The following is a 243,793-nucleotide window of genomic DNA, read 5'->3' as shown; positions in this document are numbered from 1 at the left end:
AACATTTTTTTATTCTGGAAAAATGTCCACAGTGTAAAAATACGGCAGATCCAGATAGCATTTAAGGAGAATCTGGAAGTATAAACCAGGACCAGAGGCTTGAGGAAGATGTAAATTTCAAATTTGTTCAACTCTTACGGTGTAAGTTTTCCCTCGTGATGGAAAGTCCTCACAGGAGAAGGGGGCTGGGATTGGTCTTGGAGGGCAGTCAGGAATGCTGAGCTATGGAGACCTCAATTTCACCACCAGAAAGGAGGTGAATCCTGGCTTCATGTCATGTCGCACATTCTCTACCTGGATGGCTTCTCGGGGCATCTGAATACCCAAGTAATTCTCTGTATGGCCATTTTCCTAGGGAGAAGACCCACTGCTTATAGCAGATTATCAAAGACCTCAGTGGCCACCCCTCATCCCCTCATCCTGGCCAGAAAAAAATGTCTACGACCACGGCAGCACTGCTGATACTGCTGACCACTCAATCTTTCTCTTCTCATAGTCACATTATTCTTATAAATAGGATTGCCTATGAATCCCTTAAATTAAAAACAATGGTCACAGGAAATTAAGAAAAACGGATATACAGAATTTTCCTGCTAAATTCATTTACTAATTTATATTGTTATATGACCTTCCTTCCAGTGACTGGATGCACTGCAGCTTAAATGAAATGTTTTCTGCATTTGAGATTTTATATCCATCTGACATAATTACAGACCTTTCAATAAACTGCCTCTAGGTACTTTTATACTGGAAATATGTAAGTGTATTAATTTCACAGCTCTAAGAAGAAACCAATGATTAACTAGCAAGTTTAATTAGTATTAAATATACTCATTTTAAGTATGATTAATAAGAATGATACCCAAATTCATTAATAAATGAGTTTGAGCAAATGTACCTTCAGTTCAGTCACTCAGTCGTATCCGACTCTTTGCGACCCCATGAACTGCAGCACGCCAGACCTCCCTGTCCATCACCAACTCCCAGAGTTTACCCAAATTCATGTCCATTGAGTCAGTGATGCCATCCAACCATCTCATCCTCTTTCGTCCCCTTCTCCTCCTGCCCTCAATCTTTCCCAGCATCAGGGTCTTTTCCAATGAGTCAGCTCTTTGCGTCAGGTGCCCAAAGTATTGGAGTTTCAGCTTCAGCATCAGTCCTTCCAATGAACACCCAGGACTGATCTCCTTTAGGATGGACTGGTTGGATCTCCTTGCACTCCAAGGGATTCTCAAGAGTCTTCTCCAACACTACAGTTCAAAAGCATCAACTCTTCGGTGCTCAGCTTTCTTTATAGTTCAACTCTCACATCCACACATGACCACTGGAAAAACCACAGCCTTGACAAGACAGACCTTTGTTGGCAAAGTAACGTCTCTGCTTTTTAATATGCTGCCTAGGTTGGTCATAACTTTCCTTCCAAGGAGTAAGCATCTTTTAGTTTCATGGCTGCAATCACCATCTGCAGTGATTTTGGAGCCCAGAAAAATAAAGTCAGCCACTGTTTCCACTGTTTCCCCATCTATTTGCCATGAACTGATGCAGTCCCTTAAATGTATTTCTCATAGCAGCTGTTGCAGAAATCATTTTGGAAATAAACAAACATAAACCTATTCATTCACAGAAAAATGCCCCCTAGGGCTTTAATATCAAACATAGCCATCACAGTCAATTCACAAAAAGAGCATAAAGTGCACACGCTCCATGTCAAAAGGCCTTCAGTTACTCCCAATGTAACAGAGGTTAAATGCTACCACAGCCAGTGGGCCCGCTACCCTTCTACAGAACACCCTATATAAAGTACAGAACAGGGTATATACCTGAAAATATGTATCTATTTGCTCTAATTACATACTGTGGTTACAAAATCCTCTCAGAACTGGTTTAACAAATAGGGAAAGCTACGATTCAAACAAGGAGTTCTTTGAAGTAGGGGCCATTAAAAAATCTGTAGGAAAATGATGTCTACAAAATCCATCGAGAATCCCAACCTAGCCCAAGACTTCTCTTTGACCAGCTGGATCAGCAGCAACCAGGCAAAGAGCTGACTATTAGGGGTTCCAGGTTCATTTGGGAACCAGGAGCTCTGAGGGAGGCTGTAGCCAGGCGAGCTCACCTGTCCCCCAGGCAGATGGTTCCACATCGGCCCCGAGCGATGAACAGTCAGGGGAGGCTCACCCCTCAGTTCTGAAGCCTCCAGAATGGCGCCAGCTCACGTAAGCATAATGAATGAGAAGTTTTTACATACCTGAGAAGTCCAATAAATAGCATAGGTGATGGTGTTTTTACAGATCCTGTGCTTGATGACCATCATGCTTAGTCTCCCAAAAGGACATCTCTGATCCACAAGGAATGTCTTCCAGGCATTCTTCGGGGGGACAGGCGCAGAGCACCCCCCAAGCGTAGCCTATTACCAAACAGATGCAGGCATCTTATCCCCAGACACCCACAATGTAGTCACTGAAGTGCTGGTTTTACATTAAAATAATAAAAGGAGGAAACATTTTCTAAAAATCAGACACTATAAAATAAGAATCATTAACTTAAATGATCACTTGTTACATTAATATTTTGTTTTTTAATATTCCAAATCCAGTTCCTGCTGGGTGTCAATCTTAGGCAAATCCTCACCAGAAGAAATATCTAATAGCCATGCTGAGTAACTGTCATGACCTAACTCCTAACTGTCAAATCTCCACCTCCTTGAATGACCAGGGGAGATAAAAAGATTCTTGATTGCACATCAAGGAATGAAATAAGCTATTCACTCTTTACATCAAAACCTGTACAACTATATATTTAACAGCTATTTTCTAGGACTCGTCCATCTAAGTGCAGAAGCATATCAAAAAGTAGAATTCATTATTTCTTAGGGCCCATTGATGTTAGGCTTAACTAAAAAGAGAAGACTTAGTAGTAAGTCTTACAATCCAGTGATGAACACTCAAGAATATAGCTAACTCTCAAATATCCCAAAACCTGTTCTTCAGGAAAAATATGACTGGCATTTATATTCTATTCAAGGTACAAAATCAACTGTCAGCTCTAAAAGGCATCTATTTACAACTGTATTAGGGAAAAAAAGATAAGAAGGAAATATGCCAAAATATATTAACAGTGGTTGTCCTTGAGCCATAGAAATAGATTACTTTGTTTTCTTCTCGTTAACTTTTCTGTGATATCCCCATTTTCCTTAAAAAGCATGTAGTGCTATAAGAGTATTATGACTATAAATGTAAATATAAATATGAATGATGCCATAATCCAAACAAAGTAAGATTGGCATATTCCTACTCTCTTGATTTACCATCCCACACTGGTAAACATAAGTGATTTCTGTTCAGACATAGAGTGAAGACTTGTCTTCCTCAAATACACCCTATTTCACACTTTTTCTCAGCCTCATACCATTAAAATCAACCTCTAGAAGGGGGCTAGTGGCAAAGAACCCTCCTGCCAATGCAGGAGATATAAGAGACTCAGCTTTGATCCCTGGGTCGGGAAGATCCCCTGGAGGAGGGCATGGCATCCCACTGCAGTATTCTCACCTGGAGAATCCCATGGACAGAGGAGCCTGGCAGGCTGCAGTCCGTGGGGCCGCCAAGAGTCAGACACGACTGGACTGAGCACTCATGCATGTGCTAGAAGGGCGTTTTGTTTTTCCTAACAAAAGCATTCTTTCTGAAACTTAGTCATTTGTCGTGCAGAAGAAGAGAAATAGCCCTAAGTCAGGGCACTTACTTCTTTACTTCTAGCAGAGTCGCATTTCATACCCATTTCCAAGGTCATTCAGAACCTTCCAGGTGGGCAAAGCCTTTGGGGCTGGAGGTGGTGGTTTCCAAGGAACATGCCCTTCATTCCATCAGGAGGAATGGTCCCTCCCTGATGGCTGGGACAGTGCTCCCATCACTGAGGGACTTTCAAGACAGAAGCTAAACCTCACACACACAAATCATTACCTACACTCTGCTTCTCCTTATTTTTCCCCATTAAAAGAGCTGGGCTTAAAATACAACCAACTCCCTCCTCAGAGCATTTTTCTCCTTCAGCATGGATGAGACAGTCTGAAAAGAGGATGGTCTGACAGCTCCCTTTAAAGAAAACTCTAGTCTTGAAACCCAAAGGATTTAAAGAGCAGTTTTCCAATACTGTTTCACAAGCCACCTAGGTCTCATATTCATATGTTAACGATTCCATGAGTATTTAACTCAAATACTGATTTTTAAACTACAATAAAGCAACATGGACACTCATTCCATACCAAAACTTTCTAACCTGGAAACCACCAATTTGTTACTTTGCATGTCATTGCCTTTCATATTATTCAGGAAATGCTGCAAGCTTAACCTCAAAATAAAATTAAGCTAATAAAATACAACTTATTTCACACATTAGGTCTCCATAAAGACGCCTTACGGCCAACAGGGTTCTTCTGCTAAAATCATTTGAAAACCACAGAAGTAGAATAAAGTCATTCATTTCTAAATTCAGTTGCTCCTTGGACTTTTCACCTTTTGATCCTGTGCAAGTTCTAACAAGAGTCTGAGTGCCCAGACAAGCCAAAATTGCTACGGCCCCATTCTTAAACACGGAGGACACTGACATGCTTCCTACCCACATGAGAAGAACACATCTGTTCTGCCCGCTCCCGTGATGGAATGTTGCAAAGCAAGAGATGCCTGAGTTAACACGAGTATCCCTGAGGTCATGAATCCCCACCTCGCACCTTGAAGATACCTGTGGGGTCTTCCATTCAGCCCAGTGAAGAGGAGATGGGTTGCAGCCAGTGTGACTTTAGGTGAGAAGAACTCAGAGGGCAAGAGGTTTGCCCTGCTGCACCCAAAGGAGCCAGTGAATAATTACAGCCAGCACTTAAGGAAAGCAAGTGGTCAAATGACTGGAGAAGCTGCAGGAAGCACCTCATCCTGTGAGAATACCGAGAGTAATTCCCACAGTAGATATCAAAGAAAGAAGAGGCAAGATTCTTGACGGTAACTTCCAGAACAGGACAGCAGACAAGAGGCTTCCAATGAGAACAACTTCTCAGACTTCACATTTGCTCCAAATTTTGAACCAGGATCCCTACCGCGATTGTCACGGGCCTTTGGGAAGGTCACAGAGGTCAAGCACTAAGAGGGGAGGAGTCTGTGTATGGAACACTCACACCGCAGCTATTCTTCTTTGTATTTGAGGATACTGGGCTGGGGTGGGGTTGGGGAGGCAAACCATGTCAGCGTTTAAAGACTGTGCTCATCTTCCAGAATGGCTTAAAGTGGAGTGTGGTTTTTTGGCATAGAGGGTTTCGCACGTGAGCTTCACCCGGATCTGTAGTCAAGTCTCCATCTCTCAGCAGAGGTAGCAGGAAGGGGGTTCACACGTGTATGTAAACCTCGGGTTATGGAGCTCTGCAGGGGGAAGCCAGCCTCCGAGGGCACAAGCCCTGTGTGTTCTCCATTTGTCTGCTTCTGATTTAGGACGGTGGCCTGAGATGAAAAGCTCTGACTTCTTCCATTCGACGGAGGGTCTCATCTGATGCAGGATGTGTCTGTCACAGCAGGGTCGGCTCCTGGAACACATGGGGACAGCTGGGCCCCGAAGCAAGGCATGTGCGGCAAGGGGTCCTCCACTGGACGGCTCTGCCATCAGCACAAAGGACGCAGCCCAACGTGCAGCCGGAGGTGACACAGAGCACACACCCAGAGTCCTTGGCTACCTGCTTCCCAGCTCTGGGCAAGCATTTCTCGCCCCCAGGCACTGTGGAGTCCTGGCGGTCCACAGACACTCTAGTTAGGTCCCAAGGGAATAGAATTTTAAAAAGACAGACCCCACTCCCAACTCTGCGAATGCCCCACCCTGGCTGGCTGCGCGGGCAGGTGAAGGTTAGGGGGCAGAGAGGCCAGTCACCGCCTTGCCATTCATGTGATCTTCACCGAGGATTTCTTGTTGGCGCACAGAAGGGACACGTAGGGGACGCCGATGAAGGCCCAGCGCTCGCTGGGCCAGAACTTGATGACGGGGCCTTGCTCGGGGATCTCGGACGCAGCATCGAAGTAGGCAAAGCACACGCAGCCCAGGTAGGCAGCAAGGCAAATGAGGATGTGCCTGGCGAAGGAGACAGACGCGTGAGGGCCCGAGACAGGGGGACTGGGCCGGACTTCCACCCCGCTCCCTCCAGGCTAACCCCTTTCCCAGGTGCAAAGGCTGGCAGGGGCCTCCTCTAGTTAAGAAGGGGTGAGGGAGCCCCACACCCCCGGAATAGCACACAAGTGATAAATTCTGAGCTAACAAAGCCTCTCTTGAAATGTTCTAAAACATTCCAGCCTAATAACAGGAAAAACTTGCCAATGCCTTTGGGGCTCCACAGAAAACAAGGGTTTAAGACAGAAGCACTAATATGATATCGCTTATATGCAAAACATAGAAAAAAGAAAAGGATATAGGGACTTCTCGGGCGCACCAGTGGTTAAGCCTCTGTGGTTCTACTGTAGGGGACGAGGGTTCGATCCCTGGTTGGGGAACTAAGATCCCACAGGCCACAGGGCATGGCCCAAAAGAAAGAAAAGAGATAAAAAGGATACAAATGAACTTATTCACAAAACAGAAACTGATTCACAAGCTCTGAGAATGAATTTATGGTTGGGGGCGGGGAGGGGGGGGAAGGATCGATTGGGAGTTTGAGATTGACATGTAAATAAATAAACAAATTTAATTAAAATAAAAAAGAAAACAGAGGCATTGAGAGAATGGAAATAACTGAGCACAGGGGACCGATTCCCTGCTTCTCACTTTAATAATGGGCTGCACATATCTAACACCCTTCATTAGAAATAATTTTACACTGATTCATCAGCTTTTGCACTTTAGTAAGGAAACGCTTTATTTATCTTTACTGTGCTGGTAGAAAGTTTTCATATTGATCTTTATCATGGGGACCATTTAAAGGCATGTAACTTTTACACCTTATACTGAAACTTAAAACTCCAGGTAAATTAAAGATTTTAAATACATTTAAAAAACATATTTAAAAGAATATTTTTATAAATATCCATTTATAATATTCTTTTAAAAATAAAAGAATATTTTTATAAATATCCATTTATAATATTCTTTTAAAAATAAAAGAATATTTTTATAAACCTTGGAAGAGGTCTTTCTTAAAATGACACAAAGTTCTGAAACCCTAGAGGGGATCACTGTGGCAGCCACATGCAATGGACGTCTCTACATTTAAAAACACATGGAACAGGGAACCCCCCCTGGTGGTCCAGTGGTGAAGAAGCCACCATCCAGGGCAGGGGACGCAGGTTCAATCCCTGGTCGGGGAACTAAGATCTCCCATGCCACGGGGCAACTAAGCCCGAGCGCGGCAACTACGGAGCCCACGCTCTAGAACCACGAACAGCAACCGGAGAGAAGCCCGTGAACTACAAGAAGAGTCCACGGCTGCCACTAAGACCCAACACAGCCAAACATATAAACATCACACACACCCGGAATAAAGAAGGTTGTAAGAGAACTACCAGCTTGCTCAGTTGAGAACAGTGTCATTTAAGGGATGTCACAGCCACTCTGTAATGCATGCAGAAGGGAGAAGGGAAAAAAAAAACTAAAGGAAAAGACTGACAGAGGTGAAAGCATGAAAGTTTAAAACAGTATGGCACAAGATATCACTAACATACTAAAAGATAAATGGGAAAGTGGCGGGGGAGCGGGGAATAGTTGTACCATATGCCAAAGAATTAAAATCCCTACCTGATGAAGAGCCCTAAAAACCAACCATTTCACAGGGTGTCTGGGATTTGCTTTATAATAATCTGGGTGGGGTGGGCAGTGGGTGAGGGTGGCAAGGATGAGACTGGCCTCTTGTAGATTAATACAGAAGCTAACTGTTGCCTTCCTGGGGGCTCCATGTATTACTCTCTATACTTCTGAAAATGTTACCAATGTGCATAATAAATGGCACATAGGTATTTGACAGTAATGACTCTCTACTATGTGTCGCGAAGTACGGGCTGGATATAAATTTTTAAATACGAACACTCCAAAGAGATGATAAAGAAACTTAAAAGGCACATTTCAAAAGAGAAAAGATATAGTAAATTGACATTTGAAAGATGTCCAACAAAATACTAACTTTTTAAAAGATATGAAAATAAAATTTTCTCAATCAGGTTAACAAATACTTTTTAAAGTTACTAACATCCAGTATATATGAAAGTATATCTTACAGATACACTTTTATTATCTTACAGATTTTAGTAAAATTGTGTCAGTTGGTATCTCTGGGTTTGGCAACATATTATAACCTAAGGGAACATTCAGTCATATGAACAAATACAGATATTCATTACCAATTGTTTGTAAAAGTGAAAAGTTAGAAATAACCTTAATATCCATTTGACAGAGAAGTTGGTTAAATGAATTACATAGCATTACCCATATTGTGAGTTATTAACTGGACACACAGCTGATGGAAATAATATAAATACATTGGTAAGGAAAGTTGTCCATGATTGAAACAGCAAAAGAAGAACCAGCTTGCATCATGTATAGAATGAAGCTATTTTTGTTTTTAAAAGTAGAATTAGAGAACTAAACATCTGGAAAGATATACTTTAGGTTGTCAACAATTGTTCTCTTTGGACAGAATTAGAATTGTAAAAGCCTTTCTTTCTATACTTCCCTGTTGTTTAAATTTGTTGTAATAAATAAATATATCACTATAACTGGAACCAAAAAAAAAAAAAAAGTTTCAACTTTGGTTTGGTTTTTGGCCACACTACACAGCATTTGAGTTCTTAGTTCCCCAAACAGGGATCAAAGTTGCACCCCCTGCCACAGAAGCTGGAAATGTTAACCACTGGACCATCAGGGAAATCCCAGAAAATTGTTCAACTTTGGGGGGGGACCTCAAAGTATACCAAATTTAGAAACAAATTAAGTTTGAACCAAAGGTACTACACTCTACTTTTAATTTTACTTAAATCACTCTGTGATAAAGGAACTTGGATCAATTAAAAACACACCAGAGACTTCCCTGGTGGTCCACGGGTTAAGACCAAGCTTCCACTGCAGGGGACACAGGTTCAATCCCTAGACAGGGAACTAAGATCTCACATGCTGCACGTGGAGCAGCCAAAAGACAAAATAAAAATTCTTAAAGAAAGTACTATATTTTGAATGAGAGCCTCTTTACACAGGTGGATACATTTATCAAAACTTACCAGACTACACAAAATCTGTGCATTTAATAATCTGTAAATTATAACTCAGATATACAAAGTGTATATAAATTCACTAATGTGAGTCGAGGTTGAACCTAAGATATATCAGGCAATGGATCCTAAGACTGGAATCCCCAGCATGAGCTGCTTTGCTTTGCCTTCAGCGAACAAATCTGGAAGTCCCCAAGTCTTAACCTGAGAGCAGCTTAGGTCTCATGGTAGATAATACACAAGTTCAAACATCCCAGGGAATTCAAGAGAATCCTTTCAAATCGAATAATCTTAGGCATCTCCTGATAGAGGTCAGCCTCCTTCCAAATCTGGATCTAACAAGTTTTAACAACTCCTTACCACTAGAATTCCTCCCTGGGTGCTCTCAACTTACAAGGAGGACTCTAAAAATTTCTCTTGTCCCTTGATATCTCACAATCAGAAGTCCTGGAGGACAGAGAGGGAAAGATGATGCGAGGTTTGGAGTTGAAGCAGTTCCCAGGAAGAAAACCACCCCATTTCCTCCTCTGCTTTCTGGGGACAGGATCCTGCATGCTGTTTCATAACCTTTTTCTTAACCTAACAGTGCATTCTGAGCCTTCTATAGATGCTTGATCATGTTCCCCATGATTAAGCTTCTGGGCTGGTTTTATGTAACCAGCTGGGCGATCCTTAACAATTCACTCTTATTTCTCTGGACTTGTGTCTCCACCTGTCAAATGAATGGGTAAGACTGTCCCCAGGTGACCTGTGAGGCCCAGGCTGGTCACTCAGGCTCAGGAGTGCTTGGTTCTGATTTGGGACTGTCCTGTCCCCACGTCACATCTGTCCCCAGCCTTCCCCACATTCCCCTACCCTGCAGATCTAGCTAGAGCTCAGGTTACAGCTTTGATCTCCAAGCTCCTTTCCGCTTTGATAACGGAGCTAGAGGTAAGAGACAGCACAGACAGGAAGCACAGGCAATTAGGTCTGTCTGTTCTGGCTCAGCCTGCTCCCTGAAACGTCCGACAGTCTACGTAGGGAGAGCAGAGTGATGGCAGAGAGTGCAGACCCTGCCTCGCCAGCCCCTGCCCCCGACGATGCGGCTCACCATACACAGTGCAGGTAGGGGAAGTGGACGGACGACAGCAGCTCACAGAAGGCCCGGTCAGTGATCCAGCAGAAGAGGGCGAGGGTCCACCAGAGGCCGGAGAAGAGGCCCAGCTTAAAAACACGCACGTTGTCACACCTGCCAGAGACGCAGAGAACAGCGTGTGTCAGCCCTGGTCTCCTTCTAATGCACCGGCCACTTCTCTGCCCCCTCACACCTCCCCAGCCTCCAGCCCTAACCCTCCCTGGCCCCTTGGCACCAGGGCTCCCACCCAATGCCCCATCACACAGGCCCAAGGATATAAACACTATATATACCCTGATGATTCACAAAGCCACACTCCTCACCCAGGCCTCTTCTTAACTCCGGACTTGCAAACCACACGTCACATTATGACACATCCACCCGGTGGCCAGTATTGATCTAGATTTCACATGTCTACAGAGAGCTCCTGATCCTTTCTTCTGTTCCACACCCGTTCTCCTCCCGGCCCTCTTGGGGAAGGGTGCTTTCAGGACCTCAGGCCAAGAATTCTGGAGTCATTGCTCTCTTTCTCACATACCCTACATCTAATTCATCAGCACGGTGATATATATTTCAAATCCAATCTCTTTCCATCACCACTGCCTGGGTCCAAGCCCTCTGAGTTATGGCAACCACCTCCATCTGCCCCTGTTCCTACAGTCACCTCTCAACACCCTGCCCAAGAGCCTCCCACGTCTTCCCTCTTCCCAGAGGGAAAGCCGAAGTGCTCACGGCCCCAGTGTGCTGGCTTCCCTCTGCCCTCCACCCAGTACTCCCTACCCTCCACCCAGTACTCCCTACCTGCCCCACACTGCCTCTGCTCATCAAACCCCCCAGCAATCTTTGCCTTTCCTCCAAAACCCCAGGCACGCTGCTCCAAGCCTCAGCACTGGCTGTTCTGCCTCCTGGAATGCTATTCCCAGATAGCCACGGGGCTCGCCACCTCCCAGATTTTGTTCAAATGTCCCTCAGTAAGCCCTTGGCTGAGCATTGTTCCTAACAATCGCACCACCTGTCTCCACTCCTAAGTGACCCCCAAGCTCCCATCACCTTCCCTCTAATTCTCTCTGTAGCAATGACAGCCTCGCCGATACCCTCTGTGCTTCATTTATGAACCTCCAGGGGAGCCTTCCTGGGATGGTGTCAGACTCAGGGAGGCTCTTGGTGCTCCTGAAAGAAAAAATGAGCTCTTCCACACCCTGGGGCAAAGGGTTTCTGAACAAACCCCAACAGCTGGAGGGGAACTTCAGCAGCCGTTTTCCTTCCTTATTACCAAATTGCTCACAAAGAGGGTGACTTCTTCTCCTGGGGAGAAATGCCCAGAGGCAGTTGGTGGCTGAGGGCCCTTCCACCCCTCCTTTGGGGTCTCTGTCCCTCAAAGGCCTGCACCCCAGTCAGTCAAGCTCATTCACTTGCAGGAGTCCGTGTCTAACATAAATATGACCCCTTCTTGGGTGCAGATGTTATCTGTTCATATTTGCTGAACAGGTTAATGGTGTCTAAAGTCTGACTTCCTGGTACCTTTCCCAGCTGTCTGATGGAAACATAGGCAAAAGCATCAGTGAATATGGGGTGGACAGCAGGCTCAGAAAGAACTGCTCAAAAAACAACCTGAAAAGCCCTGTCAGTCGGAGGGTTACATGTACCCCTTGAAAAGATTTTTGAAAAAATATATAGAGCCCCACGACATTAGTGACCGCTATCCAGTTTAGTCACTAACACACAGATGAACAATTTCCATTTTCCCTTTCTCTCCAGCATATGAACAGGAATTAAAGGCATGGAGTAGATGAGAGGTTTTAGGGGGAAGTGTAGGGAGAGAAGAGCAGACGTGAGGGTGTACCTTATGGGTTCCCTGTATGGACAGGTGCATAGAAAAGAAGGCGCTCTCATGAGGGGCTGAAGAGGAGCTGCCGCAGAACTGGTTAAAAAAAAAACAAAGGAGAATGTGGTGTTATAGGAATCACAGGAAAGAATGTTCCAAGGTTGAGGGGGTGAATTGTGTAGAGAGCTGGGAAAACAAGTAAAATTCAGGAGGACTAAAAAGTGATCAGTGAACGTACAACCAAGAGGGGTTTGGGTATCAAAGTGCACACAGAAGCCAGGTTAGAGTAGCTTGAAGAATAAATGAGAGGAAACACATGGAGACACCTTTTAAATAAGCATGGCTGTGACAGATGAGAGAGAAAGGGTGATGGCCAGAGACAGATGTAATAGAGGCTAGGATGGGTGTTAGAGACAATGGGAGAAATTCAACAAGCTAATGGGAAGGATCCTTTGGAGAGAGAGGGATGACATAGTAGACAATTTACAGGAGTAAAATAGGAAAAGGAAATGGAGGGGATAATCCATAAGTAGAAAGATGGACCCTAGAGATAGAAGGAGGAATACTTCCACAATGCTGCAAGTTTTTAAGGTCATGATGAAGACTAATTAGCAGTAATGATGACTGGCTTTTCAGGGGTAAAAAATTTCAAGTATAGAATAGAAATTATTTCCTTTGTATTTACTTAAAAAGATTAGAGTATTAAAGGAAAATGTTTCCCTGCTTAAAGATCACAATTGTGAAGGAAAATTCATTTATTCTGTAAAACCTGCCCCTTCATTTGCTCTTGTTTAGCTAATGTGAATTTAAAAGTTTCCCTTTCTTTAGCCAGTTTTGAACAAAATTATAGATTAAAACTAAGAACTAAAGAGCCTCCTGATGAAAGTGAAAGAGGAGAGTGAAAAAGTTTGCTTAAAGCTCAACCTTCAGAAAACTAAGATCATGGCATCTGGTCCCATCACTTCATGGCAAATAGATGGGGAAACAGTGGAAACAGTGGCTGACTTTAGTTTTCTGGGCTCCAAAATCACTGCAGATGGTGATTGCAGCCATGAAATTAAAAGATGCTTACTCCTTGGAAGGAAAGTTATGACCAACCTAGACAGCGATGTTACTTTGCCAACAAAGCAGAGACGTTACTTTGCCAACAAAGGTCCATCTAGTCAAGGCTATAGTTTTTCCAGTAATCATGTATGGATGTGAGAGTTGGACTATAAAGAAAGCTGAGCACTGAAGAATTGATGCTTTTGAACTGTGGTGTTGGAGAAGACTCTTGAGAGTCCCTTGGACTGCAAGGAGATCCAACCAGTCCTAAAGGAGATCGGTCCTGGGTGTTCATTGGAAGGACTGATGCTGAAGCTGAAACTCCAATACTTTGCCCACCTGATGCGAAGAGCTGACTCATTGGAAAAGACCCTGATGCTGGGAAAGATTGAGGGCAGGAGGAGAAGGGAACGACAGAAGATGAGATGTTTGGATGGCATCACCAACTCGATGGACATGGGTTTGGGTAGACTCCGGGAGTTGGTGATGGACAGGGAGGCCTGGCGTGCTGCAGTTCACGGGGTCACAAAGAGTCAGACACAACTGAGCGACTGAACTGAATTGATAGATTAAAACATATGAAACTCAGGAGTTAAAATGAAAACTAGATTGTAGTGAATTCTCAAGAAACATAGCTAAGTAGAGAACATTCTATTGACTTCAGGCCTAATATCAGCCAGCATCACTGGGCTACACAAATCCATTCAGATATCTCTATCGGCAATTTAATGGTTTTCCAAAGAGCTTTAAGCTCTGTTAGTGTTCTTTTTTTTTTTTTTAATTTTTTATTAGTTGGAGGCTAATTACTTTACATCATTACAGTAGTTTTTGTTATACATTAATATGAATTAGCCATGGATTTACATGTACTCCCCATCCCAGTCCCCCCTCCCACCTCCCTCTCCACCCGATCCCTCTGGGTCTTCCCAGTGCACCAGGCCCGAGCACTTGTCTCATGCACCCTCTGTTAGTGTTCTGAAATGGGTCTGTTCTTTCCCAGGTCCATGAAGGGTACTCAAAGCCAACAAGATAAGACAGGACAGTCCTTCCACTGCCAGCCAGCAAGTTTATATCCCCCTTCAACAACCAACTCTGACCTTGCCTGGTATTGCTGATAATCAAAACAATCCCCAGAGGCAAAGCAATGGTAGAAACCATATACATGTCTCCACTCAAAACAAAGAGTGAGAGAAAGCTGATTATACACTACACAGAGAAACTCTCACAAAGGGGGATAAATACAAGACTTCAATTAAGACCATCTGTGTCTATGACAATAAGCCATGAATTAGAGTGGATTTCTAAAAGTGGTACAGAGAAAAAGCATTTTCAAAGAGTATTACAATACGGTAGTGATTTAGATGTGTTTTAGTTGGGGCTGAATAAGACAGTCTTAAACACACACAAGAGCTAAACAACTTTCCAGAAAAATCCAAACAAACTTTTTGGCCAATCCAATAATGTGTCTGGGTATCGACCTGAACTCTGCACATAGACCTGACATAAGAAAATGTTTAGGCAAACAGACAAAAGAAAATGTTTAAGCAAACAGTAAAAGGCTTTACTTGATAGGCTGTGAGAAAGAAACTAAGCCTCAGGGAAAGTAGCAAGGCTGCTTTGTATACCGGCATTCATTTCTTTTTCCTTCTCTGTATAAACGCAGGACTTTGCTTTTCTTCTTACTCTTGTCATGTCACACATATGAACTTGTGTTCATATCACATCTATTCTCCTTCCTGGGTTTCCCTGGTGGCTCAGTGGTAAAGAATCCACCCACAATGCAGGAAACATGGGTTCGATCCCTGGATTAGGAAGATGCCCCTGGAGAAGGAAATGGCAGCCCATTTCAGTATTCTTGCCGGGGAAATCCCATGGACAGAGGCGTGGGGTGGGCTATAGTCCTTGTGATTGACTTAGGGACTAACAAACGCAACACAACATTCTCCTTTCTGCAGGGTTAACTCTAGGCAGCTTGGTCTAGGCACCCGCCAGGTCCTGAGATGTTCCTCCTAAGCTAGTTTTTGGATCATTAGAATACATTGATTATACTCCTCCCTTCTTTCTGAAAACAAGATTAATATTTTGAACCAAACCATCCAACTTGATCCTAATCTACAAGTCAGGGATGACTCTTTGGGAGGGGTAACTCCTCTTCAAAGGCAGTAAAAGAACCAAGAACTGGTTTGTTCCTATCCCAAGGAAAGCCTGAGGGCCAGGGAGAAAGACTGGTACCCACCTCCTTAGCTCAGCAATGAGCAGCGCCATGCAGGGAACCCCCAGGGTCATCAGAGAGATGTTGTTGATGGCGGGCTTGACAAATGCCAGGCACGTTGTAACAGCAGACAGGACGCAGACCACCACCTTGAACCTGCCCCTTTGTGGGTGAAAGCAAACCAAATCCGTTAGCAAAAGGGGTCGTGTTTGTTTGTTGGATGTTGGCAAAGTACAGGCACTGATGCTGGGAGGGCAAGCTCAAAAGACATTTCACACAAAGGACCTGCAAACCATTCTCCCACACTAGCTGTTATTTTAGGAATTCAACCTTAGGAAACAATCAGAAATGTTCAAAATATTTAGCTATGAAAACAGTTAAATTATAATCAACCTGAGCCTTTAAGGATGAGATGTGAATACTTGATTATTTTTAGCAGTACTTTCCTGCATTTTTTTTTCCAGGTGTTTTACAGCATGTTTGGACAAATTCTTACTGCAAAGGGTCAGACAGTGAATATTTTAGGTTTTGCAGGTCATAGGTTCTCCGCCACAGCTACTCAACCCTGCCACTGTAGACGGTAAGTAAGAAAAGGGGTATGACTGTGCAACCATAACACTTAATCTGCAAAAAACACACAAGTCACCCATGTGGCCAAAGATGTAGTCTGCCCACCGCTCTTCTACAAGGTGAACATGTATGATTTTTATAAGAAAAACAGGTCATTTACAAACCATAAAGCAGCCTAGATCAAAAGAAAAAAAATGCCCCATGTGCCTAGCACACAAGTCTAAAATCCTGATATCTGTATTGACTGACAACCAACAGCCTCTTTTTTTTTTTCCATTTAATTAGTTGGAGGCTAATTACTTTACATCATTACAGTAGTTTTTGTCATACATTGAAATGAATTAGCCATGGATTTACATGTATTCCCCATCCCGGTCCCCCCTCCCACCTCCCTCTCCACCCGATCCCTCTGGGTCTTCCCAGTGCACCAGGCCCGAGCACTTGTCTCATGCATCCAGCCTGGACTGGTGATCTGTTTCACCCTAGATAATATACATGTTTCAATGCTGTTCTCTTGAAACATCCCACCCTCGCCTTCTCCCAGAGTCCACAAGTCTGTTCTATACATCTGAGTCTCTTTTTCTGTTTTGCATATAGGGTTATCGTTACCATCTTTCTAAATTCCGTACATATGTGTTAGTATACTGTAATGGTCTTTATCTTTCTGGCTTACTTCACTCTGTATAATGGGCTCCAGTTTCATCCATCTCATTAGAACTGATTCAAATGAATTCTTTTTAATGGCTGAGTAATATTCCATGGTGTATATGTACCACAGCTTCCTCATCCACTCGTCTGCTGATGGGCATCTAGGTTGCTTCCATGACCTGGCTATTATAAACAGTGCTACGATGAACATTGGGGTGCACGTGTCTCTTTCAGATCTGGTTTCCTTGGTGTGTATGCCCAGAAGTGGGATTGCTGGGTCATATGGCAGTTCTATTTCCAGCTTTTTAAGAAATCTCCACACTGTTTTCCATAGTGGCTGTACTAATTTGCATTCCCACCAACAGTGTAAGAGGGTTCCCTTTTCTCCACACCCTCTCCAGCATTTATTGCTTGTAGACTTTTGGATAGCAGCCATCCTGACTGGCGTATAATGGTACCTCATTGTGGTTTTGATTTGCATTTCTCTGATAATGAGTGATGTTGAGCATCTTTTCATGTGATTTTTAGCCATCTGTATGTCTTCCTTGGAGAAATGTCTGTTTAGTTCTTTGGCCCATTTTTGGATTGGGTCATTTATTTTTCTGGAGTTGAGCTGGAGGAGTTGCTTGTATATTTTTGAGATTAATCCTTTGTCTGTTGCTTCGTTTGCTATTATTTTCTCCCAATCTGAGGGCTGTCTTTTCACCTTGCTTATAGTTTCCTTTGTTGTGCAAAAGCTTTTAAGTTTCATTAGGTCCCATTTGTTTATTTTTGCTTTTGTTTCTAAAATTCTGGGATGTGGGTCATAGAGGATCCTGCTGTGATTTATGTCGGAGAGTGTTTTGCCTATGTTCTCCTCTAGGAGTTTTATAGTTTCTGGTCTTACATTTAGATCTTTAATCCATTTTGAGTTTATTTTTGTGTATGGTGTTAGAAAGTGTTCTAGTTTCATTCTTTTACAGGTGGTTGACCAGTTTTCCCAGCACCACTTGTTAAAGAGGTTGTCTTTTTTCCATTGTATATCCTTGCCTCCTTTGTCGAAGATAAGGTGACCATAGGTTCCAACAGCCTCTTATGCACTGGAATTTTGTGTTAAGTTTCGGACAGGAGAAATGTTAGAAAAATAATTGATACCATCCTTTGGAATCAAAAATAACTGATAACAGCCCTTCAGTGAAAGTGCTTTCAGTAGAAAGAGCTAGAACTGCCGACGTGACCCTGGACACATTGCTTTCCCTCTCCCTGGGACTCTGCTTCCTTATCTATAAATTTCCTATCTAGTCTGGACTAGAGGATCTCAAAGGCCCATATCCATGACTGAATCTTAGGGGCACATGACTTTCCTGAAGTTTCTGTTTATTCCTCATTAGCACCATTTACTTTGGCCAGGAGCCCTGGAAAGCATCACTGTTAGGAAACTAATTTGAATGAAATTCCACTAGAAAGAAACCAAAGTGCATGGAAACCTTCAAAATACAAGTGTATCTCATAAAGAGGAAAACCACTTATCATCAAGGCTCAGGAAATCATTGATCAAGCTGCCAACTTTCTGACTGGAATGAACAGGAATTGTAGCCCTGAACTTTGACCAACGGGGAAATATATGTACATGGGAAAGGATCCAGGCAGCAAATCCTCAGGAGAATTGTGTTTTTCTCCCGGCCTTGGCCCCGGCATCCTTCAGCTACTAGAGGAGTCTGCAGCTTGGCCTGAGTACAGTAGCGTCACACAGCCCCAGATCCCCACCATGTGCCTGGCCCCTGGAGACCCCCAGTAACTTTATCACTGGATTTGAGGTTCCATGATACGTCAAGGCTTTTTGGTCATTTAGATTAGATAAACACATAATTATGAGCTTCCCTGGTGGCTCAGTGGTAAAGAATCTGCCTGCACAGCAGGAGAGTGGGTTTGATTCATGGTTCGGGAAGATGCCCTGGGGAAGGAAATGGCACCTACTCTGGTATTCTTGCCTGGGAAATCCCAGGGATTAAGGAGCCTGGAGGGCTACAGTCCATGGGGTTACAAAGAGTCGGACACAACTAAGCAACTAAATAACAACCACAGCAAACACATAATCAGATACTTTCAAACTGTACTACCTTTCTGTGTCCGATGGTTTAGGACCCAGACACAGAACAACAGAGTGAGTCAGGGCACATGGGTCCAGTGAGACCAGATCCATGTATGTTCACATGCTGCCTCCATCACTTAGCAGCCCATGGGATTTTTGGCAAGTCACAAAACTCCCCAAGCCTCAGGTTTTCTGTATGAAAATCAAGACACCTGCCCTGTAGTGTTCTTATAAGCATTAAGGCACTCAACACAGTGCCTGATACAATGGTGTGTGCTAATAAAATCCATTATTTCTGTTCTCATGACCATGATTTGAGAATAAATGTTATTTTAAATAATATTATTATTGAAAATGTCATACTCAGGGAAAAGCCGACTGAGCTGATGCTGCAATCAGAAAGGCTCTCTGTAGTCCTGCCAAAGATTTCAAAGGCAGTGAGCTTGATGAAACATGCTTTCTCTAAGAGAAACATGGGCAGGCACCTCCCTACCGCTCCCCAGAGGGTGTGGAGGAATGAGCTTCTGGAAGGCGGCTCAGTCAACGAAGACACCGTGTGAATGCATGGTCCTGCAGCCAGCAGAAGCCAACAGAAGTCACAGAAGCCCTGAGGACAGAGAGAGCTGGGAAAACCCAGGAGGCAAGGGGCCACCAGGCTGTTCTCTAAACATCCCCAACTGTTGCCTCTGGTCCTGTTTTCAACTTTGCAGCCCATGATCAGCTCAAACTGAACACAAGGTTGGCGAACCCTTAGCACACCTTCTTCCTGTATTCCCCAAACCCAAACCTAGCAACCCAGTACCATCATCATAATATTATTATAATAAAGCCGTTACTATTGTTGTCATTAGCTTCCCTTTAAAGAGAAGGTTTTTAACCGTCAGGCCCTTAGCCCCCTTTTTCATATCAAACATTTGGTAATGCCCATTTTACTCTTCTGAAATGTAATGGAATTTATGGATGATAAAACTTTCCATTACTGTGACCACCAAAAACATGTCCACAAACTCCCCAGATGGCCGGCATGGGATAGATATATTCCTGGACAAGATTCACTGCTTTAAACTCCCCTTTAAGGCTAAAATGGGCTTCCCTGGTGGCTCAGAAGTAAATAATCCACCTTCTGTGTAAGAGACCTGGGTTCGATTCCTGGGTCAGGAAGATTCTCTGGAGAAGGAAGTGGCAACCTACTCCAGTATTCTCACCTGGAAAATCCCTTAGACAGAGGAGCCTGGAGGGCTACAGTCTATGGGAATCACAAAAGAGTTGGACACAGCTTAGCAACTAAACAACAACTAAAACATAACCTGTTTAGGACAAGCCTCTGATGTCCACAGGATTCCAGCATTTGGTCCTGGAAGGTCCCCCGCTGTCATTTCCTAAGTACGAAGTCGATACGGCCCAGAGAGTCTGAGATGACCTCTCAAGTCACCCAACAGGGGGAGCAGGACAGGCAGATCCCAGCCTGCAACCTTGCTCCTCAGGATTCAAAAAATAAACTGGATCCTAAGGTGAGTGCTATCCCTAGATTTTGTAGACAAAACATCATAAGGACCACAGCAGGATAAATTTTTTAGAAAATGGATACAATTAGCCTATAACAGTTTGCTTTTTTCTCAAAACAGAAATGTCAAATTAGAAAAAACCAGAAATGTCCAATTATTAATAACCAGCAACAGCTGAGTGCCTATTCCAACATTCTTCAGACATTCTAGGCAAGATGAAATACAGCCCTTTTTAGAAAATTCCACCAATTATTCCCATTTACTATTCCTATTCCTATTCAGCTGAAGCTCCAATACTTTGGCCACCTGATGCGAAGCATCAACTCATTGGAAAAGACCCTGATGCTGGAAAAGACTGAGGGCAGAAGGAGAAGAGGGTGACAGTGGATGAGACGGTTGGATGGCATCACCGATTCAATGGACGTGAACTTGGGCAAATTCCAGGAGATGGTGAAGGACAGGGAGGACTGCCAGGCTGCAGTCCATGGGGTTGTAAAGAGTCAGGCATGACTTGGTGACTGAACAACAATAATTCCTATTTACATTCCCCTGCTATTCTGCATATTCTTTACCTTCAAAACACTTATCTGTATTAGCCATTCATAATAACTGCTAGCACCAAGTGAGTGTTTGCTCTGTAACAGACACTATGCTATATACTGTATACAATTTTCACATATGTTTCTAACCCCTGAGCTAGATACTTTTACTATCTCTTCTTTCTAGATGAGCAAAATGAGGTACCAGAGTGCAGAAGAAAAAGTGGATTGTTACTCAAATCTAGATCTGTCTGATCCAAAGTCACTTGGCCAACACACAATCCCCTCTCTTCTCCAGAAATTTCACACTGGAATCACTACGAATAAGCTTTTTTAATTTTTTTTTTTTTTTTGTCACACCATGTAGCATGTGGGGGCTAGTTCTCTAAGCAGGCATTGAACCTCTGCCCCCTGCATTGGGAGTATGGAATCTTAACCACTGGACCACCAAGAAAGTCCCCTTAGAGGTTTTGAGAAATATTACAGCAAAGTCTAGATCAGAAAAAGAAAAAAAAAAGGTGGGGTGGTTGGGGAGAGATAAATGGTTACTATCATATAAGTTCAGGCAGCTTACCACTCAATCCCCAGCCTGCAGAATTCCTAGTGTTGCCCTGAGATCTCTGGTCTGGCATGCCATTCCACACCAGAGATGCTGCCTGTTCCCACATCACGAGATGAAGTCCACGCTAAACAGTCTGGCCTTCTTGCCTTCTTGCTGTCCACACCGCTGGCAAATTGAAGGTCCATAGACACAGCTGAAATCCTTATTTACAGTGAGCTACCTCTCCTATGACATTCACCTCTTCTTCCTTTGCTCATGAAAATGATCAACGTTCATTTTTATCCTGCAATTAGCATGTATACCTCAAACACTGGGCAGCAATGTCCATGTGCCATTGTTAAGAATGAAAGCTGACTGAGTGTTCACCACGTTCTTAGTGCTCTGTGAACTGCTTTGCAGGACCATCTAACAAGAATCCTGTGGTGGACACTATTAGTCACTCAGTTCTACAGATGAGCGAACAGAAACCTCAAGAATCAGAACAAGTTATACGTTCGGTTTTTTTTTTTAAACAGGGAATCTAGGAATCAAACCCAGGTGGTCTGCAAAGCCAGGGATACAGACAGAGTGGGTTCTCAGAGGCTCCACGGACTCTCCCCAAACTGAAGACAGGGGGTCCACATCTTCCCATGAGAAAGGCAGCTGAGTGTGGGTGATGGAAAAGTCTCCCATGGTCAGACAGCCCTGCCTCACAATGTGTTTCATCACTAAAGTTGGTAAGTTTCTGTTACCACAGCATTGCCCCATTTTCTTCTCTGTTGCTCCCAAGAAACAAGAAAAGAACAAGATTCTCTATTATGAACACATTAAACATTGTCCAGTGGAATTTCAAACCCAAGTCTCCAGAGCACCAGAAACAACAAAACCCTTATTCCCATTTTGTCAGCTTCTCACTGCGATCCCAGGGCTTGAAGACTCAGGTCTAACAGAAAAGTGGTTCCTGAGCTCTCAATACAATGAAAGCATGCTCCTGGAAAGCATGGAAGTAAGTAACTGGTGGGCATCTTTGGAGACAACAGGAAAAGCCAAAAGGTCAGGGGTGTGTTGCTCAGGCGGAGGCAAAACATCCCTGCTGGTCAAGCCACCTCGTGCCCCTGCCGAGCAGCATCCACCTCCACGTTTCCCCTCCTTCGGCAGCTTTCTGATCACCCCCATCTCTCCTGAGGCTGAACAAGGAAACCAGAAACACAACTGAAACACAGCAGGTTGGCCCAGGCTATCTCTGATTTCTAAAGTACACGTCCTATTCCACGCAAACGGAGACCAAAAGAAAGCAGGAGTCGCAATACTCATTTCAGATAAAATAGACTTTCAAATAAAGGCTATGAAAAGAGACAAAGATGGACACTACATAATGATCAAAGGATCAATCCAAGAAGAAGATATAACAATTAAAAATATATATGCACCCAACATAGGAGCACCGCAATATGTAAGGCAAACGCTAACGAGTATGAAAGAGGAAATTAATAGTAACACAATAATAGTAGGAGACTTTAATACCCCACTCACAACTATGGATAGATCAACTAAACAGAAAATGAACAAGGAAACACAAACTTTAACGGGACACAGTGGACCAGCTAGACCTAATTGACATCTATAGGACGTTTCACCCCAAAACAATCAACTTCACCTTTTTCTCAAGTGCACACGGAACCTTCTCCAGAATAGATCACAACCTGGGCCATAAATCTAGTCTTGGTAAATTCAAAAAGATTGAAATCATTCCAGTCATCTTTTCTGACCACAGTGCAGTAAGATTAGATCTCAATTACAGGAAAAAAATTATTAAAAATTCAAACATATGGAGGCTAAACAAGACGCTTCTGAATAACCAACAAATCATAGAAGAAATCAAAAAAGAAATCAAAATATGCATAGAAATGAATGAAAATGAAAACACAACGACCCAAAACCTATGGGACACTGTAAAAGCAGTGCTAAGGGGAAGATTCACAGCATTACAGGCCTACCTCAAGAAACAAGAAAAAAGTCAAATAAATAACCTAACTCTACACCTAAAGCAACTAGAGGAGGAAGAAATGAAGAACCCCAGGGTCAGTAGAAGGAAAGAAATCTTAAAAATTAGGGCAGAAATAAATGCAAAAGAAACTAAAGAGATCATAGCAAAAATTAACAAAGCTAAAAGCTGGTTTTTTGAAAAAATAAACAAAATTGACAAACCATTAGCAAGACTCATTAAGAAACAAAGGGAGAAGAACCAAATTAACAAAATTAGAAACGAAATTGGAGAGATCACAACAGACAACACTGAAATACAAAGGATCATAAGAGACTACTACCAGCAGCTCTATGCCAATAAAATGGACAACTTGGAAGAAATGGACAAGTTCTTAGAGAAGTATAACTTTCCAAAACTGAACCAGGAAGAAATAGAAGATCTTAACAAAACCATCACAAGCAAGGAAATCGAAACTGTAATCAGAAATCTTCCAGCAAACAAAAGCCCAGGACCAGATGGCTTCACAGCTGAATTCTACCAAAAATTTAGAGAAGAGCTAACACCTATCTTACGCAAACTCTTCCAGAAAATTGCAGAAGAAGGTAGACTTCCAAACTCATTCTATGAGGCCACCATCACCCTAATTCCAAAACCAGACAAAGATGCCACAAAAAAAGAAAACTACAGGCCAATATCACTGATGAACATAGATGCAAAAATCCTTAACAAAATTCTAGCAAACAGAATCCAACAACATATTAAAAAAATCATTCATCATGACCAAGTGGGCTTTATCCCAGGAATGCAAGGATTCTTTAATATCCGCAAATCAATCAATGTAATACACCACATTAACAAATTGAAAGATAAAAACCATATGATTATCTCAATAGATGCAGAAAAAGCCTTTGACAAAATTCAACATCCATTTATGATTAAAACTCTCCAGAAAGCAGGAATAGAAGGAACATACCTCAACATAATAAAAGCTATATATGACAAACCCACAGCAAGCATCACCCTCAATGGTGAAAAATTGAAAGCATTTCCCCTGAAATCAAGAACAAGACAAGGGTGCCCACTCTCACCACTACTATTCAACATAGTTTTGGAAGTTTTGGCCACAGCAATCAGGGCAGAAAAAGAAGTAAAAGGAATCCAGATAGGAAAAGAAGAAGTGAAACTCTCTCTGTTTGCAGATGACATGATCCTCTACATAGAAAACCCTAAAGACTCTACCAGAAAATTACTAGAGCTAATCAATGAATACAGTAAAGTTGCAGGATATAAAATTAACACACAGAAATCTCTTGCATTCCTATACACTAACAATGAGAAAACAGAAAGAGAAATTAAGGAAACAATACCATTCACCATTGCAACAAAAAGAATAAAATACTTAGGAGTATATCTACCTAAAGAAACAAAAGACCTATACATAGAAAACTATAAAACACTGATGAAAGAAATCAAAGAGGACACAAACAGATGGAGAAATATACCGTGTTCATGGATTGGAAGAATCAATATTGTCAAAATGGCTATACTACCCAAAGCAATCTATAGATTCAATGCAATCCCTATCAAACTACCAACGGTATTTTTCACAGAACTAGAACAAATAATTTCACAATTTGTATGGAAATACAAAAAACCTCGAATAGCCAACGTAATCCTGAGAAAGAAGAATGGAACTGGAGGAATCAATCTGCCTGACTTCAGACTATACTACAAAGCCACAGTCATCAAGACAGTATGGTACTGGCACAAAGACAGAAATATAGATCAACGGAACAGAATAGAAAGCCCAGAGATAAATTCACGAACCTATGGTCACCTTATCTGCAACAAAGGAGGCAAGGATATACAATGGAAAAAAGACAACCTCTTTAACAAGTGGTGCTGGGAAAACTGGTCAACCACCTGTAAAAGAATGAAACTAGAACACTTTCTAACACCATACACAAAAATAAACTCAAAATGGATTAAAGATCTAAATGTAAGACCAGAAACTATAAAACTCCTAGAGGAGAACATAGGCAAAACACTCTCCGACATAAATCACAGCAGGATCCTCTATGACCCACATCCCAGAATTTTAGAAACAAAAGCAAAAATAAACAAATGGGACCTAATGAAACTTAAAAGCTTTTGCACAACAAAGGAAACTATAAGCAAGGTGAAAAGACAGCCCTCAGATTGGGAGAAAATAATAGCAAACGAAGCAACAGACAAAGGATTAATCTCAAAAATATACAAGCAACTCCTCCAGCTCAACTCCAGAAAAATAAATGACCCAATCCAAAAATGGGCCAAAGAACTAAACAGACATTTCTCCAAGGAAGACATACAGATGGCTAAAAATCACATGAAAAGATGCTCAACATCACTCATTATCAGAGAAATGCAAATCAAAACCACAATGAGGTACCATTATACTCCAGTCAGGATGGCTGCTATCCAAAAGTCTACAAGCAATAAATGCTGGAGAGGGTGTGGAGAAAAGGGAACCCTCTTACACTGTTGGTGGGAATGCAAATTAGTACAGCCACTATGGAAAACAGTGTGGAGATTCCTTAAAAAGCTGGAAATAGAACTGCCATATGACCCAGCAATCCCACTTCTGGGCATACACACCAAGGAAACCAGATCTGAAAGAGACACGTGCACCCCAATGTTCATCGCAGCACTGTTTATAATAGCCAGGTCATGGAAGCAACCTAGATGCCCATCAGCAGACGAGTGGATGAGGAAGCTGTGGTACATATACACCATGGAATATTACTCAGCCATTAAAAAGAATTCATTTGAATCAGTTCTAATGAGATGGATGAAACTGGAGCCCATTATACAGAGCGAAGTAAGCCAGAAAGATAAAGACCATTACAGTATACTAACACATATATACGGAATTTAGAAAGATGGTAACGATAACCCTATATGCAAAACAGAAAAAGAGACTCAGATGTATAGAACAGTCTTGTGGACTCTGGGAGAAGGCGAGGGTGGGATGTTTCAAGAGAACAGCATCGAAACATGTATATTATCTAGGGTGAAACAGATCACCAGCCCAGGTTGGGTGCATGAGACAAGTGCTCAGGCCTGGTGCACTGGGAAGACCCAGAGGGATCGGGTGGAGAGGGAGGTGGGAGGGGGGACCGGGATGGGGAATACATGTAAATCCATGGCTAATTCATTTCAATGTATGACAAAAACCACTGCAATGTTGTAAAGTAATTAGCCTCCAACTAATAAAAATAAATGGAAAAAATAAATAAATAAATAAAGTACACGTCCTGCATTCTGGAGGTTTCCGCACCAGGGAGACCATATTTCATCTAAGACCAGGAACAGCTTCCTTTCCACTTGAAGATACTTCTTTTTGTTCAATGGTGTTTAAAGATAATACTATTTAATTCAAATCCTGCTGCCCTGGATGAAGACTGTACAGCTAATCCATTTAAAGTATGTTTTCTTGGGAATGCCCTCATAGTCCAGTGGATAGGACTCAGCACTTTCACTGCTGGGTCCCAGGGTCCCAGGTTCAATCCCCGGTCAGGGAACTAAGGTTCCGCAGGCCACACAGTGCAGCCAAAGAATGAATGAATGAATAAAGTGTGTTTTCTTCCTACCTCATTTAATAATATATTTTTCAGGATTAAAAATTAACACACGCACTTTGTAAAAAAAAAATTTGTAAAAAAAAAAATTGTAAAACAGTATAGATTAAAGGTAAAAGTGAAAGTTCTCTCTCCATTCCCATTCCTAAGAAGAGCCCAATGGTAGTGGCTCCTTACCCTCTAGACATGTTTGTGCATATCTGAAGACATACAGTCAAAAAGAGGCTTCATTCATTCTAAAACGAGGGTGTCACACACACAGTTCTACAATGTGCTTTTTGAAGCCAGCGTGTTTCATGAATGTTCTTCCACCTCCATCCATAGAGAAGAGCCTGCATCTCTAATTGCTGCATCACTCCTAGTTCCACTCAGGGTACCAGGAAAACTACGATGAACTCTTATTTTTCCAGTATAGTTCCTCCATGGGAACACACAGCTTACTTGATTGAATCCATATTTTTAGATTATTTATCCATATAGCATGCATGAATGCTCAGTTGTGTCTGACTCTCTGCAACCCCATGGACTGTAGCCCACCAGCCTCCTCTGATTCATGGTATTCTCCAGGCAAGGATACTGGAGTGGGTTACCATTTCCTCCTCCAAGGGATCTTCCTGACCTAGAAATCAAAACTGCATCTTCTGTGTCTCCTGCTACCGACAGCAGGCAGATTCTTTACCACTAGCACCAACTGGGAAGCCCATTTATCTGTATATATTTTAACAAAACAGTGTGTACAGAGAAATGTATAGGTCATATGTTTCTAGGATCATTTCTCATCTTTATGATGATGTCTTCTGTTACTTCAGATATTAACAAGAGCGCCTCAGAAAGGACCTTCCCTGACCAAACTCTAAGTCAGCACTCCAAGTCACCATGACCCCCTTACCGGCTTCATTTTTCATCATAGTACTTTCACACCCTAACATTATATTATTTTTTTATTGATTCATAATTTCTCCAACTTCAATATAAGCTCACTTAGGGTGGAGACCTTGCCGTTTTGTTTACTGTTATATTCTAGTGCCTAGAAAACTTCATTGTAAGTGTCCGTGAACTATTTACTGGATAAATCACCATATAAGCACAACACAATGGATATTAAAAGGCATCTCTTCCTAAAATTCTGGGTTTTCGGCTTGAATGTGTATGTATATGTGTGTGTGTTGGTGTGTAGCTCTCATCAAAAGCAAACCGACACAATTTGAATACTACAGTATCTATAGCTCCAAGAACTAATTCCTCAGTATGAATTCTACTGCAAATATATAAAAGTGGTAGAGCTGGGACACACCCAATAAGATGTTCCAGCAGGACATCAAAGGTCTTTGAACCACCATTCAGTCTTTTCTCCCCCACTGAACCTTCTAGTTTTGCCAGTACCAATAAGGGAGATAATTGACTTTATGTTCCTAATGAACATTAGATAAATTCTTTCCCTGAGTATATTAAAATTACTTCTTTTATCTGGCAGAATTTTTTCTCTGACAGTGTAATCAGTGGATATTGAATATATGATAAAGGTCATCACTAGGTTAGACTCAGTAGGGTGTAATATTTGTTAATATATACATTGTCACATGGGGTACTGCTGCTGCTAAGCTGCTAAGTCACTTCAGTCGTGACCGACTCTGTGCGACCCCATAGACGGCAGCCCACCAGGCTCCCCCGTCCCTGGGATTCTCCAGGCAAGAACATTGGAGTGGGTTGCCGTTTCCTTCTCCAATGCATGAAAGTGAAAAGTGAAAGTGAAGTCGCTCAGTCAAGGCCGACTCTTCGAGACAGCAAGGACTGCAGCCTAGCAGGCTCCTCTGTCCATGGGATTTTCCAGGCAAGAGTACTGGAGTGGGTTGCCATTGCCTTCTCCAATGGGGTACTGCACCTAGTAGTAAGTGCAAAAATTTAGTACAAGCTTACCTGTCATTGCGAAAGATCTTCGGTAGATACCTTCTGGGGAACCACATGGCCAAAGCACACATCAGAACCCAGAGGATTGCAAGTTCATCTAGCATCTGACCCAGGAAACTAAGAGTTGCATGGAAGTAGACGGATCCAATTCCTAGAATCAATCACAGCCAATAAAAAAAGGTCACAGAGAAGAACAGAGTCACAAATTCAACACACCGATTAAGGACAGCCTTTTCCTAAACGACTACCGAAATTACCAAATCACTCTCTCTGAGGAAAGAAGTAGAAGGACGAAACCTACACCATCAAGACATACAGACTTCACGTCTAGAAAGAGGATTTGAAGGAGGGCCCAAACACCAGCAAATCAGAACTTTAATAACTGCACAAGGACAGTGCATCTTCATCCACTGAGCCTTCATGGGAAAAGTCAATCAAAAGTCAACATTCTCTCACAGTTAAGAATTCCTAATCTGCCTGTGGAAGGAAATAAAAATTATACAAGTATTTCCCAGAATTACGAAGGATCAAACATCTAGAATTTGTTTTTGTTTTTTTTTAATTTTAGCCCTTTAGAAACCACAGTTTCATCCAAATACAATTGTTTCACAAGACTTCCCTCAGAAGTTCACATAAAACTGCACTGGCACAACACCAGTGACTATTATATAAATGACTCTCAAATGCAATTAAGTGATAATTACGGTCAACCTTGTTATCAAGCCCATATTCAAAAGAGTCCTCCTTCTGGAGTCCAGGAAACAACAGAAAAGTTTGTTAAGACGTCAGAGTGACTCTGATTTACAAAGGGGCCAGGGAGTCTGCGAAGTTCCACTTCCTCCCTTTCAGCCCATGCTCACAAACGAATCCACTTACCCACCACAACTAAGAGAGTCCATATTAGGTAGATGCCGCTGTTGAAGCACGTTGCGTACTGACGGAACAAGCGCATGCAGATGGGCGGTAAAATGAAAAACAAGACGTTGCTGATCTGGGGGGTAGCGGGGATGAAAAACGAAAAGATGAATATTAAGTAAAAGGGCAAAAAGTAAAGCAGCTTGTTCCCAGCATGTCCTTTGTAAATGGAGATGAATGCGGCCACGCATCTTTCTTTAACAAGAAAAAAAATTCACAACTAGGGAAACTTACAACTTCTTTAATAACCATTTAGTGATACTTCCTGCCCCTGTGATCCCAGGAGCAGCTATGAAAAGACTGGGGCTTCCCAGGTGGCGCTAGTGGTAAAGAACCTGCCTGCCAATGCAGGAGATGTAAGAGACTTAGGTTTGATCCCTGGACCGGGAGGGTGCTCTGGAGGAGGGCATGGCAACCCACTCCAGTATTCTTGTCTGGGAAATCCCATGGACAGAGGAACCTGGCAGGTGACAGTCTGTGGGGTCGCAAAGAGTCAGACACAACTGAGCATGTACGTACACACACACACACACACACACACAAAAACACTGTCATCTGAAAGCTGCCCAGAGTCCTCTCTTGATGTGAAGAATCGACAACTCTTTTTCTGCCCAGTTATGAAGCATCCTAATTTACCTGAATCACATCTTTAAAGATAAGGCCTACACTAAATAATGGCAAAATTTTTAAAAAGAATAGTTTCATGAAGAATGAAAAGGACCAGACTTGTTCTGCTGCTGCTAAGTCGCTTTAGTCGTGTCCGACTCTGTGCGACCCCATAGACGGCAGCCCACCAGGCTCCACCATCCCTGGGATTCTCCAGGCAAGAACGCTGGAGTGGGTTGCCATTTCCTTCTCCAATGCCCCCCCATAATTTTCTGCCAACCAGGTCCTGGGCCCACGTGAAGGCACGAGTGCCTTCCTCATTTCCCCCTTGTCAGTTTTCTCACCCTAAGCCAAACCTACTTTCAGGTAAAGATCAAATTTGTAGCTTTAAAATGGCATCATTTTATCTTTCAGACTGGATTTGAGTCTATTATCTTTTCACAGGTCACCTGGATTTTTTTAAAAAACCAGACTGGACAACCTAACTCTAAAACCTCACCTCTAATTTTTCTTTAATTTCTTTTTGTCTATCTTTTTTTTAACTAGGGGGAGTCATGGCCAATTCTTTTTTTCTCAGATTTTTAAAAACTGAGGTAAAATTCACATAACAAAACTAATCATTTTAGGAGTGTACAGTTCAGCAGCAGTTAATACAAGTGTAATATGCAATCATCACCTCTGTCTAGTTCTGAAATGTTTCCATCACTCCAAAAAGAAACCTCACATCTATGAAGCTGTCACTTCCCCTTCTCCCTTTCCCCAGTCCCTGACAACCACTAATCTGTTTTCTGTCTCCACAAATTTACTTATTCTGAATATTTCATAAAAGTGTAATCATGCAATAAGTGACCTTTTGTGTCTGACTTCTTTCACTCAGCACACAGTTTTGGAGGTTCGCCCGTATTGTAGCACGTGTCAATACTTTCTTTTCATGAGTAATATTTCATTGTATGGATACCACATTTTGTTTACCCAATGTCCTTACTCTAACAGTGAACAATGCTTCTATGAATATTCACATCCAAGGTTTTCAGCATTTGTTTCCCATTCTCTGATTTATATCCCCCCAAGCTAACATTGCTGGATCATATGGTAATTGTTTGTTTAACTTATGAACCACAAGACAATTCTCCACAATGGCTGAACCATTTTACACTGCTACCAGCAAGGTCCAAGGGTCCTAATTTTTCCACATCCTTGCCAACACTTGTTATTTTCTGAGGTTTTTATTTGCTTTGTTTGTTTAATAAGGCCACCCCAGAAGGTATGAAGTGGTAGGGATAATCAGCTTCTTTAAAAGTTTTACCTCTCACTGAGGAGTAAGGAGCTCCTTGGGAAGGACTGGGCAGGCAGAGGAGAGATGTGCGGAACGTTTAAACAATGTCTAAATGCGCAACATGCGCAAATGCGTAAATGTCTAAATGCGCAACACCAGTGAGGAAGGGGTGACGGAGGGGTCACGAAAGACTAAAGCCTTTCAAAGATGGGAAGGTGGAGTAGATGAAGGCTGGAAAGCCAAGAGCACGGGGGCTTTTGAAAGGAAAGACTGGTCACCCATATTAGACAAGACGGAGCAGGTCTCAAAGGAACCAAGAGGGTGGGTGCCCAAACTGAATGAAAGGAGCCAGGGTAGAAGGACTTTTCCAGACCTGGGAAGTCACACTGGGGCACAGTTAAACGAAACGCATCAGCAAACCCCAGAAATGGAGGCAAAGTGCGGGAAGACACTGGCAATATCGGTAACCAATGGACGTCTCTGTCATCATCTGGAAACAAGAGGGGATGGGAATGACAGTCTTTAGAAAGGGGAGAAGGACAGAGTGGAGAGAGATAAAGAGCAAGATCTTTTGTCAGGGTGGGATAAGAACAAGGCTGCTGCCTTTGGTTAAAGTTCAAGACAAATCCCTCATGGGGCTGCATCCTTCCGGAGAAGGGGGTGCCTTGCTCTAGTTGACCCATTCTGATGGGGATCTTTTTCTCCTTCCCCTCTTGGAGCTACTGGCAACCCTGGGTGAGAGTCTGGATAAACGACCACAGCAGTCCCAGGTGGTATGCAGTGTCCACACTTGGGAATATAGCCAGCTCTCACTTATTTACTAAAAAGCAGATAAGGAGGGATTCAGGACAAGGCTCTGTGTAGTATCACAGCCTTTAACTTTCTATGGAGTTATTTAAAGAACCCAAGATGTTAGGAAAAAAGAAGAAAGCAAAGGAAAAAACTCAGATCTTTAAGAGTTAAAATGAGAGAACTTAACAGTCAGACACAATTGAGCATGCACGTGAGAGATGTTAAATGTTTTATAAGGGGATGTTAAGTAATGGCCTGGAAAGGCTCCAGGCTAGCCAAGTTCAGAGAGGCTGTCACCCACAGAGGTGGGGCCAGCATCCAACCACTCTTTCCACTGCCCAAAGCTGACTTTTTTCACCTCCAATCCATTCAACCACATTCTGACCACCTTGGCTTCATGCTTCAATTGGCATCTGAAAATTCTGAATTGCCTCACACATTGTGCACCTATGACTTTTAGGTGATTTAAACATTGCTCTCTGTTTTGTTAAACATAGAGGTAGAAGGAATTAAAGGTGAAACGGGAAGGAGGAGAAAAATGGGATTGTGATACTATAGATAATTTTCTCCTCTCATGTACATGTTCTCCATGTAAGAAAAAGAATACATTACAAAGCTAAAGTATGCCTTGATATCCTCCTCCCTAGAGATACCCACTCTTCTCAGATTCATAATCCTCAATTTCTTTGCATTTATTTAAATACATATATATCACATATTGCAACATTATATTTTGGCAACTTCCTTTTCTCATTCAGCAATACATCCTGCTAACCTTTTTGTCTTAAGTCACAGAGATTTATCACACCTGCTGAGGGTACTGCAGAAGGCAACACTTTATTGAGCCATTCCACTAATGGTGGGAAGCACACTGATTTATAGCCCCACCTAACAATGCTGAGGGGAGAAGGCAATGGCACCCCACTCCAGTACTCTTGCCTGGAAAATACCATAGACGGAGGAGCCTGGTAGGCTGCGGTCCATGGGGTCACGAAGAGTCGGACACGACTGAGCGACTTCACTTTCACTTTTCACTTTCATGCATTGGAGAAGGAAACAGCAGCCCACTCCAATGTTCTTGCCTGGAGAATCCCAGGGACGGGGGAGCCTGGTGGGCTGCCGTCTATGGGGTCGCACAGAGTCGGACACGACTGAGCAACTTCACTTTCACTTTTCACTTTCATGCATTGGAGAAAGAAACGGCAACCCACTCCAGTGTTCTTGCCTGGAGAATCCCAGGGACGGGGGAGCCTGGTGGGCTGCCGTCTATGGGGTCGCACAGAGTCGGACACGACTGAAGTGACTTAGCAGCAGCAACAACAACGCTGGGGAACATAACACAGCTTTTTACCCCAGTACAGTCATCCCTCTATATACATGGGGGATTGGTTTCAGGAGCCCCTTGGATACCAGACTTTGTTGGATGCTCAAATCTCTTATATAAAATAGCATTATATATGCAGTATGCATAAAACATACACACATCCTCCTGTATACTTAATACTGATCGTAAAGTATAAATTTACACTTTACAATGGGAAAACAATCTTTCCACAGATGGGGGGAGGGGTGGTTCAGGATGATTCGAGCACCAACGGGTAGCGGCTGTAAATACAGATGCAGCTTCGCTTACTTGCCCACTGCTCACCTTCTGCTGCCCAGTTCCTAATACATACTAGTCTGCAGCCCAGGATTGGGAACCCATGTTTCAGATCATCTCTATATTATTTATAATACCTGATACAATGTAGATGCTATGTAAATAGTTGCAGGTGTACAACAATTCAAGTTTCCCTGGTGCTCAGACAGTAAAGTATCTTCCTGCAATGCAGGAGACCTGGGTTTGATCCCTGGGTCAGGAAGATCCCCTGGAGAAGGGAATGGCAACCCACTCCAGTATTCTTGTCTGGAGAATTCCGTGGACAGGGGAGCCTGGTGGGCTAAAGTCCATGGGATCGAAGAGTCAGACATGACTGAGCAACTGACACACACGCATACAGCAATTCAAGTTTTGCTTTCTGGAACTCTCTGGAATTTTTTTTTCCAAATATTTTCAATCTACACTGGGTTGAATCCACAGATACAAAACTACGGACATGGAGAGCCAACTGGATATGTTTATTGCCTCAAATCCTCTCAGTCTCCTTTGCTTCAGCCACGTACAACCATCTATGGCCAAGCTGTCCCTTAAAAGGCTTTTTCAACCTATGTTACCACTAGCATTGTATACAATAATGACTTAAATTTACACACGATTCACTAAAACATGAGGTAGTTTAATACACTTCCAGTGAAATTATGATACCTCAAGTATTTTAAATGCCCATCTTAGAGACTTCAATTTAGAAACACTATTTAACAGATAGTTCCAAATAACCCTGAAATCTCATTATTGCTTCTGTACAACCCATCTATCGATACTTGCTGGCCTCCACCATGCCTTTTTAGGACATAAATCTATGGGGACTACCTTGGCAGTCCAGTGGTTAAGACTTCACCCTTCCCTTGCAGGGGACATAGGTTCCATCCTGGTCAGGGAACTAAGATCCTACATGTTGCACAGGAAAAATTAAAAGAAAAAAAGACATCAATCTTTGCAAAGGAAAAACCCAAATTAGAGGGAGATGCTCCCCAAGACAAAAAGAGGAAGGAACTCCGAAAGAATGTGGGAAATGTGGGAAAGCAAATGAGTCGTGGTTAAAAAGATTCAATGGCTCCATCTCTACTGAGAAAACGAAACTTCCCCTCAGAGTTATGTAGCTCACTGAAGTTGAATAGTTCAGCCAAGGGGTATTTTTTAAAGCCCATTGTTGGATTATCCTTTGGAGAATTAGTTTGTTCAGTGCCTGCCTAACAGATTTTGTTTAATTAAAAGGAAACCACAATTTAAAAATTTATTATTTCCTTAGAGAGTTCCTCATTCTGTGACATTTGCACCAAAATAATCTCAGGAACACACTGCAATCTCATCCTGACGCATGAGATTGTGTATCTTCCTGGACAGAGGGCAAACACTGACAAAGCAACAGGCTGTAAATTCTTCTAAGCAACAAGTTCATAAATAGCTAACAGACATTACCGTGGCTGAGGAGACTACGTATCTTAATCGAATGCAGGTTCCTAATGATCCATTCCATGGCTTTCTTCCTGCCTCTGGGATGACCAACTGTCCTAGTATGCCAGGCGCTGAGGAGGGCTTCCCAGGACATGGGACTTTCAGTTTTAAAAATGGGAAAATTCCAGGCAAACCAGAACAAGTTGGTCACCCAGCTCAGAGGCCTCCCTGCAAAATTCACCCACCTCCCACAGTATACCACCCAAGCAGAAGACAAACAACACCTTGAACAGGGGTCTCCTGCATTGCAGGCAGATTCTTTACCCACTGAGCTATGAGGGAATCCCACAAACAACACCCCAGCCATTTGTATATATATATATATCTCTTCTATGGTCCTCACCACCCAGGTGACTATTTGCGGGTCTGGTCTCTGTGATAGGCACACAACTGCCCAGCAAGTGGATGGCTAAATGGATAGACAGAGAGACTGACAGACTGACTGATAGACAGTCCTGCCCTACAGAGAGTGGGCTGTGAGCTTTGGCATATAAAGGGAAGTCCACTTATCTTGATGATGGGGGCAGAGCTGAATAGAGGAGGTGACAGACCATGGGCTGATTTTAGGCACATATTTTTCTTCAAGACATTTTTTCAGCACCAGTTCATTTCCTTCTGTCCCCCTGGGTCCCCAACAGAATTCCCAAAGGCCAAGCTAAGTGATTAAAACACAGACACCACTTTCCTCCAAAGATGCAAATCCAAAGGTCTTGGATCTTTCTCTGACTGTGGCCAGGCCTTAAAACTTAAAATATAAAAAGGAACTTAATAAAACTTGTATTTAAAAGAAACAGTACAAAATGTGCACAGGCAAAAGGCTGTGGAAGGGCATGATATGTTCTTGGAAGAGATATTTGGGCTTGGCTGACGCAAAGGATGATGACAAGATTTAAGGCAATGGAGATATATGGGCACCAAAAGCAAAATGCTCTATACTCCCAAACATTGCCAGTGAGACCACAGATCAGAGTGCTTTCTCTGGTGGACCATTAAGCAACAATCACTAGTCTTCAAAGTAAATATTGCCCTCGACACAGCAATTTCCTATCTAGAACTAGTACTTGGAGAAGTACATCCAGATGCCTATTTGAGGACATTCATTGCATAATTGTTCGGAAACCAAAATGAAAACAATAAACAGGAACTGCCCTAAATGTCTATCAATAATAAATTGACTGGTCAATCCATTAAAGGGAATACTATATAGATACTGCAAAGAAGAAAATAATTCTATACAATCCAATATGGGATTATCTGCAAGACAAATCAAGTGAAAAAACCAAGGTGTAGAAGAATTTCTATAGTGTGATCTCAACTGGGCTGGAAGAAACTTTGGTTGTGGTGTGTATATACACAGGCTTCCCCGGTGGCCCAGACAGTAAAGAGACTGGCCTGCAGCGCAGGAGGCCTAGGTTTGGTCCCTGGGTCAGGAAGAACCTGGAGAAGGAAATGGCTACACACTCCAGTATCCTTGCCTGGAGAATTCCATGGACAGAGAAAGCTGGCAGGCTACAGTCCATGGGATCACAGAGAGTCAGACACAACTGAGTGACTAACATGTGACTATACATGTTGCACATGTATTTTCTATGTTTACACAAATATATGTTTTTTACATGCTTATGTCTCAAAAGATACAGAAGAAAGGGTATTTTTCACTTTATAACTTGCATTTTTTTTTAACTATGATCATGTTGTTACTTTTATAATAAACAACAACAATGGCAAAAAAAAAAAAAAAAACCTACTTCAAATGACTTCCCTGGTGGTCCAGTAGTTAAAACTGCACTTCCTCTGCAGGGGGCCTAAATTCTGTCAATCCTTGGTCTGGGAACTAAGATCCCACATGCTGCAAGGTCCAGCCAAAAAAAAAATCCCAAAGCTTTTTGTCCCATATCCACTACCATGACTAGCCTAAAGATCACATGGTCCCAATGCAGGAGTTTTAAGTTAAAGAATGACTAAATAATAAATACCTATACTGTGCTAAATAAATTTAAAGTAGCTACAATGGCATTTGCATCTTCAAGAGCAGTATCTTAGTAGGGTCAAATGGACCATCCATGTTCTAACTCCAGATCTGCCATTTTCTTGACCTTACCAAGTTTCAAAATCTATCTAGGCCTCAGTTTTCTCCTGTATCAAATGGATGTAATAAACAGCACCCACTGCTGAGGGTGACTGTAAAAGACCCTGGGGAGCTTCAACAGAGCAAACAACTAGTGGCAGCCAGGAGTGACCGCAGTTGTAGTAGTGACAGCCAACCACTAAGATCCATTAAGAAGGTTCTAAATCCCCCTTCTGAGTCTTCTCCTGATTTTACATCTTTAATTTTTTTCTCAATCAGTAATGATTATTATTTTCTTTTTTTTTTTTTTTTTTTGATTATTATTTTCTTGTAAAATAATTAGGCCTGCTGCCTTACTCTGGGAATTTAATGAGATGAAGGAAATGGCAACCCACTCCAGTACTCTTGCCTGGAAAATCCCATGGATGGAGGAGTCTGGTAGGCTACAGCCCATGGGGTCCCGAAGAGTCAAACATGACTGAGCGACTTCACTTTCACTTTATCACCAAGCAGCTCACCATCTTCCCTGAAACAGGAGTAAGATAAGCATGGGTTTGTTCTGTGACAAGGATCAAGAAGCTAACTAAGACATGGGAAGGAGAGGAAACGCTTTTTGCTAAATTCTTTGGATCTACACTCTACAAAGTCTGATGACCGACTTCTTCTCTGAGACCCGGTCTCCGCACTTTGCTAAAGCAAATTCTGTGGTTTACAAGTATGCCAAAGAACGAGGTTTGTCAGGGGGACCAACAGAGCTAATCAGCCACAGATGCTGCAGCTGAAGATCAACAGCTCATTTCTAAAAAAGACTTTAGCACTCACTGCATAACAGCTCCAACAGGACCAGGTTAAAAGTAAAGACGAAAATAAGCTCTCCTCCTCATCCAGCACCCTGGGGGAGACTCAAAGCGGCTATACACTAACTTTTTTGGTTGAATAACTAGACCTGACTCTACTGGCCTCAGACACCGCAGATAATTACCTTGCTGGGTATGTGAGAATCTGTCCCCAAGCTGCTATTTCTTCTCTAACTCTGGTGAAATCCTTAGTAGTACTCTCCACTTACAAATGGAAAAACTGACTTACTGCCTTTGAAAGCACCCGACTGCACACTCTGAAACAGGCTGTACAATAGGTGGAGGGTGCCACCTCTGATGACTGCATGTGTCACAGCTTCTAGGGGCAGCAGAGGACCAGGTTTCCTTGCAGAATTAACCCAGTCATTTAAAAAAAAAAAGGAATGTTTGCTGGGAGGGCAGCCCAGGAATTCAGCACTGAAGGGACGGAGAGTACAGGCCCTGGATCATGGTCCCAGCTCTGCCAGAAATGACCACAGGGCCGCTCCCCTCTCCAGAGTCAGTTTCCTCAACAGTGAATAGAAGGATGGGGACAAGCTCTTGGAGATCCCTCCAGGCAATAAGCAATGACTCAAGCCCAGGACATTCTCTCCAGCAAATCAAAGGAGAAAATCCTAAAGAAGAAAGTCAAAATTCACAGTGACTCACATAGCAGGAGTTGCTGTTTTCCATATTACAGCAGTGAAAAGATAAGCTGCAGAAATGACCACACAAAGTCTTACATCTGGAACCACATTTGGACTTAGCAAAAGGAACAAATAGACATTTCCTTCCCAACTGCAGGCTTGGGCTTCCCAGGTGGCACGGTGGTAAAGAATCCATCTGCCAGTGTAGGAGACGCAAGAGACACAGTTTCAATCCCTAAGTCAGGGAAATGACAACCCACTCCAGTGTTCTTGCCGGGAAAATTCCATGGACAGAGGAGCCTGGCAGGCTACAGTCCATGGGATCACAGAAAGTTGGACACAACTGAGCACACACACACACACACACACACACACACACACACACACACACACAACTGCAAGTTTTCCCTACCACGAAAAACTAAAAGCACAAAAGATTCTGCAATGGGACAGTTTCCTCTTGACCACAGCTACAGACCCAGGGAAGTCCAGAAAGCATACACACATACACACACACACACACACACACAGATCACTCCCAAATTTCCCTTTCACTTCTTTGGCTTAATTACTGCACAGAGCACAGGCCTAGGGAAATTGATCTAGGGGCTAGTGTGAGGCTCGGTACTAAAGGCAAGAACTTGGTAGTAATTAACTTGATTCTGGCCCCAGGTAACTCGACCCATTATTGATGTTACGTGGAACGGGGGCGGGCAGCGCCAACCTTCGGAGTGGGCCCGGCCCCACAGACCTGCCTGGAGGTCACCCCTTTTCCCCGACTCCTAGAGCAGGTACTCGGGCAAAAACCGCACAATGCGACCCAAGTGCGTCACACCACAGAGATCCTAAGGGAGGAAGGGAGTAGTCCCCCGGTTTCACCGCTCCCAACTGACCCAAACTGGAAGAATGGGCTGACACGGGGCACCAGCTCCGGGACGGGTGGGGACCACACAGGACAATAGAGCCATCAGAAAGAAGGGGCCAGAGGAGGAGGATGGCCCAGATGTCGGGGACACAGACTGCAGAGGACAGATGGAGAACTGGAAGGCGCGCAGGGGAGGGGGCGTGGGTCGACTCTGGCCGCGGAGCGAAAACGCCCCAGATACACACGTCGACCAGGGTGCGGGCTCCAGGTGCGGCGGCTGCGCTGGGAGACAGCCCCCTCCCGCCAGCCCGGCTGCCATCCCCGCTCCCGTGCCCCGCACCGTGTTGTAGAACTCGGCGATGGCAGGCACGATGGTGTAGTTGTCCTCGCACCAGTCCACCTCCGAGCTGCCAGCCCGCAGCTGGTCCCACCAGTGCGGGGCGCTCATGGCCACTCTGGGGCATTGGAGCAGAGGCTCCCGAAGCCGAGAGGAGGCCAGAGCTGCTGCTGGAAACCGACGGTGGTGGTGGTGGCAGCGGCGGCCGTGGCTTTAAGCACCACGGGACAGCCCCCGGATGTGGCGCCTCCTGGGCCGGCCTCTCGGGGATCCGCTCTGTCCTGTAGGACGTGACTGGCTCGCGGACCCCCTCCCTAGGCTCCGCCCCCTGGGGGAGCCTGCGGGACCCAGGGCCGGCCACGCCCACCCCAGAGGCGGGATGTGCGGGGGAGGGGGGGGCAGGCGGGGAGGCGGGACCCGCCCCCTGCACCCGCCTCTAAATACTCCTGTTCCCAGCAGGTGGCAAAGGCTTTGACAAGCCTGCCCCCGCCCACCTTCCGGCTCAGACTTGCAGGCGCCCCCTACCCTTGTTAAGCGAGTTGTGACAGAACTCGCCCTGGCAAAACTTAAAATTAAGGAGGAAACCCGGGGGGACCGGAGCCCTACGGAATCTTGGCGAAGTTTGCTCAGTCTTGCCTGTATGATACGTGGGACACCCACTCTCACGGAGAAGTCATTGCTTGGTGCGGTGGGCTGGGTCAAGAAGACCTTGGGGACCGGAGTGGGGGACCAAGGACTCTCCCACGCAGCCTCTGCCACCCAAACCCTGGTGGAGTGCTGCTGCAATTTTGAATACTTTCCTGCGCTCCGCCCCTTGGAGTCCAATGCTAGAATAAAGTTTTCTATTACCCATCGAGTCAAACGTCAGCTATACGAACCCCCAAAGGATGCAGTGTGACAGGTATGGCACGTCCAGAACACCCCAGATACGAGAGATGATGATGCATATATTGCACTTACTATGTACCAGGCTGGAGAAGGAAATGGCAGCCCACTCCAGTATTCTTGCCTAGAGAATCCCATGGACAGAAGAGCCTGGTGGGCTGCTGTCCATGGGTCGCACAGAGTCAGACACGACTGAAGTGACTTAGCAGCAGCAGCATGTATCAGGCACTTGTTGAAGAGCTTCCATGTGTCACTTAGCGCTCCCAGAGGGGATCCTAGGAAGTGGGTGCTATCAGCAATGCCATTCTAGCTAGTAAGTGGCCAAGCTAGAAATCAAATTCAGGATGATCTCAACTGTGAGATAACTATTTTGCTTTCGTTGCTGTAACTGTTCTACATGAGGTAAGAGCTAGGTGGGTCCCAGGGTGAACAGCTGGTTCGTCCCCTGTGGACAGATAGCCCAAAATAGCCGGAGTGAGAGAGGAGATGAGCCCTACCCAGATAAAAGATAAAAGATTATATACCCCTCGTTTGCAAAGTCAAGAAGACCTTTCTGACTATACCTGCTCAGAAAGTTTCCCTGGAGGTACATAGGGAGGGGTGTTGATACCCTATCACCCCATAGTGAGTGATGTTGATACCCATGGTCTTCTTTGCTAGAATCCATCTTGGTCAAGAGATGTGTGCACACACATAGGAGAACCCTGAGATACACCAAATACAGACGCTGAACCTGGCAAAGCAAGATGATTGGCTAAAGGAAACCCAGAAGAAATGCCCCATAAAAGTGATTCAAGCTACTGCGAGGATGCGACTCTCTCTCTCACTCTCTCTCTGAACCTGCCTGTGTGCCTATCCGTGTATCCTTTTCTTCCTAATAAGACACTTGACTTGTTTCACTTCTTTCTGTGTCTATGTGGAAATTCATTTCTATACAGCTGATGGGCCAGGGCCTTGTCACTGACCACTGGTCCCTGGTGGTCTAGTGGCTAGGATTCAGCACTCTCACTGTCGAGGCCTGACTTCAATCTCTGGCCAGAAGCAGAAATCCTGCTTCAAGCCTCTGCAGGCCCAGGTCACCTGAGATCATGTAGTTTCTATATCAAAGCTAATCTAGTCCCACTGATTCCTGGATAAAGAAAAAGCCAATTGTTTCAGTTGGTCATGGCTCTCATCCTTCTTCCTTGGGCAGCTCTAGAAATTCAGCTTAAGATAGCAGTGGCAGAAGAGACCCTGGTCAGGTGACTGTCACTAGGATCTCCATGCTCCAGCCTACGTGGTACCCTGGAGGCCAGCGCCTCCCAGGGCCTGACCTCTCTCTGACTTGACTCTCCACCTGGCCCCTGGCTAGTGCTCCAGGGTCTTATGCTCCCAGTGTCCGTCTTCCACAGGTTCCTGCAGAGCCATTTGTTTATCTTTCCAGACCTCCATCACTGATCGAAACTGCAACCCCCGACTCCTCTCCTATACTCAAGGAAACCCAGCTTTCACCCCTGGGAGCCAGACCACACTTCTCTTTTCAACTTTGTCCCAACTCCTATCCTGTCCTCTTCCTAGACAGCTAGTTCCACTGTGTCCTGAAAAATAAAACTACCATATAACCCAATAATCCCATTCCCGGGCTTATATCCCAAGAAAACTATAAAAGGTACCCTAATGTCCATATCAGCAAGACATGGAAGCAAACTAAATGTCCATTGACAGAAGAATGACTAAAGAAGGTGTGGGGTATATATACATAAACAATGGAATATTAATCAGCCATAAAAAGAATTAAATACTCCTATTTGTAGCAACATGGACAGACCTAGAGATTATCATAGTAAGGGAAGTAACCAAATAGGGAAAAACAAATGTCATATGACATCAGTTACATGTGGAATCTAAGAAAAATGATACAAGTAAATTTATTTACAAAACAGAAATAGACTTACAGACACAGAAAATAAACCTATGTTTACCAAACAGGGAAGTGGGGAGAGGGATAAATTAGGAGTTTGAGATTAACATATACACACTACTATATACAAAAGAAATAACCAACAAAGACCTACTGTATAGCACAGGGAACTAAACTCAATATTTTATAATAATCTATAAGGAAAAAGAATCTGAAAAAGAATATATATATATATCTGAATAACTTTGCTATACACCTGAAACTAAACAACATTTTAAATCAACTATACTTCAATAAAAAAATAAGACTTTGTAAATTTCTAATATGGTAAACATTGGTAGATATTATTACATAAAAAAAAATTCCTTATATTCCTTAATTTTTTAGTATTACAGGAGTCCTCAGATCAAAAAGGTTAAGAGCTGCTATTTAAAAGAAAGATATCCCCAATTAACTCATTTGTAAAAGATTTTTTATCATTTAGTTTGAAATATTTATTGAATGAGAGCTTTTAGACTTAGACATATATCATTATACATCATTCTTGAGCATACAATAAAAAGAAAAATAAAAGCAAAAGAAATTCATTAAGCAATTCCTGTGGTTTCTTCACACACAGAATGTCTATTCCTCTGAATCATTTTTTGACTCAAAACTGCCAGTGTCTTTAATTACCAAGTCCAGGTGATGCAGCAATTTTAAGAGTACTTCACACTATTGTTTGCTTTCCAGCCATGAATATCTCTCTCGTGTACTCCTTTGGATGCTGGCGTATTCTTTTTTTTTTTTTTTTTCATAGTCTTGATCTTACCTGAAGGTGTCAATAGAAGGTTTTCAGACAACAGGAAGCATGTTTCTTTTCCAGACGGTCCTTGTACCATTTGTTGACGGAAACATGGAGATTACAGTCACCAAGTCATCCTACCAGGAAAAACCACTGAGTTTGTGTGTGTTCAGGCAGTGACAAACCATCTCTTCTGTCACCTGGCCAACCATGATTATAAAATGCCATCCATTGTAAGATGTACCTAAAATTCAGCAATATTACAATGCAAAACAAAGTTTTAGTATCAGTGAAATTTGGAATTCGCTGGATAGTATTCATTCTTCTCTCCAAGTCCTGCTAAGAGAATGATGGGGAATTTTCTTCCTACACAGGAAGTCTTATTGCGGATGACAGTTCTGTTTCAAAATCAAAGCTGACCCCTTGCGTTCATCTAGTTACAACTGCACAGAGAGACGGTGCTCAGCCAAAAGCCATTGGTGACCAGCATGAAGGATGCAAGTTACATTACTCCAAATATGCCTGTGTTGGCCTTCTTGGAAGTGTTTTAACATTTTTCTGATGTTTTCATCCACTCTCTCCATTGCTAACATTTTTTCAATGGATATAACCTTAGTCACTTAATACCACGACCTATCATTCGGTTCAGTTCAGTTCAGTCGCTCAGTAGTGTCCGACTCTTTGCGACCCCATGAATCACAGCACGCCAGGCCTCCCTGTCCATCACCAACTCCGGGAGTCTACCCAAACTCATGCCCATCGAGTCGGTGATGCCATCCAGCCATCTCATTCTCTGTCATCCCCTTCTCCTCCTGCCCCCAATCCCTTCCAGCATCAGGGGCTTTTGCAATGAGTCAACTCTTCACATCAGGTGGCCAAAGTATTGGAGTTTCAGCTTCAGCATTAGTCCTTCCAGTGACCACCCAGGACTTATCTCCTTCAGGATGGACTGGTTGGATCTCCTTGCAGTCCAAGGGACTCTCAAGAGTCTTCATCACCACAGTTCGAAAGCATCAATTTTTCGGCGCTCAGCTTTCTTCACAGCCCAACTCTCACATCCATACATGACCACTCGAAAAACCATAGCCTTGACTAGACGGACCTTTGTTGGCAAAGTAACATCTCTGCTTTTTAATATGTTATCTAGGTTGGTCATAACTTTCCTTCCAAGGAGCAAGAGTCTTTTAATTTCATGGCTGCAATCACCATCTGCAGTGATTTTGGAGCCCCAAAAAATAAAGTCTGACACTGTTTCCACTGTCTCCCCATCTATTACCCATGAGGTAATGGGACCAGATGCCATGATCTTAGTTTTCTGAATGTTAAGCTTTAAGCCAACTTTTTCACTTTCCTCTTTCACTTTCATCAAGAGGCTTTTTAGTTCCTCTTCACTTTCTGCCGTAAGGGTCATTAGGTAATTAATTTTGAAGCAGACCTATTAATAGAATGTTGCCTTAGAAACTGCCATTAATAGTTTAACACAAATCTGATATCTGGAGTAAAAGGAGCTTGGGGAGAGTGGGAGTAAGGTGGGGACTGCAGGGTGTGACAGCAGAGAACAGGGCCCGGCTGAGTTCTGATGCTAAGTTTGCTTCTGGTGCTTTTGGTTTAAGTAAGAGTCAGTGATAGAGATCTAGGAGAGAGCAGGTTTTGGAGAACCACCCTTGCAGGGAAATCAGGATGCCAGCATCTATTTTTACAGAATTTATAACTATTTATTTTTGGTCTAAGTAAATATCTGATGATAAATATCCAGTTCAGCTGGTCCCACAAGTGGAAATAAATCATCAAGTAACAAAGTCTGCCTTGGGGGAAAAAAAAGAGGGGCAAATGCTTATGTAAATGAAGCAAGAAGTGCATGATCAAAGATGAAATTTTCTGCATTTTGCTGTTTGGCCAGAGTTTTTCATCATTGGTCATGCTTGAGGCTTGTCGTTTAGACCAGTGATTCTCAAGGTATGGGGCCAGCAGCATCAGCACCACCTAGGAATTTGTTAGAAATGCAAATTTCTAGGTCCATAGCCCAGACCTATTGAATCAGAAACTCTGAGGATGGACTCCAACAACCTCCAGCTTAACAAACTCTCCAGGTGATTTTGACCCACACTCAAGTTTGAGAATCACTGTTTTAGCTAATACACTAGTGGTATCGGTAAGAAAATTCACTCTGGACTATATACTTAGCTTCCCTGATAAAAAGAAAAAGGAAAAACAAATCCAAGCCAAGACCGCAGCTGCTGCTGCTACCAAGGAAAAGAGGAAGAAAAAAAAGAACCCAGTGAAGGAAGTCGTTCTTTCATCAGGCTCATCAGCAGGAAACTAGGGCTCAGAGTCTGGTCCCTTCTCCAGCCAGGAGAGAAACAAAAAAAGTCACTAAGTTTTTGTTTTTCTTTTTCATCTAAGACCGTCTCCAGGCTCAGAAGGCCATGGAGGAGGGCTGCAGAAAGCAAGACCTCACCAGGGAAACACTGGTCAACCACTCCAAGAAAGTGGCTACCTTTGGGGCCGTGTGTGCTCTTGGATTATTTCCTGACAGTCATCAGAGGGCACTTCCTGCAGTTGTCACTGGGCCTCTCTTCTCCTCTAATCTGCCCTGGAAAAAACACAAACAATGTTAGGACTGGGTGTATAATAAAAGTAAATTGATTCTAATTGAAAACCTGAGGCTTTGCCCATGCCTGAAGTGCATGGACGTTGTTAACATGTGTTTTGACCACTGCTTTCCGGATAGAGAAGCTGTTCCTTTGTTAAATAACTATAGCTTGCAACAGGATAGCAGCAATTTTGAGCACCTGTTTCATGCCAGGCTCTATAGTAAGTGTTCGGTAATACAAGACAAAAATAACACTCTTGGCTTCATCAAGCTTAGTCTAGTAGAAGCACACAAACCATTAGAATACAACAGGACAGTTGCTATAGTGGAGGTGCAGACACAGAATGTGGATACAGAGGGGCCCAAGTCTACACTGAGACCAAAGGGGCACAAACAGCTGCTTAGTGTGGAAGCAGCCTCCACACTAAGATGTACAAGGTGTACAGTATTTTACCAGGCAGAGCACTGAGGAGGGGGAATTCTTTAGAAGAACTAATATGTGCAAAAGGATGAGGGTCCGAGCATAATAATTCAGGAAACTTCAATATAGTTCCAGCAGGAAAAGTCACAGGAGACTGAATTAAAAGACTGGTAGATGATGTGAAAAGAGTAGGTCTTTAGGAAGGAAACCTTGACAGATGAAGAATAAAATAGACATCAGAAACTATTGATAATGTCTGCCAATAGTCCAAGTGCAGGATGATACGGGCATGACTAAGAAATGCATTCATTCTTTTGCATCATTTACAGAATTATTGAATATGCTATGTGTTACGCTAGACAGTTTTCCAGAGGCCAAGGATCAAATGGTGAGCAAAGCAGATGTTGTGTCTGCCTTCATGGAGCTTGCAGTCTAGGAGGAAAGCCAGAGATTAAATATTGCATAAATAATTCATTACAGTTGTGCTGCATGCTATGAGAGAGTACAAGTCCCATGACTGCAAAGAGCAGGTAATGTGATCTTGTCTGAGAGTACCAGGGAAAAGGCTTCCCTGAGGAAGTGAATTCTAAGCTGCAAGAAGTGAAGGCTGAGGCACCGGTAAAACGAATTGAAATAAGGAATGCAGCAGAGATAGAAAATAGGAGTTGTGCTAGGTTGCACTATTGACTGCAGATTCTCAACACACTTTCCCAACCCACGGATATGGGACTTGAGTTTGTCAATGGCTGTGGCAAATGAAATGTACATGGAATTGATTTGTCCATGACTGAGCAGAGCATTTGAAAGTGATTTCTAATTCTGCCATTCCTCATTTCCCTTTTCCAAACCCTGTTTTGGGATGGTGTCTTCAGCCTGGATCCCAGAATGAAGAAGACAAATAGAGAGCACAGAATGGGAGTCGGTCCACAATCCACTCATAACTTGAGCAAAAAATATAACTTCGTGCTGTCAACCATGGAAACTGGGGCGAATTGTTTCTTACCCCAGCATAGCCTAATGGTGGCTGACAAATACAGAAGGAGAATAAAGCTTAACTGCTGATTAGAGGTACAACATTAAAGAGTGGGGGAAAAAATGGAAGAGAACTTCAAACAGTGTAGTCTGAGCAATTAGAAGAAAGCGACTAGGTTACTAACTTGAAAGGGAAGATAAGATGGAAAATAGTGATTTAAGGTTTGTATTGAATTAAAGGGCAGGCTGAATATTTGGGAAGACACGTTCTTTCAGTAACCAGAAAGGTAAATTAGAAGACCAAGGACAGGTCAGGATCAAAAAGATTTGTGGATCGTGACTTTAAAGGTGACACCTGAGCCATGGGGTAAATGAGCTCACTGTGGCTAAGTGAGCTCAGTGGCTCTCAGGAGAGAAAGAGAATGGAGGTGGGCAGAGGGCAGATCCATGGGCATGGCTGCATTTTTCAGAGGCCTGAGTGACAAGGAGGCTCAAGTCCTGACAGACCAGAAGCAGGTATGTTGGGTTGAAAAAAATCAAGGATGCAACATCACCTATAAAGCAGCCTCGCCCCCCCACCCCTCAAAACAGTGAACCTAAACCAGATCAAAACTATAGCTCTCACTACCCATTTACAGGAGGTGAATCACCTGGAGATCTTGTTAAAAATGTTAAAAATGCAAATTCTGATTCTATAGTTCTTGTGTGTGTGTGTGTGTGCTGTCGTTTCTGACTCTGTGTGGCCCCTGGACTATAGCCCGCCTGGCTCCTCTGCCCATGGAATTTTCCAAGAAAGAATACTGGAGTGAGTTGCCATTTCCTACTCCAGGGAATCTTCCTGACCCAGAAAGAGAACCTGGGTCTCTTGAATCTCCTGCATTGGCAAGCGGATTTTTTACCACTAGCGCCACCTGGGAAACCCAGGTGGGGTTGAGTGGGGTCCAAAATTCTGCATTTCTAACAAACTCCCAGGTGATGCCAGTGCTGCTGGTCTATTTGCCAGATTTTAGAAGCAGGTCTCTGGGAATGGAAGAAATGAAAACATGCAGATGCAGTCAATAATTCCAGATTGGGACTCCCTGGTGATCTAGTGACTAAGACGCCACATGCCTGATGCAGGGGACCGGGGTTCGATCCTTAGTCAGGGAACTAGATACCACATGCCACAGCCCTGCATGCTGCAACGAAGACCCAGCACAGCCAAATAAATAAATAAAAATAAATATTAAAACATAAAATAAGTCCAGATTAAGGGAAACGCTTCATGACAATCTCATTTCTTAAAACAAAAAATGAGGAGAAAATTTATAGATTTTCTCTAGAGATGTAACAACCAATAGCAATCCTTTATTTAGATCCTTAATCAGAGTATAACCAAATGTTTTTTAGAGCAATTGTAGAAATGTGAACACTGGATATTTGCTATGGGGGAATTATTGCTGACTGGAGAGATGTAGTGACGATGATTACATTTTAAAAGGTGATTCTTCAAGAGGGTACATACTTTATGATTCCATTTTTATGACATTCTGAAAAAGGTAAAACTAAGGAATTAAATGGTGCTAGTGGTAAAGAACCTGCCTGCCAATGCAGGAGACATAAAAGACTCAGGTTTGAGCCCTATGTCAGGAAGATCCCCTGGAGGAGGGCATGGCAACCCACTCCAGTATTCTTGCCTGGAGAGCCCCATGGACAGAGGAGCCTGGGGGGCTACAGTCTATAGGGTTGCACAAAATCGGACATGACTGAAGTGACTTAGCACACACTCGTGGTTACTTGAGGATGGGAGATGGAGTTGGCTTCAAAAAGGCACAGAGAAATTTTGAGAAGTGATGGAACTATTCTGTTTCCTGGGTGTGTGGTTATCTGACTGAGTTTCTAAAACCTCAGAACTGTACCTAAGAAAGGAAAATTTTACTGCATGTATTAATAAGTTAGACCTTAATAAACCAGGCCAAAATAAAAAAATCAACCCCCCAAAAGGGACATGATCGTTTAGAGATACATACTGAAATATTTATAGGTAAAACATTTCTGAGATTTGCTTTGAGATTTGGGGGAAGGGTGTTGGTTTGGTCGTATAGATGGAACAACTTTGGCTTTAAATGGCTTATTGTTGAACCTGAGTGGTTGAACCTGGGTGGTAGACCAGTAAAACTAGTCTCTCTACTTTCGATGTGTTTAAAATTTACCATAGTGAAGAGTTACAAAATTAAAGCAGCAAAAGTCTCCATTAAATAGGATGTCTCCATAAGCACCCATATATCCCAGAGCACCAGAAAGGCAGGTTGGGGAGCAAGTTCTGGGGGCTCCATCTTCACCGGGAGGTACCCTGAAAGTAGCAGTTCTGGTCCAACCCATGGTTGTTACCTTCTCTTTCATCCTAAAGGACACAGGCCGGGCAGGGAAGTTATTCTCACCTGAGGAAGTGAATGGCAAATGGCCTGAAGGGCACCTCCCCACCCCCAGGCCTCTGAGAAGGTCCTTTCACCAAAGGAGGCATTGATAAACAAACTTAGGATCAGCAGCCAGGGTGGGGTCCAGGTGGAGCTGTGGCCGAAGACTCCTTGGAACCAGGAAGCTCGAAAGGTCAGGGCCTGGTCAGTACCACGCCTCACAGTCCAGGGGCCCTTGGGGCTGGGCTCTGAGGCTACTGAGATGGGTCGGAAGGCGTCTCTGGCACGTCAGAGAGCTCACACCTGCTCACCGTGGCCTATACATTTCATGCTGCGTTCACTCTGCCTTATCTTCGGCCTTTCGAACACCAGGAAACACCTTGAGGAAATGGAGGTGGGAGGAGACCAGGTTAGGGTACAATGTGAGCAAAGGGTAGACGAAATTTATTCCCTGGAAAAAAAAAAAGGTACACGATTGGGCAGGAACTTGAAGAAGAGGAGTTATGGGATGGTCTTCTAGTAGAGGAGGGCCTTGAGCAAATTGTAATGCCCAAATAGAAAAAGAGATTGAAAATGTAAAAGAAATGAAGGAGATGGAAAGAAGTGAAATATAATATTTGCGTGGAGAGAAGGGACAGCATGGAGTAGACACGTATTGTTTTGTTCCAGAATCCTCTCCTTTTCTGGGACCTTCTCCTGCCCCCGCTTCCTTCTCCTGCCCACCTCCCACCTTCCACTGCCCCCACCTCCATTCAGATGGCACCGTAGGAACAGCCGTGGTAACACACCGTGACCCAAGTCCATGGCTAGAGTTCATTGACCTGGCTCAGGCTGACTAATCAGAATGCACCCATCGGAATCTGGAAGCAGAACTGAGCTCTTCCAGTTTCATCTAGTTGTCTAATGGAATGGAGATTTGAACTGAGGCACTATTGGTAACTTGTTCCAATGGATGGAGATGGAGGCAGAACCCAGCAGAAGAGAATAGACAAGAGACAGTCCCGGTGGAAAAGAAGTCCCTGGTTTGAGCTCGGCTCAGAGACCTAGCCACATAGAAATGTTCCGAAGATAAACTGGAACCCTCATAGTAAAGCCACATTTTTGCTTCAGCTAGTTTGGATAGGATTTCTGTGACTTAAAACCAAGTGTCCTAACAGAACTCTATGCAAAGAAAGAGGGGAATATGGTGGATATATATAAACACCTGGACACATTCGGAGGGTGAGAGAAGATTGAAGCAATTCATTGTTGTTTAATCACTAAGTCGTGTCCAACTCTCTGTGATCCCATTGAGTGCCCCCCACCAGGCTCGTCTGTCCAAGGGATTTCCCAGGCAAGAATACTGGAGCGATTTGCCATTTCCTTCTCCAGGCGATCGTCCCCACCCAGGCATCAAACCAGTGTCTCCTAGAGCTTCTGCGTTGGCAGGTGGATTCTTTACCACTGAGCCACCTGGGAAGCCCCAAAGCAATTCATACCTCTGCAAGAAATGGGGAGAAACAGTGTCTACTGAAACAGAGAGCTACAGGTCAGAGGTCAGGGGCTTTAAAGTGAAGAAGATTGGGGCCGAGAAGATCGCCTTTTTTTTTTTAAATTAAATTCTCTAATCATTATAATAGTTGGAGGCAAGAGTGTAAAATTTAGCATCTTCTGTAGATAGAGACAGTCAGTACCAGGAAGGTTACAAACTAGACACCAAGAAGAGCCACAGATTTTTCTTCTTTCTCATTAGCTGTGAAGCCTGGGGAACAAATGGGAAGTTAGAGGACACTTGACCCTCCTGTGAAGTGTGAAAATGTAAAGAAATTTAATCCTAGAAATAGCTGACAATTCCCAAAGTGAGTTGGACCCACCACAAGGGCTGGGATTTCTCTCCGTATGAAGACATTACTAATGTATTTTAGGGTGTGCATTTTGAAGAAATCTTTGACAGGATTTATAGTGATAATTTCAGAGAATACTTCGGGTATCTCCTGGCAGATACCAACTAACTACAAACAACTCATGAATTTTCATCATGGCAAACTTTCGGGCCAATCAGTGAGGAAAATGAAGTGGATGCCATGAGACCCAGGCTGTGTCTGAGCCACAGCTCTCCCCGCCCTCTCTCTCAGCTGCTTCTAGGGTCTGTGTGGTTTCCTACTTGATGAAGACTTCGAGTAGATTAAATCCCACTCTCAACTTCCACCCATGGAAGAAACTGCTGGAACCTCAGTGCCAATTTTTGATGAAATTGCTGTGTGAATTTGTTGAGTCCAGAAGGTGTGTTCTCAGTAATGCCTCCTCAAGGCTATCCACCAACTGAGTTAATCCACAACATCTCAGCACCAAGTTCAGCTTTCCATCTCCTCCTCGTAGCAAGATCAGCCTAGGTTGGAACCCTTGGGGAAAGCCTCCCCAAAGCACCACAGTTTAGGAGGAGGGGAAAGGAAACATTTCTGGAAATGACAGTGACAGGAGCAGAGTTAGAGGGATGTAGATGATGACAGGTGATAACGTGGTGCTGGGGATGGTGAGGACAACTAACACTCATTGAGAGTCTACCATACTCACTCCCAGAAGTGTTTACGTTTTTTCAAGTGTAGGTTCATTTATCCCTGACACAAACTCTATAAAGAAGGTATTACCACCATTTTAAAGATGGTGAAATTTTAAAAAAACATAAAAAAAATAAAGATGGTAAAATTACGGAATGGAGAGAATGAAATGAATAAGTTGTCCAAGGCCACATAGCTATTAAAGAATGAAAATAGGTGGAACAAAAAGAAGATTGCCCTGATATAGTGACTTAATCTGATTTTAAAAAAAAAAGATTTATTCTAGTATTTTTCTTGTCATCCCCTTTCCTTCCTGCCCACCACCAAATATTTCATCAACATATGCCAGAGCTTGTTTTCCACAAACCTACAAAAACATCCCTTAGCCCCTGACCCAAGGGGTGAGAAATCCATTGTAATTCTTGCTTCTGCATATACTTAGAGAAATACTGGCAAGAAGTTTTCCTAACTTCATTTCTTTGATTTAGCTTCCTTTCCCAAACATAGCATGGCATGTTTTAAAATTAGTTTCTTCCTACAAGTAGAAATTGCCCTTGAAATTTAAAGTTTTTTTATGTCTAAATGATCGTTATTTCCTGTTTTCTTGACTTGAGCCAAATATGAGACAGCTTACTGAAATGCTCAAGTTCCATTTCCTTCCTTACTACTTCTCTTCCTTTCTGTGTTTACACCTCCTTTTGGAAAATGTCTCTTTCCCTAAACACACTTGAAAAACTCATTTGCTCAGGGAGTTAGGGGAAATTTTATTGGGTTGGCCAAAAAGTTCCCTTGGGTTTTTCTCTAAGACACTATGGGAAAACCCAAGCAAACTCTTTGACCAACCCAATACCTTTACTGAGTGCTTTGAGAACTACTTTAACTCAGTGCTATTGAATACAAAATGTGTTCCATTTAGTCAGGCTCTTCATAGTCGAAAGACTTGACCTTTGGGCCCTGTTAGGAGTTGGACTGTGTACCCCACAAATTCTCATGTATAAGTCCTATCCCCAGTATTTCAGAATATAACTGTATTTTGAAGATGGAGGTCTTTAAAGAGGTAATTCAGTTAAAATGATATTATTGGGCAGGGCTCTAACTCAATATGACTGGTATCCTTAGAGGAAGAGGAGATTGGGACCCAGACACACACAGCGGAAAGGCCACGTGGATATGAGAGAGAACATGGCCAGCTACAAGCCAAGAAGAGGCCTCAGAAGAAACCAGTCCTGCTGACACCTTGGTCTCAGACTTCTAGCTCCATCCAGAATTGTGAGAAAATTTATTTCTGTTCTTTAGTCACCTTGTTTGTGGTATTTTGTTATGGCATCCCCAGCATGTTAATACAGGCCCCCCATTCCAAACCCACCTTTTTCACTTGAGTCAAACATTCAGGCTTCACGCCTATGTACCTAACAGTACCTGGATATCTCTGCTTGCATATCCCATTGACAATTAACACCTAGCGTGTCCCCATTTCTACCACCTCTCAGCCCTGACAACCACCATTCTAACCCTATTTCTATGAGTTCTGCTTTTTTTATTTTTAGATTCCACAAATCAGTGAGGCCATATAGTATTTTGCCTTCTATCTGATTTATTTCCCTCAGCATAATGCCATCAAAAGTTGTCCCTGTTATTGCAATTAGCAGTTTTTAAAAAATGGATGAATACTATTCCATTACAGATAGATAGATACCAAATTTTCTTTTTCTTTTTTTTGTAGGATATTAGTTGCCCTAGCTGGAGAAGGCACTGGCAACCCACTCCAGTCTTCTTGCCTGGAAAATCCCATGGATGGAGGAGCTTGGTGGACTGCAGTCCATGGGTCACTAAGAGTCGGACACGACTGAGCATCTTCACTTTCACTTTTCACTTTCATACATTGGAGAAGGAAATGGCAACCCACTCCAGTGTTCTTGCCTGGAGAATCCCAGGGATGGGGGAGCCTCGTTGGCTGCCATCTATGAGGTCGCACAGAGTTGGACACAACTGAAGTGACTTAGCAGCAGCAGCAGTTCCCCTAGCTGGGATCGAACCCGGGGACCCTGCAGTGAGAGTGCCAAGTCCTAAGACCTGGACCATCAGGGAATTCCCCATATTTTCTTTATTCATTCATCTGTTAGTGGACACTTGGGTTGTCTTCATGTCTTGATTATTGTGAATAATGCTGCAATGAACACAGGGGTGCAGATATCTCTGAGAGGTCCTGTCAGTTCCCTGGGATGATGGGTTACTTTCAGAATCGCAGTCTTGCTGGATGAGAGCCAGTTATGTGATGTTGCTGGGTCTGTGGGAGTGGGCAGACTCCCTAGCTGGCAGGGATGTTACCAGAGGTTTGGGCAGGTGTAGATTCTGTCTGATCTGGTGTGTCTGGTATGGGACTACCTCTAGTACTTCATTCAATATTCTGGTGTTGGGAGAAGGATCTGCTTCAGTTTCCACAGCTGGGTCCTCAGGCAGCAGCCTATTAGCAGGTACATGGAGGTAGTTCCCACCAGGTCCCTGGGAGGACCTGGTAATTGGATGAATCCCTGGACAGGCAGGACTGATTCTGGACTGTGGCTGAGAAGGGGTGAAACCGAGGCTCATGGTTATTTCAGGTTTCACAGATAAGAGTAAGGTCTGCAGACCTGGGTCTGGAGGTGTGGATTGGAGGGTCTCCCACCAAGTCCCTGGGTGGGCTGGACTGCTTCACAGCCACGATCAGAGGGGCTGGAACCAAGTATAGGGCCATTTTAGGGTTTAGAGCGTCTGCTGCTGGGCCCTTCCATCAGCAGGGCCGTTTGCTAACTGTGACTACGATAGACTGAATCCCAGTTAAAAGTTATTTTAAAATCTACAGTTTGACTGAGTTAGGAGGGATATATGCAAGGATTCCCAGATCACAGGCAAGACTGGCTAGACCCTGTTCATAAGCCACTTCAGAATCTACAGCAAGACTGAGGTCCGAGTACCTGTGGTCAAATGCACGGGTAGGCGGGACACCTTCTGGGTCCCTTACTGAACAGTGCCGGTGACAGAACCAAAGCCAAATGGTGCTGTAGCTGAGTCCTCAGCTATGGAGCTGTTTCAAGGCTGTGACCAGTGAAGTCAGCACCCTGGATTCAGGACTGCCTTCACAAAATCTCTCTCCCTGGTCTGGGACTGGACTAAGGTTTCACAATCAACTCAGGTCCCAAAGCTGCCACAAAGGCACTTTTCTCCCTGATGGATACTGAATTATTGTCTTTGATGAGAGGGGTAGGAGCAAGAAAGTATTCAGCCATCTTGCTGATGTTATTTTGAATATTCCTTTTATGAAGGATGACATATCTTATCATCCTCATCATCTCATCATCTCTTGGAATTTGCATTTCCTTGGTGATTAGTGATGCTGAGTATCTTTCCCTTTGCCTGTTGACCACTTATATGACTTCTCTGGAAAAATGTCTATTCATGTCATCTGGCCATTTTTCATCCTTTTTTTTTTTTTTTGAGTAAACAAGTTCTTTGTATATTTTGGATATTAACCTATTATGGGATATATTGTTTGCAAATATCTTCTCCCATTCATAGACAGACTTTCCACTTTGTTGATAGCTTCCTTCACTGCACAAAAGTTTTTTTAGTTTGGTGCAATATTTATTTTTACTTTTGTTTCCCTTGCCTGAGTAGACACATCAAAAAAAAAATATTAGTAAGGCCAATATCAAAGAGCGTACTGCCTTTGTTTTTTCTTTTCTAAGAGGTTTCCGATCTTGTACTTAAGTTTTTTTTTTTAATGGTATATAAATTTAATAAGAAGGTATATACATTTATTAAGAAGAGCAGATAAAACCATATCCTTCTTAATTAATTTACCAGGAAATTAAAGGAAACAGCATAAAGTTATTTGCCTTACCTAAAATTTTACCAGATTGTGGACCTTATGAGTTAGCTTGAAGCCTTTAACTTTGGGTACTTTACTTGCTTTGAAAGATGACAACTTGAAAGACTGAAGGGCTAAAATGGTTATATTCAGTCAGGGTTCAGTTACAAGAGACAAACTACTCTAGCCTGTGGACTAGACTGCTAAGAATTACTTCTATTGTTTTGTTTTGTTTTTCGTTTTGTCTGTGCCAGATCTTAATTGCAGAATGTAGGATATTTTTTTAATTTATTTATTTTAATTGGAGGCTAATTACTTTACAATATTGTGTTGTTTTAATTCATTTTGAGTTTGTTTTTGTCTATGGTGTGAGAAAGCAGTCCAGTTTCTTTTGCACGTAGCTGTCCTGTTTTCCCAACACTATTTTTCCCATTTCATATTCTTGCCTCCTTTGTCATAGATTGACCATGTAAGTGTGGGTTTATTTCTGGGCCCTCTATTTGTTATGCCCGATGTCCGAATCCCCGAGCGGGAAGAGAGAAAGCTACCAAGAGACAATGCAAAACGCAAGAAGGAAGTTTATTGCTAGCTCGAGCTAGGGCCCCCGCTGTGTCCAACGCAGTGGAGCACAGGCTGAGAGCCCCGAGCCCGGTTTTCTACCCATATTTATAGAACATCCAATTTCAAACATAAGCAGGGGTCATTTAGCGAAGCGGATTGGTTACATGTTCGCGGGGGTCTTTTCATTGGTCAGACATTCGCGCGCGCGGGATCTTTCCGTAACAAGTTCTGATTGGCTGTATCTGGGTGGCCTGATAGTCTCTGACTGGTTGTGTCTTGGTGACCTGATAGTCGCCTTAGTTGCCAGGGTGAGGGCCTGGTCTTCCTGCTTCTGCCTCCTATCATGGCGTTATGTTTACTCTTTCTACATTCCGTTTGTTCTCCCTACACTATTCTGTCCCATTGATCCATATGTCTGTTTCTATGCCAGTAACATACTGTTTTGATTACTGTAACTTCATTATATTTTAAAATCAGGGAGCATGATGCCTCCAGTTTTGTTTTGACCATTTGGAGTCTTTTATGTTTTCATACAAATTTTAGAATTATATGTTTTAGTTTTGTGAAAAATGACTTTTTAAAAGAAATTGGGTTTCAGTGCCAAATTGTGGGGTCTTAGTTTCCTGATCAGGGATTGAACCTAGGCCCCAGGCAGTGAGAGCATGGAGTTCTAACCAGTGGATTGCCAAGGAATTCACTGACTTTGGCATTTTGATAGAAACTGCATTAAATTTGTAGATTGCCTTGTATAGTATGAATTGATTTATTGATCCTTTCTAATGTATTTTTTATTTCCATTATTGTATTCCTTGGCTCTGCTTGGTTCTTCTTTATATATTTTTACTCATTAAATTTCTCACTGTGTTCATCCAGTCTTTTCCGAAGTTCATTGAGAATCTTTATGGTCATTACTATCAGGTAAACCACCTATTACCACTTTGTTTAATTCTTCTTCTGGAGTTTTGTCTTGTTCTTTTGTTTGGATATGTTGGTAGGTGGGGCAGGCCAACAGTCTGATTAGCTACTAGGTCCTAATGCATGTCTGCTGGTTACATAGCCCAGGGGATCCTGGGGCTGGTACCCACCTGCTGATGGGTGGGGCCAGGCCCTCGAGCTAATAGGTTTGAGGGAAAAACTAAAGAGATTTGTGGATAATCAGTAAAATTTAAATATAGGCTGTATAGTAGAAAGTATTATGTAAATAATAATAAGTTTTTAAATAAATAAATAAGTTTTAGATGGGATAACAATATTGAGGCTATGTAGCAAAATAGCTGTGTTCTTAGAATATACCCCTAAGTATTCAGAAGTGAAATAATTCTGAATTTCAAACGGCTTAGAAAAAATAGTATATGCGTGTATATATACATATATGTATAATATATATCATATGTTATCCACAAGAACAAAATACCTAGGAATAAACTTAGTCAAGCAGGGAAAAGACTTACATACTGAAATCCACAAAACAGTACTGAAAAAAATTAAAGATGACCTAAATACATGGAGAGACACATCATGTTCATGAGGTGAAAGACAATGTCATAAAAATGGCAATACTCCCCAAAATGATCTATGGGTTAAATGCAATCCCTATCAAAATTCCAAGAGCATCCATTGCATATAGGAGTATAAAATTCATAAGGGATCCCAAAGAACTAAAAAAAAAAAACAAAAACCCAAAAAAGTCAAGGACTCCAGTTCCTGATTTTGAAACCTACTGCAAAGCTACACATCAAGACAGTGTGGTATTGGCATAAAGAGAGATATGTATAAATCAATGGAACAGACTTGAGAGGCCAGAAATGAACTTGTACATCTATGGCAAATTGATTTTCAACAGAAGTGCCAAGGAGGGAAAGGATATCCTCTTCAGCAAATGGTGGTAAGACAACTGGATGTCTATGTGCAAAGAATGGAGTTGTGTTCCCAACTACAAACCATATCAACAAAATAACTCAAAATGGATCAACAACCTAAATACAAGAACTCAAACCATAAAATTATTGGAGAAGAATATAGGGATTTTGGATTTGGCAATGGATTTGTCTCAGATATGAGAATGTAAGCACAATCAACAACAGACAAATTAGATAACTGGACTATATCAAAATTTAAAACCATTGTATATCAATGGACTTTATCAAGAAAGTGGAAATATACCTATAAAATGGGAAAAAATATTTGCATATTATATATCTAATAAGGGTATAGCATTCAGAATATATAAAGAAATTTTACAATTCAATAAGAAAACAAGCCAATTCAAATATACAAAAAGAAGCCCTTGTGGGATTATGAACTGGTGCAACTTCTATAGGAATTAGTAGAAAGTAAAAAAATTAAAAATTGAATTACCATATAATCCAGCAATCTCACTTCTAGATATATATCGAAAGAAACTGAAAACAGGGTCTCCAAGAGACATATGCATGTCTATGTTAATACCAGAATTCACAACAGCTAAGAAGTGGAAACAATCCAAATGTTCACCAACAGACAATGGATAAATAAAATGTGGTATATAAATACAATGAAATATTTTTCAGTCTTAAAAAGGAAGGAAATCTTATCACACGCTACAATATGGATGAACCTTGAGGACATTGTGTTTAGTCAAATAAACCAGCCACAAGAAGACATGTACTGTATGATTCCAATTGTATCAATTACCTAAAGTAGTCAAATTCATAGATACCTAAGACTGGTGGTTACCAGGGATGAGGAGAGGGGGAAAAGGGGGCTGCTTTATGAGTCCAGAGTTCTAGTTTTTCAAGAAGAAATAGTTCTGGAGATAGTTTTACAACATGAATATATTTAACCCTACTGAACTTAATACTTAAAAATTGTTAAGACAGTAAATTTCATGTCTTTTACCACAATAAAAAATGCATTAGAAAAGAAAAAAAAAAAAAAAAAAAAAAAGAAAAAAACCTGAGGAATAGTCCTGGATTTTACTGTTTGCCTTTTATTAACTCACTACTACTACTTCAATAAAAATAGAGCTTAAAAAAAAGGGCAAAGGGCTTGAATAAACATTTCTCTACAGAAAATATACAAATGGCCAAGATGCTCATTAGTCATTAGGGAAATGAAAATCAAGACTACATTGAGGTACCACTTCACACCCACTAGGATGACTATAATTTAAAAGGAGAGATAAAGTAACAAAATAACAAATGCATACATTTCTGAGAATGAAAATGAAACTGAACAGTTTAGCAGTTCTCCTAGGAGGCACAGATTTACCACATGACCCAGCAATTCCTCCTATATACCCCAAAGGACTAAAAATAGGTACTCAACATACCAGCACTATTTACAACAGTCACAAGTTGGAAACAGGACTTCTAGCGCCACCTGGGAGGCCAAAATCCTGTTTGATCATCTGATATTAATGTAAAAAGTGTGCCCAAATGATGCATTTAAATTCAGTGTATGTGATTTTTGTTGTTAAGGTGAAATTGACATAGCATAAAACCATTCATTTTTATGTGAATAGTTCAGTGGCATTTAGCTCTCACAGTGTTGTGCAATCACCACCTCTTTCCTGGTGGTCCAGTGGTTAAGAATCTGCCTGCCAACACAGGGGACACGGGTTTGATCCCTGGTCCAGGAAGACTTCATATGCTGTGGGGAAACTAAGCCCCTGCGTCACAACTACTGAAGCCCACCTACCCTGGAGCTCATGCTCCACAACAGGAGAAGCCACCACGCTGAGAGGCTGCAACTAGAGAGTGGCCCTCATTTGCCATAACTGGAGAAAGCACAGCAATGAAGACTCAATGCAGCCAAAAACAAACTTAAAAAAAAAAAAGTTGGCAACAGCCCAAATGTCTATCGGTGGATGAATGGATAAATAAATTGTGACCTACATGTACAAAGTGATATTATTCAATCATTAAAAGGAATTAAAAAACAGATACACACTACAATGTGGATGACTGTAAAAAAAAATTAGAAGGCAGACACAGAGATCACATACTGCATAAATTCATTTATATGAAATATACAGTTTAAGTAAATCCATATAGACAGCACACAGATTATGGCTACCAGGGGCTGGTGGAAGAGGGGAATGGAGAGCAATTGCTTAATGGACACAAGGTTTCCTTCTGGGGAGATGAAACTGTCTTGGCACCAGATAGAGGTGCTGACTGTACAACACTGTGAGAGCTAAACGCCACTGAACTGTTCACATAAAAATGAATGGTTTTATGCTACGTCAATTTCACCTTAACAACAAAATCTACATATACTGAATTGAAATGCATCATTTGGGCACATTTGTCACATTAATATCAGATGATCAAACAGGATTTGGGCCTCCCAGGTGGCGCTAGTGGTAAAGAACCTAACTGCCAATGCAGGAGATACGAGTGGCGGGTTCAATCCCTGGGTCAAGAAGATCTCCTGGAGTTGGGCATGACAATCCACTCCAGTATTTTTGCCTGGAGAATCCCATGGACAGAGGAGCCTGATGGGCTACAGTCCACAAGGTTGCAAAGAGTTGGACACAATTAAGTGACTTACCACACAAATAGGGTTTAGTAGAATCTTTCAGCTTTGAATGTGAAGCAGACCTAAACTCAAAACTTTGTGATACTGAAGCAGAAGATGGATGTGATAATCTTGGAAAGTAAACATTTATTTTAAACGCAGGGGTTTTTTTTCTTGAGGAAAAAAATATGGAGTAAATATGTAATAGATAGTAAGTGTTCCATTCTTCAGAGTACTGTGGGTTTCAAAGTTAGATCATCAGATTCTCATTCTCCCAACAATGTTCTGGAGGACTATCAAATGCACCGTGTTTTCTCCACATCTTTCTGTTCCATTAAGAGCTGAATTATTGCTGATTCAAAATTTACTGTAATACACTCAACTCATTCTTCCTCTGCTGGCTGGCTCCATACTACCACACTCTGAAAGACTAATACATATCAAAACTAGGGTTATGATCACATATTATTGAGCCTTACTTATTGTCATGCATTTTACTGCTTCCTGAGTATACCATAGTGAAGTTATGAGACCTAGCCTGATTTACCATCTAGTATGCAGATAGACCATAAGCAAACCATTTATGTATCATGATTAAATAAAGGAAAATAATGCTACACTCGAGGAGAGGAATACAATTTCTGGTTGTGTGGTCAGCAAAGGCTTCTTTTGGCAAGGACTGCTGGTGCTGCTAAGTCACGTCAGTCGTGTCCGACTCGGTTTGACCCCATAAACGGCAGCCCACCAGGCTTCCGTCCCTGGGATTCTCCAGGCAAGAATACTGGAGTGGGTTGCCATTTCCTTCTCCGCCTTGCATGGCATTAACAAATGGCAATAGCTGAACTTTGGACTGTGGAAAATATATGAAAGTAGGTTAAGAAGTTTGGAAAGTATTTAATTGCAGTGGGAAATAAATTGTCCTTCTCCAGCAATGGAGTGACAGAACTTCGCGTTTTAAAAAGATAGCAGGGAAAAGGCAGAAAGCAGAGAGGCTCTTTAACAGGCACCAGGACTCGGAGTAACTATGGTTACGTTAAACGGCTTGCAAGACAGGCTGGCTGAATGCATCATTCTGTGGTATAACTGCAGGTGGCGCTAGTGTAGTAAAGAACCCGACTGCCAATTCAGGAGACAGAAGGAATGAGGGTTCCATCCCTGGGTCGGGGAGATCACCTGGAGGAGGGCATGGCAACCCACTCCAGTATTCCTAGAGAATCACATGGACAGAGGAGGCTGGAGGGCTTCATTCCATGGGGTCGCAAGAGTCGGACACGACCCAAGGGACTTAGCACGCACGCACGTGACAGAACGATGACTGCAAAGCGGTTAAAGGACAAGTGGATGATCAAGTATTTAAGAAAAAACAAAGCACAATTTTTCAAGACCGGAACCAGGGCAGGGCACGCTCTCAAACTGGAAATCTTCGGATAGAGCCTGAGGTACAGGAGAGCGCAGGACAGTCGAACTCTGATCCCGCCTCCTTCCTTGGTATCATCAGAAGCAGTGTCCGGGACCGAGCAGATATGCTCCCTAACCCAGAATCGTACGGGAAGGAACAAGAAGTAGAAAGACTAATCTCCCGTACTAAACCTGTGCCGCTTCGCTTGCACCGCCCACCGACTCTTATCTCCCAACCGCTGATTAGCCCCACCCCGGAAGTACTGCCTACCAATACTTACGTCTACTATCCCAGGCGTCTGCACATCTCGCGAGAACTGGAAGAGCCTATGTGACCTGGGCTAAGCGGAAGTTGGGTCTCTTTTTCGTGGCGCCTCGGAGGCTGTCGGCCACTTCAGAATGAAGGTAGGAACTAGTGGCGGGTGTTCGGGTAGGCTTGTTGAATGTGGATCAAGCCCCACGATGTGTCGTTGCGCTCCAAAATCCTGGCCCTGGATGGAGAAGGGTCTGAGGCAGGAGAAGGGTCGCTCTTCTGGGGCCGGATCTCCATCGGAGAGCGGATGGCGAGCGATTGCAGCTGGAGCTACGCCGGTCGGGGAGCGCCATGGTGGCGTCTTGACTCCCAGGCAGGACAGAGGCGGCCGGGCTGACGGCAAGTAGGTCAGGCTCCTTGATCTGAGAGTGAACGACTGTGGGCCGTAATTGTCCGTGGCGGCATTCCGCAAGCCTTGCAAGATGGGTCCTATTTTTAGTGCCGTGTTTGTGGCTCCTTGCACGTGTCCTTTAGTGAATATAATCAAATTTTCTGTTGTGTGGGGGTGACAGGAAAGGCTTTTTGCTATGAAATAATCTTTCTAGTGGTTCTGCGACTTTCATAAAGTTCTTTTCCCCCTCGTTTACTATTTTTAGTTGAACATCTCTTTCCCGGCCACTGGCTGCCAGAAGCTCATTGAAGTGGACGATGAACGAAAACTTCGTACCTTCTACGAGAAGCGTATGGCCACAGAAGTTGCTGCTGACGCTCTGGGTGAAGAATGGAAGGTAAAAGTTGACTGTCGAGTTGAATTGTTAGCTCTGTTTAAGAGAGGTGGTAAACGCTATTGGTAATTGATAAATGTAATGGGGTTCACACTCGGGTTCTGTTTCCCAACTTTAGTTCCAAATGTCACTTTATAAGGTGGCGCTATCACCCGGCAGGGTTGTGTTTATGTAGATCAAATGAAAATATATCGTTCTTCACCTGCGAGCTAAAGGTCTCCAAAGGGATCTTCAAAAGTGCCAAGAAGGGTTGTTTCTGATTTGTGGTTCCTTGATACTTCTGTTGCATAACATACTCTTTCTACCCTAAGAGTTGTTAACTCTGGTAAAGTATAGGCTAGAAATATGACTTGATTGAAAAGATTTTGCTAATCTAACTTGGGAAACTGGAAGTACAGACAAAATTTAGTGACTAGAGGAAACTATTTAAAGTGTCAAATCGGTCTTAATGAATGGTACTAAGTAGAATTAAGGGTGTACTTCTTAGAGGCCACAATCCTCTGTTTTAAATATGTCATCGTGTTCTCTTGCAGGGTTATGTGGTCCGAATCAGTGGCGGGAACGATAAGCAGGGTTTCCCCATGAAGCAGGGTGTCTTGACCCATGGCCGAGTTCGCCTGCTACTGAGTAAGGGGCATTCCTGTTACAGACCAAGGAGGACTGGAGAGAGAAAGCGCAAATCTGTACGGGGTTGCATTGTGGATGCCAATCTGAGTGTTCTCAACTTGGTCATCGTGAAAAAAGGTGAGCCTTTTATTTTGGAGTTTATTTTTGTCAACACTGACTTAAATCTGATTGTCTTTGAAAGTGGACTTGGCTTTGGCAATGCTTGAACACATTAGGGTTCTTGTTTTTAAGAAGTTGTTGAATTAAAAATGTCTGTTCACTTTTTTCTTTTAGGGGAGAAGGATATTCCTGGACTCACTGATACTACAGTGCCTCGTCGCCTGGGTCCCAAAAGAGCTAGCAGAATTCGCAAACTTTTCAATCTCTCTAAAGAAGATGATGTCCGCCAGTATGTTGTGCGAAAGCCCCTAAACAAAGAAGGTATGAAAGATTATGCAATATAAGGCTTTCTTAATGTCATTAGTTGTACCACTCTGTATGCATGTTGGAAGCCAGTCTCTGCCTACTATTTACCTAGAATATGCGTTTTTAGGAAATTAGTGTGGGAACGGGTCAAGATATGCAATTGGAATTAATCCTCATTATAACCAGTGCCCTATAGTGTTAGAATTTTTCTTGGAAATTTGCTTTTGAGTCATTGTATAGAGTTCATTGAAAGATAACTTCTCAGATGTTTTAAGTTCATTACTTTGGGGTCAGGAGAAAAGTCTGGGATTGTGATTGAATATGCTCTCACGGTCACACACTTGGCTTTCTTAACATATCAGTGGTTCTAATTTTTTGTTTGCTGAAGTTGATAAAGTTAAGCTGATGCTTTCATTAACGTAAGTTGCTTTAACTTCTGAATGTGGATAGCGATAGCTTTGCGAATTAGAAAACCATTCAAGATACCAGGGAACATTTTATATATATATAACTATTACGTTGAAGTATAGTTGACTTAACTATAAAAATGTTTTGTTAAAGTTAATTTTGTTGTACAGCAAAGTGATTCAGTTATATGTAAAATCTTCTCAGTTATGATTTATCTCAGGTTATTGAATATAGTTCCCTGTGCTATGATATGAGTAGGACTTTATTCCATGTGTAATAATTTGCATCTGAGAATCCCTAACTCCAAATCCATCCCTCCACACCCAACCTCTCTTGGCAACCACAAGTCTGTTCTCTGTGTCAGTGAGTCTGTTTTGTAGAGCTTGTGTTGTATTTTAGAATCCACATATAAGTGATATGGTATTTGTCTTAACTGTGGCTTCACACGGTGTGGTCATCTAGGTTCATCCATGTTGCTGCAGATGACACTCATTTTTTGTAGCTTCCCGTTTCACTGTATGTATGTATGACGTCCATTCATCTGTTGGTGGACATGGACGTTGTTTTCCTGTCTTGGCCATTGGGAATAGTGCTGCTGTGAACTCAGGGGTGCATGTATCTTTCTGAATTACAGAAAGATAATTTATATAGATTTATATAAATTTATATTTATAGATATAATAATATATCGTGTCTGGATATATGCCGTGGAGTGAGATTGTTGGGTCATATGGAAACTCAATTTTTAGTTTTTTTAAGAAAACTTGGTGTTTTATATTTTAAGCAGGTATATTGTTCATTAGTCAACATAACACATCATCATAAATAACATGTTAGTTTCAGATTGAGTTTTCCTGACAAATCAGAAAAAATTGGGGTATTGGTGTCCAGGACTGTGGGCTTAAATAAGCTAATTAATACCTGGCACGTATTAAGTGCTTATTGGTCACTCATTCCAAATATTTGGAAACCTTCTCTGTGCCAGGTTCTGTTGAGTACTGAAGATATTGTATAAATACACAATTATCCTTATGAAGATCATACACTTTAAAAAGTAATTGTAGTCGCACTCCTGGAAATAACATTAGTGCTAGTTCATAGTATTTATAAGATGGTTCTTGTTTCTTTATAACTCCTTTATCGTTTAGCAGAACCTGGAAAATTGAGCATTTAGTCTTAGACTGTATTTATATGGAGTATTTATTGCTCTCACAGAGGTCCACAAACTAAAACCGTTATATCTGAAAAGACTCCTGCTCTGAAGCAGATTTATAATCCAGACAGGCTCAATGAAGATACCTTAGGAATTTGCTTGTGGTCCAGTGGTTAGGACTCTGCTTTTACTGTGGTGGCCTAGATTCAAATCCTGGTTGGGGAACTAAGTTCCTACAAGCAGCACAGCATTGCGAAAGAAATTAATGAATGTTGATGGTTTTACTCCTCAGAAGCAGATAAGCAGGTCCTGTCTTGGAAAATAGAAATTTGAGAACCAATTGGGACTTCAAAGCATGGTGGGTGGGATAGTGATGCAGTTAATGCTTTATTTAAGTTTTCATGACAAATTAAATACTGTTTTAAAATGATGCTCACATGTCTTATGATAATACCCTACCAAGACAATGTAATTATGGAAGGGATATCAAAGTGAGTGGTAAAAATTAAGATAGGACTTCCATCTGTTCAACTAAATAATATAAATTTATGTATGACCTTGAACTTGATATCTAAACTATTGGTATGGTTTAGTGAGCTGTTAGAGGATTAAATGTGCTACTAAGTTTGAATCTCTGACATTTTAAAAAATGTAAATGTGGGTCCTGTTGAGCAAGGGTATTGAAGTGATTGAGTCATCATCTAAATTTTCAGGTAAGAAGCCTAGGACTAAAGCACCCAAGATTCAGCGTCTCGTGACTCCACGAGTTCTGCAACACAAACGCCGGCGTATCGCTCTGAAGAAACAGCGCACTAAGAAAAACAAAGAAGAGGCTGCAGAATATGCTAAACTTTTGGCCAAGAGAATGAAGGTAAATCTCAGGGGAAAATAGGAATTATGGGATTTGCAGTTTTTAATCCAGATAAGCTTTAACCGCACTTTGTTTTTTGTTTAGGAGGCCAAAGAAAAACGGCAGGAACAGATTGCCAAGAGACGGAGACTGTCCTCTCTGAGAGCTTCTACTTCTAAGTCTGAGTCCAGTCAAAAATGAGATGTTCCAAGAGTAACAAATAAATAAGATCAGACATCAAATCTCCCTTCTTGACTTTTAATTGATGATCAAATAGATAAATGAAGGTCCACAAACTCTTATCATGGAAAAGCAGGTACTGTATAATCTAGCAGTGGATTAGGTCTACAAGAGATACTTGAGAGTGATAGTCCTTCAAATTCAGAAACAGTCTATATATGATAGTGGAAGAAATGGCCAGAACAGTTCTTTTAGTGGGTGTCTCAGAATTCTTACATTGATTGATTGACTTTTCAGCAAGGCATGGGACGAGATGGGGGAAATAAATGACTTAGGACTATTAATCTTTGATAGACTTTATTTTAAGGAATATAGTTTCTACACGATATATGAAAAGTGCCCTTGTGAAGATGGACATTGTCATACGTAAAAAGAATAACTTGTGAAAAACACAGTTAATGGATACCATTTTAGAATAGTTTTACAAAGCTTTTAAAAACAGTGCAGATTTAATACATTAACAGAAACCTTTTCAACTCAAGTGGATTTACATTTTTATATTTCACACTCTGCAAGGGACTTGACTGTACCTGTTTTTAGACACTTGCATCTATGAAGGATGTGTACAGAAAGTATACCTTGTGCTGTTTGATATATGGGATGTAGGCTCTTAGCTCCCCGATTAGGGATTAAACCCAGACCCGTGGCAGTCAGAGCATACTCCTAACCATTGGACCACCAGGGAATTCCCAGAGTGTATTTTTTTTCTCTCTCTATAGGTACCATGTCTGCTTTCTATAGTAACTGCAGTTAGAACCTTTATTCAAACCATTAACAGATGAGAGGGTCTTGAGAGAAGGTACATTAGGCTTTAAAAGGTGCTCCTTTTCTGGAGTATGTATTAACACAGGTGAGTAAAATTTTCAAGTGGCTTTGGCATGTAGAGACTGAAGAACTGCTTCAGTTAAGACTGTGCAGAAAAATCACCCAAGGATCTGGCTAAAAAGTGGATGATGATTGGATAGTTTGGGGCACTTTGCACTATGAGAAGCAAGATTTGTAGAGGGGATGCCCACAGGTCTTTTTAAAATTGGGGTGCATGTGATTTACAGTGTTGTTACTTTCTGCTGGATAGGACCAATAGCTGCAAAGAGTTAGAAAACCTCAATTGGCAATTGACAGAGAAGTTAACTTGGAGCATTTTTTAAAAAGGAGATTGAAATCTCAATGATTTGATGTTTTGTCTTTGTTTTTGCTGTAAATTTCTACTGTCCAGTGGTAGGTGCCAGAAAAGGCCTTTAAGCAACTTTAATACAAATCAGACTTATTTCTAAATAGGCTAAGCTTTATATTGGCTGTTTTTTAGATTAATAGTAAAAGTTACTGTAAAATTCACATATTCCTAAATGTGTCAGATTTAGGAATAAATACATGAGTATTTTTTTAGTGGGAAGTGCTTTGTTAATTAGTTCAAATTATTGAAAACCACAGAAAAGTGGGAACACAGACAGTACTGGAATTCTGAAGACCACAAGAGCTTGAACTACTGTGCACATTTCAGGAGCCTTAAAAATGTAAGAGACGAGAACAGCAAACTCATGAAGTTTTCACTTTATTCAACCACAATTTTTTTTATATGCAAGGTAATTCCAAACTTTCTGTTGGGGCAGTAAGTGTTAAAAGTATTAAAACTAGTACCAAGTCTTAAGTTGCAAATATATACACTCTGAGACAGTGCAATTCATTTTTAAGGCAATGAGAATTCTAAAGTTCTTTCACTCAGCACTTTAACCATAAATTGAAACAAGGATTCTGCATAGGTCTTAATAACCCTGAAATCTTGGAAGATTGGTATAGTAACAGTGTGTGCTGTTAACTGTACCATCTGGAAATAGTTACCAACTGTGATTTAGTCATCTGCATAATTATTCTGTAAAAGGAAGCACACATAATCATTGGTTTTTCAAACCATGCATACACAGGTAAGGAAGACAAGTTCACTATCCTTAAGGGATGGTTTAATGAAAGGCATGAATGTCAGTGAGGCATGTGAGGTCATGATTTTCTTAAACCTACCAGCAACAAGCTTAACAAGCTTTAATGTTTTAAGAAAGACTTCATTGATTCATCCTAAAAAAACATATTTACAAATGCACAAATAAGCATACAAATCTAAATATTATACAAGAATAAAATTCTGTGCAGTGCAAGTTATTCCACAGGTTTTTAAAAGTGAACAATAGCAACAATTTATGTGCCTGAACAATTTCAGATCCAAAGACATACACAAGAATTTTAATTTTGTAAATTATGAAGCTGATCTAATTTCATTTCAACTATTTGGCTCATTTATTCCATTTTAAAGCTGTTGCAAATTAACATGGTACTGGGAAGAGGATGAAGGAATTGGATATTCGAAATATAACCTGTTAAGGGAGCTAATATATAGCATGAAGGGTAAAAATAATATATTAATTTTGAAGTCAAAGGCATGGCAGTTTTCATCAGATTTTCAGGTAATTTTGAACTTAAAATGACTACATATGAGTTTAGTAGCAGTCATTTTAATAGTTGGAAACCCCTTTCAAAAAACTATTGCAACATGCAATTTAAGAATTTTAATAAATATAATATGGCTGAATAGACACCTACACAGCCACACATATATACACAATACACAAATAGTTGCTCTTAAAATTGAGATTTCATTTGCTTGGGGGTTAGGCAAATTTACGTTAATTTGCCATTCCCCAAACTCAATAGCTTCAAACAAACAAAATGCCAAGAGCGAATATGGTTTTCCATTATCAAACTACTAGAAATACTGAGAAATGCGACACCAATTTTCAGCAGATATAAACAGCTCAGAAATTGTAAATCTTCAGTAAACCTTGGGGCATTTTAATGGCATTTTTACACTGAGATGATTCGGGTGTGATTTCATCATAAATACTGTCCCAAGAGGAACTTCATTTCAGTTTTCGCCAATTTGTAATGTGAAACAAACCTTAAATGTCTCCAGATTGAATCTATTCCCCCAGCACTGTGTCAAGAATCTAGTGAATCTGTTATTTAAATGAGAGGTGCTCCAAAACACTTCCTGCACCATTCCACACTGATACTTGGTGGAGCATCAATTTTCTGCAACTTTTCAAGAATCTCTGGAGACAGACTGCTGTATGCAAGTCCATACTCATTGTCAAAAGCCTCTGAAAGATATTTTCAAAAATATAGTTGGAATTTAATAAGACAAAAGCTATGCATTTAAAAATGGTAGTCAAATCATTTTGTATGTATAAACTGCACATTTAAAGATAGAAATCTTTCAAAAGGCAAATGGAGTATTTACCCATACCAGTTAGAATTTTTAAAATTACTTATGAGAATAAGACTAAACCACCTTTAGTAATCCCCATTTGACCAACTTACCAATATCAATATTCTCTCTTCCAAGAGATACTAATGATAAGAAGAGGATTTCTCTGTATAAACTCCTATAAAACAAATATTTTAAAGTTAATGGGCGAAGAGCATAAAAATATGCTAAGATTTTTTAAATAGTGAAAAAAACACCTGAAACAGCACTGTAAGTCAACTATACTTTAAAAAAAGATTAGGTTCTGTGTATTCATTTATGTCAGTGTCACAGTTTTGACTACACTACAGTTGTAAGGTGTCACCTTTGGGAGAAGCTGGGTAGAGGGTCCACAGATTTTCTTTGCAATTTCCTGCAAACTTCTATTTCAAATTAAAAAGTTTAAAGTTAATGGGCATAAAGCTTCATGTTCAAAACAAAAATGGCTTATTTTAGCTATTAAAATTATTGATATTTAATAATGCAATTCATACTTATAAAAGCAAATTTTTGCTACATGACAAAGTAAGAAATTAGTTTCTAAGTAAGTTAGGGGTCTAAACCCTTAGACACGAACAGGTTCTATGGTCTCTTACTAGTAATTTAACCCAACAGTAAAGGTAAAATCACCTTTATCTGATTTGTGAACATAAAAGCGAGACAAATCTTAAAAATCAAATTCATGCCTCAGTTGTTGAAAAAGAGGGGGGAATTTAGGAACTGACTTCTGAGTATTTATTTACACAGAAAAAAAAAATTTGTAATGCTGATTCTGATGATGCTCCATGCAGCTTTCTTTAAAAGCTTCAGAAGCTGTATCATTTCTCATATTCCTTCCCTGCCCTTAAATCAGATGCTTGTAACAGGCTACTCTTTAGCCTGTAAAGGAGATAATCTCCATATCAATTGCTAAAATTATAAAAGGATCTATCGATTTCCATCATGAATTCTTGTCCTATTACTTCTGAGACTGTCTTCAAAGATGCCATGACTACAAACTTGAAGAGCACCTGGAAACATTGTTTATGTTTGATAGAAGATACTATGTCCCTTTTTCTGAAGCTTATATCACAAAATTCACTTAGGCTGAGACCTGGGTGAGTACTGATCAAAATGTGTTAGCAGATAATAAACAGTAAGAGGATCAGGATAGCTCCATATCCTTTGTGATTCATTGCTTCCATCATTTTCTTAAGTTGTTTCTACTCCTAAACCCATATATATTTTTTTACATCCCACAAAATTAACTGTGTGACATGGCCTGAACAGGCAGTAGGTATGTTTAACATTGATGTTAAACATATTTATAGGTTTCCAGTGAACAGAAGTAGTGTTTCCCAAAGACTGAGTGTATTTTAGACATGAATTGCATCACTTACTAAAATTTATTCATCAGACATTTTTATTATGTTTGTGCTGAAGTATGACTGTATACATTTGGGTAGCACTTTAAAAAAGAATCAGATGTTCCACAATGAGTGTGTTTCTTTACAACTGGAGATAGTTTTGAAAGTAAATTTTAAAAAATCATGAAATTATTTCCAGTGACATCAAGTAAAAAATACTGAATTATTACCTTTGTCTCTTCACATCTCCCTTCATTTGCTGTGAAAGTAGGTTGATGGGTTTAAGAACATCATTATGTTGAATACTCTGCCTGATGGTTTCTACTAAAGTGCTTGTTGCTTGTTGTTCCTCTGACAGGAGATTCGATTTCTTTTCAGAATCTAACGATATGAACACAGTAATAAAGAATACACTTATTCAGTCTATTAAAGATGTTATTTCTTTCCATCTTCACAATTATGCAGCAGTGTAACCAGTTAAAAAATTATTTTTCTTGCTTTCTTCAGATAGGAGAAGCCTATCCCTTTTTCCCTTTCCTGAACTTAAGGGCTTTGTGCTTGAGGCTGGGACGTGATGGCTTGTACTCCAGCAGCCATCCTATGACCGTGAATCTTTACAGATGGAAAAGCAGACAAATTATAAGGAGTCTAGGCCCCTGCTGACAGAGGAATTGCTTACCAGTCCTGGAGTATCTACATAAATTCTTCATGTGAGAGAATCATCTTTACCTGTTTAAGATTCTGTCATTTTCTATTAAATACAGTAGAGTATAATCCTAACTGATACAAGAGTAATTCCTGAATTATTAAGAAAAAATACACCAATTTCATATATTATAAAAGTGCTTCAGTGGCATATTTGAACTGAATCATAGTTAACATTAAAAACACACCAAATCAACAATGTAAGCGTGGCCCAGAAAAAGGGTAAACTTTAATACTGGAGCTAGTCCCAGCAACCATACAGTTTTTTTATACCCACATCAGCTGAGATGGAACTGTGTATCCAAAAGTTGCCCAGTCAGCCTCCTTTTGAGCATCTGTCATAAAGCAAGCTATTTAATTTGCATACAACCCAGCCCCTTAATAAAGTAACTAGTAATATTTGTGTTGAACCAAAAAGCAAAGTTCTCTGTTACAAGAGGAAATGCCGGCTGCCGTGGGTTTATGTTTTGTAAAAATTACTTCTTTTGGGCCGCACTGGGTCTCTGCTGCTGCCCAGGCTTGCTTCCGGCTGCGGTGAGGGTGGGCTGCTCCGCAGTCATGCGCGCAGGCTTCTCCTGTCGTGGAGCACAGGCTCTTGAGCGCGCCGGCTTCAGCAGCTGCAGCACGTGGGCTCGCTAGCTTTGTTCCCGCGCTCTGGAGCACAGGCTCGGTATTTGTGGCACACAGGCTTCGCTGTTCCATGGCATGTGCCATCTTCCCAGACCAAGGATTAAACCTGTCTCCTAGACTGTTCTATACATCTGAGTCTCTTTTTCTGTTCTGCATATAGGGTTATCGTTACCATCTTTCTAAATTCTGTATATATGTTAGTATACTGTAATGGTCTTTATCTTTCTGGCTTACTTCGCTCTGTATAATGGGCTCCAGTTTCATCCATCTCATTAGAACTGATTCAAATGAATTCTTTTTAATGGCTGAGTAATATTCCATGGTGTATATGTACCACAGCTTCCTCATCCATTCGTCTGCTGATGGGCATCTAGGTTGCTTCCATGACCTGGCTATTAGAACAGTCTTGTGGACTCTGGGAGAAGGCGAGGGTGTGATGTTTCAAGAGAACAGCATTGAAACATGTATATTATCTAGGGTGAAACAGATCACCAGCCCAGGTTGGGTGCATGAGACAAGTGCTCAGGCCTGGTGCACTGGGAAGACCCAGAGGGATCGGGTGGAGAGGGAGGTGGGACCGGGATGGGGAATACATGTAAATCCATGGCTAATTCATTTCAATGTATGACAAAAACTACTGTAATGATGTAAAGTAATTAGCCTCCAACTAATAAAAATAAATGGAAAAAAAATAAAAAATAAATAAAAAACAAAGTTACCAAAAGTAAAAATAAATAAATAAATAAAATAAAATAAAATAAAAATAATCAGCTAAAGTAATTAGCCTCCAAGTAATAAAAATAAATGGAAAAAATAAAAAAAAAAAAAAATAAACCTGTCTCCTGCATTGGTAGGCAGATTCTCTACCAGTGAGCCACCAAGGGAAGCGCTCTATGGGTTTTGTTTTTTTTTTTTAAATTTTTTTTTTCCCATTTATTTTTATTAGTTGGAGGCTAATTACTTTACAATATTGTAGTGGTTTCTGTCATACATTGACATGAATCAGCCATGGATTTACATGTATTCCCCATCCCGATCCCCTCCCACCTCCCTCTCTATGTGATCCGTCTGGGTCTTCCCAGTGCACCAAGCCCAAGCATTTGTCTCATCCATCCAACCTGGGCTGGTGATCTGTTTCACCCTAGATAATATACATGTTTTGATGCTGTTCTCTCGAAACATCCCACCCTCGCCTTCTCCCAGAGTCCAAAAGTCTGTTCTGTACATCCTTGTCTCTTTTTCTGTTTTGCATATAGGGTTATCATTACCATCTTTCTAAATTCCATATATATGTGTTAGTATGCTGTAATGTTCTTTATCTTTCTGACTTACTTCACTCTGTATAATGGGCTCCAGTTTCATCCATCTCATTACAACTGATTCAAATGAATTCTTTTTAATGGCTGAGTAATATTCCATGGTATATATGTACCACAGCTTCTTTATCCATTCGTGTGCTGATGGGCATCTGGGTTGCTTCCATGTCCTGGCTATTATAAACAGTGCTGCAATCAACATTGGGGTGCACGTGTCTCTTTCAGATCTGGTTTCCTCAGTGTGTATGCCCAGAAGTGGGATTGCTGGGTCATATAGCAGTTCTATTTCCAGTTTTTTAAGAAATCTCCACACTGTTCTCCATAGCGGCTGTACTAGTTTGCATTCCCAACAGTGTAAGAGGGTTCCCCTTTTCTCCACACCCTCTCCAGCATTTATTGCTTGTAGACTTTTGGATAGCAGCCATCCTGACTGGTGTGTAATGGTACCTCATTGTGGTTTTGATTTGCATTTCTCTGATAATGAGTGATGTTGAGCATCTTTTCATGTGTTTGTTAGCCATCTGTATGTCTTCTTTGGAGAAATGTCTGTTTAGTTCTTTGGCCCATTTTTTGATTGGGTCATTTATTTTTCTGGAATTGAGCTGCAGGAGTTGCTTGTATATTTTTGAGATTAATCCTTTGTTGCTTCGTTTGCTATTATTTTCTCCCCATCTGAGGGCTGTCTTTTCACCTTGCTTATAGTTTCCTTTGTTGTGCAAAAGCTTTTAAGTTTCATTAGGTCCCATTTGTTTATTTTTTCTTTTATTTCCAATATTCTGGGAGGTGGGTCATAGAGGATCCTGCTGTGATTTATGTCGGAGAGTGTTTTGCCTATTCTCCTCTAGGAGTTTTATAGTTTCTGGTCTTACATTTAGATCTTTAATCCATTTTAAGTTTATTTTTGTGTATGGTGTTGGAAAGTGTTCTAGTTGCATTCTTTTACAAGTGGCTGACCAGTTTTCCCAGCACCACTTGTTAAAGAGGTTGTCTTCAGACTATACTACAAAGCCACAGTCATCAAGACAGTATGGTACTGGCACAAAGACAGAAATATAGATCAATGGAACAGAATAGAAAGTCCAGAGATAAATCCACAAACTTATGGACACCTTATCTTCGACAAAGGAGGTGAGGATATGCAATGGAAAAAAGACAACCTCTATGGGTTTTAATCCTAGTTTTTCTACTGCTGAACAGATTTAATTTCATTGTATGCTATGATTTTAGGGCATTCAACTCAAAGATAATATACCTATTAGCAGTTACTTCTCTATCTTCCCACCCCCTCAGCCCTAGGCAACCACTAATCTAATTTTGTCTCTACAGATTTGCCTTTTCTGACTGTTTCATATAAAATACTCTTGTGTCTGGCTTCTATAATATTTTAAAATTCATTCATTTTGTAACATATCAGTATTCACTACTTTTTGTTGCCACATAATATTCCATTGTATGGATATACCATATTTCCTCTTATCAGTTAATATGAACATTTAGATTGCTTCCATTACTTGGATATTAGGAAAATTTATTGCTGAGAACAGTGTACAAGTTTTATCCACAGTGTGGATATGTGCCTTTATTTCTCTTGGGTGTATACCTAAGAGTGCAACTGCTGTGTCATATACGGTGTTTACCATTTTGAGGAACTGTGAAACTATTTATACCAAAGCAACAGAACTATTTTTTATCCCAATTAGCAAGGAACTGGGGTTCTCTACATCCTTACCACAACTTAATATCTGTCCTTTTGGTTAAAGCCAATCTAGTGAGTGTGAAGTGGTATCTCTTGGTGGTTTTGACTTACATGTCCTTGACCACTAGTGATAATGAGCATCCTTTCATTTGTTTCTGGCCATCTGCATGTCTTTTTTAGAGATGTCAATTCAGGATCCTGCTAGGATCTAAATGTGTCACCCCAAAATTCATATGTTGAAAAGGAATGCTTACTAAATGTTATTGGGAGGTGAGACCATCAGTGGGTGGTAAGATCATGAGGGCAGAATCCTCATGAATGGATTAGTTTAGCACCCCTTAAAAAGGGGGCACCAGTGAGATCCCTCATCCCTTGTACTGCCTGAGGGCGTAATATGTCTGCCATGCAGAAGAGGGCCCTCACTGATCATGCCAGCAACCTGGCGTTGGGACTTCCAGCCTCCAGAACTGTGAGAAATAAAATTTTTATAAGCTAATAAAGTAATAGTAAGTACACTTTTTAGTAAGCTACTCAGTTTGTACTATTTAGTTACAGCAGCCCGAACTAATTAAGACAGATCTTCTGCCCAATTTTTAGGTGAGTTGTCTTCTTTGTGATGTTTTAAAACTTCTTTATATATTCTGAATACAAATCATTAAGATACTTTTTATGTTTTGCAAATATCTCCCCCCACTCTGTGGGTTGACATTTCACTTTTTAATGGTTAATTTTTCAGCACAGATGTTTTTAAGTCCAATTTATCTACTTTTTCTTTTGTCACCTCTGTAGGGGTATTTAAGAAGGCCTGGTCCTATAAAAGGTCATGAAAAAAATATATTCCAATGTTTTCTTTAAAGAGTTTTATAGTTTTAGCTCTTACATTTAGGTATATGATCCATTTTGAGTTCATTTTTATGTATGATGTGAGAAAGAAATCCAACTTTATCTTTTCTGCATGTTGTTCCAGTTGTGACTATTCATTCCCCACTGAATGATCCTTGGCACTCTTGCTGAAAGGCAATTAACTAAACATGTGTGGGTTTATTTCTGGAAACTCAACTTTATTCCATTGACCTATGTATCTATCCTATGCCAGTTTTCCACTTTTTTGATTACTGTAGCTTTGCAGTAAGTTTTCAAGTCAAGAGGTATGAGACCTACTATTTTGACTATTCTAGGTCCCTTGAAAACCCATATGAATTTTAGGACAGGCTTGCCAATTTCTATTAAAAGCCACCTGGAATTCTGATATAGATTGTACTGAATCTATAGATCAATTTGGGAGTACTGCCATCTTAACAATATTAACTTTTCTAGTCCATGAACATGGGATTTCTTTCCATTTATTTAGGTGGTTTTTATTTTCTTAACTTCTTTTATTGAATTTATTTGTAAGTATTTTATTATTTTTAATGCTATTATAAATGGAGTTATTTTCTTAATTTCTGGATTATTAATTGACAGTATATAGAAATACAGTTGCTTTCTATATATTGATCATATATCCTGTAACTCTGCTGAACTTATCCATTTGTCTTTTTCTGTGTGTGTGTGTATTTCCTTAGGATTTTCTAATTTAAGATTTTCCATATATAAGATCACAGAACCTGCAAATACGGATAGTTTTTCATTTCTAATTTAGATGCCTTTTATTTTCCCATCTAATTGCTCTAACAAGAACCTTCAGTACAATGTTGAAATAATGAAAACAGACATCTGTCTGTTCCTGTGCTTAGAGGGAAAGTATTCAGTCCTTCTCCACTAAGTATGAGACCAGTTGTGGGTTTTCCAATATTCATAATCAGGCTGTGGAGGTTTCTTTCTATTCCTAGCTTGTTGTGTTTTTAACAAAGGACAAGAGATTTTGTGAAATGCTTTAGTTGTGCCCATTCAGATGATCATGTGGATTTTGTCCTTTATTCTGACTGATACGGTGTATTATAGTAAGTGATTTTCAAATCAACACAGCATGTTTGGGGTAACAGCACTGGTCATGATATACAGTCCCCTTTATAAATTGCTGGATTTGGTTTATAGTATTTTGCTGAGGATCCTTATGTCTATATTCATAAGTGATACAGATTTTTCGTTTTTGTTTCCTGTGATGTCTTTGGTTTTTTTTATCAGGGTAATACTGGCCCTCTCACCAAAATCTCCACTTTTTCCAAGTCTGCTTTTAGGCTTGAACTTCTCCAGTCTGTTCCAAATAAGATCATTTCCTTTGGGGAGAATTTTTGAACTCTCTGTTCTTATGGCCTGTCTCTCGGCCACTACTCTGGAGCCGGGGCTGGGAACGGTGGCCTTTCTCTTAGAATGATTCCCCTACTTTGTGAGTGGGACACTGGAGGGATGCCATTACCTCTGATTCTTTAGCTTGCCTCAAAAGGCATAAAACCTCTCCCTTATGAGCAACATGCTGTGAGAACAATCAGAGCCCCAGTATTCAAGGGGTGCTGAAACAGGCGATGAATGGGGGCTGAGTGGAGGAACTGAGCCTCTGTGTTATAGAGCTGGGAGGATGAGAACTGCTGACAACGGGTCTTTCCCAGGGAGATGCTGTAGCCCTTGACTGGGGGCTGGTGGGGAGCAGCAAGTTGGATCCCAAGTGCTACAGAAATCACTGCTTTTACTGCAATTTAATATATATATTCTTAAATAAATGTTTCTTCATTTTCCTCTATAGTCATAGACAGAGAGATACATTTTTTTGTCTTTAATAACTTTCACCAATTATGTTGTTTTGCTGGGAAGTGGGACTGTGCAGCTCCCCATACTGCTTTTTCAAAAGTCACCACTCAATTCTATTATGTCTTATAATTTTATTTATGTGCCAATTCTTCATTTAAAGAAACCAAGTAAAGAAACAAAGCTATTCTTGGGAATTCTAAATTTTGTTCCTACCACAAATTAGAGAACATTTTAAAACACTTATCTATTTCAAGATATGAGGGGAAACAACTAAAGAAATTGCAGTTATAATTCAAGTTAAAATGTTAAGTAGTAAAAGACTGTAGGAAAAAATACAATCCCTTTTCTCATGAGCAGGTACTGCTAACAGCTTGGGACATGTATAGTTTTAGACCTTTTTCTATGCATACATTAAAAACATACAGGGGCTTCCCTGGTGGCTCAGTGGTAAAGAATCGGCCTGCCAATGCAGGAGACGTGGGTTTGATCCCTGATCCGGGAGGATCCCACATGCTGCAGAGCAATTAAGCCCATGTGCCACAACTACTGAGCCTGTGCTCTGGGGCCTGGGAGCCACAACTCCTGCAGCCCGCACGCCCTGGCACCTGTGCTCCGCAACAAGGGAAGCGCTGAATGGGAAGCCCCAGCACCACAACGAGAGAGCAGCCCGCCACTCACCGCAACCAGAGGAAAGCCCGTGCGGCAATGAAAAGCCAGCACAGCCAAAAATCAATAAATATTAATATTTTGGTTTTGTTTTCCTGCAAAATGTACTGTTCTACAACTTGCCTTTTTTCCACTTAATATAATGGGCATCCATCCTTTCAGGAACCTATATAGAAATAACTCCTTCCTTTTCTTGTTTGCCAACATTTCAAAATGTGGATTTATCACAACTCTCTTGTTAGGTATTAAGTTTTTCATTATTATAATCTTTTGGGAAGCATTGTTTTAACGACAGCTTTGTACACTGTATATCTACAGAACAGAGCATTTTAATGTTTCTTCCAGAAACTGCCTACTGATACCATTTACTCATTGACCTATTGGATTGTCTGTGGTTTCTTACAGACTCACAAGGCTTCTGAATATTGGATAACCATTTAAACCCCTTGTAAAAATATGTTCTAAATATAAAAAACTGCAAATAAAGCCAAAATCTTTTGAGGCTTGTACCCATATAATTGAAATTATGATCTACACAAACACATTTGCTATACAGAATTTACTCTCCAAATACCTTACCAAATTAATATTTGACAGATAAACCGTTAAGAATCACACAAAAAAGCCACTCTTCAGCTCAACTGGACATCTAATAAACAAGTTGGTAAAACAAATAAATTTGAAATAAAATGGAAAAAAGCCTGAGGAGATACTAAAAGTGAATGAAAGATTTAAAAACAAAGCAAAATAATTAATCTCATCTCCTTAATTCTATTTTTCCCTCAGGCATCCATTTTTATTTACTGCTAAACAGTATTCTGCTGTGTGGATGGACTGCACAGTAACTTGCTTATGCATTCACTTGTGGATGGATATTTGGTTGTTTCCAGTTTGAGTCTTATGTCTTTATTTTACTTACTAAAATTTCTCCATGCAACATACAGAGGTTCTCCTGGTTCCTGATGAAGGTTGATATTATCCCATAACAGCTGAATATAAACGAGTTTGCTATCCTGGGACAGAGATGACAAGGGAAGCTAAAAAAGATCAATAGAAAGTATTAGTACCCTAAGCATGGTAATAACTAAGCATAATAGTAATTATCAGTGGACCTAGCAAAGCTTAATTATATAAAACAGATGAGTCCTTTTTAAAATTCTAGACCTGGAGCACGGCATGGTGGAGAGCCCTTCCTCCTGGGACACAGTACAGCTGGAAAGGCAGCTGCCCCCTCGCCCGCCACACATTGCACGTTCCTGGGGAACCTGGTGCCAAACCATTTGTAGATGGCTTGCTTCTGGGTAGAGATTTAGTACACAGCAGAGCAGCTCCCTCGTTGTGATCTACTGAAAGTCAGCCCTCGACATAAGGGTTTGTAAAAAAAATAAAATTCTAGACCTAAAACTCAGAAGAAAATTTTTAATTTTTATTTATATCTAAGTACAAATGTTATTATTTTCTGAGGTGCACGATTCTCATTCTGACTTTCAAGGGCTGAGTGACAGCTTAGTAACTGGCACAGCGGTCACATGAATGATTAACCTCCATCACAACAAATTTTAAGGTACAAGAAAGTACAACAGTTACTGCTATCTCATTGTACTGACTAGTACATAAATGAGTCAAAACAGTGTACAAGACTCTAAAAGTTTATTGTGCCTCTGATCTGTGTTTGGGGTGGGGGATATCTCTTGATATTCAGTATCATAAGCTTACTGTCTCCCTGGCAGTCAAGGATGCCAGCTCAAACAGAGTCAGAGAGCCAGACTGTGGTCTTAGCCCCCCATCCTTTATTCAGTATGTGACCTAGCAAAATAACTTCACTAGTTTTTAATTATATCTGAAAAATATGGCTAATACAAATCCCTTAAAATAAAGTTGTGAGAATTTTAGCTGGGAATATCTTTTTTAAAAAATTTTTATTTTATATTGGAGTATAGTTGATTAACGATGTTGTGACAGTTTCAGGTAGACAGCAAAGTGACTCAACCATACATATACATGTATCCATTCTCCCCCAAACACCCCTCACAGCTGGGAATATTATATTTCAGAATAAAAAGTACTTTTCTGGCTACCCCTGCCACTAGAAATGATCATATAACTAAATTTAGGCCAAACAAATATATATGAAAAGATTATATGCAAATCTAGGAACTATCCCTAAATAAAGAATATATTCTCCATCCATTTTTCTTCTTACTGCTGGCTAGAATATGGATGTGGTAGCTTGGAAGTAGAGTACAGCTACCCTAGACCAGGTATAAAACTTGGAAATGGGAGGCCGCACTGCAAGCAAAAAAGATAGAAGGATCTCAAGTCTCTAGCATTATACCATCCCTGGACCACCTATCTAAATTTTTAAGTGAGAGAGAAATAACCTATGACTTAACACTACTATTGTATACTTCCTAATACCTGAAGTTAAGCCTCATCCTAACCAACATGAATATAGTATAAGTACAGAAGTTGGTTCCCTACCTGCACTCCTCCATTGCAGTGTTCAGAAGTGAGGATAAGTCCCGGCAAGTTACTAGGAAGATCCAAACGCCTGAAATACCAAACGAGGTTCCAGAAAATGATTGGATGTTGATTGATGAATGAGGATGTGTGAATCACCTGATCGCCTTCATTTTCTAGCAAAGATTCAAGTTCTTTGCGAAGCACTAGAGGACTCAAGTAAGGCACAGAGACAGGGGAAGGGTTGGGTCTTTTTCCTAAAGGATCCTTAAAGACAGAAATAGAGAGACAGTGAGCATGATCAGTTTTAGTATGTATGCTTCAGAGTATGTCTCAATGACAGCACACTTTTCTGTCCTTTCAAACTTATTTCAGGGCCATTACTACATGTAGTAGAACACCCTAAAGAAAACATAAAAGAAGAAAAAGTACCGAATCATAAATACCCTTGTTAAATGATTATGAACAAAAATTATTAATCCATATACCAGGCCCTATTTTATTTTATTTTTTCAGGCCCTATTTTAAACATGAGTTTCTCTTATCCCATTAACAGCAATGCTCTATGTATGACTGATTTTTCCTTTTCAACTTTTTACAAGAAATATTTGCATTTCTGATGTTTCAAATGACATTCTGATGTATTTTGGTATTCTGATGATACCAAAAAAATCTGACTTTATCTTCCACGTAAAACTAAACAGATGAGGCCATTTTTTGTGTTAATATTTGATGAGTCTTTAAAATATATCTAACTTGTTTATACATTTGACTGCAATAAAAACTAAAGAGCAATTTTATAAATCAAATGAAATAGTGAATGAAAAAAGAAACCCAACCTAGACTTTGTAAGTTGTGCACAATTAGAATTAAATGTTTATGACCAATATTAACAAGCACCCATGGTGCCCAGATTGAGATCTCGAAATACTGTTTTTATTTTTTTATTTTTCTAAAGTTAAGGGTTGTTTTTTTTTTCCATTTATTTTTATTAGTTGGAGGCTAATTACTTTACATCATTACAGTAGTTTTTGTCATACATTGAAATGAATTAGCCATGGATTTACATGTATTCCTCATCCCGGTCCCCCCTCCCACCTCCCTCTCCACCCGATCCCTCTGGGTCTTCCCAGTGCACCAGGCCCGAGCACTTCTTTAAAAGGAATGTTTCTTAAAGAAATGACTGATTCAAGGTCTGAAGAAGGAAATATGTAATACTTGAGTGTCAAACATCTTATAATACAAGAAAGCAAGGAAACTTTTAAAAACTTATACAAAGGTGAAAGTCGCTTAGTCGTGTCTGACTCTTTGTGACCCCATGGACTAGTTCATGGAATTCTCCAGGCCAGAATACTGGAGTGAGTAGCCTTTCCCTTCTCCAGGGGATCTTCCCAACCCAGGGATCAAACCCAGATCTCCCGCAGGGCAGGCACATTCTTTACCAACTAAGTGATCAGGGAAGCCCCACAAAAGCTACTAGAGTTGTGTCAAAAGGAATAAGGCACCAACATGTAGAGGCTTCTAGCTGACCAAAGAAGGAATAAAACAAGCATCAATAAGGGTAACAACAGCAATGGATGTAAACATAAATGTTTAAATCCATGAGTTCATAATGATACCCTATGCCCCCAGATAATGGATCACCTTGGAGAATGCTAGGAACCCAACCTGTCACTGTGAAGTTTTGTTTTTTTTTTTCACTGTGAAGTTTGATAAATAAAAGGAAAAAAGAAAATCAAATATTTATCTTGCTTTTCCAACATAAACTGCATCTTTGGAGAAAATCAGACAAAAGCCATGGGATAAGTTTCTCTTTATATTTCATATAATAAAGAAGATGACAGAATCACACTATTGTCATTTTATAGCTCCAAATGGATAACTTATCTAGGCAAAAGAGGAGAGTGAAAAAGTTGGCTTAAAGCTCAACATTCAGAAAACTAAGATCATGGCATCTGGTCCCATCACTTCGTAGCAAATAGATGGGGAAACAGTGGAAACAGTGGCTGACTTTATTTTTCTGGGCTCCAAAATCACTGCGGATGGTGATTGCAGCCATGAAATTAAGACGCTTGCTCCTTGGAAGGAAAGTTATGACCAACCAAGACAGCATATTAAAAAGCAGAGACATTACTTCGCCAACAAAGGTCCATCTAGTCAAGGCTATGGTTTTTCCAGTAGTCATGTATGGGTGTGAGAGTTGGACTATAAAGAAAGCTGAGCGCCGAAGAATTGATGCTTTTGAACTGTGGTGTTGGAGAGAAGACTCTTGAGAGTCGCTTGAACTGCAAGGAGATCCAACCAGTCCATTCTAAAGGAGATAAGTCCTGGGTGTTCATTGGAGGGACTGATGTTGAAGCTGAAAACTCCAATACTTTGGCCACCTGATGCGGAGAGCTGACTCATTTGAAAAGACCCTGATGCTGGAAAAGATTGAGGGCAGGAGGAGAGGGGGATGACAGAGGATGAGATGGTTGGATGGCATCACCGACACAATGGGCATGTGTTTGGGTGGACTCCAGGAGTTAGTGATGGACAGGGAAGCCTGGCGTGCTGCAGTTCATGGGGTTGCAAAGAATTGGACATGACTGAGTGACTGAACTGAACCCCCCAGAGATAGTTCATGTCCCTCAAGACATACCACTACTGATGAAGCTGTCTTGTAAAAATAAACAAATGAACAAAACAACAAAAAACCTGAATCTGATCAAGCTTCAACTGCAATTACCAACTTACATGGCTGCATTCAACAAATAAATTACAAGGGAAAAAAAGAGTCTATAGATTTAAAAAGACTAGAAAACAGATCACCAATTACAAAGCATTATTTGATCCTGATTCCTCAAACTGCAAAACACACATATTTGACATTTTTGAAACCACTAGGAATTCAAACGAAGACTGAATGACCCTGATATTGTTTGTTATTTCCTGGGTCTGATAATGGCACTTTTTTGTTTGTTTGACTTTTGGCCGCACCGTGTGGCAAGTGAGATGCTAATCACCTGACCAGGGACCAACCTGAACCCCTTGCATTGGGACTGTGGAATCTTAACGACTGAACCAACAGCATTACATTTTTAAGAGTCCTTATCTCTTATAGATAAATACTAAAATATTGACAAATGGAGTATATGTTTGAAATTTGCTTCAAATGGATCTGCAAAAGAACTGAATTGGGGTATGCATGACAGAAAAATGTTGTTAAGTTGAAAATTACTGAAGCTGGATGGTGCCACAAAAGGACTCATTGTATGCTTTATTTGTATATATTTTTGCAATTTGAAATTTCTTAGCCTGCTTATGAAAATGTATCACTTTTCATGTGATTAAAAAAACTTACTACAGAAGCAGATGCTATTTTAATAAATACTTACATGAACACACAGTATAATTATAATATTGTTACATACCACAACCTCCTGCAGACTGTTTGGAAGACTAACTGTTGAAATGCCATGAAATGGTCGCTGGGAAAAGTCCATATTTTGCAAGGGACCTCCAACACTGTGACTTCTAGTCAAAGACACATTTCGTTTTGATAAACTATTAGGCATAGGTGAAATTTTCACAGTTTGGACATCTCCGCTGGCTTTCATTATTTCATCACTTAAAAAAATGAAGGAGAAATGCTGTGGTTAGATTGGTTTAAACAGTCTAAATCTGTAGAGCTAGTATTTTCTACAATAAATTTTGAATGTACTGAATATATCAGAGAAGAGTCAGTACTGCCTTATAGGAATTAACTTTTCTTCAGGTATTTTTAAAATCAGTCAGAAAAACAGGATGGAGTGGATGATCTGATGAAGGGTAGGAAGATGGTATATGCTAAGTATTATGGTATTATTTTTAAAAGATTGAGTGCCCATTCATGTGCTCTATTCAAGCATTATCTCACCTTTATTAAACAAAATCACCTGGAAGTATGTATAATGCATCCAAGTAAGTAATGTAGATTCACTGTCAAGTATTTAATGTCTACTAGGCCATGACCTGGGTTTCCCTGTGGCTCAGTGATAAAGAATCTGCCTGCAATGCGAAGATCTAGGTTTGATCCCTGGGTTAGGAAGCTCCCCTGGAGAAGAGAAAGGCTACCCACTCCCGTATTCTGGCCTGGAGAATTCCATGGACTGTATAGTTCATGGGGTCACCAAGAATTGGACAAGACTGAGTGACTTTCACTTTCAAGCCATGACCCACCTAAAAACAGAGGTCAGGTTTTATTTACTTTTTTATTTTTCGTGTTTAGCATAATGCTGAGCATACAACAGGCTCTCAATAAATGTCTGAGTAAATGTTTAAGAGTTAAAGGTATACTTCACCATAAAGAGAGCATGCATCTGGAAACTGGCAGTGACTACACTGAAGGGGAAGATACTTTTTACTTTTGGAAAGTTCATTTTTGATAAAGACCACTGTAAAACATTAAACAGTATTAAAAATGGTTTATCATCAGATTCATTCATTAGATATTTAAACAATGTGAAAATCGCTCAGTCATGTCTGACTCTTTGAGATCCCATGGACTGTAGAGTCCATGGAATTCTCCAGGCCAGAATACGGGAGTGGGTAGCCTTTAAAGTTACATTCTTAAAATGCCAGAACTTATGTCTATGTCAGCCAGGTTGTATTTAAAGATGAAATTTTTACAGGGGCACCCAATTTTTATGAAGAGTTCTCTGAATTCTGTGGTACCTTGATTCAACTGCAGAGCTTGTTTCTTCAGTAATGGTCTGGTTATGTTTTGGCAAATCCATAAAGTTGATCAGGTCAGGTTCTGCTGAACTGGATATGGGTTTGTGCTCCAAAGGTTCACTTGCCAGTGGAATGCTGCCACTTTGTAAACTGTCACCAGAGGTACTTGGTTTCAAGAAAAAGCTAAACATGGATCCGTTAAAAAAAAGAGGAAGTATAAAAAAGTCTATAAAAATCCTAGAATCCGCCCAATGTCATCATATTTACAATCACTGTATAGTAAAATACTCATTAATGAATTATACAAATCCATAGAAATACTGCCTATTTCAAACACACACATACACACACTCTTGCTTTCATTCTCTCTTCTCTTGTCTGAAACTTTTCAAACTAAAAGATCCAGAGCAGGTCACTATAGTTCAATACAAGATCCCTTCAGTTTTTGAGAGACACTAAAGAAAGCTATGGGGGAAGTTGGAAAGCAAAATATTTCATTAATTTTCTTAGTTAAAAAAAATAAAGAACAGCATTTTAACATGTATTAACCTATAACTATTTATAATACCCTTTCCCCCGCTTAAGAATTTCCATTTTTGTCTTTAGTCATTCTCTCTCCCCTCTATTAATTCAGTAATTTATTTTCATCTCCTCTCTCTTTTTCTCCTTCTGGGTGGGGATGGGGTGAGACCTTTGCCTTGCAAGGGACATAAAGAGCACTTTTTGAAGCCATAATAACGTTCTGTATCTTGATTTGCAGAAATCAAATTTACCTTAAATGAAAAAAAATCTGTAAATAAATACTGAACTCTAGTTAATGATAATCAAAGGCTCAATTTTTGGGGGGAAAGGTATTTTTATTAATATAATACTACTACATGTTAGTAGTAATATTATTACTATATATTATTATTACTAATAGGCCACATTGTGAAGCATGCAGGATTTTAGTTTCCTGACCAGGGTTGAACCTGTGTCTCCTGCAAAGCACAGAGCCCTAACCACTGGACTGCCAGGGAATTTCCCTCCCCATCTACATCTTATTTTAAACAAAGAAAAATATAAGATGGATTGGTGGATGGATGGAAGAATAGATAGGTGATAAAGCAAGCAATGTAAACCTTAACTGAAGAATATAGGGGTGGATATTTGGGTGTACTGTAAAAAAAATTTTTTTTAATTAAACTTGGCCATAAGTAGGAAATTTTCCATAATGACATACTGGGGAGGAAGATTAATAATGCTGGTTTATATTCAATTAGAAAATATAAGATACCACAAAAGCTTAAGAAACACAATTAACAAAAAAGTACAAAATTTATGGAGAATAATTTAAAACTCTATTAAAAGAAGATCTAAAACAGGGAGATATATACCATGCTCATAGGAGAGTAACACTAAAGATGTCCATTTCCCCAAAATTAACCTACAAATCTATTTGAATCCCATGAAAACTTAAGGTGGACTTTTTCTGTGGGAGAGGACTCAAAGTTACTCTAAAGTTTTATATGCATAATCAAATAATTATAAGAAATTTCCAAAGGGGGAACTTACCCTACCAACCAGACATAACATAAATGTAGTAATAAAAATAATACAGTATTGACAGAACACAGAACCAGAGTGAGGTATACATAGGAACTTGATATATGGTAAAGGTGATACTACATATAATATTAATGAAGGAAGGATGTAAAACTGACTCATTATATGGAAAAAAATAAACCTGGATCTCTATGATCATACACAAAGGTAGACTACAGATGTATTTAAAACCTAAATACCACAGGGAAAATAGAAAGGTAACAGAAGAACATTAGGAAAAGATTTTCATCTACTACAGATGGGAATCTTTGGAATCTTATATAAAAAGAAGATTTCAAATACACAAATCATAAGGTGGAAAATTAATGCATGATAACATCAAAACTGGTCATTTCTCTTCAAGGAATTAATATCAAGAATATTAAAGACAGGAATTCCCTGCCAGTCTAGTAGTTAGGACTCTGTACTCTCACTGCCTAGGGCCTGGGTTCCATCCCTGGTCAGGGAACTAAGATCCCACAAGTGGCATGGTGCGGCTAAAAAAAAAAAAAAGAATAGTCAAGACAGATCAACAAGGAAAAGAAAACTAAATACAAAAATGAGTAAAGGTGAGTGACATCTGCAAGGTGGCACGGTGGAAAGTTATGTTTATCTTGCCCCTTCAGTTTACAAGCAGTTAAACATCCACAATGCAACAAAGGTATCTCTGCCTGATACACTGGAGATTCCCACACACCTGTCCATCTAAAGGTGGATGGACTAGAACACACAGAGGAGGCAAAACGGAAGGAACAGCACAAGTCCAGCCTCCAGTTTCACCTTTCTGCTCTGGCAAGCTCTGGCAAGCCTCAGAAAACCGAGCAGCAGTGCAGGCAAGTGCACACAGCTCCAGCTTCCCAGAAGCAGCAGCAGCTGTCACGACAGCTAACTGAGGGGCAAAGGGGCCTGGGACCTCATCCCTCTGGCCACTGAGGAACCCACAACTCTGGCCCCCTGCCCCGCCTTCCCACGCCAGGGGAGCCCAGACCAGAGGGAAGAGCCCACCACCCCAACGCACCGGGTCGGAAGACCCCGGCCACAGTGGCAGCAGCAGAGCACTGATGAGCCCAAGGCCCAGAGAGCAGTAGCGAGGCCACACGGCCACACCTCCGACAGAGGCAGTGGGGTGTGGGGGGTGCAAGCGCAGGTGTAATAGAGGCAGCTCAGGTAAGAGGAGCCAAAGACTTGTGCTATTAGCATATCACCACCTACCAGAAAACAAGAGACCTCTATTTTTTGACCAGTTGAATTGTCAGAATCAAGCAGAAAGGTGTTCAGTACTTCAAATATGTTGGCAAGGGGAACAACTCATCAAGCATCATGAAGCGCCACAGTTACATGTATCCTCCCCACACACAAAAAAATTACACTCCCCCAGAACCCAAACTTAAAGCTATAAATACTGCAATCTAGCTGAGTAACATAATGCAAAATAGCTGTCATAAAGAAACTCAGTAAGCTAAAAGGAAACTCGGGCAGTTCAATCTCAGAAGTGAAATTACTAAACAGAGAGAATACTCTATAAAACAAAGAGTATCTGGGATGACTGGGTGTAAGATAGGCTCAAGGATGTACTGTACAACATGAGGAGTACAGCCAGTAGTCTGTAGTAACTGTAAATGGAAAATAAAAATTGTATAAAAATAATAATAATAGAAAAAATAATAAAAATAATAATAATAAAAAAGAAAAGCAAAACTCCTACATAAAACAATACCCAATGACTTGTTGTCTCCAGAAGACTCACCTCAGCTCCAAGGACAAATGAAGACTACATGTAAAGGAAAAGAATATGATACTCCAAGAAAACTGCTGCCAAAAGAAAGTGGGTACAGTCCTACCCTTATCAGACAAAATAGACTTCAAACCAAAAAAGGCAATAAAGGACAAAAATGGATAGTAAATAATGATAAATATTTATCATTTATTAATGATAAATTAATGATACAGAAATACCAAAATACATTAAAAAATAACAGATCTATAGAGAGAAATTGACTAACATAGTAAGAGACTTTTTAGTATCCCATTTACATCAATGGATAGATCAGACAGAAAGGAAAGCAGCCTTAAATGAAACCTAAGATCAGACGAATTTGATAAATTTATACAGAACATTCCATGCAAATGCATCAGAATACACATTCTTCTCAAGTATACATGGAACTTTCTCAAGGATGTACCATATGTTGAGACAGAAAACAATGCTCAATAAGTAAATAAAGCTCAATAAATAAAAGACTGAAATCATATAAAGTTACCTTCTCTAATCACAGTGGTATGGAACTGGAAATCAACTACAAGAAAGCTGAAAAAAATCACAAATATGTGGCTAATGAACAATAAGCTACTGAAACACTGGTTCAATGAAGAAATCAAAAGAGAAACAAAAAATTACCTGAAGACAAATGAAAATATGACATACCAACATCTATGGGATGCTGCAAAAACAGTACTAAGAAGGAAGTTTAGAGTAATACAGGCCTACTTCCAGAAACAAGAAAAATCTGAAATAAACAACCTTACACATAAAGGAACTAGAACAAGAACAGGGAGTTTCCTGGTGGTCCAACGGAAAGGACTCCACGCTTTCACTGCCAGGGCCCCAAGTTGGATGCCCAGTCAGGGAACTAAGACCCCACAAGTCACGGGGCACAGCCAAAAATAATGCGAGAAGAACAAACAAACCCCAAAGTCAGTAGAAGGTAAGAAATAAATAATAATGATCAGAGTAGAACTAAATGAATGAGACTAAAATGACAACAGAAAAGATCAGTGGAACTAAAAGCTGGTTCTTAAAAAGATAAACACAATAGACAAATCTTTAGCTAGACTGAGAGAGAAGGCTCTGATAAATACAATCAGAAACAAAAAGAATATAACAAAGGGCACCAGAGGAATACAAAGAATTATAAGAGTATTTTAAAAACCAGCTATTTACCAACAAACAGGACAACCAAGAAGAAATGTATAAATTCTTGGACTTGTACAACCTTCCAAGACTGAATCATGAAGAGATTTGAATTGATTCATTCTTAGTACAGTCTGAAGCAGTAATCAAAAAGCCTCTAAAAAACAAATGGCCAGGACCAGGCAGCATCACAAGTAAATTCTACCAAACATCTATAGATTTAATGCCTATCATTTCCAAACTATACTGAACAATTCAAGAGGAGGGAACACTTAACTCATTTTACAAGACCAACATCACCCAGATGCCAAAACCACATAAAGACCACACAAAGTAAGAAAACCATAGGTTGGTATTTCTGATGTACAAAGATGCAAAAATCCTCAACCAAATACCAGCAAACCAAATGCAACAATACATTAAAAGAATCATATACCGTGCTCAAGTGGGATTTGTCCATGGGATGCAAGGATGGTTCAACATCTGCAAATCAATCAATGTGATACATACATTAACAAAATGAAGGATAAAAATACGATCATCTCAACAGGTGCAGAAAAAGCAGTTGATAAGACCAATCATCCATTTATAATAAAAACTCTCCACAAAGTGGATATAGACAGAATATACCTCAACATAATAAAGGTTATATATGACAAGTCCCCAGCTAACATCATTATCAGAGGTGAAAAGCTGAAACATAACACAGAAGTCCTAGCCACAGAAATTAGGCAAAAAAGAGAAAAAAAAAGGCATCCAGTTTAGAAAGGAATAAGTAAAACTCACTGTTTGCAGGTGACATGATTTTATATCTAGAAAACCCTAAAGAATCCACCAAAAAACTATTAGTAGTAATAAATGAATCTAGTGAAGTTGCAGGGTACAAAATCAATAAAAACCTGTTGTATTTCTATATATTAAATGAGCTAGCAGAAAGTGGAATTGAGAAAACAATCTCATTTACAATCACCACAAGAAGAAAAAAAAATTATAAGTATTTAAGTCAGCAAACAGTTACCAAACTCTCAATTACTTAATGACTGATTATAGATCAGTTAATCCCTTTTCCAATGCCTAGAATTCACTCATTTCACATTACAGAGCACCACCATAAAGGGCAACAAGTTAAGAAAAGAGCTAAAGTCCCCTTCATCTTTTTTTTCTTTTTTGGGGGGGGGGGGTTCCAGAGCACATAATCAAGGTGATTAAGGCAGAAATATCAAAATAATAACTAATGTTAGAATCCTGAATTTACAATAACTGATATATAACCTATAAAGTTTAGCTCCAAAAATTAACTATTAATAATAATCATTTGTTAAATAACATGGAAGAACAGCCTCCTACAATATTAGTATTTTCTCTCAAATATTGAAAATGAAGGAGGGCAAGGAAAGGAACATCTGAAACACACCATGACTACTTCACTCTTCCACCAGAAGTCATGTCTTTTAGAGGGCACATACCTCTCTAAAGGGAGCTTTTATAATACTAACCTTGCAGAGCCTCTTAAGTCTTTAAATTCTATATTGAGAAGAGGCAAGAAGTTGCTTTTACAGAAGGGACAGGCTGTATTCAAATTTGAATCATCTGCCGTCCATCCAGCCATAATTTCTTCATCATAAACTAAAGCTCCACAAACTCTGCACTGTGAACAACTTGACATCAAAACCTAAGAGCAGAAAAATGCACATACTGAAAACCACCACAGTGAACTTAATAGGTCTTAATAGGTCTTAATAGTCTTAATAGTCCATCCTCTTGAGACAAACATAGAATTGTATTTATTCTGTGGATCACATTTGAAATTAATAACGGAACATTTACTTTATAGGTAAAACTACTGGCTTATTGCCTTATTTACATAAGACACCAAGGAAATTCAACAAAATGACTTATTTTATTAGTCTGTCCATGAAGGTATCATTGAATTCTGTTAAAATGCCAATCTGAAATGAAAATGCTTACTGCCACTTTATTATGGGCTGAATATAGAACTTTTACCTCCATTGCACAATTCTGATAGATGCTGGACATGCTGGTGTTTTGAGAAGAACCATGATCTGACTTTTCAAATTCCTGCCCTTTTATGCCTCTTGGAAATGGAAGTTCACCTACAGAGAAGTAAACATCATAACACATTATGTATGAAAATGTCCTTATTCTTTGGAAACCCATATGTAGGGGGAAATACCATGAAGTCTGCAATTTATTCTCAGTTTAGTATCAAAATCTACTTATGTACATTTAACAACAGTTAATCAAATCTAGGCGGGGAATATATGATTGTTCACTATATGATTCAACTTTTTAAGGTATTGGAAATTTTTCCTAATAAAAAGTTGGAGAAAATGAATAAAATTACAATTAAAAAAATAACACAGAACTAGGAGATTTCAGTAATATAGCAAAGAAATTCTCAAACTCTAGTAAGTATCTGATTCGCCTGGAAAGCTGGTCAAAAATATATAAAGTTCCATTCCACAGATTAAGTCTCAAAAGTTTTAGCCTAGGGCTTGGATATTTGTATATAAACAAATACCCCAGGTGATTTTGAGACACACCAAAGTTTGAGAACTAATGATACAATCCACAAATATACACAAATAAAAATAAACTCAGTGGATTTCCCAGGCAAGAATACTGGAGTGGGTTGCCATTTCCTTCTCCAAGTTCCCAACCCAGGAACTGAACACGCATCTCCAGCACGGCAGACAGATTCTTTACCACTCAGCCACCAGGGAAGCCTCAGTCTGATTCCACATAGTACTTCAAGATCTTATAAAATAACAGTGGTAATATGGTGTGGCTATATACAAATCGATCCGATCATCTCGACAGATGGGGCTTACAGTGTGTGTGGTACAGGGATAAGAATTACGGGCATGTAAGTCAGAAGAGAGGACAGTCCTCCCCCTTACCTGGTGAGTAATGCAGTTTTCCTACATCTCCACTGCTGCTACTACTGCCGAGGCTTGTGTTGCTCTGGGTAAGTTCACTGGGGACCAACCCTGAGATACTCGTATTAGGTGATAGATTCTCTCCCAAAATATGGTCTTCAAGGCCAGCTGGGAAACTGTAATCTCTATTTGTTTCTTCCTTTAATTGGAAAAAATAAAATCCCACATACATACATAAGATCTTCTCCAATGAGAATATATTCACTCTATCCTTTTCTCATCACCATATGTTCTGAAACCTTGACCTCTATTATTTGGAATTTCTCTTCCATACTCTTAAGACATTCAAGCAATGACCTATGCTTTAAGATCATGCTGTGTCCCTAATGTATATTAGGACTATGGGGTTTATCCCAATATTCAAACTATAAAGTGAAGGAACTCTAGGAACTCACTGTGTCCAATGTAATCAGAGACCCCAGTACAAACAGAGTAGGGGCTTAAGAGTCAGGAGAGCCAGACTGTGGTCTTGTCCCCCATTACATCCTCTGATACTACAGAAATGATCCTACAGAAATGACTTACTTCCCTTTAAATTATGTTATCTGAAAAATGTGGATAATATGAGTACATTAAAATCAGATAATTGTGAGAATTTTTGCTGGCAATATGATTATTCTGAAAACAACCATCATTATTAGAGGAGTAAAACATGAACAAAATTCTGAACACTGTAATTGTTGATTACAGTAATTGTAATGCTTTAACTGATTGTTGATACTTTAAGATAAAAAACATTTCACTAAGCAGTTTCCTTCTGAATTTTTGCTTTAAAGAAGACTTATATGTCTTCCTTATTATAAAACTTCTTCTGGGTATACATCCAGAAAAAAACAGAAACATGAGACATGCACCACAATGCTCAGAGCAGCACTATATATAAAATAGCCAAGACATGGAAGCAACCTAAGTGCTTATCAACAGATGACAGGATCATGCAGATGTGATAAAAACACACACACACAATGGAGTGTTACTCAGCCATTTAAAATAAATGAAAAATTGCCATCTGCAGCAACATGGACGGACTTAGTATTATGGCTAGTGAAGTAAGTAAGACAGAGAAAGACCAATACAGTATATAGTTCATGTGGAACCTATAAAGTAACACAAACTAATGTATATACAAAACAGAAACAGACTCACAGAAATAGAAAACAACCTTGCAGTTACCAAAGAGTAAGGGGAGAGGGACAAATCAGGGTTTTGGATTTAACAAACTACTTTATGTAAAATAGATAAGCAACAAGAATTTACTAAGAAATAGTATGTGGTTTAAAAAAACTCAGGAAATTAACATGTGATACAGTATTAACTAAAGTACAGATTTTGTTCAAATGCCACAAAATTTTATGCTAGTGTCTATTATTTGTTTTCACACCTTATTCAAGATTCCACATTGTATTTAGTTGCACTGAACAGCTTCAGCTGCATGCAACAAATTCTGGTAAACTCTCTTTTATTTTTTATTATGTTACAAATATTTTCTAATTTTCCTTGTTATGGCTTCTTTGATACACCCATCATTTAAAAGCAGACATTTAATTTCCAATTACATAGGTTTATAAAGTATCTTTGATATTTCTCATTTTGCTACTAATATTCTCATTTAAATGCTTTTTTCTCTGCAATCACTCCTGTATTTTTTCAGTCTTTTAACTTTACTGAGGTTTTCAATGGCTAAGTCAAAGATCTCTCTTGGTAAATGTCACATTGCACTTGAAAATATGTAGGGTATTTTCAAATATCTTTTGATATGGATTTCTAACATAATTCCATAATGGTAAAAGAACAGATGGTAAGAGAATAGCAAGGAGCGAGAATAAACCGTTCCTCAGCAATCAATGCAAAGAAATAGAGGAAAACAATAGAATGGGAAAGACTAGAGATCTCTTCAAGAAAATCTGAGATACCAAGGGAACATTTCATACAAAGATGGGCTCAATAAAGGACAGAAATGGTATGGACCTAACAGAACCAGAAGATATTAAGAAGAGGTGGCAAGAATACACAGAAGAACTAGACAAAAAAGATCTTCACAACCCAGATAATCACGATGGTGTGATCACTCACCTAGAGCCAGACATCCTGGAATGTGAAATCAAGTGGGCCTTAGGCCGCGTCACTATGAACAAAGCTAGTGGAGGTGATAGAATTCCAGTTAAGCTATGTCAAATGCTAAAAGATGATGCTGTGAAAGTGCTTCAGTCAATATGTCAGCAAATTTGGAAAACTCAGCAGTGGCCACGGGACTGGAAAAGGTCAGTTTTCATTCCAATCCCAAAGAAAGGCAATGCCAAAGAATGCTGAAACTACGGAACAATTGCACTCATCTCACACACTAGTAAAGTAATGCTCAAAATTCTCCAAGCCAGACTTCAGCAATACATGAACCATGAACTTCCAGATGTTCAAGCTGGTTTTAGAAAAGGCAGAAGAACCGGAGATCAAATTGCCAATATTCGCTGGATCATCCAAAAAGCAAGAGAGTTTCAGAACATATCTATTTCTGCTTTATTGACTATGCCAAAGTCTTTGACTGTGTGGATCACAATAAACTGTGGAAAATTCTGAAAGAGATGGGAATACCAGACCACCTGACCTGCCTCTTGAGAAATCTGTATGCACGTCAGGAAGCAATAGTTAGAACTGGACATGGAACAACAGACTGGTTTCAAATAGGAAAAGGAGTACGTCAAGGCTGTATATTGTCACACTGCTTATTTAACTTATACGCAGAGTACATCATGAGAAACGCTGGGCTGGAGGAAGCACAAGCTGGAATCAAGATTTCTGGGAGAAATATCAATAACCTAGGATATGCAGATGACACCACCCTTATGGCAGAAAGTAAAGAAGAACCAAAGAGCCTCTTGATGAAAAAGAGGAGAGTGAAAAAGTTGGCTTAAAGCTCAACACTCAGAAAACTAAGATCATGGCATCCGGTCCCATCACTTCATGGAAAATAGATGGGGAAACAGTGTCAGACTTTATGTTTCTGGGCTCCAAAATCACTGCAGATGGTAAATGCAGCCATGAAATTAAGAGACGCTTACTCCTTGGAAGGAAAGTTATGACCAACCTAGACAGCATATTAAAAAGCAGAGACATTACTTTGCCAACAAAGATCCGTCTAGTCAAGGCTATGGTTTTTCCAGTGGTCATGTATGAATGTGAGAGCTGGACTATAAAGAAGGTTAAACACCGAAGAATTGATGCTTTTGAACTGTGGTGTTGGAGAAGACTCTTGAGAGTCCCTTGAACTGCAAGGAGATCCAACCAGTCCATCTTAATGGAGATCAGTCCTGGGTGTTCATTAGAAGGACTGATGCTGAAGCTGAAATTCCAATACTTTGGCCACCTGATGTGAAGAGCTGACTCATTGGAAAAGACTCTGATGCTGGGAAAGATTGAGGGCAGGAAGAGAAGGGGACGACAGAGGATGAGATGGTTGGATGGCATCATCGACCCAATGGCCATGGGTTTGGGTGGACTCCGGCAGTTGGTGATGGAAGGGGAGGCCTGGCGTGCTGCGGTTCATGGGGCCGCAGGGAGTCGGACACGACTGAGGACTGAGCTGAGAGAGAACAGAACCTATCTGACTGCAGTCACGTGAGGCCGTGAAATGTCTGCACCTTGTTTGATGTTGCTGGGTATGTTCCAGAGTCTCCTGGTTTATAGTCTATGAGAACTTGAACAGAATTTGTATCCTGCTGTTGTGTGAAAACTGTAGAAATCTTAATTATCTTCGATTGGCTCACAGTGCTTTTCAGGTCTACTCTTCCCTTCTACTTTTCTATTCATTCTATTAATTTTTGAGAGTTTGATACTGAAACTCCATATAAAAATCTTAATTTATCTACCTAAAAATAATTGTAATATACAGTGCAACTATATATAACTATATATAACTTTATTTTGTATATTCCAAGTCTCCTGTAAATGTGTTATGATACCTTCACAACAAAAAAATGTAACAGTCTACAAAGTATGCAAAAATTAAAAGAAAAACAACAAAAAGAATTTACTGTAACATAATTATACCCAATATCTTGTAATAACCTATAATAGAATATAATGTGTACTATGCTGTACACCTAAAAGTAATACCGTATTATAAAATCAACTAATACAGGATTATAAAATCAACTAATACAGGATTATAAAATCAACTTAACTTCCAACAAAAACTTAGCTTTACTTATGGAGTATGAAATCTATCAATTGAGTTGTAGAGTGATTTATGTATCTTAAAGAAATAACAGGTCAAAGTTATTTAAAAAGTGAAGTGACAAATGTAGAACAGACTGGTGGACACAGTGGGGGAAGGAGAGGGGAGGACAAATTGAGAAAGTAGCACTGACATATATACACTATCATGTGTAAAATGTAAGTAGCAGGAAGCTGCTAAATGACATAGGGAGCCAGCCTGGAACTCTGTGACAACCCAGAGGTGTGGCACGGAGCAGGGGGAGGCTCAAGATGGAAGGGAGATATATATATATATATATATATATTATATAAATACATAAAAAAATATAACATACATGTTTTATATAAATTATATAATTATACACATATAACATATATATTATATGTATATATATATATATATATATATATATATATATATATATCCCCTCCATCTTGACCCTCCCCTCCACACCTCTAGGCTGTCCTTAGAGTGCCGGGCTGGGCTCCCTGTGTCATCTGTCAGCTTCTTGCTAGCTATATATATACATACACATATATGTGTGAAGTGAAAGTCACTCAGTTGTGTCTGATTCTTTGCAACCCATGGACTGTATGTAGTCCACGGAACTCTCCAGGGCAGAATACTGGACTGGGTAGCTTTTCCCTTCTTCAGGGGATCCTCCCAACCCAGGGATCAAACCCAGGTCTTCTGCATTGCAGGCGGCTGTTTACCAGCTGAGCCATAAAAGAAGCCCAAGAATACTGGAGTGGGTAGCCTATCCCTTCTCCAGTGGATCTTCCCGACCCAGGAATCAAACCGGACTCTCCTGCATTGCAGGCGGATTCTTTACCAACTGAGCTATCAGGGAAGCCCAAATAAACATATACATAAAAAAATGCAATGACTCACAATGAGTACAGCAGAGACCACCACAACATTATAAAGCAATTATCCTCCACTTAAAAAAAGTGATATGCAAATACAACATGGCATTATTATTAGATTCAACATTAATCATTAATTCTTTCAACTAAATAGACAATGTGTTAGTTTAGACTGAGCTGTGGAATTGTAAAGTAGTCCTGATATTCTATTTCTTCATTATTAAATTCCTTACATGTATACTTACGTCATTTCAAGGAAGAAGTAGGATATGCATGTTTTAAGATATAAAAAACAAAGTTACCAGAAAACTCTAAATAATAATTCATATATTAAAAAAATACTCCAAACGTTCCAACATCAGACGGCTGGCACACATAAAGCGCTCTCACCTCATCATCTGAGTAGTTGTAGGCAGACGCTACAGCTCCCCACATCTTACTGGCTACTGTTGCTGCTTGTTTCATACCAGATTTTAGCACATCCATCTTGGGTCCTGAGAGGATATTGTCCAGCTTTAGCCCTGACAAAGAATTGACCACAGAACCCAATGAGCCGTGTGGTGAAGAACGGACCAGTGCTGATAAAGAAGTTGAACGTTCCTTAGGACTTCGGGAGGGAGTCTGTTGCTTGAGACGCCCCGTAAAAGTTTTAGACCTGGACACTGAAGGGGAGCCCTTTTCACTTTCAGGACTCTCCTGTGCTGGCGGACCATGATCTAAAGGTAGGCTTGATCTCCTCTCTAAAGAGTGAATAAATGCACTGGTAGCACCAGACTCTCTGTTTCCCTCTCCATGTAGTTCCATACTAGAAGACTTGCTACCTAAGGGACTCTTCAGATTCATATAGCTTTCAATTTCATCCGCCAGATTACGCGCAATAACTGGAGAAAACAGCTTCTCTTCTGAATCAGTTTTTTCTCCTATACATTCAGTGGCTAAAAGTGACAAAGGATCTAGTCCAGTTTCAACATCTTCCCTCTCGACAGCTTTAGCAACACCATATAAGCTATTTCTTTTGTTTGCTAGATCTCTGGATCCTGCTTTCGAGTCTCTGGACTGATTACTGTCATTCTGTAGACTGTCACACGTATCCTGTGTCATAGTAGCTTTAGCTACATTTTCATCAACCACAGGTTCGATCAACTCTTGGCTTTCCTCAAGCATCTCTAACACCAATGATCGGTGCTCCGAATCCCAAGTGCTTTCAGATACACGAGTCCTAGTGTCAGCTGGATGACAGCTAATACTCTCAAAACTATGGGTTCTTGAATTATGAAGTGGAGAAGTCTTAGGACTTGTCGTCAGTGCTGTGAGAATCTTGGCATCTGCTCCCATCATGATAGCCACTTCACTTGAATTCAAATCCAAACTGCTCTTCTTAAGTAACATTCCTGCTCGACTTTCAGAACTAAAACTACAGCTTCTCTCTGGAAAATGCTTTTGTCTTTTTTCTCCTCTGTCACCATTCTTCTTGAGATTAATAACTTCACCAAAGACAGCATCTTCAACTGGATCTTGACTAGAAAATAATACATTTGATGTACTGCCTAAAAAGAGAAAGTACAATATTAAAAATACATTTTTTCTGATTTTTGAAAATGAGACATGCTCAGAGTAAAAGATTAAGGTTAGATGGTATACAGAAAATGTCCAAAACACTGCTTAACCCTGTGTCTTAAAAACATTTTAATGTCTAATATGCCTTTTATTTTCTATGCATATACATACATATTTTAAGAAAAGATCATGCAATATATACTGTATAAACCTGTATTGTTCACTGACAGATATCATACCTATCAATAAACATAATCTATAAACATGTTTTATATTTTAAGAGTTTTATATTCAACTTAAGAAATATATTCTGTGTTAAACAGCAGACCTAAAAAGAAACAGCAGAGCTGTATGCAGGGCAAGAATCAACAGTTAGAACCGGACATGGAACAAAGGAATGGTTCAAAATTGGGAAAGGAGTATGTCAAGGCTGTATATTGTCACCCTGCTTATTTAACTTACATGCATAGTACATCAGGCAAAATGCCAGGATGGGTGAATCACAAGCTGGAATCAAGACTGCCAGGAGAAATACCAACAACTTCAGATATGCAGATGATACCACTTGAATGGCAGAAAGTGAAGAGGAACTAAAGAGCCTCTTAATGAGGATGAAAGAGGAGAGTGAAAAAGCTGGCTTAAAACTCAACATTCAAAAAACAAAGATCATGGCATCTGGTCCCATCATTTCATGGCAAATAGATGGAGAAACAATGGAAATAGTGACAGACTTTATTTTCTTGGGCTCCAAAATCACTGCGGAAGGTGACTGCAGCCACAAAATTAAAAAACGTTTGCTCTTTGGAAGAAAAACTATGACAAACCTAGACAGCTAATGCAGAGACGTCACTTTGCCAACAAAGATCCATATAGTCAAAGCACACTATTTCCAGTAGCCATGTACAGATATGAGAGTTGAACCATAAAGAAGGCTGAATGCCAAGGAATTGATGCTTTCTAATTGTGGTGCTGGAGAAGACTCTTGAGAATCCCTTGGACAGCAAGGAGATCAAATCATCAGTCCTAAAGAAATCAACCCTGAATATTCATTGGAAGGACTGAGGCTGAAGCTGAAGCTCCAATACTTCGGCTACCTGATGAGAAGAGGTGACTCACTGGAAAAGATCCTGATGCTGAGAGAGACTGAGGGCAGGAGAAGGAAGGGGTGATAGAGCGTGAGATGATTAGATGGCATCACAGACTCAATGGACTTGAGTTTGAGTAGATTCCAGGAGATAGTGAAGGACAGGGAAGCCTGGCACACCACAGTCCGTGGGGTCGCAGAGTTAGACATGACTTAGCAGCTAAACAGGCAGAAAAAGAAATAATCTCTTCTGTCCAAGATTTCATATACCTAATTCAACAATTATTACGAGAAGTCTACTTTGCACAAAGCAAACTCATAGTCATAGATTACATATTTGCTATAGCCAAAGTCTTACTTCTCCAAAGTACTGAATAAAAGGATCTAGAATGGAGTGCTTAGAATCAGCAAATGATAAGAAGCCTAATAAAATCTGAATAGCCAAAATTTTTTCTGTTAAGTTTATTCCTTCAACAAGTATCTGAATGCCTACTAAGCACCCACTACATGAAGTGCTAATACAATGGAGAATAAAACAGACATAATCCCAGCCTTCACAGAGATCAATCATGTTTCATCAAGTGTCTATAGGAACCTCTCCCAGCTTTAGGTGATGCAGGCAGTCATTAATTCCTTGCTACCATGCAATTTTTTCTACGCCAAGACCAAAAATTATCTCTAGTTGCATCACTGCGTGCATGCTGAGTCACTTCAGTCATGTGCAACCCTATGAACTGTAGCCCCGCTAGGCTCCTCTGGCCATGGGATTCTCTAGGCAGCATGCCCTCCTCTAGGGGATCTTCCCGACCCAGGGATCAAACCAGGGTCTCCTGCATTGCAGGTGGATTCTTTACCACTGACTCACTGGGATTAGCAGAACTTAAGTCTAAGCATTCATATTTAGGATTCTCATTGGTTTTTTAAAAAGGGTAAGAACCTTAGAGTTTGGGGCAAAAGCTGTCTTTGATAAAATCTTTTTTTTTAATCTTTCAAATTAATTTCAAGATTCTTTTTAATATTCCATATTGGTATCTAATAATCATAATTAACCAACTAAAGAGAACTAATAATAAGCATTTAGAGATATTTTTTAAAGCTTTTAGGGGAATTAAATTAGCCTGTTTCGTAACTCTGAAGTCTGTACCTGCTTCAAAAAAATTTTATCAATATTTTAGAAAAGATCTTTGCAAATTTACTGGTTCTTATTTCTAGGAGTTTAGTGGCACATTTTCTTCAATTTTAAATTGACTTTTACTTAAAATATGTTAAAATATGTTTGACATATTTAAAATAAATTAAAATGTTTAACATATTGGCAAAAGCCTCATTCCATTTTCTCCTTTCTTAATAGAATAACTCTACATCAAAATGTAACATGGAAATAAAATCAATAAAAAGAGGAAAAACAGTCCCCAAACTATGTCCATTTCAATATTCTGAGAAGATTCTTAACATTTGATGAAGAAAACTCTTGCCTTCCTTTTTTTCTTTTTAATCTGCTATCAATACATTGGGAAAATAGGATTAAGAATATATATATTACTTTTTCAAAAAAACATTTAGCTCCATCTATTGAACAAAACCCCTCACCCCCTGCAAAATAATGGAAATTGGTATATAAAAAAAAAAAAAACAAAAAACTTCAGGAATAAGAAGTATTTCCATGTGAAAAAGCTAAGCAAATTAATGTCTATGAAGTCACAAACAGATACACTTAAAGACACTTGACTTTAGGGAAGTGAACTGTAGCTGCTACAAACAAAGCGCAAATAACACAGGCCAATCTCATGGTCTTTTAAAATCATACACTTAAATGTTTGCCTTCAGGGTATTTGGGAGGGCTACAACATAATCGACAGTAGTAAACTCAAATTTATGGGAGTTACACGCAACAGAGTTACTCATTACAAATACTGATACCCTGGAGAAGGGAGTGGCAACCAACTCCAGTACTCTTGCCTGGAGACTTCCAGGGACAGAGGAGCCTGGTGGGCTACAGTCCATGTGACTGCAGAGAGTCTGACACAACTAAGCAACTAACACTGTGACCGAATGACTTAATCATAGATAAGAAGTCGCTCTGGGGTACCTATAAAGACTGGGCAAAAACTAAAGGCCCGCTGGCACTTTTGCGTAGAATCTAAGTGGTATGAATCTTTTTCTTCCATTCCCTTTCAGGTATAGGAATTACCTTGCTATGCACAGCCCTTTGGAATTTGACCTCATAATTGCCTCTCTGTTCAGGATGAATATGAGGCCCATCCTACAGTTCCTCTCTCATTATCAACCGTAAGAAAGGAGGACAGAACTCAGAACAGACACGACAGTAAGAAAAGTATTCCAGGACTGCCCCGGTAGTACAGGGTTAAGAATCCACCTGCCAAAGCAGGACAGGTTCGGTCTCTGGTCCGAGAAGACCCCACATGCTGCAGAGCAGCCAAATCCACACGCCACCACTGAGCCCGTTCTGAAAGGCTGTAAGCCGAAGAGTCTGTGCTCTGCGACAAGAGAAGCCGCCACAAGATGCCCACACATCACACGTGAAGAGTAGCTTCGGCTCGCCGCAACTAGAGAAAGGCTGCACACGGCAATGAAGACCCAATGCAGCCATAAATGAATTAAAATGTTTAAAATTACAGAATACATACATGAGTGCAGTCTTATTTTTTAAAAAAGGTTTTCCAAATAACATCTAAACACATTTAATACTCTTCTTTTTAAAAATAAAGTATTTTTAAATAACGATTTTAATTTCCTCTTTAGCGCATTTACAGGATTCAGCTTATTACTTTTGATTCTTGAGCATGTTCATTACAATTAAGTTAGCAATTTATAATGTCACTAAAGACACACATGGACCTACAGAAGTATGTTTTAAACACTTAATAACAGAAGTGTTGGACTTCCCTGGTGGCCCAGTGGTTAAGAATCTGCCTTGTAAGGCAGGAAACACGGGTTCAATACATGGTCCAGGAAGATCCCACATGCCGAGGGGCAACTAAGTCCATGCACTGTAACTATTGAGCCCACACTTTAGAGCCCAGGAGCTGCAACTACTGAGACCCACGTCCTAGAGCCTGTTCTTAGCAACAAGAGAAGCTACAGCAATAAGAAGCCTGTGCACAACTAGAGAGTCGTGTCCAGCTCGCCACAACTAGAGAAAGTCTGCATGCAGCAACAAAGACCCATTGCAGCCAAAAAGTAATAAGTAAATTAAAGGAAAAATATTTAATAATTTAAATGTAAAGACTTACCAGTGCTACTTTTTCTGCCGTTGACATCAAATATACCAGATGGAACTTTCACAATACTGCCACCCCATGCAGGAGGTTCAGCGGGACTCTGGGGCTCTGCAGTAGGTTGAGAATGTTTGGCCACAACAGCAGAGACATTGCACACCTCTGGGAAAAAATATTTGGAAGTTATCATTCTTATTTTGCCCGTACTGAACAGAAACAGTACTTTTAAACATATCTTATGGACTCTTTTTTTCTATGTGGAGATGAATACATGATTATTTTATTACTGATTTATTCTGATTTATTTTATGCCATAAATGCTGCCAGTACTGACTTTTTAGCATTCATAATTCTAACTTGAGCATTCCTGAGTGAATCAATTAACATGGCCTTTCGTCACATTCCTCATCACATCTCAAGCAGGAGAGTGGCTTGCTTCTGTATAATTATGGAGCATAAAATAAGTGACATCATTAAAGAAAGGGAACTTTTGTGTAAGAGGACAAGAAGAACATCGTGTTGTCACAAAGCCAAATATTTCTCCATATTTTCTTAAAGTGATTATTAGAAAACATTTCTATCTCAGTGAGTACCCTAAAAGAAGAAAAACTACACAGACTATATTGGAACTTACAAATGAAAAACGTCAACTTAGATATCCGAAGGACTTCTAGTGAAAGAGCATTTTAAAATAAAAGGTACGCTGGAATACAAGTTTGATGACTCAAAGTTTAGTCCCGGTTCTGTCACAAAATAGTTACTTTACATTGGCAAATGAATACCATGATGGGTTGCACTTTCCTACAAAACTGAGGGTTGACCTACAGAGTCTCTAAAAATCTCTTAAATTCTTAAATTCAGAGATTACCAAAAGTCTATCATATATGATAGAGAGTTTGTGCTAAGTCATTGCAGTCATGTCCAACTCAGTGCAACCCTATGGACTGCAGCCCACCAGGGTCCTCTGTCCATGCAATTCTCCAGGCAAGAATACTGGAGTGGGTTGCCATGCCCTTCTCCCAGGGGATCTTCCTGACCCAGGGATCAAATGTGCTTCTGTTGGTCTCCTGCATTGGCAGGCAGGTCCTTTACCACTAGCACCACCTGGGAAACCCACAGATGACAGTACATAATATCTTACAAAGCCCAGACTTTACATTTCTGAACATTATCACCAAAATTATCAAATAAGACTTAAATAATAGAGGTAACTCACTAAGTAAAGCTAAGCAAATATCAGTACTTAACCTTCTGTTTTAGTTATTAAGTCTCCTGACATTTGTTCCTCAGGCACATGAATTTCTGCATCATCCTTTAAAAGTTCATCCTTAGACCCATAGCCTTGGTCAGACTGACCACCTGTTAAAAAAGAATAAAGGCTGACATATGTTTTCATACATTTACAGTCCAGCTATAAAATGTCAAAAGAAAATTCCACCAACTTACGCAATTCAACTTCTAAAAAGAAAGAAGAGACGACAGCTCACAAAGCGTAGAAAACATTTTATAACAAAGAAGCAAAGAATAGCAGAAAGGAATTTCAAAACTAAAAACCATTACATACTTGAAAGCAATGAATCTTAATTTCCTCATGTATAAATTAGTAGATTTGGATGCTTGGAAAGTTTCTTTTGGAGTGTATTTATAAAATGCCACCTTTTGTGTTAAGACAGAAGTGGAAATAAAACATACACCTGCTTATTTCTGCAAAAAGAAATGCAAGAATAATAAACCATAAAACAACAAAACTGGTCACCAACAGGTGTGGGAAAATAGGATGGAAGGGATAGAGAGGAAATTTATCTAACTACAATTATCATATTGCTTTTTTATTTTTGGAAATGTAGTAATTTCTACATATTCAAAAATTAAATCAGCAAAACCAAGGGTGGGGATATAACTAAAACTGAACGTACACAGAAACAAAAGAAATCAATTGCTTATGAGTAACATAACCACACTTAAAGGATGGGACAGGACTAATCCAAGTAACTTTTAATACATTATTTTGAGTATACACCCTCAGCCTGAGGGATAGTAGTGAAATTCTGAACTCTTTCAGTTTGTTCCTCACAGGTAAATGTGTGTAGCAGTGTTGAACTGTATTATGTGTACTGGAAGACTGAGCAACTGAGTAAATGTGATGATGTTGGGAACCAAGATTCTTACTGTGGAAGAAGAGAGAGATTTTTTACAAAAGAAAAAAAATGACATGCAGAAAGGCAAAGAAAAACTTGTGTAACTGAGTTGGAATTAGAAGTATTTCTAAAATAACATAAAAATTTTTTCCAGCTCTGCTGAAACAGTCTAGACCACCACCCTGGAGGGAGTAAGCATATCTAGGGCCCAGATCTTGGTTTCTAAAATCTATCGCCCATTAAAAGGAAGCTGAGATCCTTGAAGAGATAGCTGATTCCAGAGCTCTGCAGGGGAAGGTACAAGAATGAGCCAGGAACACTTTGTAAAATAAGAAAGCAAGTGCTCAAAAACACAAGAGGACATTTCTACAGGACATTCACCACCTTACAACCATCACAGGAGTAAAGACTGGTCCAGGCAAGAATCATCACTGGATGCTAAACTTAAAAGGGAAAGTGTGATGAAAAAGCAGGTATTATTGTATAGTCTCAATAGTATCTCTTCCCAAGTGGCTTATTATCTGCAGGAGGGCTAACAGTAACTAACAGAAACCAAACACTGACCCCAAGTGACCAAGATCAACACCACCAACAAGGAACAGACAAAACTGTGGCCTCTGAGATGTGACCATCTCAGAAGCCTGTAACAGCATTTTGGTAGAAAAGCCATGAATGCATAATTTAATTTAATCACAGGGAAACATCAGACAAACTCAAATTTGGCAAACAAAATAACTTGACTTACTCTTCAAAAAGGTCGAGGTCATGAAAGACAAAGAAAAGGTGAGGAACTATGCTGGTTAAGGGTGACTAAAGAGAAGGAGTTAAGTACCACAAAGGACATTACAACTGACAACACTGGGATAACAACCATACATTAAAGTGGTAGATAAACGTTTCCCTGAATTAGTAAACTCTACTGCAGTCATGTAAGAGCAAACGCTACTGTAGTATTAAGAGGTAAGAGGGCAAGATGTATGCAATCTGCTCTCACATAATTTAGGGGGAAAATATGTGCATGCATACAGAAAGAAAATGATACAGGTGTTAACCTAAAAGTGAATGAAGCTAGATAAAAGTTATTCAAGAGTTCTTTGTAGTACTCTTGAAACATTTAATAAGCTTAAAATGATTTCAAAATAGTTTTTTAAAGGTCTACTTTGCCTTTAATGTTCCATCATTTTAAGGAAATAAAATAAATTTAAGGAAATAAAGGTAAGTTACTAGGGAAACATTATCAAGGATGTCAATGAAAAACACATAAAACAAAAAATACAGTGACTTCCACTGTCTACCACTTTTTATTTATTATTTTTTTCACTTTCTGTTGCTCTTTACCATTGAAACTATGGGTTTACCAAAAACAAAAGAATCAAACTTTAAAAACTTGCTATTTAGATCACCAACAAGCCCACTGTATAGCACAGGGAATAATACTCAATATTTTTTTAATAACCTATAAGGGAAAAGAATATGAAAAAGAATATATATATAAAACTAAATCACTGTACATCTGAAATTAACACAATATTGTAAGTCTACTGTACTTCAATTTTTTAAAAAAATTTATAAAAAATACTGCTATTAAGAATGACTACGTTCAGTCATTTTTTTATTGGCCCCTCAGAAAGTCTGGTAAAACATGATGGTGCCACGAAACGGACACTGGACTGGGAACTGAGTAAACTGATTAAACTCAGATATGCCTTCAATAAGCTAACTGACTCAGTATCAGGTACCAAATGGAAAGATTCTATGAGATAATCCTTCATGAAAAGAGTAACTTAAGCATCTGGGCTGGAGGTTTCCAAAAGTATCAGATGACATCACCAGAAACTCTACAGAGACATAATCACAGTAAATTCAATACTAGAGCTTCAGTCATTTGAAATGTAACTGAAAAGAAATATATGAAAAAGTGATCTGAAGTTTCTTCCCCAATTGGGGAATACACAATCTTCATGCAGTTTCCCAGTATAACTAGATCTTTTTTTTCCCCTTAAAGGAGACCAACTTAAAAATCTAGGGGGAGAAGGAGAGTGCTTACTATAAATAATAATTATTCTAAGTGGTGAAATGGTTTCATATCACGAATTATTTTCTTGGTTTTTCACAAATGAAATCAGTTTATTCTGTAAGTACAAGGAAAAAATATATGAGGAAATAAAATAAGGTGGTTTTCAAATTAAAGTCTCATGAAAATTCCCACATGGTGAAAGAAATTTAATTTACAAACAGGATTCTAACTTAATAGTTTTATGTTGACTTTCACCAACTTATACCTGCTTCTGTAATCATGGGGGTAGTTTCCAGCACAAAAATCAGCAGATCAGTTTCAGCAACCAAAACCTACTGAAATCTTTAATGCCCATAAAACTATTTGACACAATGATGCTACAAATCACCCCCAAAATAAGAACTGTAGATAGGCATAGCATATTTTCAAGTAAGATAACAAATATGCTTTGCAAATTAATCATAAAGTTACCTGGGCATTTTCAGTAGTACATATATGATTATACAGGAGAAAAAGCCAAGAAAACTAAAATTGCTTTCTACTTGTAAAGGTACTTAAAAGAAAAGGCCTCTCCCCCACCCATGCATGTCAGCAAAGTTTAACCTAATAAATGGGAAATTACCTGAAGTGGTTAACATTCAAGGGTAGAATTAATGCACACGTGTATCCATAGCTTCACGTCATACAAGTCTGTCTGCACCCCACACCATAACAGCCAAGGACAAATGCAGCACCCAGAAACAGCACAGAGCATAAAGCAGAGCAACAAAGAGCAGAGAAAAGGAAACTTCAGTCATGGAGACAAGTTCATCAGATGAAGCACAGGAATTAAGACTCAGAGTTCTTTATAAAGAGAAGCTTGAGATACTAACAATTAACAACAAAAAGAAAAAACACAAGAAGGATGTGCAACACACATGCAAAATATGCTCCTTTAATTAAGCTTATTTCTAACTTCAGAGGATACAGCTTTGAATGCCCATGGCTTTGTATGTAAAACTACAAAACTTCAGCAGTTTTGTAGATTTTAAAGTGTCATTTAAGGCAGTGACCAAGCAAAGAATACTTTTTTTTCACGGTGTGTGACTTCTTTTTGTTCCTTTTTAATATTCATACTTCAAATATTTAATGACCATTATCCACTTAATGAAAAGAGGACTTGCAATTTCTATTACTAGCATCAACTTTCTCAGCTCACAATACTTAAAACAAAAGGCCTATTATATAATTCATAACAATTATATCATATACTTGCACAAATTAATGATGAACAAACACAAAGTACCATTGAGAGACTTTTGTAGAGCAATTCAAAGTTAATTTTATACTGCAGGAAATAAAGAGACATGATCTGCAGTCAGAGGTGTGTGTACCTTCTCCCCTTATTTATACATGGTATTTTTAAGGTAATCATACTGCACAAACTTGAAAGAGGAAGGTAAAAGCTTTCTTACAAAATGGAAGACTTAACATGAGAGTTAAGTGAAGGGTTAGTGAATCCAGATTTTAGTACCTGTGCTAGAGTGATTGTCAGTGGAATCAAGCCTGATTAAATCTCTGACGAAGACTGTGTGCTCCCCACTGTTAGCATCATTAGAACTATCCACGCTACCGTGGCTCACCGTGTCCCCATCACTTCCGCCTGTGGCATTCTGGGGAGCTGAAGATAAGCACAACAGCAATTCAGTAACTCATTCACTGGTAATCTCTGAAACTAAACATGAGTGACTCACAGTTGCAGAATACTTTCTAAATCTGTGAGAGAAGAAAATAATTTTGGGCTAAGGCAACCTCTATCTTTAGTAGTCTATGAAAATATCAACTAGAATTTTACCTCTGTTTTCTGCCTCATATAATTAAAAATTCATATGCCTATAAAACTTATGGTTCAGCAAGAAAGTTATCTTTCCAATCACATGTATTACCTGATATTGAGGAGACCTGTGACTTTTGCACGGTATTTTTAAGCGGCTGCCTAAACTGTGCCAAGCCACGTACCACATTCCGTACCTTCGTCCACAAGAAGATACCACTGCGGGTACTGCTAGGCCACGGGCTCTCCAAAACTACCTAAAGGTAAAATAACGATTAAAATAATGATTATTAGGAATATTTGAATTTTTAAATGCACACACATATAATATATACAAAAAGAATACTACCCCCAAACCTCTAAGTTTTCTAAATAATAAAATGTATAGAAATTTATCAGTGTTAAGAAACAGCCTATACTGCCTAATGTCAATCCTACTTACCTTATTATAATAGCCATAAGTAATAGCATTTGGCTTTATTTTAGCAGTTTTCATTTCAAATAAAACTCTCACTGCTAAAACAGGATGACCCCAAAGTCCACAAAGTTGCATCACTACTCGATAGCACACCTAACAAAAAATAACAACAGAGCATTAGTCTGTGACTTGTAAAGGTTTTTTTTAAATGACTTCACTCAATTCCTGTCAAAATTATCAAGCAATAGTCATTACTCTTTTGTCCTTTGTTCTGGTTTGAGAGTTGTGGTAAACTATTCTAAAAACCTATTCATTAATGGAAGTACCAGCACTATTAACTTTTCCATATAAGACCTATGGGCACACATACCATTGGATTCAGTAACTAAATTTATACAAAGAGACCAATTATTATTTTCCATAATTTGAGGAGGAATTCATTTTTAAAATTACACATGATTAAAATGGCTCTCTCCCAAATCATGTTTTATATTTTATGCTAAAGGAATTAAAAGCAGCATCCCTAGTATGCCTACATAACAAAAAGAATTCTATAAACCCATGTCTTAAAAAAGAAGAAAGTAAAAAACACTGTAATATTATTAGCAAAGGCTTTTCTGAGAATATGTGCTTAGTGAAGAGGGGTAGAATTGATCATAAGAGGACAATCCAACTGTCAACTCCTAAAAGTTTAGAATCTCACATTTGGAAGACAACAGTAGAAACCATGAAGAATGAGACAGTAATTGTAAGGATCCCTGGCAAAGAGGCTAGCCAGCTTACAAGAGCAGTGAACACAGCAGCCAAAAACTACTATAGCTTAATTTGAGAATAAGAAAATATAAAGAAAAAGCTACTCTTCTTGGGATTTGTAAAATGTCTCTATTTATAACAGAGTTGTTTAACAACTGTGAGCAGTACCATAAAGCCAAGTTGTGGCCTCTTAAAAGGGAGGAGAAAAAAAGAATTGAGAAAGGATATTTAACTCAAGAGAAGAAGGAGGGAAAGAGATGTGAAGAAGCAGAGGATCATAAAGATGATTGTGTATATATACACACACACACATACAGCTAGAAATGAAGAATTTAATTCAGAAGGAGAGGAGTTCAGAAATTATCAGAGCAACTTCACAAATGACTAAGTTAAAGAAAACTCTTACTATATAAAAGATGTATGCCATGATTAAGAAGAATGTGGCACAAGAGAGTTCTTCAAATATCTGAAGTGTTGTCACTTCACTGACGACTTCTGCAATGCCAAAAAAGCCATAAGGAGGTGGAACTGAACTCAGCATAAAACACACTTTATTATCTAATAGAGCCAGTTCAAGCACAGACAAGGTCCCAAATGTTACAGACTTCCAACATCTCAGGTTTTACACTGAAGTTTTACTAAAATATCTTCAAGTTCTATTCGACTCTAAGATCCTGAGTCATGAAGAAATAAATCACTTTCTGTGTCAAATTGGGATTAATCTGGATTTTCCAAAACCATTCTCATCAATTTATTCTGAAGCCGACAAAGTATTCCTTCAAACTTCCAGGCTCACTTGTATAAGAGGCAGACACCAAACTAAAGAAACACTAAAAATGTGAGGGATGTAATTTTTTAATTGTACTATGTTGTTGCCTACAACATGATACCTTTTAGATATCTATGGTAGATAAAAGATGGCCACAAACTCTTTACTACTCCTCCCATTGAGAGGGCTCTTGTCCCTTCACCTTGAAGGGGAAAGCCTCTGAGATTGCACGACCAATAGCATTTGCCTGAAGTGACAACTATACCACTTTCCTGGTTTAAGCCTTAAGAAAGGTCAGTTTCTACTTCTCTCTTGAAACACATGCTCTTGGAGTGCTAAGCTATCACAGGAAAAGCCCAAGTATCACATGGAGGGGTCTGAGACTTATATGGAGGAAGAGGGGTCCATCTGAGCCTGGTTTTCCAGATAACCTTGCCAAAGTACCTAGGCTGGTATTTGAGTTAAGCTGTCTTGAACCTTCAAAATCAGACCAGCATGTAAGAAAGAGCTTGACACAAACATTTCATGTCCATTAAAAATTCAATAAATGGTATTAAAAGCAAAACATGTTATGAATTTTAACTTGAATTTAGCCTACATGGCATATGCTATTTCTGGGTTTCTACGAGTTTTATTTAAAAATCTACGTTATTACAAGTTTTACAGACATAACATGTAGATCACAAAGCTGTCAAATTAAAACAAACATTAAGCCTATGAATGAGACAGTGGTTTCTAATGGAGTATGAACCTAAAAATCAAAACCACTTACTTGCTAGGTGGCCTTATATATGTGTCATTTATCTAAATTTCAAACTTTCTTTCTTTGTAAAATGTAACATTATAATATATAATTGCCTCAAAGAGTTGCTAGGAATACCAAAGGAAAGGACTACATAAAAATACTGTGAAAATTTTAATGTGCAACCCTATGTGCAATCAATAAATAAAATGCATCAAATATGCCAAGCAAATATACATCCTTAAAGTTTTAAAATAAACACTTCTTTCTTCCAATTGGAGAAATGTAATTATTTCAGGTGACTACAAATCTGTCAATATAACTTGTTAGAAGTAGGAATATAACAAATTAACCTCCAAATTTTAAGCCTCCTATCAGAATGTTTATTGGGAAAATAATATAAAAACATTTTTTAGCTTACTAGTCGTATCTGCTGCATGTTAGAAAACAAGAAATGTAATTACTTGTAAGTACCGTAGAACCTTAATACATACATACAGAGGAAACAACTTTTCAGAAAATTTGTCTTGTGAACTTACCAAAGAAACTTAACCAAGTAATGTGCTTTGACTTTACATGCAGTAACAATTAATACTAGCTCTCTCATGGAGCATATTTTACAGCACTTTAAAAATATGATATGCTGTCACATAGTTGAAATATATCCTAAAATATATCTTAGATACAAAAACTAACTATATCAGAATAAATTTTTATAACACTAAAACATATGAGGTACAAAACACTAATACTGATCAAACACTTTTAATTTCCAAACAGCTTTATAAACATCAGATGAGAGAATATGTAATCAAATGTGAGAATGGATAAGTTAGTATTTGTTCTGTAACTCTATCCTTATATTTGAAAAGTTTTTTATAACATACAGATAATACTTCGAGAAAAACAAGTTTAGTGTGGTTACAAGCATTATTAAATCTTAATAAGGTACATGCTGTACTAGTTTCAGATCTTTTTTATTTTAAAAGAGGAAAAAATTAAACATAAAAATTAGCCTATCATGTGCTCCTCTTTAATTATATTTCTCTTCAAATCTTGTGCTATCTCCTTTTTCCCAAATACCCATTATTCTGAATTTTTATTCCAACTATATTTTAAATTCTAATCTGGTTCTAATATCATTTACAGTTATTTTAACACAAAAATAATTTTTAAAGGGAAAAACAGCAAAGAAGAGAACTAAATCAGTAACTCAGTTTCTTCAGCTGTCTGTCGGATAATATCACTGCCTATCCCTGAGGATGGTTCTGAGCCTGAAGAGATTCAGCACATTGTTCACTGAGCACTTACTATCAGGCACTCGTCTAGACACATGTACATTAACAGATTTAACCATCAAATTAACCATTTGAGGAAAGGAACTAAATATCATTATCCTGCAGACATTCCTGATTACATGGAGCTACTGGCATCTAGTGGGTGGAGGCAAGGATACTGCTAAACATTCTAGATGTACAGGAAAGGACCTCACAATAAATAATTATGTGGGCCAAAATGTCAACAGTGCCAAGGCTGAGCAACTCAGACCTCCAGCTTCAGATACATAATATCTGAATCACAGATAGGTTATGTAATCCATCTACGACACAGGTCCTAAGTGGAAAGCCACTTACTAAAAGCCTATTTGATTCTTAGTAAAGTTATCTCAAGAATAAAATTAAATCACTATTTTTTCTATCTATCAAGGGTCATCTGGTCCAAGTAAGTCAATCCTCGCTGAATTTCAAAGCAATAACTTTTATTTTTTCAAAGCAATAACTTTTAAATAAATGTATTTAAAAATAAACAATAGGTATTAGCTCTATGAAACAGGTTAACAGTTTAATGAAAATGCCTGAGGTTACTGAAAGCAACTGAGACCTAAATTTTCTTAAAAATACAAATAGAATTTATCTTAGTAATAACTCAGTGTTATACTTGCCTCATCTAGAGGATCCACATCTGTTTTCCTCATCTTAATAAGCACGTCATATGCCTGTTGAAGTGCTCTGACCTTAGGATGAGAAACTCTAACATAGGCAGGGAGACAAATAAACCATAAACTGTAACAATGACTGAAGAGACACTTGGCCCATTGTGGTGGATTTGTGTAACATCTCTTCGCCAACTTATGAGCTGTTTTTATCTCCTAGAAAGAGAATAAATAAAAAATTATGACATTCATTAAAATTTATTAGGATGACAGGAAAAGTGAAAAGTAAAAGGGAGAGAAGAATTTAATGTAAAATGTGACTCTGAAATCAAGCATTTCATATTTTTGCTTTTGTGAACGGCTTCCTACTTAGTGCCACATGGTTCTTTTTATAGGAGCACTTTATTCTGTATTTTAACTATTTTTTTGGCAAGCATGTGTCTCCTAAGCGACTAGAAATTCCTTAAAAGTGGACATCATTCATGTTATAATAATATAATGGGTAATTAAGTGCTCTTCACATATATGGCACTCAAACGTGTGATGAATGAAAGGGATTTAGCCATTCATAGCTTATGAGTTCTATAATATCATTCTTGAAAAGTCAGAGCCTTCTCACTCTTCTCCCAACTAAAAAGTTTAAGATGTTCTGAGTGCTCTGAGTTATTTCCCAAGATTTCTATTCTACCTTCTGTGTTAATTTCGTCACAGCTTCTTTCAAATAACCTATTCCTCTGCAGGCAACATATTCTGAGAAAGATCACAGATGTCCCTACCTAATAATTTGATAGGTATATCTTCTACTTCTGATTTGCATTCTGATTTAAGTGAAAGAGAGAAAAGCTTTATCGAACTGCTGAGCTTTATCGAACTCTACAGACATTCAGAAGCTATAGAGCCCTCCACACGTCAGACTGACACGGTCAGCCTTGCACTACAGATCCCTCTGCTGATGTGTTCTCACTAAACATACTGTTACGAGCTTCCAAGAGATGTGCCTGGAAAGATTCCCGGGCAAATGCAATCTAGAGACTTAGTAGCAAAATTCTCCCATTTTAAAAAACTTGCCTTTTATTAAGCTGATAAAAGTATATATGTTAAAAAAAATTCCCCTCAGACACACTGCGAGAACTGTGTACTATATGAGATTAGAGACCACCTCTAGTTTCCTCTAGGATTTGAGGGACTGTACTCAAACTGATAAAACCTGAACTAAGAATTTCATTCTGAAATTGTCCATGTTTTGGAGATACCCCAAATATCAGTATATACATGTGTATATATATATATATACATATATATATATATATATATATATATATAAAGGATGTTTGATTTAACTCCCACCTAACCATAGTTTAACTCTTTATACCTAAATCAAATACAATATTAAAGCAAGATGTCTAGGTTGTCCAAACTCCCTTTATAATGTAATATTCAGTATAAGATATACTAACCATGACGAAAAAGTAAAATCACAATGAGATACCACTTCATATGCACTAGATGGCTAAACCCAAAAAGACAGACGATAACAAGAATGTGGTGAAATTCCCACTGCTGGTGGGAATTTTAAATGGTATGCCCACTTTGGAAAATAGTATGACAATTTCTCAGAAGGTTAAACACAGTGTAACTATATGACACAGCAATTCTACTTAGGCATATACCCAAAGAAATGAAAACATAACCACATAAACATTTGTACACAAATGTTTACAGGACTACTATGCATAACAGCCAAAAAGTAAGAACCAACCACATGTACATGAATGGATAAATAAAATATTCCACACAATGGAATATTATTCAGCAATAAAAATACATGAAATACTGATACATTCTGCAACACTGATGAACCTTAAAAACATTATGCTAAGTGAAAGTAGCCAGTCACAAAAGACCACAAACTGTACAATTCCATTTTTATGAAATGCCCAGAATAGGCAAAACTATAGAGACAGAAAAGAGATTATTGATTGCCTGGGGCTATGAAAGATGGGAGGAACTGGGGGGTTAACAGCTTAGGGGTGTGGGCTCTGTTTTTAGGGTGATGAAAATGTTCTATAATTGGCTGTGGTGGCAGCTGCACAACCCTGTGAATGTACTGAAAGCCAGAGAATGTACTTAAATGAGTGAATTGTGCGGCATGTGAATTATATTTCAATAAAGTTTTCTAAAACTGTATTTAGTTGCCAAGCTTCTCTTAGAACATAAACATAAGCATTCAAAACCTTCACCCTCAAATTACAAGTAGGGTTGCAAGAAATCAATTTTAATTCATTAACAACCATAGTGGATCTTCAAATAATTTCTGTGGGTGATAACTCTAAACTATGAGCTACATATCACATATACATAGTTTACATTTTAAATTAGATAAAGAATATCTGACCTGTTTAGTTCTCTTAGCCATGAGAGCTGGACTGTTTGTAATGCTACTCCCAGTAGGGTGTCTACTAAAACAAAGTTTCAACTCCTGTGGTCTGTCAAAAAGCTTAAGGTCCAGTCTTGGAAAGTATTTGTAACTAAAATAAAAAGCAAAAATAGAACTGCTGATTTAAAATACATTAACTCTTCATATTATTTCAGAATTTAAGTGCATATTTCTAAACCTCAAATGTAACCAACATTATTCTCCAAAATCCTTATACACACATTTCTTTTTCAAATAGGTAAGATGATGTAATTAATAAGATAAGCAGACTATCTACATGGAAACTTTGGCTCCTCCCCATCCTATATGTTATTTTCAACCAATCCCTAGAACACAGAAAACCCTGATATTTTGACTAAAGAATTAATAACTCTTGCAACAGAACACATGTATTCAATGATAATTTATATTAAAACATTTAGTATATATACTTTGCAATTTTATTTTTCTTTATAAAAATACCTTGTATTCATATAAAAGGAAAAATGCCATAATATTTTTATATTAGGGACGTGTCATAATTTAACAAATTCTTTACTGTTGGACATTTGTGGGTTATTTCTCAACTTTGGCAATTAAGTATCTTTGTACATCTATCTTTGTGAATATTTCGCTTAATTTCTTAGAATAAGACCCTATAAGAGTTTTCTATGGTAAGTGTCTATCAAGAAAATAAAAATTATTATAATCACTGTCAAATTATTTCCAGAGAGGTTATACCCATATACTCTCCAAAATACACTCTAACTAGTAGGAAAGCCTATCCTCAAACTGATAGAATAAAAATGCTTCTACTCATCATTTGATCTGCATTTTTTTCAATACTAGAAAAGCTTAACATGCTTTCATATTATTGACTATTGGCATTTCTTCTCAGAAACTGCCTACTTATTTCCTTTGGCCAATTTTCTTCTGAAATATATTACCTTTCCTATTTGGTTTACTTATCTGTCAATATCTGATTTACTTATTTGTCAATACCTGCATTCCAATGTATAATGATTAAAGCAAAAATAAAAAAAGAACTCTCTTTCTATAATTGACATGCAATCAAAAAAGTACTTAGTTAAATCACTCATCTCAGGTATACATTCTTCATTCTTATGTAGTCCTAGTGAGATTCTATATTAATTTTATTTTTAGAAAACAGTCTTTTATATTTTATATTCCCATTGCCCTAGAAATTCTTTTATGAATACAGCCTAAGAAAATAACTGTGTGTACACACAAAGATATAGATAGCAGAGAACTACAAATAAATTCCATAGGAAACTAGTTCAAAGGTGTGCAATGTAGTTATTCAAAATGATATGGCACAAAAGTATTTATTGGCATGGAAAAACGTTCAGACCATTAAAGGTAAACACACATCACAACAAATATGGGCAAGATGAACTAATATTTGTTTTAAGTAAATTCAAATCTATGTACAAAACAGACAAAAAGATATACATACGATTGTTAACAGACATTAAGTATTGGTGCTAAAATGATGTGCTAATTATTTTTGTGTGGTTTTCTGAATGTATTAAGTATTACCATGATCATAATAATACACAAGTTTTTTAATTTCTTAAAAGATTCCCATCCAAATTCTCTAAGTTTATTTTAATAAAGAGTGATTCCTGGCCCTCTACTTTTAAGTGACAGCTTACTAATGTGTAAGAATTTCAGTTTTTCACTGACAACAAAACACCCCAAAGGGAGGGGATGCTCACAAATATTTTTCTTCTTCAGAAATGAAAATTTTAAAGATTAAAATGCGGTAAATGTTTAGGTTAACAGTGATCGGCATCTGGCTTCCCTTCAAACAGGGCTGTCCGTTTCTTAATTTACAATCCCTGGTGGTATCTCCATAGGATATCCATCTCCACCAGTTCACAGAATACACTTTGAAAATGACCTTTACAAATGATCAATATACATATCTACTAATAGTTGCAAAAGCTCCAACTATTAAAACTGTACCCAAACAACTTCAGAATCACTCCTGGTACCTGTACTTTGGGGACAGATCCTTTCCGTCATCAGGAGGTGGCTCGGGCGGCATTATGAACACAGTGTGCTCACTTTTCTGTGAATCATCCAGCTCTATCAACTTGGTGTCTTCTGCCGAATCAAAGTCAACCTAAAGATAAGTATTTTCTTCAATTAATTTGCATATAAGCAAGACCTGATTCTAAAATGCTGAAACTTGTATTTAAGAAAAAAATATACCTTATCTGTTTTCTCTGTGCCTTTATCAGGAAACAACTAGGGAAAAAAAAGAATTCTCAGTGAAAATGTCTACTGTGAATTTAATAGAGATTATCTTAAACTCAAATTTAAAAAACCATTAACACCAGGCAGATATGAAACACTTCACAATGTATTTGGTGGACCCCATACTTGTATAATACTTCTCTTTTGACTATTAGGATAGAAAACAATTCATTTTGACTAGTTTGTTCATATATCCCTCTTTAGAAGGAAAAGATGGGCAATCACAAGAACCCAGTTTCTCAAACCAAAAATTTCATTATTAACAAACTCCTGCATTAATTGATAATATCTGTGCTTAGTTGCTCAGTCACATCCAACTCTCTGCGACCTCATGGACTGCAGTCTGAAGGCTCTTCAGTCCATGGAATTTTCCAAACAAGCATACTGGAGTGGTGATTGACAATATCCCAGCTTCTCTAACTGAATGATATTGGACTATCAATATTTAAGTAAACAAAAATGTTGAAAAGTTTAAATCGTATTCCTAGAGTTTCAGATCACACTGATGTAATGGGAGAAAATTATGCAAGTCTTCTAAGATACACAAATCATTAGGAGTCTATAAAATTACAATGTCATAATAGTCTACCTTTTTTTGATACAATCTCTAATTTTATAAATATAGTTTGCATAAACAATAAATCCTACAACCCACCTAGCAAAAATGAGCTCTACGAAAAATGAGAAAAAATATGTGAGTTATCATGTCAGAAATCAACTCAGGACTACCATGGTGGTCCAGTGGTTAAGAATCTGCCTGTCAATGCACAGAACACGGGTTTGATCCCTGATCTGGGAAGGTTCCACATGCCGTGGGGCAACTAAGCCCATGCGCCAGAACTACTGAGCCTGAGTACTTTAAGCACGGAACCCCTCGCACCCTAGAGTCCATACTCCGCAACACAAGAAGCCACTGTAAAGAGAAGCCCTCGAACCGCAACTAGAGTGGCCCCTGCGCTCAGCACCCAGAAAAAGCCTGCATGTAGCATGAATGCCTCATGCTGCCCTTCATCACAGCCAAAAATAAAGTTTTAAAAGTCACCTTAAATTTTTTATGAGTGAGTAAAGCCTTAACATATTTCCAAATAGTTTCCGTCAGGACAATGATTCATGTCAATGTATGGCAAAAACCACTACCATATTGTAAAATAATTAGCCTCCAACTAATAACAATAAATGAAAAAAAAAAAGAAATATATTAGCAAAACTATCTGGAAAGACACAAACAAAACCCACAGGATTTCCATTACCCACAAAACATGAACCTGCACCCTTGGCAGTGAAAGTGAGGTGTCGGGTGGAGAGGGAGGTGGGAGGGGGGACTGGGATGGGGAATACATGTAAATCCATGGCTAATTCATTTCAATGTATGACAAAAACTACTGTAATGATGTAAAGTAATTAGCCTCCAACTAATAAAAATAAATGGAAAAAAAAAATAAAATAAAAATTAAAAAAAAAAAAAAAAAGATAAAACATTTTTCCTCCCTAACAAAAAAAAAAAAGAAAGTGAGGTGTTCTAATCACTGGACCACCAGGGAATTCCCAAAACTAAACATTTTTAATGAACTACTAAATCTTATCTTAGTCATGTGGAAAAAAAAAAAAGATTCAGGAGTTTCAGTGATGTTCTTAGTACTTAATACAAACGAAAGTGAGACTCAAAGGGAAAAATTAGCTATGTTTGGTAGTATTAGATGCCACAAAGGAAAACAATTCTTATATTAAGCATAGCACTGAACATTTGCATGTGTACTCACGTGCACAAACACACACACACAAACACCAGAACTTTAATGCTTTCCTCAGATCATTTGGGCTAATAAAACAATAATGATTATAAAGATAAACAAATTATTAAAGCTTTTCTTTAATACTGATTTACAAGACAAACTTTTACCTTTTCTATGCAGTCATCAAAAAAAGCCAATCCAGTATCTTTATCACTTACAAAACTACATTCTTCAATGAAACGAATAAAAATCTGTGTTTTGGATAAAAGGGTGTAGAATTTTGTATAGGCACGATCTCGACTTTTTAAAAATCCTGAAGAAAATAAAATTAGAATTAAATTCAAATTTCAAAGCAGAACTAGATGTATTATTTTTAAACTTCTATATATATATTATCTTTATATACATACATATATAAAGGGACCATAGTCCCTTCTGCCTAATTCAACCATGAAAACTCTTAACTTATACCATTAACCTTTTCACTGAAATCTGAATTTCCTGTAAGGAGTCTCTAGCCCTACAGATCTCAAGTAGAAAATTTCTGATACTCTACATACTCTCAAGCAGGAAGGGTCAGATCCTTCCTCGGCAATGCTACCAGACAATTACTTCTGTTATCATCTTATAGAAACTTCTGCTCTTCTGGCTATTATTTTATCCATTCCTCGATTAACTGTAGACAGCTGTTGACTTTAGAAACACTCCTTCATCCACTGAAGAGCAGGGCACCTAATTCAAAGTCTTCTCGCCAACTCCTCCCATCATCATTCTTCAACACCCATAACACCAACCATCCAACATTTCAAAGAGTTTTTAATTCCTTAACTTTCAATAATTTATGGTCTACTCCACCTCAATCACCAACTTCTATACATAGTTAGATACTCCCTGACTTTTCTTGGTAGCACTATGAACAGCTTTGCCTCCCAAATCTCTAATTTACAAATTACTCTCCGACTGTTACTCCTGTCTATCTGATATGCTTAAGTTCTTCCTACCAAGCCTTTTGTGAGGGATAATCTGCAATCCATTCACCCTTTTGCATTCTACATACACCCTCCTATCTTCACGTCTTTATCTAACATTGATTCCATGTCCATTTTAATTATTTTCTTGTCAACACTCTCAATTTTTATGCCCTTTTGTCTTTTTTGTCAAACTCATCTAGTATAACCTAGCTCTGGAGCAATACATTGTCTGCTTTCTCTGGATCTGCAGCAGTGTGGCTGAATGCAAGCTGCTGGGGGTGGGGGGGGGGGGGGGTGGGAGGGGCGACGGAGTTAAGTAACTAAGTGAATCAAAACCACTTAACTTACACCTTTATCCCTGACCAGTAATCACACTATATTTCTGGAATCTGAACTTTCCTTTACTCATGTTTTCACAGTTATTTTCAGTGTTTAAATGTTCTCCCTCCATGTTCTCTCCCTCATCCCTGAATGGTAGTACTTTATATTGCAGAGAAAATGAAAATCATTAAGTGAGAACTACATTATCTCACTATAAAATCTATGACTTTCTGCTATCATTTATTCCTTACCATGTTTTACAGTGAGTATGATCCTCCTCCTATCTAACGCCAAACCGACCATGAGCCTGGGATACAGCTCTTTCAGTGTTCTCTGGAAAATTCTATTAGCTAGTAACCAGTATACTCAGGTCTCTCTCATTTTTAAAATCTTTCCTCAAACATTTCTCCAAAGAGGACATTCAGAGGGCCAATAAGAACATAAAAAGATGCTCAATATCATTAATCATTAGAGAAATACAAATCAAAAACACAATGAGTCATCATCTTACACCTTTCAGAATGGCTATCATAAAAAAGGACAAAAATAACAAATGTCAGTGAGGAGGTGGAGAAAAGCGAACCCTCATACACTGTTGGTGGAAATGTAAACTGATGGCACCACTGTGGAAAACAGTATGGAGGTTTCTCAAAAAACTAAAAATAGAATTATCATATGATCCAGCATTTCTACACTCCAGGATATATATCCAGAAAAAACAAAAACACTAATTCAAAAAGATATGCACCCCTGAGACGAGTGCTCGGGCCTGGTGCACTGGGAAGACCCAGAGGGATCGGGTGGAGAGGGACGTGGGAGGGGGGACCGGGATGGGGAATACATGTAAATCCATGGCTAATTCATTTCAATGTATGACAAAAACTACTGTAATGATGTAAAGTAATTAGCCTCCAACTAATAAAAATAAATGGAAAAAAAAAAAGATATGCACCCCAATATTCATAGCTGCACTATTTATAATAGTCAAGACAAGGAAGTAACCTAACTAGTCAACAGATGGATGGATGAAGAAGTTGTGATACACACACACACATGCATACACATAATGGACTATTATTCATAAAGAAGAATGAAATTCTGCCATTTCCAACAACACAGATGAGTTTAATGCTTACTGAAACAAGTCAAACATAGAAAAACACTCTCTATATTATCACTTATATATGGAATCTAAAAAATAAAACAAATCAGTAAATATAATAAAAAAGAACAGATTCACAGATATAGAAAACAAACTAGTGGCTACCAGTGGGGAGACGGAAGCAGGGAGGGGTTAGATAGGGGTAGGGGACTAAGAAGTACAAACTATCATGCATAAAAGAAATAAGCTGTGAGGACACACAGCACAGGGAATATAATCACTATTTTATAGTAACTATAAATGGAGGGCATGTGTGCGTGTGTGCTGGCTAAGTTGCTTCAATCGTGTCCGAAGCCTGCCAAGCTCCTCTGTCTATGGGATTCTCTAAGCAAGAAGCTGGAGTGGGTTGCTATCCCTTCCTCCAGGGAATCTTCCCAGCCCAGGGGCTGAACCTGCATCTCTTACATCTCCTGCACTAGCAGGTGGGTTATTTACCACTAGTGCCACCTGGGAAGCCCCCATAAATGGGAGTATAGCCTGCAAATATTATGAATTACAATGCTGTGTTGTACACCTGTAACATATAAAGGCTGCACATCAATTATACTTCAATTAAATAAATAAATAAATAAATTTTCCTTAATAAATAATTAGATCCTTCCCCTTTCTGCCATTTCTCTTCTCAATAAAGGGCACTTAAATAAACAATAAACCATCCACTTGGTTGTTAAAGACATGAAGCTCTAAGTTGTTCTTGACATCTCCCTCTTAAATCCCATATTCAATTGCCAAGCTCTATTCAATTTACATCCTAAAAATCACTTTTCCATTCATGCTATCAAATAATCCAGGTCACTTCATTCAAACCAATGCACTAATCAACTAATAAGTAGATCCATACTTTGGGTGCCCCCAGTTGAATCTCTGCAGAGAAGTCAAAGGGGTTTTTTTGTTTGTTTTACAAATGCAAACCTGATCCTATTACCTACTTAAATATCCTTCACTGACTTGCGATTACTCTTGGAATTAACACTGAAATCCTTCATTGTTCCTAAAAGAGTCAACATGATCTGGCTTTCATCCACCATTTCAAGCATGGTTTTTAAGGTCAGTTTTTCCTCCAGCCTTTCTGTTATGCTTCAGGGCATTCCACATGCTCTTGTCCTTACTAGATCACCTTGAAATATTACTTAGTTGAGAAAGGGCTCCAATAAAACAGAAATAAATTATTCTTGCCAAGCAGTAACAAGAAGTCTTTTCTTCTAATGGATCTAGGCAATGATCAGCAAAGGCTACTAATACAATTAAATGAAAGGCTGGTGGGGAAATTATAATGAATGAATGAGTCTGACAATCCCCGAACCCATGGATCAATCTTTGGAGTACTAAAAATGGTACACACGCAGATTTGCAATAAGAAGTAGTGAGCCTCATGTGAGCACCATTTGCCAAGAAAACTGAATCTGAATATAATTGTTAAGTTCAGTTCAGTCGTTCAGTCATGGCTGACTCTTTACAACCCCATGGACTGCAGCATGCCAGGCCTCCCTGTCCATCACCAACTCCCAGAGTTTACTCAAACTCATGTCCATTGAGTCGGTGATGCCATTCAACCATCTCATCCTCTGTCGTCCCCTTCTCCTCCCACCTTCAATCCTTCCCAGCTTCAGGTCTTTTCCAGTGAGTCAGTTTTTCACATCAGGTGGCCAAAGGATTGAAGTTTCAGCTTTAGCATCAGTCCTTCCAATGAATATCAGGACTGATTTCCTTTAAGATGGACTGGTTGGATCTCCTTGCAGTCCAAGGTACTCTGAAGAGTCTTCTCCAACACCAGTTCAAAACCATCAATTCCTCAGTGCTTAGCTTTCTTTACAGTCCAACTCTCACATCCATACAAGACTACTGGAAAAACCGTAACTTTGACTAGACGGACCTTTGCTGGTAAAGTAATGTCTCTGCTTTTTAATATGCTGTCTAGGTTGATCATAGCAATTATATTCATTCTTTAAAGTCATGCTCTTCCTTCCATGAAGTCTTCCAAAATACTCATCTTTAAGAATGTTTCCTTTTTCTGAATGTTTATGCCCTCTCACTGAATAATAATGTAAACTCTTTTTCTTGAGTATTTGTTCTATTTCTTAAAACATGTTAAATTATTTTCCACTGGGTATCCTAAGGAGCTAGATTTTATACTCCTCTATATCCCTAAATAATAACTAATTGGACTTAGTAAGTGGTAACTAAATATTTGAGAGATAAGTCGTCCTAAACCAGAAATGAGAAAAGATAAAAGGATTATTGGGAAAATACAGATTAAGAAAAAAAACAAACAAAAAAAAACTATAGATATGTAAAATAATTGTCATTATGAATACTGATGTATCTGTAAGTTTGCCACTATATATATATATATAAGAGCTGCTGAATACCAACATAAATCTTTGTAATTTCCTAAAACTATAAATACTAAAGAGAATGAGTATGGTATTTTCCCCTGGAACAAGGCTGTACTTTTCAACAAATTTTAAAAACTGGTGGCTTTATTCCAAAATCTATTTGTTAGAGAACGCTGTAAAGCCTAGAATGTATAAGGTCAAAAATTATACAAAGTTGAGAAAACACCTAAAAACAAATGACCAGCTTCATTCTACTGAGATAACTGATCACAGAATATTATAAATATAAGCAACATCTTAGACATTTCATAATTAACACCTCCAATTTCAAATTTCTCAGGGAAAAAAATAAGGTATAAAAGTTAAAAGAAATTCTATTCACAGAACTAGATTACGAATACACAGAAGATCACCATATTTTAATATAAATTTCTAAGACCTTATATAGTAGATGTTTCTTGGTAGTACTACCAAATAGAAAATTTTTTCATTTAAAATAAAAAGTATTTATATTTTCAATGCTACTCACCCTGTCGGTCAAACAATGAATCAGCAGCTGTAGCTTTATTTGAAGGAGCCTCTGTGATTGGTCTGAGATATGTTCTGTAACCCTTTAAAATCGATGCCATAAAGCGCAAAAATGCCTCTTGAATTTCCATCTCAAGTTGTGTCATCTTCTTTTGCCAAGAGAAATCTGCTTCAATTGGAGTCATCTCAATTGCTGAACCTTCTTGAGTTTTTCGGTGAACTAACAAAACAAGAAAGAGAAATAAATGACATTAATACATAATGTTATACATATAAAAAAATACATAATGTTATACATATATAATAACTCAACAATTAAGGGAATTGTCAAAATAAAGCCCATGACTTCTTGAAAATCCTCTCCACATTAATGTGAAGGGATCAGAAAACATGCCCCAAACACCATGAACCACAATAGTTATTTCTTACTACTGGAATTTGTTTTGTAATGAGACTCCCATTAAACACAGCAAAATTATGTTTAAATTTAACAAGGATTTTTTAATATACATTCTTTCATTAAAAATATCCCTTCTTACAGTTAGAGAGTTTGGGATCGACATGTACACACTGCTATATTTAAAATGGATAACAAACAAGGACCTATTGCATAGCACAGGGAAATCTGCTCAAAGTTATGTGGCAGCCTGGATGGGAGGAGCACTTGGGGGAGAATGATACATGTATATATGTGGCTGAGTCCTTCTGCTGTTCACCTGGAACTGTCACAGTATTGTTCATCAGCTATACTCCAATATAAAATGAAAAGTTAAAAAAAAAAAAAAACCCCTTCTTTTTTCCTCACATTTACCTGAGAATAGCTGGGGATACAATTTCTTCAAGGTGCTAATCAGACTTTTGCACGGCTTTTTGGGAAGCTGCTTCCAGTTCATGCTCTTCTTTTCATCTGATCTATTAAATAACAACATAATTAATAAAGTCTGTTATAACCTGTCTTAACTTAAACAAAATTCTTATGTCAAACTAAAAAAGAAAATGGAAAGGGTATTTATACTGATGTTACAATTTAAGAATCTGCATTCCTAAATGATCACTTAAATTTTTAAGGGACTTCCAAGAAGTTCTCTTTTCATTTCAATCAACCTCAGCCAAATCTGGTCATCTCATTCTAACCCTCCAACACACACTTTCATTAATTGGAGTCATGAATACAAGACAAGTCTTGTTTCAAAGTTACATTTTAGAATTATAATATTTAAGTTTTAAACTTAACTGACTTGAGACTTCAAAGTACCTATCAGAAGCAAATCTCAACAAATGTCAGAGTCAGGAACATACAGAGTCTGTGTGTTACAAATAGTAACAAGCTCTACAAAGATGAAAGTACTATGTGCCAACCATGAGTTGGAGCTAATGCTATATATCAAGCCAATATCACTTATGAACATCAATGCTAGAATCTTAAATTCTTAGGTATATATTTCAGGGATATTTTTTAGTATATTAACTATATACTCAAAGAAATATGCATAGTAATGATCAGGGAGGCTTTGTCCATACTTTAAAATTTAACTGCAATCTAAAAAGCCATCAACACTGGTAAATATTGAAAACCAAGTAGAGCTACATGTATCAACATAAGTGAACCTCATAGAAAATGCTAAGTAAAACAGCAAATCAGAAAACTAGACAAATGTAAAAGCTTTTAAAGCATGCAAAGCAAAATATCATTTATACTAGTATAAATATAATGTGTATTAAGTGGAAGATTCATGCAAATTATTTACATTATTCTCTATAATACTTTGGTACCTAAAACATTTCATAATTGTATAATTAAACATTCAAAACTATTTTAGAAATAGTGTTTTGATCTATAGAAATTATATAGAAGTTATTTAAGTCTGAGCAAAATTAACAATCTCTGTATTATCTTATTCAGAATAGCAAATAAAAGGGGGTAAATCTTTGAGTTACAACTTCAAAATAATTTCCAAAGCACCACAATATATGCAACCTTGAAACAGCTTTTTAAGGGATAGTTACTAAAAAATAACAAAATGTGTACTACAAGAAATATTTAGGGCTTGCAAGCAGTTCGTTGTTTCCAGGCGGTAAGTAAATCTAAATGTTCACAGTAGGGATCGATCAAGTAGGTGGACAAACAGGATATGGAGCTCACATCCCCCCATCAACACATCAGAAAATACATCAACACATGGAACAATTCTCATGAAAAACTAACTGAAAACTGGCAGGTGAACTACTGTACCACCAAGGCAATAAGACAGATACACACGGAAGGAAAGAAAAGTGATTTGAGTTGGGACCTGTGTCCGTGGAGGGGACTCAGAGGAAGAAGATTATAAGGTGGACACCCCCTCATGGGAGGGAGCAGTGAGAGCCAAATGCAGGGCACCCCAGTCTAGGAATCCTATGCAGGAGAGATAAGCCTGTTTAGAGAACTGCTGGGACTAACAAGAGGTAAAAGAAAAACAAATTTTTCAAAATGGAAACAGTTTAAGAGCTCTCAAGAATAACATTAAACGTACTAATATTCACCTTATAGGGAGGGGTACCAGAAAACAGAAAAGGGGATCAAAAATGTATTTAAGGAGGTTATAGATAAAAACTCCCCAAACCTGAGAAAAGAAACAGAGATTCAGGTAAAGGAAGCACAGAGGATCCCAAACAAGATGAACCCAAACAGACCCGCACCAAGAGATACCATACTTAAAATGGCAGAAGTTAAAGGTAAACAGAAAATTCTAAAGGCAGTAAAAGAAAAACAGACACTTTGAACAGACCAATCACTGGTACTAAAATTGAATTTATAATTTAAAAAATTCCCAGAAAATAAAGTCCAGGGTCAGGCAGTTCCTTGGGGAAATTCTACCAAACTTCTCTAACAGTACTCCAAATTATTAAAGAGGATGAAACACTCCCAAATTCATCACAAGGCCACCAATACCCTGTTATCAAAACCAGACAAAGGCACTACAAAAAAGACAATTACAGGCCAATATCTTTGAATATAGATGCAAAAATTCTCATCAAAATATTAGCAAATCAAATCCAACAATATATAAAAAGGATCATACACCACAATCAAGTTGGACTTCCTCTAGCAACACAAGGATGCTTAAACATAAAAAAATCAATCAACGTGACACACCACATTAACAAAAGGAAGGGGGAAAACCACGTGATCATCTCAACAGACACTGTAAAAGCAACTTTATAAAATTCAACCACCACTCATCTAAAAACTCTCAATAAAGTGGCTACAGAGGGAACAAATCTCAACATAATAAAGGCCACATATGACAGTTCACAGCTAACATCATATTCAATGGTGAAAATCGGACATCCTTCCCGTTAAATTAAGCATCCAAATTGGAAGGGAAGATGTCAAACTGTTACTCTTTATAGATAACATGATACTTTATATAGAAAACCCTAGAAGTACAACACAGATGAACTTACTTATAAAACAGAAAGAGATTCACAGACACAGAGAACAGACTGGTGGTTGACAAAGGGGAACAGGGGAGGGAGACAGATGGACTGGGAGTTTGAGGTTGGAAGATACAAACTATTACATTCAGAATGGATAAACAAACCCTAATATGCAGCACAGGGAACTGTATTCAGTATCCTGTGATAGACCGCAGTGGGAAAGAATATTAAAAAAGAATGTATGTTTGTGTATCACTGAGCCACTATACCGTACAGCAGCAACTGGCACAACATTGTGAATCAACTACACTTCAATTAAAAATAAATTCTGAAGAAAACCCTAGTCTCCACACAAAAACTATTAGAACTAATCAATGAATTCAGCAAGTTTGCAGGATACATGATTAATAGACAGAAACCTGTTGCTTTTCTATGGCAATAATGAATTATCAGAAAGTTTCTTTTAATAAACTCCATTTAAAGCTGTATCAAAAAGAATAAAATATCCAGAAATAAACTTAACCAAGAATGTGAGAGACCTACACTCTGAAAAGTCATAGAAGGAAAGTGGAGATGATACAAAGAAATGGAAAGATATCCCTTGCTCGTCTTGAACTGAAAGAATTAATATCACTAAAATGGTCATGTTACTCAAAGCTACAGATTTAATACAACCCCCATAAAAATACTCATGACATTTTTCACAGAAATAGAACAAGTAATCCTAAAATTCATGAACAACCACAAACGACCTCAAATTACCAAAGCAATCCTGAGGAGAAAGAACAAAGCTGAAAGCATCACATCCCCGATTTCTACTGCACTACAAAGTTACAGTGATCAAAACAGCAACAGTATATTTTATGTCTGGCAAAACACCAGACACACAGGTCAACTGAACTACACAGAAAGCCCAGAAATAAACCCATGCACCTATAATATATTAATCTATGATAAAGGAGGCAAGATTTACAATGAAGAAAAGACAGTTTTTTCAACAATTGGTGCTGGGAAAACTGGAGGGCTACAGGTAAAACAAATGAGATTAGAACATTCCCTCACACCAAATATCCAAACAAATTCAAAATGGATTAAAGACCTAAATAGATGACCTGAAACCATAAAACTCTAAGAGAAAGAGAACAGACAGGACAACCTTTGATATAAGTCATAGCAGTAATTTTTGGATCACTCCCCTAAGGCAAAATAAATAAAAGCAAAAATAAACAGATGAGAATTAATTAAACTTAAAAGCTTTTGAACAGCAAAGGAAATCATCAACAAATCAAAATGATAACCTATGGAATAGAAGAAAATACCTGCAAATGATATGACCAACAAGGAATTAACACCCAAAACATCTCATACAACTCAGTATCAAAAAAGCAAATAATACAACTCATTATCGGCTCATACAACTTATTATCAAAAAAGCAAACAATGCAATAAAAAAAAAAAGGGCAGAAAGAACTCAAGAGACATTTTTCCAAAGACATACAGATGGCTAACAGGTACATGAAAAGCTGCTCAATATCACCAATTACTACAGAAATGCAAGTCAAAACAATTTTGAGATGTCACCTCACATCTGCCAGAATAGCTATCATCAAAAAGAAGACAAATAACAAATGTTGGCAATGATGTGGAGAAAAGAGGACACTCATACACTGTTGGTAGAAATGTAAATTGGTAGTGGCACTGTGGAAAAATGTATGGCGGTTCCTCAAAAAGCTAAAAATAGAATTACCATAAGACCCAGCAACTCCACTCCTGGGTATATGTCCAGAAAAAAAGAAAACACTAATTTAAAAAGATATATGCACCCCATTATTCATAGCAGCACTATTTACAATTGCCAAAACACAGAAGCAACCCGTGTTCATCAACAGATAAATGAATAAAAATTATTAACAGTCTGGTTCCAAATAGGGTAAGGAGTATGTCAAGGCTATATATTGTCACCCTGCTTATTTAACTTATATGTAGAGTACATCATGAGAAATGTTGGGCTGGATGAAGCACAAGCTGGAATCAAGACCGCCGGGAGAAACAGCAATAACCTCAGATATGCAGATGACACCACCCTTATGGCAGAAAGCAAAGAAGAACTAAAGAGCTTCTTGATGAAAGTGAAAGAGGACAGTGACAAAAATGGCTTAAAACTCAACATTCAGAAAACTAAGATCATGGCATCTGGTCCCATCACTTTATGGCAAATTGATGGGGAAACAATGGAAACAGTGACAGACTTTACCTTGAGGGGCTCCAAAATCACTGCAGATGGTGACTGCAGCCATGAAATTAAAAGACGCTTGCTCCTTGGAAGAAAAGTTATAACCAGCCTAGAGAGCATATTAAAAAGCAGAGACATTACTTTACCAACAAAGGTCTGTCTAGTCAAAGCTATGGTTTTTTCAGTAGTCATGTATGGATCTGAGAGTTGGACTATAAAGAAAGCTGAGTGCAGAAGAATTGCTACTTTTGAACTGTGGGATTGGAGAAGACTCTTGAGAGTCCCTTGGGACTGCAAGGAGATCCAAGCCAGTCCATCCTAACAGAAATCAGTCCTGAATATTCATTGGAAAGACTGATGCTGAAGTTGAAGCTCCAATAGTTTGGCTGCCTGATGCAAAGAACTGACTCACTGGAAAAGATCCTGATGCTGGGAAAGATTGAAGGCAGGAGGAGAAGGGGACGACAGCAGATGAGACAGTTGGATAGCATCATGGACTCAATGGACAATGAGTTTAAGCAAGCTCCAGGAGTTGGTGATGGACAGGAAAGCCTGGCGTGCTGTAGTTCATGGGGTCGCAGAGTTGGACACAACTGAGGGACTGAACTGAACTGATGGACAAAAAAAGAGTGAAATACTAACATTTGCAGCAACATGGATGGTCTAGAGAATATCATGCCTAGTAAAATGGGTCAGACAAAGATAAATACTATGTGCTATCATTTACACGTAGAATCTAAAATACAAAACAAAAAAAAAGGGACAGGAAAACACACTCACATTTACAGAAAACAAACACGGTTACCAGTAGAGAGAAGAAAGGGGAGAAGGGCAAGATAAGGGTATAGGATTAAAAGACACAGACTACTATATACAAAATAAATAAGAAACAAGCATATACTGTATAGCAGGGGTCCTCAACCTCTGGGCCACAGACAGGTACTTTAATGGCAGTATTAGATTAGAAATAAAGTTACAATAAATGTAATGTTGCTCAAACCATCCCCAAACCATTCCACCCACCCCCAGTCCATGCAAAAATTATCTTCCAAGAAACTGGTCCCTGGTACCACCAAGGCTGGGGACCACTGCTGCACAGCACAAAGAATTATAGCCATCAGCTTTTATAACCTCTCCTGGAATATAAGCTATAAAAAGACTACATCACTATGCTATACACCTGAAAATAGTGTAATTTTGTAAATCAACTATACTTCAGTTCTTAAAAAGTAATGAAAGCTCAAATAAATAAACAAACATAGTATGGAGCTACAACAATACCACAACTACAGTTTTCAAAATACAGTGGTAGATTCATTTCAAAATTATTTTTTAAGGTACATCAAATGTTTTCTTCCTTCCTTAAATTATTCTTTGGGTTCACGCAAGCCTATTTTCCCCAACCAATTCGACTGTTGTAACCACTGAAGTCTCACCCCAAATTCTTTCTCTATTCATTTTCTACCAATATCAAACAGGAAAGAATAAAAACACCCCAGGATCTGGAATTTGACACTTACACTAGAGAACTTTCACTATTTACCACTCTTTCCCACTTTGCTGCTCTTGTCATTGGGGATGGGGTGTGGAGGGAGTGCCTAAACATCCATCTAGAACTGGATGGATGAAGCTGCTTTTACGAGTGTGGTACTCTCTCTGAACCCTCAGTTACACCACTGCCATACAAATTTATCACCTCTGTAAACACAAACTGATTGATTTTTAGTATCAATTTCTCTACAATCCCCGTAAAATTCAAATCTTGAACTAAGGAAACAGCATAATATTACCCTATATTGTGATAAGGTCACTATGTTGTGACTTACACATGGATTCTGAATTAAACCTAGACATCGTATTTCTTGAGCTCTGAAAGCAGGGTTTACCCATTTTCTTTTTAAGAATCCATATTATCTTCTGATAAACATAAACATCTCCTGCCTACCATCAACATTATTATCCAATATAAACTATTATAATACTGAACACATTCTTTTTCAAACTATGTAACATTCCAGGATTCTGATACCTGTCCTGATTGAGAATCACTGAAGATGAAGACTCATTAACAACTTTGAAAAGTAGCAATTTGTATATGCTTTCGATGAGCTATAATTACATGTGGAGAAAAATATAAAGGGACATAATACAAAAAGAATCAACTTACAGATATAACATGTTTGTATCCAAGTCAATGCAAACAACATCTTGTGGTGGGTCATGAAGATCAAAGTACCTTGAGTCAACTCCAACTATAAACGGTAAAGGTGCACTGAGCACTGCCGCCAGTGACAGAGGACAAAGGGGAATATATGGGCATTGCCACTGAAATGGAAAGATCATCTGGGAAAAAAGTTTTAAAAAATTAACCAACTTTTAAATTTGCAATAAGAATTATGTAATTAACTAATATTATTGAAAGGGACCGTTAAAAAGCAGTTAAAGTCTAGTTTCTTTCACTTTAAACTTCATTCCAAAATATAAATGACTATAAAACATTACAAGTTAATCCTATAAACCACTGTGATTAAAACCTTTAGGCATGACAATGACCATAAGCACAATTAAAATGCTAACAGCTCTTTGAACGTTAATTCTAATGTCTATAGAAAATCCACATTCCTACTTTATGGAGAAAGTGAGAGAAGGGAAAAAATTGATGGAAATTTTATAAAACAAATTCATGATTTTTAACTGATGCATTTCATCCATCTATTAAATTTCAAGATAACCTCTGATTAAAATTCAACTAAGAACACCAAGAGCTAAACAAAACAAAAAATTTAAACGATTATCTTGGGAATAGTAATAGTCAACTAAAAATTTCAACAAAAAAATCTTCCTAACTGCCCAAATAAACATAAAATGTTCCACTTCAACTAATATTAAAATTTTAATCACTGATGACAAAATCTTTCCTCTATTATAAAAATCTTTGCTATCTTTCAATGTCTAGTTCAATTGTTGCCTTACCCATCATTACTCACCCCAAATAATTACCTATAACATTTACTACCTCTGCCAGTTATTCCAGATGGTTAGATAGAATTGGAATTCTGTCTTCAATCATTTACTTGCTTTCTGGCAATTGAGCACTTAACATGTACCAAAGACTGTTCTACACGATGGGGCTCTAACAGTGTATAAAACAAAGATCAATGCCCTCATGAAGTTTACAGTACAGCATAAGAGTCAGCAAACTTTTTCTGTAAAATATACAGAATATTTTATGGCTTGCAAACCATAATGCATCTGTCACAAATAACTCTGCCTTCATGGATGAAAGCAGAGGAAATATATAAATAAATGGCCTAGGTTCCAGTAAAACATATTTACAAAAAACAAGCGGCAGCCAGGATTTTACTCAAACACCTGGTCTAGCAGGAAGAGAGAAAACAAAAAGACGACATAATAAACAGACTATATGCCATGTGAGAGAGTGCTATGAGAAAAAAAAAAAACAGTAAAGCCAAGTAAAAGGTACTAGAGTTTAGAACAGTAGAGAGGAAAGAGGGAAAGTAGGCTATAGAAACAGGCCAAAGCAGGTAGGCCTCATTAAGAAAGAGACACTGGGCTGAACTTGAAGGTGGTAAGGGATTTAGTCAAGGGGATATCTAGGAGAACAGCACTTTGAAGAAAAGGAACAGCCAGGGCAAAGACTGTATGGTGTGAGGACTGCCTAATATGCTCCAGGGGCAGCAACAGGCGGAGCAGAGTGAGCAAAAGGCAGAGAAGTCGAAAATGAGATCAGAGAGCAGAGGGACAGAACTGCTTGCAAAAGACCTTGCAAGGACTCCAGATTTCCTCCAGAAAAACTGACCATCTTCCATTCAACAAAAGGTATGTTATACCTCCAACTATGTAAGAAATTTCAGAATAAAACTACTGAACAACAAAATACAACATCCTTATTTTCATCTTTGACTTTCACAGCACAATCAAAAATACAGTCAATTTCACAAAAATATTCACTGGCTCCACCAATTCTTGCTACAAGGCTCCATACTCTTCAATATTTTTTGATATCAAAATCATTCTCCTTTTGCAGAATTTATCCTGTCACCATTCTTTTCTATTTTCTTCTCTTTAAATGCTAAGTTGCCTTACTATCAAATCCTCATTTATCAACAGCCTTGCAAGCAACATCGGTTACATAAATTTCAAGCAATCTTGCATTTTAATAAGATTTCCAAGTTCACATTGCAAGAGACTAAACTACAAAAGATTCAGACAGAGGGCAGTAGATAATCCCTAAAGTTTTATAGGAAGGAATATTTGAGTGGGAACTTTCTAAAACTAGTCAGTTCATTAACAAATATTTTCACATTATAACTACTTTTGCTTTCACATGCAACTGGGGAGGTTTGGAATAATTAGTATATAACTAGGATCTTTGTCCCCCATGAACCATCTCAAATAGCTATTAGTGTTTTCAGTCCTAGCAGCATTTCTTTGACCAGATTAAGATCTTGGAGACATACCCCATTTGTCATTCAGCAAGTATTTACTGAGTGTTTACTCCATGCTATTTAACTGTAATAAGTGCTGAGGACACAGGAGTGGAAAAGAGACCTAGATCCTTACCTCCATGTCAGTAAAATGGGGAAGGGAAGAGAAGAGCGTCAACTATTTTAAATTAAACAAATAATGGAAGATAGAGAAATGGAACATCCAAAATTCAACACTATGGACCTATAAAGCCCTAATGATCAGACCTCTTTCTAATTGCAATGGGATGCCATCAAGAGGTTTTAAAACAGGAGGGGACTTGAATTTTTATTTATGCTTTTCACAATAGCAAAGCATTTGTACATTGTTCAATTTTACAATCACCTAGATTTTCCTGTATGTTACTGGCCCACAATGATTAAAGGTTCAAATTGGGAGAAAGTCATGCCCACAATTTTAGGGCACCTGAAACTGACTAGAGCTTCTCATTTAACACAGTGAACTTCATTCACAAGTTCTAGTTTTATGTAATCATATAACTTCTCTGAAGAACTCCAAGATATGAAAAATTAGAAACTGAAATTTTCTCTCAATACAAATTATTTTTTCTTTATATTATCTCTTTGCCACTCGATTACATTTATGTTAAACACTTAGTGGTAATTTCAAAGTTGCTTTCACTGAAGGAAATCTCCCTTCAGAGTAAAAATTCTCTCAAGAATTCTGTACTAAAAAGAAAATTCTATACTTACAGCAACAACAGCTTCAGCTACCCCAGTCAACACAGCTGGCCTCAGAGAATGCAGCAAGATCTTACTCTCGAGTAAAACAAAGAGCAGCAGCGTTGCACAATTCTCAGGACCCAGGTTCATTAACAAGGTGCTAAAATTCGCTCCACTAGAAAAGGAGAGAAAAGATTATCAACTATTTCACCAAAAGGTGTTAAGCTTTGCTTATTATTTTCTGAATATTAATAAATTGAGAATATAATATTAACCTCAAGTCCTGATTTAGTCATCACTGCAAACTAGCAAAGTTAATGAGATGGTGTAACAGAATGATTCAAACTCATCCTTCGGAAACAAAGGGGGCATTTATCAGGAAAGATCTCCCTAAAGAACAGCCATTTGAGCTGAGCTCAAAAGAAAGAAGGTAGAGGCTGGTGGGGAGACAACATCTGCAAAGTTCCTGAGGCAAGAAAAACCATCTGCCATGTTCAAGGAATAAACATATTGTGACTAAAGCATAGGAAAGGAAGAGGTAAATACAGTAAGAGACTATGCCCCAAATAAAAATATTTGCATTCTCCAACAATTTTATATTAGCATTCTCAAAAAGGCACACTGCAGTGTGAATAAAAAACTGGAAAACAAGAGCAAAAGGGCGCCAGTTAAGAGGTTCATAACGAAACAGTTCATGTGAAAGGCCGTGCAGAGCCTGGACCAGCAATGCAGATGAAGAGAAGCTAATAGATTCAAGGCATTTTAGGAGGTAAAGGCAGTTCACCTGAAGTATTCAGTAATAAACTGGATATGGGGAGGGGAGACGAGAGGAAGAGGGAGATACTCCCTACATCCATCTGATCTTGCAACTCTCTTTAAATGGTTCATTTTTAAAATGGTGAATGACCCCTACCATCCAACCAGCTATCAAACTTTGAAACATTAAGGTTATCCTCCATTTGTAAAAACAGCACAGCTCTATCATACTAGCTCTTAAAATATATTAAAGCATTCTGATCCAAGTGAATAAATGTATTATTTTATATACCAGTAATTACCTTAGTGGTAAAGGTGTAGAAACTGGTTGTGATAATATTAATGCATCGTGGACTGACAGCTTAAAAAAAGAAAAAAAAAAGATAAATTAACGAAGCCAAATCTGAAACCTAAATATTTATATCAAGGGTAAAATGGAAAACCATCTAATATGCAGACTGATACAGTTTTGGAACCATGTACTAAAATATAAAACAACAGCTATATTTACTTAGAAGTATATAGTTCTTTATAATTAAATGATTAAATCAAATGAATTTTGATTCAGTTAGCCAATTAAAATACACCTGTTTAAAAAAAGTAACTGCTTTTTAAAAGCCTTACGTATATTTACTCTGTATTTGGCAACTACTTAATATGTATTAATACTCGCTGAACTAAAATACATTCTACCTAAGTAAATAAATAAATAAAATAAAACACATTCAAGATTAACAATACCTGACTATCCTATATAAGGTTGGTAACTATCCTAGAAAAAATGTTTAAATAGCTTGCCTCTACTCAACGTGCCAGTCTACACACTGTTATCGGTCTAGAAAGAAATAGTATATAGAGAGAAAGTGATTTAGAAACTTTTATGGCAATTTGACATTGCTCTCATATCCAATTACATTATCAGTGAACTCATGTCTCTGGACAGGGTACAGACCTGTTCATGTCTATACTGACTGCTTATGTCATAAGCTATATGCTTATATAGGTCTGCCATTGACTGGAAATAAAAAAGAAACTGGTCCTTTAACAAAGACAGTTTGAAGAGCACTATTACAGACAACTGTACTTAATGCCCTCCAACCATAACTGATTACACATTTAATATTTATTAAGTCACTCTGATATTAAAAACTTGCCCTCAACGTAATTCTTGGTTTTATGTTACTAAAATCAGCAACATAAATTTAGGCCACAAATGGACCAATGATGATGTCATGAACAAGTATTATAATTATCCCAATTCTGTATACCCTAAATTCAAAAAAATAGTACAAAAGAGTATTCGCTAAAGATACAAAATATAAGAATTCAAGGACTTAATGAATGCATCTTGCTCCACCTCAAACCCAAAGGGCCATAGAGTCCACACTGCAATGACTGGAGTGAACATATGCTGCTCTCCCCTCAAACATACTCTTTTTTGATTACCTGTACCAGGATTCTTGGTCTCTGAGGTGAAGGAAAAGGGATGTTTTGCATAAAATGTGAAATGTGCCTAGAAAAAAATTTTGAAATAAAGACAATTACTTTTCTAAAATACTTCATGGGTTTTAACAGATCTTAAATATAATTTATCATCCCTGATTTGACAAAGTCACTTACCTAAAACTTAATAAACAAAAGTCAATGTGCCATTAGAAGTCAGGAAAGATGTGATTTTTAAAAGACAGTGACTCCACATCTATTTTTCTGGTTTCGAAACATTTCCATGACAAAGAAAATTACAAATTGAAGGGAAAACATTTAGCAGTCAGTCAACACTAAAATCAAAACCTTACTTTAGTATCAATCAAAGAAAGTGACAGTGAAGCCCCTCGTCCTGTCCAACTCTTTTCGACCCCACGGACAGTAGCCTACCAGGCTTCTCTGTCCATGGGATTTTCCCAATAAGAATAATGGAGTGGGTTGCCATTTCCTTCTCCAGGGGATCTGCCCAACCCAGGGATCAAACCTGGGTCTCCCACATTGTAGTCAGACACTTTTACCATCTGAGCCACCAGGGAAGTCTCAATTACCTCACCCTTAACTTCTACATCAGTTTAGAGATGTTTTAACTTGAAATGGTCATTTGGATTGGCTGGGGTATGTGTGCATCAACAGCTATTTTTCTCTTGGTTATTTGAGAATGAGCATGAAGAACACACACAATGCAATGTGTATGTTTCTTCCTTAGCTGAATTCTCACATTTTTATGTGATCATTCTCACCACCACTCCTCAGTTCTAAATTTGAAGTCATGGATTCTGTGAAGAAGCGAGCAAGTGAAAAGTAGGATGACTGTGATTCTCCTTCCCTTTCAACTCTTTACGCTTAAAGTTAAGTAAACAATGAAATGTACATATATACATCCAATTTTTCCATCAGACACCCTTCAAATCATTATACATACTTCTCAATGGGAAGAGGATGTGGTCCAGACACAGAAAGTTTGTAGATAAACATGAGAAATTTTCTAAAAGCTTCAAAAAAAGGCCAGTGCGAGAGTAAACAAATGCATTTGTTCGAATTGATGGATTTAGAGACCATTTTCCTCTCCACAGGCGTCAACAGGCCCAGCTGCATAAGCTGTTTTTCTGTTAGAAGTTCTCGAGAATAAGGCTCATAAAACTGGATTGCAGCTCCATATACCTACAGAGTAAAAGAATTTCATGATAAAATTTGAGTGTTTTTTAAAACTTAATTTCTCTCTTTCTCTATTCCAAAAGAACTGTTTTCTTAGAGTACATATGACAGATAAAATGGAAAAGAAAAAAAAAATCTCAAGCATTGCTGATGGGAATATTAAATGGTTGCATCTATGGTGGAAAACAGTTGGCAGCTCCTCCAAAAGTTAAACAATTACCATATGATTCATCTACGTATATACCCAAAACAATCGAAAGCAGGGACTGAAACAAATATTTGTACACCAATGTTCATAGCGGCATTATTCACAATAACCAAAAAAATGGAAACCACCCAAACGTCCACCAACAAATGAACAGATACACAAAATGTGGTACAGTCGTCCTTCAGTATTCAAGGGTGGTCAATTCCAGAACCCCCCGCGGATACCAAGATCCATCAATGCTCAAGTTCCTTATACAAAATGTACAAGTAGTACAATCAGCCCTGCATATCCACAGGTTTGGCATCCACAGATACAGTGGGCTGACTGCATCTACACTCACATACAGTCATATACTCATGTATTATTCACCCCTAACAAGGAATCAAATTCTGAAAAATACTGCAACATAGACAAACCTTGACAACATTATGCTAAGTGAAACAAGCCAGAGACAGGAAAACAAATATTATATGATTCCGTTTATATACGCTACCTAGAATAGACAAACTGGTAGAGACAGATAGTAGAAAAGAGGGACATACGGTAGGATTAGAAGCAGCTTCTGTTTCAAGTGATGAGAAAGTTCTGAAAACGGACAAGTGATACTTTTATAAGTCTTATAACTGAAAACAGATAAGTGACACTTTTATAAATCTTCTAACACTATATATATGTGTGTGTATGTATATACATGTGTGTATATGTCATATATATGTCTGTGTGAATTATATTTACCCTTGAATTTACAAATACAAACAACACTCTCAGATACAATTATTTCAAAGTCATCTCAAGGGTTTTTAACAAGCAATATGACAAAAGTATCTCAAAGAGGCTCTGTTGTTCTCTACTAGTCAAGGCATATTCAGTAACTCAAGTGTTTGAAGATCTTTAAAAATTCATTTATATTTACTGCTTCCAAAGTGAGAAACTATAAATGATTATTAAGCTAGAGATTTAGCTTACTTGTAAGCAATCCAGTCAATATAGTATTGGCCTTCATTCACCGAGAATTTTACTATGTCAGACACTGTGCTGGACACTTAACCTCAGTTAATCATCTTACAGTGGTTGAAAACATGAAGGCTGCTCACGGACACAGATGCATTTTTGTTTGCTTCACAAAAGTCAGCCTCTGTCAGTTACACTTTTCAATAAAACTGAGTATTCTATCAAATATATCCTATGAAAGCTTTCAATTTTTAAATTTCTACTAGATCTGTAGCATTATTTACTTTTTATTTCCTAATGTTTTTGCCATTTCTTTTTTATTTTAAATGATTACTCTTTGTCATTATTACTGTTTATACAGGTTTTGAGTTTTTGGAACCTACAAATGCACATGTGCTTTGGAGAATATATACATTCATTTCTCCTGGGATATGCTCAGGTGTATAACTGTTGGGCCACAGAGTTATCTCTTATCCTGTTGACAACGTAGAGGTTGTTTAAATATTCTGAATACAAGACCCTTGTGGAACACATACTGTATCACATTACTTTCTCCTTTTCCATCTTTTTTTTTTCCTTTTTCACCTTCTTAATGGTACCTTTGAATGAACAGGTGTCCTTAATTTCAATAAGGTCCTATTATTCACCTTTTCTTTCATGGCTACTGCTATGTCTTTCCTTTCTGGATACTTTTTGTCTTTGGTATTTGATGGTTTTATTATAACATGAAATAAGTGGTTATATATATATATATATATATATATATATATATTTTTTTTTTTTTCTCCTTAAGATTCAGAGTACATCTTTAACCTGAAAACTCAATTTTTCATCAACCCTGGAAAACTCTCAATCAACCATTAGCTCTTAAAATGCTGCCTGTACTCTTTCTAATCTCTCCTTCTGGATTATTAAGTATCTATTGGTCTTTTTGATTCTATTCTCTACATTTTTAAATTCCTTCTATGTTTTCCTGTGCCACATTTGAGGTAACTTACTTTCCACTTCATTAATTCTTCCTTCATGCATGACTTACCTGCTGTTTAAGCCACTGATTAAATTTTTAGTTTTAAGGATTATATTTTTCATTTCTAGACACTTCTTTCTCCAACCTGTCTATTCAGTTTTCAAAATATCATGTTCTTTCTTTGATGTGTTGAGCTTCTCTCTTAGGTCTTGAATATTTCAACTATATATTCAATTTATAATATCTTTGATATTATCATTCTATCATTTCAATATCTTAAAGGTATAATCCAGGTTTGAGTCTTATTGATTCTTCCTATGGTACCTATGTCTTCTATCTTTTACTAGAATCTTGAGTCCTGGGTGTTGGCTGTTATCTCTCCAGAGACTTTATATTTGCTCCTAAGAACACTCGAGTGGTATCAGTATCCTGATTCCAATTTTCATGTTGACTTCTCACTTTGGGCATTATGGTACAAAATTTAAATAAAAAATGTATTGTGTCTGAATAGGATCCTAACTTTCAATAAGACATCTCACATTAAACAGTCTGTGGATTAAGAACATGAGCAAAACTAGTTTAATAAAAGGAAAACATATACCTTTTCAGCAGAAGAAGCTGTGAGAACAAAAGTTGAGAAAACTGGTAGTGGGTATTTGCTTTGGGGATCCCAACATTCAATAGTAGCTCCCATCGGAAGGCAGAAGAGAGGGACACATTCTGAGAGTGGAAATGACTCATAGTCTTCTTCTGGATATCTAAAAATTAAACCTTTTGGAGAAAGAAGATAATGATAATTTATTTATCCATTGATTCCTTATTTTACTTATTCTTTTTACTTTTCATTCTTTGGCTGCACTGCACAACTTGTGGGGTCTCAGTTCCCGGGTCAGGGAGTCAACCCAGGCCCATAGCAGTGCAAGCGCAGAGTCCTAACCACTGCACTACCAGGCAACGTGACAATTTTTTTTAAACTGTTACTTTTAAATAGTTATTAATATGTAAGACATATTAATAGGACATTTTAATAGCAAATTTTATATGTGAAATATTTATGTGTAAAATTTCAAGATCAATTTTTTTCTTGCCATATCAGAAATGAGAATAACAAATTTAACATCTATTTTTACTCATGGATTTAGAGTTCACTATAATATTAAAATGTATTAAATATACTAGTTAAAATTCTATTTAACAGAACCATTAATTTATTTTTCCTGCATCCTGCCAACATCTTAGAGAATGCAAGAAACATTCAGGGAAATTTACCAACTATTTCAGTTAGCCTCCTATAAAAAAAAAATAATAAACTCAGGGAAGGGATAGTATTGCTAAGGCAGCAGAAATTATCTTAGCCCCTAAACTTATTTTGAATGAGCAGCAGTGTAAAATGAATGCAAGATGAAAAGTAAATGAGATAGAAACTCTCGTGACTAAGTACAAAGTATGAGAGATCAAGGGAGCAGGAGGAGGAGGGCACTCTCAGAAGCCTGACAAAGCCTCCTCAGAATAAAACAGCTACATGGCGTCTCTAAACCTCTAATACGCAGACACTTCTAGGTTAAACATTTGAAAATCAGTAGCTGAATTTTAAGTCCAAATTCAGTCTCCAAAACTCTTTATTCTAATATGTATGTCTTATATCAAATGCCTGAAGAGTTTCACAAAATTTGTTTCTATAAGTTAATTCTGTAAGTTTAAGTGACACTTAACACCTCAAAAAAAAATTTTTTAAGGAAACCACATATAATCAACACACTGCAGCAATAGTAACAGTATTACATTTTAAAGTGATACTGAAATTTATAACTGTCAGTTGCTGCCTTTATTTTCATATTATAAATTAAATGGTTTGATTCATTAATATGGATGTCTTTATGAGGACAATTAAGATTTCTCATATATGGATCTGCCTGACTTCCCTGAAGTAAAACCTTATTCCAAAAATTGTGCATGACAAAAAGTAATGACACTGCTTCTTTTCACCAAGAAGTATTCCAGTTATCTCTTCTATTTATAGCTGGAGCATACCTGTATTTTCAGTTTTTATCCCACCATACCGGTGGGATGAAGAGGTCACACTTAAATCTTTACAGCCCTTGACACTTTATTGTGCAGTAAGAATGTGACGATAGATTTCTCAAACACTTCATGGCAGAAAAGGTTCTCAGGCCCTCCTCTCTTCCATATAGCTGATTCTTTGCAACAAGGGAAAAAGGAAGCAAGTCCACCTCTCATGGCAAGTAACATGTGGTTTCAAATCAGACACACAGAGATAAGAGAAGGAGATATATAAGAAGCAAAGATGCAGTTTGATACCTTTCTGATTGTCAAAATATAAAAAGGTCAGAGAGTATGCATTTTCCACTCAACTATTAAATCTATTAGAGTAGACTAACAGCTTGAATGTTTATTCCACAAATGCTTGTTCGGAATAAAATTTTCTGTTCAATTAACAGTGTATTTTTGTTGGTAAGGGGTAATATTAATATATCCTGTAGTATGAACTTAAGAAAACGTAATGTCTTTATATGCTAAAGTTATAATTAACTCAATTTATGAATAGATCAGTTCCACAAACTATATAAGGGAGCAAACACTGTCTCTTCTAACCAAATGTTAGTGTGTAACAATTCCTATAGTAATAGAAACATTTTTTTTTCCAAATTTACTTACCAGCTTTATATGCTATAGCATTAGAAGCAGGCACAGACTTCTTATAACACAGAAACACACTGGAACCCCACTGTAAAATATAAATTAGGTTTTAAAAAGACAAAAGAGTGAAAATCAATTGATTTTGTCGAATGTCTTCTAAAGATTTTGATTATTTCTTCAGGGAAGTCTATTTAAAACATGTTTATCAAACAGACTATATAGTATACAATATAACAAAGCATGAGATGGAAAACACTAAAAGAAAAGGCGTAATAAAAAAACATTGCCACAAAAATTAAACTGATGTGAGGTTTGTTTCAAAAAGTTCAGAACTCTGTAATCATGCAGAGGCTGCCTCTATTTGAAAGAAACAGCACAAAATGGAGGGGATGCTGAGCCCAAACTAGGGAAGACTGGGGCCACTAGAGGCTATGAAGTCATTATCTCCAGAGTCAAACTGGTCTTGACAAACAGCCTTGGGTACATCGGTCAGCTCTGACTGTATCATTTAGGCTTTCAGTCTGATTTAAAATATTTTTCAAAATAAACATAACATAAACACAACTCAAAAGAAACATAACTTTAGGGTCATAAAAAACTATAAATCCAATGCCTATGTTGTATTTTTCTTTTTCACTACAACCCTTTTAAAATAAGGATGAAAACTACAATATCTAAGATAATTGAATAAATATAAGCAGTATTCTCAACCCAGTCTCCCTGAAGTTGTCCTTGAAGACAACACTGAAACCCAAAAGCTAGTAAAATCTGTACATTAGTGTGATGTATTAGCACATACCAAGGGAAAAAAAAGTCCCTTACTTCAGGTATCTATTTTCTGGATGAAATTATTCTAAAACATCAGATAGCTAAGGATTTTTTAAGTTACAATGAACCATGAAAATTAGAAGGCTAAATTTTTTTTTTTAAATCATGACAATATAAACTGAGAGTAAATAATCAGCCAAATGATAAAGAAGAATCCAAAAAATTTTTCTTAATTTTCATATGAAATTTCAGAAATGAAACTTTATTCTTACCATTCCACAATTTAAGTTTTTATCAACTTTGCAGAAAGTATGGGGAGGGGTTTCTCCCTTACTGGTTACAATAACACAGATGTCAGTTACAGCCAAAGAATTCTGGGGCCGAATTAAAGGAGCCCTTCGATAAGTGATAAAGATTCTTTGTGAAGTAGTGGAACTATTGTTGACATTGGCACAGCGACCATAGGGTGTGGCTTGGATCACTTCACATCCTGGAATAAGCCTTTCTTTCCCATCATATAAAACTCTGTATGGGAGGGAAGAAAAAATATTGACAAGTAAACTTATGTCAGGTTAACACTAGTTTTTTCTCCTTGATAACAAAATACATTTTTTTTTTTGGTCTCCCCTGTTGTTTCCCAAAACTTAATCACTAACCAAAACTAAAATTATTACTTTGGGAATTATAAATCTCTTAACTACTATTTTTTAATATTTAGAACACAATTTCAGAAGTGTATATGATCAAACAATTTTTTTTTAATTGCTTATTATAAGAAACATGAAACAAAAGACAGGCACTACGCCAACCATCCTCAGGTCAATTCTTATAAGTTTTATCTAATATTCAGATGTTTTCACAAAACTTACTTTCAAAATTCTCCTCAAAATTTTCCCTCATCACATACCCTAACTAGCTCCTTAAAAATATACTTTCACTATAGCTTTTTGTTCTTTTATGTTTAGTAAACTTACCTATCAGGTACAAACAGAAATGAAATCGCATTTCAGGCTCTAATGCCTTCATTTCAATATTCTTTTGAAAGGAAATAATCTAATGACTCAGTACAATGCAGAGAAATTCAGTAAGGATGGACAGAAGTATGTACTATCTTAGTACACTTGATCTTGAAGTAACAAATAATAGAACCATCAGGGATTTTAAAATTTCTATTCCTGTGCACCTTAAATAAATTATATTCCCTTCACTACAGCAAAAGAAAGTCACCATACCCAATGTCAGTAAGGGGTGGTTTCTCTCTTCCTCTCTTGTAACAGAGAAACAGTTCTGGGCTTTTCAGACTTCCATAGTTCAAGTTTGCCTGGAGACCGGATGGAGTGACTTCAACACAGGTGTAACCTTCAGGTACTGTTTCCCCAGATGATTTGTTAATAACTGCAATGTCTGTAATTGGAGCTTTAGGTCCAGTTGACTTAGTATCTAAACGATTTATTTCTTGATCCAGAAGAGTAGATGTATCAGTGAGACCTGCCACAACAAAGTAATCCACCACTCTGGGCCCTTTGTTTTCTATCATGGCTGCTACTAGATTTCCTGGGAGAGAGAGAGAGAGAAAAAAAAAAAATACATCGATTAAATGAAATGCCTTACCCTAATTCACTAAATTAAAATATTCCTGAGTTAACAATAATTAACCAGCATACTTCCCAGTTGGATTTACAAACTGTTGTCATTCTGTAGAAGAAGCTTGTTATGATAGCATTTAATCAATTTTTACCTCCTACAGAGTAGACGTTTACAGCATGAATTCATTTGTAAGACAACTATGATTCTATCATATGCCTAAGGCCCTGTTAAGGATAATCAAACTATCGGAAGTAGGCCTTGGTGCTTTCCTTTCAGCAAAATGCATACCCACAAACACGAACAAAATGCATACTATTTTTAAAAAAATCATTCTAAGTTACAGAATTCTTAGAGCTAAACTTTACATTTAAACAAATGAATTGAGTTCATCATGAATTATTCAAGGTCTAACAGGAAAAAAATAAAGATACTAGTAATAAATATAATTGGGCACCCCTGGTGGCTCAGTGGTAAAGAACCCTCCTGCAATGCAAGAGACACAGGTTCAATCCCTGTGTGGGGAAGAGTCCATGGAAAAGGAAATGGCAACCCACCCCAGTGTTTTTGCCTGGGAAATCTCATGGACAGAGTCATGAGAGTCACAAAGAGTTGGACAGGACGTAGCAACTGAACAACAACAAAAGGCAATAAAAATAATTAAACCAGCCTCTTCATTCATCAGGAATATGCCGTACAGTTAAAAAACTGAGTAAACATTGGGTAAACTGAGAGTGTTTAAGGGTCAAAACTAAGTGTGTTTAGGGGTCATTAACTATTTCAGATATAAATACCAGATACAGCATAAAAAAAATAACCAAAGAAGACAAAATTATACAAAACACATATTAAGACAGGTAATATATGGTAGAAATCTAGAGAACATAAATGCTGAGTCAAGATTTCTATTATCTTTAGACTCAGCAACACTAAAAATAAAGTTAAGCTTCTGAGATCTTAAATATTTCTATGGATTTTATGTTTTCTTAAAAAAACTTTATTAAGGTATAATTTACATACAATAAAATGTACATATTTAAAGTGTACAATTTGATAAGTTTTCACAAATGTATACACCCATGAAACCATATCACAAATCAATACAAAGAATACATTCATTGACATCCAAAATGCTCTTGTACCCCTTCATCATCCCTCCCTCCCCAGACAATGAGTGACCTGCTTTGTGTCATTATAGATTACTTTCTAGAATTGATATACATCAAACCATACAGTGTATTCTTTTTTGGTCTGGATTCTTTCACTCATTTATGTAATTATTGTGAGATTCATCCATGTTACTATTTATAAACAGTTCATTCCTTTTTATTGCTGAGCAGTATTCCCCTGGTAGGCTATAGTCTGTGGGGTCGAAAAGTGTCAGACACGGCTTACCAACTAAACAATTAACAACAATTCCATGTCTGAATATAGCACAAGATGTTTATCCATTCACCTATATTAATAAACATATGGGCTATTTTCAGCTTGGAGCTATTATTTATATAAAGAAAGCTTACATGAATATTCATGTACAAGCCTAACAGACATACACTTTCACTTATCTTAGTCAAATTCTAAGATGGAATGAATGGATCACCTGGTAGGTATATGCAATTCTAAAGAAGTGCCAAAACGTTTTCTAGAATGATTATATCATTTTACATTCCGATCATCAGTATTTGAGAGTTCCAGTTGTTCCACATCCTTTCCAACACTTAGAAGGTCAGTCTTTTTAATTTAGACTACATTCCATTATGCTTATAGTGATACTTAGCTATAGATATAATTTGCACAGTGGAAACAGTGTCAGACTTTATTTTTTTGGGCTCCAAAATCACTGCAGACAGTGACTGCAGCCATGACATTAAAAGACGCTTACTCCTCAGAAGGAAAGTTATGACCAACCTAGACAGCATATTAAAAAGCAGAGACATTACTTTGCCAACAAAGGTCTGTCTAGTCAAGGCTATGGTTTTTCCAGTGGTCATGTATAGATGTGAGAGTTGGACTGTGAAGAAAGACGAGTGCTGAAGAATTGATGCTTTTGAACTGTGGTGTTGGAGAAGACTCTTCAGAGTCCCTTGGACTGCAAGGAAATCCAACCAGTCCACCCTAAAGGAGATCAGTCCTGGGTGTTCATTGGAGGACTGATGCTGAAGCTGAAACTCCAATACTGTGGCCACCTGATGTGAAGAGTTGACTCATTGGAAAAGACCGTGATGCTGGGAGGGTTTGGGGGCAGAAGGAGAAGGGGATGACAGAGGATGAGATGGCTGGATGGCATCACTGACTCGATGGACATGAGGTTGAGTAAACTCCGGGAGTTGGTGATGGATGGGGAGGCCTGGGGTGCTGCGATTCATGGGGTCACAAAGAGTCGGACACAACTGAGCAACTGAACTGAAGATGTTGACAACCTTTTCATGTGCTTATTCTCCATCCATATATTATCCTTTTCATGTATTATTGGATTCTACTTGCTAAAATTTTGTTTGAAATTTTACATATGTTAATGAGGGATATAGTTCTCCCCCCCCCATATTGTCTTTAACTGATTTTGATATCAAGGTAATGTGATAGTACTGATGCTGAAGCTGAAACTCCAATATTTTGGCCACCTGATGCGAAAAGCTAACTCATTTCAAAAGACTCTGAAGCTGGGAAAGATGGAGGGCAGGAGGCTGCTGCTGCTAAGTCACGTCAGTTGTGTCTGACTCTGTGTGACCCCATAGACGGCAGCCCACCAGGCTCCCGTCTCTGGGATTTTCCAGGCAAGAATACTGGAGTGGCTTTCATTTCCTTCTCCAGTGCATGAAAGTGAAAAGTGAAAGTGAAGTCGCTCAGTCGAGTCTGACTCTTCACGACCCCATGGACTGTAGCCTACCAGGCTCCTCCATCCATGGAATTTCCCAGGCAAGAGTACTGGAGTGGGTTGCCATTGCCTTCTCCAGAGGGCAGGAGGAGAAGGGGACAACAGAGGATGAGCATCACTGATTCAATGAGCATCACTGATTCAATGGACATGAGTTTGGGTAAACTCCCGAGTTGGTGATAAACAGGGAGGCCTGGCATGCTGAAGTCCATGGGGTCGCAAAGAGTCGGACACGACTGAGCGACTGAACTGAACTGAACTGAATGTGACAGTCTCACAAAATGACTTGGGAAAACTTTCTCCTTCAGTTTTCAAGAATTTTTATAGAATTGTTGTTATTTTTTCCATCTTCCAGGTCTAGAGTTTACTTTGAGAGTATATCGTAAACTGTAAATCCATTTTTTTTTTAACATGTAGGGCAATTCAGGTTTTCTTCTTGAGTAAACTTTCATATTCTGTAGTTTCAGAGTTTGTATCAGTCTTAGTCCATTCAGGTTGCTATACCAGAATATCATAGGTTGGGTGACTTACAAACAACAAAAAATTTATTTCTTGAAGCTGGGAAATTCAAGATCAAGGCACTGGCAGATTCAGTGTCTAGTAATGGCTGGCTTCCTAGGTCACAGAAGGCTGTCTTTTCACTGTAACCTCTCAGAGTGGAAAGGAGCAAAGGGTCTTCCTGGAGTCTCTTTGAGAAAGACACTAAAACCACTGATGAGGGTGCATCCACAAGACCAAAACACCTCCCAAAGCCCTACTTCCATATACCATCACACTGGGGGTTACATTTTAACGTAAGAATTGGGGGGACTTCCCAGTGGTCCAGTGGTTAAGAATTTGCCTTCCAATGCAAGGGATGCAGGTTCAATTCCTGGTCCAGGAACTAAGATCCTACAAGCCGCAGGACAGCGGAGCATCAGGCCCCAAGCAAGACCCAAAGCAGCCAAAAATTAAAATAAATAAATGAATAAATGAAGAAGTGGGAGAGGGCATATGGCCAGGAATTTGTCCATTTCATCTAAGTTGTGTAATTTACTTGTATAAAGTTTTTCATAATATCCACTTATTCTTTTAGTATCTGTAGAATATGTAGTGATGTCACATTTCTCATTTATGATATCAATCAAGTCTGTGCCTTCTTTTTATCCTGATCAGTCTGGCTAGAAAACTGTCAATCTTATTGATCTTCTCTAAGAACCAGCTTTCAGTTTCACTGGTTTTTCTCTTTCTTGCTTGTCTATTTCATTGACTTCTATTTTGAACTTTATAACTTTCTTTCCTCTGTTTATGTAGAATTTAATTTGCTCTATTTCTAGTTTCTTAAGATCAGAGCTGAGGTCACTGAGATCTTTCTTTTCTAATGTATGAATTCAGAGCTAAAATGTTCCTCTCCATTATCGTCTTTGTGGCATCTAATGAACTCAGTTATGTCTTCTTCTTACTCAGTTCAACATATTTTAAAATTTCTCTTTCTTATTTTCTTTAACCAATGGGCTACATACAGTATGTTCTTAAGTTTCCAAATTTTGTACCTGGAAATTTTCCAAGAATCTTTCGGTTACTGATTTCTAACTTAAATATACTATGCTTGGAGGATATACTACATATGACTTATTGTCTTTTATCTTTATTGAGATTAGTTTTACAGCTAAGAATATAGTCTCTGATAAATACAATGTACATTTTAGTGGAATGTATGTTCTATTTTTGCTGGAGAGAGGCCAAGAAGGTTATTAGTATTATTCAAATCTATATATCCTTGCTAATTTTCTGCCAACTTGTTTAATTATTAACAGAGTGCTATTGAAATCTGACTGTAATTATACATCTGTTGAAATTGCTCCTTTTAGTTCTATCAGTTTTTGCTTCATGTAATTTAAAGCTCTGCAGACATAACTATCTAGAATTACTATGTCCTTTTGATGAACTGACTCCTTTATCATTATGAAATGCTTTATCTCTGGTAAAAATTAGTCTGTGTTAACAAAAACTTTTGAAAAGTATTAAAATATTTATTAAAACTTAGATATATGGTTAAATAATTAGACTTCATTTTCCAACTATAGTTAAGACACCCTTTCAGAATCAATTTCATTTCACCTTACTATTTAGAATGGCATATATTTTAATAAGTGAATACTCTTAATATCAACAAAATATTATTAACTTCAATTTACAAGACTAAATATAATTTACAAAATTCCTGTCACTGAAATAAAAAGATTTTTTAAAGGTTCAAAAATATCTGTGTTCCCTGGCATTCCAAACCATAGAGAATAAAAAACAAACATTGTTTAAACCACAATGAAAGTAATGTATTATCAAAGTTATCTGCTACAATTAAGGCCTCAGTGATTCCACATAAAAAGTACTATCAACATCAGTTATGCTGGCCGATTCACGGAACTACAAAATCAAAAAAGTAACTCATTTCAGATAAACTCTGCTTCTTTTTAAGAAAACAAAACAGTGCAATTCCCCACTGTTGCACCTGCAACCGACAGTTTTGTAAGGAAGAAGGGATATAAAGAAAGGCTGAAAATACGAATGCTTTAAAGGAGTCATAGAAGATATGAGCTGTCAGAACTAGAGAGAGAACACAGGCAGTCACTACTGGTCAAATTCATCCAACTACTGCCACATGGATTTGGTAAAATCAGAACTTCCTTCTTGTATTTTCAAGAGAAAGCAGAAATAATCCAGATCCCACCCCCGCTCCCCACCACACACCTCCAATATTCCAGGGCAGAGCTCTTGTGACCAAACCATGTGTCATCTACCTCCCACGCCAAGTGTGACTGCCTGGGCTGTAGAGAGCCCGGATAGTTCCTTTCCAACTCTACCCTGACAACACAGAGTTGAGCACTGGAATAATACAAATTTTTATTTAAATCACCAAGTTTTAACATTAGCCACTCATTAAAAATCCTTAAGTACCATACAAATAAACTGCATAAGCAGGCTATATTCACTCTAAAGACTAAATATCTATAAAAGAACAATTTCTAAATTTCATTTTAAAGTACTGACCTGGTTAAATACCCAACTTCATCATGAAATTTATGTGAGCCAATGAACCTAACTGTATATCAAACTGATAATATAATCACATAGAAGAGAATGAAAAAGGAAAACTAATCCAAGTAAAGTTTGGACAATTTAACAGGAAGAACTGAAAATAAATCTTAACCTTTACTTAGAAGGCTTTTTTTTTTAATACTGGTATGTTTGTAGCAATTCTGAAATTATTCAATATGAACTCTACGATGGCATAATTGTTGGAAGCCAGAGTTTTTGCTATGAGAAAAGGGAGATATAACTAAGGGATGGGATAAGACAAGTAAGAATCTCTATTTGAGAATGGAATTAAGAGGTATCGGTACGAACTCACAGTTTTAAAATATATATACACTGAAGGTATGTGTACCTGGAATTGGATCACAGAAATCTTTTATTAATGTAAAAATTAGTCAAATTAAAATAAAATCTGGATTTCAGTTAACAAGAATGTAACAGTATTGACATCTTAGTTTTGAAAAATGTACTATGGTAATATAAAATGTCAGCCATAGAAAAATACAGGAATTCTCTGTGCTATTTTTTCAACCTTTCTGTAAACCTAAAATAATTCAAAAATAAAAATGTTTCAATACATGTGTGTGAACATTATTGGTTACAAAAAATGGTAACACTCCAAATGTCCATCAACTGATAAAGAGATAAATAAAATATAGTATATTCATACGATGAACTATTGTTCAGCAATATAAAAACTAAGTAGTAATACATGCCACAACATGGATAAGCCCTTAAAACATGCTAAGTGGAAGAAGTCAGTCACAAAAGACCGATAGTATGATTCCACTTATATGATGCAGCAAGGCAAATCCATAGAAAAAGTGGTTGACTGCTAGGCCTGAGGGTGAGGGGAAATAGGGAATGACGGATAATGGGTAGGGGGTTTCTTTGAGGGAATAAAAATGTTCTAAAATTGTTTGTGGTGATAGTTGAGCAATCTGTGACTACACTAAAAATCAGTAAATTATATATTTTAAACAGATGAACTGCGTGGTGTATAAATTACAGCTCAATAAAACTGTAAAATATGTATGTGTGAGTCAGTGTATCTCCTCCTCCTCCCTGCTATTAAAAAAAAAAAACAAAACCCAGAAGCTGTGTCACTCCACCAGAAACAAACAAGCCCAGCACCTAAATCTTTGTTTCTTTAAGACATTTCCAGTCAAGAGATAGTAGAGCTCCTTGGAGAAATGGTCAGTTCAAGGCAGAAATTGTTATTTTTTTTTTAAACAATTTTTTTAAATTGTTATAAAAAAATAACACAGGATACACCTAGGATATTTTAAACAAGGGGGGAAAAAGCACTGCTCAAAGACTAAGGGGGGTTCTATCAAAAGGGGACTGAAACTGCTTGAAGAGTCTCCCACTGGCCAATCTGGGAACAAGTTTAGCATCAAAATGAGTGACAGTAATGGACTAATAAAACACTGACTTTTTTTTAGGCCTTGAGTCCACACTGCTATTATAAAATAAATGAATAAAAGTGAAAGAAGCAAAGGAAGACTCATCAAAACAGAATATAACATAATAAACACATAAGAAATTATTAAAAGCCATTTTACAAGCATCACAGTATTCAGATTCAAGTAAGAATCACCAAATGGGTGCTAAAACAACTGGATAAAAAAGTGGTCAAGATGGCAGAATAGAAAGACCTTGAGCTTACCTCTTCCCAAGTGAAGTGAAAGTGAAAGTTGCAGAGTCATGTCCGACTCTTTACTATGACCCCATGGATATGTCCATGGAATTCTCCAGGCCAAAATACTGGAGTGGGTAGCTGTTCCCTTCTCCAAGGGATCTTGCCAACCCAGGGATCGAACCCTGGTCTCCACATTGCAGGTGTATTCTTTACCAGCTGAGCCACCAAGGGAGCCCACCTCCTCCCAAGGGCACACCAAAGTTACAACTATTTACAGAGTAACACTGGTAAGACCTGAAAACTAGCAGAAAAGATGTTCTACAACTGAAAATACAAAGTAACAATGAAACAAACAAGAGGGGTAGAGACAGGATATGGTAGAGAACCACACCTCCAGGTGGGAACCACAAACAGGATAATTACAAATGCAGAAGTAACTCCCCAGGGTGCCCCACATCAGGCTCCCTAGCCCAGAGACTGCAACCAGGAAGATGAGCTCCTACAATGTCTAGCTGTGAGGGCCACTGGGGCTTACTTTCAGGAGAGTCAAAGGACTCTAGGAAATAAAGACTCAACTTTTAAAAGGGCACACTCAAAATCTCACGCACTGAGAGCCAGAGCATAAGCAGCAATTTGAAGGAAACCTGGGTTAGACCTACCTGCTCATCGTGGAGAATCTCCTGAACAGCAGAAGGCAACTGGAGCTTACCCTGTGGACACAGATACTGGCAGCAACCATTTTGGGAGCTCATACACCGTGAACACACTGGGGCTGGCAAATGTCATTTTGGAATCTTCTAACTTATTAGCACTGGGACCTGTCCCAGCTCACTGACCTGTCCCAGTCAGTGCCAGTACTGGGACACCTCAAGCCGTGTGGCTCCCCAGGCCCTACCAATCTGTGGCCCAGCCGGCTAAAGACACCCACCCTATCTGCCTCAGGACCCTGCTACTTTCACCAAGGGCTCAAGACCCAGTATTTTTAGAAGAAATGTTAAAGAGACTTCTCTAATGTGGGAAATAAAAGGTTACAACTAGAAAAATAAATGTTACAAAAGGAAAATCTCATTGATAAAGGCAAATAGAAAGTAAAGGTAGTAAATCAACCACTTACAGAGGAAGGTTAAAAGACCAATGTAGTAAAATCATTTACATCTGCAGTAAGTAGTTAAGGGATACAGAAAACAAAAAAAAATATGATGTCAAAAAGAAGAAATTAAAATATAGCAATCAAAAATCTATGATAATGTAGGAAAAGCAGTTCTAAGAAGGAAGCTTACCTACACAAGCGTACCTTACCCAAACCTACCTCAGAAAACAAGAAAAATCTCAAATAAATAACCTAAACTTATAGCTAAAGGAATGAGGGAGTGCTCGCTTCGGCAGCACATATACTAAAACTGGAACGATACAGAGAAGATTAGCAAGGCCCCTGAGCAAGGATGACACGCAAATTCGTGAAGTGTTCCATATTTTTTAAATCTGAGACAGGAAAAAAAAAAAAAAAAGGAATGAGGGGAAAAAAAGAAAAATAAAGGAATGAGAAAAAGAAGAGCAATCAAACCCAAAGTTAGTAGAAGCAAAGAAATCATAAAGATCAGAGCAGAAATAAAAGAAATAGAGGCAAAAAAAAAAAAAAAAAAAGAATAGATCAGTGAAACTAAGAACTGATTCTTTGAAAAGATGACCAGAACTGATAAACATTTAGCCAGACACTCATGAAAAAAAAGGGCCTAAATAAATAACATAGAAAATGAAACAAAGAGGTTACAACCCACACCACAGAAATACCACACGACAGAAATACAAATTATTATAAGAGATTACTATGAACAATCATATGACAATAGAATGGACAACCTAGAAGAAATGAACAAATTCCTAGAAATGTACAATCTCCAAAGATATATCAGAAAGAAACAGTAAATATAAACAGATTACCAAAAAAAAAAAAAAAAACAGATTACCAGTAATAAAACTTAATCAGTAATTAAAAAAAAAAAAAAAAAACCTTCCAACAAACCAAAGTCCAGGGCCAGATAACTTCACACATAAGTCTACCAAACATTTAGAGAAGAAAAACACCTAACCTTCTCAAAACTATTCCAAAGAATTGCAGAAGAACAAGCACTTCCAAACTCATTCTACGAGGCCAGAATCACCCCACACCAAAACCAGAGAGTATCACACACACAAATACAGGCCAGCCAATATCACTGATAAATACAGATGTAAAAATCCTCAACAAAATATTAGCAAACCAAATTCAACAATACATTAAACAGATCATACATCATAATCAAGTGGGATTTATTCCTGGGATGCAAGGATGGCTCAAGATACACAAATCAATCAACATAATACACCACATTAACAAATCATACTCAATAGTGAAAAGCTGAAAGCATTTCCTCTAAGATCAGGAAAAAGACAAGGATACCCACCTCTTACCACTTTTATTAAACATAGTATTGAAAGTTTCAGCCATAGCAAATCAAAGAAACAGAAGGGGAATCAAATTTGGAAAGGAAGAAATAAAACTCACTGTGTGCAGAAGACATGATACTACAGACAGAAAATCCTGAGGGAATTCCCTGGTGGTCCAGTGGTTAGAACTCCACCCTTTCATGGCTGAGGACATGGGTTCAATAGTTTCCTTGGTTGGGGAACTAAGATCCCACAAGCCACACAGTGTGGCTAAAAGAGAAAAAAACAAAGGGATGGGGTGGGGGTGGGGGGAGGCACTTCCATGGTTGCTCAGTGGTAAAGAATTCACCAGCCAATGCAAGAGTCATGGGTTCAATCCCTGGTCCAGAGAGATCCCACATGCCATGGGACAACTAAACTCACGTGCCACAACTATTAAGCCTGTGGTCTAGAATCCAAGAATGACAACTCCTGAGCCCACATGCAGCAACTACTGAAGCCCAAGAGCCCTAGAATCCGTGCTCTGCAACAAGAGAAGCCCCTCCAATGAGAAGCCCACACATTGCAAGGAAGAGTAGCCCCACTAGAGAAAAGTCTGCAAAGCAACAAAGAACCAGCACAGCCAAATAAAAAAGCAATGAGAACTCATCACTGAATTCGGCAAAACTGCAGAATACAAAATGAATATACAGAAATTGCTGCATTTTTATACATTAACAACTAATGATCAGAAAGATAAATTAAGAACATATTTACAGTTGCATCAAAAACAAGTATCTAGGAATAAATCCAACTAAGGAAGTGGAAGGTCTGTATTTGCAAAACTGATGAAAGAAACTGAAGACAAAACAAACAGATGGAAAGATATACCGTGCTCATGGACTAGATGAACTAATGTACTATCCAAGGCAATCTAGGGATTCATGCTAGTCTCTATCAAAATATCAATGGCATATTTCAGAACTAGAACAAATAATTCTAAAATTCGTATGGAAACACAAAAAAAAACCCAAATCTTGGGAAAGGAAGCCAAGATAATCTTGAGAAAGGAAGACAAAGCTGAAGGTACCACATGAGCTGATTTCAAACTATACTATAAAGCTACAGTGATCAAAACAGTATGGCACTGGCACAAACACAGATACACAGATCAATGAAATAGAATAGAGTGTGCCAAAACTAATCTGTTTTTATGGGCAATTAACCTATGACAAAGGAGTCAAGAATATACAGTGGAGGAAACACAGCCTCTTCAATAAATGGCACTGGGAAACTAGAAAGTTACATGCAAAAGAAACAAACTAAACTACTTTCTCACATCATGCACAAAAATAAGTTCGAAATGGATTAAAGACTTAAATATAAAACCTGAAACCACAAAACTTCTAGAATAAAATATAGGCAGTACACTATTTAACAACAGTCTTGGTAATATTTTTTTGGATATATCTCCTCAGGCAAGGGAACAAAATAAACAATTGGGACTGCATCAAACTCAAAAGCTTTTGCACAGTAAAGGAAACAATCAAGAAGACAAAAAGACCAGCTATTTAATGGGAAACTGTATGGAAAACAATATGGACATTCTGCAAAAAATTAAAAATAAAACTATCATAACAATCCAACAATTCTACTCCTGGGTATTTACTGGAAGAAAACAAAAGCACTGAATCAAAAAGATAGATACGAATTTCCCTGGTGGTCCAGTGGTTAAGAATTCTCCTGCCAATGCAGCAGATATGGGTTCAATCCCTGGTCCAGGAAAATTCCACATGCCACAGGGCAACTGAGCCTGTGCGCTGCAACCAAAACTCAAAACAGCCAAATATATAAATTTTAAAAAAGAGCAGCAATAGGTATCACAAAGCAGCAAAACATATATGCTTAATGCATTTCAGTCTCATTCACAGTCTATTTAATGATAGCTTATGAAAAAATTCTATCAAGTTCATTTGACTACTAAATACACAGTGAAAATAATAACAAATTAAAAGGAAGAGAGGTAAACACACTATCAGATCAAAAAATTAAAGTTGTCAAGGAGTGAGGGAAATAGTTTATGAAACTGAAGATGACCCAAAGGCATAGTTAATTAGACCCCAAATTGTAAGAGCTCCACACACCTCAAATGTATCTACAGGGTACCACAGTCTTACAAATGCTCTGCAGCATTTATAATCATGTCATCTACTTACAATGGAAAGGTTAACTTACATTCTTCTCTCACTTTTATCTACATACTAAATACTAAAATCATATATACTAAAATTCCATATAATCTTAAAAAAAAAAACAAAACTAACTTCTATTTTGTTTCATTAGCCAACTTCCAAGCTAGTACCACCCACAGTTAACTGTAATAGTTCTACATGTTTTTTGATCTGGAAGTTAAACTCCCTCTTCACCTTTTTAAAAAACTTCTCCATTTTAAAAACTTGACTGGCGTCTTTGGTGAGGATCACATAGTGACTTCAGGGGTATCTTTAGGAGCCAGCACTAAGGCAGAAAACATCAAAATCAAAATAAAAATCTACCAGCCTGCTCCTTTTAACAGCCGCTTCTCCAACCAGAACCAAACCAGGAACTGCTGGCAAAACGGGACTTCCACAGCTGTGAGAAGGCAATGCCTGCTAAAGGGGGTGATGTCCCCATGTGTGAATGATATCGGTGTGTGTACAAGTCCCTCCACCCTATATCCTGGCTATCAGCCTGGGATGATCGCCAGGCAGAAGGTACATTTCCTGGGAAGATCTGAACTGGCTCCTCCTCACCTCTTCTGTCCTCCATCCTTCTCAGGGCAATCAAGGGGCAGCTGGGGCGATTCACACCCTGGGATCCTGAATCATGGCTGGCTTAGCTAAGAATAAATACTCATTGGAAAAGTGGAAAAAAAAAAATTCAGGTTTATTCATCCAAGCTTCTCAAATTTTGGGAGGATGAAAGTAGAAATCTTTGTTAGGAACAGGTCTAAAACTCAGATTTAAGGAAAACAAGCATCCTTACATTAAGTTCTCCAGTCAAGTGAGTATGGTATGGCCTTCCTTTTTATTCAGGTCTTTTCTTGTTGCTGTTAATAGCCTGTAAGTAAAGTCTCATGATTTTCTCCATCCATGTCCTCCAGATTGTTTGTTAAGATTATTCATAATTATTTTACAGTTTTGTGGCTAACGGGAAGGAGCTTTTATGTTTGCCAAACAATCACTGCTGGTACATTAACAACCTATGACTGAATCTCACTCCTTGTTCTAAATGAGGGGAATTAAAGCAATGAAAATACAAAAGGCCATATCTTTATGGAGCTTACATTACAGTTGGGAAATATTCCGTAAACAAGTATAGACTTATAAATAATTTCAGAAAGCAAACATGCTGTGAATAAAAAATAAAACAGAGTAAGAAAATTATATTGAAGTGTTTATATGAGGTGCTTATATTGAAGTGCTTTTTATAGTCCAATCAAGCTCTTTGAAGAAGTTAAGGAAGTAAAGTCTGAGCAGAGGTTGAAGTAATAGGAAAGAGTAAATCATATGATGATAGAAAGCACTGCAAGGAAAAAGAAATGAAAAATAAAAGCCTGAGGGCAGGTCAATTCCTTGATCTTTGAGGAACATCAAGAAGGAGACGGCTCTGGAACTTAGAGAATACTGAAAAATGAGGTCAGTGAAGGGGGAAATCATACAGCACCTTTCAAGTTAGGTAAGGTCTTTAGATTTTACTCTAAGTGTGCTGGGAAGTGACTAGCCGTCTCCAGATGAGGGTGATGTGCTATTATTTATGTCTTTTAAAAAATCACAGCAGCTGCTATACACAGAGGGAGAACAGAGCAGAAGCAGGGAAAGCAGTTAGAAGGTATCTTCAGCAGTCCAGGAAGAGATAATAATGACATATTACGGAGGGAGTGATAAGAGATGGCAGGATTTGAGATACAGGTTAAAGATAAAACTGCTACTGATGAATTGGAGGTAAGAGGCAAACACAGAAACTAAAGACAGCCACTGTGTGGCCTAACTGAGCGGGTGAATGGTTGCTGCCAGACACCGCGAGTCTGAAAAAGAGTTTGAGTAAATAAACCCAAATTCTGTATCAGACAAGTTAAGTTTCAGATGCCTACTAAAACATACAAATAGAGAAGGCAGTCCAACAGTGTGGAGTTTGATAAAAATATCAAGGCCACAGTCAGCAGCGAACTGATGATACTAATAATCACAGTATTAAGTAAGATATCTATACTGATGTAGAAAAGGTCTAAGGCCTAAGCCTAGGGCATTCCAACTTTGAGGTAAGGGAAGAGAAGCTAGAAAACACAACTGACAGAGAAGAAACTGCCATAAATCAGGAAAGAATCAGGATGATGTGGCATCCAGAAAATAAGTGAGATTATTCCAAACACAGGGACTCATCAATCGTGTCAAATGCTGATGAGAGGTAGAGTGGCTTTAAGACTGAGAACACTGACCAGAGCAGGTTCAGCAGATGAAGATGAAGAGTCAGCCTCAAGCACACTGGAGAGAAAATGCAAAGAAAGAAAATAGAGACAGTACAAGCAAGTCTTTTCAACAAATTTTGCTATACATGAAACAAAAAGGGGTGTGTGTATATATGACAGAGAGAGATTTGAGATGTTACAGCATGTTTTTATGCTAGCAAATATGATTCAGAAGGAAAGAAGGATGATGCAGGGGAGACAAAAGATAACAGCAAGAGCTAAATCCTTATTAGGTGAGGAGATGCAGCACAGATGGGGAATGCAGTAGAGAGAGAGAGAGAAAAGTAAAGGAAGAAAAGAGATTAAGTACTCTGTTCAGTAATCAAAGCAGAAGCATAAGTGGCTACGTAATGCTGATGGCATTTATGGCTGTAAGTTTAAAGAGAGACAGTGAGCATTGCTGTTTATTTTCTTTAGTCACACTCTACTGCTCAGGTTTAAGGGAACACAAAGTTTGCAAAGGACTGTGTTTTATCGGTGCTGAAGTTTTACCCTAATTACAGTGAAGGAAGCAAGAAACAAGAGCTGGTAACTTGACCTCACAAAATAGTACAGAACATTAATAGGCATTAACTTTTTTATTTTTTCAATGAATCAATGTAATTGGGTAAGGAAAGAAGTTACTGTATCAGGGGGATGAGTGACAGTGAAAAAGTGGTGTGAACAATGGCCTGGTGGTCTGGATAGAATCCAAGAAATATCAAAGTGAAGTCGCTCAGTCGTGTCCGACTCTTTGCGACCTCATGGACTGTAGTCCGCCAGGCTCCTCTATCCATGGGATTTTCCAGGCAAGAATACTGGAGTGGGTTGCCATTTCCTTCTCCAAAGAAATATCAAAACAGGGTATTAAAGTACAAGCTAGCAAAAGAGAGACAGAAGTCAGAATTAGATGCTGAAAATATTTTAAGTTATACATCATGATGATAAAGTCTAGGGCAATGGTTCTCTATTCTATCTATACACTGGAGTCTGCTGGAATACTTAAAAAAAAAAGTCAGATGAAGGAAATAAGAATTTCTAAGGGTGGCATCCTCCCATCAAAAAATTTTAAGAGGCCCAGTTAACCGTAATATACAGTCAGAACTGAGAACCAATAATCTTAGGTGTGATCAAGGAAATGGGTAGTTGAAGCAACCTAAAAAGAAACTTGCAATCTGCAGATTCAAGAACTTCAAATGAAGTCAATCGTCTTCTATTATTCTCAAAATAAATAAAAGTATGAGCGATACTCTAAATATTTTACATGCATTATCTCATTTCATACTCCTAAAAACTCAACAAGGTGTAACTAGTATTATCCTCTTTTGATGATGAAGAAGAATGGAAGAGAATGAAATACACAAAATTAAAAGTCCTAGGTTGTACATGAAGTAGTATAATACTATTTGAAGGTAAACTATTGAAAGCTAAAGATGCATGTAATAAATTTTAAGTCAACTACTTAAAAAAAAAAGGATGTATAGTTAATAAATCAATGTGGTGATAAATGGAATACTAAAATAGACTCCACCCAAAAAGAAACAAATAACAGGATATTAAAAATAGATAGTAAGATAATGCATGCAAACCCAACCGTATCAGTAATTTCACTAAATCTAAGCAGTCTACACCAAGACAAATGAAAATGTATGTCCATAATACTTGAAAGGATGCTCAACACTGCTAGTCATCAAAGAAATGCAGATCAAAACTACAATGAGATATGACCTCACACCTGTCGGAATGGCCAGCTTCAAAAAGAACACAAATAACAAGTGCTGGTAAGGATGTGGAAACAAGGGAACTGCACTGTTGGTGGCAGTGTGAATTGGCGGCGGTGTGAATTGGTGGCGGTGTGAACTGGTGCCTCCACTGTGGGAAACAGTATGGCAGTTCCTCAAAAAACTAAAATAGAACTACCATATAACCCAGCAATTCCAATGCTGGGCAAATACTTGGGGGAAAAAAGGAAAACCCTAATTTGAAAAGATATATGCACCCCAATGTTTTCAGCAGCATTATTTTTGATAGCCAAGATATGGAAGCAACCTAAATGTCCATCAACAGATGATACATGTATACATACACAAAATGGAATACTACTTAACTATGTAAGAAGAATGAAATTTTGCCATTTGCAACAGTGTAGACAGACTGGAGGATATTAGGTTTAGTGAAACAGGTGAGATAGAGAAAGACAAATTCTGTATGGTATTATATGTGAAATCTAAAAAATAGAACAAACTAGTGAATATAACAAAAAAGAAACAGACTCACAGATGGAGAGAACAAACTAGTGGTGACCAACAGGAAGAGGGAAGAGGGGAGGGACAAGATAGGGGTTGGGGATTAAAAGGTACAAGCTACTATGTATAAAATAAATACGCTACAAGGATATACTACACAGCCCGGGGAACATAGCCAGTATTTTATAACTATAAATGGAGGATAACTTTTAAAAACTGTGAATCACTACACTGTACACCTGAAACTTAGACATCATCTATACCTCAATTTCAACAAAGACAAATATATCTGAAAAAAAAGTCCATACAAAAACCTGGATACAAATATTCATTGCAACACTACTGAAAATAGCCAAAATGTAGAAACAACCCAAATGTCCATCAAGTCATGATGTGGAATTTCCATGAAATGGAGTACTATTCAGCCATACAAGGAATGAAGTACTACTGACTCATGCTGTGACGTGGATTAATCTAGAAGGCATTATGCTAAGCGAAAGAAGCCCAGACACAGAAGTCACGCATTGCACTATTCTATTTACAATAACTATCCAGAACAAGCAAATCTACAGAGAAAGCAAGGCTAACGGTTGTCAGGAAGAGGACGGAGGGGGAAAGGGAATGGGGAGTGACTGCTTAAAGGGAAAAGGGTTTCCTTTCAGAGTGATAAAAACAGTCTGGAGCTCGAAAGTGATAACAGTTGCATATCCTTGAGAATGTAGTAAATGCCACTGCATTGTATTAATAGATTTTTAAGTTGTTAATATGAATTTTACACGATGGGAGTTATGACACAATTTTTAAATAATTTCTAAGAAAATATTTTCACTTATTTGGCTGCGTCAAGTCTTGGTTGTGGCACTCAGTATCTCTGCTCTTCCCTAAGGCATGCAGAATCTTTAGTTGTGTGGCCCAGGATCTTTTTTTTCAGTTGTAAAACGTAGGATCCAGTTCCCTGACCAGGGATTGAACCTGAGCCTTCTGTACTGGGAGCTTGGAGTCTGAGCCCCTGGATCACCAGGAAAGTCTCAACACAATTTTTTTTTAAAGGAAATACCGATATATATAACAACATGAACCTCAAAAATATTATCCTGTAATGAAGCCATTCATAAAAAATCACATACTATATGACTTTATTTATATGAAATGTTCAGAATAAGCAAATCTACAGACAAAAAATAGACTAGTGGTTGCCTAGGGCTGGGGTGGGAGAGAGGAGAGCTGGATCGTGACTATGAATGGACAAAGATTTATTTCCAATGTGATGAAAACGCTCTAAATAAGATTATGCCCATGGCTGTAAAACTCTAAATATTCTAAGAACAACTGAATTGAACCTTTTAAATAGGTGAATTTTATGGGGTATAAGTTATATCTCAATAAAGGCTATTTTGAAAAGCAAATTATCAAATGGTCTAAACACTCATAAATAAAGGCAGAAATTATTAGACCAGATATAAAAATGTAAGACTCAACTCTAAGTTATCTACAGGAAATATGCTTTAAATACAAAGACACAAATGCATTAAAAGTACCATTAAAACAGTGACTGACTGGACAAAGGAGCAAAGACAAATGGAGAAAAGACAGCCTCAACAAGTACAAGTGGAAAAGTTAGATTTCCACATACAAGGCTGAGACCTTACACTTTCTATAAGAATAATTTGAAATGAATCACAGACCAAATGTAAAATGCAATACTATAAAACTTGTAGAAGAAAATACAGGCGAAAATCTCTATGAGATCTCAGGTTTGACAATGAATTTTTAGATACAACAGCAAAAGCACAATCCAAGAAAAAAAAAAAACAGACAAGACAGACTTTACTAAAAACCTACGCTCAGCTAAAGACAAAGAGAATGAAAAGACAAGCCACAGTGAGATAAAATATTTGCAAAAGACATATCTGATAAAGAGCTGATACCCAAACACAGCGAAAACACAGAGAACTAAACAGTAAGAAAACAGACAATCCAATTAGGAAATGGGTGAAAGATCCGCACATACACGTTATCAAAGAATACATACACATGGCAAATATGTATATGAAAAAATGCTCAACACGTTTAGTCATTAGAGAAATGCAAGTTGAAACAATGAGATGCAATAACACAGACGCAATAAAATGGGCTTCCCAGGTGGCTCAGACAGTAAAGAAACTGCCTGCAATGAGAGACTGGGTTCAGTCCCTGGGTTGGGAAGACCCCGAGGAGAAGGGAAAGGCTACCCACTGAAGTATTCTTGCCTGAATACTCCATGGACAAAGGAGCCTGGCAGGCTACAGTCCATGGAGTCGCAAAGAGTTGGACATGACTGAGTGACTTTCACTTTCATTAAAATGGCTAACAATTTTATTAAAATTGACAATACTGAATGCTGAAAGGGATGTTGAACAGAAACTTCCAATCATTGCTCATGGGAAAGTAAAATGGAACAGCCACTCTGAAAGACAGTTTAACAGTTTCTTAGAAAGCTAGACATAAGCTGACAATCCTTGTAAACTCCTTCTAAGGAGTGTGATTGTACCAGCAATCACACTCCTAGGTACTTACGTAACTGATTTGGAAACATACATCCATATAAAACCTACATACAATGTTGACAGCAGCTTTAGTCATAATCACCAAAAACTGGAAGCAAAGAAAAAGTCCTTCAATAGGTGAATAGATTAAAAAACAAAACAAACAAAAACCTGATACATTCAGTTATAAATGAGCTATCAAGCCACAAAAAGACTTGGAGGAACCTTAAATGCATATTGCAAAGGGAAAGAAGCCAGTCTGAAAAGGCTGTTTTTTATATGACCCTTTTTACATGACATTCTGGAAAAGTCAAAACTACAGAAAGAGTAAAGAGATCAGCGGTTTCCAGGGCTGTGGGGTTTTGGCAAAGAGAGTTGAAGAGTTGAAGTGTGGGGTTCTTACAGATGTAAAACTGTTCAATCTGATACTGTAACGGTAGATACTGACATTAAGCATTTGTCAACATTCACAGAACTTTAGAGCACAGAGAGTGAATTTTAATGTATACAAAATTATTAAATCCAGTGAGGATGTCATGGGATACCCTGAAGGAATATGGAGTAGGTCATGAGAACATTACAAACTTATCAAACAATCTCACTGAAGGGGTTAGGGTTGGGGGGTGTGGAGGGCAAGATGCTAGCCAAAGTAACTTTAGAAATGAGTACAGCCTTTAAAAGCAACAGGAACTGCAAACAGGCACTCTGGCTGATAAAACGGTTTCACACAAGGCTATGAGTTAACAGTTCTGATACTGTTATACACGTATACTGGTACTGAACAATTACATAAATGGATGACAGATGGTGGGAGCCACGTTTTTTCACTAAGTAGGAATTTACAGAGAGACGAGGGGAGGAATATCCATGTAATAATGGATTAAAGTGGGAGCTCACTATGAACTCATTTAGTTTAATATAAATAGACATTGTGACATATAGGTAGAGTTACACACATAGGTATATAGTAGGTTAATATACACAAGTATATTTCCTTGCTCAATCAGCTAAGAAGACCTAGAATTAAGGCCACCCCAATAGCAATCAGCACACCTAGCACCTGGATCTTGATTTCTAACGCTATTTTCCAATAGAAGGAGCCAAGGCTTCTTGAAGAAATGATTAATTATAGGATTGGAACAGGAAATACAGGTATCCCTTGCTTTTCAAAAGTTTGCTTTATGCCACTTCACTTTTACAAAAGACCTATATAAGTACCTGGTTTTTGCTAATCCAAAAGAAATCTGGAAAAAAAAAAAAACACTTTTATGGAAAAAGGTGAAAAGCAAAAATAGGATGGCATTTGTTTTGCAGCAAGCAGTTTTAAAGGCAGCAGGCATCCCAAGCAGAGGAGGGAGAAAAGTGTAACCAAACTCCCTCCCCAGTAACTACACTCAGCATATCAGCATCAAGCTGACATAGCTTTGAACTGTGTCTAAAAGCATCTGTGCTTCATCTAAATTTATTGTGCATAACCGTTAGCAAGATGTGTCCTAAGGTAACTGTTTCTTTGCTTTATACCGTACTGGTTTACGAAAGGTTTCATAGGTACACTCTACTTTCATAAAGCAGAGGAAACCTTTACACAAAATTAGCCTGCACAGACACAGAAAATAAACTTATGGTTACCAAAGGTGGCAGAGGGGGTGGAGGGATACATTAAGAGTTTGGGATGAGCATATACACACTGAATTCAAGTGAAACGAAGTGTTAGTCACTCAACTGTGTCCGGTTCTTTGCGACCCCAGGACTGTAGCTCACCAGGGCTCCTCTGTCCATGGAATTCTTTAGGCAAGAATACTGGAGTGGGTAGCCATTCCCTTCTCCAGAGATCAAACACAAGTCTCCTACATTGCAGGCAGATTCTTTACCATCTGAGCTATGAGGGAAGCCCCAATATATACACATTACTAAATATAAAATAAAGGACTTTATATACAACAATATATAAAACAGATAACCAACAAGGATCTACTGCATAGCACAGGGAACTATAATCAATATTTTGTAAAAACCTATATAAGAGAAAAGAATCTGAAAAAGAATATATATATATGTATGTATACAGTGTATACACACACACACAACTGAATCATTTTGCTCTACACTGAAAACTAATACAACACTACAAATCAATTATATTTCAGTTGAAAATTTTTGAGCAAAAACTTAAAAAACACAGTGGGGGAAAAAAATGAACCTGGAGCATTTACTTAGCACCAGAATTAACAAACATGCAAACAGACAAGAACAACAGCAAACCCACACTTAAGGGTGTGTGTCAAAGGAGCACAGCAGCCAACTGAAGTCAATTAAGAGAGCTCCCAATTGCCAGGGTCAGAACAATTTGAGCAAATAAGGTAAGACTGCATTATAACCCAAAGTATAAAATAAGTACCTGTAAGTCCATCCTGATACAAACTGATATGAATAAATAAATGAAGGAAAAGAGACCACTCTCTCAATGCAAAAAATTCTAAATAACTGGAGCAAATACTCTGTCCTCAAAGAGTGTGTGATCCCCTGCTCCTTATGTGTGGGAGGAGCATAGTGACTTCTTATAAGAGTACAGCAAGGAAGTGGGGAAGAGGGTAACTTTGCAGCGGAGAACATGACAAACGATACATCAGCCAAGCAGTCACAACCGGCATCAAAATCACATGTCAACGTGCTTCTCGGACAGTCCGCTGGCTGAGAGACTCCATGCTCCCAATGGAGGGGGGCCGGGTTCAGCTGCTGGTCAGGAAACGAGATTCCTCATGCCGCAACAAAGAGTTCACGTGCCACAACTAAAAGATCATGCACGCTGCAGTGAAGACCAAAGTCCCATGTGCTACAGTGAAAACCAGCAGAGTCAAATAAACAAATAAATAAAAATATTTTTAAAAAGAAAAAAGTTAACTCTCTAAAAAATGAAAGAAATCATGTTGATAATATGTACTCTTGAGGTGTTGTAATGGGGCTTTATCTATGCAACCTTCCTCACAAAAACATATAACCTCAATCTAACCTTGAAATAAAAAATCAGAACAATTCCAATAGAGGGACATCCTACAAAATATTTGACCAGTACTTGGCAAATGTGTCATAGTCATCAACAACAAGGAAAATCTAAGAAACTGCTATACTCAAAAGTAGCCTGGAGGCACAACTAAATGTATTTGGGTGGGATTCTGGAACAGAAAAAGGACATTAGTTAAAAACTGGGGATATCTGAATAAACTAGAGACTTTAGTTAGTAATAATATGTCAATACTGGTTCATTTATTGTAACAAATACAATATACTAGTATAAGATGTTAAGAAACTGGGTCTGGGATATAGAGAACTCTCTGTAAATGTAACACTGTTCTTAAAAATAAAGTATTTTTTAAAGGATGCAAAAATATATATCATGTACATTTTAATCACAAGAAAGCCAGAGTGGCCATACTAATAACAGGCAGACTTGGGAGCAGAGATAAAAAGAAACATTTTTCAAGTCAATATATGACAAAAACCACTACAATATTGTGAAGTAATTAGCCTCCAACTAATAAAAAAAATAAAATAAAATAAAAAAAGAAACATTTCATAATACACTAAAAGTTAAATCATCAAGACATTACAATCCTAAACATGTACATGTCTCACAAGAGAGCATTAAAGTACATGGAGCAAAAACTGACAGAAGTTAAAGAAGAAATAAACAGATTCATAATTAAAGAGGATTCAACACTCCTCATTCAATAATGCATATAACAGGTACACAGAAAATCAGAAAGATACTTAAATTTGAAGAACACTATCAACTAACTTCACACAATTAGTATTTATAGAATACTCCAACAACAGCAAAATCCAAAATCGCTTCAAGTACATATAGAACATTCACTAAGTTAAACCATATGCTGGCCCATAAAACACGCCTGGATAAATTTGAAAATATTATAAAACATACAGAGTCACTGTCATTGCTCAGTCATGTCCAACTCTTTGTGACCTAATGGACGGTAGCTCCTCTGTCTATCTAACTTCCAAGTGAGAATACTAAGGTGGGTTGCCATTTCCTCCTCCAGAGGTCTTCCTGACCCAGGAATTGAACCCGAATCTCCTGCAGTGTGGGCAGATTCTTTGCTGCTGAGCCACCGGGGAAGCCCATATGAAACACACAGAATATGGAATCAAATTTCAAAACCAAACAACACTCTTCTACGTCATCAATAAATCGATGAATCAAAAAAGAAACACTAAGAGAAATTAGAAAGTATTTTGAACTAAATGAAAATGTGCGTGTGTTCAGTCCCTTAGCTGTGTTCGACTCTTTGCAACTGTATAGACTGTAGCCTGCCAGGTTATTTGCCTATGCTATTTTCCAGGCAAGAATACTGGAATGGGGTACCATTTCCTACTCCAGGAGTTCTTTCCAATCCAGAGATTGAACCCACGTCTCTTGTGTCTCCTGAACTGGCAGGCAGATTCTTTACCACTAGCGCCACCTGGGAAGCCCAAATGAAAATAACAGAAATCAATTTGTGAGATGAAGCTAGAGCAGTGTTTAAAAGGAAATTCTTGGACTTCTCTGGTGGTCCAGTGGTTAAAAATCCACCTGCCAATGTAGAGGACATGGGTTCCATCCCTGATCCGGGAAGATTTCACAAGTCACAGGGCAACTAAGCCCTGTCTGCCACAACCACTGAGCCTGTACTCTAGAGCCTGTGAGCTGCCACTACTGACCTCCCAAACCCCAGAGCTCAAACTCCACAAGAGAAGCCATTGCAATGAGAAGCCTGTACACCAAACTACAGGACAGGCCCCACTCATCGAAGCTAGAGAAAAACCATGCACAGCAACAAAGACCCAGCAGAGCAAAAAACAAGTAAATAAATGAATAAAAATTTTAATTAAAAATAAAAAAGAAAATTCTTCTAAATTTTACCTATTTTACTAATTATATTAGAAAAGAGGAAAGTTTTTCAATCAGTAATCTAAGTGTCCACCTTAGGATGCTAGAAAAAGAAAAGCAAATTAAATCAAGAGTATGTAGAGGAAAAAATAAAAGAGGAGAAATGAATAAAATTGAAAATGGACAAGCAATAGATATCAATGCCTCTAAGTCAGGAAAAAATCAGGAAGCAGAAATTACCAATGAGAAATGATCATTACAATGAAAGAAAGCAAATCATTAGACATTTAAAAAATAACAAGAAAAAGTTATAAACACTTTCATGCCAATAAATTCAACATAGACGAAAAGGACAACTTTTTAAAGACACAAGTTACCAAAATTGACAAAAGAAGAAACAGAAAATCCAAACAGTCCGATAACTATGACTTGCCAACAACCACCAAAGTAGCAAAAGGCAAGAAAGGATTCTTTCTTGAGTCCTGAGAGGAAGCATGTCCCTGCCAACACCTTGATTTTAGACTTAAGATTTTCCAAAACTGTGAAAGAATAAACCTGCTAATTAAATCACATGGTTTGTGGTTATTTGTTATGGCTACTCTAGGGAAACTACTACACATGTTAACATTCTGGACACAGTGGAATAAAAAATGTTATTAAATTTAATGACAGTTTTTGTTAACATCTTAGTGTGTGGAGCTACTAGAAAACTTAAAATTATACTCATGGCTTACATTATTTTTAATGAACATCTCTAATCTAGCTACTGCAATAAGGCAAGAAAAAAACGAAAGGAACACTGATTGGAAATGAAGAAGCAAAACTGATTTTCTCTGCAGACGTTATGATTATATACTAAGAAAATCCTAAGGGGGCTTCCCTGGTGTCTCAGTGGTAAAGAATCTGCCTGCCAATGCAGGAGACACAGGTTCGATCCCTGATCCAGGAAGATCCCACATGCTATGGAGCAACTAAGCCTGTGCACCATAACTATTGAGCTTGTGCTCTAGAGCCTGGGAACTGAAACTACTGAAACCCACATGCCCTAGAGCCCCTGCTCCACAACAAGAGAAGCCACCACAAGGAGAAGCCCATGCACTGCAACAAGGAGCAGCCACCACTCTCTGCAACTAGAGAAAAGCCTGTGCAACAATGAAGACCCAGCACAGCCATAAATGAAATAAATAACATTATTTTAAGAAAAGAAAATCCTAAGGAATATACACAAAAGCTACTAGAACTAAAAAGTTAATTTACGGACTTCCCAGTAGTGCAGTGGATGAGAATCTGCCTGCCAGTGCAGGGGACATGGATTCAATCCCTCATCAGGAAGATTCCACCTGCCTCGGAGCAACTAAGCCCATGCGTGACAACTACCGAAGCCTGTGCACTCCAGGGTCATCAAGCTACAACTACTGAGCCTGTGTGCTGCAACTACTGAAGCCCATGTGCCTAGAGCCTGTGCTCCACAACAAGAGGAGCCAGCAGAGTGAGAAGCCCGCACAACACAATGAAGAGAAAAGCCCCTGCAAAGCAACAAAGACCCGGCGTAGCCAAAAATAAATTTTAAAAAATTCTTAAGTTAATTTAGTAAGACAGACTACAAGGTTAACTTTGTATTGCATTTTTATATACCATCAAACAACTGGAAAAAGAAATTTTAAAATGCAGTATCATTGACAATAGTATCAAAAAGCAAGAAATACCTGGGGATAAAATGAACGAAATATTGAGCATGACCTATAAAATGAAAACCATAAAACACTGAAAAAAAAAAAAAAACTAAAGATATTTAAATAAAGAAAAGTTATGCCATATTAAAGTACCAAAAGAAAAAAATAGTAATTTTTTTAAAAATGTATCAGAAGACTATTACTGAGACGTCAATTCTCCCCATCAGGGCGTTTTGTAGAAACTGACAAGCTTATTCTACAACTTATAAGAAAATGCTAAGGATATAAAGTAACCAAAACAATTTTGATTAAAAAAAATGGTAAAAAACAAACACTAACTGATTGCAAGATTTGCTATAAAGAAAGAGCAATGAAGACAATACAGTAATGGTATAACGACAGACATTTAGACCAAAGGAACAGAAAAGACCAGAAACAGACCCACAGTTAAAAAAAAAAAAATAGAAAGGAAATCAGACTGCACATAACCTCCAAAGTAGTAAGAGGGACCAATACGAAGCAAGGGAGGGAGGGGAGGAAGGAAGAAAAATTAAACTCTACAGAATAAAATAACAAGGTACTAAGATAATAACTGATCTCTCTTGATCTAACTAGACAGTGTAATCAGAAAAGACCTCTCAGGAGAATGCCCTGGCAGTCCAGTGGTTAAGACTGAGCGCTTTCACTGCTGTGAGCCCGGATTCAACGCCTGGTCGGGGAACTAAGATCCCACAAGCCATTCTGCATGGCCAAAAAGAAAGAAAAGAAAAGAAATGGAAAAGACCTCTCAGAAAAGGAACAGGTAAATGGAATAGTACCTACAAAGGCTCTGAGGGAAGGAATCTAAAAGTAAGCTGGTGTGACAGGTGCCCCGTAGGCAAGTACAGAGGTAGGGCTTCTCAAGCAGAGGAAAATGTCTGCATATTTTCAGTTCTACCCACTTTCTTTCATCCCCACCACTGCTGTTCTCAATTCTCATGTAGATGCCTACAAGATCTTCTAGCTGATGAACGTGCAGCCTCACTCAAGCTGCTTTCCCAAATACATCCTTCACTATTGAGCCAGATACTGAACACCTTAAAATCATTAAATGACTCCCTGTCCCCTACAGTGTCTATGGTCTTAATTTCCTATCTGACTTTTAATATTCTTCATGACATAGTCCCTTCTTACCCCTCTAGCTTACTCCCCACTTCCCTTCAAAATAACCCGTGCCCCAACACTAAACTACTTGCATTTTAATAAAGCCCATCACATTCTTTCATTACTTGGTGCCTTTCACATCTTTGAGTTTTAAGTCAAATGCCTTCTATGTAAACTATATTTAATTCACACCAAAAACACCTAGGTATTTCTCTCTGCTACAACAAACAGCACCGTTTGCTCTGCTCTAGATTTGCATGATGTGGATGCTTGTCGACAAGACTAGGATGTTTACCCTGCTAGACTTTAATAGGCAGACTGTATGTTATTCATGTTTTTATCCCTAGCAGATAGCATAGTACCTATTTAATAGAGACCTGTTTCTACAATTAAACAACAGAGACTCCTAACATTTATGCTTTCAGAATCTAAGCATCCCTAAATTAAGAGACAAAGGAACCACACATACACAATGACAAATGAGAATCAAAGAATCCTTTAAAATATTTCAAATTTTTAAAAAAACCCATAAAATGACTATTCTGTAAGTCAAATGATTATAAATCTGTATTCGCAAATATTAAATTTGGCTGAAATGAGGTCCAGTTAGAAATATTTATGCCCCACAATATTACTATGAGAGTTAAGAATTTTATAAGAATTTTATTATATTGAAAAATAAAACAGAATTACAGAAACTTGCAGCAAATCAGTAACAGAGACTTACGAATTTATATTTTGATCTCTACCCAACGAATTCAAGTCACAGATGCACATCTAGTTTTCACCTTGCTTTCATTCCTCAATCAAATACCATACTGTAAGAGCCCTCATGATCCACTGCAAAGAAGTACTACAAAGAATGACTACATTTTCAAACGTTTAGTGTGGATTGGGCCATCATACTAGCAAAAAGATTTCATTATAGCATTATTTTAAGATGGAAAAAGTGGAATTACTAAAATATTAAAAAGACAGAATACTGGCTAAATAAACTATGATAGAAAACTCTGGACTACCACTATACAAAACCATAAAATATAGCAGTATGTAGCACCATGTTAGTTTTCAAATAACACACAAAGAGAATTCTATTACACTTACTTACTCATATGCATTACATACTGACATAAATTTAGAAAAAATTTCAAGTTTAAAAACTACCTAATTTCCCCCCACAAATAACAATAAATAAATCTATTAATTAAAATTTAAGTTTTAAATTTCAAATATGAAGTTACTGGATTTTGGAATTTCCTACAATCTGATGCTAAAAAGACTTACCATTTTATACCAGCTATACTATACAAACTCATTCCCCAAGTTTTAATTCTTTCAAAGGATTCTCCAGTTCCAACAAGGTGTCCTATTACTGCAAGTATGTCAAACTGACTATTTATTTTTTTTTTTCTTTCAAACTGACAATTTTGGGGAGGTACAACTTCTGGTACCAGCATACAGAAGACAAAATTTTAATTTATGTACTACAAAAGCTTATTTACCCTTACTATCTAAGTTTCAGAAGATAGATTATATTGGAAATACAAATTAAAACAAATTCCATCTGCAAATCAAGAAGACGAAATAAAACAACCTGCCGCTAACTCAGCTTCTTTTTTACTTTACAACCTGTACTTAAGTTGCAAGAATAAGACTGAAACCTAACTTTCAAACTGAGCAGCAAATTCAATGCAAAATCAGTATCTGTTTTAGCAGGAAACTCCAATGAAAACATGAGATGTTTTGGTCTCAATTGGCAAAGGAAAGGTGCCTCCTTGGGTTATTACTTACCATGCAAAATCCCTTGTCTATAGCTCCAAACTAGCTTTTATTGCAGATACTTAACATGTTTCCTTACAGCGCTGCCTCAACCAAATAACCTTCCAAATCTGGCACTATGAATTGTTACAGCTTACACACACCACTGCAGTCCCTTGTAATTTAAAACATTTGCGTTTTAAAATCAGTCTCCACACACCAATTCTACTGCCACTCTCCCCAGTTGAAAGCTCAAGTTTAAACTACAAAATACTATATTTACTCTCAACAACATAATGCACTGATTTACAAATTACACACGAGTAAATGACTCCAACCTTACAACTTCAAAATTTCTAACATCGTAGCTTTTCCATCATACAAGTCTAAACAGTAGTACAGTAAGTGAGGTACTACGGCGAAAGTGAACTGCCATATTATCGGTAAATAATATAATCCTAATCAAATATTTGGCAAAATGGCCACAGGAGACACCAATGGGGGAAAGTGTGGATCCAGTTTGACATTACTAGAAAAACGAGTCAAAGCAAGTTTAAATGAGATTAACCTCATGAATACAAATCTAAGTTCATTTTTGAGTTCCAGTCTCACACCAAGAAGCAGTTTGTCAAATTTTCAACAGTAATACAGGGCAAAAAATAAAAGCGAGGGGTTTTTTTGTCATGTTAAGACTGATAAAGAATAGGTATCCTTCAGTACTGAGATGAAGTTTTCCTTCAGTTTTGCTCGTGTCACGTGTACACCTAAAAATCCTACAATTCTCTTAATTTCGGAAAGCTTAATACACATGATCACCTCAAATGTAACATTTATTGAAAACTTAGCGCCTTAGCACTAACATTCTCTCCTTACTACACCCTTCATCTTCTAAACCAAGAGACCGGAAGGGAAAACCTACTCCTACCTTAAATTGGGGTCTAGCAAGAACTTCTTAACGCGAGTTCGCGCACAATTAAGCTGGTTCAGTAAATCAATTACCCCTACTACAAGACTTGACAATTTCTCAGAAGCAAAAACACAGACAGCCGAGGGCTTATTACTGGAGATGACTCTTTTCCTCACGTTTGCACAAGTAACTTCGGTAACTGACCTAAATTTTCCAGTTAAACAAACAGGTAATGGGGGGGGGGGGGGTCGCATTGTTTAAAAATTGGGTCATTTATTTATCCTGACGAGGCACCATCTTTCAGAGGGAAAAGTCTATGAAGCAGAAAGCCGGGGGAATGGGAGGGCAGATAGATGATAGCATCTTCAATGTAGAAAAGTTACAGCTCTTTACAAGAGTCAGCATTAGGGGCTCATTAGGTGGTTTTATTTGTGTTTAGTCACTTTCCTGAAAGTCCTCGCCAACAAAGAAGCCCTGAGGATCCGCCACAGTAAGGCGGAGATGTCCTCAATTCACCTGCGACACCTGCCCAGGTCCCCAGTTCTCCCCCAGACCCCTCTCCAGACCCCCGATCTCGGCTCTTCACCCACTCCGCCCCAAAGCCCTCGAGAACCCTCGTCCCCGCCCCTTCCCCCCGCCCCCACCCAGGCGGGGTCCCCTTGGCGGTCCCCAGGGCCCAGACCCCTCGCGCTTCCTTCCACAGCAGTGGCTCCCCGAAGATCGGGCGGCTGCGCGAGGAGGCCCTTCCAGGCGGGGCCTCTCCGCGCATCATACCCCGCAGGCTCCTGGGGACTCCCCGCCCCCGCAAACCGCAGGGAAACTAGGCCAGGAATGCCAGCCCCCGCCACTCTCCGCCTGCCTGGCGACCCCCCGCAGGCCGGCCGTCGGAACTCAGCTCTCCGAGTCGCTACCTGCCCAGCGCTCTCCCGGCCCGGAAACTCGGGCCGGCCGAGGCGCGGCGCAGGGTTCCTCCGCCAAAGGTCCTCTGCCGCACGCTCACCTGCTGCCCGATCTTCCTTCAGCGCCACCCGGGCACAGTCCCTTCCTGGGGCATGAAAGCGCCGGCTTCGGGCCTGGTCTCTCTCGGCAGAGCAGGGCGGGGGACTGGCTCCGGCGGCCACCGCCGCCTGGTCTGCGCCTGCGCCGGCTCCCTGGCTGGGTCTCCAGGGGCGCCTCCTGCAGCGAGGGGTAACGGCCGGGAGCGCGAGCTCGCGCCGGCGCCTCGGCTCACCGGAGGCCGGCCGTGCGGGCGGCGGGTTGCCTAGGAGCTGCGCGCTGCACTGCCGCCCCGACAGCTGACGGCCATGTTTCTGTTCCCTTTTTCTCCTTTCCTCCGCCTCCTTCCGCCCCTTTCCATAGAACAGCACTTTCCTTCCCCCCCACTCCCGCTCCCTTTCCTACTGCGGGGGCGGCAGAAAAGGGCGTGGGGGAGGGGCGGGGGAAAGGAGGGCGCGGGGGGCGGGGCAGCCCCGAGCCCCGCCCCCGGAGAGGGCCGAGGCCGCAGGGCCGCTGCTCCCCTCCCCCATCCGCGACCCCCGCGGGGTGCCCGGTCCCACTGTCGCCACCCTGAGAGAGCACCTCCGCCGCGTCCGTCCTGCGCATCCCGAGCAGAAACTAGTCAGGGAGAAGAGGCTCAAGGCACCGCTTCGCACCCCTTCCTGCGGGAATCAGACTCGCAGTTTGGTGTGGCTTTATTGCCTTGGCCTCGGGCAGGTGGCGGTCCTTTCGGGCTTTTCACAGGCGGGGAAAGTGACGCCGAGTCGCTCAAAGTCTCTGAGAACACTGTCGAAAGCTTCCTTCTCGGGGTGGGAGTTGGAATTCCCACGTTTGACTGGGGGCCTCCCGGACAGGAGAGAGCCCCACCGACTGTGGCTTCCCCAAGCCCTTCCCGGCTGCAGCGCCCCTGGAGAGTCTTAGACGGCGCTTAGTGTCGCTGCCTCGGCTGAGATTAGGGGATGAGAACTCGGATCTTGGAAATCTCTCGTTTAAATAATCAGCCCACTCCCGCCTCCTAAGTAAGTGTAGCCTCCATATATATGGAGCTGCATGCATGATCGGTTCCCTTAATGCAAATTATATGAAATGTAGACTACGTCCTGAAATAATTATGTATATTCAATTATATATACATGAAAAAATAGCAGCTAGTTATTCAGGAAGAAGCAAATGGTTTAAAACAAATTGGGAAAACATTTTTACCTTCTGGACAAAAAAAGTGGCCAGTGACTTCCTAGATTCCGTGGCAGGTCAGAATTAGAATTGACAAGATTTGTGTATATCTAATAAGTATTCACACACACAATAATCATTTTCCAGAAAAGTACTTTCTCCTTATTAAATCTGTTTTTTTACTTTTTTTTTTTTTCTGAAAAGTATGAGATTAAACTTTGGTCATGAGGGCCGTATTGACAATTTATTTCCAACGTTTATTGCATATATGGGGTGCAGAAACTATCTCCCTGACCATGTTAGCAGTAAGAGTTGATTCAGTAGAAATGCACAGCAATAAAAATGTCTTATTTAATACAAGGTTGGAGTCATTTTGAGCCTAGTGGTAACCAGTTATTGACAGTGACTATCTGGTCAAAAGTTTACAAAGGAACTAATACTTCAGAATTAGTTTGTGAACTTCTTGTCCTTCCATACTAGGCACTTACCTGGTGGATCTGTGGTTAGGAAATCCATGCTTTCACTGCCAAGGGCCTGGCTTCAATCCCTGGTGGGGAAGCTAAAATCACATAAGCTACACCTGCGGGGCAAAAGGAAAAGAAAAGGTAACTCCTTTACTGAGTGTATCTGGGTTAAGCATGTGAACCTTACTTAGCATTCTGCAATGCCAAGTTAAATGACAGTGTTTACAGTTGCAGTAATAGAAGGTATCTTGGAAAAGTGGAGAGACTTAACTTGTGTGATATGTTGTTTATAAACTATCTGCTTCAAGAGAATCATTAAAATATATTTCATATGATGTCTAGAATTTGCTTCAGAATAATAGTGGGAGCAGGAAGGTGAGTAGGGGTTGAGGTAAAATAAAATTGGACATTATGTTGAAGTGCAGTGATTGGTACTTGAGGTTTCCTTATGTTCTCTGCATTTTATGTCATTTTGAAATTTTATATAAAAAAAGTTGTTTTAATTATTTCATGGAATTTCAGAGATGAAAAGAACTGAAGGGAATCCCTATAGAGATTCTCTAGTCTAATTAACTCATTTAATAGATGGGAAAACTAAGGCCTAGCAAAGTTTCTTAACTTACTTATTAATAGAAGTCTCCCAGGCTCAGTTTTGGTGATTTCATAGTTGAGTAGAAACTGCGGTTGACAAACAACTGCAGTTTGAATTGTGGGTTTGAACTGTGAAGATTTACTGATATGGGGATTTTTTCCAATAAGTGTTTGCTACAATACTATGAGATCTGCCAGTTGGTTGAATCCTCGGTTGTGGAGTTGCAGATATGAAGGGCTGACTGTAAAGTTTTGTGCAGGTTTTAGACTGCACAAGGGGATTGGCACCACTAACCCACGTGTTGTTCAGGGGTCAACAGTACTAAATTCATGGCTCTTTATTTTCCCAAATAGAATAACTTGCTCCAGATTTTCTATAATCCATACTTTGTAGATTAACAAATTATTTCGTTCCAGCCCCTCATAATGAATTCTCAAAAACATGGTGTTTGAAGGCTGGTGCCTGTAAGCACTCTTAGTTTATTGTTTTAGAAAGAGTTTTTAGTAAGAATGACATCAACAAACACTAGATCTGCTTTATTCATATGATATCTAAATGACTCAGTGTGTTCCACTCTCCACAGCAAGCCCCAGTACACTCTTCTCTTTGTTCTCCACTCCATTATCTTATCTGGCTGGAGACTCTGTCTCAACTTTATCAGTAAAGGCTCATCTAGAGTCTTTTGGAGTTACTCAGCACATTCTTTATATAACTCTCCCCAAACATGACTGATATTCCTAACAAATTGTCCTGACCACTGATCAAAAAAATAGATGTATTCTTTATTCAAAAATTAATTTTAAAAAGCATATTATAGAAAACAATGAAAATTATAAAATACAAACAAAAATAGGAGTGTAATGAAGCCTCTGTACCCATCAATTCAGTTCAGTTCAGTCGCATCTGACTCTTTGTGACCCCATGCACGCCAGGCCTCCTTATCCATCACCAACTCTGGGAGTCCACCCAAACCGGTGTCCATTAAGTCAGTGATGCCATCCAACCATCTCATCTTCTGTTGTCCCCTTCTCCGCCTGCCCTCAATCTTTCCCAGCATCAGAGTCTTTTCCAATGAGTCAGCTCTTCACATCAGGTGACCAAAGTATTGGAGTTTCAGCTTCAGCATCAGTCCTTCCAATGAACACCCAGGACTGATCTCCTTTAGGATGGACTGGTTGGATCTCCTTGCAGTCCAAGGGACTCTCAAGAGTCTTCTCCAACACCACAGTTCAAAAGCATCAATTCTTCAGCGCTCAGCTTTCTTTACAGTCCAACTCTCACATCCGTACATGACCACAGGAATAAACCACAGCCTTGACCAGACGGACCTTTGTTGACAAAGTAATGTCTTTTGCTTTTTAATATGCTATCTAGGTTGGTCATCACTTTCCTTCCAAGGAGTAAGTGTCTTTTAATTTCATGGCTGCAGTCACCATCTGCAGTGATTTTGGAGCCCCAAAAATAAAGTTAGCCATTGTTTCCTCTGTTTCCCCATCTATTTGCCATGAAGTGATGGGACCAGATACCATGATCTTAGTTTTCTGCATGTTGAGCTTTAAGCCAACTTTTTCACTCTCCTCTTTCACTTTCATTAAGAGACCCTTTAGGAGCCGGTGGGGGTGGCCCTCGCTGGGGACCCTCCAGCGGGCCCAGGGGGACAAAAGTGCCTCAATCCAGCATGTGCGTACTGAGGCAAGTTAATGGATTTACTATGAAGCACAGAAGCAGATAATGCCAAAGAACAAGCAGTAATTGGTACACATTTAGTGAGTGGGGCGGCCTTTCCTTCTCCTACTGCTGCTGAGATGGCGAAAATTAGTCGAATTCGGTATGAATTAGAATACACCGAAGGTATTAGTCAGTGAATGAGGGTCCCAGAAAAATTAAAGGTGGCACCACCAAATGCTTACCTGGAGCAAGGATTTCAAGAAGGAGTTTCAAACGCTAGTGTGATTATGCAAGTTCCAGAGAGAATTGTGGTAGCAGGAAATAATGAAGACATTCCATTTTCAAGACCAGCAGATCTTGACCTTATACAGTCAACTCCCTTTAAGGCTCTGGCTCTAAAAACACCACCTCGTGTGCTTACACTGAGTGAAGGACCGCTAGATTTTCTGGATTTAGAGAGATCTGCTCCAACCCCTCAAAATGAACAAATCCATGCAGTTGGCAGGCTAAAAAGAGAACGCTCTATGAGTGAAAATGCTGTTCGCCAAAATGGACAGCTGGTCAAAACTGACTCCATACCTGTGTTTCGTGGTGGGTCTGCTGCTGCCACTTCTAATCCTCATCATGACAACATCAGGTATGGCATTTCCAATATAGATGCAACGATTGAAGGAACTTCAGAAGACATGACAGCTGTAGATGCAGCTTCATTAAGACGACGGATAATCAAACTAAATAGACGTCTACAACTTCTGGAAGAGGAGAACAAAGAATGAGCTAAAAGAGAAATGGTCATGTATTCAGTTACTGTAGCATTCTGGCTGCTTAATAGCTGGCTCTGGTTTCGCCACTAGAGGTAACCTCAGCTCTCAGAAATATTGTCTCAACAGCTGGAAATATAAAGAATTTGCAAACTTAAAAAAAAAGAGAGAGACTCTTTAGTTCTTCTTCACTTTCTGCCATAAGGGTGGTGTCATCTGCATATCTGAGGTTATTGATATTTCTACTGGCAATCTTGATTCCAGCTTGTGCTTCCTCCAGCCCAGAGTTTCTTATGATGTACTCTTCATAGCAGTTAAATAAGCAGGGTGACAATATACAGTCTTGATGTACTCCTTTTCCTATTTGGAACCAGTCTGTTGTTCCATGTCCAGTTCTAACTGTTGCTTCCTGACCTGCATTCAGGTTTCTCAAGAGGCAGGTCAGGTGGTCTGATATGCCCATCTCTTTAAGAAATTTCCACAGTTTATTGTGATCCACATAGTCAAAGGCTTTGCCATAGTCAGTAAAGCAGAAATAGATGTTTTTCTGGAACTCTCTTGCTTTTTCGATGATCCAGCGGATGTTGGTAATTTGATCTCTGGTTCCTCTGCCTTTTCTAAATCCTGCTTGAACATCTGGAAGTTCACAGTTCACATATTGCTGAAGCCTGGATCAACTCATAACTAATCTTGTATAATGTATGCCCTTCTGACTCCTTTCTTCTGAGCATCTTGAAGCAAATACGCAACATTGTGTTTCACCTGTAAGTATTTCAGCATAACTGTAAGGACTTTTTAAAAACCATATCCACACGCCATTTTTGTGGATAAGATAAAGATAAGGACTTTTTATTATTTTTTATTTTGATAAAAACCATACCCACAATGCCATTTTTGCCATTAAAAAGAAAATTTTTTTTAAACTTTTTCTGTCTTTTTTGATTCCACTTGGTTTTCACTGTTATACACAGGCTTTCTCTGGTTGCAGGAAGCAGAGGCTTCTCTCTAGTTGCGTTGGCTTCTCTTATTGCAACAAGAGAATAAGCACATGCTCTAGAGTGTGGGCATAGCAGTTGCAGCATATGGGCTTAGTTGCCCCATGGCATGTGGAATCTTAGTTCCCCAACCAGGGATCAAAGCTGTATCCCCTGCATTGGGAGGTGGATTCTTTACCACTGGATCACCAGGGAAGCCCTAAAAAATTTTTTTAATTGATATTTTAGTAAATATTTTGTTAATGTTTTTAATGACCAAGAACCTTACCATGTTGATATTGCACCTTCTCTCACCCCTTCCTACTTGTGGATCTAGTCCCTTGGATACAACTCCTGCCCAGAGGGTTTGAGTTTGCCATACTCCTTTTTGATTGGTGCACTAGAATGTTACTTCCCAGTCCCAACTTTTTTCTAGCTCCCTCCATGCTTCAGAGAATATAGGGTAGGGATTCTTTCCTTTCAGATTTTCCCCTCAAAGGTGGTTTGTTATCCAGTTCAAAAACTCTGTAATACTTAAGAATCAGACACTGCCTAAAAATCTCAAAAGTGATTATCTCCAATTTACATTTAATCTGAGTGCAACAGGCTAAGTAAGGCTTGACATGCCCTAACCCAAAAAAAAGGAGATCACTCCTGGGTGTTCACTGGAAGGACTGATACTGAAGCTGAAACTCCAGTACTTTGGCCACCTCGTGCGAAGAGATGACTCATGGGAAAAGACCCTGATGCTGGGAGGGATTAGGGGCAGGAGGAGAAGGGGACGACAGAGGATGAGATGGCTGGATGGCATCACCAACTCAATGGACATGAGTTTGAGTAAACTCCGGGAGTTGGTGATGGACTTGGAGACCTGGCGTGTTGTGGTTCATGGGGTCGCAAAGAGTTGGACATGACTGACTGGCTAAACTGAACTGAACTGAGCCCCCCCCCCCAAAAAAGACGGGGGATCTGATGCTGATACCCTTTAATACCAATTCAAATTTCCCTGTATGTAGTTTTATAGTTCCTTTCACACAGAAAAGGAGAAAATGAACTAAATTCTAGAAGCCATCTCTTTAAAGGATCAATAGAAAATAATTATTTCAACCGCTTTCTGTTGTTCTAGGTTTAAGCTCTTCTTCATCTTATGTGATCTCAATTCAGCTCAGTGGCTTTATCTGCGTGTTGTTCACTCCCAGATTTACTGCTCTAGCTCCAGTTTTCCCCAAGCTGTAGATTTAACCATCAAACTACCTCCGGTGTCCAAATGGCATCTCACACTGTACATGTTCAAGATACATTTCTTATTTCCTTTCCTGTCTTGCATCACCTCCCACCCCAAAACTATTCCGTTTTAAGCTACCTCACTTCACTATATGATACCACCATCTCATCTCTTACCAAATGATATCTTCCTTAATCACCAGATCCAAAGATGGATCAGCTGAACTGGCAGTTAAGGAGGACATCATTTGGCATGCTGGGAGAGAAATGGGGCAGGGGTCAGCACTCTGAAACTGTCCGGCACTTTCAGGGACAGTTCCAGGGAGCCACACCAGGACCAGTGTCTACAGATCATTGATTGCCGTTCAGGGGTACATAGCATGCACTCATGCAAAGTTGCACTTTAGCTGCATGACTGGTGGTTGAAGGGTGTGGTCCTTCCATTGACAGCAGCCTGCTCATGGCTGTGGTTCTTGAGTTAGGGAGTGCAAACCTGTGTCCTGAGACTTGAACCAATAACCACATTGTCCATATAAACAACTACCCCTTTTTAGTTTTTCAGGATCCAGGCCAGGGTGACTCGACACCCACAGGAGCAGTGGTAGTACAGAAGGAAGAACCTTACCATTAACGCTTGGGAGGGACTGGGCAAAGATAAAGCCACCGCCTTACAGAGAAAACACTTGTTAGATAAGCTGTGTTAGATAAGCAGGAGTTGCAGTGTTGTTGACCATGAGTTCAATGTTAATGAATCAATGATATTACATATGGTGTTTTTAAGCAGCAAGACACCTAACACAAGTGTTTGACACAAATGTCGATTGACACAAATGTTGCAAATAGAGGCTCTCAGAAACCTAACAGTTGTTTCCGCTAGGAGCAATGGTTGTGTTTGCTAATTTAGTATTCTCTGCTTACCCTATTTAGAACAGGGTTATACCATCTTGTTATACCATCCTGCCCTGTTTTAAATATTCCTCATACTCTGGTCAGTGACATTTCCTATCTGTCTGTCTATGTGTTTACTACCTTCCCTACCAGTATGTAAGCTCCTTGAGGATAGGAAGTTTATTGTCCTTCATTAAACTTTTATTTTATTATCTTTTTACCTACAGCAGTAGTAATTTCCTTAAATATTTGATGCTGAGTTGTTCGCATAATTAAGCAACCCTTTTCAGAGTCTGTTCTCTCCATCAATTTTAAGCCTTTGTGTTTCTGGTCGTCTTTCTGTCCTTTAAATTGCTGAAACCCTAGCACAGGTAAATACCAGCTGGCCTCCCCTCTCCAATCCTGTAAATGTGCCTGAGCATGTCTGAAATCTCTGGGACTCTTACTATCCACATTTCTTCCCTGTGCGCAATTTATTTTTTATTATTATTATTATTTATTTATTTTTTATTTTTATTTTTTGCTTGCACGCGCGTGCACACACACACACACACACACGTCAGCTTTGTGCTGCTGCTGCTGCTAAGTCGCTTCAGTCATGTCCGACTCTGTGCGACCCCATGGACTGCAGCCTACCAGGCTCCTCCATCCATGGGATTTTCCAGGCAAGAGTACTGGAGTGGGGTGCCATTGCCTTCTCCCCTGTGCACAATTTATGTAAGAAGGTTCTTTGAATTGGGTCCAGAGCATTCAATATGATTGTAAACAATTCTCTAATAGCAATAACCATTAACTGACTTATGCCTCAAAGTGAAGAGCAAGTTAGTAGATTCCATCTTAACTGACTCGAATGCCATGTTAATTCTCAATTAAATGGCTATTTACTGATGACTGCTACCTTCAAGAGTTATTAGAATGAATTCTGTGGTGGTCTAGTGGTTAGGACTCCGCGCTTCCACTGCCATGGTCCCAGGTTCAATCTCCGATCAGGGAACTAAGATCCTGCAGGCTGCGCAGTGCTCTAGTAATACTTAGAGCATTTTGAGCGTGCCAAAAGAAAAATTATATTTGTGTTTACTTTAATCATAAAGGTTTTTGCTATTTTAATACTATTTCGATGTTCTAATAACTCTTAACAAGGGTCATTACTGCCCCCACTGACAGCAGCGCGGATCCCTCTCCCTCTGGGGCTCTCTTAGTGGCAAAGGGGGAGCCGGCATTTGAGGTTCCTTGCCCACCCACGGCCACTCGCCAGGGCAGTCATCCTGTCCAGAACTCCCACTACCTCTGTCTCCCTGGCCCATTTGGGGGCAGTTCAGGGAGGCACACTCTTTGTGGGGGTAGAGGTAGGCAGACCCAAAACCTTTTTGCCTGAAGTGGAAACCATAAATTTGAGGGGCTGGTCAGAGAGAATGGGCTGGGCTTTGATGGTAAGCTGGGTCACTGCAACCCTGCCCAGGCGGGCCCAGGACCTCTCTGCTGAGGTGGGACCCTATCATCTCTGCCAGCACTCTCTGTTTTCTGCCTGGAAGCTATTTGGGCCTCTCCGTGGGCAGAACCAAGGCTCCACACATGCCTCTGGGCCTTCTGTGAGTCTGTTTCTGTTTTGTAAATAAGTTCCTAGTATTTTCACTTATTCCCTGGGCAAGTTATTTAATGGCCCTATTTCCCCATGCATGAAATAATCCATCTTGCAGAGTCCTATAAGATTAATTATCATTTGCAACAACTATTTATCAGTCATCTACCATAGGCCAGTCACTATGCTAAGTACTGAATTTTCCTTGTCTACTCCCTAACCTTATAGGGGAATTGTCACTGTGGTTACTCATGATATAATGTATGTAAAGCCTCTGTCATAGTAACTGACGTGGACAAGTGTTGGCATACTACAATCCTTGGGCCAAATCCAGCCTGATGCCTGTTTTTGTGAATTAAGTTTTGTTGGAGCAGGCATGCCCATTTGTTTACTGCTGTCTGTGGCTGCTTTTGCACTATAATGGCAGAAATTAAGAGTTGTGACAGAGGCCATATGGCCCACAAAGACAAAAATATTTGCTATCTGATCCTTTACAGAAAAGTTCACCAACTCCTGTGCCAGAAGACCAACTAAAGTTAGTTTGATGTACTTTTTTTTTCTTCTTTTGATCTTGCTGTGCAGCGTATGGGATCTTAGTTCCCCTGGGATCAAACTCATGCCCCCTGCGTTGGAAGCACAGAGTCTTAACCACTAGACCACCAGGGAAATCTCTGATGCACTTTTTATCTAAACAGGAGGCCAGAAAAATAAAGCAGTCAAGCAGGGCTAGAGAGTGGGTCATGAATGACTAGTTTTCAAAGATGCAAAGATTTTTTTTTTTTTTTATACAAAGGTTTTTACCAAAAAAAAAAAAAAAAAGAAGAAGAAGGAAGAATAGCAGAAATGGATGTGAACAGAGACCCTAATTTGTGACTTCTGGATACATTGCCTACTGCAGAGTGAGGAGCCTCCAATACAGAAAGTAGCAAGCAACATGCTCGGGGAAGAATTAGACTCCTCATCAGAGAGCCAGATAGAAAGTCCTCAGTGAATAGATTAAGGATGCAGAGCAGAAATCTGTTTACCATCGAAAATCTCAGGAGGCAGAGTGGAAAGATTTATAAGGGAAGAGCAAGAGGAGTGGTGGCCCTAGAATGTTTATAACAGAAGGAACCTAGGAGTATCCCTGGTTGAGAAAACTGTCCCTTACCCATACTGATGAATGGGCGTAACCGAAGGAGCTTCTAGATCTGAATCTGCTCCCTAATGCCCATAGGCGCTCTCCACCATTGGGAGGTTGGGAGTGGGAAAAGGAAGCAAAAATATGGGCAGCACAAAAAGCTGTGACAAAAAGGACTTAGATTTTTGAACAGTGATTGAAGATGATGGCAGGAATGATAAGCATGGCAGAATCATCTGGCTCCACAATTTCAAAAGGATTTCTTACTGTGCATTTGCTCTAGCTCAGGTGCTAGGAGAGTCAGTGGCTCTGATGAAGACGGTGGTCTGAGCTATAAACTTTGTAGGCCAGGAGTGAGCAGGCCTTAACAGCATCAGTCCTCTATAGGTAGTCAGCAATGTTTATAACCTATTGGAATTACAGCAGTCAGAAGGCCGGATTATAGAAAGGTAATTTGAAATATTTCTGTGGTTAAAAAGAAAGTGAAACCATACTGTCAGAAGTTCTTAATCTTGTTTTTTGATATGCTCTTGTTTTTTCTTTAGATAACATCATCTTTCAAAATATTTTTTCTCATTTCGGGAAAGTGATGTAAAAGGATTGAGATTTCTGGAAAGTATAAAAAAATAAACAAAGAAGGAACCACCTGCAGTTTTGTTTCAGGGGAGTTCTGACTCATTAATATATACTCTCATCTCTACTAAGTTTTTTATCATTCAGTGTTTATAAGCCTTTTCATCTCCAGAATTTTTAAGCAGAGTTCAAACTAGTTTAACATTGACAGAGTCGATATCTTAGGGTAACTCTTCTGAAATTCCATCCTATTTGGGGACAAAACTAAGAAGCATTTTTAACTTTACCTACTTAGATTAAGTTCAATTAATTCTTATTTTCTGTTTCACTTTGATCCTGATTTTCTTCAGTTCTTTAATTTTTTAAGCATATGAAAGTTATTTTAGAACTGGACTTACAGACTGGTTTTCTCAGAAGGCACCTAAAAAATCACAGCACTATTAGTAATGATGTTCTGGTGTGCTGAAAATAAGGTTTTTGAGCTGAAATGTTAGAAAAAGATTTTACTTTTAGAGAAAGACCCACAATTGTGTATGTAAGTCAGCCAGAAAACCCATCTAACGTAACATTCATAGTAAGTAAAAGAAAGGCAACGGGCCTGTAATTATTCACTCATTCAGTATTTATTGAATATCTATCTATATGCCTCCACTGTACTGGGCACTGAGGATACAGCAAGACAAAACTCACAAAAATTCCTGCATATGAGGAGCTTATATTCAAGTGGGGGAAGACAGACAATAAACAAGGTAAATAGGAAAATACATAATATGATAGAAGTTGTAAATGTAAGAAGAAAAATTATGCTGGAAATGGAAAAGGGGGCTGTTGGGGACTGGGTGTTTACAGTTCTTAACAAGGGCTCAATCAGCTTTGAACACCCTAATTATTCTTTAAAATGCTTTGGGGATTACAGGACACTTAGCTGGAAGTTTGAAGAAGGTTCCAAGAGACAGGAATTGGGACTGGTGTTAGCTTGCCCAATTATCTGATTACTTAAGACCTAGCATAGTGAGAACATTATTTCATCCCTTGCCTTCCCTGTCTTCTTAACCTCCACTACCATGTTTCCTATGCCAGTTACTTTTAATTTACCCAATTAAAGTGAAAAGAGAAAAAAAAAGTGAAAAGAAGGGGGAAAGTGTTAGAACTATCTTTGCTTACATTTTGAGCCTGATGAATTTTTTTTTAAATATAAATTCTGGTGAGATCCAGAAATGGAAGCCATGTAGAAGCAAAATTCCCATAACTTTTGCTTTTGCAGTTAAACTGATCATTGAATACACCCTAGAATTTCTTTCCATTTGAGGTATAGCATTGTGTCCTGGAAAGAAATGAGTCAGGAGTTTGGGATTTTGGGTACTAGTTATGCCACTACCTTACCTACCTAGGAAGCTAGAATTAGGTCCTCAACTGAGAATCTCTAAACTGCTGTGATTCTTATTCTTTTCAATCAATGCAAGTCATTAATTACATAAACCTAGATGAAATACAGCTTCCCTTTTTTTATCAGGAAGTAAATATTCGTGGCTAAACTGGGTTTTGTGTATGACAAACAGAATATGGATATTATGACTGATTTACATGGCTCTTTGGTCTCCAAGAATGTTTTCAGTAGGAGCATGTGTCAAACTCTTTGCATATGTTTATAATTTACATCAGAGTGGATTTTTAAATGTAGAAAAGGTTAATTTGCATAGGTTAATATCAATTTTTGATTAAAATTGGAATATCTTTAGAAAACTAGAATATTTATTTAAGATCAATTTAGGGCAACTTTTTTTGTGATGATGGCATTACACATGAATAAAATCTTGGTAAATAATGATAATTAATTATAATAGCTGCCAGGTGGTTTGATAAATGCCTTGTATATATTAACCCAATTGAGACTTATAAGTACCCCATGAAGTAGGCACTGTTCTTTCTTTCATTTTATAGACGGGGAATCTGGAATTCAGGCTTCCCTGGAGGCTCAGTCAGTAAAGAATCTACCCGCAATGCAGGAGAAAGAAAGTGAAAAGTAAAAGTCATGTCCAACTCTTTGCAACCCCACACATTGTATAGTCCATGGAATTCTCCAGACCAGAATGCTACAGTGGGTAGCCTTTTGCTTCTCTAGGAGATCTTCCCAATCCAGGGATTGAACCCAGGTCTCTGACATTGCAGGCAGATTCTTTACCAACTGAGCTACAAGGGAAGCCCCACAATACAGGAGACCCAATTCCTAGGCCAGGGACGATTCCCTTGGAGAAGCAAATGGCAACCCACTCCAGTATTCTTGCCTGGGAAATCCCATCGACAGAGGAGCCTGACGGTCAACAGTCCATGGGGTCACAAGAGTTGGACATGACTTATGGACTAAACCATCACCAATCTGGAATTCAGAGAGATTAAATAACTTAAGCCTAAGTTTTTTTTTTTTTTTTTTACTTTAAAAAAAAAAAGTCTTTATTCATTTTATTTTGGTTGCACTGGGTCTTCGTTGCTGCTCATGGACTTTCTCTAGTTGTGGCGAGCGGGAGCTAGTCTAGTTGCTGTGCTTGGGCTTCGCATTGCTGTGGCTTCTCTTGCTGCAGACCACAGGCGCTAAGCACATGGACTTCAGTGTTTGGGGCACACGGGCTCGGTAGTTCTGGCTCGCAGGTTCTAGAGCGTGGCCCTTGAGCCTAAATTTGATTTTAGGTCTATCTGACTCTGCCTGGCACATTATCATTACTGCTTTCTTAGGAAAGGACGTTCTCATTTGAGGTGGCTGAACACTGACAGAAGAAACTGACAAGAGATTTGGGGATAGTTTGGTATGTTTTGTGTGAAAGCAAGGATTGTGAGCAGATTATCTCCTCTGACTCCCATCTATCCCAAGGTTTGTACACCTAGCGCTGCCACGCCTTACTTAAATTAAAAATATTATTAGTTGTAATTTATGTAACAAGTGAATATTCATTAATCCTGAACAATTGTATTTTTGTTCACAAGAGAGTTCTCAATATGTCCTTCTCATCTCAGAAGGTCATTTGTTATAAGCCTATTTGAATAGTATATGCAAACTGTTGTCAAAAAAACCTAAAATTCAACTTCATTGTAACATAGTTTTTGCCTTCATGATATTGTCCAAGAGTATTATGCCTAAAGTACTTTTGATAACACTATTCTAATTTATTTCATTTGGATTTATGTTTCACTTAGTATTTTAGTATATAAAGATACTTACCTTTTCTCTTGCAGGTAATTATTAAATTGCAGTTTATTAATTCCAGGTTACCGAACACAGACAAAACTTCTAAAATTGCATGAAATATTCTACAGTGAAAATTTTTCACTGTTATTTTCAGTTAGTCTAAGAAGTGTTTTTTTTTTCTTACCCCCAATTAAATTTCAAATGATATGCTGAATAGATTTCATTTGATAGTCATTCATGGCTCAGAAGAACTGTAGTATGTTGGCCAGTATTAATTGATATTCTCTCAACTTAGACCTTTAAATAAAAATATGTTTTTAAACATTGACTACAGTATACAAGGGCTTCCCTGGTGGATTGGATGGTAAAGAATCTACCTGCAATGCAGGAGACCCGGGTTCAATCCCTGGGTCGGGAAGATCCCCTGGAGAAGGAAATGGCAACCCACTCCAGTATTCTTGCCTGGGAAATCCCATGGACAGAAAAGCCTGGTGGACTATAGTCTCCAGAGTCACAAAGAGTCTGACAGGACTGAGACTAACACACATAGTATACAAAGGGAAACTGTCAATAGATATATCTGCTTTCTTGATGTCAGTAGATCACATTACTAAAATTTAGCCATAAAAACAAAAGTGTTACAAAAATACCACAGTGAAATAAAGCAGCTCTATCATGAAACCGAGCTGTATTCTTTTCTACAGAGTTCCAAATCAAGTAACCCGTGAAGAGATGATTTCTGCAGAGAAAAGAATTCTCACAAAAAGTACTGCATGAAAGAAGAGCTGTGTCTTAAATGTCCAAGATATGAGAATTCTATATGGTCAGGGAATAATTCCTGCTCAAATCATCATCATAGAGTATTAACCCTGGACACCGTTTTGGCCCATGGCTGGCAAATTGCCAAAATTGGCACAGTGGCCTGAAGGGAAGGGTTTGGGTGGAAACATGCACTAATGTGTGCTGGAAGCCATCCTGTGATAATAAGAGAAGCTGACCTCTGAAGACAAAGCCAGCTTACATGGGGAAAAGCAGAGAAATTCACAGGCAAATGGAGCCAGCATGTGACTGAGCTGAGCCTTGAGCCCTGTCTACCTCTGGACTTCCATTTATGTGAGTCAGTAAAATTCCTCCTTTTTAAAGCCTTTTCAGATAAGTTTCTGATACTTGCAGCTAAGGCATCTTAAAGAAATTCTTGACATGTTAGGGATTTTTACCGCTTTTCATTATATATGTTGTAAATAGTTTCACTTTATTTTTTATTTTTTTTATTTTTATTAGTTGGAGGCTAATTATTGTAGTGGTTATTATGTAGCAATATTGTAGTGGTTTTTGTCATACATTGACATGAATCAGCCATGGATTTACATGTGTTCCCCATCCCGATCCCCCCTCCCACCTCCCTCTCCACCCTATCCCTCTGGGTCTTCCCAGTGCACCAGGTCCAAGCACTTGTCTCATGCATCCAACCTGGGCTGGTGATCTGTTTCACCCTAGATATTATACATGTTTCGATGCTGATCTCTCGAAACATCCCACCCTCGCCTTCTCCCACTTTAGACCATAGATTATTTTTGTTTACCTGTCAGACATTAAAATCTGTTTAAAGTTATGAAGACTAAAACAAGCGTGATATCAGTGTTCAACTAGGAAGAGGAATCAGTGAAACAGAATATTTAACTCAAGATTTTGTTAAGAATACAAAATAATTTACATTAAGATAAAGTTGAAAACTGATGAATTTTTGTTAGCGTTGCTTTGTGACTCATACCACAGCAAAACAAATTGTAATTGATTAAAGGTGTAAATGTCAAAAAGTAAAGCCATAAAAATGGTAAAATGAAAAATAATTTTATAATCATGGCACAAGAAAGATCATTTTAGGCCTGATGTCAAAGGTAAAAAACATACAGGAAAAGATGTTTACACAAAACTTAAAAAATGTGTTTCATTTTCCTTTAGCATTTTTCAATTGTGAAAGTAGTTCATTGTGAATTCAGTGTAAAATGTAAAAACATCAAACAGTACAGAGTTGTATAAAATAATTAGTATCTCCTTTTCTTCAATCCCTCACTTCATGGGTAACTACTTTTAATAGTGTGTATTATATAGTTCCAGACTTTCATCAATATATATATACACATAGAGTGTGAGTATCTAAATATGTAAGTTTTTCAAAACAAGAATCATTCTTAGTTATATTTTGCATCTAGTCTTTCTCTGTGAGCACTGTATCTGGGCATCTTTCCTCATCAGCACATATAGAGCTACTTTACTGTTTTTAACATCTGCCTTGTATATTCCATTATATGAATGAATGATAATGTATTTAATCAGTAACTTACTAATGTATATTTTGGATTTTTCTAACCTGGGAAGCTTTCTTATAGAGAGAGTTCTGATAAATATATGAAAGTAAACTATTTTAATATGACCAGCTTTTTCAAATCAATAATAAAAAACATAAGCATCAAATTTACATAAGAAATAACATAAAATATATTTATATAGAGAGAAATGGACAAAAGCAATGCAAGACAATTCAGATGGAATACAAAAGACAAACCAATATATACAAATATATGGCAAATAAATATTTGTATTTCCTAGTAAATGGGAAAAACACATTAAAAGAATGAGCTATTGCCTTTCATCCAGCATATCAGCAAAGAATAGAGGGTAAAAAGAATTTAAAAATGGGGAAATGGAGGTTTCAGGGGAAGAGGCACTTTTATAAACTAAAAGAGAAATATTCGTTCATAGTATTTTTAGCAGCATGATTTGCCAGTGTTTATTAAATAGCTTCAAACCATGTGTAACTTTTATCCAGTGAGTCTATTTGCAGAAACTTTAATGAAAAAAATTAGGCTACAGCTTACTTTTACTTGAGGTAATTATGAGATTGTTTAAATCCAATAGCTTAAAAATACTTTAAAATAATAAATATTCAACCACTGAATTGAACATCATCGATGAGATGGACTCCTATGCATCGCATTAAAAATGATGTTGAAAATATATTTTTATATGGAAAAGTGCAGGCCAAAAAAATAGAATGCACAGAGGATTGCTTTTTAAATTAATGTGAATGTACATATGCATACACATATATATAGAAAAACACTGCCACTGAGGTCATGGAGAATTTATCTTCTTCAAATTTGCTTAACTGTATTTTCAATGAACAGATATTGCAGTCGCCTGACAAAAGCTATAAAATGTTTAAATGAAGCACATGTTAAAAATAAAACAGTCTATCAGAATTAGACTGTGAAGGAAACAAAAGCAAACAGAACATCTGGATTGCTATTGGTCAGGGAGGTGTGCTCTCTTTTTAAGAGGACAGTGAATGACCCTCTGCCATATAAGGTTGTATTTTTGAGACTATCATCTCTTTATTCTCTTTGAGACTATCATCTCTTTTATTCTTAATTCTCAAACCAAATGAAAAGAGAACAAAGCAGTAGGAAGAAACTGATAAGGACCTTTAACTGATTTGGAGGGTAGGGAGTACTAAGAAAACTAAACCTCAGTTAACTCTTGCATTAATTTTGTGTAGCAAGAAAATAGTATGGACTTCATTAAGCTGGAGAAAAACCCACTGAACTCTTGTCACCAGAGGAATTTTGAGACTAGCTTGGCCTGAAGTGTGGGAACCATCTTGTCGGGAGGAGACCTTTTATAAGGCTTATACTCAGGATCAGTTAGAAAGAAGCCTTTCCACTTGGTCTGGGCATAAAACCAAAATGTGATATATTTTGAAATGTGGTAAAAGTATTACATTTAGCTTATGTGTATGCTTTCAGTAAAATCTTGCCTGATAGGGATATTATTTAGACTAAGCTTAGTGTTTAACAAGAGCCCTCTATGTATTAAATACTTTCATATTAGAGAGAAGAGGGATCTACCTCTTGGTTAACCATCCCTGGTCCTGAAGTCCAGTTTTTGGACTATGTTCATGTAATCAACATAACATGAAACATCAGTTTATAGCCATGAAGCAAAGGAACAACCTATGACCAGAATGTTGAACTTGAAACCTAAAGCTATAGTGGGAATATCAAACCCAGCAAAACTATTAAGCCCATACATGATTAGTAGGCAAGTGGCTTTTGCAAGGTTGAGCTGTTATGTTTAGATTTTTGGCAGTAGCTTATAGCATACAAATGGTAATTCTCTGATAAATCTAGAAGTGAAGACCTCTTTCAAGTGAATCATACAGTCTTTTCTATCTATAGACATCACAACTGAAAATTAATTCTTGAGACTTCCTCCTCAATATAATAATGTAAACAAATGTAAACCCTACTTATTTATTTGCTTAACATTGTTTACTGGATACCTATACTGGCTGATTTAATCCGTAACATTCATAACATAGTCAGCTATCAAGGTTGACTGTCAAATATGAACCTTTGACTTCATAAGAGATGAAGTGACCTCATTTCCTTCTAGATCCACTCATGTGGGCAATTGTTTACATTTTTAACCCTCTTTAGCAAAATACACAAACCTTACTATTTGATACCAGTCTTCCTGTGATTTCTTTGTAGTCTGAATCTTACTGTTGGTGTGTTTAGCCTTAGCACTGTGATTTATGACCTTAGCCTCAGATTCTGATTTTAGTTTCTTTTGGCTCCTCATATTTTGGATCCTACCTTTGTCATATTTTTTCACTTTTGTTTCTTCCTGAGCTGTAATTCAAATTCCTGAACTCAACATCCCCCGCAAGTTCCACCCACACATCTCTTAAACTGAGACTGAAACCGCAGGGGAAATGTTAACTCAGCTTGAAAGGCATCTTCCTTAGTCTCTAGATGTGATCTCCTCTTAGGTGGAGGGTCCTCACCGAAATTTGTTAATTCAAGAAGCACTGTGCAAGAATTATCTGTTTGTAAGGCTTTTCCCCCAAGGGGACAAGAACAACCTGTTGTACTAGTTGCCATCATTCTGTTAGAAAAGACATTTATGATACACACTCGAAGCCTGTCTGTCTTACATTCAATACTCATCTGCTCATTTACTCTCCCAATAGACACATTTGCCTACACAGCTTGTCTGGTACATTGTTTATTAGAAGGAGCTAAGGTCACCTTGTACCTTAGTTCTATTCTGGTATCATCTCACTGTTGAAAGTCTTCTGCCCATCAGTCCAGATAAATGTGTATCTGTGAATGTGTACATGGCATCAGGTACATTACTTGGCATGAACACTCTTAGGTTATTGTGAGTATATGAATTTGATGCCAGTTTGTTTGAATTATAATATTAAATTATTAATACCCATATCATGGGCGTAGCTTCTCTGGTGGCTCAGAAAGTAAAGAATCTGCCTTCATGTAGGACACCTGGGTTCGATCCCTAGGTTGGAAAATCCCCTGGAGAAGGTAATGGCAACCTACTCCAGTATTCTTGCATGGAGAATCCTATGGACTCCTCCCAGAGGAGCCTGGCAGGCTACAGTCCATGAGGTTGCAAACAGTCAGACACGACTGAGCAACTTTTCACTTCTTTCATATCATGGGCCTAGAGCTATTTGGATTACTTAATAACTGAATATCTGAGAGTATCACTATAATGCTATCATTTTAGAAATGCAAATGTTTTCTTTGGTACAATTTGAGGAAACTTTAAAACCTTAAGTTTCCCACCAGACTGCCACGAAGTGTGAAATTCCACTTAAGGACTCATTTCTTTAAATCGTTGAAAGGAATTCAAGATGCCTAATAAAATATGTGTGTATGTGTGTGTGCAAGCCTGCGTATTTTTAAAATGTTAACAATTACCTGGAAATAGTCAGATTATTGTTAGCTATTTTTATTTCCTTATATGTTTCCCTATTTCCCAAATTTTCTATATTGAATACATATACTTTTATTATCAGAAAAAATGCTATAAAAATGTTTATGCAAAAAAAATTAAAAAAAAAGTTTATTCACCCAAGGGTGGTAAAATTTTAAAACTATTTTCATCAGTAGCACCTAGTTGAATATGTATTTCTCAAACCTTCTACATTAATATTAGGTAGCTAGAAGCCAGACTCCTTCAGAAATTAGTATATGATCCCAAAGGAAGTAAATCTTGATAATGTTCTTGTTTTTAAGCAGAACACAAATTCTTATAACACATATTTTTTTGTATGTATGAAATGTCACACTAAAATACTTTTTAAAGTTTGAAAAATTCTGAAAGGGTCAAATATAAATTCCTTATTTTCCTAGTATTGCCCAAGACTGCCATGACAGGATTCATGCAGAAGGAATTCTTTATAGATTATGCTGCTATATAAGTTGCATTCTAAAAGAAACTTTAGAATGTGTAAGACAGACTCATCTTAGGCTAAACTTTACCCCATTTTATGGTAAAGTTTAAATTCGACTCAAGAGTTGTGAGGATAAGCATCATACCATACTAACTCACATCAGATTAATGCTCCTTTTCAATGTCAGGTAAATTCATCTTTGATTCCATGAGAATCCAAGGATTAAAGAAGGGGCAGTTACCTCCAAGGCTAGCTAATTGTCTATTTCATTTTCAGGTATATTCGTGAAAATTTTGTCTTCCAGTCATGTACTCATCCATTCGTTTATTCCTGTATTTCTGAGCAATGTGCTAGACATATGCTACTAGGGATATTGTGGTGAACAAACCAGACATGGGCCCTGCCCTCATGGAGCTTAAGTATGGTGTTTCTGACATGCCACCCTTAGAAATTATATTGTAAAAAATAAAAAAAAAATTTTTAAATAAATAAATAAAAAGAAATTATATTGTAGGTTTTTGGTGGGATTTTTTGAAGTATAATTCACATTTCATAAAATTTATCTTTAAAGTACTAATTGTGTCTTCTTTCACTTATTCAACTATTTATTAGTGCTAGTTACAGTAAGGGCTTCCCTGGTAGCTCAGCTGCCAAAGCGTCTGCCTGTGATGCAGGAGACCTGGGTTTGATCCCTGGGTTGGGAAGATTCCCCTAGAAAAGGAAATGGCAACCCAATCCAGTACTCTTGCCTGGCAAATTCCATGGACAGAGAAGCCTGGTAGGCTACAGCCCATGGGGTCGCAGAGTCAGACATGACTGAGCGATTTCCCTTCCCTTTACAGTAAGGCAGTGTATTAGATAAGTGAAATAGATATAGACCCAGCCCTTAAGAGTCTTACAAGTAAGATTTACCAGATAGTAAGAATTGAAGGATTGAAGGCAGGAGGAGAAGGGAACGAGAGAGGATGAGATAGTTGGATGGCATCACCGATCGATGGACATGAGTTTGAGCAAGCTCGAGGAGTTGGTGATGGACAGGGAAGCCTGGTGTGTTGCAGTCTATGGGGTTGCAAAGAGTCAGGCATGACTGGGTGATTGAACTGAACTGAAGAATGCTAGAATTCCACTTCTTCATTTACACTGAATAATCTTTTTTCTCCCAGTTTTATTGAGATACTGACATATATCACTGCATATGTTTAAGGTGTATAGCAGATAACCACAGTGAATTTAGCTAGTATCTAGTATCTCATATAGATACAAAAAAGAACAAAGCAAAGAAAAAGAGAATTTTTTCCTTGATGAGAACTCTTAGTATTGGTTAATCATGTATCATCTTTACCTATCACGTGCCAGGATTAATTCAGATTAACCTATGTTTAGCAATGGCACCCCACTCCAGTACTCTTGCCTGGAAAATCCCACGGACGGAGGAGCCTGGTAGGCTGCAGTCCATGAGGTCGCTAAGAGTCGGACACAACTGAGCGACTTCACTTTCACTTTTCACTTTCATGCACTGGAGAAGGAAATGGCAACCCACTCCAGTGTTCTTGCCTGGAGAATCCCAGGGACGGGGAGCCTGGTGGGCTGCCGTCTATGGGGTCGCACAGAGTCGGACACGACTGAAGTGACTTAGCAGCATGCTTAACTGAGGAACTTCCCTGGTGGTCCAGTGGCTAAAACCATGCTCGGAATGCAGGGGGCCTGAGTTTGATCCCTGGTTAGGAGCCTAGGTCCCCTACGCTGCAACTAAGAGTTTGCATAGTGTGTACTTAGCCTGTCCCATACTGGTTCTGACTAGCAGCCGGTTCCTGGTCTCGTAGAAGCCCCATTGTTCTGCTTTTCCGTGAGATGCTGCCACCTGGAAGGGAGTTCTGTACTGCCTTCCTCCTTGGGAGAGGCAGATCCTTTGTTTGTATATATGGCCCATTAACTACTTTTATCTAAAAGATAAGAAAGATCAGTGGAAACCAGCTGCCCTTTATTCAGACTTCTTCACTGGCTTTGATATAAGCCCTGCTATTTTCATCCAGAGTTTGCTATTTATTTTACAGGTTTGGGAAAAGTCTGTTTAACTCAAGCCCTGTTTTGATCTCATTCCTTAAGCTCTTGGATGACTGGTAAACATCTTAGAAACCAAGAGCTACTAGACTTGGTGTTAATTGTTTTAGGGTCACGTAATTGTAGACTTTGAGAATAGTAAGGGGCTTTCAAGTTTCAGGACAACCCCTTCATCTGACAGATAAGGAAATAGAAGCCCGTGGAGTTTCTGTACCTTGGCAAAGACTGGGATGTGGAGTCCCCACACCATTTAAGCTGTAATGAGTTGCTTTTATTTGGAGGAGAGGAGGAAAAGGCTTTCTTCCCTCCATACCTCTATCGAAGGAGCTCTATTTATAATACCTGCATTTGTTTCACATGTTAAGTTTCCAGTTTATATCTTATTTAAAGAATGAGTTGTATTATGCACAAAAAATTTTAAATCATTCTATTTCACCATGCTGCCTGCAAATTAATCTTAATTCACAGTCATATTTTTGTTTTCATTTAATTGAAGAGTGTAAGCCAGAGCTAAAATTCTACATTTGTGGAAAAGCTAAAGAAAGGAAATCTGACACTTATGAAACCATGCAACTCAGATTGGGACTCAAACCCAGCCAAAACCCAGACTGAACCCACAGTCTTTTAACTGAGATCACACCTGCTTCTCAGGATTCAGTGAAGCTCAGGGTCTTTTTGTTTGTTTGTTTGTGCTGGGTCTTCATTGCTTTGCATAGGCTTTCTTTAGTTTGCAGTGAGCAGGGGCTATTCTTCACTGCAGTGCACAGGCTTCTCACTGTGGTGTCTTCTGTTGCAGAACACAGGCTCTAGGCACATGGGCTCAGTAGTTCTGGGCATAGGATTTAGTTGCCCACAGCATATGGAATCTTCCTGGACCAGGGATCAAACCTGTGTCCCCTGCATTGGCAGGCAGATTCTTTTCCACCATACCACCGGGGAAGTCTGAGATGTACATTCTTGATGTCTCATCACAAAAAGAATTAAGTGAAAGACAAAGTGATAGGTATGAAGAGAAACACACTCCACAGAGTGTGAGCATCTCAGAAGGTGAGAGCAGCCCTAGGGTATGGAGTCATCAGTTTTTATAGGGGTGGGAAATTTCATAGGCTACAGTCAGCAGAAACAAGACTGGGAGCTGACTGTGGCTCAGATCATGAACTCCTTATTGCAAAATTCAGACTTGAATTGAAGAAAATAGGGAAAACCACTGGACCATTTGGGTATGACCTAAATCAAATCCCTTATGATTATACACATCAAATTGCCAACATCAGCTGGATCATCAGAGAAGCAAGAGAGTTCCAGAAAAACATCTACTTCTGCTTTATTATCTATGCCAAAACGTTTGACTGCGTGGATCACAACAAACTGTGGAAAATTCTGAAAGAGATGGGAATACCAGACTACCTGACCTGCCTCCTGAGAAATCTGTATGCAGGCCAAGAAACAACAGTTAGAACTGAACAAGGAACAACAGACTGGTTCCAAATTGGGAAAGGAGTACATCAAGGCTGTATATTGTCACCCTGCTTATTTAACTTATATGCAGAGTACATCATGAGAAACGCTGGACTGGATGAAGCACAAGGTGGAATCAAGATTGCCAGGAGAAATATCAATAACCTCAGATATGCAGATGACACCACCCTTATGGCAGAAAGTGAAGAACTAAAGAGCCTCTTGATGAAAGTGAAAGAGGAGAGTGAAACAGTTGGCTGAAAACTCAACATTCAAAAAACTAAGATCATGGCATCTGGTCCCATCACTTCATGGCAAATAGATGAGGAAACAATGGAAACAGTGACAGACTTTATTTTTGGAGGCTCCAAAATACTGCAGATGGTGAGTGCAGCCATGAAATTAAAAGATGCTTGCTCCTTGGAAGATAAGCTATGACCAACCTAGACAGCATATTAAAAAGCAGAGACATTACTTTGCCAACACAGGCCCGTCTAGTCAAGGTTATGGTTTTTCCAGTAGTCATGTATGGATGTGAGAGTTGGACTATAAAGAAAGCTGAGCGCTAAAGAATTGATGCTTTTGAACTGTTGTGTTGGAGGAGACTCTTGAGAGTCCCTTGGACTGCAAGGAGATCCAACCAGTCCATCCTAAAGGAGATCAGTCTTGATTGTTCATTGGAAGGACTGATGCTGAAGCTGAAACTCCAATACTTTGGCCTCTTGATACAATGACCTAACTCATTTGAAAAGACCCTGATGCTTCACAAGACTGAAGGCAGGAGGAAAAGGGGACGACAGAGGATGAGATGGTTGGATGGCATCACCAATCAATAGGACATGAGTTTGAGCAGTCTCCGGGAGTTGGACAGGGAGGCCTGGCATGCTGCAGTCCATGGGATCGCAAAGAGTCGGACTTGAGTGAGCAACTGAACTGAACTGAACTGAACTGAATGAGTGGGAGGAGTATTCCAGCTATTTGTGGGAAGGGGTGGGGACCTCCAGCAGCTGGGCCACCACCCACTTTTTTACCTCTATGTTTGATCTTAGAACTGTCACGGTGCCTGTGGGCATGTCACTTAGCTTGCTGATGTGTTACAATGAGCATGTACTGAAGCTCAAGGTCTAGTGGAAGTTGACTCATCTGCCATCTTGGACCTGCTTGGTTCAAGCCAGTTTATGTCATATCCTCGGACTGTGTCATTCCTTCAAAGGTTGAGCCCTGCTCCCTGCTCTCCTGTTTCACTTAGAATATTTAAATATAATAAGTACTCCTTAGTAGTGGAATTTTATGTTAGTCATCAACTCATGCTGTGAAAATATAAAATTTACACTTAGAAGGACAGAACATGCATCTTCTCATCCAATCTCTGTGATATTTTCTTGATACTTTCCCAACCCTTACCTTGGAAATTGTACGTAGCCATTGACAGTCTGTAACAGTCTGTGCTCAGTTGCTCAGTCGTGTCTGACTCTGACCCCATGGCCTGTAGCCCACCAGACTCTTCTGTCCATGGAGTTCTCCAGGTAAGAATGGGTTGCCGTTCCCTTCTCCAAGGGATCTTCCTGACCTATGGGCTGAACCCATGTCTTTTGTGTCTCCTTTATTGGTCGGTGCGTTCTTTACCACTAGCACCACCTGAGAAGCTAATGACGATGTTCACTCAAATCTTGTTAAATTGAACAGCTTTTATTATTTTTAAAATTTATTTATTTATTTTTAGCTCTTCTGGGTCTTCATGGCTGTGTGTGTGTGTCTGTGTGTTTGCTGGGTCTTTGTTGCTGTTTGACCTTTTCTCTAGTTGAGGCAAGCAGGCGCTGCTGTCTAGTAGCAATGGCTTCTCTGTTTGTGGTGCATGGGTTCTAGGGCAAGTAGGCTTCAGTAATTGTAGCACGTGGGTTCTGCAGTTGTGGCTCCTGGACTTAGTTGCTCTATGGCATGTGGGATCTTCCCAGATCAGGACTCGAACCTGTGTCTCCTGCATTGGCAGGATTCTTTACCACTGAGCCACCAGGGAAGCCCAAATTTCACTCACCATATGGTTAATTTTATGCATCAATAACTGGGCTAAAGGATGCCTAGATAGCTGGCAAAACATTTCTGGGTGTGTCTGTAGGGTGTTTCTGGAAGAGATTAGCATTAGATTCATTAGACTGAGAAAAGAAGATCTGCCCTTAGCAATGTAGGTGGGCATCATGCAAAGGGTTGAGATCCAGAATAGAACACAAAGAGGAGGAAAGGGACTTCCCTGGTGGTCCAGACTCTGCCTGCCAATGCAGGGGACACAGGTTCGATCTCTGGTCAGGGAAGATTGCACATACTGCAGGGCAACTAAGCTTCTGTGCCACAACCACTGAGCCCACACATTCTAAAGCCTATGCTTGGCAACGGGAGAAGCCACTGCACTGAGAAGCCTGTGCATTACAACTAGAACATAGCCCTTAGTTGCCTCAACTAGAGAAAGCTTGAGTGTGACAATGAAGACCCAGGGCAACCAAAAGAAGAAAAAAAAATGTATATATATATATATAAATAGAGGAGGAAAGGGTGATTTCCCTTTCTCTTGAGCTGGGATGTCCGCACTAGGAACTACACCACCGACTCCCCTGATTCTCAGGCCTTCAGACTCAGACTGAATTATACCACTGGTTTTCCTGGTTCTCCAGCTTGCTGATAGCAGATATGGGACTTCTCAGCCCTTGTAACTACATAAGCCAATTCCTATAATAAATTTCCTCCTTTGTATATCTATGAATATATCCTATTCTTTTTCTCTGGAGAATCCTGATTAATGCACCATGTAATTCACCAATTCAAAGTATGCAACTCATGACTTTTAGTTTATTCACAGAGTTGTGTAACCATCATCACTATCTAATTTCAGAACATTTTCTTTTTTTTTTTTTTTTTTACGTATAACTGATTTATTTATTTTTTTTTAATTTTTATTAGTTGGAGGCTAATTACTTTACATCATTACAGTAGTTTTTGTTATACATTGATATGAATTAGCCATGGATTTACATGTATTCCCCATCCCAGTCCCCCCTCCCACCTCCCTCAGAACATTTTCATCACCCCAAAAAGACATCCTGTATTCCAGTTACTCCCTGTTCCCCTTTCCCCCAACCCTTGGGAACTGCTAATCTACTTCCTGTCTCTGTGGATTGCCTCCTTTGGTTATTTCATATAAGTGCAATATGCAGCCTTTTGCATATTGTGTCTGGCTTCTTTCACTTAGCATGTTTTCAAGGTTCATCTACATTGTAGCATTTATCCATATTTCATTCCTTTTGATGGCTGAATTGTATTCTTCTGTGTGGATATACCTAATTTTTTTTATCTCTTCATCTGTTGGTGGACATTTGTTTCCACCTTTTGGCTAATCTGAATACTACTGCTATTAACAATGTCATGTAAGTATTTGTGTGAGTACTAGTTTTCAGTTCTTTGGTTATATACCTAGAAGTAGGGCTTCCCTGATAGCTCAGTTGGTAAAGAATCTGTCTGCAGTTCAGGAGACCCCGGTTCAATTCCTGGGTCAGGAAGATCCCCTGGAGAAGGGATTATCTACCTATCCAGTATTCTTGGGCTTCCTTTGTGGCTCAGCTGGTAAAGAATCCTCCTGCAATGCAGGAGACCTGGGTTCAATCCCTGGGTTGGGAAGATCCCTTGGAGAAGTGAAAGGCTACCCACTCCAATATTCTGGCCTGGAGAATTCCGTGGACTGTATAGTCCATGGGGTCACAAGGAGTCAGACACAACTGAGCGACTTTCCCTTTCACTTCACTTTCAGAATTGCTAGGTCATGTGATAAGTCTCTATTTAACGTTTAGAGGAACTAGCAAACTGTTTTCCACAGTGACTCCATCATTTTACATTTCCAGTAGTTGTGTACAAGAATTCCAATTTTTCTCCATTCTTGTCATATATCTAGAATATATAAAGAATGCCCTTATTAACAAGATTTGCAAGTATTTTCTCTTTCTATCGTTTATCTTTTCACTTTCTTTTTTAAATTGAAGTATAGTCGATTTACAATATTACATTAGTTTCAGATGTACAGCATAGTGATTCAGTATTTTTGCAGGTTATTTTATTTATTATTTAGGTTATTTTATAGCTTATTACAAGATAATGGCTGTATTTCCCTGTGTTATACACTACAATCCTTGTTGCTTATCTTCATTTTTTCACTTTCTTGAAGTTGTCTTTCAAAGCAAAAAAGTTATACATTTTGTAATATCTAATACATTTTTTCCTAAGTTGTTGTGCTTTTGGTGTCATATCTAAAAAAAAACCTAGCCTAATCCAAGGTCCTGAAAATTTTACACGTATATTTTCTTCTAAGAGTTTTATTCAGCTCTTATGATTAGGTCTGTGATCCATTTGGAGTTAATTATTGTATATATTGTTAGGTAAAGGTCCAACTTTATTCTTTTGCATGTGACATCTATTTGTCCCAACATCACTTGTTGAAAAGATTCTTCTTTCTCTATTGAATTGTCTGGCATCCTTGTTAAATATCAGTTCACTGTAAATGTCAGGGTTTCTAGACTCTCAGTTTTTTTCCATTGATTTATGTGCCTATCCTTATGCCAGTATCCCACTGTCTGGATTATTATAGTTTTGTATTAAGTTTTGAAATCAGGATGTATGAGTCATCCAAATTTGTTCTTCTTTTCCAGGTTGTTTTGGCTTTTCTGAATCCCTTGCATTTCCACACTTTTTTTTAGGATTGTCTTTTTTATTTCTGCGAAGAAGATGCTTGAGGATTTGATAGGAGTCGTGTTGAATGTGTAGATCAGCTTGGGGAGTATTGCCATCTTGACAATATTAAGTCTTCCAGTCTATGAACATGGGTGTCTTTCCATTCATCTGGGTCTTTTAACATATATTTCAACAATGTTTGTAGTTTTCAGAGCACATGATTTGCATTTCTTTTGTTAAATGTATTCCTAAGGATTTTATTTTTTGATGCTATTGTAAATGCAATTGTTTTCTTAATTTCATTTTTGGATTGTTCTCTACTGGTGTATAGACATGTTATTTCTAAAATTGATCTTGACCCCTACAACTGTGAAGAACTTATTAGTTCTAATATTAATAGTTTTTGCAGTGGATTTCTTAGGATTTTCTATATGTAAGATTAGGTCACCGGCAAACAGAAATTGTGTTACTTTTTTTCCTTTTATAGCCTAATTGCCCTTGCTGGAACCTCCAATGCAATGTTGAATAGCAGTGGCAAAGAAATTCCCTGGCAGTCCAATGGTGCTCTCATTGCTGAGGGCCGAGGTTCAATCCCTAGTTGAGAAATTAAGATCCTGCGAGACGAGCGGTATGAAAGAATAGCAGTAGCTAATGTGCAAATCCTTATCTTACTCCTGGTATTAGGGCAAAAGCAATCTTTTACCATTAAGTATGATATTATTTGGGGTTTTAGCTATTTCTCTAATGCCAGCGCATATCCCAGTAGAGATGTTCAGGCTAATGGTAGAAATACAGGATAAAACTCAGAAGAAATATCTGGGTTTCTTGTGGAACTCCTTAGTGTTTAGATGATAGTTGAAGTTGTTGAAATTAATGAGATGGTCCAGACAGGGAACATAGGATGAGAAGACAACTGGGGATAGACCTTTTTGGGAAATATCAACCTTTAATAAATAAAGAGGCAAAGAAGAACCCTCAGAGTGGTAGTTCTTCAGCTTGGCCAAGCAGAGTTATCTGGGGAACTTTATAAAAGTACAAATTCCCCAGTGCTATCTCAAGGAATTCTGATTAAGGAGGGTTTGGCCTTGGACACTACCCTTATGACAGAAAATGAAGAGGAACTAAAAAGTCTCTTGATGAAAGTGAAAGAGGAGAGTGAAAAAGTTGACTTAAAGCTCAACATTCAGAAAACTAAGCTCATGGCATCTGGTCCCATCACCTCATGGGAAATAGATGGAGAGACAGTGGAAACAGTGTCAGACTTTATTTTTTTGGGCTCCAAAATCACTGCAGATGGTGAGTGCAGCCATGAAATTAAAAGACGCTTACTCCTTGGAAGGAAAGTTATGACCAACCTAGACAGCATATTAAAAAGCAGAGACATTACTTTGCCAACAAAGGTACGTCTGGTCAAGGCTATGGTTTTTCCAGTGGTCATGTATGGATGTGAGAGTTGGACTGTGAAGAAAGCTGAATGCCAAAAAATTGATGCTTTTTAACTGTGGTGTTGGAAAAGACTCTTGAGAGTCCCTTGAACTTCAAGGAGATCCAACCAGTCCATCCTAAAGGATATCAGTCCTGGGTGTTCATTGGAAGGACTGATGCTGAAGCTGAAACTCCAATACTTTGGCCATCTCATGCGAAGAGTTGACTCACTGGAAAAGACCCTGATGCTTGGAGGGATTGGGGGCAGGAGGAGAAGGGGACGGCAGAGAATGAGATGGCTGGATGGCATCACCAACTCGATGGGCATGAGTTTGAGTAAACTCCGGGAGTTTGTGATGGACAGGGAGGCCTGGGTGCTGCGATTCATGGGGATGCAAAGAGTCGGACACGACTGAGTGACTGAACTGAACTGAAGTGGCCTTGGTATCTGTGTTTTTAGAAACTCTGTAGCAATTCGGTCCTCTGACTCCTTTGGTCTGTACCTCTGTTCTCAATACTCATTTTGCTTTGAACACCTGGTTATCTTTAGAGAAGTGGTGATACACTAACTCTTGAAGCATCATTGAATTGCAGGTGAAGTTTCAACCGGTCAACCAAACTATCAAAATACTGAATTCATCTAAGAGATGGCCTCTGTCATATCTTCCTGGACCAAAGATTAGAACGCATGTTTGCTGCATTGACAGGTGGACTCCTAACCACTAGACCACCAGGGAAGCACCTAGCTCTTTTTGATTTGGACAAGTTACTTAAGCATTATCCATTTCTCATCTGTGAAGTGAGTATCATTCCAATCACTTACGGTTGTGTTACCAACCACCTTAAGACTTGATAACTTAAAACAGGTCTTCACTGTCATCGTCCAAAGTTTGAGAGGATGACTAAGCTCCCTGGGTGGTTCTCATTCAGGATCTGTTATATGGTGAGTTAGAATGGAATTTTCTGTAAGTTTCTTCACTCCTGCATCTCACACCTGGGCTAAGAGGACTGTAACAGTGCTTAGTACAGTGCCCAACAGATGGTAACTGCTCAGTGATTTTTTTAATAAGTGGGTGGAAAGAATAAATGGAATAAGGTAACATTGCTTGGGATCAGTGAGGTTCCCAGGACATAGAAATTTCAGTGCTAAAACCTAGAAAGTCTCAGATAAACCAGGGCAAATGGTTACATTAGGAACAGATGAATGAATGCATTTTTCAAGAGACCAAAGTTGAAACTTGATGGTGAGGTGAGGTTACTAGGCCAGTCCACCAAAGATTGGCAAGATCATAAATCATGTTTAAACTGTCTTTAAGCATTGGAATTTTTTGATTTGTTTGTTTTTTCTTTAAATGAAAACTTACCTGAGCACAATACATATAAAACAGACAAACTGGACCCTGGTCGATGTGCAGGACAGGGCACCTGGAGCTTTGGTTTTGGCCTTTTCCTCCTTCCCTGTCTCCCTTCAGAGGCCCTTAGAGCATCTCTGAAAACCCTTGGGCATTACCTTGAAAGCCACTGATATAGTAAATCATAGCGCCAGGGCCTCTAAGCCTCTAAAATCTGACCATTTGGCTCCTCTTAAACTTATATTCTGGGCTTCCCAGGTGGCGCTAGTGGTAAAGAACCCGTCTGCCAAGGCAGGAGACATAAGAGATGAGGTTTCGGTCCCTGGATTGGGAAGATCCCCTGGAGGAGGGCGTGACAACCCACTCCGATATTTTTGCTTGGAGAATCCCATGGACAGAGGAGTCTGGTGGGCTACAGTCCATAGGGTCTCAAAGAGTAAAACATGACTGAAGTGACTTAGCATGCACACACACAAACATATTCTACAGCCTGGAGCACGAGTGGTAGGAGATGGTAAGGCAAGTGGACAGTTCCAGGGCACCAGAGTGGTAGAAAGGAAGGTGTCCAGCACAAGGAAAGAAGGCAGGCCAGATCTTTACAGGCTCCCCCTGAAACAGAAACCAGGCCATTTATGTAAAGGAAGCAATATCAGCACCAGGGGACCTCGGGGGCAGGAAGGGTGAAGCAGAAGGGCCAGTTGTTTGTGCTATCATTTGCAAGTCAGGAATTGATTGACTTCAAAAACATTTTATCATACCTGACTATTTTAAGAGAAAAAGCTTTGATGTATATAAAGATGTACAAGCGAATAATCTTCCTTCCTTCCTTTTTTTTTTGGCCACACCACGTGGCTTGTGGGAGCTCAGTTCCCTGACCAGGGGTTGAACCCTGGCCACAGCAGTGAAAGCCCAGAATCTTAGACTACCACTAGACTACCAGGAAACTCTCAAGTGAATAATCTTTGTCACAGTAACTCCACCTCTAATAATTTCCACTAAGGGCACAGTGACAAATGTGTGCAAAGATATGTACAAGAAAAAAAAAAAGACATATACAAGGGTATTCATTGAAGTTTTATGATAGTAAAGGTTTCCAAGAGGAAGAGATATGTAAGCTGAATAGTAAAAGGTGAATACAGATTAACCAGGCCTTTTGGGCAAAGAATAGAAAGAGAAGAAGGTTTTCCAGTTAGAGGAAACAGCAAGTACCGAAGTATAGAGATGTGAAAAGTTTAATATTGGAGAACAATAAGAAATTGGAAATTACTGGAGCAAAGGATACACTGTAAATTGGGGAGAAGATGAGGCTGGAAGGCAGGGTAAGTTCAGAGGCAGAACAAAATTATAATTCATATTTTAAACAAATCAGTAATTTTGATTCTCAATCAAATTCTTGACTGAGAATCAGTCAAGAATTCTTGACTCAGAATCAGTCAAGAATTCTTGACTCAATCAAATGTTTGACTGAGAACCATGTTCTTTAGATTTAGATGTATACATAAGAGAAGTAAGAAATCTAACACTGTGTAGGAGATTCAAGACAAGGGAAGTAGTGAACTATTCTTGAGTTTAAATGTTATTTGAAACAGTAAAATAAGGAAGATTAATGAGTCATGGAACTTTGATGTCAGATGTAATCATCTCTATGTATGATTGGTCAAAGTTGGTCTATGTATGTATGATTGGTCTATGTATGTATGGTCAAAGTTCAAGAACCTGTCATCTTTATAAAAATACTGCTCTTCTGTTTACAAGGTCTTCTCAATGGGTCCAGAGTTATTTGGCTAACGTTTTGTTTCTGATGCAAAAAGTTATGCTTTTAACCAAGTTGATCATAAAATAAAACCTTGCATAGTCTTAATAGATTTATGCCATTTGCATAGCAAAAATTGCTGCAGATTTGCCATTATCATATTGACTCAATCAGATTATGCTGTCGCTGCCACTTGCCTGTTTTCAAACTCAGAGAAGTTTAACAGGCACAATCAGCATTTTTTACTACTACTAAATAATCTTCTGAAAGAAAGTTTTTTGTCTCACCTCTTCCTACCAGCTCACTGATCTCTAACTACAAAGCACCCACCCACCTCTATAGCATTTACTGCATCAACAGACCCTGGGTCAATGGCAGTACTTGATCACAGGTGAAAGGTTATTAGACTGATTGACGAATTGAAACAATTGCATCTTAAAATGTTCCTCTGTTGGACTTCCCTGGTGGTCCTGTGGTTAAGAATCTGCCTGCCAGTGCAGGGGACGTGGTTTCAATCCCTGTTCCAGGAAGATTCCACTTGCCTCTGGGCAGCTAAGCCCATACACCACAACTGCTGAGCATGTGCTCTAGAGACCACACCCTGCAACAAAAGAAGCCACACAATGAGACGCCCGAGCACTAAAACTATAGTAGCTCCCACTTGCCACAAGCAGAGAAAGCCCACGCACAGAAACAAAAACCTAACACAGCCCAAAATAAATCAATCAATAAAAAACATTTTAAATTTCCCTCTGTACACATCAAACATTTAAGTCTCAAGAGAATGTAATTCCTTCTCAAGGAACAATTTATGGTGGAAGAACCTGTCTCACAACTTGGAATCCTAAAACAATGGAATGTTAGAGGCACACACCAGCCTGCATTTCAGAAATTATCCAGCTCCTTACAGATGAAGTAACTGATGTCTAGGAAGACAACGTGGTGTCTGTGAGACCTTGGGCAATTTACTTATTTTCTCTTGCTTCACTCTTCTTATCTATTAAATCGATCTTAGAGTGTGGAGAAAAGGGAAACCCTCTTATACTGTTGGGATTATAAATTGGTGCAGCAAAAAATAAATAAATTAGTGCAGCTACTATGGAGAACAGCATGTAGGTTCCTTAAAAAACTAAAAATAGAGTTGCCATATGATCCAGCAATCCCACTCCTGGGTATCTGTCTGGAAAAGATGAAAGCTCTCAGTTGGAAAGATACATGCATGCTAGTTGAAGGAGTCTTTTGGGTCTAGAAAAGAGAACAACAGTCTCAAAGGCCCCTTGCCGAATCATCTAACTTCGGAGAAAACAAAGCATAACTTTAGTTCCATCCTGATGCTCCAGGCCAGTTGCATCTATCTGGGACTTATCTCCCCCTGTCCGGAAACCTACCACCCCCTCCACCCGCCCAGAAGACTTATCACCCCCTGCCCAACTACAAGTGTCATCTCAACAAAAGGATACCCAAAATATCCCGCCTGATTGACGTTTCCCTTATCGCTTCCACAAACCTCCCTATAAGTATGAAGCCGCCCTGATCCCTTTCGGCGCTCAGCCTGGTCGTTAGGCCGACTGTCGCCCCTCTTTGCCTGAATAAAGGTAACCTACTTCTGTTGAGGTCGTCTTTCCTTTTCTGCCTCGCCGGAACTGCACCTTACACTAATGTTCTTATCAGCACTATTTACAATAGCCAAGACATGGAAGCAACCTAAATGTCGATCAACAGATGAATGGCTAGAGAAGATGGGAACACAATGGAATGTTACTCAACCATAAAAAGAATGAAATAATGTCATTTATATCAATATGGATGAACCTAGAGATTATCATACTGAGTGAAGTAAATCAGACAAAGGCAAATATCATATGATATCACTTACATATGGAATCTAAAAAAAATGACACAAACTTATTTGCAAAACAGAAATAGACTCACAGACATAGAAAACAAACTTAGGGTTACCAGAGGGGGAGGGGGAGGAGGGTAAATTAAAAGTATGGAATTAACAGATACATATCACTAATACATAACACAGATAAGTAACAAGGGTTTACTGTATGGCACAGGAAAGTATATTCAATATCTTATAATAACCTATAATGGAAAAGAATCTGAAAAAGATTGTGTGTATGTATATATATACCCAAAAAATGGTAAATCAACTATACTTCAATTAAAATAGATAAATTTTAGCAGTACCTCAGATTGTTATTGTAAGGAATAAATGAAATAATGCAAGTGAAAAATGTAAAGCTGTATTAAGCTCAAATATATCACTCAATAAATGTTGTTATGATTACAAAGATAGAACAATGAATAAGGGGCCCTGTATCTGCTGTTTTTTCGTTTTATTTGATTTATTTTTGGCTGTGCTGGGTCTTCCGTGCTGCTCAGGCTCTTCTCTAGTTGTATTAAGCGGGGGCTACTTTCTCTAGTTGCGGTGCTCATTGGGCTTCTCATTGCAGTGACTTCTCTTGTGGCAGAGCGCAAGCTTCAGGTCACATGAGCTTCAATAGTAGTGGCTTGGGGGCTCAGTAGTTGTGGTTCCAGGGCTCTCGAGCACAGGCTCAATACTTGAGGCGCATGGGCTTAGTTGCTCCATGGCTTGTGGGATCTTCCAGGATCAGGGATCGAACCTGTGTCTCCTGCCTTGGTAGGCAGATTCTTTACCACTGAGATACCAGAGAAACCCCTGAATCTGCTATTAATTTGCAATGAACTCAGAAAGTTCCTGAGTTTTCCCCATGTGTGAAATGAGGTTGGATTCAGTCAGTGTTCAAGTTACACTGTGGAGTCCTACTGCTTCTCTGAAGGACTGCAAGGGAGAGGATAGGAGACCAGTAGGCAGGCATTCAAACACTTACCTTCCTTCTACCAAAGCTGTTTAGCTTTCATCTTATTTATATTTTTGTTTGAGTAAGAGAGTTCTGCCAAAAAAATTTAGTAACTACTTAATGAAATCATCTTTAAGCTTCTTTCAGTTCAAGATTCTATGGTTTTGCAACAAGCACACTGTGTTCCCCTATTATTATTATTATTATTTCAAAATAAAGACAAGGATTTTAAAGTTTTGAGGATAAGATCAACTTGTGACTTTAGGCACAGAGGCAGGACAGAACCCTAAGGTCTCCTGACCTTAAGGAAGAGACATGATAATCTTTTGAGGTTAATGGGAAGGAGATACTCAAATAATAAAGACTCAGTAATGGTTATGGATGTTCTTGTATCTTCCTTATGAGGAAACAGATTCTGCCTTTTTCCTTCTTAGTTTCCTCTTTAGTTGTTTAAGGAATGCTTATTCTCCTTAACAGTGCCGATGACTAGTCTGTGATTGCTACATTTATTACCCAATCCTTTTCTGGGTAACTAAAGATTCAAAGTGCTGAATTAAAGTTTACTGGAAAAGAGAAATTTAAGGAGACATTTTACTATCACTTCTCTTTTAAGAAGACTCTTTAAGTGGGGTATAGTTGATTTACAATGTTGTGTTAGTTTCAGGTCTACAAAAAAGTGAATCAGTTATACATAAACATATATCCACTCTTTTTTAGATTATTTTCCCATGTAGGCCATTATAGAGTATTGAGTAGAGTTCCCTGTACTATATAGTAGGTCCTTATTAGTTATCTATTTTATATGTAGTACTGTATATTGACCATCACTTCTATTCAGATTTAAAGGTTATAGAGTAGTTATTGCCATACTATTGAAATAGCCAGGCGAGGATTTGTATATTTCAGATGCAATTCTCTGATATAGTTCTAATTTTCAGAGATCTTACCCCAATTTCAATGGTCTAATCAAAAAAGAGGTTGTAAGTATATAAAATATTAAATAAGCAAATTTTGTTGGTACACAATAAGCTTATGATATGTTTTCCATTGGATTAAGTTACTGCAATAGTCTTGTTTTCTGTTTAGACTTTCTCAGGATAAAAAGTGCTTCAGTTCAGTTCAGTCACTGAGTCATGTCCGACTCTTTGCAACCCCATGGACTGCAGCACGCCTGGCCTCCCTGTCCATCATCAACTCCCGGAGTTTACTCAAACTCATGTCCATTGAGTCGGTTTTGCCATCCAACCATATCATCCTCTGTCGTCCCCTTCTCCTCTTGCCTTCAATCTTTCCCAGCTTCGGGGTCTTTTCAAATGAGTCAGCTCTTTGCATCAGGTGGCCAAAGTATTGGAGTTTCAGCTTCAACATCAGTCCTGCTAAAGGACATTCAGGACTGATCTCCTTTAGGATGGACTGGTTGGATCTCCTTGCAGTCCAAGGGACTCTCAAGAGTCTTCTCCAACACCACAGTTTAAAAGCATCAGTTCTTCGGTGCTCAGCTTTCTTTATAGTCCAATGATTTATATGTACTGACTGTATCAGATTCCAGTATATAAATTCCATGCTGTTCTTTCAATTTTGCTTTTTCAAGAGTCTTTGAACTAATGTTCTATTGTATAAGAAAGTTAAAGGTCATTGATTTTCATCAGATAAGAAATGTAACTCCACCCCAATGTTCATAGCAACACTATTTACAATAGTCAAGTGCCCATCAACCTAAGTGCCCATCAGCAGCTTATTGGCTTAAGAAGATGTGATGTGCATATATTAGTATATATATATATATATATATATATATATATATCCCAATGGAATATTACTCAGCCATAAAAGAGTAAAATATTGCCATTTATAGGAACATAGCCCTAGAGAGTATTAGGCTTAGTGAAATAAGACAGAAAAAGAGAATTACATGATATCACTAAAATGTAGAATCTTAAAAATAATACAAATGAATTTATTTATAAAGCAGAAACAGAGCCACAAATGCAGAAAGCAAACTTATGGCTACCAAAGGGGAAGGGAGGGTGGATAAATTAGTAGGAGTATGGGACTAACAGATACATACCAGTATATATAAAATAAACTACCAGGATTTATTGTAAAGCACAGGGAAGTGTATTTAATATCTTATAATAACCTGTAATGGAAAAGAATCTGGAAAAAAATGTATATGTATAACTGAATCACTTTGCTATATATCTGAAACTAACACAATATTGTAAAGCAACTATGCTTTAATTGAAAAACAAAAGGAAGAGAAATGTAACTCTAAAAGATATGCAACTTTCTACTGTGCAATTTTAATTCTCTGACTCTGTTACAAGGCATTGCAGTCAAAACAATGGATCTGAGTGTAAATGAAATAATATGCTTCTGGATTTTCATGAAGGTTTTATTAAAGCCTAAATTTCATACTAATCATTCTTACATATGCATTGTTTTTATGCAATGGAAAGTACTGTATATACAATAAAATCTTTTGCCTAGCCTTGACCCCTGTCTGTGTTCTGTCTCCCAGAGATAACCACTAGTCACAGTTTCTTATCTAGCGTTTCAGTGATACTTAATACATTTTTCTGCTATAAGAAAGCAAATCTTCAGTACTTACTATTTTATTTGATCCTCAGAAAAATTGTGCAAGGTAGACAGAAGGTTTCCTTCCTGATCACAGAAATGAAAACGGAGGCTCAGAGAAGTGAATCAATTATTATGACTCTGTTGTACAACTAATAAGTTGATCACACAGTCAGGGCTTTATTAATCACCTCTTACATCCAGGTATTGGGTTGAGGGATAGAGACAGGACTCTAAGTTCAAATGTATTGTATCTTGGTTAGTTTGGGGGAGGTTTTCATACAATGTAAATGTGATTAATAGAGAAATCTTGATTCATGAGTATAAAATACCCAGGGCTTCCCAGTTAGCTCAAGTGGTAAAGAATCCATCTGCCAATGGAGGAGCCACAGGGGAAGCTGGTTCGATTCCTGGGTCAGAAAGATCCCCTGGAAGAGGAAATGGCAACCCACTCCAGTCTTCTTGCCTGAAAAATGCCATGAACAGAGGAGCCTGGCAGATTACAAGCCATGGATTCACAGAGTTGGACACAACTGAGTGACTGAGCATGCATAATATACTCCACACTATTCTGCGAGAGCTGAGGCCAGAGGAAAAAGAAAAGTAAAGGTTGGCTTTTCTAACTATAGTATTGCCTACCTAGGCATCTGGGTTTTCATTTTACAGACTTCTTAGGAAACACCAACTGATATAAGGAAGTGTTGCTTTTGGTTTAATGTTTACCCTGCAAGTGAGCTCCACCCTTAAAGGATCTCAGTGACTAATAGGACTGCAACCAGTTCTCACTTACCAGATGCAAATTCCACTTAGCAGCTCGTTTTTTGTGCTGTCTGCTGATTTGCAGTCACAGGCAAATCTAGACTAGAGAAATTCTTGAATGAGAATAGGCAATGATGCAGTTGCTCTTTAATTTCAAAATTGGCCTGACACAATGGCCTCACCTAAAAGTCATACGGTCAGTCGGTTGGCCTTATGTTCCCTGACAGTTAGGGCACCCTCCCTGGTCACCCGCAGTGACTCAGAAGGCAGCTGCCGAGAACAGGAAGGCCTGAGATTCATGTGACAAACGATTGGCCTTCACCAGGGCAAATGAAGCAGGTGGACGTCTCCGGCAGCCCTCAGCTGTATGTTGCATTTCTGGATTTGTTTTTTTTCTTTTCTCTCCTGTTTCAAACTGCTCTGAATTTTCTCTTTGACCTAATTTCATCTGTGAAAAAATGCCATCTGAAAGGGCCTGCCCAGATGTTGTCTGGGCCTGCGCCCCTGAAGAAGGCCAACAATCTGTTTGCGCACAAAGAATGGAAAAAATGTTTCTGTGCTTCAAAGATTACTGAACACCCTCTTTCCAAAATGAATCAGTTCCTTCCAGCAGGGATAATTTCCACTAATTGGGAAAACAAAGCTATCAATATTCAGTCACCAACCACTAGATTTCAAAAGAGACCACATGTCCTCACAGCTTCATGCAGTTTTTCTTGGCCAGGTTTAAGCCATTGTTTCCCAAAGTGTGGCCTCAGGGCCACCTACATTAGAATCTTGAAGGTTAAGGAATCATTAGTGCTAGGGAAGGATCCAGTAGTCTGTGATTTTTAACAAGCATTTCAACACACACAACTCATTTTTATTTTTATTGGAGTATAATTGGTTTACAATGTTATGTTAGTTTCTGCTATACAGCGAAGTGAATCAGCTGCATGTATACACATATCCCTTCTCTCTCAAACGTCCCTTCCCCCGCTGCCCCCTCCTACTTGTCCAGATCATCACAGAGCACCAAGCTATGCTACCTATGCCCTACAGAAGCTTCCCACTGGCTCTCTGTTTTATACACCGTAGTGTTTATATGTCAGTTCTACTCTCCCAGTTAGTCTCATCTTCCTCTTCCCTCCCGTGTCCACATGACCATTCTCTACTGCTATGTCTCTATCCCTCCCTGCAAACAGGCTCATCTGAACCCATCTTTCCAGATTCCATACAAATGCGTTAATATACAATATTTGTTTTACTCTTTCTGACTTACTTCACTCTGTATAACAGACTCTAGGTCCAACCCCATCACTACAAATGACCCAATTTTATTCCTTTTTATGCCTAAGTAATATTCCTTTGTATACATGTATCACATATATACAGATGTACCATATCTTCACCTGTTCATCTGTTGACGGACATTTAGGTTGCTTCCATGTCCTGGCTATTGTAAATAGTGCTGCAGTGAACACTGGGGTACAATTGTCTTTTTTTTTTTTTTTTTTCTTTTTTCAAATTCTTTTTTTTTTTTTTTTAATTTTTTTTTTTTTTTTTACAATTGTCTTTTGAACTACGGTTTTCTCCAGATGTTTGCCCAAGAGTGGAATTGCTGGGTCATATGGTAGTTTTTTTAGTGTTTGTTTTTTTTTTTAAGGCCCCTCCAAACTGTTCTCCATAATGACTATACCAGTTTACATTTCCACAAAGAGTGCCAGAGGGTTCCCTTTTCTCCTATAACTCATTTTTATGCATGAAATTAACTCAGCTAAGTCGGAATTCACAAGCCTTCATTGGTAACACCAAAGGAGATAGTCCTGGGGAAGAGGGTTTTTGCTAATGCCTGTCCTGTTTTTACCTCTCTTTTTCCTTCTATCCCTGCCGAAATGCCATTTCTGAAAACATTGCATGGTCATTGTAGAAGGAAAGAGAGGAAAGAAGAGCTAAGGAAATAGCCGTGTTCTCCCTCAATTGTGCTAGTGTGGGAATGGTTCTGTTGACTGAAGAAAAACCTCATAATCTAAAAGTTGCAAGTTAAGTTTTATTCCTGGATCTTACTGAGGACTGTAGCCTGGGAGACTGTTTCTTGGATAATACTGAGGGACTGCTCCCAAGAGGTAAAGGAGGAACCAGGATATTTAGGGGGTTTCTTTTTTTTTTTTTTTTTCTGGGAAAAAAAATGTGTTTGAACCTCAAAAGATTATTGCTAATCTCAACAGACATCTCAAGTTAATGATTTTAGTGCTTTTCTAGGTATACATGTATGAGAAGATACAAGGATCTGGGTTCATTAAAATTATTTCTTAGGTATGCATCTTAACTATCTAGGGCCAGGATCCAAAGCACAGAATACTTCCTGTTTTTCTGTATCTTGAATTCCCCATGGGGCGCACTGTCCTTGGTGGTTAGCTACAGTGGCCAATGGCTTGATCCTTGTAGAACTGGATCGTAGGTAACATTCTTTGTTCATTGGAATGCCAGACAACATTCTCTGTCCACAGTTCCCTGGCCTGTGCTGGGAACGTGAGAGGTCAGACTCCCAACGTGGCCAAATGGAAGGAAAGGAGACAGGCTGATCTAGATGGCCAATGCAGTACATCCAGTGCTTTCTCAGCATTGTCCTGTTGTTGGACTCCCCTGGTGGCTCAGATGGTAAAGCGTCTGCCTGCAATGCTGGAGACCCGGGTTCAATCCCTGGGTTGGGAAGATCTCCTGGAGAAGGAAATGGCAACCCACTCCAGTATTCTTGCCTGAAAAATCCCATAGATGGAGGAACCTAGTAGGCTACAACCCATGAGGTCGCAAAGACTCAGACACAACTGAGGGACTTCACTTTCACTTTGGCTAGAAGCAGGGCTCCAATGCCAAATTCAAGTTCTTTGTAATCCTGGTGTTCCCTAATAAGCTACTTAGCCCAAACAAAGAAGAAAAAGTGATTTCATCAACACCTTAAAAATAAGCATTTCTAAAAGGATTGATTTTAGAAAACAATAGACCAAAATACTTAAAAATCCTGCTCAAAAGTTGTTAAAAATGCAAATCTCCCCTTCTCCCCATTCTAAAGCAAACTTATCAGGGGACACATTAAGATATCACTTGTTTAATTTCCTGGGGCAAAGATAGACTGGAAAAGAAAGACATTTGCAATGTCCACAACTAACAGATTTTGTAGCTAGAACAGCAGTTTTCAAAGTGTAGTCTCTGAACCCATGGGGTCTCAGAATTTTCAGGAGGTTTGTAATGTTGAAAATGTTTTTATAATAATACAAAGATTTTATTTGTCTTTTTCATGTGTTGATTTTTGCTCCCCTTGTCCAAAAATCAATGTTGGGTAAAATTGATGGCCCAGGTAACTAAGTGAATTTATTGAAATAGAAAATGTAGAAAGAATAACCTACGTGGAGGGGAAGACTTTAATGTTGGATATATTGATTTGAGCTGCCTATTTATTGGACATCCAGATGGAGTTGGTCTGTAGGCATTTATGAATCTGGAGCTCAGCAGAGTTCTGAAGTGGATGTATCTCCAATGGATAGTAATTACGCTTCTTCTTTACATACACCTGAATTCTCATGACTAGGTTAAATCTCCACGATATTCTCTTTTTGTCCAAGAATACACAGTCAAGGATACACTTGCCCCATCTGTGTATCCTTGAGCAAGTTAAACAAGCTTCTCTATTTCTCAGTTTTCTCATCCGTAAAATGAGGATAAAGAACTTGTGTTATAGGATTGCTTGTGAGTATTAAAGGATTTAAGGTGTAAAATACCAAGAGTAGCGCATGGTACATAGCAAGCACTCAGTAAATCATCAATGTTTTCTAATTATGGCACTTGTACTTTCTCTTAGTAGAACTTGTCATAGCTGTTAGCATATAATTACCATGTTACAAGATACCTGAGAGTTTGGGTCTTGCTTCCTGCAGTATCCTACACTAGTACATAGTGGATATGCAATAAATACTCATTCAATAAATAATCGGTGAATTTCCCAGGGTTGTGGTTATAGTGTTGTGAATTTTTCCATCTTTAAGCTGCCTTTTACTTAACTCAGATCAACAGATTTGAGAAGTGAGTTTGCTGTGACTTGTTCTTTGCTCTGTAGAGTGTTGTGTTCCTCAACATCTCTATGATGGTGGCCCCACACAAGGGGTCAATAAATGTTTAGAGATTGACTGACTGTATGTTGTGGGTTGATCCTCATTTCCTCACTCAACTTTGCCTGTCTTCCTGCTGGTTTTTTTTTTTGTTGTTGTTTGTTTTTCCTTTTTGGCCACATCCCACAGCATGGGGGGATCCTAGATCCCCAGCCAGGGATTGAACCTGCACCCCCTACATTGGAAGCATGGAATTCTAACCACTGGACCACCAGGGAAGTCCCTGGAGGTCAAATTTTTACTTGGATTTTTTGAAATATAGTCTGGCATCCATAGGAACTTGACTATTTTTTATCTAAAAAAATGGTCTGAAAAACCAAATACCAATAACTTCATTATCTCAAATGTTACAGATAGCTCTAAATCCCACACATGCCCACACTATGGATTAGTAGGTGTTAGTGTAATGAAAAGTGTTTGTCTTTTTCATCTTATGCTTTGCAAATGGATTGGTAGTTATTCACTATTATTCACTTTGTTGTACCCAAATCATAACTATATTAGAGCACCAACAACTCACTAGCTGCATAGCTTTGGGCAAATAATTTTTTTCTGGAAGTAAATTTCCTCATTGATAAAATGAAAACCTTGAATTCAGGTCTAAGATGTCTTCTAATTCTAATGTCTTCCCCTCCACACCCAGTATCATTTGGTGCACCATATCAAACAAATTAATTTTTGTTCATCTTCCCCCTCTGTTCAAAGGGAAAAATAAGACTTTGTCTTCCCATAAATCTGGAAGTAAAATGTTTTGTTTGTTTTTTCATTATGCTCATGTTACTGAGAGGGATTTTTTCTTGAAAATGAAATACTGAAAATAGACTTTTTTCTATTTGGCCATTAGGTGTCGCTCAACATGCAGGAAGTATAAGAAACCAGCTGTGAATTATAAAGCTCCTGTTTGGAACTCCAAGGCCTGCCACGTCTCACTGTCTGAACCTGTGGTTTGCTTAGTCTTGTATTGGTATTTGTGCATCAGTTTTCTTGCCGTATGTAGTCAGAAATCTCAGCTATCCAAAACATGTATTCTGCGAAGGTCCTAATTTTGCCAGTTAAGTCAACATGCAGTAGTTAAGCCTTTTGTTTATGATGTACCAGGATCAAAGCACTCACATAGCAGAATTCCCATTCATCCTTCAAGGCCTCCTTCAAATGCCACCTGCTCTGTGGCGCTTTATCTGACCCTCTCTTCCTTAACCTGGAGCGTTGGAGGCAAATCTCTGTCACAATACTTTTGTATTGTGTTTGTTTACAAATGTCTCCCCAAATTCTAGAAAAGATTCAGAATCTTCTTAATAAAAGAAATGCACACTAAAACTACAAAGAAATCTATTTTCATTTAGGAGATTAGCAGATATTCATGAATTTGATAGTAGGTTCAGGGTAGTAGGCATTCTTATACATTCATACTGGAAGTGTACACTTGTTTATACTTTCTGGAAAGACAGTTTGGAAATCTGTCCAATTTTAAACACAGCAGTTATTCTCCTAGACACTTTTCCTGAAGATGTATAATACTTTCAGCTTTCATATTAGTCGCTCAGTCGTGTCCGACTCTTTGCAACCCTGTGGACTGTAGCCCGCCAGGCTCCTCTGTCCCTGGAATTCTCCAGGCAAGAATACTGAAGTGGGTAGCCATTGCCTTCTCCAGGGGATCTTCCTGACCCAGGGATTGAACCTGGATCTCCTGCAACAAGGCAGATTCTTTACCGTCTGAGTCGTGAGGAAAGCTCAAAATATTTATTTATTTTGGCTGCTCTGGGTCTTAGTTGCATGTGGGATCTAATTCCCTGACCAGGGCTTGAACCTGGGCCCCCTGCATTGGGAACGTGGAACTTAGCTACTGAACTGCCAGGGAACTTGCACACATTCACAGATATCTGTGTAAGGAGGTACTCACTGCACAATTGTTGGTGGGAGCAAAAGACTAGAAGTGACCTAAAGGCCAGTCAACAGGCACTGATTAGATTTTCACATCTTACAGTGAGCTACAGCAGCCATTAAAAGAAAGGAGTATGTTTATAGGAACTGATACAAAATTATCTGGAAGATAAGTTATTAGAAAACTGCTAGGTGCAGAAAAGTGAAGCAAGTTGTAGCGGTTAACATTTGTTGAGCACTTTAAAATGGAGTTTCTCATTTCACCTTCATAAAAACCCTCAGAGGTAGGTACTTATCACCAAGGTAGAGATGAGCAAACAGGCTGAGAGAAGTTAAATCATTTGTCCAAATTTTAGTTACTGCTTGGAAAAATTGATATGTAAATCAGCAGTCTGGATTTCATGGCCTTTGCTCTTAATCACCATACCACGTTTATGGGCCAATGTGCCAACGTGCTTCACTCAGTCATGTCCAAATCTTTGCAACCCCGTGGGCTGTAGCCCGCCGGGCTCCTCTGTCCATGGGATTCTCCTGGCAAGAATGCTGGAGGGAGTTGCCATTGGGATATACATATAGGTGCCTTATTTCTTAAAGGTAGGGTGTGTATAGGCACCACAAGGATTTCATAACAGCCTGGCAGCAGTGGCTGCCTCTGGCAGGAGAATTGAGGGCCAGTGATTCAAAGGGTGAAAGTGTTACCGAAAGAGTTTGTGAGGTCCAGCTGCTCACTGCCCAAAAGCCAATAAACAGGCCAGGTTGGTGGAAAGGAAGGTTTGCTTTATTTCAGATGCTGGCAACTGGAGGAAGGGCGGACATCTCTCCAGAGGCTGACTCCTGGTCCAGCAACCAGTGGGGCAAGAGCTTTCAGAGACAGAAGGAGGGGGCTACGTGCAGAAACAGCACATGGCTCTGACGGTCATCTTCAAATTGATCGTTGGTGGTCTGACCAGCATCATCTTGGTTATTTTAGGTATAGTTAATCTTTAGTTCTAGGATCCTTTTGCTCCCATTTCTTTGAAGCCAGTTCTTAGAATTGTGGCAGCTTATGTCGTGGGTACCGTCTGGTCATCACCCTGGTGTTTTAGTAACTACAAGACAGCTCACAGGATGTGGCTCAGAATATTATCTACAGCCCTTGAGAAAGAACTGAAGGTCCTTGACCATGCTTAATGATTACATTATTATTGTTTGGTTTCCTTTGACAGTTTTCCTTTGTTTTTTGTATATTCTTATTTCTCTGATTAAACTTATTCTTTGACTAAAGTTTTCCACAGACAAAAGGCAGGCAGAGGACTCTGGAGTGGAGTGGGGAGGGGGCAAAGACTATAGGATTCTGCTCCGTTTGAAAAGGGAGAGTTTTTTTTTTCCCCATTCTACACAAGTGGTTCTCAGCCTCGGTTGAATATTAAATCACCTGGAAGCTCTTAAAAATACTGTTCCCTGTGCCCATTTTAACATCAAGTAGGTGACAGACTGAGAGAAGGGCCCTGGCGCTGACATTGTTTTCAAAACTTCCCAGGTGATTCAAATGAGAAGTTGGCATTAACAATCACTCTCAAAACCCTTTTTTTAAAAAACAATAGCAAGTGTTACTTTAAAAAGAATTTCACAAGGGAGCATTGTGTCTTCTGACATAGGTCTCAGGAGAACATAGTTTCCTAGTTGACACATTATTTTATTGTGTTAAAAATTCTTTCTCTAAATACATGAGACTGGTTAATTTAGCAAAAACAAAACATATAGTTTCAGGGAGTTCACTGGTGGCCTAGTGGTTAGGATTCCAGGCTTTCACTGCTGTGGCCCTGGTTCAATCCCTATTCGGGAAACTGAGATCCTACAAGCTGTGTGACATGACCAAAATAAAAACCATATAGTTTTTACCAAAAACCCATAATATGTATATGTTAATTGACAGATTAGCTACGACCTGATGTAATCTTTATGTGAGTTTATTTTCTGGTTGTTTAGTCGCTGAGTCGTGTCTGACTCTTTGTGACCCTATGGACTGCAGCACACCAGGCTTCCCTGTCCTTCACCATCTCCCAGAGCTTTCTCAAACTCATGTCCTTTGAGTCAGTGATGCCATCCAACCATCTCATCCTCTGTTGTCCCCTGCTTCTTCTCCTGCCTTCTGTCTTTGCCAGCATCGGGGTCTTATAATAATACAAAAAGTTTTCTGGCCTCATATCACCTTAATACACTGTAGATTTGTCAGCTATATCTATTTCTTGCTAAGAGAGTTGCCAACAAAATTATTTAAATATATTTTATTTTTATGTTCTTGACATTTTCATTCCTCCCTCCTTCATCATATCTCTTCTTCACATCTCTGTGATGTCATAGCACAAAAGAGCTGATAACTCTGAGAAGTTAGCAATTTATACACAAAGCACTTTCAGAAATGATTTACATTCATCACTAACAATTCTGTTTTATTGACGTACAACAGCTAAAGATGGGCTTTCCAGAAAACTCCACTGAAAGCTTTACTAGGGATAGAGTAGGACACACACCCAGATACCCAAGGGAAGAAAAGTTCTTGCCTAATCAATGATTAATAGGTCATAAGTTAACAAACTGTTAAGATTTGGAAGAAGGAGGAGTAACAGTGGCATGATGCATTTTTGGCTGACCTGAATAGGGGAAGGGGAACATTGACCTGAGAGGATGGGTGGTGCTGAGTATGACAGAGGGCAGGTGGGTGATCAAAGGCCCACTTACATGCCTGAGACCCGTCGGTGATTCCCACCATCCCCACAGCAGGTGACTTCTTGAGCATTATATTGGCATCCTCTGTCACATTTCTTTCTCCCCTTGCGAAAAAAAAGTCCTGGCATTCACCACCCCCAGTTCTTATCTTTCTTGAGAAATGCTTTAGTTTTTTATTTTTTTGGCTCCGCCATGAAGCTTGTCAGAATCTTATTTCCCCACCAGGGATTGAACCCAGCCCTGGCAGCAAAAGCACCAAGTCCTAACCAATGGACAACCAGGGAATTCCCAAGAAGTGCTTTGAAATCACTTTTCATTGGTTGTGTATTTCACAACCAGCACAGGGGAACTGAGGCACAGTCCGAGACTCAACCATGAAGTAAGCATTCTGGCCTAATGCCACAATTCAGTATAGAACCTCATGTATAATCCTGGTTTCACAGTGAACTTTGGTTTCATCAGATGAAGAATGAATTTCCACACTGCAATTTTTATTTAACCACTATGGATTACTTAATCCTCTTAATATTTTTTATCATTTTTGCACATTAAGAAAGTCCTTCAGTAAAAGGCTCTCATTTGCCTCTCATATGATCATTGCCAGAAAATGAGAAACTCAATTACATCCTGAAATTCCTTGCTGCTAGACCTAGAACAATAGCGGGCTAAAATAAAATAGAATTATGAAAAAAACGCAATGTGAATTTAGCTCAGAATACCTGCAACCAATTTTTTTTATATGTCATCAGAGCAGCTAGATATTTATTTAAGAAACAGTTACTGGGGAAAAAAAAAGAGGGAAACATTGAATATCTGGCCTTTCGTTTAATTTCCCTTTTCTTTTTTGGCCACCCTGGGCAGCTTGCAGGATTTTATTTCCTGATCATCAGAGATTGAACCTGTGCCCCTTCCAGTGGTAGCACAGACCTCCAGGGAATTCCCTCGTTTAATTTTCCTCTTGTTTTCTAGTTAATAAATATATTTGGATACTATGCACCCTTTGTGTCAGGCACTATTGTAGGCCTGACACCTCATTAAGCTTTCATTTTAAGTGGCTTCCCATTCTTCCTGCCTTTTTCCTTCCTATAGCCCACATTTTGCCTGACTCCCACTCCTTCTCTCTGTTGTTTACTTGGCTGCCCTTATTTTTATCCCTGTTATCACACTCTATCCTTGGAAGACCTGCTATTTTTTCCTGTGGCTCCCCCATCATTTTCCTTTCTGCTGGTCTTTACTATATGTTGATCAATGTGAACATTTAGAGGAAACACACAAATAGGTTTCCTTAAATACTTTGAAGTTCTAATTACCACCAACTGATGCCAAAATCTTGGCTCTCTGTGCATTGATGCAGGACAGAAATACAGAGGCAGAGTTATGATGGAGGAGAAAGAAAGAATGGCTTTATTTCTTCGCCAGGCAAGGAGGGAACACAGTAGGCTAGACCCTGATGACAGATTCTAGAAAAAGGGAATAATAAACTCAGAGCACTTGAAACATTTTTCCTTTCCTTGTTGGTTTAAGGGAAACATACTTGGGGAAGTAGCCCAGAGAATAAAATTATCTAGGGCAAATGGAAAAGCTTTTCTAAAGTGAGAGGATGATCTGACTCTTGCCAAGACTGATTGCCCACAAGTATCTTGAGCAGTATATCATCATATCCTGTATGGCACTCAACACGCATCCTTTTGGCCTTGTACAACTTTTCATTGTTCATGGGATGAACTTTGTTCTAGATTTGAGTCCTTTTCTGTTGAACTTTGTGTCCACTTTGTGGTGCTAAAAGTTTTACTGGTAGTGTGATAAGATGAATCAAAAGCTTTGCAACTGTAGCTCTGAACTTTGGCCTAGTTTGTGTTGCAACAAAACATACTCCTCTGTGAACTTTCACCTAGACACCTGATTGCCTGAAATCACTACTAGTATTGCAGTGAGCTTAATAATTCTTTTTAATGTCTTGATATTTGAGATCTCTAAATACATCATAAATAGTAACACATAGGTTTAAAGTTAAAACCATTCTTCCATCTCAGCATTAGAAAATGGCCCTTGCCTACTTTTTTCATCCTGTGGTAATAATGATAATACTTATTGAATCCTTACTACATGCTAGGTATTAATAGCAGCCCTTTGATGGTTTAGTCGCGAAGTCATATCCGACTCTTGCAACTCTCTGGACTGTAGCCCGCCAGGCTCCTCTGTCCATGGGATTTCCCAAGCAAGAACAGTGGAGTGGGTTGTCATTTCCTTTTCCACTGATGATCAAAGCATCCATGCTGGGGGTTGACTCCTACCCCAGGTTCAGATCATGTCCCTTGATGCTAGGCCTCCTTTATATTCACCTAGTCATTCATGTTGAGGAAAGATTACTCAGATTTCATGAACAGACTCAGAGGTATGTCAATGGAAAAATACTTTATAAGCTATACATTTTATCACTTATATCCAACTGTCACACGAGCATTGTACATATGTTTTTAACAGCAGACTTAAAGCAAGCAGAGTCATACTTATGAGTATGCTGCTGCTGCTGCTAAGTCGTGTCAGCCGTGTCCAACTCTCTGCGACCCCATAGACAGCAGCCCACCAGGCTCCCCCGTCCCTGGGATTCTCCAGGCAAGAACACTGGAGTGGGTTGCCATTTCTTTCTCCAATGCATGAAAGTGAAAAGTGAAAGTGAAGTCGCTCATTCGTGTCCGACTCTTAGCGACCCCATGGACTGCAGCCCACCAGGCTCCTCCATCCATGGGATTTTTCCAGGCAAGAGTACACTCTGTGGCAATTTCACTAGATCCAAACACAGCCAAATCAAGACTCATTTGTTTGCAAAACAAGTCTGTCAGTTGACTGTATAGGTTCCTCCAAACTGGCTGAGGGGGAACTCTGCAGGAGTCCAGACTAATTTCCCAACAGGTTCCTCAGGGCCAGGAAAACCATGCCCAAGGTCTGCTATCAGGCTTTGCCTGAGTGGATTTCTCAGTCCCCCAGATACTGAGATCCTGTCCCATCCCAGAAGACAGTCTTTCCTATTCATCTGAAAGTATGCTCAGAACCTAAGAGACCTCAATTTCTGGAAGGACCAGGCAGTAAGAAAAGAAATATGTTTCAGTTCTACATGTGTAGTTTGCCAAATTGTTATAAATCAATACCAACTTAAAAAATAAAATAAATAAATAAATCATAACCATCTTAAGGGGAAGGGCTTCCCTCTATCTGGAAAATAGAGATAAAAACCAGTAATATTCCAGACAAAACCCATGCAAATTATAACTACATTCACCAGTTCACTCAGTAGCCAGTCCTTTTGACATCTTTTTTATGAAACCATCTGGTTTCCCGTTCAGTTCAATTGCTCAGTTGTGTCCGACTCTTTGCGACCCCATGGACTGCAGCACACCAGGCTTCCCTGTCCATCAGCAACTCCCAGAGCTTGTTCAGACTCATGTCCATTGAGTCAGTGATGCCATCCAACCATCTCATCCTCTGTCATCCCCTTCTCCTCCCGCCTTCAATCTTAGCACAAGGGTCTTTTCCAGTGAGTCAGTTCTTTGCATCTGGTGGCCAAGTATTGGAGTTTCAGCTTCAGCATCAGTCCTTCCAATGAATATTCAGGACTGATCTCCTTTAGGATGGACTGGTTGGATCTCCTTGCGTCCAAGGGACTCTCAAGAGTCTTCTCCAACACCAGAGTTCAAAAGCATCAATTCTTTGGCACTCATCTTTCTTTATAGTCCAACTCTCACATCCATACGTGACTACTGGGAAAACCATAGCTTTGACTAGATGGACCTTTGTTGGCAAAGTAATGTCTCTGCTTTCTAATAGGCTGTCTAGGTTGGTCATAGCTTTTCTTCCAAGAAAAGCTTGGAAGAGTCTTTTAATTTTATGGCTGCTGTCACTATCTGCAGTGATTTTGGGGCCCCCCAAAATAAAGTCTCTCACTGTTTCCATTGTCTCCCCATCCCTATCCCCAACGGTTTTCCATTAGGATTCCTTTATTTTTTACACTGTTCGGCAGTATAATCTGAAATTTATCAGAGACCTGTCACTGTCCAAATGTTATTTCTGCTAATCTTCTTGAAGATGAAGCACTTTTGCAAAAGTATCAGAGTACAACAAAAATTGCCTGTAAATGACAAAAGACTTAAAAAGTCACAGTTAAGCACCTGATTACAATGTAGTCGATAAAGAAACTTGGTTACAATAACTAGAGTTATGACTGATTATAACTTTAACCCTTAAAAACCTTAATCTCTGGTAAAAACCAAGAAACAAGTAATTGTGCATTTCCTGACTGGAAACTTTTGATTTAGCCTTCCTCTCCTAAGAAGGCAAGGGTAGGTTAACTTACACCCATCCAGCAATGAAAGTTCCACTATTTTATCCTATTTGAAATGACCCAGATAGTCAATGAATTCTCTTCATTTGACTTCATTTAATTTCAATTACCAAAATCTGGAGAAACTAATTTATGTCTGTAAGAAAGAGTTTACCTAAAAGTTATTTTTTCTCAATTTGTTGTTGTTGCTCAGTTGTGTCTGACTCTTTGTGACTCCATGGACTGCACACACCAGGCTTCCCTGTCCATCACCATCTCCTGGAGTTTGCTCAAACTCATTAGTCGGTGATGCCATCCAACCATTTCATCCTCTGTCATCCCCTTCTCCTCCTGTCTTCAGTCTTTCTCAGCATCAGGGTCTTTTCCAGTGAGTTGGCTCTTCCAATCAGGTGGCCAAATTATTGTGCTGGAGAAGACTCTTGAGAGTTCCTTGGACAGCATGGAGATCAAACCAGTCAATCCTAAAGGAAATCAACCCTGAATATTCATTGGAACGACTGATGCTGAAGCTGAGGCTCCAATATTTTGGCAAAGAGCTGACTCATTGGAAAAGGCCCTGATGTTGGGAAAGATTGAGGACAGGAGGAGAAGGGGGTGGCAGAGGGTGAGATGGTTGGATGGTATCATCGACTCAATAGACATGGATTTGAGTAAACTCCAGGAGATAGTGATATATTTATATATGTATATATATGTTAAAAAAGCTATTCTTGTGAGATGTTAGAATAACACTGATAGTAACATCATCTTGAAGACTATTTGTTAATGCTTTACCTTTGGAATGTTTAACATTTAGACAGTGACTCAGTAATAGAAGAGAAAGAAGAAAGAAGCATTTAGTAAAACATGTTAGAAAATTGCTTTGAGGAAGATCTTAGGAATCAGAATGCTGTATCTTAAAGCAACAATTGATAAAAGTAGATCTCCCTAGGCCTTTTCCAAAATATATAGAGTAAAAAAACAAATGAAGATATACAAAATAAAATACATATTTATTCATTTTTAATCTTAGAAAATTGGTTCCACCAAAAGGCCAGCTCTTATTTCAGCTCATCATCTTGACACTTCAAAAAAAAAAAAAAAAACTATCAAGAGGTTAAAATGAGTCAAAAAAGCAACTCCAGAGGTATACTTGGACAAAATTATTTCTTATAAACCAGTAACACAGGCAACTATGGATTTCCAGTTCACTCTGAGCTCTTTCTGTCTGTCATGCACAGACCCTGAAGGAAAAAAGAAAGAGATTGTCTGCAGATAGGCATATAAAAGCTGGGATTGTTAAAGGATGCTCATTCCTTGAGTTGGATGGAAATTTTCCTGTCATGTATGTCAAGTTAAAAAGTAGGATATGGAGAATTCCTGGCAGTCCAGTGATGAGGACTCTGCGCTTCCACTGCTGGGGGGCCCAGATTCAATTCCTGGTTGGGGAACTGGGATCCTGCAACCCTGTAAAACATGCAGCCTGCCTACCCTCCCCCTCAAAAAAGTAGGATATGCCTTTAAATGAGAGAAGGAATTGACCATATGCTTCCAGACATCTGATAAACACATCATCATATACATTTCTTCTTAGAGAGGAGTTTGCATTTTAAGAATAAATAGTAATGGCTTCAAACACTGCTTGCAGGAAGGCAAAGAGGGGTTTCTACAGGGACACTGTGTACAGTGAGAAGCAAGACAATATACATCTTGGATTGCTAAGATGTGAACTTTTCAAGGCATTTGAAGGAGAGTAGAATACTTCAGGGGCTTCCCTGGTGGCTCAGATGGTGAAGAATCTGCCTGCAATGCTGGAGACGTAGGTTTGATCCCTGGGTTGGGAAGGTTCGCTTGGAGGAGGGCATGGCACCCCACTCCAGTATTCTTGCCTGGAGAATCCCCATGGACAGAGGAGCCTGGTGGGCTGCAGTCATGGGGTCACAGAGAGTTGGACACTGCTGAGCGACTAAGCTGAGTGACAGCACAGCACAGCACAGAATATTTCAGGCTTTTCATCAAAAACTTGAGAACTGATACTTTTCCCAGTGATGTCTCTTGACTTGGCCTGCTCCCCAAATCTTGGTATTCCTCAAAAGTTTTCTCAGACCCTCCTTTCTTTTCCTTATGGTTTTTCTCCCTTAGCCCCCAGCCATGTCACACAAACTCCGATTATTCCCTCCACAGGAACGACCTCTGAATCAGCCTTCCCCGCTCAAGCTCCCTGCATACATGACGAAGTGTGTGCAGGCCTGCGTAGCTGGTCTAAGGAACATGGGTGAGGTATCAAGTCTCTAGATGAGGGGTTGGCAAACCTTTTCTGTGAAGGGCCAGGGAGTCTCTGTCCCAGCTACTCAACTCTGTCACTGCAGCACAGAAGCAGCCACGGACAACACCTAACCGAACAGGCATGGCTGTGTTCCGGCAGGGCTTTCTTTTCAAAAACAAGAGGCAGGCAGGATTTGGTTATTGGTTGCCGATCCTTGTTATTCACAGGTTTTCAAGCAAGAAGCCCCTTCAGAGTCCACTTGGAGAGAAAGAAGGGGATGAGAGGGAGGGAGAAACTGAGTACCCTCCTCCCAGTCGCTCCAGTCAGAAGAGGTTTAACTTTCATCCATTTTGCTTACATTGTTGAGCGAGATCTCATTTGCACAAAGGGTTTCATAGTCAGAATGTTTGAAAGTCGGTTATCTACATGTGGGGCTTCCCTTGTGGCTCAGCTGGTAAAGAATCGTCCTGCAGTGTGGGAGACCTGGGTTGGGGAAGATCCCCTGGAGGAAGGCATAGCAACCCACTCCAGTATCCTTGCCTGGAGAATCCCACGGGCAGAGGAGCCAGCCAGGCTACAGTCCTTAGGGTTGCAAAGAGTCAGGTATGACTGAAGCGACTCAGCACGTGCACATCCATGTTCTCTCACATTCATTCTCAGGATCAATCTGTCACCTCACTCACTCTCGTCACTGTCTCCTCTGATCCGTCTTCTTTGCAAAATAGTAATACAAGTGCCCACTTCAGACCTAATCACTTCTCAGAATTCAGTGATTCCTGTTCCCAACCTACCTCCTAATCTCTCCACTACCGGCTTCAAATATACCTTCTAGATTATCCACACAGGACTCTATGTATGCCATTCCCCAAAGATGCTTTTCCTTCTGTCCTTCTGCATGTTCTCCCCTTGCCTGGATGCCCTCTCCCTCTCATCTTCCCACTGGGTTATCTGCAAATACTACTTGCTCTGAGGAATCACCTGTAACTTCATCACCCAGAAGCAGTCTTGTCTATATCCTGATGTATGTTGTTCATGGGGCTTTTGTGTTCTGGTTCCAGCTCCCCTGCTAGAATGTTCCTTAATGGAAGGAATCACATTTTAGGGATCTTTCTAGCCCACACAGGCACAGCCATCCGTAGGAAACTTTTGATCTCTTTATTTGGATTAAAATAGGGCATGCCCTGACAGAGTGCATCCTACTTGCCCAAACACTTCTTCACTGGCCTCCCATCCTCTCATTTCTCCCTCCCCCATTGCCTGCGGAAGACCATAGTTAACAGCACACGGGTGACGCCCATGATTCTTAGATCATAAGAGGACCTGACTGATACTTGGGAGCTGAGAGAACAAGATCCAGAAAAACTATCAGTGAAAGGACATACGGATCAGATTGAGAGGAGCAAACAAGTCCAGAAGCCCGGGTGACAGGCAAACCTAAGACCTCTGGCCCAGGTGGGCAAGGTCTGGACTGAGGCATCTGCTGGGGTTTTGAGAGACACTGTCGTGAAGTGGGAAGAGGGCAGTGGGCCTTGGAAAGGAATGCATTTATGTTTCAAATGTACAACCATTTAACTTCCGGTAGATTTCTAACCTTCTAAACCTCATATGCATATTAAGAATAAAAATATTTTTTGAAGTTTAGAAATAATGTCTCTGGTACAGAATAAGGGCTCAACAAGTGGTATAGGTTAAAAGAAGGGGGAGTGAAGAGGCAAAAAAACCCAAAAAACAAAAAACCAAGAGGGGAACTTCCCTGGCAGTCTAGTGGTTAAGATTCCATGCTCCCAATGCAAGGGGGACCGGGTTGCATCCCTGCTCTGGGAACTAATCCCACACACCACAACGGAGATTCTACATACCGCAACTAAGACCTGGCTCTGCCAAATGAATTTAAAAACAAACAAACAAACAAAAAACCCAGGAGAATGTAGTTCTTAGGATAAATGTCTTTAATTGCTATTTTTTTTCCACCTGGAATTTATCCTGCACATCACATTGGCCTTGCTTTTAACAATAACTGAAGTGAGAGTGTAGGCATCTGGCATGTGCATAGGAATCACCTGGGGATCCAGTAAAATGCAAGCTTTCATTCAGTAGGTCTTGGCAGGCCTGAGATTGGACATTTATGATGTCAGGCTGCTGGTCTGTGAGAGTGGTACTGATGCTCCTGGTCCCTGAACCATGCTGTGAGTAGCAAGGTGGTTATCCAAGGCTATTGGGATAAAGAAGGATGAATGTATCTGCTAGGCTGCCTGGTCTGCGTCCCTCACATGTCTAAAAAGTCCTGAACTTTTGAGAAAAATGAGGTCAGCTAAGGGAGGCTAAAGTCTGTTAGGGAAAGCAGCACCACATTGGATGAGAGGGCCAAAGTGGGTAGGGAGATTACAAGTAAAAAAGAGGACATCTATTCTCTGTGGCTTTTCTGCAGATCATATCCAGACGCAAGAAACTGGACTTCAGTTTTTTTCAGGGTACTTGTATCTCTTTGGATCTTGCTTGAAATTCTGGAATAGAATAGAAGTAAATGAAGGGCAAGACAGCACATGGGGCCTTTGCAACAAACTATTAATACCTCTATCCCCTACTGAAGTAGTGTGATGAGTTGGAAAAAGCACCAATACACAGTGTCACCTGAGTGACTAGTTAAAATACTTATACCATCTGACACAGTTTCCTGGCAATATAATGGGAATAATAACTACAGCAAATATAGCAAATTATTAATGGTAGAATTTAGGTGGTGGGTATTCATTGAACAATTCTTTCAACTTCCTATCTGTTTGAAAATCTTCATAATAAAATGTTGAAAATGTAATAAAATGTTGAAAATGTTTGAAAATCTTCATAATAAAATGTTGAAAATGTTGGTGGGCTGCTGGTTAGGATTCTAGGCTTTCCCTGTCATGGCCCAGATTCATCCCTAGTCAGAGAACTGAGATTCCACAAGTGACTATGGCACAGCCAAAAAAAAAAAATAAAGTTGAAAGACCTCTTGCTTCCTACCTCTAAGAGTTTCCAAAATGTAGAAATGGGACAATTAGAATACAGTAGATATAGCTAAATAGCATTAGCCTAGTCTGAACCATCCGTCCCTCTCTGAGGGAGTTTCTCTTAACAAAGTTGGAAATTATTTTATAAGCATAACTACTCATAAAATATCTCTGGAAGGATACACCAGAAAATAATAGCATTTCCTCCAAGGAGGGGAAACTCTGTGGCTCGAGGACAAGAATAGAAGGGAGACTTTCTTAAATTCTCTTTTTTAAGTTTTGAATATCAGATTGAATGTATGTAACACCTATACTTTGGCCACCTAATGCAAAGAACTGACTCATTAGAAAAGACTCCAATGCTGGGAATGATTGAAGTCAGGAGGAGAAGAGGATGATAGAGGATAAGATGGTTGGATGGCATCACTGACTCAATAGACATGAGTTTGAGCAAGCTCTGGGAGATGGTGAAGGACAGGGAAGCCTGGTGTGCCGCAGTCCATGGAGTCACAAAGAGTCGGACACAACTGAGGGACTGAACAACGAAAACAATACCTATTCAAAAATAAATTAAAAATATAAAGCTCTCAGAGTCTAATAGTCTGCCTTTTTTCCAAGTAACATAATAAATGTAAAATAAACACAACTTGATGTGTATGGCTCTTAGTTAGCAAAGTCAATGTCCAGCTTCGTGAAGTGGGCTAGACCAGTCCAACAGCAACCAGCGGGCTCTGTCTGAGGACATTTTTAGCACTGAGTCAAAGGACTGCCTTTTCCATTCCTGCTTCCCAGATGGGCCTGAGCTGAGGAAGTAACTCAGTTGGGTAGCTCTGAAGAAGGAGGGGTTCAGAGGCAGACTGGAGGGATGGTGGACCCCACCGCTGCAGGGGTGAAGAATTACAACTGATGACAGGGGCATAGTCCTGTGTAAGTAACTGTTTGCATATTCCATACTTTACAAAGTGTTCATAAACATCACTTCCTCTGGGCTACACAACTCCCCTACAAGATGAGTAGGCATGGATTTTGTCCTATTTGAACTGAAGCGGAAACTAAGTACAGTGGCCATAATATTCACCTCTCAGATATCTTTCCAACTGCAAGAAGTAACTGACCAAGGGTCCCCTCCTGGGTTCTGAAACTCATCTGCATGTTTGAGTTGAGCCCATGCTTTCCATGGGCTGCTCACAGACAGTAGTTAAGTGCAGCAATGATATCAAGGCAGGCTCATTCTTTGGGACTCTGATGGCGTGAGTGGACCCAGCAGCCTTGCCGAAATTTCCTTTTAGTACACTGCAATTTAACATGTTTTGTGGCAGCCTTTCTTCCTCCACTTCTTCACTCTTGGGCAGGCCTGCATCACAGGCTCATGGCTCTCCCAGCCTCTCCTAGCTCCCTCCCATTTTCTCTTAGAGGCATTTCCTGAAAGTTTAATGCTTTTTGGCATCAAACATAGATCTGGGTGATTCCAGGCTGTGCTTCTAATCAGTGCACTATGTTGTCTTTCTTTTCATGAAATTTATTTCAATTTGAGTCACTAAATGGGCACATCCTTCTTCTGATCAATTGGTGTCATATTTCATACTTTTATTATTAAAATATTTATATGTGTGTGATTATCTGGCATATCACATAGGCTGTAAATGAACAAAACTTTCTGATTGGTTTATTTGCAGATTTTGAGCTTTCTTGCTCAGCAGTAAAGAATCTGCTTGCTCTGCAGGAGATGCAGGAGTCTCGGATTTGATCCCTGGGTGGGGAAGGTCCTCTAGAAGAGGGCACAGCAACCCACTTCAGTATTCTTGCCTGGAGAGTTCCATGGACAGAATAGGCTGGTGGGCTATGGTCCATAGGGTCGCAAAGGGTCAGACATGAGACTATAGTGACATCACACATGAGTTTTCTTTAGTTGTTCTTTTTGAAATGATCTGTTTCCTACCATTCTCTATCTCCACTTCTCGTTGCCCTTTATTAACGCTCTGAGGTTTGTTTATGATGGCCAGCCTAGAAATTCTCAGAATTTCTGCAGGCCTGAAGAACTACCTACAATTTGCTGGCTGCCCTTACTGCTTGGCAGGGAATATAATAAACACATAGATGCTAGTCTAAGGAGGAAGCTGTTTAAGTCTCTTGAAATGGTGTCACCAGGAGAATGGGGACATTGTAAGCTGTGGGCAGCAGGCCATTTAACATGGAAGGGGAAGGAATGAGGAGGCAGAGGAACTGGCAGACTCTTACTTGGTTCTTCCTGGAATTGACTGGCAGTAGTCTGGCTAGCTGTTTGCACAAGTTTCCAGGACTCCATCAAGAGTTTATTCTGAATGCACAGAATCTTTTGTCAGAATAATTAGGGCTTCCTTTTGTGTGTGCTTGACTAGGAAAGAAATAAGGAACCCCTCAAGGGCCAACATTCTTGGAGTGTTTGACCCTGGCATGGTGCACAGAAGGGCTACAGAGTAAGGATGTGGAGAGGATTCAGAAGAAGCTGGAAAAAACTGCGTCTGATGGAAGCAAGCCCCAGAGGCAGCAGACTGGAGCATTGTTAATGTTCTTCTCCTGCTCACGTGCCCCTGTGGCGACAGGAAGAGTGGCTAGAGAGGAGGAGGATGCCAAACTCAGAAAGGCAAAAAGAGAGAGTTCGAGCAGCAGTAGGTGATCTGGTGAAGAAATGAAGAATGTTGTTAAGGAACTGTGTATGTTTGTAAGCAGACGGGTGGCTAACAGGAATCGGTACCCTACGTGTACGAGTGCTCAGAGCGAGAGAATGAAAGAAACAGAAGGAACGACATTACCTTGCCCCTTTCCAACAGTCAGACCCTCAGACATTAACTATTTAGGTTTCTTCAAGAACGGGAGGCATGAATTTTCCCTCTGTTATGTCTGTTGCATGGCAGGGCCTCCTTGAATACAGTGTATTGTACTTCGGGCATCGTGGGAAATGGGTTCTTGGCTTCCTGGCAGCGTGCACTGGGCTAGATGATTTGCATATCTAAAAGCACATAAGTTCCTCACCTCACTTCCAGCATTCTTCATCCGCACATTTTGAGAGCTCTACCTAACAGTCCAGTTATAACACCCATCTTTGACTAAGCATAGTTTGTTGCTTCCAAGAGTCCGTACTAGATTAAACCCTTGTGGCCACTAGCCATTTTCTGAGTAGCTTGGGGAATCAGATGTAAACCAAAGGTAGGGGAGGAGAGGTTGGGGGCAAGGGCCTGAAGGGAAACTGCCCATTCTGACGGGTGAAGACAGAGCCTACAGACTCAAGAGAAGGACTCACAGGAAGAGGAAGCCCAGGGGCTTCTCCTTTTTCCAAGATTTGTATCTACATAGGTTCCTACCTAACCACATGATAGGGAGGAAACTGCCAAGTCTTCTCAGGGACTTCCACAACTGCTTGGAGATTATACTAAGGATTCTCAATGATAGGCTGTATGGTCACAAGAAAGACTGGTCTGAAGCTAGTGGTGATGATGTGTTATCTGTTACTAAGGGATATGCATATTGCTTTTTTGTATATTAACCTTGTATCCTGCAATAATCTTAGCTATTATTATATACTTATTAGTTCCAGCAATTCTTTTATCCATTCTTTTCAATTTTCTAGCAGACTATCATGTTGTCTGTGAACAAGGATGGTTTTATTTCTTCCTTCCCAATCTGTATACCTTTTCTTTCCTTTTCTTCTTTTATTGCATTAGTTAAAACTTTCAGTGTGTGTTGAGAAAGATGGGTGAAAGGGAACATCTTTGTCTTGTACCTGATCTTGGTGGGAAAGCTTCAAGTTTCCCACACTGCGTATGATGATTTTGTTTTTAAATTTTCTATTTTATGTTTTTTGTTTACAAAGATGGAAATACAGCTCATTAAACATTTTTAAATGTTGTAATAAATATATATGAAAATAGACTTTTTTTTTTTTTTTTACAATCTCTTCATGCCTACTCCAAATTACCATTGGCAGTTGTTTGGTATGTCTCTGAAGATAATATACTTTGTGATTTTAAAGCATCTTGTGTTTTTTCCCCTATGTTCCAGTTTTTGTAACACTTTTTAAAAAATTTGATAATTTGTTTTTCATTTTTATTGAAGTATATTTAATGTACAGTATTATATGTCAGAGGTGTACAATATAGTAATTTACAATTTTTAAAGGTTATTTATCACTTACAGGCTTCCCAGGTGGCACTAATGGTAAAGAATTCACCTGCCAACGCAGGGTACATGGGTTTGATCCCTGGGCTGGGAAGATCCCCTGGAGAAGGAAACGGCAGCCCACTCCAGTATTTTTGCCTGAGAAATCCCATGGACAGAGGAGCCTGGTGGGCTACAGTCCATGTGGTTGCAAAGAGTCGGACATGACTGAGCACGAACTCACTATACCACTTATAATTATAAAATATTGACTATATTCCCTGTGTTGTACAATATATCCTTGTGGTTTGTTTTATACATAGTAATTTGTAGCTTTTAATCCCCTATCCCAGTATTGCATCTCCCCTCTTCACTATGGTAACCACCAATTTGTTCTCTATATCTGTGAGTCTGTTTCATTTTTCTAACATTCACTAGTTTCTTGTATTTTTTAGGTTCCACATGTATGTGATACCATACAGAATTTATCTTTCCCTGACAGATTGTGTCTTAATACACAATGTCTCTGACCATCGCTCCTGCCCCCCTGCCAAATTGCACCCACTATAAACTGAGATTCCTGGGGATATGTAACCAGACTGTGTATGTTTGTATGTGAAAGACAGAGACAGCCAACTGGAATAAATGTGATAAAATCGGCCCTGCTCCATTTCTGGGAAATGCTCTTTAGTTCTTGATTTTTATCTTTCATAAGAAACTGTGTTATGAATTAGGACTTCCCAGGTGGCACTTGTGAAGAACCCACCTGGACAGGGACAGGGGAACCTGGCATACTGCAGGCCATGGTGCTGAAAAGACTTACCGACTGAACAACAATCATTTATTTTGCATGAATATGTTAAAATTTAGTTCAGTCACAGAATGCTTCAATCAGAATTATCCCCCAAACATGAAGGAATGAATGGAATAGTTATGAGCTATGATAAGTGCTTACCTGTTGAAGAGCTATCAAGAACATGGTGGCTTAGATGTGATTTCTATGCAAGGATACCTGAAATTCTTAGGAGCACATAAAGGAAGGGGCTGTATCCTAGATGCTTAGCAAATACATCCTGGAATGATGGCTTGAGAAGAAGTCCTTTTGTAAATGATTGTTTAGGAACCTGCAGTTTTAACTTGGACGCCTTCATGGACATGAAACCATGGGCCTTTAGGAATGCACCATCCACCAAGAAGTTCCAGAAACTGATGCTGGGTAACTGGGGATACATGTTGCTTGGAAAAGGTAGGTTTAAAGGCCTAAGTCTCCTCTAGGATGGGGTCCTGTGATCCTGTGGCTGTGTTCCCACATCCACACCCACACTTTTCCAGAACATTTCAGAGAATATGTCATAATTTTGAAACTCCTTAACTGGCCATCTCCAAGGAGCTGTGGGAGTTTCTGACTCATCTATGAGTATAAAAGCTCACAGTTGGATTTTCTGGAACAAGTAAGTTGTACTCAATTATTAAGTTTCTGTAATCCAGTTGCTAGGTAAAATTTAGCCATCATTAATGACTCTTCTGGCTGATTGTTTTGTTTTTAAGCATTAAGTATAGCCTGATGAAAAACTTACTACAAAAAAAAGCTTTTTCTGCCACAAGTAATATTCATTTGAGAGAATACAGAGCAATACTAAGAAAAGATGAGCTATAGTCCTCCTATAAATGATACATATAATTAACATTTTGGTGTGTGTTTGTGTGCCCAGGTTGCTCAGTAGTGTCTGACTCTTTTCAACCCCATGGACTGTATAGCCTGCCAGGCTCCTCTGTCCATGGGATTTCCCAGGCAAGAATACTGGAGCAGGTTGCCATTTCCTTTTCCATGGCATCTTCCCCACCCAGGGATCAAACCCAAGATTCCTGCATCGCCTGTATTGGCAGGCAGGCATATTTTCCTCTTAAATCCTTTTACTTTAATAAACTTTCATTACATAGATATCATATAGTTGTTTGAGAAAGTTTTCCTTTCTC

The 243,793-nt window shown here is 39.1% G+C and overlaps 3 protein-coding genes, 2 non-coding genes and 2 pseudogenes across 14 annotated transcripts; 5 read left to right on the top strand and 2 right to left on the bottom strand.

The window, feature by feature from the left end:
* Positions 1-1,617: 1,617 nt before the first annotated feature.
* ACER2 (alkaline ceramidase 2) lies at positions 1,618-40,490 on the bottom strand. 6 transcript variants are annotated; one of them, XM_070480572.1, is made up of 7 exons: positions 40,260-40,486; positions 29,676-29,790; positions 28,809-28,950; positions 15,435-15,572; positions 12,173-12,250; positions 10,306-10,443; positions 1,618-2,407 (listed from the first exon to the last, which is right to left on the bottom strand). In XM_070480572.1, exons 1-7 carry the CDS (start codon positions 40,365-40,367, stop codon positions 2,317-2,319), a joined length of 810 nt encoding a protein of 269 aa, XP_070336673.1. In that variant the 5' UTR covers positions 40,368-40,486; the 3' UTR covers positions 1,618-2,316. The 6 variants fall into 6 exon arrangements, with proteins under 6 accessions (XP_070336673.1, XP_070336670.1, XP_070336671.1 ...); XM_070480569.1 differs by lacking the exon at positions 1,618-2,407 and adding an exon at positions 5,151-6,102 and having other exon boundaries at positions 10,311-10,443; positions 40,260-40,488; XM_070480570.1 differs by lacking the exon at positions 1,618-2,407 and adding an exon at positions 5,151-6,102 and having other exon boundaries at positions 40,260-40,484.
* Positions 40,491-63,349: 22,859 nt separating this feature from the next.
* On the top strand, positions 63,350-68,055 carry RPS6 (ribosomal protein S6). Its single transcript, XM_020904077.2, has 6 exons — positions 63,350-63,455; positions 63,960-64,091; positions 64,622-64,832; positions 64,989-65,135; positions 67,395-67,552; positions 67,637-68,055. Exons 1-6 carry the CDS (start codon positions 63,450-63,452, stop codon positions 67,730-67,732), a joined length of 750 nt encoding a protein of 249 aa, XP_020759736.1. The 5' UTR covers positions 63,350-63,449; the 3' UTR covers positions 67,733-68,055.
* Positions 68,056-69,307: 1,252 nt separating this feature from the next.
* On the bottom strand, positions 69,308-180,103 carry DENND4C (DENN domain containing 4C). Of its 5 annotated transcripts, none has more exons than XM_020904076.2 (33): positions 179,993-180,103; positions 149,020-149,341; positions 148,060-148,312; positions 147,038-147,107; positions 144,963-145,132; positions 142,003-142,241; positions 141,042-141,108; positions 139,898-139,956; positions 138,870-139,014; positions 135,836-136,011; positions 128,827-128,927; positions 128,017-128,235; positions 122,865-123,010; positions 120,920-120,955; positions 120,700-120,830; positions 118,661-118,793; positions 116,275-116,481; positions 112,093-112,221; positions 111,763-111,907; positions 111,351-111,497; positions 106,931-107,041; positions 105,698-105,844; positions 100,193-101,349; positions 94,685-94,862; positions 93,768-93,877; positions 93,260-93,435; positions 87,269-87,451; positions 85,987-86,182; positions 82,595-82,840; positions 81,033-81,150; positions 72,643-72,793; positions 71,141-71,205; positions 69,308-70,920 (listed from the first exon to the last, which is right to left on the bottom strand). In XM_020904076.2, the coding sequence occupies exons 2-33, from the start codon at positions 149,322-149,324 to the stop codon at positions 70,784-70,786; spliced, it is 5,853 nt and encodes a 1,950-aa protein (XP_020759735.2). In that variant the 5' UTR covers positions 149,325-149,341; positions 179,993-180,103; the 3' UTR covers positions 69,308-70,783. The 5 variants fall into 5 exon arrangements, with proteins under 5 accessions (XP_020759735.2, XP_070336665.1, XP_070336666.1 ...); XM_070480564.1 differs by lacking the exon at positions 179,993-180,103 and adding an exon at positions 156,991-157,253; XM_070480565.1 differs by lacking the exons at positions 111,351-111,497; positions 179,993-180,103 and adding an exon at positions 156,991-157,254.
* LOC139039556 (U6 spliceosomal RNA) lies at positions 158,334-158,440 on the top strand. Its single transcript, XR_011492897.1, has one exon. It is a non-coding gene; the product is annotated as a U6 spliceosomal RNA (small nuclear RNA).
* LOC110144183 (cytochrome c oxidase subunit 6B1 pseudogene) lies at positions 161,760-162,237 on the top strand (annotated as a pseudogene).
* Positions 174,389-174,461, top strand: TRNAG-GCC (transfer RNA glycine (anticodon GCC)). The gene has a single exon. It is a non-coding gene; the product is annotated as a tRNA-Gly (tRNA).
* A 3,971-nt stretch (positions 180,104-184,074) lies between the features above and the next one.
* On the top strand, positions 184,075-184,815 carry LOC110144190 (mitochondrial fission factor pseudogene; annotated as a pseudogene).
* The last annotated feature ends 58,978 nt before the right edge of the window (positions 184,816-243,793 follow it).

Source organism: Odocoileus virginianus, chromosome 18 (genome assembly GCF_023699985.2).
Source record: "Odocoileus virginianus isolate 20LAN1187 ecotype Illinois chromosome 18, Ovbor_1.2, whole genome shotgun sequence".
Lineage (NCBI taxonomy): Eukaryota > Metazoa > Chordata > Mammalia > Artiodactyla > Cervidae > Odocoileus > Odocoileus virginianus.
This window is presented reverse-complemented; position numbering and strand designations above follow the sequence as displayed.

Coding starts and splice junctions, on each gene's coding strand:
- RPS6 (XM_020904077.2), top strand. Junction 64,833..64,988: donor CTTGGTCATCGTGAAAAAAG/GTGAGCCTTTTA, acceptor TTTTTCTTTTAG/GGGAGAAGGATATTCCTGGA. Junction 65,136..67,394: donor AAAGCCCCTAAACAAAGAAG/GTATGAAAGATT, acceptor CTAAATTTTCAG/GTAAGAAGCCTAGGACTAAA.
- ACER2 (XM_070480569.1), bottom strand. CDS start 40,367: ATGAGCGCCCCGCACTGGTGGGACCAGCTGCGGGCTGGCAGCTCGGAG. Junction 10,444..12,172: donor CCATACAGGGAACCCATAAG/GTACACCCTCAC, acceptor CGTCTCTGGCAG/GTGTGACAACGTGCGTGTTT. Junction 6,103..10,310: donor ACTTCCCCTACCTGCACTGT/GTATGGTGAGCC, acceptor CTCCTTCGCCAG/GCACATCCTCATTTGCCTTG.
- DENND4C (XM_070480564.1), bottom strand. CDS start 157,030: ATGACTCTGCAACTTTCACTTTCACTTCACTTGGGAAGAG. Junction 142,242..144,962: donor CAGCTTCTTCTGCTGAAAAG/GTATATGTTTTC, acceptor TTTACTCTGTAG/GTATATGGAGCTGCAATCCA. Junction 86,183..87,268: donor AGCTCTGCAGTTGAATCAAG/GTACCACAGAAT, acceptor CATTTTTTTAAG/TGATGAAATAATGAAAGCCA.